The sequence below is a fragment of the Dermochelys coriacea genome, chromosome 2 (genome assembly GCF_009764565.3).
Source record: "Dermochelys coriacea isolate rDerCor1 chromosome 2, rDerCor1.pri.v4, whole genome shotgun sequence".
Lineage (NCBI taxonomy): Eukaryota > Metazoa > Chordata > Testudines > Dermochelyidae > Dermochelys > Dermochelys coriacea.
In genome coordinates this window covers 82687885-82973894 of record NC_050069.1, presented here as the reverse complement: position 1 = coordinate 82973894, position 286010 = coordinate 82687885, and the positions used below count along the sequence as shown (strand labels likewise).

Sequence of the window (286010 nt, the reverse complement as noted above, 5' to 3'; positions counted from 1 at the left end):
AATAAGTCACCTCAACTTTTTCTGGGATAAACTAAATAGCTTGAGCTTCTTAAATCTTCTTTATTTCACTGCTCCTGTAGAAATATTTGATAAGGATGCATGCAATCTCTAGAAAACACAATTCATTCCAATAGACAACTGCTGTAATAGGACAAAAAGCCTGGGCCATCACGCACAAAGGCAATTTAGACTGTCTTTTATAAAGGACTGTGACAGGGTTAGGCCAGATGGCTACAGGAAAGTGATCCTATTGGGATCCAGGAGGTGGATCCACTGCTAAAGGATCCCCCCCCAGCCTAAGAAGGGTATCTGCAGGACCTGGACAACAAATAAATCTGGGGGACAACTAATGAAATAACAGGGACAGGATTGTGGTCAAAGGGTCAAACAAAGGGAACCGGACGGGGACACCGAGTACAGGAAAGTGATCTTATTGGGATCAGGGAATTGGGCAGGCGAAGCCCATCCACTGCTAAAGGATCCCCCCCCCAGCCTAAGAGGGGGATCCCCAGGACCTAGATACCCAAAAAATTCCAGGGGACAACTAATGAAATAACAGGGACAGGAGTGTGGTCAAAGGGTCAAATGAAGGGAACTGGATGGAGACACCGAGTACAGGAAAGTGGTCGAAGGCAGATATATTAGCCCCGGGTTAAGTAGGTCCCTTTTCTCTGGATAAGGTAACAGGGAAGGTTCCAGAATAATAAGGAACTTTCTGGAAACAATTAAGGCAGACAGGCTGATTAGAACACCTGCCGCCAATCAAGAAGCTGCTAGAATCAATTAAGACAGGCAGGCTAATCAGGGCATGTGGGTTTTAAAAAGGAGCTCACTTCAGTTTGTGGTGTGCATGTGAGGAGCTGAGAGTGAGAAGGTGTATTACTGGAAGACTGAGAAGTACAAGCATTATCAGACATCAAGAGGAAGGTCCTGTGGTGAGAATAAAGAAGGTGTTGGGAGGAGGCCATGGGGAAGTAGCCCAGGGAGTTGTAGTTGTCACATAGCTGTTACAGGAGCCACTGTAGACAGCTGCAATCCACACGGCCCTGGGCTGGAACCAGGAGTAGAGGGTGGGCCTGGGTTCCCTCCATCCCCCCCACTCCCTACTTGATACCGGAGAAGTTGAACTGGACTGTGGGTTCCACTAGAGGGGAAGGTCTCTGGCCTGTTCACCGATCCACTAGGTGGATCATCAGAGACTCCGGGGATTGTTCTTCTTCCTTTTCCCCATGCTGGCCAGTGTTGAGGCTAACTGAGTAAACGGCAGATTTGAACCATGAAAGTGGCCAAACTGAGGGCTGCCGTGAACCTCTGAGGCGAGCAAATCCGCCAATAAGCTCAGGACCCACCAAGGCAGAGGAGAAACTTTGTCACAGGTCAAAATCCACTGAATACAACAGTATGCATAGCAATAGGGTGTAGGCATTTCTTTGAATTGAAATGGGAGAGATCAGAGCAAAACTTTGTTTAATTTTTTAAAAAAAGGAGCAGAACCACCAAGATGTGTATATCATAGGCACTAACTCCAGGGGCAAAAAATGGTGGGTGCTGAGCACCAACTGGCAGCCCCCCATCAGCACCTCCCCCTCCTCCCAGTGCCTCCTGCCCACTGGTTGGCCCCACCAATCAGCACTTCCCCCTCCCTCCCTGCACCTCCCGCCTGCCACAATCAGCTGTTTTGTGGCATGTAGGAGGCTGGGTAGGGAGGGAGGAGGAGCGAGGATGTTGCACGCTCAGGGAAGGGGGCAGAACAGGGTGGGAAGAGGCCGTGTGGGGGTGGAGTAGGGGAGGGGACAGGGCAAGGATGTGGCCTTGAGGGAAGGGGTAGAGTGGGGGCAGGGTCTGGGGCAGAGCTGGGGTCGAGCACCCCGCTTCCCCCCCCCAAGCACCATGGAAAGTCAGCACGTGTGGTGTATATGACTTACGGAGTAGCAGTGTGAGCTTATTCACATTTATTTTTATTTCCTCTCCCTCATTTGGGACCTGATCCAAAAGACATTAAAGTCAATGGGGTCTTTCAATGATCTTTAGATCAGGCCCTTGGTTTGTCATGCTGAATTTAGTCTGCATGCTCTTCAGGGCTGGAACATTGCCTTTACTAGTTTTATGGAGTGCCTAACATCTCCAAATGCTTGAAAAATACTGAAGGTATAATGAACTGACTGGAGCAGAATGGTGTTAAGAAAAACAGGACCTAGAAAATCACTTACTGTATTCTATAACTGTTTGAGCTTATTCATATACAAACTGTACACTGCTATTACATATGGAAACAAACATACACAGGAGGACAGCAAATAACCCCTGAACTATAAAAACAGTAAAAGGAAGCTGAGTAGCATAGTCGTTTTAATTTGAATGATGGCATGGAAAAGTGTGCTCTAACAAAGCAATATACCTAGTGTAGCAGCGTTATATTTCATTGAATAACATAAATGTGCATAGGTTTTATAAAATATACAGCACTGCAGGTCAAAGAGAACAGTGAAATTCAGAAAAGAATTTAAATTGTAACAAAAGTCTATGGACCAAATGCAGAGCCGTGATCAGAAGGTACAGCTCCATTTATCTCTACGTGTGCACAATGCTGAAAACCAGAGCCTTGTGCAGTCTTTGCGGTTGTTCATGTGTGTGTTATGTATAAATACAGTACCAATGACTAATGTAGTGCAACACTACAGTAAAACAAGGATTCCAAACAAACATTTTTAAAGCTATTTTATTTCTTTCCCCTGTTAATTTTAAATATAATGCTCATGGACCTATTTCTGTGCAGCTTATTTTCTTATGCAATCCAGTAGAAGTTAATGGGACTTCATTGAATCTGGCCTAATTAGGGTTATTTATCTCTTGATCCACATGAGGGAATTTATATGTGTAAATTAACTATCTGCACCTCAAAAGACCCCGATACTTGGGAATCACATTTGTCACATGCTCTTTTTTTAATTCAAGCATCATGGCCCAGCTGTTTAAGACCTTTTATTCAAAACAAATTTTGTGAACTACACAAAACATATAGAAAGGCCTTTGCAAAAAGAGATGGACCAAATTTATCATTTAAGTTAGTAGGGTTTCCCCAGAGATCAAGATGGCCCTTTGTATTTTGGGCATTCGTAATGAATTACCTGTGTTAATTGAGGGCCAGTTTGTGGTTGCAGATCTGTGGGCTGAATCATGTTTTACCACTATAGCTCTGACTTTTTTAAAGGGGAAATTAAACCTATGAAAAGGACAATTTAATTAAAATGAAAGTGTCACAAGATTCATTATGATTGGATGAGTAAAGAAAGCTAGATTATTCTTGCAATTAGGCCCTGATTCTGAGGCAAATTAGCACTGTAGTTCATAAAGTGCATTTACTATGGCCTGCAGCTGTACCACCTTGTGCTCTGCTCCTGTCAGCTCTCATAAGCTAAACAGGGCTGGGCGGGGCCAGTAGTTGGCTAGGTGACCTCCAAGGAAGACCTAGGTGCTGCAAGAAGTGGTGGTGCTATGATTCAATCAGTGTAACTGTTCCCCCTGTGTCATTCCGAACATGTCCCCTAGCACATTACTGGGGGCATTGTGGTGGTGGGCTTAAGCTGATGTGGTCACAGAGAGCTTTGTGTCCATGGGTCCCGATAGCAAAGTACTAAGTCTGGAATGTCAGCTCTTTCAATGCCTTGTAGCCCTTCCTCCATGCTCATCCTCTCTTCCTTTTATGGTCTGACACTAGTGCTTGAAAGGGGTGGTGCTAGAGACTTTTTCCTCCTTTTTTACTCGCTATATATTTGAGGCCTGCCTCCTAGCTTGCACATGCTCTAACAGACTGTGCTCTCACTCATTGCTGAGGGGAGGTCATGAAGCTCCTGAAAAGATCACAGGTGGACAGGGGTATTGGAGGGCCCCCATGAATCTTACTTTGCGTAGTGGCCAAACCTGGGCCACTGTACTTCTGGAGATGCTGTCTTTTGGGTGATATGTAAAACCAAGGTCCCAAGCACATGTGGTTATGAGAGACCCCACGGCACTTTTTATGAGAGTAAGGTATTAGCCCTGAAGTCCTGGCCAAATTTAAATTCACTTGCCTACCCTCATTCCCACTGCTATTCTAGCTGGGTACAGCATACCTTAATGTGTGGCCTAAACTGTTGTGTAGTGCTGCAGTGAGCGGTTAAACAGCTGCTGCTCTCTTCCTACCTCCATCCTCCCAGAAGTGAATGCAATTCAGTGGTGGATGAAGTGATTCATATATATCTTTCTGCCTACTTCACAGATATATTCTGAAGCTTATGAAGCTAATAATGTTTGTAAAGTGCTTTGCAATCCTTAGATAAAATGTACAATAGTAAATAGGATGAAATTCAATAAGGACAAATATAAAGTACTACACTTAGAAAGGAACAATCAGTTGCACACATACAAAATAAGGAAATGACTGCCTAGGAACGAGTACTGCGGAAAGGGATCTGGGGATAAGAGTGGACCACAAGCTAAATATGAGTCAACAGTATAACGCTGTTGCAAAAAAAGCGAACGTCATTCTGGGATGTATTAGCAGAAGTGTTGTAAGCAAGACATGAGAACTAATTCTTCCGCTCTACTCCGTGCTAATTAGGCCTCAACTGAAGTATTGTGTCCAGTTCTGGGCACCACAATTCAGGAAAAAGGTGGACAGATTGAAGAAAGTCCAGAGAAGAGCAACAAAAATGATTAAAGGTCTAGAAAGCATGACCTATGAGGGAAGATTAGAAAAAATTGGATTTATTTAGTCTAGAAAAGAGAAGACTGGGGGGGACATAACAGTCTTCAAGTACATAAAAGATTGTTACAAGGAGGAGGGAGAAAAATTGTTGTTCTTAACCTCTGAGGCTAGGACAAGGAGCAATGGGCTTAAATTGTATGAGAGATTTAGGTTGAACAATAGGAAAAACTTCCTAACTGACAGGGTGGTTAAGCACTGGAATAAATTGCCCAGGGAGGTTGTGGAATCTCCATCTGTCATAAACATACAGATAAGGGTAGCATAAAATCCCTCCTGGGCAGCTGTACTGAATCTTTATGTGTAAGGGGTTAATAAGCTCAAATAACCTGGTTTGCACCTGACCAAAAGGACCAGTAAGGAAAGAAGATATTTTCAAATATGGGATGGGGAGGTTTTGTTTGTGCTTTCTTTGTTCCCTCTTGGACAGAGAGAGAGAGAGAGAGAGAGAGACCAGGCAGGGACAAGATCTCCTGAAAACATGCCTGAAATGATTAATCTAAGATTACAAAAATTGAAAGTAAGCCAAGGAAATGTGTTAGATGACCTCCCGAGGTCCCTTCCAGTCCTATGATTCTATTATTGTGATTAATATAAATGCTGACTCTCTCCAGCAACAAAGAGAAAGCAGGTCCCCTCTTTGGAATAATCAACAAATCCTATTAGTATATGTGTGTGCAACACAGTGAAGACAAAAGGGGCTATCTAAGTGTACAGAAGTACTATAACACTTTCACTGTGAGGAGGGATGTTTCATTGCATGGGGAGGTATGCTGCTGCAATTTCCAAGCTTATCTGCACTTACACAGTGCATCTTTGATTGTTTTCCTTATGGGCATCTGAGCCTGAAACAGCCTCCTTCAGAGGCATGGAGCTCAAATAAATACTCAAAGGAAAGTGCTGGGATCTTTCCTGTTTTTCAGTCCCAGTCTGGCTGACGTCACTTTCCCCTGATCCTCCCTTTTTTACAAAGCCCAGCATGGCTCTATTTTAAAAGGGGGGATCAAGAAGACTCAGGGATAACGTCCACTCTCTGCTGTTGACATCTCTACAGATGAGGCCCTTAGGGCTTCCTCATAGCAGCAGGAATCCCAGACATTCTTCAACAGCTGTGTCATTAGAGCCTCCCTGCCCCAACAGTTAGCCAAATGTAAAAGAAAGGGGGAACACACTCAAGAACCTGAAAAGTCCTGTAGTAATGCAGGGAGCAGACACCCATGGAGAGGCCAAGAACAGTCTCTTCCTTGATTTCTGCCCATCTTGGGCAGGACTGGAGACAAGTATTCACTGAGAAACCTGCACTAACTAGCCACCTGAGCTTTGATCTCTCAGTCCCTTTATTCCAACTGCAGATAGGGCCACTGCTGGTTACTCTATCCTCTCTACTTTGACCTGCCATCAGGAGGGTGTGAGAAGAGAGGGCTGTCAGTGGCCAGTTCCTCTCTCTTCTGGAATCAGAGAAGCCAAATATTCCTCCCTTTGGGACTGTCCAGTACTAAGGTGTGTTTATCCTTGACTCACCCACAGAGGCTGGCTATTGAGGGCTTTAAATGATTGTCTGTCTGCCTTGCAACTGGCTTCTTTTTGATTTTGATTGCCTCTACTCACCTCCACCCACTGCTGCTCTGAAGAAGCTCTAGGGAGACCCTTCTCTGAAGTGATCAGGAAGGGGAGAGATTTACTTCTGAGGGGTCAGGGCTGCCTAGAATCCCTTAACCCGAGTTCCTACTGAAGTCATGGGATTCAAGGGTGCTTAGTACCTCCCAGCCTCTTGCAGGGTCAGATCCTGAGTGTCATGGAGACTGCAATGCTTTAAGTATCTATGCATAATTCTTTAATCCCATACTAGCTTGTCTACAAGATTCAGTTAGGCAAAAGTGTTGCTTTAATTCAATGAATCATTGTTAATTACCCAACCAGACAGATTGTTTTGGTACCATTCAGCTTTCCCTTCTAATACCATATATAATAATAGTAGCATGCAAGCAAAGGTGCATTCACTGCTATTAACCAGGACCTGGATTCTCCCCCACCTCCCTTGCCCTCAAGAAAATACTAAGTTGCACTGAGTACCAGGTTCCTGGTTTTGCAATAATTATGGCTATGATCCATACATTGGAGGAAACAGTTTGGCATGGGGATCTGGGTGTGGGAGGGTCCAGATGCTGGGGGAGTGGGGCTCAGTAGGGTGGAGTTCATTAAAGTGAACTCTATTCCCTCAAGCAATAGTAAAGTGGCTCTTTTTTATTCACTAAAGGAAGAGTGCAATGATTCAACTAAAGGTCAGACTTGCAGCCTAATTTTAAAAGAGCAGCAGTCCATGTTTCCTTGGGAATGAAAGCCCTGTCCACACTAACACTTTGAAGCAACTTGCCATGATTTGGAGGTGGGCAGAATGGTTTGTGTCCACATACTGAGTTAGCACCATGTCTGAACCTCACCAAGGGAAATCTGTAACTCTCTGGTTTTGGCTAACATGATTTAGGGTGTGTCTATACTGACTGCAATAACTACTGTATATTGATGTAACATGGTACAGGGCCATGGTTAAAACATGTCAAGGTCCTATCCACATTACAGAACCTTAACCATGCTGTATCAGGTCCCAGCTACATTAGAGGTCTGAAGCACAGCAAGTTTAAAGGTTGCAGCGGAGTGTTCGAGAACTATTTATTAATGCAGCCATTTGTTGTGGCCACACTAATGGCCCTCTACTGTATAAACTGGTATAATGTTACTCCTGGGGGAATTCTGCACCCCTGCGAATGTGCAGAATTTATGTCCCTGCAGATTTCTTTGCTTCCCTGCAGAAAAATGACTTTCTGATGGGGAAGCAAAGAGAAGCCACAAGAGCACTCATGCGACCTTCCCCAGCAGTGTGTTTTGGGTGCCCACGGCAGCTGGCAGAGAGGTAAATCTCTGTGGGGCAGGGGGTGGAACTGGGGAAGACCTAGCTGGTGGCTCCTACCCTGCACTGGGCTCAGCTGCTAGTCCTGGCTGGGCTGTGGAGGACAGGACTTCCTCTTCCCCTGCACAGCATCCAGGACTGGGTCAGACCCATCCCGAGATTTTGCCCCCAGCTGCAGGAAAGTCTGCAAACCCCCCCCAACCCCCCACTTCCTGCACCCATCGTTCCTCAGCTGCAGAGGGAAGGATCACTGTACAGAGAGCTGCTCCCCCATCTGCCCAACCACCATGCATCCAGACCCCCTCATACCCAGACCCTCCCACAGAGCCTCACACCCCTGCACCCAGAACCCCCTTAAGGAGCCCCACTCCTCCTGCACCTGGACCACTCTGATAAGTCACCTGGATCCCCACCCCACCTAGTCCCAACCAGCTGCACCTGGATCTCCACCCCACTGAGCCCCACTCCCCCAGCATCTGGACCCTCCCACACCCAGATCCCCATGCCAAGCTCTATCCTCCCACACCCAGATCCCCCGCCGAGCTCTATTCCACCTGCATGCTCAGGCTTCCTCCCCCCCCCCGAGCCCCAACCACCTTCACCTGGACCCTCCTGCAGCATCCCATTATGGTTGCATCCAGAACCCCCTAACAAGTCCCTGTGCATACAGATCTCCCACACACCTGAATCCCCCACTGAGCTTCCCACATCCACATGGCCCCACATAGAACCCTCTCAACCCACACCTGCATCCCCCAACACTAAGCTCCTCCACACTTGGATCCTGCCGTGCTGAACCTGCCTGACCACACCTGGTGCACCTGGCATGGAGCAGCAGGGCCCTGGGGTGTTTCTGAGGAAGGCCCGGTCCTTGCGCTGTGTCAGGGTTGGGTGCAGCCTCACCGCTGAGTCTGTGTTTCCTGGGAGAAGCTGCAGAGTGATCTCCCACCTCTGTGCAGCCAGTGGCTCCCCCATGCCATGCTGAAGCCTTCACATTTATTTAACAAATAAAATGTACAGCATTTTAAAATATTGTGCACAGATTTTTTAAAAATTTTTTGACACAGAATGCCCTCAGGAGTATATAGTGTCCACATTACACATGGCCTACTAACTGCTGATGTACCTGTCATAATGGACCCTCTCTCATAATTCCAGGCACAGGTCCCTGGAGCAGCTGGATTGCATAGTATCTGGTGAACACTAAGCCATGTCATATACAGTGTTTGTGTGTACAATGTATACTGTATATTTGTAACACCCATACAGGTATGCTTCACAGCTAAATATATGTTAACAACATGCTACGTTTGGTTTGCTCAGTGACTATTTCCAGTGGCTCTGTTCTGTCCATGGATTTAAGCATATGTTAGGAGGGAAAGGGAACTACATTGCAGAAGACCACCAGCCTCCCCCATACCCACTGTTGGATGGATTGTGGTACTACACAGGTCAGAGTTTACTCTGAGGAGGAAACAAGTTTGCTCTCATTTGCTTGATAACTTTTGGGGTAAATTGTAAAGTTTTGGATCATTTTAATGAGTTGTTGCTTAAGTAACAGCAACCTTTTCTCTTGTGTCTCCCTCTACGATCCAAACAGAGCAGTCAAGGCCGGGGCTGGAGGGAGGACACCCCTTTGAGGTACCCACTGGGACACAGTCAGTTTCTCCAGTCCTCCTCCACCACCTCAGGGAGTCACACCCTAGCAGATGTTCTGATCCTCAAGGATAGTGGGGAGAACCAAAAGTTACTTACCCCCCCCCCGCCCCCGGTAAGTAAGAGAACTAGGTACTTGGGATGGGGGAGGGGGTAGCATTGGATATGTTTTCACTTAAGTCTCCTTTTCGGGTCTCAAGCAAATATGAGATACGGATGAAACAGTTACCTCCATGCCATGCCAACTCCAGAGTAAGGTGGTCCATTACATATGAAACTGAAGTTTCTAGTGTGGGTGTGTAGATGCTGTGGTGTTTCCGCTCCCTAACTTTTCCCCATTGTGTTGTGGGTTGTTTTCCTACTGGCCAATAAAAAATTCCTTGTTCTAAATAAAGTTGTGATTTCAATAGGCTGGTTTGTGTCCTATATTCCTGCCCCACATGTGGCTGCGAACAGGGAAGGAGTTATTGGGCACAGCTGAGACCAGATGAGCATCCCTCAGCTTTCAGGCCTGCATGGAATGGCCGCGGGGAAGAAGGGGGGCACAGCCTGGTCTCCCAACTGCCAAAGCCATCACTGAAGGGTGGGTTGAAGCCTTGAGGGACTGTGCTGAGGAGATTAATTGAACCAGTGCAGCTGGAACATCTGTGCTTCCCATCTGCACAAACTGAATGATTCAAACTGAACAGGTACACAAAGAGGCGTTAGGACTTAATCTCAGCTAGTGCAGTCATAACGGTAGTGGGAATGCCTGTGAAATGGTTGGAGCACTTGTGTGTGGCTATAAGGTGTACTACCCACATTTTAGGATTTATAGCACTGCTGGGAATGCTGGGATTTTCAAGTATAGACAGGGCTGTGATGCAAAAAGGCCTTTAGGGTCCTATCTTGCTCTCACTGAAGCCCATTGCAAAACTCCTGTTGAGTTTAATGGTGCAAAACTGAAGCTTTAGTGCACCCCTGCTCTGTGTTGAAGGCTGACCTTGTTCACAGAGTGGTATCTTGGACATGCTAAATCAATTCTGCAATCAGGTTCAATAAGCCATTTTCAAAACCAGATTTGCTTTCGTCCCAGTGTGGACCTGGCTCCTCTCTGTCAAACCACATCTGACACAGAGTTGGGTTAGCTTTTCCTGTGCTTTTCTTTTGTCCGGAGGAGCCGGAGGATGCGTTCGTTTTGTGTTAGTTCTGCTGGCAGTTCATTTGCCTGAAACAAGAAACAGCATGATTAGAAAATGCAGAGCAGAATTAAAGTCCTCGAGAAAACGTTGGGCGCAATAAAGAATCATTTGTGTTTAAATGTAGGCTGCGCTCTAGCTACTATGGGCTAAGATGAACCTTTAGGCTCAACCCTACCTAACAGTGACTGTGGCTGAGTCACAGTTCCTTCCCTGTACGCTTTGGAGGAATACATTATTTCACCCCCTTTTTTGGGATGCTACTTCCCTCCCTCCCACAGGTCTGGACAGCTCCATAGGCTAGCATGCAGTAGAGCGGTGGTTCTACCCATTTGCTCATGTGGGGGGAGGGCATTGGGCATGTAGCTCCTGTTCAAGCCCCATCCCCACATCCTGGGCTCATGGTACCCCTAATGTGGCTACACTCGCCTTACTTGCCCTGCCCCCCTTCTTTACCTGTTGTGGCATTATTAGGGCTAATTAAAATCTAGTCCTGAAAGAGTAATCACAATTTCTTCCAATGAAGTGAGCTGTAGCTCACGAAAGCTTATGCTCAAATAAATTTGTTAGTCTCCAAGGTGCCACAAGTACTCCTGTTCTTTCTTCCTTGTGTTCACTTCCTATAATCCTGCCATATTCTTGTTTTGAAGCCACTTCATCACAAGCTGTTCAGGTTACCCAAGCCTGGTCTACTCTATGGCTCCTTTATCATTTAGTGGACCAGTTTTTAAAACCATTTCAAATTTTAGACAGTGTAGAGAGGCCTTAAAAATGAAATTTGGTCCTCTACAAAGGGGTCAACATAAAGCCTATACAACATGTAAGCTCTACTAAAGTCCTCAAAATAAGGCTTATGTGAAATTTGAACAGCTGACAGGCTCTGCGCAGGGGGGGATTTTGGAGTCCCTATGACAGTCCCATAGAAGCAAAAGAGAATATTGCCATTGAATTCAATGGGAGCAGGGGCAGATCTTTAGGACATTATCCAAAGCCCACAGAAGTAAATGGGCATCTAACATTTGTACTGTGTGCATGGGGGAAAACAAAAACAAAAAAAAACCCCAGCAGCAAATCGGCTTTGTAGTAGGGTCTTAGTGACCAGAGTATCAAAGATTTTTGTCTTCTACTTTATATCCAATGAAAACAAAAACGAATAGAATAGGGAATAGGACCTGTAGAAATTAACATTTAGATATAATGGAGATATTTCTTCAAAGTAATATTCTTGTTTTGGAAATTCTCCCAACTACGCCAAATGGCATATTATTTTCCAAATATTTTCCAGTGGGGGGAGGAGGGGAAAGAACTATAGAATAAAGCTCAAGGAAAGGACTCTATCACCCTCTACAAATAACTGTTAGTAGTTGCAATAACTGGCACATCTGTTTGGATATTATCAAAACAAAGCATGAACTACTAATAAAATATAAGGAGTACTTGTGGCACCTTAGAGACTAACAAATTTATTAGAGCATAAGCTTTCGTGAGCTACAGCTCACTTCATCGGATGCATTTGGTTTTCCACCAAATGCATCCGATGAAGTGAGCTGTAGCTCACGAAAGCTTATGCTCTACCAAATGCATCCGATGAAGTGAGCTGTAGCTCACGAAAGATTATGCTCTAATAAATTTGTTAGTCTCTAAGGTGCCACAAGTACTCCTTTTCTTTTTGCGAATACAGACTAACACAGCTGCTACTCTGAAACCTAATAAAATATAAACTATTGTTTTAAAGAGATTGACTCTGCTTCCATCTAGTGGAAAGTGATAGAAATAGTATATGTAAATTTTATTTCCCTTATTCAAGATAATTATAATTCCCAGTTCTTATATGGTAAATCTTAAAATGCTTTACAAAATCATTCTCTTTCCCTATATCAAACCTGTCTGACTACTTAAATATTTTATATGACTATTCTCTTGATTTAAAATGAGAGTTTGTACCACCTGTTTGCAGCCTTTTTCTTCTGTATTTCAGCAAATGAGCTTACCGGGAGTGTTCATAGAAACAGCATATTTTAAGCAACTGTTGGAGAATACTCAGAAAATAAATTTTGATGAATTCATAAACAAGAATATTTGTACGAGAAACCTGATTCTGAAATGTTCACTCATTCGTTCAGAGAACAGAAAACAATCCCATGTGACCTGTGTCCAATCATAACTAACCAAACCAACCTGATAGCAACTACACCTCTACCCTGATATAACATGAATTCAGATATAACGTGGTAAAGCAGTGCTCCGGGGGGACAGAGCTGCATGCTCCGGTGGATCAAAGCAAGTTCGATGCAATGCGGTTTCACCAATAACGCGGTAAGATTTTTTGGCTCCCAAGGACAGCGTTATATTGGGGTAGAGGTGTACTTGCAACAAATAGCTCATGAACAAACTACAGAGGAAGAAACGTTTGCATAAGTTATGCAATACATATTATAACATACTTAATGGAATCAAGTAAAAACTTGTTTGCAGGCACTTTGCAAACATGAAAAGTGCTGAATTCATGTAATAAATTATGGGATCTCAGTGATTTGTTTTGTCTCCCCAATATAATTAATAAAGGGAGACCCAGGAAGCTGAATTGTCAAGGACCCTGCTATATAAAGTTTCAAAATAACAAGATATGATTTTAACCTGCTGTTTCTAATCCAAAATGTAATCTAATCTAAAACTAATCCAAAATTTCAGATCCAAATACACGCAGGGTTTGGGAAAGTTTGAATCCAGATCTAAACTCTGGTGGCGCAACCCCACCGGAGGTGCATAGATATCCCTAATTTATGATTGTCCAAGAATATTAGCTGGTCATAGTTTCTCTCAAATATAGTTTGCACACCAACATAGAGTTTATGATTTAGTGAGATTGGATAGCTCAGGAGAGCAGTAATGGTATAAAGAGCTTTTCACTTCTAACTGACTGGTTTGAGTTGGTATGATGGAAAGTTGTGACAATTTAATCTTTGGTGGTCTATCTATATTGAATGACTGCACAGTCCCCGTCCAATTCTTCTTGGGTTAATGTCCACATCACAAATACCACTATCCTTAGTGACACTAATTGGCATCCTTGTAATCAGTGTTATAGAGAAACTAAAGATTGAATGGGCATGGAGAATAATTTCTTTGGATGAGGGTTGAGGCACGTTGCAAAGACAACATGCAAAAGTGTGGACTGCTGCTGTTCAAAATGAGTTTAGTAGTAACATGGAAGAAACAATGTTTAATGTTTTCACAGGTACATTTTACAAGCTCTGGATAAAACACCAAAATGTACCTTGTTCCTAAGAGAAGGATCTGCTCCCGCTTCCAAAAGTAGTGCTACTGCTTTAATGTTGCCACCCAACACGGCTGCATGGAGAGCAGAAGTCCCATTCTAGAAAACATAAACATACATCTAAACATTTGTACCAGGTGCATGGGGGGAAAACAACAAAAACAGAAACAGCAGCAAAAAACAGACCTGTGTATAAGGAAAAGAGAAACAACACTATAGAGATTAGGCCATCAAAGTGATCTGATCACACATAAAGAAACAGGGCCTTAACAATGAGTCTCTTTCCTGGCAATGTAAAGGGGCTTTAAATTGGGTATAAATGTAATTCAAGGCATGTTAATGTAAATAAGAGTCAGACTGACATTACCAAGTAGTAGTGTTTTTTTGGTAATTCTATTTTTCAATAGACTAGAAGTATGTTAAATAAACAACAAAAGGTTGATTTGGAGACCAACTTCAGCCTGGCAGAATTCAGCCTTTAGAAAGCAAAATAAAATCACTTGAAATATATTCCAGGCAAACCAATTTTGTGGGTTTTTTGCTTCTTCTCTCTCTCTCTCTCTCTCTCAATATATATGTTGGAGAGTTGGGGCCAGACCTTTCAACACAGGCCTGCCTCCTTTTTGGGGCCACAGAATTGAAAGTGCAAATAACTGGGGGTGCAATTTTGCACTTGTAATGGGTGATACGGTAGTGGTTAACTACCTATAGTTAATGTCACCTGGATGTTTAAGTACCTGGTTCTACTTGAAAATCTGGTACTAACACTTCCAAATGACATTAGTTACACCCCAAAATAGCACATGAAATCAGCTTTTAAAAATCTGCCCGCAAATAGCCGATGTAATTTTCAAAGCCTCTACATTCATTCAAAGAGAACTAAATCAAATACAGAATTGCTTTGTCTGGAATAGCACTCTTAGAATTCTAGTTTGCAGTCTAACTTGCTGTGCCAAATTCCGCGCTCAGTAACATTAGTGCAACAGAGGGCAGGATTTGGCACTAAAATTGCATCAATCTATTTATTTCAGCCAAAAATAGCAGAAAACAAAGCTTAATTCTGTCTACAGCACAGTATACATCTTCCTCCCAAAGCTTAAGTATGTAGGATTTTAAAGAAGCATTTTAATCATATTTAAAGAATATTGAAACCAAAAGAATATAGATTTTCACTGCCTTCCCTTTTCATAGTCATAAATACCTATAAAATGGTTGTGAATCAGCACCAAATCAGAACACTTGCTTTGTACTGGTGTCAAGGAAGGCAGTAGAGAAGCAGGCCTTTTGCCTCTCAAACTCTATATGCCAATATCAACATACTTCAGTACATACCTTCAACAGGCCCAGTGCAGGAGAGAATTTGAGTAATTCCTCTACAACGTCATGATACCCTTTGTTAGCAGCTTTAAGTAAAGCAGTGGTACCATCCTTTAATGGAAAAAAAAGTAAAGGGTTCAGTTATTATGCCAGCTTTACAAGCTCTCTGACTGAATGGAGGGTTGTCCCCTCTGACTCCATGTAGGGATAGTCCCCTCCATGCATGATCTTTGCATTTCCACCTCCACAGCATCATTCCATCTGTCTCTGGAATTCATGGTGGGCCATTTGCAAATCCAGGGATCTTTGAATGGGGAGCAGGGAGGGAGAATGCAGGAGGGGTAAAGCTGGGGACAACATGCATCATCTTCAGTCTCACTCATCTCTAACACCACAGGGAATTTATATCAACTTTTCTTTCCCCTACTCCTACACTAAAGAACCCCTACAAAAGGATGGGCCCAGAGACCCGAGGGAAAGGGCAGCTCATGGCATCCTGGCTCACTGGAGCTGCACTGCCTGACAAAGAGAGGGGATACAGGGATCCCCAAACTTGTACAGAGGTGTAATGCTTTCATGCAGATGGCTTTGGGGCCCTAGAAGATTCCTGAGGATGTAAGTCCTATTTCCATGTCCACCGTAGAATTTGTGTGTGTGATCTTGAGCTAACTGCAATGTATCTCTGCCTTGGTTTCCCCAACAGTACATTAGGCATAATTATTTTTTCTTATCTCACCGGGGTGGTCTGAGACTAAATTAATTGATGTATAGAGTACGGAGATCCTCTGATGAAAGTTGCTATGAAAATGCAGAATGTTTTTAACTTGGAGGCAGTCTCCCTTTAAGAGTCACTCCAAAAGTGAAAATTACTCACATTCCGTGTGGCATCTCGATCAGCTCCCCGGAGCAGCATTACCCTCACTACCTCGCTGTAACCCATCTGAGATGCTATCCACAAAGGAGCTGTCCCGTCCTTCAAGCAAAACAAGACTGATATAGACTTCACTTTGTGACACTGCACTCTGACAGCTCACTGCTAGATTCTGGCTACTGGAAGGAGTGAGCTTGGATCCCTTAATAAAATCTTATTGCCATAAAAACAGTGGTCCCGAAACTGTGGGGTTTGCCCCCCTAGGGGGGCATGGAGGAATGTATGGGGGGGTTGGCACGGCCTGGGCCAGCCCCCACAGGGCGTGGGGAGGGAGTGCCACCAAGCCCTGCTCTGCCCCCAGCCCCGTCTCAGCCCCAGCTCCTGACTGCGGCTCTGCTCCCGGCCCCAGTCTTGGCCCCCGACCACAGCCCAGCCGTGGCTCCGTTCCTAGCCCTGGCCCCAGCCCTGCCCCCAGCCTCAGCCCCTGGCTGCAGCTCCATTCCCAGCTGCGGCTCCGCTCTTGGCCCAAGACTTGCCCTCAGCCCCTTACCCCTGTCGCCGTGGCCCTGCTCCTGGCTCCATGTGGAGGAGGGGGCGGAGTAAGGGGGACAGGAGTAAGGGGGGGCACGACTGTGAAAAGTTTGGGGACCACTGCCATAACTAGACACAGATGGTTTCATTTAAGCACTGTTTGGGAGCTGAGTGTATTAGACAGACCTCTCCCATTGTTGTGGAATGGAAGTATCAAACCTAATTCCCCATGCATAACCAAGCTGAACATTTTACACTACATACATAGAACCCTGCTTTCCTTTTTATTGTTAAATCCTTTTTATTCTCACCAACTGTGTGCTCACCAGTTCGCTGTTTAGCACATTTGGTGGGAAACTGGTTAACCACATTTGGTAGAATGGGCAGAACATTCCTTCCATTGATACATGCCAAGCCTTTACATTTCTGTCTTTTCTGATGCACAGAAAGAGCAAAGATACATCCTGAAATCATGGTTTCATAGTTAAGGCCCAGTACACAGTAATAACGAAAAAAAAAGGAGATTTTCCACTTCTTGAATAATTTCTGTATATATGTTCTCATTGATATTACAATGGCTGCCCACATCCTAGTATACATCCTGTTTACACAGTGAATTTTCCTTGTGATCCAAAAATAAAATTCAAAGGCTCTCTTGTATGCAGAGCATATATATAATTCAAGCTTACAAGTGGGATGGCAAAAATTGTCCATCTCCAATGTACAGTTTTCCCCCCCTCAATGACTCAAGTGTTTCATGATTATTTTTAAACTTTGTCCAGCAGAGAGCGCTAGGACATGGCACCAGAGTGATGAGCTGGAAAAATCTGGAAAAGATCCAAGTCCCATCAAAACAGGGAAATCTGCACATAGAACAAGTATTGCACAATTTGTGGTTCTACGTATATAAGAACTGCAAAACACGACGAGACAAGTTTAGCACAGGGGACTTGGTAGCTTTGCTTTAGTTCAGGCAAAGTTAAGGTTTTACCTATATGAATAAAAAGAAGCAGAAGGAAATGATAACATTATTATTTATATTGCAGTAGTGCCCAAAGGATCAGGGAACTGATTATGGTAGATGCTGTTAAAATACACAGTAGGAGACTATGCATGCCCTGAAGAGCTTACAAGCTAAGATGACAAAAACAAATAAAGTTGGGGGCAGAGCAGGATACAGTACATAGGCAAACTGTTAGCTGCAGCTTCTTCCTCCGAGATTGGTGTCCCCAATGAGTGAGGAGAGTGGTACCTTCCAAATAGGTACAATATTTACACGTTAGGCCAGCTGCTTGGCCCCTTACATGTGTCCCCTTTGCACAGGTCCATGGCGCAAAAAAAAGACATGAAACTGCCCTAAAAAAGCCATCTGAGGATTTCCCTTGTATACAGGACTCCTCAGTAGCACAGAGCCAGCGCAGTGGAGTCTAAACAATTTCACTCCCACCCCACAGCATAGTGAGCATTGCCAAAGTGCTGCTGCACTTCAGCCATTCCCAATTGTGTAACAGCTCACAGGTGTGTGTTACCAGCCAGGTTCAGTAAGAGCCGCCATTGGCTGCCCTGGGATTGGGGGAGGTCAAAAGGTGGCTCTAAGCTACCTTTGCCTTTCTCTTCCCCATCACCACTGGATCCTTTCCCAAACAGAGCTTGGTCGGACCTGATGTGGCCATTATATTTCTAATATAGGGAATTTTAAATACATTATCTATATTAAAACCCTTTTTATTTTCTTATGCGATTGCAAACAAATAGACAAACTATCTGGATACACCTAACATGCCTATAACCTATCATCATATCATTCCCTCTTGACATACATTTATGCTGACCTTTATCTTACTCCACTAATTCAAGAGACCGCTTTGTGGCTCTGGACTTTACAATACACCAGTGTTTGGATGTGGTTTTTGATTTTTAGGAAGGGCCAAATCAAGGTAGTAGCCATGGTGTTCATGGCACTGCCACTAAGGAGCCCCATGGCAGATGGGCTGCGTAACCTTAAGAGTCTGGTCCTCAGCTGGTGTTAACTGGCATAGCTCCACAGATGTCAATGGAGCTGTGCCTTTTACACCAGTTGCAGTTCTGTCCCCTTGCTTATAATAATGCTTTCTTGATCCACACGTAAAATGTCTGTAGGTTTTATTGTGTGTATGTGTGTGTCTATACATATATACACACACAACGCATGTTATATGGAAAATAATATAAAAAACCCTTTAAAAGCTGAATTTTCAGAGACTGAATATTTTGATCGTCCCCTGGCATCTAAGACTAAAAACTTGGTGTGATGCAGCATGTCACTCTTCATGTGAACCTCACTGGCAAACAACCATCTTGGTTTGTTAGTCTGTAAGGTGTCACCAGACTCCCCGTTGTTTTTGTGGATACAGACTAACACGGCTACCCCTCTGATACTTGTTTTGGAGTTAGAATGGCAAAGAAAGCTAGCCTGTACCAGGCTTCAGATGCTGCTCCCAAAGCTCTATCTAGACCAAATGATGACAAAAGAATGTCAGTGCAGCCCCCATAGAGACCTTGTTACAACATCACAAGGAAGGAAAGGATGTCTGTGCAGGCAGAAATTATACTGTTAAGGAAGAAACAAATGAAACTGGTCCCAAAGCTACATTATTAAATAATGTAAATGTTGAGATGTACATTCACGAGAGCAAGACAGAAAGAGGGCCTGGTCGTGAGGGGGGAAAGAGAATGATGGGGTCTGGTAAGGTTTACTTCACATAGGGACCTACAAAGCCTAAGGCCAGCCTTATATACAATGCAACATAGCACCAGGAAATACTTACTACATCAGTGATGGCAATATAGCAATGTTGCAGTTGCTGGTTGAGGAGCACTGTTTAAATATCACTCTTGGATGGATATTTCTCACACTTGAACCAAGGCTAATTTTGGGGGGGAAGGGAGTGATGAAAGCCCATCAAGCCATTTCTTTAATTATCACAGTGATAATAATGGGCTTTTCATTTGTTAAGAAAACAGTTCAGATTAGAGATGGACAAACAAAGATTTCAGACATAAACACCAATGAATTTATCCAGAGCTAAACTTGGCAGCTGGTCACTAGGTACCAAACTTAGCAAAGGCCAAAAGGAACCTTGCACCGATCTGGTCTAGACTGCTAGGGTACTTTTACACTGGAATAAAAGATCTGCAATATAGCAGTGGTGGGTCCGGGTCAGATGACTCAGGTTCGTGGAGCTGAGACTGTGGGGTTGTAAAATTGCTGTATAGATTCTTGGGCTCGAGCTGGAACCGGGCCCTGAGACCCCCCGTCATGGGGGAGAGTCCCAGAGTCCAGACCCCAGCCATAGCCCGAATGTCTACACCACAATTTTACAGCCCCACAGCCCGAGCCCGCCCAGCAATCCTGACTCAGCTGACCCAGGCCAGCCACAGGTGTTTAATTACTGTGTAGATGTATGCTGACAGACCCCGGCTGTCGGCGTCCGGGATCGAATCTGGGACCTCTGAAACTTAATGCATAAGCCTCTACTGAATGAGCTAAAACCCACATGGATCTTAACCAAGGCTATAACAGATTCATCAATCTCTAGGCTGTTCAGGTGCCACCAGAAGTATACAGAGCACTACACCCTGCAGGCATACAGTGTTCCTTTTCATTTTTCCCACCCATGTGCGGAATGAATTTTGTTATGTGCACCAATATGGAGGACACATCACCTCCATATTGGTGCACATAACAAAATTCATGTGGTGGGGGTGAGTCCGAGGGGTTCGGAGTGTTGGAGAGGGTTCAAGGCTGGAGCAGAAGGTTGGGGTGCAGGGGTATGAGAACTCCGGCTGGGGGGGTGGGCTCTGGGGTGGGGCCGGGATGAGAGATTTGGGGTGCAGGACAGTGCTCTGGAGCTACGGTGGGGAGAGAAGACTCTCCCTAGCTCTCTCCTCCCGCAGCAGCACCTCGGCTTGAGGGGGAGAAGCGCCTCTCCCTGCTGCAGAAGCTCTGGGACTGGGGCCACAGGATAGGCACCCCTCCCCTTACTCCAGAGATCCGGGCTGGGTTGAGGGAGGGGCACCCTGGCCATGGCTGGGTCTGGGCCAGGCTGCCCCGGCAGCAGCTGGGTTGGGGCCAGGCTACCCTGGCTGCGGCTGGGGCCAGGCAGGGCCGAGCTGGCGCAGCTGGGTCTAGGCTGGGCTGCCCAGGTTCAGGCCAGGCCGGGCCACCTCGGCTGGGTCTAGGCTAGGCCACACAGGTTCAGGTCGTGCTGCCCTGGAGCTAGGCTGCCGCAGCTGGGTCTAAGCTGGGTCACCTGGGTTAGGGCCAGGCTGCCCCGGCTGGGGTAGGGCTGCCCCAGCTGCAGCTGAGGCTGCGTTGACCTGGCCTGGTCCAGGCTGCGGTAGGGGCGCCCCAGCTGCGGCAGGTCCCAGCCATGGCAGGTTGGGACCAGAGGCGGGATGCCTCTCCCCCAGCCACGGCAGGTGACAGATCCCCGGGCAGGGTCTCTGAGCGCCTGCGCGGTGCTAAATAGGCTGCTGTGCGGCCGTGAAGTTTACAGGGAACTTAAGACATGGGTTACATAGACATACCCTTAGAGACAAGACAGGACTAGAGTTTAAGAGTGTGTTATTATTAGGTGTTAGAACATCTTACTTAGTTGACATGTTAGCTAAGAGTATAGTGTAGACAAGGCAGTGTACACTTTAACATGGTCGAGTTAAAGCTAGTCTGTCCCCATGGCTTTATCTTGACTGGTTTAGCTCACATTAAAGTACACACTGCCCTAGATACCTAGAATGTGTTAGGTTTCAGAGTAGCAGCCATGTTAGTCTGTATTCGCAAAAAGAAAAGGAGTACTTGTGGCACCTTAGAGACGAACAAATTTATTAGAGCATAAGCTTTCGTGAGCTACAGCTTATGCTCTAATAAATTTGTTAGTCTCTAGAATGTGTTAGTTACCACCTTTTAACAAATCACAGTCTAGACAAAGCCAGAGAGACTGTAGCCAAGGAATAATTTAAGAATCAGCTCAGAGAACACCTGCCAACCTTTCTACCTATAAAGATAAACTGGTGGCTAAGGGAGGGTACCGACAGAGGGGTAGGATGGTCTCAATGTGGATATACGGGTATATGAATAGATGGTCCTATTTCCTTGTGCTAAGTAGCAGCAGAGATTTTTCCAATGAAAAGAAACTCCATGGCCCTCAAAGAAGCTGCTGAAGCAGTACATGTAATTCTCTGATGCCTGGCAGTGACTTCCTGGGCTCTTCTGGGTAGGAAGTCAGGCTGTCTAGCTTTTCCTATATTTCCTGTTCACATACTACATTCTGCATGGTATTAGGGCTCTCTCTTCCCATTTTCTCCTATTTCCTGATTTCTTACCCAGCTGAAACCAGTAAACCTCAGCCAGCTAGCAGAGACATACATGAACAATGCAAGAAGGGAACATTATCCAAATATTTTTAAATGTACAGGTTAAGTGTGATGAAGATTCACGATAGATTAGCTTAATTGAACTGATTTAGCAACCGTTAGGTGAGATTCTCTGATGTAAAGTCAAGCATCCTGGGAAACCCCATTTTCTAATATGGATATCTAAGTAGGATCTGCAAATCCCCATCTGGATGCTCAAATTGGTAGCTAGATACATAAGTGCTCATTTTACATCTAAGTGCTGATTTCAGCATTCAAAGGCAAAAAAAATGGCTGACCTATTAAGACTCCCTCTTTTGAAAAGTAGTCCCACTGTGTTCAGATACAAGGAGGCAAAATTATGGATATGTTAGAAACCTTTCATCTGCATTTACTTCCTGATGTCGTTTAAAATGTTTGCATTCCCTTGAGGCCTGAATCAACTCCTCTTGACTTTAATGGGAGTTGGATTAGGTCCCCAGAGCAGTAGTGTCTGATCCAGCAAAGCACTAAGCACATTGTGTAACAAAGCAGGAGAGTAAGCTCCACTGTCTTCAGTGGATCTACTCTCATGCTTAAAGTTATGCATCAGAACCTAGAGAGCAACTAAGTTGAAATAGGGATGGCAGTTGTACAGGTACCAAACGTTTAAGGAGGTTAAACTACAATTTACGACTGATTATTACAGTGTGTATAGACAGCATGAAGTAAACTCAAAGTCAAAGCTTTTTATCAAAGATTAACTTTGATACCAAAGACATAGCTGTGGTAGGGTTTTAATAAATACATAAGTCTGACTGGTTGACTTTAGCAGGGGATATGTGGAATGCTATGGACTGCTAGTGTTTTAAGATGGAATTTCAAAGGGGCCTGAGGACATTAGGTGCCCAGCTCCAGTTGAAAGACTAACTCCCTTAGGGCCTTTGAAAATTCCAGCCATATTTTTAGCAAGAGAATGTTAATTAAATGCTGTCTCTGCTTTGGTAATGCAATGCTGAACATTACCTGCCTTGGCTGGTTGACCTTTGCTCCTGAAGATAACAATAATCTGATGATATCCAGATAACCTCCTTGGGCCGCCAGAAAAAGTGCAGTAGCTCCATCCTGAGTAAAAATAAATAAAGCTTAATTGATAAAGCTACACTAGATATTTACATCAAAACATATTTCCCTTTCTCTGCCATTATGCAACTTAATAACGTATAAATAGCTACACACAAGAAACTCGTCATCATCAAAATCCTGAGTTTAGTTCACACCAAACTAGACTGGGTGTGTAGCATTCCTCTTACGTATACAAATGTAATGTCTGCAATCATGGGTCAGAGCTGAGATGTGAACCCAGGGCCTACCATGTTAAGGCCCCCAAATCACCAAAGCACTTAAGCACATACTTAAGTCCATCCCTATGCAGCAAAGTTCTTAAGTGCTTTGCTAAAGAAGGATGGACTTAACCATGTTTTTAATTTAAAGCATCTGCGTAAGCACTTTGCTGAATTGGGGCCTAAAAGCACTAACTTCTACCAGTCAAGCTGAAAGATTAACTCCTTTGGCTGGCAGTTGCAATAGACTCATCTCTGTAGAGCAGCCATAAAAGGAGGACCTGAAATATAAACACTTACCAGTGGCTTACACACAGCAAGGTAGTTTGTGGACCTGGCTGGAAAATGATATTTTCTGTAAAAGCTTTTGAAAGAAATTAACAATTTTTGATTTTTCGAAACACTTCATGGACAATTTTTGGCTTTTCAACAAAAAACGTTTTTTTTTAAATTGTAGATGTTTTCAGCTTTTGACATCCAAAAACATTTTCTGTGTTAGGTTTCCAAAAGTCAAACATTTTTAGGTTCTTCTTTGAAAAAAGGCCATTTTCCAATGAAAAAAGGTTTCAAAATTTCAGTCAGCTGTAATGTTTTTTTTTGTCTAGCTAAGAGTGGAAACTTGCATTGGTGTTGGGACAGGCATTCAGACATGATGCAGTCTCTACCTGTGTAGTTCCCAGTGAAGTGCATATTAAGGGAATTTTATTTCCCCTATGGTTAAGAGAAAGTGTTTTGGTTTAAATGGGTAAACAAATTAATAAGATGCTAAACCCCCTCCACCCTCCCTCTGCAACTGCATTCTCCCCTGGCACACCAAGTTTATCACAGGCTAAGTGGAATATTTTAGCAAAAGCCCCTTGCTTACATGTTAGTGGTATATCACTACACTGGGACTAACTGCAATTGTTTATACTCAGCTGCGCTACTTAGACTATAGAAGACCTTATTTTTTCCAGTCACCAGGGAACTGATCCAGCATCAGCGGGTTGCCAGTAGTCCTTGCTTCAGGTCCCAGATTTGGAAAGTTTGCCCCTGATGCCAAGAGGGTTGAGATCTTGGAAATCAGAAGAAGTGTCTGATAGATGGGATTTTATTTCCCATATTTCTCTTTGGCTAGGTTTCTTACACTTCATGTGTTTTAGGGCTTGCTTACATGGCAAGCCATAATATGAATCTACAGTGCACAGCTTGCTGTGCAGTAACATCCCAGGTGGACATTGCTAGAGTGCAGTGAAAGTCCCAGAGTGAGGCTGAGGTACTACTACTTGAAAGGACAATACGCTAAACTACACTCTGGTACTTTCATTATGCTGTAGCAGTGTCCACATAGGATGTTACTGTGTGGCAAGCTGGTGGTCTGTAGATTCACACCATGGCTTGCCATGTAATAATGTGCTATGTGGACAAGCCATTAGATTATTATATTCGATTGCACACTGACTTGTTCCAACATACAAGTAATGTATGGGTTACTTGGGCACACTGAAGGCTAGATTGTGTCTGGCTAGTTGGCAGGCGCACAGGATTGGGTAATTGTGTTTAGCCCCTTTTGCAGGCTTTGTGCACCAGACAGACACAACAGGAGTCTTTCTGTTCAGGTTCCTCTTTCAGAACAAATAATGTTTAGTAATCTGAAAACCGCTCTTTATTACAGCACCAATCAATGCAAAAAAGGTTTCCTTTTAATTGGGGCTCCTTCTCTTCCCCACACTGCTAACATTTAGTCAGCTTAAAGATTGAAAGTGAAATCCTGATGCTTTTAGAATAATTGCTCTGACAAGCATGGGTTTGAACTCCCTCTTGCATGGAAGCTTGCCAATCAAGTAGACAGCCAAACACCACCACCACCTTGCAAACTTAATTCAGCAGCGCTATGCAAAAGAAGCAGAGCTAATACTTGTTTTCCTCTGAATTCTCTTTTATTTTAATTTTTTAACTGCCTGCCTAAGGGTGTTATTGCACAACTTCTAAAAAAAAATGGCTATGGGTAATCAAACAAGGTTATAAATATAATTGAGAATGCTGCTCCATTCCTAGAGAGATGGCAGGGAGGTTACTTTATTGCCTTCACATCTAAGAGCATGCATTGGATGTGGCAAACGTTATTTTAGACCTCAGTGGAAATACATAGCACACCCTACCAGGAAGTGACAAACATAGCTAAATATGGCCCCTCAGGATAAAAAAAGTAATCACTATGCAACAGCAAACATGGAACAGGAAGTCATAGTCAGGTATGTTACACACAGGGGATACTGTGTGTTTAGGGCTTGAAACTGGAAGATGTTGAATACTGCTGTGAAATGAGGGGAGGTGAAGGCACTTAGCACCTCATGGGAGCACTTCCCATCATGGGACTTAACTCCAGTATAGTTAGCTGAGAGAACATCATAACCCCACAGAGGATGACTTCCTTTTTGTCTGGGTTGACTTGAGTTAGGGAAGAGTGGCAGAGGGTGAAAAGCCACGCATTTTTGTTTTATTATGCTTGTATGCAACTCTACCACAGTAAATCAGATAGGGATTCATCCAGGGCCTGATCAGCCCCTTCCAGCTCTCTGAAAATCCAGCTAAATTATGTCCATCAAGTCATTTGTACCAGTTATTTATTTTTATTTGTTTTCAAAGCACTATCAGATGAGAGAGGTACATTCTCCCAGTATCTTCACTTTAACTGAATGTTAGCATGTAATGATGTTAAGAAAATGTAACTGTAGTTCTACCTTTAATGATATCTGCATGTCAAGAGAAAAACTAAAGGCCTGATCCTCCGCTACCTTTTGTAGCTATTTACTCCAGCGTGTAAACACTACCATTCTGATGTGGTAGCATCTGACACTCACTTTGAACAGCTGTAAAAAATGACACAATGGGCAGGGAGAATCAGGCCCAAAGATTTGAAAGTTTCCCTTTTAGCACAATACACAAAAGGATATGTGTATCACTGGCGCGAAGACAATTTGTAGTAGCTGAACTGTAAAACCCCACAGTTTGTTTGTTCCACTGTCAGTGGTGTTTATATCTACTTCTAATGAACTCACACATAGTTGATCATGTATGTTGGCACCATGCTTCAACAGAGTTTCCACCACTTGCGTGTGGCCATACTGACAAGCTGCTAACAGAGCGGTACCGCCATCCTGCAAACAAGCAAAGAATGGGCACAATAAGAAGAGAAGGCAAACGCTATACAGAACAGGTCCGTAAGACATAAGCAAGTGCTGAGTACCAGAATTTGGCTCACAGAAGATATGCAATATCTAGCCAGTGAATTGCCATAGTTATACTTTGAGTCTTTCCCCCATAAGTTAGAACTTAGCTCTGTCACTAGGAGAATTCTTGTCCTGAGGTTTCTTTTGTGAGGAATGGGAAGGAAGAAAACTCTGCTCTGATTCTTTTCCCCTCGTATGAACTTATTTCCCTCCCCACTCCTAGTTTGTCCTTCTCATAAATAGAACACCCTACCCCACACATGACTGCCAGAACACCGGCCTCTGATCCAACAGACTAAGTTGCATGCTGCTGACCTCAGTTCTAGCAGCCACTAGATCCACCTCAACCACAATTCTCCTTTAGCCCTAGCCTGACCTCCTGATATGCCCTGCCTTCCACTCACTGGTTCCCTGCCTGAGAACTGGCAGCAGGGGAAGTCAGACACAGGACTGTGCTGCTAGATGAGATGTGTATTGAACTGTGAAAGCACACACAATACTCAGATCAGAGACCATAGGCACAAGGGAGGGAGGCATAGCTCAGTGGTTTGAGCATTGGCCTGCCAAACCCAGGGTTATGAGTTCAATCCTTGAGGGATCTGGGGCAAAAAAAATTTAGGGATTGGTCCTGCTTTGAGCAGGGGTTGGACTAGATGACCTCCTGAGGTCCCTTCCAACCCTGATATTCTATGATTCTAAGTCCCTACCACTTCAGCTAAAGGTAATCCCTCTAGGTGTCAGCAATCACAGGTTGTTATAGGCACTGTGAGTCAACCACTAGAGGGAGACATGATGCTATTCATTTTGTCAATATACAAAATCGGGGTATGACATGCTCCCTCACATGTAACTTAACTGCCATCTGAGAAGGAAAAGAGCTGCAGTGACACTAGGACAGAGACTTCACCAGTAGTAGCTAGCAACAAAATGCCTGGCTTGCCATGTTGTTAAACACTGTTGCCCATGCCAAAAAAGGGTAATTCCCAGGTGTGACATCCCCTAACACCACTCAAATAGCTACCAGTGCAGAAGGTGAGAGCTGTTCCCAAAGCAGAGGGTAAGGGTGTTCCAGCAGCAGCATCAGAAGAGCCGGGAGGAGGAGGAGGCTGTAACCTGGTCTGTCTTTGGGAGGTTATGGGACAGAGGGTAGGATGACTTAACAGTATTGGAACAGTATGTGATTGTGACCCTAAGACCACCCCAATTCAGAGGGCAAGGGGCTCCCCCATATGTAGCAGTTAGCCCGGATGAGCTCAGTGTATCCCAACTCACTGTGATAATCTGTATCTAAAATGTATCATGTAAGGCATCATATGTGAACTGGCAATACACTGGTCTTTAATATTACTGCATAGAGTATGGAGGGGTGCTATATGAAAAATTATTAATATGTGCTGGAAATATATTCTTAAAAGGTGTTTGGCAGCCAGGGCTTAAATCACACTGTCCTAGACAAAGGAATGTGGGTTCCACCTGCTTGAATGTGTCTCCAATGTAAACTGAGCAAGGAGAGACAATGAAATGACATTTACATGCAAGGTAGACAAAGCCATCAGGAAAATCAGCGTGGGGATGGCCACTTAACACACTGAACAAGGGTGGAAACTGCATTTCCAGGAAACCTTCCTGCCTCCTTGTAGTGGGGCAGCTGCCCTACTCCTGCTGAACAGGGGATAAAAGCAGACCTGGAGAGGGGTGTGGCTGGGGAAAAGGAGTGAAAGCAGCAAACCTAGGCTGACTGGGGAACCAGCCACAGCTGAGGCCAGCTCAAACAGGGCCTAGCTGGCCCTGATAAGAGGGCTGTGGGCCAGGATCCAAAGGAGTTTCACTCTAGCTCTGGAGCGGGAAGGGCTAGCTGCCTAGGAGCAAGGAACTTGAAGCAGGGCTGGGCTGGGGAGCTCCAGCCTGGTAAACCCCCCAGGCTGCAGGCCTTGACAAAGGCCTATGAAAAGGTACTGGGGCTGCAGAGGGGCAGCCCTAGGATAGACAAAGGCAGCAGGTCCTACCCCTTGTGAATGATGAGTGGCCATTATAGACTGTATTCTGCCCCAGTGAAAGGGGGCTAGATGATGACTAGCAGCACCCACTGAGGCAAGGTGGGTTTAGAGGGTTGGGGACCCAGAGAGAGGGGGTACTACTGGGGCAGAATCTCAAGGTAAAGAGCACCGGGGTCTGGGAGGGACATGGGACCAGTGGCAGGCGAGACACCGGCCTGCAGGGGACGCTCCTTAGACTGGAAAGAGCTAATTCCCAGGAAAACCAGCAGGAGATGCCATGGCAGTGAGTCTTAGTCTTGCTGGAGGAGTATAGCAAAGCCATTAGCTTTTTCTCTCTCTGCTTATATCTTTCAAAGTTATGTTGGCATTTTTCACCTGAGGAGACAGAGAAATGAAGCGCTTTGGGCCCTGGCTAAGGAGTGGCTAGCCATGCTGGAAGAAGAACTGTGGTGAGCAAACTGCTTGGAACAAAAGGCTGTAAGTTAGCTTTGAGTCTTAGAAGTGTATTTTTACTTTTGTTTGTTTGTAACCATTTATATCCCAATTACTTCCGCTTGGTATCAATTAAATAGCTGTTCTTTGCTAATAGACTTAATCTTGCTTTATTACACAGCCATCCCAGTGCAGTGTTTTCAAATTGAAGAGTGAAATCCTCAGCCTAACTAACTAACTGGCTGGTGCAGTGTACAAAGTAGGTTTTAGCCCACTAAAGCTTATGCCCAAATAAATGTGTTAGTCTCTAAGGTGCCACAAGTACTCCTCATTCTCTTTGCTGATACAGACTAACATGGCTGCTACTCTGAAATCTCTCTTTAAAGGAGCAGCAAACTTGTAAGGTTTTTTGTGAGTGCTCCTGTGAGAGGGAGTGGACACTACAGGGCTAGAAGAGCTGTTGGTGCCATCCTGGAAGGGGTAACCAAACTGGTGGCAGCCAAGGTGAGGCTACAGTGCTCTGAGGATGCTTCTCATGTCAGCAATCTGAACCAAAGCTGCACAGCACTCAAGGTTACAGGGAAGGTGGTGATAATCCCTTATTGGTCTGGGTTGAACCCTAAAGCATCCCAATGATCATACATTTAAACTTGTAATTCATATGCACAAAGGGCCCAATTAAGGTTCCATAGACAATCTTAATTCTGGCATTTCCTAACTTTTGAGTGCTTGACTGCAACCCTGTAATAGTGTTCTTTTAATGGAGTTGTGTGTACTTTGCTAGATTTAAAGAAAAGCAAACTTTAGAAACAAATTCCATCATGTGGGTGTTAGTATAATGACATGGGTCATCAGCCGCATTGGAATCCTTAAATCCACTGCACAGACCTCTGCCCCTTGAGCTAATGGAGTAACTGATAGCAGTAGTAGGTTATCGCATCCTATGCGGACCCGCAATAGAGGGGGATGAGACCCACATTTTGCCAGTGGATTTCACAGATATTTTCTGACTGCACAGGAATGGTGAGACTTGGGAACCTGGGGTTCCAGTACAAGCTGTGGAGGGGAGTGTGCTCCAGTGGGTCCAGACTTTTCACCTCATTTCCCCTAACCATGACCCCTTCTGCTTTGTTCTTTCCAAACTGTCCTCGGCCCAGGCCTGTTTCTTCCCTACCCCTGGCTGCTTGTCACGGGCCCCATTTTTCCTTGCCTAGCCAGTTCCAGTCTCTGCTCCTCAGATTTATCATCCCAGTCAGTCTCCACATCTAGCTTCAGAGTCCAAGTCTAGTCTCGCCATCCAACTCCCACTCCCAGTTCCTTCCTTCCCAGCTCCTTGTTTGATCTGACTGGCTCCCTTACCTGGCTCCTCATGCAGTCTCTGTCCCCTCATCTTCTCCCAAGATCCTTGTCCCAGTCTCTTGGTCCTGCCAGTTGCAGTTGCCTTCCTACCTCCAGCTTCTCGTTGGCTCATTATCTCACCTCCTTGCCAACTAGCTCCCAGTCCCATCCCCCATTTCACTCTCTGGATCCTAGTCCCAGTCTCAAAGAAACTGCAGAACCACCTGATCAACATCCTCTACAGCAAACAGGGAAAGATTAAGAATGAGCTCTCAAAACTGGATACTCTCATAAAGAACCAACCTTCCACACAAACTTCCTCGTGGCTGGACTTTACAAAAACTAGACAAGCCATTTACAACACACACTTTGCTTCTCTACAAAAGAAAAAGGACACTAAGCTATCTAAACTGCTATATGCCACAAGGGGCCACAACAATGGTTCTCGTAACCCACCCAGCAATAGTGTTAATCTATCCAACTATACTCTTAGCCCAGCGGAAGAATCTGTCCTATCTCGGGGCCTCTCCTTTTGTCCCTCCACCCCCACGAACATGATACAGTTCTGTGGTGACCTAGAATCCTATTTTCGACGTCTCAGACTCAAGGAATATTTCCAACACACGGCTGACCAACATATTAACCCACAGAGACCTTCCTGCCAACACTACAAAAAGAAGGATTCTGGGTGGATTCCTCCTGAAGGTCGAAACAGCAGCCTGGATTTCCACATAGAGTGCTTCCGCCGACGTGCACGAGCTGAAATTGTGGAAAAGCAGCATCGCTTACCCCATAACCTCAGCCATGCAGAACACAGTGCCATCCACAGCCTCAGAAACAACTCTGACATCATAATCAAAAAGGCTGACAAAGGAGGTGCTGTCGTCATCATGAATAGGTCGGAGTATGAACAAGAGACTACTAGGCAGCTCTCCAACACCACTTTCTACAAGCCATTACCCTCTGATCCCACTGAGAGTTACCAAAAGAAACTACAGCATTTGCTCAAGAAACTCCCTGAAAAAGCACAAGAACAAATCCGCACAGACACACCCCTGGAGCCCCGACCTGGGGTATTCTATCTGCTACCCAAGATCCATAAACCTGGAAATCCTGGACGCCCCATCATCTCAGGCATTGGCACCCTGACAGCAGGATTGTCTGGCTATGTAGACTCCCTCCTCAGGCCCTTCATTACCAGCACTCCCAGCTATCTTCGAGATACCACTGACTTCCTGTGGAAACTACAATCCATCAGTGATCTTCCTAAAAACACCATCCTAGCCACTATGGATGTAGAAGCCCTCTACACCAACATTCCACACACAGATGGACTACAAGCCGTCAGGAACAGTATCCCCGATACTGTCACGGCTAACCTGGTGGCTGAATTTTGACTTTGTCCTCACCCATAACTATTTCACATTTGGGGACAATGTATACCTTCAAATCAGCGGCACTGCGATGGGTACCCGCATGGCCCCACAGTATGCCAACATTTTTATGGCTGACTTAGAACAACGCTTCCTCAGCTCTCGTCCCCTAATGCCCCTACTCTACTTGCACTACATTGATGACATCTTCATCATCTGGACCCATGGAAAAGAAGCTCTTGAGGAATTCCACCATGATTTCAACAATTTCCATCCCACCATCAACCTCAGCCTGAACCAGTCCACACAAGAGATCCACTTCCTGGACACTACGGTGCTAATACGCAATGGTCACATAAACACCACCCTATATCGGAAACCTACTGACCGCTATTCCTACCTACATGCCTCTAGCTTTCATCCAGATCATACCACTCGATCCATTGTCTACAGCCAAGCTCTACGATATAACCGAATTTGCTCCAACCCTCAGACAGAGACAAACACCTACTAGATCTCTATCATGCATTCCTACAACTACAATACCCACCTGCTGAAGTGAAGAAACAGACTGGCAGAGCCAGAAGAGTACCCAGAAGTCTCCTACTACAGGACAAGCCCAACAAAGAAAACCACAACAGAACACCACTAGCCATCACCTTCAGCCCCCAACTAAAACCTCTCCAACGCATCATCAAGGATCTACAACCTATCCTGAAGGACGAGCCATCACTCCCACAGATCTTGGGAGACAGGCCAGTCCTTGCTTACAGACAGCCCCCCAATCTGAAGCAAATACTCACCAGCAACCACACACCACACAACAGAACCACTAACCCAGGAACCTATCCTTGCAACAAAGCCCGTTGCCAACTCTGTCCACATATCTATTCAGGGGATACCATCATAGGGCCTAATCACATCAGCCACGCTATCAGAGGCTCGTTCACCTGCGCATCTACCAATGTGATATATGCCATCATGTGCCAGCAATGCCCCTCTGCCATGTACATTGGCCAAACTGGACAGTCTCTACGTAAAAGAATGAATGGACACAAATCAGACGTCAAGAATTATAACATTCAAAAACCAGTTGGAGAACACTTCAATCTCTCTGGTCACTCGATCACAGACCTAAGAGTGGCTATACTTCAACAAAAAAGCTTCAAAAACAGACTCCAACGAGAGACTGCTGAATTGGAATTAATTTTCAAACTGGATACAATTAACTAAGGCTTGAATAGAGACTGGGAATGGATGAGTCATTACACAAAGTAAAAGTATTTCCCCATGACAGGTTTCAGAGTAGCAGCCGTGTTAGTCTGTATTCGCAAAAAGAAAAGGAGTACTTGTGGCACCTTAGAGACTAACAAATTTATTAGAGCATAAGCTTTTGTGAGCTTATGCTCTAATAAATTTGTTAGTCTCTAAGGTGCTACAAGTACTCCTTTTCTATTTCCCCATGGTATTTCTCCCCCCACACCCCACTGTTCCTCTGATATTCTTGTTAACTGCTGGAATTAGCCTACCTTGCTTGTCACCATGAAAGGTTTTCCTCCTTTTCCCCCCCTGCTGCTGGTGATGGCTTATCTTAAGTGATCACTCTCCCTACAGTGTGTATGATAAACCCATTGTTTCATGTTCTCTGTGTGTGTGTGTGTATATAAATCTCTCCTCTGTTTTTTCCACCAAATGCATCCGATGAAGTGAGCTGTAGCTCACGAAAGCTTATGCTCTAATAAATTTGTTAGTCTCTAAGGTGCCACAAGTACTCCTTTTCTTAGTCCCAGTCTGTCTTCTCGGCATGCTGTCTCCTTTGCCAACACTCCTCCCACCCGATCTCGGTCCCACCTTCGCCTGCCTCCCTCCCAGCTTCCAGTCTCTCTACCCAACCGGTCCCAGGTGCTCCTCCCCTGCTCATCTCCCAATCTTGCCCTCCAGTCTCCTTGCCCAGCCAGTCCCAGTTTCTCCCCCTCCCCCCAGTCCCAGCCTCTCCCCAGATTCATTGTCCCAATCTACTTCCTTTCCTTCCCCTCCCCCCCCAGCCTAGCTTCCATCCCCACAGCATTCAAATAAAACTGCTTCCTGAGTGCCAGCAGAAAGGTCACGGAGAACAAGGGACCCATATACCACCCTGGCTTGGAACAGCTGGGAGCAGCCATTACAGGGAAAGTCTTTCTGAGCCTCCCACAGCTCTGGGCTGCGGTATGCTCAGTTGTTCAGTGGGGTTGACACATGCACAGTCCAGTCACACGTGGGAGCTGGGAGGGGGTGGAGCATGCTCAATGAGGATGGAATCTTTGGAAGGTTTAGCTGCTAAAAATAAAATCTGTTGAACATGCATGAACTGCAATATTTCAAAAGCTTAATCCCTTGGCCAGATTGGGGTGGATTTTCCAAGGGATGGCAAAAGGTGCATCCTTAATGGTAAGGCTGCTATCCCATTAAATTGCAAGCCTCCCCTCTAAAGCATAGGGGTGAGGGGCTAGAGCTTTTCAAAGAAAAGTTCATCAGAATATTTTAACATCGGCAAAGAAAATTTCACTAGCCTCATTCTTTGAAACAGCTGAAGTGTTCTGATTAAAATTTTCCAAAAAATATTTGATCTGAGGCTGACACCCAGCCTGGAAGAGTTCAGCTCAAACAATGAAAGTTTTGCAGTTGTAACAGGGTCTTATAACTGAAAGTATCAGGCTGCCTTAATAATAGACACAGTACCAACAGTGCAATGCTGAACATGAAGGGAAAAAGATTTCCTGATTTCTTCCATGATCATCCTAAAGCATCAAGCAAACAGATTTTAATTGCCCTCTCAATACACACATACTACTCGTGTAGTATATATAAACATGATTAACCAGTGCTTTAACTTCCTACAGCAGTGAATTCCACAGACTCACCATTGTGTTAATTCCTTCTATTTGTTCTAAATTTACTTGTCAACAATTTCATTGTGTGACCTCTTGTTCTCATATTATGGGACAGCATGAGAGGAGGGACTGATCTCTTCACTGCAGCTTTCACAATTTGAAAATATACACTGTAATGAAATGGTACCAACCTCAAGCTATCAAGCCTAGACAAAAACTAGCCTTGAATTAATATTTTGCCAGAGGACTGTATTAATCATAGCTTAGAAAATGTGCAAGCAGGGAAATTATTTTATGATCCTCTTGCTGTAATGCCATGTCGCAGATCAAGAGGAAACAAGCCATTAACACAGAATTGAATTTTGGAAATAAAGCAGACCAATCTCTTACTTTAGTTTTAAATTCAGTAGAGGCACCAAATTCAAAGAGAAACCTCACAACACCATTGTGGCCTTGCTGTGCAGCAAAGAACAGAGCAGTTGTGCCTGACTGTAAACAAAAAAGAAAACATATTTCAAACAAATGGATAAAATGTGAATAAAGTATGCACTTCATTTTTATCCATAATTAAAATGGATTGAACTTGAATAACTGAACAATAGCTGGACAGACTCATGATGATCTTTTGGGACTGCAGAGGATACAACAGAACTTAGGGGAAGAGGTCATTTCTCATCTCACTGCACTGAAATGTCTGAAGTTTAAGGTTAAGAGTCTGTCATGAGTACTTTCAGTAAAAGTCACAGACGGGTCATGGGCAATAAACAAAAATTAACAGAAGCCCCCAACCTGTCCCTGACTTTTACTAAAAATATCCTGGGGGGGAGCAGAGGGGATCGGATGCGGGGGTGGAGGGATGGGACACAGAGTGCTGCTGCGGCTTGCAGCTGTTCCAGCCCTGGCACTGCTCCTGCAGCAGGGGGTGACCACTGCTGTTCCAGCCCCAGAGGGCCACTGTGCCTGGAGTTAGCCGCTGGCCCGTTGCACCTGGGGCTGGCGGCCCATCAGCTGTTCCGGTAGCCACAGCTCCAGCAGCCCCAGGGTTGATAGCTGCTCCAACCTTTCCCCAGAACAAGTCCTGGAAAAATCACAGAAGCTGTGACAGAACCGTATCCTTACTGATGTTTATCCCACATTCTGTTTATCTGCATAAAATCCATATTTCCCATTCCATTCACATAAATGGGCTTCTGCATGAAGCCTCTACTATATTACTCATTTCCTTATCCTGTGTGTTCAAGTGAGACAAAGCCCAAAGTGAGGTAAGCACGATTCTCTGGTAATATTTGTATCCCAGCTGATTAAATGTTAAAGGCTATTACCATTACCATGTCTAATGATGATATTTTACAGACTATTCCTTCTCCTATCTCATCTTTTCTGCCCCCCAAATATTTTTCTTTTTGAAAAATTCAAGGACCAGATTCTCCAGTCAGTCACCATAAACAGAGCAAAGTGGCTTGAAACAGGCTGAAGATAGACAGACAGTGGAGAATCCCCCCCTGCACAGGAGAACTTCCAACCACATCCTGCACCAGGTACCTACCCCTTGTGAAAGGGGAACAAGGGGATGTACTGGGAGTGGAGTATAGGCAAGAGCAGAGGGGCCATCACACAGCAGAGCTCCCCTATTTATCCTCCACTGGCGCAAGGTTCCCACCATTGTCCCTGTACAGCCCTAACTTATGCCAGTGCTATCCTGCACAGATGCCAGGCAGGCCTGAATCAGGGAATCAACTCCCACTGTCAAACGCGGCTCACATACAGAGAAGAATCAAAGCCCAAATATTTTCTACACTTTAGTTTTGTCACTAAAATACCAATAAATCAAGGTGAGAACCCATCCTTTAAGACTTAAATTTCTGGGATACAAAAATTACCAGAGATGATGATGATTATTATTATTGATACCTATTGTGACAGAATATGCCCATGTTCACACCCCACACACTATTGTAATAATTTTGTACAAGCCATGTCTTGTGAGTTATCATTTCCTTTACAACCTCATAATTTGCTGATCAATAACATCGTGAAATGCACGTAGTAGCTTTACATGTGAAGTTATAAACCTAAACTGAGATCATGACTAAAAGTATACATTCCAGAGAAGTCTGGGGAGTGGCCAGACCAGTTTCTCAGAGACAATGGGTAAACTGCTGTCTCAGCCAGGTGTAAACAAGGCTGATGGACCATTACCTGCTAAGTGGCTATTCTTTGGCAGGAAAGAGGTCAGGGGGAAAAAAAGGGGGGGGGGAATCTACATTTTAGCAAAGGAACAGCATGGAGTCCCCTTCCACACAGAGTGTCTGTTGCCTTGCTTCCAGCTGGAAATGCTCTGGGGGAGGGATCCTGACCTACAGGATTTGGTCAGTAAGACTGCTACTGCTGAAAGCATGCATGAGAAACTTTGCTTGAATCTGATATAGTTTAAATTAGATATTAGTGAATGTCTTTTTATTTTTCATGTAACCATTTCTGACGTTCATTCCTCATTACTTGCACTCAGTTAATCTCTCTTAATAAACTTGTTTTTACACTTTTATCTAATCCAGTATATTAGAATTGAAGTGTCTGAATAACTATTCATAATAATAATCTGGCATATTGTTCCCTTAAAGGAATAATGGACTTTAAAATATTTTTTACTGTCCAGGAGGGGGCTGGGTGGTACAGAATATACATGTCGGGGGGGGGGGGGAATCTGGGACTGGGGGTGTGTTGGTCACCCAACCAAGGCTGGTGAGAGGCAGAGTGTAACCCAAATGTGGCTGGCAGACTGCAGTTACGACAGACACACAGGGTGTGGCTTGCACGCTGGAAGGCTGTTTGTGAGCCATCCAGGTGGGAGCTACTTCAGCAAAGCATTGTAAGGCACCCAGGGTTGAAGGGCAGGGATGACACATCTCATTAGTCTGGATTGTACCCGGGTATATCACACTTATATGACACTTTTCATCAGTAGATCTCAAAAGCACTTTACAAAGGAAGGTTAGCATCATTATCCCCAGAAACTCTTGCCTTCCTTGCTGTGGTTTTCTTATCTTATCTGGAGAGGCAGGAAAAAGGGAGCTATATGTGGAAATTCACACCAGTGCAGAAAGCCTTTACAAGGCCCTATGTCCAGTCTTGCAAAACAGATCGACCCTTCCACCTATGCGGTGTCCCACTGACTCCAATAGGATTGCAAGAGTACAAGTCTGAGTACATGGATCTATTTGCAAGATAAGGGTCTATGTCTTTAAGGCAGGGTTTAAACTTCAGCTAGGGTCTCCTGTATTCCTGTCATCATAGGGACCCTGTGCACAAGGGTGAATTTTGTCCTATGAGGGGTTCCATTCCTTTCTGTTTCTTTATTTGCTGCCTTGCCCAGTTAATATATCAAAAGTGATGCACAAAAATGAGTTCAAAAAAGCCTGTTGTTCAGATCGTTCCTGTCCTTTTGGTGTTACTTTTGCAGCAGCTTGTGCTTAAGTGCTTTGCTGGATTGGGGCCTTATTGAAAGTCTACTCGTAATCACTATTAGAGCAATTTTATACTGGTTTAAATCAATTCCAGAAAACTGATATCATCGACTATTACAATCGTTGAGGCAATAATTTCCAGATGTCAGCAGGGGATTTATGTCTTAGTTCCAGGTAACCAAGAGCGGTTAGAAATGTATACACTTATCATTACAGTGCAGAGAACAGTGCCATTATTTTGAGCTATCACTTATTCTGCAGTCAGCCAACATTACTGCAAACTCTTGTTAAATTACTATTCTCTCAGGACCCTTAGCCCACAGAGCAATTTTGTTGTATGTCTAGACATCCTACAAATCAGAATGACTATAGATGATGCTACTGATGGGATGTTCACAAAAGCCAACCCTGACAAAGTTATAATTAATGTTCTACAAACAAACTGGAGGCAACTGTGTCCTGTCCTCACAAAGTAAGGTGTGATTTAGATGTGTGAAAGTCTATTGCTGCCAACTGAGATGAACATATTCCAAAGCACACGGGGCCAGAATAATTCCTGGGGTAATTCTGCCAACTCCATTTTTATGGCTAGTCTCTTTAATTTGATGGTAGGCGACCTCTCCTTATTAATCACTTTCTGAAATCTGCATGTTACTGCAACAATGAATATAATGGTAAATGCATGCTTGGCGTCAATGTGGTTACAGTAGGGATGAAAGTGATCCACACAAACTGGGTGCACTAGAAACTCTTGATGGATTATTTATAGAAGTAGATCCTGCACCTCATTTTTCAATTTAAAATCCTGAAATCCTATGTATTCTCAGGAAAACCTACCGATTAGATATTGTTTGTACATATACTGCATAGCAACAAACGGATAAGCAATTGGTAATACTCCTTTATGGTTTCTATCACTCCAATCAGTAATGGTTGCTTTTGCAATCTCTTTTTTAAATGCAGAAAGTTTCTTACCTCTCTCTGCAGATTGATATCTGCTCCTTGTAACACCAATTCCCGCACACATTCTATGTGGCCATAGTGAGAAGCTACCATCAGAGCTGTTGTGCCAAGCTGGGCATAAGGAAAAACAAATCAGTATGTTAGACTATTACCTCTAATAATAAATCAGACTGTCTAAAACAAACAACTTCTCAGCATAACTGGGGGGGTACTTATGATAACTGATGGTTTCCCTAGAGAACAAAAACTGTTCTCCCTTTATATAATTGTGGGGCAACAAATTATCTTTTAAAAAAAAAAAAAGTTAAACATTTGCCATTTAAAATCCTTTGAAAAGTAAAGAATCAAATAAATAAAAGTAGTTACAGCAACAAACATTCACACACTTGCCTTCAGTGCTAAACCTAATCCTGCAACAAGCTTCCCTCTGCACAGAGCCCATTGCACGATCAGAGCTTAACAGTGTAGCCCAAATAGGATATAATTATTATGCAATGATCTCATGTTATGGCCCCTATTAATAAATAATAATCAATAATACTTTTCACTTATATACAATTTTTTGTCAGGGAATCTAAGAGTTTTGCAAAGATGGATTAGCATCATTACCTACTTCATAGGGAGGAAACTGACACATAGAACTGAATGGTATTGCCCAATGTCACACAGGGAGGTCAGAGACAAAGTCATGAATAGGACCCAAGTTGTCCTGATGCCTAATTCCTGCATTAACCACCAGATCACACTGTCTCAAATGCTGTAGTGTTTGAAATTATATCAAATATACTTCCATATCCAGAATCTACTTTGTGGGTAGAATTCAACCCTGTGCAAAGGACACCCACGCAAGCTCAATGCACTAGTTAAATCCAATTTAAGCTTTGTGGAATATAAGAGCGGTGTACGTGTTGTGCAGAGGCCATTTGCATAGGGATGAAATTCACCCCCCTTCTGAAAAATGTATGCACTGATCGTGCTTGCAAATATGAGACAGTACTAGTGAAAAAGCATGTACCCTACATCACATTAAAATATTTTAGTCTAGAAAACTTGTAGTTCTGTTATAGCAAACTAAGGCCTAATCGAGTTAGCAAGCTAGATTCTCAGTGTTTTGCATAAACCTGGATCAAAATTAAGCCTGGATCAAAATCAATTTGATAAAAATTAATTAACCAATAATCGTTCTGATTTCTTCACATTCCATCTGTTTCCAGTCTGACTCTCAGCCTGATCTCACCATCCTTCCACATGCAAAATTCTACTTGGGGAAAAAACACACACAGGACTGATCCCTAAAATACAACATGGGAAATTCTGAAAGGCAAAAGGGCAGTAAGGTCCATCTTTCACTTAAGGTCAATGGGAGTTAAGTACCTAACTCCCTTTTATACTAAAATCTCCCCCAAGCTATTTTCAAGGCAAGCAAAGTTTGCTAGGTTTGTGTTATAGACCAGAGTGGCACTAAAATCATCCAATGTGTCAGTGTCTTTCAACAGCTCACATTTTTAACTAAGTACAAAGTACTTGTTCTATTTCAAGTAATGTCTTAACCTTGTTTTTCTCTGCCTTTTTGGAAATCCAAGTACAGCCCACTCCTTGTACGTATATGCTGTGCAGAAGCAACAGGACTCAGGGCATTTGTGATTTCAGCCCATTTCTAATTTCATATCTAATTCCCACTGATGCCAGTGCATCTGATGAAGTGAGCTGTAACTCAGGAAAGCTTATGCTCAAATAAATTTGTTAGTCTCTAAGGTGCCACAAGTCCTCCTTTTCTTTTTGCAGACACAGCTGCTAACACGGCTGCTACTCTGAAATAGAAGTTATGACCATCCATAGAGAAAAGAATTACATACATATTTGCAGGGTATCTGGGCTTATCTTCACTAGGAAATCTTATTAAGCCTGATTCTGCATTGGTCTGCACCTTATGAATTATTTACACTAGGGCAAAGTCAGTGCAACAAAGAAATAATTAACAGATAGGTTTTTGGATGTTCACAAATTTCTTAACCCCATCCAAAACCGGCGATTGATAAAATTCATCACGTCCTTACAACTCAACTTTGAAACTTGCTTTCATGGCTGCTAAAGGTCTTAAATCTTGCTTAAGCAACATAAGACACTCAAATGATTGTAGTAAAATCACTACTGCCATAGAGGGCTGTGTAAAGTGATGTCAAGCATATGTTCTTGGCGTGCACGTATAGAGGGCCTACGCTGTCTCTGCAGTCCACATCTACTCGTCCACTGTTCAACAACAGCTGAAGAAGAGCCAGGTTTCCTTTCCTTGCAGCCCAGAATGCAGCATTTGCGAGCGGTGTTTCCCTCTGTTAAGACAAAAAGGATTGAAATCTGTTCCAGAACAAGTACAAATATCACATGCTCTCAGTTCAAACCAATGTGTCATTCTTTTATAACCAGGTTGGGGCAAGAGGATTAATTTGCTTTGTTAGAAACCTTAGCCTCTATAAGCTGCCCTATCTTGTTTCCAATCTGTCCCATGTCAGTACTCGGTTGACTCTTGGTGGCCTAGGTAATGTGAGTTGGTGATTTTAGTCCAGTTCCCAGTGAAAAGGAGTCCACAACACAACTAAGTATGACAAACAATGACAATTGGTACCCATATTGCCAGTCGCAGCAGAGAAGCCAAAGACTGGATCATCATGGAGTCTCAACCATTCAACTCAAATGTCCCATTGTGGGACTTCCTGGTTTTCAGCCAGTTTCCTGACCACCTCCTTCCCTGCTACTTCTAAATCCCAAGACGTGAAACATGCTGGTCACGCATCTCCCATACTACTGGGTTTGTCTGCTCCTCTTAATTAGCACTCTGCTGTTAACTGTGCGCAGGACATGGGGTGTGGAGAAGAGCAAACTTAGCTGTATGGGAGCTGCACGAGAAATGCTACCATTCCACAAGAGAGGAGATTCAGAGATACTAAGGTCAGAAGGGACCATTCTGATCATCTAGTCCGACCTCCTGCACAGCACAGGCCACAGAATCTCACCCACCCACTCCTATGAAAAACCTCACCTACGTCTGAGCTATTGAAGTCCTTAAATCATGGTTTAAAGACGTCAAGGAGCAGAGAAGCCTCCCTCAAGTCAACCATGCCCCATGCTACAGAGGAAGGCGAAAAACCTCCAGGGCCTCTCCAATCTGCCCTGGAGGAAAATTCCTTCCTGACCCCAAATATGGCAATCAGCTAAACCCTGAGCATATGGGCAAGATTCACCAGCCAGATACTACAGAAATTTCTTTCCTGGGTAACTCAGATCCCATCCATCTAATATCCCATCTCAGGGGATTAGGCCTATTTACCCTGAATATTTAAAGATCAATTACTTACTAAAATCCCATTATCCCATCATACCATCTCCTCCATAAACTTATCGAGTAGAATCTTAAAACCAGATAGATCTTTTGCCCCCACTGCTTCCCTTGGAAGGCTATTCCAAAACTTCACTCCTCTGATGGTTAAAAACCTTCGTCTGATTTCAAGTCTAAACTTCCTGGTGGCCAGTTTATACCCATTTGTTCTTGTGTCCACATTGGTGCTGAGCGGAAATAATTCCTCTCCCTCTCCTGTATTTATCCCTCTGATATATTTATAGAGAGCAATCATATCTCCTCTCAACCTTCTTTTAGTTAGGCTAAACAAGCCAAGCTCCTTAAGTCTCCTTTCATAAGACAAGTTTTCCATTCCTCGGATCATCCTAGTAGCCCTACTCTGTACCTGCTCCAGTTTGAATTCATCCTTTTTAAACATGGGAGACCAGAACTGCACACAGTATTCTAGGTGAGGTCTCACCAGTGCCTTGTATAATGGTACTAAAACCTCCTTATCCCTACTGGAAATGCCTCTCCTGATGCATCCCAAAACCGCATTAGCTTTTTTCACAGCCATATCACATTGGCAGCTCATAGTCATCCTATGATCAACCAATACTCCAAGGTCCTTCTCCTCTTTACTTCTAATTGATGCGTCCCCAATTTATAACTAAAATTCTTGTTATTAATCCCTAAATGCATAACCTTATACTTCTCACTATTAAATTTCATCCTATTACTATTACTCCAGTTTACAAGGTCATCCAGATCCTCCTGTATCATGTCCCGATCCTTCTTCGAATTGGCAATACCTCCCAGCTTTGTATCATCTGCAAACTTTATTAGCACACTCCCACTTTTTGTGCCAAGGTCAGTAATAAAAAGATTAAATAAGATTGGTCCCAAAACCGATCCCTGAGGAACTCCACTGGTAACCTCCTTCCAATCTGACAGTTCGCCTTTCAGTAGGACCCGTTGCAGTCTCCCCTTTAACCAATTCCTTATCCACCTTTTGATGTTCATATTGATCCCCATCTTCTCCAATTTAACTAATAATTCCCCATGTGGCACGGTATCAAATGCCTTACTGAAATCTAGGTAAATTAGATCCACTGCATTTCCTTTATCTAAAAAATCTGTTACTTTTTCAAAAAAGGAGATTAGGTTGGTTTGGCATGATCTACCTTATGTAAAACCATGTCGTATTTTGTCCCATTTACCATTGACTTCAATGTCCTTAATTCATTTCTCCTTCAAAATTTTTTCCAGGACCTTGCATAGTACAGATGTCAAACTAACTGGCCTGTAGTTACCCGGATCACTTTTTTTTCCTTTCTTAAAAATAGGAACTATATTAGCAATTCTCCAATCATTCTGTACTACTCCTGAGTTTACAGATTCATTAAAAATTCTTGCTAATGGGCTTGCAATTTCAGGTGCCAATTCCTTTAATATTCTTGGATGAAGATTATCTGGGCCCCCCCATTTAGTCCCATTAAGCTGTTTCAGTTTCGCTTCTACCTCAGATATGGTAATATCTACCTCCATATCCTCATTCCCATTTGTCATGCTACCATTATCCCTAAGATCCTCTTTAGCCTTATTAAAGACTGAGGCAAAGTATTTGTTTAGATATTGGGCCATGCCTAGATTATCTTTAACCTCCACTCCATCCTCAGTGTTAAGCGGCCCCACTTCTTCTTTCTTAGTTTTCTTCTTATTTATATGGCTATAGAACCTTTTACTATTGGTTTTAATTCCCTTTGCAAGGTCCAACTCTACTCGACTTTTATCCTGTCTCACTTTATCCCTACATGTTCTGACCTCAATTAGGTAGCTTTCCTTGCTGATCCCTCCCATCTTCCACTCCCTGTATGCTTTCTGCTTCTTCTTAATCACCTCTCTAAGATGCTTGCTCATCCAGCTTGGTCTACAACTCCTGCCTAGGAATTTTTTCCCCTTTCTTGGGATATAGGCTTCCGATAGCTTCTGCAGCTTTGATTTAAAGTAATCCCAGGCCTCCTCTACCTTTAGATCCATAAATTCTTCAGTCCAATCCACTTCCCTAACTAATTTCCTTAATTTTTGAAAGTCAGCCCTTTTGAAATCAAAAACCCTAGTTGCAGATTTATTTTTGTTAATCCTTCCATTTAGTTTGAACTGAATTAGCTCATGATCACTTGAGCCAAGATTGTCCCCTACAACCATTTCTTCTATGAGGTCCTCGCTACTCACCAAAATTAAATCTAAAATGGCATCCCCTCTAGTCAGTTCAGCAACTACTTGATGAAGGAATCCATCAGCTATCGCATCTAGGAAAATCTGAGCCCTATTATTATTACTAGCACTGGTCCTCCAGTCTATATCTGGGAAGTTAAAGTCTCCCATGATCACGCAGTTTCCATTAGTATTTACTTTATTAAAGACATTAAAAAGGGCTCTATCCATATCCAAATTAGATCCCGGAGGTCTATAGCACACCCGAAGCACTATCGTAGGAGAGGCTTTACTAGTTTTCTTCCCCAATGTAATTTTTGCCCAGATGGACTCTGTCTTATCCATTGCATCGCTTCTTATTTCTTTACATTCTACCTCATCATTGATATACAAGATACTAGCTAGAAAGGTGACAGGGAAATAGCAGACACAGGAAAGGGAAAAGAGCAAGGAGAAAGTACAGTGGATAAAAAGGGATGGAAAAGGGAAAGTAAAAGAAGGGGGACAAAGAGAGGGGACAAGACAAAGAAGAGAGGAACTGATATCGGAGTCAAAGAGAAGCAATGCAGGAAACATGATGACAATATATTGAAATATGTCATATTAACATGTCCCACATTTCAATGGTCTGTGTCTGGGGCATTCATTAAAGTACAAACTGAGCAACCCTTTCCAAGCATGGTTAAACATCAGTGGGGAGAGGGTTTGTGTTGCAGAGCTTTTATCAGTTGTCATTAACATTTCACTTAAAAACAAATTAACTTAAAAAATCCCAGGTGTGTGTATTGAAGTCATGGATGCTTACAAGGCTGTAAGCTGAATTTGAGACCTTACAAAATTGATACTTAGACTCATTCCGATTCTTTCTTCACACTAGATGATTTTAAAATTTGAAAAAGCTAATTTTCATATACAAACCTCTCCCAATGCTTCAAGATCATACTGAAGCAGCATGTACTCAGTCTGAGTCTCACAAGGGCACCTGGCTCAGACAAAATCCCCCAATTTGTTTTGAATACAATCTATGTTTCAAACACTCTCTTCTCTAATCAGCTAGTGGGGCTGACAGATGTGCACCTCAGGCACAGATTCTCTTGCGTGTGATATGTCTTTGAGATGATGCCCCTTAAATACGATGCCCTCAGAGAGCATTTATTAGACATGCAAAGCAACATCCTGGGCAGATATAATAGCAAAATAGGGATGCTACACGATATAGATAGTACAGTTGAACAGTTAAAGTACAGACAGACATCACTTTACAGTAATGATCTCCCTGGGTCTTAATCCTAGGAACACAGCCAGTATCTCAATGACACCCCACGTCAAGGGCCGAATTATCACTGCCTTGCATGGGGAGAGAGGGTACAGACAACCCATTAATTCCTGGCCCCTGTAACAAGCCCATGCAGAAGGCAGCAAAGACGTTTGAGCAAAGCAATGGCACATTAATGCTGCTGAGAGTGCTCAGTGCCACATAGGAGGATATTTAAACAGAAAAACACATCAAAGCTCCGATTCAGTTTTCTTTCCCTCACAAAATCCTGAAGACATAAGCTCGCTAGTATGTGTGTCCTGGATCCGTCACACTCAGTGTACTTAATTAGTTTAGCACTAGGTTGTAAAGCAGTGGAAAGTCATCCTGGTAATCACCTTATGATTGGGTACAGCACTGCAGGTGAATCCTGCCTTGATTTCCCTCCACCCAGGCTATAAACAAGTCCAAATCAGCTTTGGGTATTAAAGAGCACTTCCCCAGAGGCTCTGCTTTGTTTAACAGAAAGCTTCACACAGGTGCACACATCACACCTTCCTAGCTCAGCTTCCAAGCTGAGACACTCGCTGTCAGCTACCCTGAGTTCAGCATTCATCTCCATCCAGGTACTGCCTCTAATTGCTCTCGCCTCCGGTCTCCTGATGCTGCCTGGGTGGAGTTTTCCTCTGACATCATGGTTCATGCAGGTTTTTCCAAGGACCACTCCAAATACTAATGGGGTTGGCTGGGCTGTGTGCCTATTGTCACTCTCCCACTCTCCAAAAGCATTCCTTCCAGGCTCCCACTTTAGGCTCTTTGCTCTAGGAGTTTGCCTTCTGCTTACCCAGGCTTCTTTCCCTAGGAACACAGTTTCTGTTTGGCTCAGGCTCCCTTGCTCAGGAGCATAGATTCTGTCTAGCTCAATCTCCCTGCCCTGCAAGCATGGCTTCCACCTAATTCAGGCTCTCTACCCTAGGATGCAGTTTTTGCTTGGTTCAGGCTCCCTGGAAACTCCCCTCTTCAGGAATCTCCCTCTAACTGAGGTCCTTAGCCTTTTAGCATGCTCAAGTACTTCCCTACCTAATTAATTGTCTCCAAATTTCTCAGTGAGATAAGGTGGGTGAGGTAATTTATTTTATTGGACCAACTTCCTTTGTGAGACAGACAACCTTTTAAGCCACACAGGGCCCTTCTTCAGCTTGTCTCTCTCATCAACAGAAGTTGATCCAATAAAAGATATTACCTCACCCACCTGGGATCAACACAGCTACAACTATACTGCATCCATGTCACTCTGTGAGTTAACTATTCCCAGGAGAACCTGAGTTTTCTCATTTCCCCCTTGTGGAATCTGTCAGAGGTAGGCTGAGCCTTTGACCCCTTCAGAGGGTCAGCTATGAATGTGAGCAAGATGGCTGTTGAGTCTGGAGGCTCTGCAGCTCTAGGGTTGAGATCCAGGGGCTTTACAGCTTTCTCTTCTGGAAAGCTCTCATTCAAGGGACGGGAAGAAAAAGGAAAAGGAGGAAGAAGAAGGGAAGAGGACAGAAGAAGGTTTTGGGAGGGATTGTAATAGTGCAAGGCACAAAGAGAAGGGTATGGAAAGCAGTTTGGGACAGTCCAGGAGGGCTGAGCCAGGAGAGAAGGGGCCTGTCTCTTGAGTCTGTGGGTGGGGAGAAGGGCTTCTCTGGGGAGCCCACCCTACCAGGAGGAGTTCTTACAACTAGTAAACCAGAAGACTTCTGAGAGCAGTGAGTAGGTTAGAGGACAGAGGAGGATGTTGGGATTCAGAAGGGCCAATAGTTTGGAGAGGTTGGAGAAAAAGACCCTGGAGAAGGCAAAGAGCCGTACAGCAGTAACAGCCACAGGATCTGGGCGGGCTTCACTGAGCATGGTGGCTGTAGCAAATTCCATACTGGAGCAGGAAGAGCAATGGAACCAGGCGGAGCAGAGAATGTGGAGGGAGGATAGGGACACAAGCTGGGCCCACCCTCTCATACCTGGTGGTGGAGAGTGAGTCACAAGAACTGGCAGTAACAGCTGATGTGGATGATGTTCGCAGTGCCAGAGGAACAGCAGAGGCCTGGGGTACAGTGAACAGCATCCCAGGTGCCTGAGGAGTCACTAGTGCCTAGAAGAAAGCCTAGTATGGAGCTGGTGGTGAAGGCAGTCGCGGCTCATACGGCGCTTGGATTGAGAGCTACACTGAGGAGAGATGTGGATGTGGACACAGAGTAGAGGAAAGTGAGCGGGTGGGAACGAACCAGAGTGGATTTTGAAGAGGAGGATGAGGAAGGAGTGGGATTGGAGAAGGTGGACAACTGGACAAACAGGATAATCTGCCTGATTAGGGAACAAGAGTCTCCCAAGCAAAAGGGGAGGATTACTAAAAAATCGAGGACTCAGGAAGACAGGGCTAACTCGGGCAATTCTACCGCTCGGGCTCTCTGGGACAGCAGGTCAGCTGCAAAGGTCGGTGTGGTATGAACGCAGCAGCAGCAGAGCAAGGAACTGTATGGGTCTTCTCAGGAGCTGAGGCCCCGAGCATGGAAAAGGACAATGACAACTAAGGGTTGCCATCAGATGCTGGGTTTGCCACTACTAAGGGAGGTGCTGTGTGGTTGGTGTTATCTTTTGCAGAGACCTTGAAGCGATTGAGAGGAAGGAATGGTGGCCAACAGTTAGGGCAGGAGGCAGAGTGTGAGAGTATGGGGGTGGGGGAAGGGAAGTATGGGTACAGGGACAACTAACTGGAGCTAGGCATGGATGCATATGGTCCATTTTCTATACATTTCCCTAACAACACCAATGCCAGAAAGAGATCTCTTAATACAGAAACTTATACTGAAAGGCATTGCGTTTGTGCCTTCAGACACAACGTCGAGGGACGCTGACCTCTGCTTTCGTAACAACTCTCTGATGGAGAGTGTTTAGAAGTGCTATGGGATGGTACGAGGTAAAGGGCATTGGCAGTGTGTGGTGGCTGTTTCTTTAACCGTTGCAGACATAAAGAAAGTAACAGTTCTTTTTAGAAACAATACAGTTTCTTCTAAATTGATGATTGATTAATGCAGGAAACAACAATACTAGCAAGGGGAGTCCAAAGTCAGGGTAAGAGTGATAATCTAAAGAATGGGGAGAAGAATATCAGGAGCCTTCATGTCAGGGTTAAGAATAAATTAAAGGGAAAATCACTGCTGTAAGAGTGAAGACCAATTGGAACCAGACTTTTGCCTATAGAAAGGAGAGGAAGGCGGCTTGGGACATGTTCAGACTGAGGAACGTGGAAAGGAGAGTATACCAGAGACCCAGAGGAGATGCTGGATGTGATCCAGGTTTATTATGTCAAGTTATTTGGGGGAGAAGAGCAACAGCAGACATCGGTACAGAGGGATGGGAGAGCACTGGCGAAGGAGAGGAAGTGATGGAGGCACATCCAAGTTTAACATGGATTGAGTTTAGGTTGGGCCTCTCTCCTCTAAAGGTGGGGGGGGAGCCCAGTGCATAGGCCCAGAGGCCTTCAGGAGTAAGAGAATGCTGGAATGTGTTTTAGCTCATGATATGGTGGGAATTGGAAAGGTTATTGTATAGGGTGGAGGAAATTATGTTGGACCAAGAGTATGGTTGATTAATTAGTATGTCAGGGGTATGCAGTATCAGTGTTATGTAATGACTGTGAGGATTTTGCTGTTGCTATAGAATTATTGTTTTCCTTTTTCTCTGTTTTTTGTTTGCTATGGAGGAACTCATTTCTGTGTATCAAGGAGCTGTGTTTGTGTCCACATTTTGGAAGGACACCAGAAGTAGAATTTTCAGCATATGTAATGGACTCTCTATGGAGGAATGCAGCACCTATTATGGAATTAAGCAATAACAACTGGTTATGGCTGACTTCTGCTTAGATTGGACTTTAGACTCCAAATGTATTTGGTGAACGGGGCAAGTCTTCAGTGTTGAGGCTCTCCTCTCAAGAGAATACCTGACGTTGGAAGGAAGAGAAGGGTTGTGCTGTCTTGCACTAGTATGGTCTCTGTTTTTGACTTTTTTACTTTTTTTAACGTTTCTGTTATGTTGTCTTAACATTGTTGTTTTGATGGCTGAAGTGTTTAAGAAAAGATCTCAGAGGACCAGCTACCTTCTGACATAGCTATTTTTATAGCTGTTAACAACTAGGATAATTGGTAACTGCATGAGAAGTTTCAACCGTTTCATAAATCACAAGACATTTCATAAAGTGGTTTGAACTTTTACATACCAAGAGATGGATGGCAGGAGGCTGGGAAGGAGCATAGAAATTTGCACAATAGGCTAGATTTTCTGATCTGTTACAATCGACTAACTCCAGATTGACACCAGCTGGAATCGGAGTCTGGCCCAAAACTACTAACAGTCTCAGCCTGCCCTGCTAGCCATTGGTGAAGAGTGATGGTGTATCTATTCTTACCGCACTCGTGCTGTTGGACAATTTTACATAAATCCAGCCAGGTGACCTACACAATCAGTTGACCCATCTTGCCTGTTTCTCTCCTACCTACTAAACAGAGGAAGATGTCTAGTTCAGTGGTTCCCAAACTTTTTGACATCATGCCCCCTTTTCAATTTTCAAGAAACCCTCACAGCCCCCACCCCTCCTTTACCATCGTCCAACCCCCCCCCGACCCTTGTCCCCTGACCACCCCCTCCAGGGACCCCCCAGGACTCCACCCCCTATCCAACCCCCCCGCTCCCTGTCTCCTGACTGCCCTGACCACTATCCACACCCCCATCCCCTGACAGGCCTCCCCCCCCAGGACTCCCACGCCTATCCAACCCCCCTGCTCCCTGTCTCCTGACTGCCCCCCCAAAAATCTTCACCCCATCCAACTGCTCCTTGTCCCCTGACTGCCCCCCCCCCGGGACCTCCTGCCCCTTATCCAATCCCTCCTCTCCCTGCCCCCTTACCAGCCAAGTCGTGCTGCCCGTGTGGTGGCAATGTTCCAGGGGAGGGTGGACAGGAGGGGAGGGGCCGGGGGCCAGCCTCTCCAGCCGGAAGCTCAAGGGCCAGGCAGCCTCGTGCCCCCTTGGAATTTCTTCACGCCCCCCCCAGGGGGTCACATCCCCCAGTTTGGGAACTAATGGTCTAGTCAGTTATATTTTTTAGAACATTGTTGTTGCTATGATGTTTTGGAAAACTTATTGCAAAAGGTGGGATCTGACATTTTGTCCTGAAGGTTATCAGGTTTGTAGTTATTCTCAGCTCCTCTGGAAGGGAGTTCAGTGTTAATGGACAATGCTACTTGGATCAGTTTTATCATTTCACTCTGACCCTAAATGTTTGAAAAGTCTTTTGGGGCTTGCAGTGTGTGCTTGTTGTAGGAAAGACTCTTTCACCTGCCACAGTTTTCTCACCACTCATAATGGCTATCTGACTCCATACTGCTGTGTCTGACTTCTACAGAAGAGCCTTTATGGATTAGCTAGGATCTGGAATCAGGATTCAGAGACTAAACAGAAGGAAAAGGAGTACACACTGTAAGGAGAGTGATCACTTAAGATAAGCCATCACCAGCAGCAGGGGGGGGGAAAGGAGGAAAACCTTTTTAATTTGCAAACTGGATACAATTAATTTAGGCTTGAATAGAGACTGGGAACGGATGAGTCATTACACAAAGTCAAACTATTTCCCCATGTTTCAGAGTAGCAGCCGTGTTAGTCTGTATTCGCAAAAAGAAAAGGAGTACTTGTGGCACCTTAGAGACTAACAAATTTATTAGAGCATAAGCTTTCGTGAGCTACAGCTCACTTCATTGGATGCATTCCGATGAAGTGAGCTGTAGCTCACGAAAGCTTATGCTCTAATAAATTTGTTAGTCTCTAAGGTGCCACAAGTACTCCTTTTCTATTTCCCCATGGTATTTCTCCCTCCCACCCCACCCCCACTGTTCCTCTGATATTCTTGTTAACTGCTGGAATTAGCCTATCTTGCTTGTCACCATGAAAGGTTTTCCTCCTTTCCCCCCCTGCTGCTGGTGATGGCTTATCTTAAGTGATCACTCTCCTTACAGTGTGTATGATAAACCCATTGTTTCATGTTCTCTGTGTGTGTGTATATAAATCTCTCCTCTGTTTTTTCCACCAAATGCATCCGATGAAGTGAGCTGTAGCTCACGAAAGCTTATGCTCTAATAAATTTGTTAGTCTCTAAGGTGCCATCAAAGAAGTTGTGCCAGTGTAAAACCAGTGTGAGAGAAGAATCAAATCCAGAGCCTTTAACCTTGTGGTTCATGAAATTCCTCATTCCTTCTGCCTGTGAACTTATTCCCCTGCCCTGCTAGGGAATAAATCCTGCACTAACCCTCCAGCAAAAGCTTCCCCATACCTTCTGGATCAGATCCAAGCCATGGCAGCATTGTCATGTGTACCAAGGACATGAATCTGGCTTTTCAAAGCACTACTTTCCAGCCTCAGGTTGGAGCTGCCATGCTAGCAATGCACTTTCCTCTCCTCATGCTGTATATAGCCAGACATTCCTTTCAAAAGCTAAGTATGCAATACACGCAGCGCAGTGGTCCCCAAACTGTGGGGTGTGGCCCTCTAAAGGGGTGTGGAGGAATGTTTGGTAGGCAAGGTGGGACCCAGACCAGCCCCTATAGGGGAGGAGGAAGCACCACCCAGCCCTGCTCTGACCCCAGCTCTGCTCCGGCCCCAGCTCCTGGCCCCGCTCCCAGACATGCCCCTAGTCACAGCCCCAGCCTCAGGCCCCGATCACAGCTCGGCCATGGCTCTGCTCCCAAGCCCGGCTGTGGTCCCGTTCCCAGCCACAGATGTGCCCCCAGATTGTGGCCCTAATGTCTGCCTCTGCAGAGGCAGAGCTGCAATTCCCCAGTTTGGGAACTAATGGTCTAGTCCATGGTCTAGAGCCCAGCTGCAATTCCAGCCTCAGCCCCAACCGTGGCCTTGTTCCCAGCCCCAGCTCCCAACCTGATGGGGGGGGGGAAGGGGTGCAGACAGGAGTGGGGGGGGGCGCGAGGTAAAAAGTTTGGGGATCACTGACCTAGAGCATCAAGCATGTAACAGTCAGATGAGAAAATAGATTTGCTATTTTATGTTCTAAACTGAATGGAATGTACAGAGATGAGTCAAGCAAATTGGTCAGCGGACAGGACATTAATCCTACAAAAATACCCTGTACATACTAACTGGAATTACACCACCAACTTAAAAACAAAGATCTACACATCTGTGTTTTTTATTTTCATTTTCAGATTATAGGGCAATAGTAATTTTAGATCAGGGCTTTATTTTGGGATTATTGACCAGCTGGATTTAATGATCCTTGAGCAATGAACTCCTCCCCACTGATCTTTAATCTCCAGGAAATGCCAAAAGCCTTGATCATTATTGCTCAGTTCCTGACTCAGTCCTATCTTTATTATTTATTTGTATGACCATAGCACCTAGGAGCCGGACTTGGACTCCATTGTGCTAGGTGCAGTACAAAAATATCTGACTTGAACAATTGGTTTTATTCTTTTTAGTACTACTAACTTACAAGAGATGTTAGATAAAACTGTGACATATTTATAAAGTTAGTTAAACCCTAGAAAAAAAGAATCTTTAAAGTATACAACTAATCCCTAACATTGACAGTTGTGACACAGAATATAATAATGGAAAAGTTATCAGCTGATAGCTTTGGTGAAAATGTGATTTATTTATTTCAATATGCCATTTGTTCTAGCACCAGGATATGGTATGATTCCCTTTACTTCATCGAGATGTTTTAAAGCATTATTCTAAACTATGGCTGTGCTGATATTTTGGATTGCATATACTTTCAGTCAACTTTAAAGGCGATATGGGGTACTGTATACATTTTAAACTGGCATCCATCATAAGCACCTCTTTAAAAATGCTGAAGAGAAAACACATGGATATTTTCAGACAGTCCATCTCTGGGTGGCAGTGAAAGAAAAAAGTAAAATAATGTAATTTTATGTATCAGCTTAGTGGTAGCTAGAAGAAAAATAATACTTTCTACATTCTATAACTCCCAGGTTCAATTCCTTGCTCTATCTCTGACATGCTGTTTGTCCTGAGAGGAGACAGATGGGGTGACAGCTGAATAGAGAGGGTGTGTTTCTTAGTTATGGAAACAACAGTGTTCTTGAAGATGGAGAGAAAGAGCCAGTGGGCAGAGAATGGTTGAAGATAAGAGAGAAGGAGAAGATAAGAAAGGGATCTAACCAGACTGGGCCTGATTCAGTGCTCAAAGTAGTGAATGGAAAAAATCTCCCTTTTCCTTCGACTGCCTGTGAATCAGGCCCACTAGAAGCTAGGGGGTTTGGCTGAGGGATTCAAGAAGTAGAGCTGGAGACTTGGATCAAGGAGGATACAATGAAAAGTGGGAGTGTGAAGAAGGGAGTTGAGGACTTTGTCCGATACTGTCAATATGGCCCCTAAATACATGTATAATATCCAAGAAGAGAGGAGGGGGTAGGTGGAGACGCAGAAGAGGACTTAAGTACGCAAAAGTGCAGAGGAGCTGCTAGGAGAAAAGATGACGGTCATATGAAATAGTACATGGACAAGAAAATCAAAATCACGAGTAATTCGTAGGTGGAGATGGAAGAGGAGGAGGAGGAGGGAGACAGATAACAGCCAAGGGAGAGAGGATGTCCTGCATCCTTCTGGGCAGGGAAGTGGGAGAAGGAGAGAACACCATAAAACAGGGCAGCCACAGACATAGCCAGGGAAGGGTGAGGGTGAGGAGATGGAATTTGCAAGAGTTATATTAGTCAGGCAGAGAGCTAGATAAGAATAAAAATCCCGGAGGGGGCAGGAAAAGGGAAGTGGGGCATGAGAGAGGCAGCTGACAGAAACAAGGTTAGAGGAGCAAAGCTTGAAGGGTAGGGCAGGAGGTAGGACTGGCTGAGATTGGAGAATGTAGGTATATAAGGCTGTAATTATGACTAACAGCTGTTACCAGCATCCAGGAGAATGGGAGACAGAGAAAGAGGGAAATGAGATGAATATCTGTGAGGCCAGAAAGGAGGAGATGAGTTAGCAGAAGGATAAGAAGAATAATGGAAACAGAGTAGAGGGAGGTAAGATGAAGGGTTTTGAGGACAATAGAAGGCTGAAGGGACATGACCAAGGAGTATTCAAGGGTGAGAATAAGGGTGAAGAGCATTGTAAGAAAGGGTATGCTCTTCACGTAGGAACTGTGTTTGGAACCCCGCACATGTCAGGCACTACCACAATTAAAATAATATAGTGGAGCTGCAGAAAGGCAATACAGAAGAAAGGGCAGGTGCTGTAGGAGACAATGGAGCAAAGAAAGGGTTTTACAGGAAAGAGCGAAATGACAACAATAAATCAATCAATCAAAGCAATGCAAAGGCTTGGTACTGAGATGGCAATCAATAGGTGAAGAGTAGGTAAATGATATGAAAATTGCACAATTAGCCAGGAGCTATATCTCCAGAGTAAATGTTCTCCAGTGTTATCTATAAATTGCTGCTTGCTTTCCTCCTTTCTTATTGGTCCTTATTAACCTTCTTTTTGGATCTATGGTTTTCTTTTATGAGATCAGGTACAAGGGACAGATCTTGCGATCCTCATGCATGTTTCCACTGGGATGACTCTGAACAAGGCCTACTCAGGTTTTTAAATGTAAATATTCCGCTGGGATATGGAAACTCAATTAAAACATCATTGTTTTAACATTGTTCACAAAAGCGAAACTGACTAGAAACAGAAAATGAGACTAACCAGTCTAATTTCACTAACTGAGTGGAATGCAGATTGCAAACAAATGGGAAAAAGTAAATTCAGTTTTTAAAATTATCTGTTTTAAAATTCAATGACAGGTAAGGGTTTTAAGATTATAAATAATAAACACACAATATACATATGTGTATATTCTGACTGTCCTAAAGCAAATTTACAGACTAACTTAGCTCTATAGTTTATATATAAATATTAACTTAATAAATTTAAATCTAGACAAAATGTTAGTTCCATTAACATCTAAAATAATAAGATTTATGTAACCCATAAACCTACAGAGTTACTTCTTGTTTCCCTTGAGGTCAAACAATCCTGCTTTTTCTTTAAACAAATACTATGGAGAGCTTCACAAAGAGACGGGTTTTTGTGACAAAATACAAAACAAGAGATATAATGTAAAACAGACCTAATAGCTTATAGATTTGTAGGTGAAAAAAATCTAGTTAGTTCCTACATTATGCCCCCTTTCTTGTGCTCTGTATTAAGCATAGCTGTTCACCACCACACCTCAGTACTACCCCAACAATCTGCACCCATTATGTTCAAGAGTTATCCCATACTAAACTTAACCTCACAATGACTCACCAAAGTCCACATAGATTTAGACTTTAACCACCCCGCTCCTCTCTGCTTCGTATACAGGAAAATCAACAATTGCAGCTGTGACTATTACCCACCAGGACCATCGGCTGCAGAGGGAAGGTCGTGGGGAGGAAATATATCCATGGCGGAGGGAAACAAGAGCCGAGGCCGTATGCAGAGAAGCAGAGGCAGACTCACACTACAGCCGATCAGCCAGGCCTGCTAAAGCCACAGCATCTGCAGTGCTAACGGGACATGGCAGCGGCAGCAGGAGGAGGGCGGAATGGGATCTCCCCAGCTCGGCAGTGCAGTGAGCAAAGCTTACCTTGAAAGACATCTTGCACATCACCGCAGCAGCTCATTCCGAGCTAGCCCGGGGGACGAGCAGAGCCGGCTTTCCTATCCCGCACTCTCTAGCCCTTCGCCCACTTGGCAGGGTGGGCGATCATAGACTCGCTTTGCAGAGTGACTGGAGCACAGCGTCTGCAGGGGCTGCATGCTGCATCGCGCCCCGGAGACAGCGGCTGCTCACAGAGAGCTGCTGCACCGTCCACTCGCTCGGGAATCCAAACACATCTATGCCGTCTACCCGCGTCACAGCATAGAACAGGGCAGGCTTATGGACCCAATGCATACATACACCGGTGCATCATGCAAGCCTGTGTGCCTAACGATGGACACTTTCCGAAGTGCACACAGATGCCTCCTCCTTGACTCACACACTTCATACTTCCCAGTGAACACACAAATGTACAGATGCATCACACACATGCAGATAATACACTTTTCAAATGTGTGCACACGCCTGCAGCCTATGAAGTTGGATGTTTAATGATATACACTTCCCAAATATAAATGTATGCATGATCAGACAATATTGATAGACACTAACCAAATGCAGACAGACATAGGCATTGTACAAACCCAAACCCATGAAAATGCAAGCATAGTGTGCCAAACTACACCCTCCTTCCAAAGGTGGAGTTTTGATATCAAGTAGATGAGCAATATGATCAAAGATAAAACAATACACAATTATTTTTATAATACTATCATTTTTGTTTTGTTCTAAACCTTAGGCCTAGTCCACACAGTTTTTAGACCAATTAAACTTTTTCAGTTAAGGTTGCGATTTTTTTTTTTAAACCAAAATAGTTAAATCAGCACAATTCCCTAATATGAATGCACTCACTGGTACAAAGGTGCCCTATTTCACTATAGGTTGCTCCCCTACATTTACAGGAATAAGCTACTTAAGCGCCATTGTACAAGAATGACCACATCCATACTAAGGGGTGTACCATGTGACTTTATAGTGGTTTCAAACAGATATAGTTAAAGTGGTACAAAATCTGAATGTAGACAAGCCTTTATAGATGCACTGATGTTACCCCCATGAAACTTCACTTCTTGACTTCTTTTCCCATCTGCATGCCCACAATTCTTTGCTACTCCTTCCAGTCCATGGCATGCATTTGTGGGTCTTGGAGTTCCAGTCCTTTTCTCGTCAAACTTCTTCTGACAGAGTCTTTCCATTGTATGTTCAGTCTTGTGCATCCTTTCTTGCCATCCTCTTCCTCCCATGCTTTCTTTACTGGTTGTTCTTCCATTTGTAGCCCCTCTCCTGTTCATTGGCCCAATATGAAGGTGTTCAAGATAGGGAAAGTCTGCCTTGTGACTTTTTACACAACTTTGGGAAGCTGGACCTGAAGTGTCTCTGTGTGGTCTGCATTGTGTGTGTTCACCTCAGACCAGACCCACTCAGACAAACCACCCGGAACAAGGTTTTATTCTGTTTAAAAAAAAAAAACCACCATAGAAGAGGATTACACTTCAGCCTCCTTTCTACAGCTTGTCTCCTGCTCCCAGCTTCAGCCAGTGCAGAGACTTCCTGCTCAGAGGGGCAGAGGTGGCTTCCTGCCAGGAACCAGGAAGCTCTCCCAACATGCCACAGTTTGTAGTCCACAACTTGTAGTTCCCAAGGCAGCTGTTGAAGCAGACTGGACCTTGGGCTACACATACTTATCACATGTCCAGCACATCTCACATGTGCCCAACTCAGCCTATCACTGAGAATCCCAAATTCATCTTCCCCCTAATTTCTTCCATGCATACCACCTCACTTCCACTTGCCAGCCATTCTCATGCTACCTGTATCTTCTTTTCTTCCATCTCTGTAAGACCCACAAACACAATACACTTTTTCTTTCAGTTTGTTGCTTAATTGCCTGTCCCACAGTACCCCTGCCACTTTTTCATTGCCGCCCATGCACATTGCATTCTTTGATGCCCCTCTCTGATGACACTAATTGTATGCCCCAAGTACAAACATTCTTTCTTATGCTTCAGCTTCTCTCCTGAAACTTCAGTCAACAGCTCTTCTTCCACCTTCCCTACTTGCATTCTTTGTGTTTACCTTCAAACCATGGTCTTCAAACACAGATGCCTGCTCTAATACCATATTTACCAATTCCTCTTTGCTGTCAGCCAAAAGGGTCAGGTTGTCAGCATACATTAGTTTTTTCTCTACAGGCTTCGTTGTCCTACTAATTAATTCCATACTAGGTTGAAGTGAAGGAGACTCAGAACATTGCCTTATCTCAATCCCACCATCGCATCAAAACTCTCCAAAACTTTATATTATTGTCTGAGAGCTGCTATATTGAGAGTCAAAAGCTATCATCTCCATTTCCCTTCCCGTTCATTTCAATATTCCAAACACCAGCTCCTGTGGAACCATATGCTATCTCAAGACCAATAAATGCAGCACAGGAGTTACACCCTCCATTTATCATTCCTTCAAACTTCTATCTCCTTGCACATATTGCATCTATAGTAGTCCTTCCCTTTCTAAGGCCATGTTGCTCTGCTACTATATTTTCCACGACCTTGCACATCAGTCTTGCCTTCAAAGCACTCTCAAGGACATTGAAATGCTGCCTCAAGAGAATGATGCCACGATAAGTGTTTGGATCATTTGCATCAGCCTTAGCCTTCCAAAGAGGCACAATCACTCCATTCTCCAATCATCTGGTATCCTTGCTTGATTCCAGTAAACATATAGTAATCCATGAAAGCCACTTACTGCAGTATCTCCAACTGCCTTGAGAATATCAACAGTTATCATATCTTAACCAGCTGCTTTACCATTCTTCATCTTAATTCAGTGCTTCTGATGTCATCCCCATAAAAGATGTTTAGTGTTGGACATAGACTTCCATTCAAATTAGTACAGCTCCAAAAGACCTGGCAGAAGATTTGGGAATGTACTGTGAAGAAATACTACTCCAAAAAAGGAAATCCAAAGGCAATAATCTACATTATGGTAATAATCTTCTTTCTTGTGTGGATGCATGGGTGTGTAACTCCATTATCTTTTTATCTGAAAAATGCACATTCATTAGGGGGAGATGAGACGGTTACCTAAGGGCTTAATTTTAAATCCAAAAAAGTGAGGAATTTTAAAACTGATGCTGAAATACTGTCCATAACATGCCCTATTTTGTCTGGATGTTGCAGACCTCCTTGAAAACCTATATGATCCAAGATAGACAGAACAGCATGCACTAAGATTGGAGGTTTTTTAATTTCTTTGCTTTTGTTAATTTATGCTAGGCCCTTAGGGATATTGTTCTCCCTCTGATATGCACATGTAACTTTCATTCACATTAATGGGAGTTCCATGTGTTTAATGAGAGGAGATTATATTGCCGTGAGATCCAAATAGCTTATGCTACATGTCTACAACTGCAGGATTTTCTGCAGGATTTTTTTCCTATGGCAAAATTAAATAAGTCTGTGCATATAGTAAAACAAACTACATGCATTCTAGATGAAGGCAGATATATTATAACCTCATGCTCCAGCCACGCTTCCCTCTCCATCTCTAAAGTATGGCCTGTTGTCAACCTAACCTTAATCTTGATCAGAGATAGATGTATAGACATGGATGATCATTTTGGTTCTATCTGAAATGTAAAATGCACTGAATGAATAAAGTAGATCACATAGCTAGAATCATCCTCACTCTGATCCAGCTGATGACTACACAGTTTTCTTTGCTCACTGATGAGGAAAATACTTGTCATTTGTACAAACTTCCTCCTTCACCTCTGGAAAATCTTAGTATTCATGCAATCTATTGTGAACCTTATGCCAGCCAAGTGACATTCAACAGCCAAAACACTAGCTTTCTGATAGAGAAAAAAGCAAAAGAATTCTTCTTGGCTGAACTGCAAAGAAACATGGAGAATATTATGATCTAGTCTTTCTTTGTGACTGTTCACAAAAAGAAAAAGGAGTACTTGTGGCACTTAAGAGACTAACAAATTTATTTGAGCATAAGCTTTCATGAGCTACAGCTCACTTCATCAGATGCATTCACTGGAAAATACAGTGGGGAGATTTATATACACAGAGAACATGAAACAATGGGTGTTACCATACACACTGTAAGGAGAGTGATCACTTAAGATGAGCTATTACCAGCAGGAGGGTGACGGGGAGGAAGAAAACCTTTTGTAGTGATAATCAAGGTGGGCCATTTCCAGCAGTTGACAAGAACTTCTGAGGAACAGTGGGGGGTGGGGGGGCATAACATGGGGAAATAGTTTTACTTTGTGTAATGATCCATCCACTCCCAGTCTCTATTCAAGCCTAAGTTAATTGTGGGTATTGTAAGAATGCTTGATAGAGATCTTGTAGGTGTTTGTCTCTGTCTGAGGGGTTGAAGCAAATGCAAGTAGAGTAGGGACATTAGGGGACGAGAGCTGAGGAAGCGTTGTTCTAAGTCAGCCATAAAAATGTTGGTATGCTGTGGGGCCATGCTGGTACCCATCACAGTGCCACTGATCCATAAACCTGATCCATAAACCTGCAAATCCTGGACGCCCCATCATCTCAGGCATTGGCAACCTGACAGCAGGATTGTCTGGCTATGTAGACTCCCTCCTTAGGCCCTAAGCTACCAGCACTCCCAGCTATCTTCGAGACACCACTGACTTCCTGAGGAAACTACAATCCATCGATGATCTTCCTGAAAACACCATCCTGGCCACTATGGATGTAGAAACCCTCTACACCAACATTCCACACAAAGATGGACTACAAGCCGTCAGGAACTGTATCCCCGATAATGTCTCTCCCCATCCCTCACTGTTCCTCAGACGTTCTTGTCAACTGCTGGAAATGGCCCACCTTGATTATCACTACAAAAGGTTTTCTTCCTCCCCCCCACCCTCCTGCTGGTAATAGCTCATCTTAAGTGATCACTCTCCTTACAGTCTGTATGATAAAACCCATTGTTTCATGTTCTCTGTGTATATAAATCTCCCCACTGTATTTTCCACTGAATGCACCCGATGAAGTGAGCTGTAGCTCACGAAAGCTTATGCTCAAATATATTTGTTAGTCTCTAAGGTGCCACAAGTACTCCTTTTCTTTTTGCGAATACAGACTAACACGGCTGCTACTCTGAAACCTGTCATAATATAAGTGATTTTCTATTTTGTTCCATGTCATCAACCAGGACTGTGGTTCTGGCCTTGTATTTGCTTCATGCAGCTATCACTATCTCTTGCTGAACTCTAGTAATAATAACTTGCACTTAGATAACGCCTTTCGTCCAAGAATCTCAAAGACAGTCATAAATATTAATTAAGCCACACAACAACTCTGTGAGGTATATACAATTATCCGCCTCTTGTAGACAGGAAAACTGAAAGACAGAAAGGCCTTACCCACACTAGCTTTTTCCCCTCATATTTGCAGCTCCACCAGTGATGGGAGCGGTCGGACAGACAAGCTGTCATTTTAGCCTCCTTTTCACCTAGACCTGGTCTGAGCAGAGTTCGACAACATGTTGGTTAAAGAGGCTGTGCTCTGAATGTATTAGTGCTCTCACAGATGTTACCACTGGTGAAACTGCACCAGTGAGAGTACAAAGTGGCAAATCTGTAGAAAAAGGCTAGTACAGACTTAGTCACAGCAGTTAAGTGACTGGCCCAAGATAAATCAATGGCAGATCTGGGAACATGATCTGAAACTAACGTCCAGTCCCCAATTTTAAGCTTTAATCCACACTCCCTCCTTAGCTTTTGAGTAATTTTCATCCTTAGTATATATGTTCCTAAATGCCTCATTTTAGCATATATAAAGATACAGCTTGTTTAAAAATATTTTATCTGTCCCCTCCCAAGGTTGGTATTTTTCCTTATGTATATTTTTACAGCTTTGGTACATTTGGTACATGTAGTTCAGGTTGTAACTGCATGCTTCTGCCAACTTTTCCCTTTCCTCTCGCCTTTGTTTTCTGAATAGGTAGATTTTATGACTCAGTCTGGAGTTAGCTATTTATCTGTCCTCAGTCAGCTCAGCCAAAGCAGTGAATTGAAGTTTGTGAGTCTTCACCAAGGAGCTTCCTGCTATTGTGTTCATAGGCTTCCCCATCAGGGTGAGCCTAACTAAGGCTTGTGAAAATGAATATTAAAATGGAAACCATGGGGAACATAAGATTTGTGGTTTTGGGGCCAACAGGGCTGTTGAAAAGTAAAGGCAAATTAAAATGAAGTTACACCATGATCATCTTTCTTATCTAGTGTGTGTGTGTATCTGTTGTGTGGATTGGATTGGGGTGGGGCCAATCTGCTTACATATTGCGTGAGTCTGAGACCAATATATGACCTTATGTATTATATGTGCTGCAATAGCTAGGGATAATAGTATCTCAGTTAGGGTCTACTGACTACTCTTTACACAATGTATGTCCTTAATGACTGCTCACAATAATGGAAATTATGCCCATTTTCTCTATGAAAGAAAGAATAAATTTATTTTAAGACATTGCACCAAATTCTGGTCCCTGTGCCAAGCCTGAGTATGCAGACTTGGCACAAGGCATTCTGCAAGAGTGAGGGGGTTAAACTCTTCTTTCAAGGCTGGATAGCAGCAATGAAACTGGTTTTGTAGCCATTACAGCAGACATAAGGCTTCTGCCTTTCCACTCACTGTGGTGGATTTTGGATGGCAGAATTATGTAGCTTTGACCATGGCTTGCTAGCCCTCAAAATCGGACTCCATGACAGTGCAGAAGCTTCTGCAGAGCATAGCTGTACAGCATGTGGGGCTCCATATATCCTGTATGGGCTCCCCGGCACTCGCTAGTAGAACTGAACAGGTAGATAAGCTTTGCCATATCACAAGAGTGGAAATCCTCAAAGCAAATGACTAGAAAACACATTGTTTTGAACATTCACTATAGAGAGGAAGAGGGAGCATGAGACTGGGAATGACAGAGAGGTGGATTCTCTGTAACATGAAGTCTTTAAATCATGATCTGAGGACTTCAGTAACTCAGCCAGAGGTTAGGGGTCAATTACAGGAGTGGTTGGGCGAGGTTCTGTGGCCTGCGATGTGCAGGAGACCAGACTAGATGATCATGATGGTCCCGTCTGGCCTTACAGTCTGAGTCTGTGAGAACATGGATGAGTTTGACAGGAGACTGAATGTATGAGAGGGAGTGAATGCATGTCTGTGTGTACAGAATATGGTATATCTCGGTACAATAATGTATAAAGACATAGACAATGTGTGTAATCAAAAATGATTAATTTTGTCTCCAAACACCCCTCTTATGGCAAGATGATGGTCTAAGGTCTATTGCTCCACATTATGTTGAAACTTGTGTTGCAGATGACAAAACTTGACATTATGGCTACCGGCTAGTTCCACACACAGCTATGATCAATTTATCAATTTTTACACTATGCCAGTCAAGCCAGCAATCTACTTATTAAAAGAGTAGAACCTAGCCAAGTAACCACAGGGCAATAACTGAATGGAGATATGCCTCAAATTAAAAGTTATACAGATCATGTGTTTTTTGTCTATATCACAAGCAGAGCCAAGAAGCTAGTAGTATCATACCCCCTATGGAAAGGTCCTATAAAGTTTAATAGAGATGAAACCAAGAGGGTTTTTCAGAAAGTATGTTAAAAATCCATCTCATTTATAAATAACATTTTTTACAGCTTTTTAAACCATCCTATAGAATTTGAATGGCATGTTATATTCCTGTTATAGAAATCTATAGGTTGGTTTAAAAATTCTATAGCAAAGTTATCATTCTCCCTTAAATTTCCTGGGACTTTTTCATTAGGAATATTCTCTAAGCTCACCAGTTTGCCCATACCGAACAAAGTGGATCTTAACATGATGCTTTAACGGAATCAGTTTGAATTTATGGGAAACGCTCTGGGCCTGATCCTCAGCTGGTATAAACTGACATAGCTTTATTGATGTCAATGGAGTCTTCACAATTTATACCAGTTGAGGATCTGGCCCCAATCTTCATTAAATCATTAGGTAGAAATTTCTTCTTTAAAGTTGGGCAATTTGAGTATAGAGTAAGATAGGAGCAAAGGATGAAGAAAAATAAAGGCAGAATCTAGGTTTGTGAAAAGAAAATAGCTGAAAATAACTAAAATGCTGATAAATTGCTGCTTTCTGGAAACAGAACCCAGGAATGGCAGAAAATACAGTGCCTAGTTTTTTTAAAAAAAAAAGACCATAGGAGAATCTTGCAGAGAATTAAGTGTGTAACTCTGTGGAATTCATATGCCAGCTAATACTACCACTATTATGGATGTTTGTTTAAAAAAAAAAAAAAGGCTGTTTAGGAAGAAATGGTGTAGTGGGGTAATTCTCAGAATGCAGCAGCAAGGGGTACAAAAATAGCTACTTTTCCTGACTTTTATGACAAAGAGAGAACATTGGCAGCAACAGAGAAAAAACAGGACGTGAAATACAAGAGATTAAACATTTTATTTTTCCCAGATGTTTGGTTGGCAACTCGGGACAGGAGTCAACCATAATGAATGTGCGCTTCCCAGATAAAGGAGCAGGCTCTATGTGGCCATGGTACTCAGAGAAGTGCCTTTCATGTTTTGGAACTTTAAATCAATTAAACAGCTCCCAGAAAAGGTATGGGAACAAATGGAAAGCCAAGAATAAGAAGGAAATTAATAATAAAAAAAACCTAGCAGAGCATATAGAACTTGACCAGTACCAAGATAGCATTTCTTTATGTACAGAAATACATGATTAAAATGTATACACAAGCCAGTATTTTCACACTGGCTATAAAACACTCCTCTTGGGTATAAAAGTACAAACAGAGACTTAGCTTCCAACCCTCTTCCCAGTGGGACCTTTGCCTCCAATTCAAAAGACAGCCTTGAAGGGCCTGATCCTATTATCTAATTATTAATGTCTCCATATTTATGTTCATATTAAAATGAAATGGGCCCAGCTCCAGTAAGGCCCCTAGCTCCACAGAGGACAATCAAGCGTCATTTGTTTAGAGAGTCTTAGATTAGCTATTGTGTGGTGTGATTAGAAATGAACACCAGCTGCAGAATGTGAATCCAGTCCCCATAACTACCAGCTAGACATATCTGGGGGTTGATTTAGACCCTCTCTCTGGCTGGGATAGTTTGGGGATCCCAGAGAACTACTGCCTCTTGATGTAAAACATTATAGCCATTATGGGTGAAATGCTGGCCCTATTGAAGTCAATATGATATATGATCAATCCTGCAAGGAACTGAGCCCTGTGGTCTGATCCACCAAAGCTCTTAACAGGGGCATGCGCAGAAATTTAACTTTGACCCCTTTTTGGGGGGCATATTCTGTTCCCACCCCCTGCTCCGGCAAGAATTTGCTCTACTCTTCCCCACCCTGCTGGCTCTGGCCAGAGCTTGCTCTCCTCCCCGCAGCCCTGGGGCCAGGAGGAGCTTGCTCTCCCTGCCACCGTGGCCTCCAGGCTGGAGGAGTTCTATGCTCCTGAAAATTATTGGGGGGTGGCGGTGTGCCCCTGCTTGCCCCACCTTGTGCACGCCCCTGGGTCTTAAACATATGCATGGTCCCATTGACTTTAGTGGAACTACTCACATGCTTAAAACTAAGCATGTTCTTAAGGCCCCAATTCAGCAAAGCATGTAAATGCCCGTTTAACTTTTAAGCAGGTGATTAAGTCCTTTCCTAGGGTTGCCAACACTGTCGTGGAGTCTCCAGGAATTAAAGATTATGTCATGTGATGAAACCTCCAGGAATACATCCAACTAAAATTGGCAACCTATATCCCTATATCAAAGCACTTAAGCACATCATAGGATTAAGCCCATTATTCTCCCCTTACTCCAGATGGAGATACAACTTTGAGCACCTGATTCTGTTCTCATTTAACTTGTTTTTATATTCCATGTAACTAACTAATATTAAACACCCATGAATATTTATTTATATGCCAAAGGAAAGTGTAATTGATTAGAAAGATTAAATCAAGAATTAATTTTTAAAAAAATATTCCTATGAGTAAGGAGTGCCAGCATCTGCTTCTGGTATCACAGCTGAGATAGCGAATTGATTAATCAGAGGTAGGATGATTCAGCGTGAACTTTTCCTTTCTTTTACTTTCTCTTGCTTTCCCCTTTCCTGAATAAATGTAACTTTTCCAAATGAAATACAGATGGAAAATGCTAAAATTTATAAGGGCCAGACTCTGCCCTCTGATCTGCACTTTACATTTGGAATAATGTACTCAACAGAGTTAATAAATGACATTAACAGAAGGTGGAGAACATCTGGTCCATGTGAAACTGAATGAAATTGGAACAGGAACTGCCCAGACTAACATAGCTGTTCTGATTCCTCTAGAAGTGGGCATTTCATGAGACACTTGCATTGATAAGAGGAGGAAGGATGGTCCAGTAGTTAGGGTGCTAGCCTGGAATTTGAAGATCAGGGTCCCATTCCCTGCGCCGCTACAGACTTTGGCATGACCTTGGGCAAGTCACTTAGTCTCTCTGTGCCTCAACCTTTCAGCTCTAAAATGGAGATGACAATACTCCCCTATCTCATAGGGGTGTTGTGAGGAGAAATATTTTAAAGATGGTGAGGTGCTAATGGGGGCCATATAAGTACCTTAGATAGATAAGGATTTTCACAAGAAATTTCAAGATATCATGCACCTTAGTGTAAAACAGATCCTTTCACCCAGAAGACGGAGCAAAAAGTTCTTTACTTTATCTTTTCCCATCCTTGTAATGCATTTCTACATGCAAGTTTGCACCAGTTTACTAAAGATGTGTTTTGAACAGATTTAGGTATGCTGGTGCAAGTCTGTATGTAGATACTCTTATTTCAGCTTGAGTGGTTTATTTCAGTTTAACTTTATCTAATAATGAACTGGTGGAACACCCATTTTATTTAAACCAGCACAAGTCTATGTGTAGTTAAGGCTTTAATAACAACAGTTTATATCCATCCAAGTGTCTGATAGATACAAGTGCACCTAGGTGTGTTACAGACTTAAAAATGATTATTCATTTGATGAAAATCCAGGACACAATTAAGGTTTGATTCTTTCAGGTCATGTATTAAAATTCTAGTCTACCTAAGTGTTCAAGTTTGATTTGAACTCAGTGGATGCTGAGGATTTTCAGCACTTTGCAGGAAGTAGTTAGTACCTTTCAGTATTGAATTTTTGGTAAGACACAGTGTAAATATGTGACTTGACCAGGACACACACACTGCAATAAGATGATTATTGATCATAAATGGTTAGAAACTCATATTCATCTCAACTGAAAGACTCTAGTTCCTTGCTCATGCATTGGTTCATTACTGTTCCAGAAGAAAGAGCACCACCTACAACATTTAGAGAGGCAATACAGTACATTGGCTAGGACAGTAGACTAGGAGTCAGGAATTCTGTTCCTAGCTCTTTCACTGCTATGAGACTTATGATAACTGGCTTAATTTCTCTATGGCTCAGTTTCCTCACCTGTTAAAACTGGGGTAAAGTGCTTTATGGATGAAAAATATTATGTAAGAACTAAGTATGAAATTACTCATGAGCACCACCTCTTGATGAACTCTCATTTTCACTTGAGGTTCCTATCTATGCTCTAAATATGCCAAACCCATCTAATGAGATGACAGCACAAGATGACATAGTTTCTTTACCCTAAAATAAATAAATAAATATTTATATAATTTACCATGCACTGGACACAAAATTAAACTCTAAAAATACACCAATATAATTACTTTGAAACCAACATTTTTCAGTTTCTTACATTTTTCTTACATTTGTTTAATATACTTAGAATATAAAATAATGTCGTCATTAAGGATTATCTATACACATACCAAATATCGACAATAAATGAATAAGAACCAAGGAACAAATTCTGATGTGTGTGTACAAGGCACAAAATTGCTTAAACTTATTCAACAAAGTGTTTGATGGATATAAGTGCACCTAGGTGTGTTACAGACTTAATCCTGGTGGCAAGGAAGAGTCAAGGGATGCCAGCTCTTAGTTGGTTTGAGGAGAGGTGTAGAAGGAAAAGGAAGGGTAGTGTGATTGGGATGGGGAGAAGACGATGTTTTCTGCTCAGAGGTGCACTCTCATGCATGCTGACTCCCTGAGATGGGGGATTTTCTCCCTAAACCACATCCTGTAGTGGTCAGAGCACTGGCTAGCAACAGCAACTAGTGGCCTAAATCCAGGATTAGCAGTGGCATTTAGTGGCTCAAATGCAGGGGTTGGCAGTAGGGGAATCCAGGCTCTTCTGCTCCACCAGGTTTCAACCGAAGGCCCTGGGCAGGCCGTGTGCAACCTGGACAAGAGTACCACCCAGCCTACTCCCTGGGTCACTTCCTACCACATCCCTGCCTCTCCAGAGGCACAGTGTAGGCCTGGCTATCAGCCCACAACACATGCCACTAGAAAAGGGTCAGGAGGTTCCCTCCTCAACCCATAAGCCGATGCTTCTCTGTCTCTTCTGCAGTGACTTACAGTTCTGAGTTGAGATCTCTTCAAGGCAGCATGGGACTTCTATTGTATTTCTTCAGGAGCTACCAGTGCACGTTTGCTCCCTTGGTCATCTTAAAGAAGATAACAGGGCATCACATATTTCTTTAGCGTCTGTTTGCAACAATTTCAGATTCTGACATGAAAAAGTCTTTTGTCTTTAAAATCAACAAACCTGTCACTGGAATCACATTTGTAGGAGTCTGCAAGTTACCCTAAAAGTTAAAAAATAAATGAATTCCTCCAAAATTTTTGTGCAGAAGATCACAGTAAGCAAACACTTCTCAGTTAAAGGGAGAAACTATTTTCTTGCATGCCAGACGATGCACAGGGACAACATCTTACAAAAAACTGATAAAGCACCCAGCCCACAGTATCAAAAAGATTTTGTAATGACTATGTAATTCTTTTAATTAGGTGTTTCTTTGTGGTCTTGTCCCTTGACATCCTTCTCAATAACTTTGTGGTGGGGTTCCATGGAAGCCCCAAGCACCTACTTTTCACCAAGTACAAGCTCAGTCCAGATTTTATTAAATTCAGTTTTAAATTTGCAAAAAGAAAAGGAGTACTTGTGGCACCTTAGAAACTAACAAATTTATTAGAGCATAAGCTTTCGTGAGCTACAGCTCACTTCATCGGATGCAGTTTTAAATTTGTATTTACTTCTTGGCTCCACGCTTTCTACCGCCACCTCCCAACTCAGGATGTGAACTGAGGCAACTCCAGTAGGATGGTATTGTTAGGTGGTGGCTATGCATGTTAAGGCCACCAAGGTCAGATACCTTTAGATTTCTGTTTGTATTAGTGGGTACAACCCAAGTCTCTTAACAGCCGCACCAAATGAGTTGAAAAGACCACTTGATGCTCTTTATGATAACATAATATCTCTCCTCTGAGAGAATAGTGTGTCCTTTGATGGAGCATTTGGACAAAGAAATGTCAATAATACTTGATATTCCTATGGCTTTTGTGATCCAGACCTCTAATACTGTTGGACCACATGTAGTCTCATTAGAGCTGGTACATGATGAAGAAATGACACAAAATATCTCCTCTTTCTTTAGGGTCTAAAAAACCTGTAATTTGCTCTAGAACAGTGATACACAGACTGAAGCTTGGGAGCCGCAAGTGGCTATTCAATGAATCACCTGCGGCTCTTTGCAGCACACGATATTAAAAAAACAGTGATTTAATTACCAATGTATCTAAGCTATTAACCAATCAGGATGCTTTTACTATGTCATTGACCAACTGTAGAATATTTGGTTAGTCATTTTGCTGTGAGAATTATATATATATAGTAAATGAAACAATGAATTTACATTACTGTGGCTCTTTGGAGTAATGCTGATCACTAATTTGGCTCTCTACCACTGTGGTCTGAGTATCACTCCTCTAGAAATTGTCATTATTAGTGGATAGAAGAAAATCTGATTTTGTTGTATTTAAAGCCATGACATCCTACATTAATGAATGATAACTTTTTCTGTTCTAAAGATGAAAGTGCTCTCCCATAGATGGGTATTGGACATTATTAGTGCTAACAGCTATAATGGCACAAGACTAAGGCACACTTGGGTGGCGTTGTTCATATGCAGCCAGAATCATTGGCAGTTGGCTGATGCTTTGTACTGAGGATACCCCTTGCCAGTACTGCGTGGCATGTAGCAAAGCCCTCATAAAGTTTTGAAGTACTTAACTCCTCTTGAATCATTGTTAAAGTATTCTAAGGCTATGTCTACACTAGAAAGACTCTCCCGTCAACATAATTAATCTGCCCCCGACTAGCAGCATTCTCCCACGGACATAGCGCTGTGCACACAACCACTTATGCTGGCATAATTATGTCACTCGGGGTGGAATATACACATCTCTGAGTGACATAAATTTTACCGACATAAGTGGTAGTGTAGACACAGCCTGAGTATGTACACATCATGGATTAAGCACAGGGTTGTGCTAGACTCCTGCAAATGTTATGTAAAATGAGCACTTTTCAAGGTAGCAGCCGTGTTAGTCTGTATTCGCAAAAAGAAAAGGAGTACTTGTGGCACCTTAGAGACTAACAAATTTATTAGAGCATAAGCTTTCGTGAGCTACAGCTCACTTCATGCATCTGATGAAGTGAGCTGTAGCTCATGAAAGCTTATGCTCTAATAAATTTGTTAGTCTCTAAGGTGCCACAAGTACTCCTTTTCTTTTTGCAAAATGAGCACTGTTTGTGTGAGAAAGAGAATGAAATTAAATTGGAATTAAATAAAACATGGTAATTTGACTAATGTGGTGGAGCCTTTTTAGAATGATGTTTTTTAGCTCCCTCGAAAAACTTCATTGTTACTCAAACCAAGCCCCAACCATGCTCAAAACAAGATCAGAAAAGCAGGGGAATCATGCCTGCTGGATGAGGGATGAGCGGGAACAATCTGCACTGAGCCTGTGTAGGGAGCCTTTGCACCCTTGTGTGCTGCAGAGTGGTGCTCTGTGATGGCAGAATCTGCAGAGCCCTCAGGCACTGGAGAAGACAAGAGGACTGGTGTGCTAGGTGGTCCCTGTAATTGTGGATGGTAAATTGTGGAAGCCAGTCTGGGGGAGATCATGCATGGGACTGGTGTAGGTCTATGAGACAATTTCTATTAAGATACGGTCTGAACTATGCATAAGCTTGAACCTCCATGTTTTGTGGTATACATTTACTAAATAGATTTTTGATACCCTTACTCGTGCAGTAGACCTTCCTCTACAAGTGTCCCCACTATTTTCAGTGGCACTGCTCATCCCGGAGGAAGGTGCTATTCAGCGTGCATGGAGTTGTCAGAACTTGGTCCATAAAAATAAAAATATTAAGTTACATATCAGAAAGACTTTGACAAGGTCCCTCACCAAAGGCTTAAGCAAAGCAATCATGGGATAAGAGGGAAGGCCCTCTCATGGTCAGTAACTGATTAAAAGATCGGAAACAAAGGTAGGAATAAATTGTCAGTTTTCACAATAGAAAAGAGGTAAATAGTGGGGTCTCCCAAAGATCCATATTGGGACCTCTGCTGTTCAACATATGCATAAGGGAAAGAACAAGTCAAAAATTACTTAGACAAGTTAGATGTGTTCAAATCACCAGGGCCTGTGAAATGCATCCTAGAATACTCAAGGAGCTGACTGAGGAGATATCTAAGCCATTAGCAATTATCTTTGAAAAATCATGGAAGACGGGAGACATTCCAGAAGACTGGAAAAGGGCAAATATAGTGCCCATCTATAAAAAGGGAAATAAGGATAACCTGGGGAATTATAGACCCGTCAGCTTAACTTCTCTACAGGGAAAGTTAATGGAGCAAATAATTAAGCAATCAATTTGCAAACACCTAGAAGATAATAAGGTGATAACAGTCAGCATGGATTTGTCAAGAACAAATCGTCAAACCAACCCTATAGCTTTCTTTGACAGGGTAACAAGACTTGTAGATGCGGGGGTGTGCTAGATGTGGTATATCTTGACTTTGGTAAGGCTTTTGATACTGTCTCGCATGACCTTCGCATAAACAAAATAGGGAACTACAACCTAGATGGAGCTATTATAAGGTGGGTGCATAACTGGTTGGAAAATTGTTCCCAGAGAGTAGTTATCAGTGGTTCACAGTCATGCTGGAAGGGCATAATGAGTGGTGTCCCGCAGGGATCAGTTCTGGGTCTGGTTCTGTTCAATATCTTCATCAATGATTTAGATAATGGCATAGAGAGTACACTTGTAAAGTTTGGGGACGATACCAAGCTGGGAGGGGTTGCAAGTGCTTTGGAGGGTAGGATTAAAATTCAAAATGATCTGGACAAACTGGAGAAATGGTCTGAAGTAAATAGGATGACATTCATTAAGGACAAATGCAAAGTACTCCACTTAGGAAGGAACAATCAGTTGCACACATACAAAATGGGAAATGACTACCTAAGAAGGAGAACTGAGGAAAGGGATTTGAGGGTCATAGTGGATCACAAGCTAAATATGAGTCAACAGTGTAACATTGTTGCAAAAAAAGCAAACATAATTCTGGGATGTATTAGCAGGAGTATTGTAAGCAAGACACAAGAAGCAATTCTTCCGCTCTACCTCACGCTGATTAGGCCTCAACTGGAGTATTGTGTCCAGTTCTGAGCGCCACATTTCAGGAAAGATGTGGACAAATTGGAGAAAGTCCAGAGAAGAGCAACAAAAATGATTAAAGGTCTAGAAAACATGACCTATGAGGGAAGATTGAAAAAATTGGGTTTGTTTAGTCTGGAGAAGAGAAGACTGAGAGCAGACATGATAACAGTTTTCAGGTGCATAAAAGGTTGTTACAAGGAAGAGGGAGACAATTTGTTCTTAACCTCTGAGGCTTGGACAAGAAGCAATGAGCTTAAATTGCAGCGAGGGCAGTTTAGGTTGGACATTAGAAAAAACTTCCTAACTGTCAGAGTGGTTAAGCACTGGAATAAATTGCCTAGGGAGGTTGTAGAATCTCCATCATTGGGGATTTTAAGAGCAGGTTGGACAAACACTTGTCAGGGATGGTCTAGATAATACTTAGTCCTGCCTTGAGTGCAGGATATCCTCTTGAGGTCCCTTCCAGTTCTATGATTCTATGATAAATGATCTAGAAAAGGGGGTAAACAGTGAGGTGGCAAAGTCTGCAAACAATACTAAATTATTCAAGATAGTTAAGTCCAACGCTGACTGCAAAGAGTTACAAAGGGATATCACAAAACAGGTGACTGGGCAACAAAATGTCAGATGAAATTCAATGTTGATATGTGTAAAGTACTACACATTGGAAAACATAGTCCCAACTATACATACAAAATGATGGGTTCTAAATTAGCTGTTACCACTCAAGCAAGAGATCTTGGAATCACTGTGGATAGTTCTCTGAAAATATTGCTTCAATGTGCAGCAGCAGCCAAAAAGCTAACATTAGGAACCATTAGGCAAAGGCTAGGTAAGAAGACAGAAAAATATCATGATACCACTATATAAATCCCTGGTACGTCCACACCTCGAATGCTGGATGCACTTCTTGTCACCTCTTATCAAAAAAGACATATTAGCATAGGAAAAGGGAAGGGGAACAAAAATGATTCAATGTATGGAACAGCTTGTTCCATACATTGGAGTGACTAAAAAGACAGGGCTGTCAAGGTGAGAAAAGAGATGACTAAGGGGGAACATGACAATAGTATATAAAATCATGAATGGTATGGAGAAAGTGAATGGGGAAATATTATTTACCCTGTCACATAACATAAACCAGGGGTTACCCAATAAAATTAATAGGCAATGGGTTTAAAAGAAACAGAAGGAAGTACTTCTTCACACAATGGACAGCTCAACTGGTAGAACTCATTGCCACAAGATGTTGTGAAGGCCAAAAGTATAATTGGGTTTAAAAAAGAATTAGATAAGTTCATGGAAGATAGGTCCATCAATGGCTATTAACCAAGATGGTCAGGGATGCAACCCCATGCTTTGGGTTTCCCTAAGCCACTGACTGCCAGAAGCTGGGACTGGAAGACCAGGAACAGAACACTTGATAATTGCCCTGTTCTGTTCATTCCCTTTGAAGCATCTGGCATTAGCAACTGTTGGAAGACAGGATGCTGGGCTAGACGGACTATTGTTCTGACCCACTATGGCCATTCTTATTTTCTTTATAAAGAATAAAAGGAATAGAAACCTGGATCTGAACTTTGTGACTCAGGCCCATCTAGGTGACCAGACAGCAAGTGTGAAAAATTGGGAAAGAGGGTGGTGGGGGGTAATAAGCGCCTATATAAGCCAAAGCCCCAAATATCAGGACTGTCCCTATAAAATCGGGACATGTGGTCACTTTAGGCCCATCTCTGCACTGGGCTGAACAAGAATGGCGACGCCAAACACCCATGAACTTTGCAGAAGTTTAGATTTGGATCCAGATCTGGGTGTGAGTTTTGTGACTTGGGACTATCTTTATAATGCAGTGGTTTTCAAACTGCAGGTTGCGACCCTCTACTGGGTTGTGGAATGTAAGGCACTGGGTCACAGCGGCTCTGGTCAGCACCACTGACTTGGCCATTAAAAGTCCCATCAGCAGTGCTGCCCAGGTAAGGCAGGCTAGTCCTTACCTGTTCTGACATTGCACTGCGCTGCGGAAGCGGCCAACAGCATGTCCACCTCCTAGGCAGGGGTTGGGGGGCCATGGGGTTCCGCATGTTGCCCCGGCCCCGAGCACTGGCTCCGCACTCCCATTTGCCGGTTCCCAGCCAATGGGGGCTGGGACGTGAGGCCTGTGGGTGAGAGCCGTGCACCTCTGCCTAGGAGCTGGACCAGCTGCTGGCCGCTTCTGGGGCGCAGTGCAGCTCGTGGTGCCAGGACAGGCAGGAAGCCAGCCTTAGCACCCCCTCTGCGCCACTGACCGGGAGCTGCCTGAGGTAAGCCCGTGCCCCAATCCCCTGTCCCAGCCTGGAGCCCCTTCCTGCACCCCAAACCCCTCATCCCTGGCCTCACCCCAGAGCCTGCACCCCCAGCCCAGAGCCCTGACCCCTTCCCACATCCCAACCCTCTGCTCCAGCCCTGAGCCCCCCCCAACCCAGAGCTCCCTCCTGCACCCCAAACCCCTCATCCCCAGCCCCACCCCAGAGCCTGCACCCCCAGCCCAGAGCCCTGACCCCCTACCGCACCCCAACCCCCTCCCACACCCCGAACCCCTGATCCCCAGCTCCGTTGGGTCGCGGGCATCCACAATTGTCTTCAACTGGGTCGCCAGAAAAAAAGTTTGAAAACCAGGGCTCCAATGGACCCAACCAGAACCCCCCTCCCCTCCCAAACGCTCTGTGGATTGGGAGCCAGATTCCCAGACCCGATCGGTTGGTCCAGCAGAAGAGGGCTGCCAGCCTCCCCGCCCCGCCCCGCCCCGCCCCGCCGGCGTGGTCCTCAGGCCCCAAATATTTCCTGCCTGCCTCCCTCCTCATTCCAAGCCAGGAGCCCTCCCGCGCCCGCTGCCCTGCGCGTCCCGCTCTGTGCGCCAGAGGGGAGTGTTCTCTCCCCGGCTCCTCGGGGCGGGCCGCGCACAGCAGAGGCGCAGGCAGAGCGCAGGGAGCCTCTCACCTCCGGCTGCCCCCCATCAGCGCCAGGGGCAACCGCGGGCCGGGGACCCGGCTGAGCATGGCAGCGGCGGCGCTGCGGGGCAGCCGCGCAGCTCCCTTGCCGGGCGCCGGGCTCGTCCTCGTGGTCTTAGCCCTCTTCCTCACCCTGCGCGCCGGGGCCGCCCAGGTGGGGCCGCCGGACTCCGGGGCGCTCGGGCTCAGCCTCCATCCGCCCTATTTCAACCTGGCCGAGACGGCCAGCATCCGGGCGACGGCCACCTGCGGGGAGGAGGAGAGCGGCGGCGGGAGGCCCCGGCTGGAGCTGTACTGCAAGCTGGTGGGCGGACCGGCCGCCTCCCGCGCGGGGCACACCATCCAGGTAGCTCCCCGGGCTGCGGCGGGGATCCCCGGCCGGAGCGCTGGACACACGGGCCGGGTTAGCACGGGTTAGGGGCCTCCGGGGGCTGCCCGCCCTGGAGAAGCGGGACAGGTGAGCGCCGGAGGCCGCGCTGGGCGCAGTCTCATTCCTCCCCGCCTTTCATTCCCCGGCCGGTGATCGGCGCGGCGCGGCGCGGCGCGACTCCCCCCCCCCCCCGGAGAAATTTTGCGAGGGGAGGGGAGCGGTTGGGGGTTGAGCTCAAGAAGGGCCAGGTTAGTTTAGGCTTAAAAGCCTAGATGGGCCCGCCTGGCAAAGTGCCCATCGGAATCTCAGCTCCCCCAGAGTCTAAGGGTGTCTGGGCGTGGTGGCGTGCGGGCCCTTCTTTAGGTAATAGGCAAGAGGTGAAACTTGAACTCAGGACCGCACCTCGCCTGCACAGCCCCCGCCCACAGGGAGCACTTTGTAGTCTCCCCAAAGCTTGCGGTATAATATTGTTTGACCTCTGGTTAAAGACTAATACCCAGTAAGCAACTGATGGTGGCGGTTACTTTAAGCCATGTTCCCCTGAATATTTTAAAGCGGCTCAGGTTGTATTGTGGGGCAGGAAGACAAGCCAGGACCCCGTGATCACATAACTGTTTGCAGGAAAAAAAAATATGGGGAGCTGGAGAAGAGGGGCAGAGAAGAGAGTGTGAGGGGTGGTGTGGTAGGTCAGATCAGCGTCTGCAGCTTTATCATCATCCTTTCCTATCTGGTCAAGAGACCTCTGTGCACCTTTTGACAGCCACAAAGAGAGGAAAAAGAAAGCAAAATTCCCCGGGGGGAGTTGATAGAAATATACTTTCCCCAGGTGGTTTGGAAGAAACTTGCGTGAACTTGTCTGTCAGGAGGGTGAGGAAAAAGGAACATTAACCACTAATTCAATGCAATGGACATGCAGTATCAGCTCTTACAATATATTACTACAGCGGAGATGTTGGAGATAGTTTGACAAACATTCTCTAGGACTTTCAAAGGAATTTGTTTTGGGGTAGGAGTGAGGGAGAGACTTAGAAGAGGGTCAAAATAGGATTTAAAATAGGTTGTTACAGAATTATGGGGTCAAACTTGTGACTACAATTGATAGAAGGACTAGGAAAGTCATTTTTACAGGAACTTGAAGAGGGGGTTATGTTGTGTCAGTTTTATTTCAAGAATCATTCCTGTTTGGGGGGAGTTTCTCTCCATAGTTTTTTTCAGGGGAAAGATCAAGAGGAGTGTGCTATCTTCAACACATGTAAATAGTGTCTTTCTTCCATATCACACTATAATCTATTCTCAGTTGACTTTATATTTCTATAATGCCTTCCATCAGAAAATCTCAGAGTGCTTTACCAATACTAACAAACTGCACGACATTCTGTTTTACAGATGGGAAAACTGGGATGTAGATTAAGTGACTAGACCAAGGTCACAGAGGAAATTTGTGACAGGCAGGAATGCCTTCGCTCTTAATTCTGTGCTTTAAGCATAAGGCTATTCCTTCTCCCTTACATATTCAGCTGAACCTTGCTGTTTGTATTTGTTTAACACAGACACCACATCATTTGAAGAGACAATGCAGCAATCTCTCCCTATTTCTCAGCAGTGCTTTAATAGCAGAATAGTGTAGTGTGATCTCATACTGCTAACATTATATGAAGTATTAGAAGTCATTAAATATAAATTACAAATCAAATAAGTAAACAAAGTTAATTCTGTGATGCAGTATCCTTGCTTTCTTGTCTTTTGTCTTTTTTATATACTAATACCACTTGTAAGTGTGAATTAATGAGGTTTTACTGTATGTAGGGAAAGGAGAGAAAGAAGGAGAATTCCATTTGTTAAATATTTACCTTACAGGTCCTGGGTTAGAGGCCAGTTGTGGTTTGTGCCTAATCCAAATTCCTGAAAGAATTACTGATAGCTCAGCCCTGGCTCAAGGAAACATGTTTTGCTTCTTACAGTATTTGTATAAACGTGGATACAGCAGAGTCTCTCTCCAGTTTCAACAAAGCTCCATTGAAATACATAACATGAATACTTCTGTAGTTTACCAGCAGTTGTTGTGATTCAAGAGGGGTTGGAAATTCTTTCAAAAGGCCAGGGAAATCCAGCCACAGAAAATGTGATAAGAGCACAATGTACATATTATCAAACTGCTCCACCTCTCAAGTTCTAATACACTTTAAATAAGGGAAGAGAATCTATCTTTTTGGTTAGACTTGCAAAAATGGACAAAAGTGCATTAAATTCCTATGAAATCTTAGCTCATAAGATTTAAACAAACACACACACACTTACATGCAGTACTATGTCTTTAAAATTTCACAGAGAAAGAATAGTCACAATAACAAAGAAATTCCAGGTTAATGTGATACTATGCATTTAACTCCCTCTGTTGTGCCTTACTATTGAGGTATGTACAGGGCTGGACTGTGGCTGGCCCTGCACAAGTTTGTAAGTGCAAGGGGAGAGGGTCCAAGGAACTTCTCCCACTCATGCCCGGTTCATGGGGTAACCTCGAAGTGGATGGGAGAAAGGAGTCACTGCTCTATGCTAGTGCCATCACTAGCCTCCCCAAAGAGGATGAGGAGGAGCAGAATGGTCCCACCTTTGCACTCTGGCACTAACCTGGCACCCTTAGTTTATACTTTCACTGCATGGCTCCCAGGGAGCTCCAGAAAGAATTCAGTGCGAGTCATCCACCATTCCTTTTGGGGTTTCCACTGCAGTGAGGCCTCTCCACACAACTCAACTACCTGGCATGGGCTGAGCCTGTAAGGCACTCTCCAACTCACAGTATAGCATACAGTCTATTTCCCTTAATCAGCATATTGGTAAATTGACCATTCGCTAAATTAGGATGAGTTTCAGTGAACAGATTCAGTTCAGTGCTGTGCATTTCAGTGATTCAAAATGATGGATAAATGGCGTGTCTGGGATTGGCTGATAGTAGTAGTGCGCAGATGTGAATTAGCATTTGGTAGCATACCTGGCCTACTGCGGGGCACATAACTGTCAGATATCATTATGGTGTAACCAAGTCCTGCAACATGGTTCTTTTCTGTTGTGTAGATAGGACCTTTATCTTCATTGGGTGTAAATTGTGCACATTGTATACTTCCATAGATTGCTTGTTGCAGTTTCAATTTTCAAACTGAGATCACCATTCTTCACACTTGGGAGAACTGCAGGAGATGAGGATAATTAAATCACTAGCAAATGCACACCTGCCCTGGTGATGAATTCAAGCCAAAATCAAACAATGTCTTGAGGCTCAGTCTCTTGAAATGGAGACACGTGCAATCTACCAGACAGGCTTCAGTGTGGAATGCCTGTAGATATTGCCAGTGGGAAGCAAGGGAGAATGGTTTGTCCAACAATTTATTTTCCTTCATTTCTCACTCGCTGTTTTGTTGGCAGGTCTTGTGGAATGTACTTTTCATAACTGAAACTCCAGCTGTTGCAGGATCATTCTTTGAATTATGTATTGGGAAAATTATTAAATCTTGAGTTCAGATCTTCAAGTGGTGCAGTTTCTTTAAAATAACCCATCTCCCAACACATGCATTTTATATTCCTAATTCAGTTTTCTGCTTACTCTCATCTTTACTTTAAGGCTATCACCAGTGTGTAGTTTAAAACTCTGAAAATACACTAGCAAGAACTGTGTTAAAACAAGGCTAGCATAGTTCTAGCATGACCAATGTGGACATGGATTTCTTTTAAAGACTTATGCTTCAATATTGTTATAAAACCATGCTCTGGTCACTATTACACATTGTTCTTTCTGTTTGTGATAGAAAATGGTATCACTGACCCTTAGTGCAGTATGACAAGTTGTGTCTACACTGGCAAACCTCATTAATGCACAGCCTGAGTTTACAGTAGCACCCTGGTTTACCTTGGTCCTTTATACATAAGTAAAACCAAACCAAGTTTTAGCATGATTGGAGAAGCATCATGTTATTGCATAATCCCTGGATAGTTCAGCAGCCTATGTACATGGGGATTTGGCCATGCCTTTTTTCTAAATGACCCTTGACATTCTCAAGAGTTAATCCCTGACCCAGGCTGACAAGCACAGTATTGACTGACACAAACTCAGATTCATCATTTCTTGTGAAGTCTATAGCATTGTATGCTATACTTGTTTAGGACTTGTCAGAAAGGGGGGCAGCTGCACCTGCACTGATGTTGACAATGGTTTAAATGCTAGTGTAGACAGGACCAAATCATTTTCAACATTACATTAAGTCTTGGATGAAGTCTTCTTGAAATAGTGACAAACTTAGTCTTCAGAATAGCAGCCGTGTTAGTCTGTATTCGCAAAAAGAAAAGGAGTACTTGTGGCACCTTAGAGACTAACAAATTTATTAGAGCATAAGCTTTCATGAGCTACAGCTCACTTCACAGTCTTGTATCACAAGCACTAACCAGTTGTTGACACTCTGGTGCTGCACCCTTTGTTGATGGCAGATACAGAATGTTCTGGTATAGATGAGGCTAATGGGCTGCCTTTATTATAATCTCTATGTATACAGTGACCCCATACATGTTCACAACCCTTAGATACCACAATAGGTGTCTTAGGTTGTGTCTACACTAGACTTCTTTGGGAAATCTCCAGCCATTGTACCAGCACCAGGGCAGCTTCATCTGTGGTAGCAAAGGTGGGGGCAGAAGAGTAGACATGATGACAGTGCTGTTTTTACCACTGTGTCAGTTATCCCTGAATAGAGTAGGTCTAGATGATATGGTGGTAAAAACACTGGTGAACATGCACTAATGTCCTGTCTCCACTCTTGCTCTCACCTTTGCTATCATCAGTGGAGCTGCACTAGTTTTAGTGTAATGGAGGGAGATTTCCCAAAGAAGTTTGGCATAGTCAAGTCTTTAGAAAATCATTAGAATGATAGATACATAAAGATTGGTAGTTGAAATAAATTGCACTCTGTATGTAAGGTTCATAGTGTGTGGGATACAAGCCTCCCATAAAAAATTCTTATTTTCATTTTCATGACAAAGGTTCAGATTCTGCAAAAACTTGTGCTCGTAAAGGGTCTGTGCTAGTTGATCTCTTTAAAGTATTTGGGTCTAAAGTCATACAAAGTTGACCTGGACAGATGTGACTATATGTTTTTGTTTTATTTTAATGTTTTCTCTGTAGATATCCTATATGAAGTTGCCAGAATAAGTGTTTATTTTATCTGAAGCAGAATAATTTTAACTGAAAGGACACCCAAGGGAGAAAAGCTGGTGTGTGTGTATGTAGCGAAAGACGGTTATTTACACTTCCTTGTCTGTTCTTTTTTTGCTTTGTGAAGTTTTTTTGTACTTAGTTTTGCAGCCAAATTATATGTATCAATGGAAAAAAAAAACTTGAAAAACTGTATAATGGTCCTGAGTAAAAAGATCCCCATGCAAAATATAGATGAAGTGTTCCAAAAATGAAGTATAATAGAATTGAGAGGCGAAATGATAAACTGACACATGAATGGGGGGGGGGGGGGGAAATGAAGAGCAGGCAGGTAGGGTCGATTAAAAAAATAACGTTACTGGAGAATGTGATGGGGAGAGAGACCCTTGGAAATTTACTTTATTAATTTTAACTATTTAACAGTATTTGGATAGCAGAATATAGTTTTATGAAGGAAAAACTATAGCTTGGTTAACCCCACTAGCAGATAAATTAGAAGCCAGTTAGATTTTCTCATTATTATTCCTTTACCATATAATAGGCTTTATATATTATCAGAGAGAGACAGGGGATCTCCAGAACTTGGTTTTAATTCTATATTTAAAGGGCTGGATAGCAGCCTCCATAAATAAATGCTTTAATTGTCTTAAAAGGCATTTCTCCAGATTTGCATGTTCTTTGGTTTTTCTTGGGGTGCATTTTGTCAAAAGTTCATGATTCAGCACCAAAACATATTACACAGCATGACATGGACAGAACTTGAAGGAAATTTTTAGTACAAGTTAATGTCCACTTTAGGCCTTGTTTATGCTAGTTTTTGCAACATTTCCGACTTTTGTTAACACCAGTTCACCTTTTTCAGGGCTTGTCTACACTTGTCTATAGTGATGCTGTAGCACTTCAGTGGAGATGTTATCTATGCTGACAGGAGAGCTTCGGCATAGGTATTCCGCCTCCCCAAAAAGCAGTAGCTGTATTGATGGGAGAAGCTCTCCTGTCACCATAGCACTTTCTACACGGGGAGTTAGGTTGGTAGAACAGTGCTCAGGGGTGTAAATTTCCCACACCCCTGAGCAACGTAGTTATACCAACATAAGTTGCTAGTGCAGACCAAGACCTGGTCTACACTACGAGATTAGGTCGAATTTAGCCGCATTAGGTTGATTTTATACACAACCAACCCCATTCTGCCAACCTAAAGGGCTCTTAAAATTGACTGCTGTACTCCTCCGCGACGAGAGGAGCAGCGCTAAAATCAACCTTCCTGGGTCGAATCTGGGGTAGTGTAGACGCAGCGCTGTTCAATTTGATGGCATTAGCCTCTGGGAGCTATCCCAGAGTGCTCCAATATGACCGCTCTGGACAGCACTTTCAACTCCGATGCACTAGCCAGGTGCACAGGAAAAGCACCGGGAACTTTTGAATTTCATTTCCTGTTTGGTCAGTGTGGTGAGCTCAGCAGAACAGGTGACTATGCAGTCCCAGAATCGCAAACGAGCTCCAGCATGGAGTGAATGGGAGACAAAGGATCTGATTGTAATATGGGGAGAAGAATCTGTGCAGGCAGAACTCCGATCCAGCAGAAGAAATACTGATATATATGCCAAAATCATGCAGGGCATGGTGGAGAGAGGCTACACCAGGGATGCACAGCAGTGCCTACCAAAAGACAAAGGCGGCAAATGGTCGCTCCAGGTCAGAACCCCAGACAGGCTGCTTCTATGATCAGCTGTATGCCATTCTGGGGGGGACCCTACCAGTACTCCAACACTCTCCGTGGACACCTGCAAGGTGGCAGCCTCACGCAACACGGATGAGGATTTTGTGGAAGAGGAAGAGGAGGAGGAGAATAGAAAAGGAGTACTTGTGGTACCTTAGAGACTAACAAATTTATTTGAGCATAAGCTTTCGTGAGCTACAGCTCACTTCATCGGATGCATGCGCAGCAGGCAAGGGGAGAATCCATTCTCCCCGTCATCCAGGACTTTTTCCTCACCCTGAAGCCAATACCCTCCCAGGGTCCTATTGTTCCCAGACCCTGAAGGTGGAGAAGGCACCTCTGGTGAGCGCACATTTGTAACAACACTACAGGGGTTAAAAGCAATTGTGTTTAATGTTTGATTTGCCCTGAACAACTGGGATACATTTGCAGCCAGTACAGCTAATGGAAAAGTCTGTTAATGTGTCTGGGGATGGAGCAGGAATTCTCCAGGGACATTTCCATGAAGCTCTTCTGGAGGTACTCTGAAAGCCTTTGCAGAAGGTTTCTTGGGAGGGCTGCCTTATTTCGTCCTTCACGGTAGGACATTTTACCACACCAAGCCAGTAGCAAGTGATCTGGAGTCATTGCAGCGTAAAGCATGGTAGTGAATGGTCTTGGGTTTTGGTCGCATTCATGCAACATTTGGTCTGTGTCAACCTCAGGAGAGTGATATCATTCATGGTCACCTGGTTGAAATAGGGGAAGTTTTGTAAGGGAACAGTGATCCCCTCTGTTTGGTGATCCCCTGGGCATGCTGGGCATCTGCATGGATAACCCAGGAAAAAAGGCACAAAATGATTGTTTGCCATTGCTTTCAAGGAGGGAGGGAGGGGAGACTGATGACATGTCCCCCAAACCACCTGTGACAATGTTTTTACCCCATCAGGCATTGGGAGCTTAACCCAGAATTCCAATGGGCAGTGGGGACTGTGGGATAGCTATCCATAGTGCACTATTCCGTGAGTCGATGCTAGCCACGGTATTGAGGACGCACTTCGCCGACCTAATGCGCTTAGTGGGGACATGCACGATCAACTGTATAAAATCAGTTACTAAAGATCGACTTCTATAAAATCGACCTAATTTCGTAGTGTAGACATGCTCCAAGCCAACATTAAGAACTCTGCTGTAGGCCAGCTGCTGCCAGTGTTTTGCATACTATGCCATCTAATCTTGTGCAAAGGAAAACTAATTAAAACAGTTCTTAAAGTGCTGGTACTAGCCGCTGACCAGTCTAGACTAGGGCTGCCAAATGTTAACAGTGGTGGAACTGAACCTGTATTAGTAACAGTGTACTTGAGGTCAAAATATGGCAGAGGAATCTGTTTCAGAGATTCACTGATCTTAGGAAGGGTTAGTTCTTCAACAAATTCTGGTTCCAGATGCTTAGGCAGTGATTTCCACGCCAGTTCAGTGGTCTGACTTTCTTTAAAACTTGGCAGCAAAAATTTACTGCTTAATATTACTTTTTTATTTAACTTAAATAACTTTAATAGAGTATAATGAGTTTAAGCTTTAACACAGGTTGTCATAATTTCAAATTTAATTCTAAATAGATTCATTTTTTAAAATAAACCCATATTTATATTAAAATATGATTTAAATTAAAATATCTGATATTTTTAAATAAAAAAACCCAGATTTTTTTTATCTGCCCTGCTCTGTCTCTAGATTTGGTATGGGGGTGTTGATGACCTCTGATATACAGGAGATGAGACTAGGTGATCTGGTGGTCCCTAATGGCCTTAAATTCTATGATTCTCTGTGCCTCCGTTCCCTATCTGTAAAATGGGTATGTTAGTACAGTAAAAGCTGTTTACTTCACCAACTGGAAAGCTCTATAAACTGGCATTTCTGATCTTCATTGAAAGTCTGGTTTATAGTCCAGTTGGCGCGGGGCGGGCAGGTTGTTGGGGTGTGGGAAGGGATGCGGAGCGTAGGCTCTGAGAGGGAGTTTGGGTGCGGGAGGAGGCTTGGGGTGCTAGATCCAGGGGGCACTCACCTCAGGCGGCTCCCTGCGAGCAGCAACCTGTCCCGGCTGCTGCTAGGCGGAGGCACGGCAGGTGGATCTGCATGTTGTCTCCACCCAAAGGTGCTGCCCCCACAGCTCCCGTTGGCCAAGGTTCGTGACCAATGGGCACTGCAGAGCCAACACTTGCGGGGGCATCGTGCAGAGCTGCCTGCTGTGCCTCTGCCTAGGAGCAGCCAGGACGAGTCACCGCTTGTGGGGAGACACCTGAGGTGAGCGCCTCCCAGATCTGACACCCTGAGCCCCCTCCTTCATCCAAACTTCCTCCCTCCTAGTTAACCGGCATTTTAAACTTACTGGCATCCCCCATTCCCCCAACATGCTGAATAAAACAGCTTTTACTGTACTTCTCTTGCTCACAAGGATGTTGTCGAGGATTAAATACATTTAAAAAATGATGAGGTGCTTAGATACTATGGCGTTGAGGGCCATATAAGTACCGTAGAGCATAGATAAAGAGAACTAACACGTATACAGAGGACTCCTTACACATTGTTGGAGTTGTTCATTTTGAGACGAGTGGAAGGGCCAATAATCTTGTAATAATGCAGGCTGTGAAACTGAATCCCAGTAGAGAATTGACTATTTTGAAATGCAGATTACTCTGCTCCTGGAGCATGCTGGGAAATGGGAAGGAGTCTTGGGTTTTTTATAAACAGGGCCTCTTTCTCAATTCTTAGAAGAATGAATGGGGGAAAGATGGAAGTTAAAATTCCCATCAGAGATGGGTTTTTTTGGAGGGGAGGAGATTATCAGAGGAAAGATGTTGTCTCAGCTATTCCTTGGTGTGTTTTGTATGTTAGTGTTATATTTTGCTTCCTGTGTTTTGTTTCACCTTTTAGCAGTTTAGGCATGTTGTTTATTGGTTTTTAAAAAAGACTGTTTTAAATGAAAGAAACCAAACCTAAATCTCTGGTCTACTCTTGTCATCTCTTGTCATCACTAATAAAATGAAAATGGAGAACCCCAAAATACTGTAGACTGTGGTATCACTGGCATAACTTACTCTTCAGAATCTGCTGCTATTTAGTCATTCGGGGGATGTCTGTAGCATTACTCTGTTATCTGCTAACTCAGAAGTCCACATGCAGAATCCAGTAGCAAATAGTTTGAAACCCCTTAAAAGTTTTGGCTCCAGTGAATGGATTACAATATTACAAACATAATGACAGACCCAATGGCAACTTCAGCAAAAGTGTAGGATTTGAGTGCTTAAAATTAAATGAGGGGTTAAGGCCCAGATCCTCAAAGGTCATTAGGTGCCTAACTCCCATTGATTTCAATAGGAGTTGGGCACACAAATACCCTTGAGGATCTGGGCCTAAGTGTTTTCTTGAATAAAAATGGACTTGCACATGCGTAAATGCATTACTGAATTGGGGCTTGTGTGCATATCTTGATGTCATTGCAAAAGTGAGCCTTTTAATTTTACTAAAATATCAGTAAAATTATTAATATCAACATGCTCTACTGTAGTTTCTTTGGAAAGAAGTTGGAACCAGAAATACACCATACAAAAGCAAAACAAAATCTTACCACACACACGGGCAAAGCCCTACCTAAGTATCATGGTTAGCAGTAGGATCCATCATTTATAGTTTAATGGAAAGATGTGTCTATATTCTTAGTCAGATCAAACTGAGCATAAATCTTTTGTTTTCTTGTCTTTCAGGGACAGTTTTGTGACTATTGCAATGCAGCTGATCCCAATAAAGCTCACCCAATAACCAATGCTATTGATGGAACTGAACGCTGGTGGCAAAGTCCTCCTCTCTCTTTAGGCTTACAGTATAATGAAGTGAATGTCACTTTAGATCTTGGACAGGTGAGTATGTGATCATTTTATGTGGAGTGTTAATGGGTTTGGCCATATTCTGTATCAATACAAAGACCTTACAGTAGAAAGATGAAAATGTTTGAATTAAGAATCTTGGTCTGCTATGTGATTCTTTTGTGGTTTATGTTCTGTGATGGTTACAGATTTAACTTTACTTAAGTGACTATCTTTCTCAGGAATGTTGACTGTGGGTTCTTGCCACAGACAATACATTGGTTGCTATGAATTGGCGCCACTGGAATCTAAACACAATTAGTTAATCTAAAGCTGCATAGGATCACCCTCCTAGAACTCAGGCTCTGCCTTTTATTCCATAACCTCTTCCCCCATGGCTCAAGGAGAAATTCATGCTGCACACTCTCTTGATGACAATATTTGGAAGAGGATTACTTTAGCTGTAGGGGAATTCCATTAGCCATTCACAGGAAGCCTTCTGCTTTCTGTTGGACACTGTCTTAAAAGAAGAAAACTATTCATTTAGAGTAGCCCAGAAAGACAGACACAACAGAGGCAGGTAGATGGGTGTTAATACAAATATTTGGGCTTCCCCTGCAGGGGAGAAGCAAGTAGCTAACACTAAAGACTTTGCATATGTAAATTCAGCTTTATAGCTATAAGGCCAGATTCTCAGCTGACATAAATAGGTACATCTTCATTAAAGTTAGCTGTGCTATGCCAATTTACACCAGCTGAGAAAATCGCCCATAGTCTTCATTCCCATTATGTCCTTGCTCAGCCTCAGTCCAGATCTGTCCAATGAGAGGCTGCTACTGGGGAAGTTTCAGGGCCACCGCACCCCACTTCCCCAGCACCACCGAGGGTCTTGGGCTGCTGCACGCCCCCCCCCAGCAGCAGTGGGGGTTTTGGGCTGCCATGCTGCCCCAGCCCCCCAGCGCAGTGGGGGTCCCGGGCCATGCACCACCAGCCCCCCAATCCCCGAGCACCCGCAGTGCCCTCAGGCTGCTCTCTAACCCAGAGCACCCAAGATTTAGTCAGGGGTATACAGTACAAGTCATGGACAGGTCATGGGCCGTGAATTTTTGTTTAGTGCCCATGACCTGTCCATGACTTTTACTAAAAGTACCCAAGACTAAAACGTAGCCTTACTGATATTAAAATCTCTAATGCACAAAACACATTTTGAACAGGCACATGTTACTACTGCATTATACACTGTATATTAAAAATAAAATAGCCTTTGTTGAGCTTAGGCAAGCTTCTGCCAAGCATTATTTTCTGATCCAAACTGTGGTCTTTATCCTGCAAACACCTATATGGATAGTTCCATTGATGTCAATGATATTATTCTCATGCTTAAAGTTAGAAATGTAAGTTTTTGCAGATATGGCCCTCAATTTATAGAAAGTTGAATGGGATGAAAAACCAGGTGGGAACTGTTCACTTGGGGTGGAATTGGAAATAGGCCTATAATGCTCTTCTCGTTCTCAGTTATTTCATAATATTGGTGTTGTCTGAATTCTGGAAACAGGCTGATAGCTCTGGCCTGTACTTTTTATATGCACGATTCTTTTCTCTAAGCTTTCCAACTCAGAAGTAAGGAAAACATTCCTCAGTTTTATGCATATCTCCGTGTATGAGATTTTGTAATAAAATCTTTAGCAGGATCCCTCTTAATTTGCATCTCCACTGTTTTATATGCTTTAAAAGTATATTTTCTTTTGCTTCTGTTCAGTATAAAAACAGGTGAACATAATATAGATCAAAACAAGAAATAGGAATAGAAAACTGAACTAAATATAGTTAGATAGTACAGAAGGCTTTTTTTTGGAGGGGGGGGAGGACATCTGTATACCACATCTTTTCGTGATGCTCTGTGTTTCTATCTGAGAATAACTTGAAAGTTCGAGCTTCCAGGGGTCACTGCTTTTAGTTGCCTGAGTTTTTGTGTACCCAGGTTGAATTCCCTTTTCCCCGATTCTTCAAAGTTGCTGATTTCAGTTGGAGCTGCAGGTGTTTAGCGCTTCTGAAAATCAGGACTAACACCTCGGTGACGTTCCCCTCTGGTGTTATCTGGACGGGTGATCTGCTAGGCCTCTCCAATCATTACATCTGGAAGCCAGCCTTATCCTGTTCTGCTGTGAGAACCCCTACTCCTGGGCTGTTCACGCACAGCCTCTGGCATGTAAGCTGTTCCCAGCTACTTGCAAGCGAATGACACTAGTCAATATCTCCGGTCCCAGACACAATCCTAGGAACCTCCATCTTGCTGTGTCCAGTTATGCCCACTGGACTCTGCAAGCTTATATAAGTTCATCAGTTTAACAAAGAAATTAATATGTACCAGGCTTGTTATCCCAAGAGAAGCCTCTGACACACTTCAAACCAAACGCACTGCTTCAGGTAGAATAAACAAAGAGATTTATTAGCTATAAACATAGATTTTAAGTGATTATAAGTCAAAGCATAGCAAGTCAGATTTGGTCAAATGAAATAAAAGCAAAGCACATTCTAAGATAATCTTAACACTTTCAATGTCCTTAAAACTTAGATGCTTCTCACCACAGGCTGGCTGGTTAATTTTCAGTCAGGCTCTCCCCTTTGATCAGTGCTTCAGTCGCTTGTTGGTGGTGGTGTCTGTAGATGTAGGTGGAAGAGACAGAGCATGGCAAAATGTCTCTCACTTTTATCATGTCTTTTCTTTCCTCTTGGCTTTGCCCTTCTCCCCTTCAGAGTCAGATGAGCATTGCCTCAGCCCAAAGGAAGAGTGTGACTCCCTGGAGGGTCTAACAGATTCTTTTGTTGCTGCCTAAACCAGTGTCCATTGTACCTGTGAGGCTGGGCTGGGTTTGTCCCATACATGCCCTGCCTCTCTGTTCTTGGAGAGTTTTTGCATGGGCTTGCTTTAAGCCATGAGGATACATTTTCAGCCTCATAACTATATACATGAAATTATAACTTCTAACCTTACTATAACAATTACTATAACATCACTATAACAACCATGCTCAGTGCATTATGACCCTTCTGAAGACACCCAACATGACAAACTTTGCATTGGATAACACGTGGGGATGTAAGGTGTTCCCCCGAGGTACAGAGCGTCACAAACTCCCATCCTCAAAAAGATATTTAGGCAGCTAAATCCTATTGAAATCAGTGGGCATCTAAATATTTTTGAGGATCTGGGCCAACATGTCTCAGGTTGGGGACCCAACGTCAGTGGCCATTTTTGGAAATTTGTGTATAAAAGTACATTGTGCTACAGAAGATTCTCTTTTTGACTACAGTAACTATTCATTGACATTGTTCATATAGGCTGTTCAGTTTTTGTTTAATAAGCTTTCAAGTGACTTGATTATAAGGGGAGGATCATGGTCTGCTAATTAAAGATAAAGTTCTGTATGCAGCTCTGCCACTTACATTCCTGGGTGATCCTGGGCAAATCGCTCTTTGTGCCTTAGTTTCCTCTTCTGTAAAATGGGGTTAATACTTCCATACCTCACACAAGTGTTCAGGATTAATTCCACAATGTTTTTGGAGCCCTTTAATATACTTGTGCAAAACTGGTGCAGAAATGGAGGTTTTTCAGTAGCTAAACTAAACGTCTGTGATTTTTGTTTTATAGAATTTTTTTTTAAACAAATTTAAATGAATTATACATGTCAGTATTATATCTTGGTTCATTTCTCCACTGCACCTCTATGGAAAGAGCCATAGGTTGGGTCCTACCAAATTCACGGTCCATTTTGGTAAATTTCACAGTCCTAGCATTTTAAAAGTTTTTTGAATTTCATACTTACAGATATTTAAATGTTAAATGTCACCGGGTTGTCACAAATCATGAATATGTATTTAAAAATATAAATATGTAAAGCCCTTATGTCCGTGTTTCTCAAACTGGAGATCCTGATCAAAAAAGGGGTCACAATGCTATTGTGGGGAGTTCACGGTATTACCACCCTTACTTCTGTGCTGCCTTCTCAGCTGGGTGGCTAGAGAATGGTGGCTGCTGGCTGGGAGCCCAGCTCTGAAGGCAGCAACACCACCAGCAACGGTGCAGAAGTAAAGGCGGCATGGTATGATATTGCCACCCATACTACTGGGCTGCTGCTGCCAGCGGGGCAGAAGGGTGGCAATACCATACCATACCATGCCATCTTCATTTTTGCACTGCTGCTGATGGTTCCTCTGCCTTCAGAGCTGGGCTCCCAGCCAGCAGCCATCGCTCTCCAGCCGCCCAGCTCTGAAGGCAGTGCAGAAGTAAGGATGGCAATCCTGCAACCCTCCTACTTTAGCCAGATTTCATGGTCCATGATGCGTTTTTCAGGGCCATGAATTTGGTAGGGCCCTAGTCACAGGCCATGTCTTCACTGCAGAGTTAATTTGGGGATTGGCATACGGATTAGCCTAGTCTAGGTGTGAACGGCCACACTGAGAAGCCATATCCAAGTTAGAAATCATAGAATCACAGAACTGGAAGGGACCTCGAAAAGTCATCTAGTCCAGGACTAAGTATTATAGACCATCCCTGACAGGGGTTTATCCAACCTGCTCTTAAAAATCCCCAATGATGGCAATTCTACCACCCCTCTAGGCAATTTATTCCAGTGCGTAACCATCCTGACAATTAGGAAGATTCCTAAACCGCCCTTGCTGCAATTTATGCCCATTGCTTCTTGTCCTATCCTCAGAGGTTAAGAAGAACAATTTTTCTCCCTCCTCCTTGTAACAACCTTTTATGTACCAGTCTTCTCTTCTCCAAACTAAACACACCCAATTTTTTCAATCTTCCCTCATACTTCATCTTTTCTAGACTCTAATCATTTTTGTTGGTCTTTTCTGGATTTTCTCAAATTTGTCCACATCTTTCCTGAAATGTGGCACCCAGAACTGGACACAATACTCCAGCTGAGGCCTAATCAGCGTGGAGTAGAGTGGAAGAATTACTTCTCGTGTTTTGCTTACAATACTCCTGCTAATACTTGGGTATGAGGGTTTTGTGTGTGGACTGGAGCCAGCTTAAGGCCAACACCTGAATAAGAGCTCTGGAAACTTCTGCAATGAAGACATATTCATAGAAAGTTTAGGATGTCTGCTTTGCCTGCTATTGATAACATTGTTTAATAATTCGTCAGTTTAAGGCTGCACAATGGTAACATGATATTCAGAAGCAAGTATACAGCTAATGTTGATGTGTGAGCTTCCTTTACCTTCTGAGGTACAGACAGGATATTTTCATTCCAACATATAAATGCAATAATTTTTTTTGTGAATGTAGGAAATATCTCTTAATTTTGTTCTTTCCTTTATTTTAATGTTTTTAGGTTTTAAATAGATTTTCTCACTAGGCAAACAGCGACTTTGTGAGACGGTTAGATTCCAGTTTCTCCCTTTCTCTGACACCCAGCACAACAATCCTGAACCCTAGAGCTGTGGGCACCCTGCAGTATTCTGTATGTGATATAATGTAGTTTGCAAACTGAACCCTACCCTTTGGTTTGCAATCTACCAACCTCTTTGTGTTTGAAGGTCTCCAATCCCCAAAGGTCCCAAGGAGCATCCTGCCTATTTCTCACCCCAGGCTCTAACCCCCCAGATGCTCTTTGCTTCTACTAAAAACACTGGGCCTGCTATGTAACCTTTGCTGTCTGTGGAGAATCTGGTGGCAATGCTTGATCCATGTTCTTTTAGAACATCCATCTCTTTTAGATGTTGGATGCACCCCTTCCTTCGTATTTTTGGGGAAGGATGCAGGCTGTGTGCTCTCTGTCCAGATTCTAACATTCTAATAAAAGCCATTTGCACAGTGTTATTCATGGAGAAGACATGGTAAGGGCTGTGGCCCCAAATACAGCAATGTGGCATAAGCACAGGCCTAATTTTAAGCATGTGAATAGACTCATTAGTTTCAATGGAATTACTCACCTGTTTAGAGTTAGTCACTTGTTTAAAAGTGTTGTAAAACTGGGGGGCTGTAATACTGAAAGAAAGAGGGGAATATGTCTAACCATGCTAGGGGACAATTGCTTTACCCTTTATTTTAACACAGTGCAAATCTCCCCGCAGAGGAAGTGCACAAATTGTACCGCACTCCCATCATATTGACCAAGAATAAATATATTAATGTATGTAAATGTATTAATGAACAACAGCGACTCAGTTATGAATTGGTCATCAAATACCCACAATTAGAGGAAGCAGAGTTATACATAATATCAAATGCTTTTCAAGTGCTGTGTTACTGTTATTATACATTTTAAGACTCTCCATGGAGTCTCTCACTTCCTATATTAATGTCATTGTTCAGAGGACATTTTTCTTATACATCTGTTCTATGAGAATGTTTGAAAGCTGGTTAAAACAGAAAACCACCCACTGGTGGTTCCATTTCACGAGAGACTGGGATAGTTTTGAAAGTCTAAATCCCTCCAGGATCTCAAAATCTGCCTATGCAGAAAGTAACATTTTGTTATTGTGAGGGCAGCCCTTGTGTTTTCAGACTCCTGAATGCAAAAATCCTGTCATACTTTCCTTTCTGGCTGGGTGTATTATAGTTATATTTTTCCAATTAATCACAATTGTCCTGAAAAATAAGACAAACGCAATGCTGCTCCCTGAGGCAATCTCTCCCTCCTGATAATATGCCTACTTACACTGTGGCTGTTCCTAACTTGTTTTAAGGTTGCTGATACGCATTGTTGCAACTTCACTGTTGCTTTTAATAACTGAAACGGGCCAGTTTCTTTCAAAATTGGTTTCTGCATCTTTTGTCTCTTTGAATCCAGAATGTCTGCCTGAAGTTCATTAATCTGCACTTGACTCCCTGAGTTGCTTAATTTTAGCAGATGTGCCTTCAGATTTGGCTTCATCTCCAGTGAGATTAAACTCTTCGAGCACCCATCAGTCGCTGCTCTAATATTGTCCTAAGTATCTCAAAATTTTCTCTTCTGAAAAGAGGAGGTGAAGGTGCAGGAGAGCAGCATAATGGTGGCTGCTGAGAAAAGGATGTCTGACAACTAAAATGATTTTTTAAAAAAGATTTGTCATTGCTCTTAGTTATGCTTGGTCTTTTTACTGTGCTTTATTGACAGTAATGTAAATGCTCAAATGTCCAGACCCAGTAAGATTTTGTGCACTAAATAAAAAATGTGCTATGTAATTTTTCCATATAATGATCTTTTAAATAAAAGTTTATGGTAATGGAAGTTATGGAGTGGATTGCTATGTCCAAAATATTATTTTTCTCTCTTTAAGTAAAATATGATATATTCTTTAAACCATAGGTTCTTAACCTGAGGTTAACAGACAGATGTCATGTGTCATGACCACACTGCCTTCCTTTATGGCTAGATGGCTGAAACTCTTTTCTATTGTAACATAGAGCCATGGTTTGGAAAATGTTGAGAAACACTGTTAAAAGCTAATTTATAGTTCATCTTTCAGTGATAATGCTAGAGAAATATCTAGAAGACCAATTCAAAAAATGTTGCTGAGATTCCTTTGTGCATAGATGCATATGGGTCAGATTTTGCTTTCCCTTACTCTGTGCATATTTGCTCCATTGTCTTCAGTGGAGTTCTTGTGGATTTCAGCTGGCCTCATTGCCTCAGGAGTGAACTCTGTGTGTGTGTGTGTGTGTGTGTGTGTGTGTGTGTGCCTATGTACACAGACACAGTCATCTCCCCAAAGTAAAAGGTCAGAACAGCATCGAACATATGAGGAGAAATGATTTGTGGTGGACCTGAATCTCCAAGAAAAAGATTGAGCACAATGCAGTTTACTGTTTTTTGTTGTTGTTGTTGTTGTTTTTTATTGCTGTATTGCTGGAGCATTTGGCATCTCAAGAAATAAATTTTCATAAAAGTGAAGAATTTTCATCTTGCATGTTGGACTTGGATTTTTATTCTTGAACACTTTCCAAAAAATCACTGCATGGCAACCTGCTGTGTAACAGGCCTCTCCAATGAGCGCAGAGCATAGCCCTAAAATACTTGGTGAAAGTAATTGCTTCAGCAAACATGATGCCCTCATCTAGCAACAGGGATCAGGTCCCTGCTTGCCTTCAGATCAGGAAAACATTTTTCAGATTTTATTTTTCCATTATCACATCTGTACCTTATATGAGCTGTAAACAGACCAACAGCACCATGAAAATGGTTACGAAATCTCTCCAAGTAACTGTGTTGCAATACAGTAATTATGCATTTACTTTCTATGGTATGAATCCCTTTTGTATGTGAGCACCTCACAAATATTAATGAATTAACCTCACATCACCTCTATAAACTATTATGGTCCCTATTTTCTAAAAAAGGGAAACTGAGGCACAGAGCGCTCTTGCCCAAGATTACTCAAGTCAGTGGCAGAACCACAAGCAGAAAAGCTCAGCAACTGAGATTCAGCTCTTGGTTTACACCGTGATCTTGCTTTTATCCAGTTTTACAGCTAAATTTAATGTTAATTAGTATTCAGACCTCCCTCAAACCAACCAAGAACCTTAAGCCAGTGGTATGATCTTAGGAAGACTTGAGGTTTTTACAAGTTCTGCCAATAATGAAGGTTTTAAAATATTTAAACATTATTCACTGCTTGGCAAACATTGTGAAGTGCTTTTACATTAGGCACTTTTTGTGGGTCGAATCTGTCCTCTATGACTAACCCTTTATAGGTTTCAGAGTAGCAGCCGTGTTAGTCTGTATTCGCAAAAAGAAAAGGAGTGCCGGTGGCACCTTAGAGACTAACAAATTTATTAGAGCATAAGCTTTCGTGAGCTACAGCTCACTTCATCGGATGCATTTGGTGGAAAAAACAGAGGAGAGATTTATATCCCTTTATAACCCTTTATGTGCTCAAATTAGCAAGGCTCTGCTGAGACTATTAATTGGCTGTCTGGTTACATATTGTGATTTAAAATCTCTTCTCTTAAATCTCTTCTCATAAATCTGACACTTTATATTAGTAGTTCGCAGTGTTGTAGCTGTGTGGGTCCTTGGGTATTAGAAAGGCAATGTGGATGGACCAACTTCTGTTGGTAAGAGAGACAAGCTTTTGAGCTTACACAGAGCTCTGGGTAAATTAAGTGTCCAGTCTTGCAGTCTTTTTTCCCAGGTGAAGCTCCCATTGGAGATTTGCCTGGTTGATTACTGTAAGATTCAGTTCACAAAAAATAATAATTGTCACATCTATAGCACTTTGCAAGTGAAGATTTTAAAGCATTTTTAAATAATTAAGCATCACAACTCCTCTGTGAAATGAGTCAGGGATATTCAGGAATCAATTCACTCACCACAGAAGTGCAGCTAGCTCTGGTGTGGAGTGCAGCAGCTCTTTAAGAGCACAGATGAGTTCTATATATAACATTAGGACAGCAGTTGAAGAACAGTATTATATTCTCTTGAACCTGCAGGGGGATTTTCAGATCGACATAATGGGCTACATTGCTTTCTCACAGACCCACATGTAGAGGTTTCTGTGTAGCATTGTCCCTTTGGCTGGCTCTCTCTGGGGTTGGGATCCTCATGGAAAAGAATTGGGGACTTTGGGGGCCTGGGAGCAGGGCTGTATATCACTGCCTCAGCAGTACCACAGCAATTAGTCAGAAAAGATCATACAAACTTTCCCATCCCCTGCCTCTCACTGTGTAAGGGAAACTTGGTTCTGGGAGCATCAGCTTGTAGAGGAAGTTATGGCAGTACATTTCCAAAGGAGCTGTGTTGCCTGGGAGTATGGGAAGGAACACTGGGGGCCCTAGAGTTTGCATGGAGGCACCCCCAACCTTCCTCACTTGGCTCTTTCCTCTAAGGCAGTGATTCTCAACCTGTGGGCCGCTTGTGGCCCAATCAGCAAATAGCTGTGGCATGTGACATCCTCAGGACTGTAATTAGGGCATGGCAGGAGGAGCACCTGTCTTGGATGGGGTGCATAAATAGGACGGTGCAGTATCTGGCCCAGCATCAGCTCCCATGCAGGATTGGGCCCAGCGGAATCAGCCCCACCCATCTCCTGACAGGATTGGGCTCAGCAGCATCACTAGGAGGCCAGGGTGCTCAGCGCATTCACAGTGTCTTGGGTCCAGTGACCCTGGCTGAAGCAGGCTTCCCGGCACTAGGACTGCAGCGCAGATGGGCAGGGTGGGCTGTAGTCAAGATAGGAGACCAGCAGGTGCAGGGAGGGAAGGAGCAGGGTGCTAGGACTGCAGGGCACGCAGGGAGAAGGGTGCTGGGGTATGGGAAGGGGGCTAAGGCCATGGGGAGGGAAGTACAGCTGGTGGATGGGGGTTAGATTCTATGTGGGGGAACTGGTGACCGGGGGCTGTCCCTGGATGTGGGGGTTGAGTGCTGGGGGGCATTCCTTGGGGGGTGCTGGGTGATGGGAGTTCCTGGTGGCAGTTGCTAGGTGATGGGCTGGGTGCATCGGGGGCAGACCCTGGCTGGGGGACTGGATGCTAGAGAAGTTAGTTCCTGGAGGGGTGAGGTCATTCTGCCCTGGACAGGGCACCCTGTCTCTGCAGGGCAGGCAGGTGTGCCAGCCCAGTGTTTGCGGAGGTCTGAATGCTGCGGGGGATAGTCCCAGGGGGAGTTGAGTGATGGGGCATTCTCTAGTTAGGGAGGCAGTCCCTTACTGGGGGGGCACCCTGCACTGGGCAGCGCTCCTTGTCTTTGCAAGTAGGCTCCACAGCCATGCTCTCCAGGCATTAAGTCCATCTGCGCCAGCAGCAGCGCAGAAGTGAGGATGACCGTACACCATGTCATGCCATCCTTACAGTAAATTAATTTTAACAGTGAATGTTTTGACTTATTTTGCTAATTTAAAATGTTTTTGATAGACATTTGCCAGTGTTGAAATGAAAGGTACTACATTGATTTGAATCGTATTGCTGTCATGTAACAAATACTAAATCTTTCTTTTTTTTCTTTGGTAGATGTACAGGTAGTATACATATTGTGTGGATGCAACCCACGTAACATACAGAAAGCTGCATATGCGGTCCACAATTGTAAATAGGTTGAGAACCACTGGTCTAAGGGCTTTAGCTACAGGCGGGGGAGTGCTGGGGCTGAAACCCGTGTTTGAGCCCTGGCACACCCATGCCCCCCGCAGTGCTGAAGCTTGGAGTGGAGCCATGGGACTGCAGCCTAAAGCCCTAGTGCTCCCCCCATCTAAAGCTCTGAGCCCTGGTGCTTCTGATGGTCAGAATCCCCGCCCCCCCCTGCCCAGAGTACTGATCCCTCCCCCACACTCCGGCTGCAGCCCCAACCCTCCTGTGGCTGAAGCCTTGAGCCCCAGGGCTAAATCCCCCAGGCAGTACTGTGCAGTATTTGCAGGGTTTTTTTGTCTGCACTGCTGTCTGATTGATTACTTACAGTTCCACAGGGTGTCCGGTTGACTGGTAAGTCTGAAACTCTGGTGTTCCTCTCTTTGAGATTCTTCTGTACTTAGCTTCAGCATTCTGCTGGGATCACATCACAATATTTGGTGATTGTACTATAGTAATAGCATTACCAATCATGAGCTCTGGTTCAATTTAGCATTATAATATAAATAAACAGACTGACTATCTAAAGATACTATCTGATAATGAACGGTCCATTTATTACTTCATAAGGATAGAATCCCTGAAGAGACTTAGACATTGCAACGTTGAGTGTTATAAGCACCTAGCTTTTAGGTGCCTAGAAAATCAAAGGAACAGCATAGTGATCCACAAAGCTGAGTTAGGCACCTAGGCTCCCCCTACAATGAATGGGGATAGATAGGCAGCTAAGAACATGATCCACAAAAGCTACCATACTAGATGTCTTCCTGCCTATGCTAGCCCATGAGAGACAAAGAAATGATAAGTCCCGCTCCTTTCTCAGAGATAGGCGCCTAGCTCTGCTAATGATCCATGAACAGAAACCCCTCTCCTGGCTTAGGTGCCTACATAGTTTCTTTTGGACATGAGTTAGGCACCTGTCCTGCTCCATGCAAAATGGCTGGTGATGGTGTCACCCACCTTATAACGCTTAGTCAAGTCGTTAGAACTCTTATCCGGGAGTGGGAGATCCAGGATGGGGAGAAAGGATTGGAAATGAAGTCTCCCACCTGTCAGATTAGTGCTCTAAATGTTGAACTATGGGATATTGTGCTGTGGGGCTCCTTCAGTCTCTCCTGTTGAAGCTGTTCCACTGGATAAATAAATAAAGAGTGATTGAGCCAAAGAGAGAGAGAGACCCTGTAGTTCAGTCGGTAGCGCACCCACCTGGAGAGTGGGAGACCCTGGGTCAGATGCCTCTGCTCCAATCCTTCTTTCATTATTTATTTATCCACAGTGCAACAGCTTCAACAGGTAAGACTGATAGAGACCCATATCAGAATAGCTCAATGGTCAGAGCACTCTCCTGAGGGGTGGAAGGCCCTACTTCCAATCCTTTCTCCCGCTCTGTGCGGGAAGGGAGAATTGAAACTGGGGTCTCCGACATTCCAGATGAATACTCTAACCACTGCATAGGCACCAACTCTGTGGATGCTCCAGCCCTAAGCACCCACTAAAAACATTAGTGGGTGCTTAGCACCCACTGGCAACCAGCTCTTTCCCTCCTCCCCAGCATCTCCTATCCACTAGCGGCCCCACCACTCAACTCCTCCCCCTCCTTCCCAGCACCTCTTACCCACCACAATCAGCTGTTCTGTGGAGTGCAGGAGGCACTGGGGGGAGGGAGGGGTAGGAGCGGGGCCGGGGTGTGCTCGGGGGAGGGGGCAGAACTGGGCAGGAAGAGGCAGGGTGGAGTGGGGGCTTGGGAGAAGGGGTGGGGTAGAGGTGGGCCTGGGGTGAAGTGAGGACAGGAAGTGGTGGGGCAGAGTGGGAAGAGATGGGGTGGAGGCTTGGGAGAAGGGGTCAGCGCGGGCAGGGCGTGGGGTGGAACTGGGGGTTGAGCACCTCCGGGACCCAGAGGAAGCCAGTGCCTGTGAACCACTGGGCTAAAAGTTATAAGGTGGGTGGTGGCACCAGCTCCTCCTCTGGCTGGATTTTGAATGGAGTCCAGTCTGGACAGTGCCTTCTAAGCATGTACACCTGATAAGCTCCATGGGCAAGTTAGGTGGTTAAATGCCAGTCTTCCTTCCCCTGGTTTGTGAATCACTCCTGGGCCTAGATGAGAGATAGGCACCCAGATGCCTAAAGCGAGGCAGCAGTGCGCATGCTCAGAGGCAGAAACTTAGGCACCTAAGGAACTTTTATTTTGAAAAACTTAAGTGCCAAGTGAGTTTAGGCGCTTACAGGGTTCAGTGGGAATTTTGCGCATCTCAGTGTGGGACTTAGGCATCTAAATATGGGTTTAGGCATCCAAGTGACTTCATGGATTCCACACTAAGATTATAAACATCAGATGCTGCACTGAATTACCAGTTATAAATCAATGTAAATATACCCTCTCTTACTCAAATACTATCTTTGAAGGTGGAGCTGGTTTTATTTTTTCTAAAAGCAATACAACTTTAATTATAAAATCTCATTAACTGTTCTAATATTTCATTACTGTTCGTTTTCTCATGTTTGCATAAATCTCTGCTGGCACTTGCGTTAAATATGTATGTTGGCAGATATGAGATTTTTCTCATGTAAAATATACTGAAAGACATTTTTGAATACATGCATCATGACGATCACACACTTCTTGAAATCTTGTTCTCCCTCTGCTTTCATGTCCTTGCCCTCTTCTGTTCTCCGAGTCCTCCTAACTATTAGGTGGCTCCTCCAGCATCCTTTCTGGAAGGGCTTCCTTTACTTTGACTCTCTGTATGGGTCGTACTGAGCCCTGTCATTCATCCCCTCCTGTTCTCCATTGGATCTCATTCACTCACATGGCTTTAATTACCATCTTTAAGATGATCACTCATAGCTGTACCTCTAGTCTCCGCTCCTGTTTTCTGTCCAGTCCTACATTTCAACATGTCTCACTGACATCTCCTCCTGAATATCTCACTGTCATCTTAAAATTAACATGGTCAAAATGGAACCGCTGATCTTTCCTGCCAAACCTCCTCCTCCCCCCTGCTTTCTGTCAGTGTTGACAATGCTGCCATTCTCCCTGTCCCTCCAGATTTGAGCCCTCATAAAAGGATTTGTTTTATCTCCTGCCTGTGGGCTCAGTCCCACAAATCCTTACTCATATGAATAGCTTTGCTGTTCTGTGAAGAAATAGTCAATATGTAAGAATTACTATGTACATTGAGTTTGGTCTCAGTCCAGTTTCCAACGGAAAAGTGCCTATATGAAAAAATTACATAGTTATAACAGTCACTAAATGGCACAATTGTCAACTGTGTTAACAGAAAGACCAAGGGCTGAATGGGCCTGGATATTGAACTACCCTTTCACCTCTGGAAGTGTTTCTTGTGGAACATGGAGAAGGCTCATTGGCCAAGAAGTATGGGGAACCTTACACTACTGGTGGGATACCATCCCTGTTCAGTGAACAAAGGATTGGAATCTCTAGTGCTGTCAGTGAGGCACATTTTACAAACACTGAATGCAAACAATGAAATAAAAAAAGACATTATTGTGCTGTAGTTCTTTGCAGGAGTAAGGAGCTGTTATTTACAATCACTGACTTCATTATCTACGCCATTACCTGAAAGGGGCTTTAAACCCAAAGCAATTTGTGTGGCAGCTGCTTCTACTTATGGATCTCTGTATTGGTCTAGCATCAGTGGCTAGTATTAAAATGACATGAATGTTGAAAGCATATTAAGTCTTGTAAATGTAAACACAAGTGGGTACTTGAATTTTAATGGGAAGAATGATCTCTTCTTGTGGTTTTGGCAGATGGAACTTGGGTTTTAGAATTCATCACTTCTGGGTAAGCAAATGTGGTAAGAAACTTGGTTCAGCTTGCCCGGGGTTGGCTTTTTTGTACTGTAGTTTCAGCTGCAAAATTTGTGGCTTGGGATTTAGCAAATACTAATTTCCAGCAATGGTAATTACTACTTTAGATAACTGTGGTGGCTCTTAGGACTTGTTGAGATGTTAACAAAGAATGATGGAAATAATTTTGATTCCATCCCTGAAGAAACCAGAAGTTTAATTTATATCAATATCACAGGATTTGGCAACAGTAACCAAAATGCATGGGATCATAAATTGACTAATTTAAAATAATTGCTCATTTTAGGGTCTGATCTTAGAGTGATTCCTGGGTGGTGCTGGAGACCCTAATTCAGCAAAGCAGTTACACACACGCTTAAAGGCAATCATGTGCCTAACACCCATTCAAATCAATGAGACTAGGATGTGCTTGGTACTTAATATGTACTTAAGTGCTTTGCTGAATTAGGGCTTCAATTCTTGTTGGTTATTGAGGGCACTCAGCACCTCCCAAAAGGTGCTCATCATTTTTCAGGATTGGGCCCTTATCTGGGTAGGTGTAGAAAATCTACACTATATGTGTAGAAAATCTTCATACTCTTTTCCCTCTCTCACATTCTATAGGTAACAAATTTAGATCGTGTGTCTGCTGGTAAGGAGTTTCTATTACTCTTTGTAGTCAGCATTTGTAGGATTGGGCCATTAGTTTGTATGAGCAGGGTAGGTATCCTGTTGTCTTTTTGCATAATGTACAATGCTAAGCACAATAGTCATCGCTCAACAAATAATAACAAATCGCTGAAAAGATTACAAGAACAATTGCAGTTACATTGACAAATTAGCCAGGTTTAGATCCTCAATAGTACATAGTATATTTTTCTTCTCAATTACATTGTATGAATTGTATATGTTATGTTACATAAATCTAAGCACACTGTCGAATTCTCATCTTGATAACTGGAAATTAGACATCTAACATCAGCATTCCTGGTTTGAAATTAGTTTTATTCCTGCTATTATGCAGACTGCATACTAGGCTCCCACAGTTTTTATTCCTGTTGAAAGATAAATTAGTGTTTAAAACCAGTTTTAAAATAAACTAGTTTCTGAACTAGGTTAAAAGAAAACACTTGTTAAACTTTTCTTTGTACACAGGCAAAATGCTCATTTTGGTTTATACCACATTTTTGTTACATAATAGTCTTATTTTCAGCATCAAGTGAACAAAACATTTGAGTTTTCAATTAAGGGAGAAAGGGCAAGGAGATGTATGCTACAAATTTTTGGTGAATTTAAAGTATAAGATACTGAAGGAACATATGGTAAATAAGGCCCCAGTTGTGCATACACGCACATACTTAACACTATGAACTTGAGAAGCCCCATTAATTTCATTAGGACTGTTCACATGTATAAAGTTAAGCACCTATATAAGTTTCTGCTGAATTGGAATTTAAGCTTATTTTGTGCCTGACTTTTTATTATGAGTGGCTTAAGCTCCATAGATAACAAAGAATAGCATATATCCCATTCACATTAAGTGCTGAGCTTCCAGACAGAGCAATACAATTTTGTGAGTAAACTATGTGACTGAAAGAGCAAATGACTAGTTCGGTGCCTCAATAAGCAGTTTATGCATGTTGTCAACTGATTTACACATGCAGCTGCAGTAATTGCACATAAAAACGCACAATTGTGCATGCACTTCAGGCCTTCCTTTCTGCCAATGTGTTTCAATGTGCAAGTGGATCTTGGGAGAGCCTCTGCTGAAGTTTTAAAGAAAAAAAAGATGAAGTCAGAAGATGGCCCCACCCCAGAGCCCGCACCCCCAGCTGGAGCCGTCACCTCCTCTCGCACCTCAATCCCCTGCCCCAGCCTCATGAAAATGAGCGAGTGAGCAAGGGTTGGGGAGAGTGAGCAATGGAGGGAGGGGGGATGAAGTGAGTGGGGGGCAGGACCTCGGAGAAGGGGCAGGGCATGGGGTGGGGCAAGGGTGTTTTGGTTTTCTGCAAATAGAAACTTGGCAACCCTACTTGATACCCCTTTCTTAACTTTTCCCATTCTGGGTCTATTACCATGGGAACCCCATGCATGGAACTCATTCTCAGAGTCCTAGTCTTGCCACTACTGATCTTTGGAACATGAAGATTTTGAATGATTAAAGCCTTTTCCATATATTTTATTTAGACTTTATCAGTAATAAAATAATATAATAATTAATAATAATAATTATCAACTTCATGAAAAAACTCATACAGATACTGATAGACATCATCTTCCTTTCCAAATGCAAACAGATGGACATCATACCAAAAGGACTGAAGGTAAACAATCCATTACAATCTACATACCACACAGACTATGCTCTAAGCTTGTGCCACACACTCTCAAAGAAACTGCAGAACCACCTGATCAACATCCTTTACAGCAAACAGGGAAAGATTAAGAATGAGCTCTCCAAACTGGATACTCTCATAAAAAACCAACCTTCCACACAAACTTCCTCATGGCTGGGCTTTACAAAAACCAGACAAGCCATTTACAACACACACTTTGCTTCTCTACAAAAGAAAAAAGACACTAAACTCTCGAAACTACTACATGCCACAAGGGGCCACAACAGTGGTTCCCTTAACCCACCCAGCAATATTGTTAATCTATCCAGCTATATTCTTAGCCTAGCAGAAGAATCTGTCCTATCTCGGGGCCTTTCCTTCTGCCCCTCCACCCCCAAGAACATGATACAGTTCTATGGTGACCTAGAAACCTATTATCGACATCTCTGACTCAAGGAATATTTCCAGCACACCTCTGAACAACATACTAACCCTCAGAGATATTCCTACCAACACTACAAAAAGGATTCTGGGTGGACTCCTCCTGAAGGTCGAAACAACAGACTGGACTTCTACATAGAGTGCTTCCGCCGACGTGCCTGGGCTGAAATTGTGGAAAAGCAGCATCACTTGCCCCATAACCTCAGCCATGCAGAACACAATGCTATCCACAGCCTCAGAAACAACTCTGACATCATAATCAAAAAGGCTGACAAAGGAGGTGCTGTCGTCATCATGAATAGGTTGGAATATGAACAAGAAGTTGCTAGGCAGCTCCCCAACACCACATTCTACAAGCCATTACCCTCTGATCCCACTGCGGGTTACCAAAAGAAACTACACCATCTGCTGAAGAAACTCCCTGAAAAAGCGCAAGAACAAATCTGCACAGACACACCCCTAGAACCTCGACCGGGGTATTCTATCTGCTACCCAAGATCCATAAACCTGGAAATCCTGGACACCCCATCAACTCAGGCATTGGCACTCTGACAGCAGGATTGTCTGGCTATGTAGACTCCCTCCTCAGGCCCTACGCTACCAGCACTCCCAGCTATCTTCGAGACACCACTGACTTCCTGAGGAAACTACAATCCATCGGTGATCTTCCTGAAAACACCATCCTAGCCACTATGGATATAGAAGCCCTCTACACAAACATTCCACATAAAGATGGACTATAAGCCATCAGGAACAGTATCCCCGATAATGTCACGGCTAACCTGGTGGCTGAACTTTGACTTTGTCCTCACCCATAACTATTTCACATTTGGGGACAATGTATACCTTCAAATCAGTGGCACTGCTATGGGTACCCGCAGGGCCCCACAGTATGCCAGCGTTTTTATGGCTGACAAAGAACAACACTTCCTCAGCTCTCGTCCCCTATTGCCCCTACTCTACTTGCGCTACATTGATGACATCTTCATCATCTGGACCCATGGAAAAGAAGCCCTTGAGGAATTCCACCATGATTTCAACAATTTCCATCCCACCATCAACCTCAGCCTGGACCAGTCCACACAAGAGATCCATTTCCTGGACATTATGGTGCTAATAAGCGATGGTCACATAAAAACCACCCTATACCAGAAACCTACTGACTGCTATGCTTACCTACATGCCTCCAGCTTCATCCAGACCCCACCACACGATCCATTGTCTACAGCCAAGTTCTACGATACAACCACATTTGCTCCAACCCCTCAGACAGAGACAAACACCTACAAGATCTCTATCAAGCGTTCTTACAACTACAATACTCACCTGCTGAAGTGAAGAAACAGATAGACAGAGCCAGAAGAGTACCCAGAAGTTACCTACTACAGGACAGGCCCAACAAAGAAAATAACAGAATGCCACTAGCCATCACCTTCAGTCCCCAACTAAAACCTCTCCAGTGCATCATCAAGGATCTACAACCTATCCTGAAGGACGACCCATCACTCTCACAGATCTTGGGAGACAGGCCAATTCTTGCTTTCAGACAGCCCCCCCAACCTGAAGCAAATACTCACCAGCAATTACACATCACACAACAAAAACACTTACCCAGGAACCTATCTTTGCAACAAACCCGTTGCCAACTGTGTCCACGTATCTATTCAGGGGACATCATCATAGGGCCTAATCACATCAGCCACACTATCAGAGGTTTGTTCACCTACACACATACCAATGTGATATATGCCATCATGTGCTAGCAATGCCCCTCTGCCATGTACATTGGCCAAACTGGACAGTCTCTATGTAAAAGAATAAATGGACATAAATCAGATGTCAAGAATTATAACATTCAAAAACCAGTCGGAGAACACTTCAATCTCTTTGGACACTCGATTACAGACCTAAAAGTTGCAATTCTTCAACAAAAAACTTAAAAAACAGACTCCAACGAGAGACTGCTGAATTGGAATTAATTTGCAAACTGGACACAATTAATTTAGGCTTGAATGAAGACTGGGAATGGATTGTGTCATTACACAAAGTTAAACTATTTCCTCATGTTTATTACCTCCCCCTCTCCACCCCCCCCCCCCCCCGTTCCTCACACATTCTTGTCAACTGCTGGAAATGGCCCACCTTGATTATCACTACAAAAGGTTTTTTTTCTCTCCTGCTGGTAATAGCTCTCCTTACCTGATCACTCTCGTTACAGTGTGTATGGTAACACCCATCGTTTCATGTTCTCTGTGATATAAAATCTCCCCACTGTATTTTCTATTGCATGCATCTGATGAAGTGAGCTGTAGCTCACGAAAGCTTATGCTCAAATAAATTTGTTAGTCTCTAAGGTGCCACAAGTACTCCTTTTTTTTTTGTGAATAATAATCCTTTGCATTTATCCAGTGGCTTGAATCATACAGATTTTTAATCCATTCCCCAACTTTTCATTTAAATCCCTCCCTGGAAACTCATTTCTGTAGGATTTGCCTATATTCAGATATGAATTAGAACCTCCAGATGGGCTCTTGCCACTACTGATAATATCACTGTAAACCTTGTCCTCCCATATTGATATGGACACATTGCCTGTCTTAAATCGAAAGAAGCTCAAACTATTTGTCAGTAACCTCACACTATTCACTATTCAATAAACATGCATCCTCTTTTCAAGCGTACTTTTCTATAGCAGATAGCTTATGGATATCAGAAATGATTTTAGCTGGATCGTTTGACCACTTTAATACAACTTTTTGTGTGTGTGGTTTCAGAACAAACCACTAGACATGGAAGTGATAGGTAGCATTTTAATGTGGAATTTTCCAAGCAGTAGATGCTGAAAGATTAGAAGTTCATTCAATCTATGGTGATCTTAAATTATCTCTCTTTGGCACATGTCTTAATAGATATAGAGAAATTATACAGTTGCATGTTTTCACCTGCTATGTATTTGGATTTTGTGCAGATGTTCTGTTATTTCAAAGACAGCACATAATATCTGGAAAAGTGACATAAAATATAGAAGCTTTGAGGGGAAAAAATGTCTTAAAATATAATTTCTATTTTAATCATGTTCTGTCTCTTGATTTATTTAACAAATTCAATAAGTTTTTTTGGATCCAATAATCTTTCGAGTTTTCTTTCTGAAGCTGAAACTGATAACTTTTGGTATGAAACTTTATCAGAAAAAGGGTTATCATTGATAAGATTCTGAGCAGTTCAGATTGGAATTTTTTTTCTTGTAATGACAGAAATTTGTCTTACAAAGAAGGAAAAGAAATAAGTTTTGGAACTTGAAGGAAAGTTGTTTACTTAAGGCAGTGGTTCTCAACTGTGGTCCACCGCTTGTTCAGGAAAAGCCCCTGGTGCACCGGGCTGGTTTCTTTACCTGCCGCGTCTGCAGGTTCAGCCGATCGCGGCTCCCGCTGGCCGCGGTTCGCTGCTCCAGGCCAATGGGGGCCGCAGAAAGCGGCGTTTGCCAAGGGATGTGCTGGCCACCCTTCCAGAGTTAAGAACCACTGGTTTAAGGAAAGCTATACTGATTAGGTATTATATCTTATGGCCTGATTCTTCTTCTGTTGAAGTCAATGGGATCAGGAACTTAGATAGTTAAATGTTTGTTAAGAATATATAATTAAACTTTCAAAATTGTTTTTAGAAATAACAGTTTCTGTTTTAGGCCTCACTTCAGCAAGGCACTGAAGCATGGATCCAGTGTTAATTTGTAATGAAATAGGTGCCGGGGATCAAGTAATTAGGTGCTGGAGCTATTGCAATTGTATTACTTTCATAACTGATGCAGCAAGGCCCAGGTGCTGCTGGGGCTATGAACTGCCAAACCTAGAGAAGCTGTGGCTGAGTCCTGGCAAGCACTGACATAAATTAAGCACGGCATGGGTCTGTCTTAACCATGTGAATAGTCCTACTGACATCAAGATAGACACATGCTTACATCCCATGCTGAATTCAAGCCTTAGTACAAGGGTGGGCAGACTACGGCCCATGGGCTGGATCCGGCCCCTCAGGGCTTTGGATCTGGCCTGTGGGATTGCCAACCCTGTGGCGCTGTGGGCCCCATGCCGCTCCCGGAAGTGGACGGCATCACGTCTCTGTGGCCCCTTGCGCGGGCGGTGGCAGGGACAGGGACAGAGGGCTCCGCGTGCTGCCCTCACCTGTGGGTTCCACACCCGAAGCCCCCATTGGCCAGGAATGGGGAACTGCTACCAATGGGAGCTTCAGGTGTGGAACCCACAGGTGAGGGCTGCACGGGGAGCCCTCTGTCCTCCCCCACCCTAGGTGCCACAGGGACGTGGTGCCGGCCGATTCTGTGAGGGGTGCGGGGCCAGGGCAGGCAGGGAGCCTGCCTTAGTGGTGTGGCACCGCGGCCACCCCAGAGCTGCTCCAGGTAAGCGATGCTGGGCCAGAGCCCGCACACCAAACCCCTCCTGCAACCTGCACCCCAACTCCCTGCCCTGATCCCCCTCCTGCACCCTAAACACCTGCCCTGAGCCCCCTGCCGCAGCCCATACCCTTCCTGCACCCCAACCCCCTGCTCTGAGCCCCCTCCTGCACTCCATGCCCCCTCATGCAACCCGACCCTGAACCCACTTGTACATCCCACACCCCTCCTCCACCCCAACCCCTTACCCTGAGCCTCTTCCTGCATACCGCACCCCTTCCCACACCCCATACTCCCTCCCATACCCCAACCCCCTGCCCCAGCCCTACATTCATGGCCCTGCATGCAATTTCCCCATCCAGATGTGGTCCTCGAGCCAAAATGTTTGCCCACCCCTGACTTAGTATTTCATTATGAATGTCACTGTTGCGTCTCAGTTACAGCTGCCATTGTATTGTTATTTTTCCAGCAGGAGGTGGAGGCTGATGGTGTAGTCTGAGGAACATCAAACACAACTCACTGTTTGAATTTATGAGAAAAGCAAAAAGCACTTAAACTGTATAATTTGTAATGAAAAGTAATCAAACTCATCTTTACAATAATTTTATTTAACATTAGTGTATTTTTTTTAAATTAAAAAAAGACATTACCATATGGAATCTTTTGAAAATCTCTTGCTTTTTCTTAGGGCATTCAAATGCTGGATTCATTTTCTCTGTGTCATGCTATTGTCAAGGTAGTAGCTTCCTCTTTGTTAATTATTCTTTCAGTTGTATGTAAGATCCAATTCTCCATTGTCCTGCACCTTGTGTGGTCAGTTACACCTGTTCAAAGTGGGTACAATAAGTTACCATTTTGGATTGATAGCACCTGTTACCTGTTCACTCTGCACTAGTGTAGCAAGCACTTGGTCATGCACTTGTTTGCAAAGTTGGTTGCAAAGCTTAATTTACGTATGTGGCAGTGGAGTTTTCCTTAAAGTAGTGTGGAAAGATATGTACAGTCTTGACAGTAGCATTTAAATGGTGTTTTCCTTTAAAAGAGGTCTCAGGCCTTAATCTTCTGTTTGTAGTTTTTTATTGACAAATTTCATGTCCATAGTATGAAGTACTTCGTATTTTACTTTAACCTTTGGAATAAATGAAGACATCTCCAGGATGCACCTCATATTTAGTTTGTTGTCTACTGTAAAGTCTTGATGTTTGATGTTTCATGTCATTTGGCTTTCCCAGGAATTGCTTAATTTCCTCCAAAGTGCTTACAGTTAGGTTTCTTATTTTTTGGTAAAATCTGTTCTTGCTATAGTGTTTGGGAGTACGTTTTTGTTTTTTTTAAAAAGCCTTCTGTGGTCTAACACATTACATGTGTTTATAAAGATGCAGGAGGCCCCTTGAGTTCTGGGGAGGAGACTAGGCTCTATAGGAGCTCTTCAAACTGTCTTTGGTCTCAGAGTAAGTGGAATGTCATTCACATGACTGCTCCCTGTGTACTTTGATACACACATGGCTGTGGGAAGGCTTACTTCTGCAAGTTGTAAGGTTTACCATGGCACAAATTACCCAGATGTGTGAGTGTAGTGAGAAGACTGGACAGTCCCTTCATCATTGAGTGGAGCTAGAGAGAGCTACTAAGTAAGTGTGACAGGTTTCAGAGTAGCAGCCGTGTTAGTCTGTATTCGCAAAAAGAAAAGGAGTACTTGTGGCACCTTAGAGACTAACAAATTTATTAGAGCATAAGCTTTCGTGAGCTACAGCTCACTTCATCGGATGCATTTGGTGGAAAAAACAGAGGAGAGATTTATATACACACACAGAGAACATGAAACAATGGGTTTATCATACACACTGTAAGGAGAGTGATCACTTAAGATAAGCCATCCCCAGCAGCGGGAGGGGGGTGGGAAAGGAGGAAAACCTTTCATGGTGACAAGCAAGGTAGGCTAATTCCAGCAGTTAACAAGAATATCAGAGGAACAGTGGGGGGTGGGGTGGGGGGGGGAGAAATACCATGGGGAAATAGTTTTACTTTGGGTAATGACTCATCCATTCCCAGTCTCTATTCAAACCTAAGTTAATTGTATCCAGTTTGCAAATTAATTCCAATTCAGCAGTCTCTCGTTGGAGTCTGTTTTTGAAGCTTTTTTGTTGAAGGATAGCCACTCTTAGGTCTGTAATCGAGTGACCAGAGAGATTGAAGTGTTCTCCAACTGGTTTTTGAATGTTATAATTCTTGACGTCTGATTTGTGTCCATTCATTCTTTTACGTAGAGACTGTCCAGTTTGGCCAATGTACATGGCAGAGGGGCATTGCTAGCACATGATGGCATATATCACATTGGTAGATGCGCAGGTGAACGAGCCTCTGATAGTGTGGCTGATGTGATTAGGCCCTATGATGGTATCTCCTGAATAGATATGTGGACAGAGTTGGCAACGGGCTTTGTTGCAAGGATAGGTTCCTGGGTTAGTGGTTCTGTTGTGTGGTGTGTGGTCCTTGCAACAAAGCCCGTTGCCAACTCCGTCCACATATCTATTCAGGAGATACCATCATAGGGCCTAATCACATCAGCCACACTATCAGAGGCTCGTTCACCTGCGCATCTACCAATGTGATATATGCCATCATGTGCCAGCAATGCCCCTCTGCCATGTACATTGGCCAAACTGGACAATCTCTACGTAAAAGAATAAATGGACACAAATCAGACGTCAAGAATTATAACATTCAAAAACCAGTTGGAGAACACTTCAATCTCTCTGGTCACTCGATTACAGACCTAAGAGTGGCTATCCTTCAACAAAAAAGCTTCAAAAACAGACTCCAACGAGAGACTGCTGAATTGGAATTAATTTGCAAACTGGATACAATTAACTTAGACTTGAATAGAGACTGGGAATGGATGAGTCATTACACAAAGTAAAACTATTTCCCCATGAAGAAAAGGAGTACTTGTGGCACCTTAGAGACTAACAAATTTATTAGAGCATAAGCTTTCGTGCATCCGATGAAGTGAGCTGTAGCTCACGAAAGCTTATGCTCTAATAAATTTGTTAGTCTCTAAGGTGCCACAAGTACTCCTTTTCTTTTTGCGAATACAGACTAACACGGCTACTACTCTGAAACCTCTCCTTAGAGTGTGTATGATAAACCCATTGTTTCATGTTTTCTGTGTGTGTATAGAAATCTCTCCTCGGTTTTTTCCACCAAATGCATCCGATGAAGTGAGTTGTAGCTCACGAAAGCTTATGCTCTAATAAATTTGTTAGTCTCTAAGGTGCCACAAGTACTCCTTTTCTTTTTAAGTAAGTGTGAGATGCTGTTTTGATATTGTTTTTTAAGGATTTCATTGTGACTTTGCTTGACTGTATCATGATGTTGAGTGTCAGTGACACAAGTATTGCAATGGGATAATCAGAATGGGGCACTGTGATTATTTTGTGACTCTATTCATTGATGAATTGAATCTCCAGCCTTTCACGGTTGAATTCTAATACTCTAACACATCCTTGTAGTTAAGCATATACTAGACTGAGCTACTTTGATATAGAAAAGATGGCATTTAGCATAATCACACTGCAGATTTTTCAGTGTGTTAGGCCATAGTGCCAAGTGGTATAGCTCCACTGAACTCACCAGCTGAGAATCTGCCCTGTTGTTTTTGTGGGCACTGAACTGGAAAACAATTTACTGTCTTGCTGTTGTACAAAGACAAGTTGTTAATGAATGTTAGTTCTATTTACTTGATTTTACACAACTTAACAAGCTCTGCTGTTTACTTCCAGCATTACTTATGTTAATGTATATATGTTTTGTTACCAGCTCTTCCATGTTGCTTACATCCTTATCAAGTTTGCAAATTCTCCTCGCCCAGATCTCTGGGTGTTAGAAAGATCAGTGGACTTTGGAAGAACCTATGCACCTTGGCAATATTTTGCTTGTGAGTATTGATTCTTGCATCCCTGCAGTTTTATCGGAGAGAGGCTTTAATCGTTTGTAGAATTTAGAAACAAAAAATCAACCTAGTGGTTTCCCTGAATAAAGTATGGTAACATGACATTTGTTTGGAGGGGGTCTGGTATAACTGTTAACTAGTTATCCTCAGTAAAGCCCTGTCCTTACATTCATCAGCAAAATTAACGTGACATGGTTTGAAAGTTTAAGAATCTTTTTGTTTAACTTAGCCCAGAGACGTACACTCAAACGGATTTTGTTGCCAGTAATTTTTCTTCCAAAGAGCCATAAGAGGAACTGCTTTATATATAGTTCTCTCTACTGAGAGAAGTCTTTGAAGAGGTAAATTTTCAAAGCAAGGCATATTGATTTAATCTGACAACTTTCATTTAAACTGGTAGAGAACACATTATTAAAACCCAATATAGTACTGCAAAAATGTAAAACTGCCCTTGGGATAAGTACTGCCCTTGCCTTTTATCTTGTTCATGTATTTTAATAGTGCCTTTCACCCCCACAGGATTCCAGTCTTCTTTATAAACCTAAACTGGAATACATGTACAAGCACCCTACAATGCAGCCATTTTTGTAGTGATATGTGGAAGCTGTTTCAGTGCATTGCCAAACACTGAGAACAGTTTAGGGCAGAAAGTGCAGAAGAATGTGTTCATTTGCTTTTAATATTTTTCATTTTTCTATAGTAATATTTCTGTTTTCATACAGAGATGTAATTTGATTCAGGGAGATAATCTATTAGAAAACATGAGGATAGTTCTTTATGGATTTATGTTAGCACAATAATGCATGTTTCAATATGTAAAAAAATTGATTTCTTATTTTACTAGATTCTAAAGCAGACTGTTTGGAACATTTTGGAAAAAAAGTTAGTGCTCGTATTAGGAGGGATGATGATGTTATTTGCACTACAGAGTATTCTCGAATTGTGCCTCTTGAAAATGGTGAGGTAAGTGCTTTTCAGAAGACTGGGAAATTTAATTTTTCAACCTGGAAATAAACAGTGTTATACAGTGGTTGCTTATTAGTATGTTGTTATGAAATATTTGCTATTTCAATAAAACCTGAATTTTTAAGCCAATTTTCAAGCATAGGTGTCTATGTAAATCCATCAGGTACGTAAATCCATATTCAGGCATTTAAGAAGATGTCCTAATTTTTATAGATGTGCTGAACATTCACAGCTCCCATTGAGAAATGAGTGCTCAGAACTTCTGAAATTAGGCCATTTGTTTAGCTTCATGAATATAATTTAGGTGCCTTTCTTTGGGCATCCAAGTATGAAAATTTTGGCTTTGTTTTCTGAGTAGTCACAATGACTGCAATGGGTCTAATTGTGTGAGAATTGCTGATGGAAGTAAAGGTTGCAGAATCAGACCTCTAAATTTCAAGAGCAGTAACTCTATTTTAAAAAAAAGAAAAATGCTGTAAATGTATAGTATAATATTAAGTGTGTCTGTAAAAGCTTACACAGGTCATACTGCTCTGGCTTAGCAAGATGCTTCTTACCACTAGGAAATATGATTTATATTCCCTTTGTATGAATGTTTATTAGTGGTTGCATTTATCGTTCTTTCCAACATAATCTTTTATTGGAGATAGGCCTGTGTCAAATCAAAATCCAAACTTCCTCATTATTCATGGTTATTAGAATTGGATGTTATCTTACATGCCACTACAAAGAGAGGCTTGTGATGAAGCTTGTATCCAGATCCAAACTTCTTGAAAGTTTTGGGGATTTGGATCCAGTGTTCCAGTTTTGATTTATAATGGTCTATGAACATTTCTGCAGAGTAGTCCAAAAACTTATAGAAAGATTAGCATTTTCTATTAAATTCTGTGGATTAATTTCTTTTAGAATCCTGTAGCATTATCCCCTGTTAAATGCTGTATGACTTTTTCTAAAGGAGTTATGTTGTAATTGGAAACTTCAGTGATCCAATCTTAGGTACTTACATGTTTCCAAGTGGCTAGTATAAACTGTATGTGAAATCTGTTCAGTTATAAACAAATAAATAGCTTTTGCTCAGTTGTACACACACTCTGATTTGTTAATTTAGGGTTATGATTGTTGGGCTGCTGGCATCAATTTCTTTTTCATAATAAGAGCATTGAAGCATTTGTTTTGAATTATTATACAAACCTGCTCCCGCATGGAGGGAAATTCTAAAGTAACATGGAGTACTCAGTAAAAAAAAAAAAAAATGAGGAGACCTTAGAGATAAATAATAAATTTATTTGGGCATAAGCTTTCGTGGGCTAAAACCCACTTCATTGGATGCATGCAGTGGAAAATACAATAGGAAAATATATATACACAGAGAATATGAAAAAATGGGTGTTGCCATATCAACTGTAATCAGACCAATCAATTAAGGTGAGTTATTATCAGCAGGAGAAAAAAAACCTTTTGTAGTGATAATCAGGATGGCCCATTTCAAACAGTTGACAAGAAGGTGTGAGTAACAGTAGGGGAAAAAATTAGCACGGGGAAATAGTTTTTACTTTGTATAATGACCCATCCACTCCAAGTCTTTATTCAAGCCTAATTTAATGGTGTCCAGTTTGCAAATTAATTCCAGTTCTGCAGTTTCTTGTTGAAGTCTGTTGTTGAAGTTTTTTTGTTGGAGAATTGAGACTTTTAGGTCTGAAATTGAGTGACCAGGGAGGCTGAAGTGTTCTCCGACTGGTTTTTGAATGTTACAATTCTTGATGTCTGATTTGTGTCCATTTATTCTTTTGCGTAGAGATTGTCCGGTTTGGCCAAAGTACATGGCAGAGGGGCATTGTTGGCACGTGATGGCATATATCGCATTGGTAGATGTGCAGGTGAACGAGCCTTTGACGGTGTGGCTGATGTGATTAGGTCCTATTATGGTGTCCCTTGAATAGATATGTGGACAGAGTTGGCAATGGGCTTTGTTGCAAGGATAGGTTCCTGGGTTAGTGTTTTTGTTGTGTGGTGTGTGGTTGCTGGTGAGTATTTGCTTCAGGTTGTGGGGCTGTCTGTAGCAAGGAAAGTACTCACTTTCAAAAGTACATGAACACACTCTCAGGCATTGTAGCTATTAACTGAAATTTATTCCAGGAATTTTTGTGCCTTAACCCAAAAATGAATGTATGTTGGTAAAAGGGCAATATCCTGAAGTTCTTACTTAGGTAAAAGTCCTATGGACATCATTGCTGTTAGTAATGTATTTGGAACTGACTAGTTTTTGTTGTTTTCTGTAAAATTGCATGTATCTCTTCAGTACTCTCTCATGTAATCCATTCAAGACACATGAAGCTCTTGAAGACCAGGATGTGTAACATAAGTAAATTGTGCCTGAAGTGAATGGGAATTTTTTCAATACTCAGGTTTTGCTGTGAATATTTTCATAATTTTCATAGAACCTGTGATTGCTGGAGCATCCTGCTAAATCAGAGCAGTACGGCCTGTATTAGCATTTACAGACACTTATACTGTATACTTAAAGCATTTAAATTTTGTTTTAAATAGCAGAGTTACTTCTCACTGAAATTTAGAGGCCTGAGTCTGTAACCTTACTCTCATGAATACTAGACATGGTTAGAAATGAGCAATCTGCAAAGTTTTGGATGTTTATATTATCAAAACCTATAGATGACTCCCCACTGCTGATGTTAACTGTTTGCTATGTTTTGACAAAAAGATCTTTGCTCTTTTATTAGATTGTGGTATCCTTGGTAAATGGTCGTCCAGGAGTAAAAAACTTCACTCACTCTCCCATACTTAGGGAATTTACCAAGGCAACAAACATCCGCTTGCGTTTTCTCAGAACCAATACCCTTCTTGGACACTTGATAGCCAAAGCTCAACGGGACCCCACTGTAACCCGCAGAGTAAGTAACTTTTTTCATAAATGGATGTTCAACAGTTGCCCTTCATTCCATTACAGTGAATGGAATGACACAAATGTCTTTAGTTTGCAAAACCACAACAAAAAATGAGTATGGTCCTGATGATCCCCTCCAGCTCCACTTGCAGAGGGAAGCTAGTTGGGACAGATCAGAGTAGTGTGGTTTGTGTAGAGGGGAGTGTGATGCTCTCTCAGGGCACCAAGAACTGTAAGCCATTGTGTTACCTCTCTGCGTTAGCAAAAGAGCTTTGCTGGAGCTTAAACTGTGTAACAGCTCCCTGCCATGCCAATCTGTCAGCCTTGCCAGCAAACCCCTTGAGTCTCTGTCAGTCTAAATCTTGCCTTGCAGGTAACATCCAGTGAACCCCCTGTTCCTGAGTTCCCCAGAGACATCTTTCTGCAGTGTCCAGTCGCTCTCAGTGGACACTCACAGAAATTAACCAAGTTCTCTGTCTTCAATGAGAGGCAGAATATACAACAGCCTGTTAGTTCAGCTGGGGATGCATTCCTTAGCTTTAATATAACAGCACTGAGATGGTTTATATTAAAAACTAAGTATAAGTTTATTAACCAAGAGAGATTTATGTGATACTAAGCAAGAGAAAAAGAGAAAGGTATGCTTTAAAACAAAAGAAAAACACTTTCTAGTGCCAGAAATTGAATTTTAGCAAACGATATCTTTGCCTAAAACAGTTTCTCAGGGATAACTCAGTGGTTTGAGCATTGGCCTCCTAAACCTAGGGTTGTGAGTTTAATCCTTGAGGGGGCTATTTAGGGATCTGGGTCAAAAATTGGGGATTGGTCCTGCTTTGAGCAGGAGGTTGGACTAGATGACCTCCTGAGGTCCCTTCCAACCCTGATATTCTATGATCACATGACCTCCAGCTCTTTAGGAGGATCCACCTTTCACATAATCAGAAGGTCCTGTTCCCTTTGTCCCCTAAGAGATGGATAATGAAATGTCTCATGAAAGATGGGTCACAGCCAACTTTGCTGTAAAGTGCTGCAAGGATTTTGGATGAGCAATATTCTACAAGACTTAATTAACTAGATACACCCATGTCAAATCTCTAGAATGCATGTTATGATTTTATTTCATATGTAACCATTTGTTTCCAGTACTTCTGCTTGCTATTATTTGAATCTCTCTTTGTTAAATGAACTTAATTTCACTATAAACATATCTAAGTGCTGTGTGTTAGCAGAGCTGTGATCCAAGGTGAAACTGGTACGGTGGGGTATACTGCTTCTGTGGAAGCAGCCAATCTGTGAATACTGTGACTGTCCAGTGGACCAGGGACTGGAGGACAAGGGAGATGCTTGGATTGAGGGTTGGGGTGTGCTAATTGCAGGCCTGTAGGCTGACAGGGAGTCCTGCAAGGTCTAGGGGGAAGTGTTTGTATTGCCCATGGGTGGTGGAGTTGGGGAGCTGACCCATGGCAGGCACAGACAAGGTTTCCTCACACTAAGAGAAGATGGTACCAAAGTGTGTTTCAACCCTGGGTATCCCCGGGAAGTGCCACAGCTTAGAAGTCCCCTGCCCATTCTGTGAGGAAATAAGAGAGGGGCAGACTCTCTGATGGAATAATCCATAAGAATCTCTATTCATTGGAATTTGTAGAGTTTCTTGACCCAATGTGATTATTTACCTATCAATTATACTGCAACAGAACCCAAAGGCTCCAGTCAGTGCCATTTGGCTAGGGACTGTACAAATACCTATGGGTCTCCTCAACAAAAAAAATACTTACCCATTCCAGTTGCTTGGCAGCATACATTATGTAAGACTTAAGTGCAGCTGTAGGATTTTATTTAAGATATTACTTACAGGCTAAAATAAATGGAGTACTTGTTATGCTGCTTGCCAAACACCATAACTTCAGTCTAAGGAACTCTTCCTGATGTAATCAAATAGTCTAATTTGATGGTGAGAGGGCATGTGGCAGGGGTATATAAGGTAATGTGTTTCATTAACTTGCTGACAGGGAGAGTGTCAAGATTTTCATAGTTGAAAACTAGCAAGTAGTTCAGCATTCTAGGAGAGAGTCATTGTGTTAAACCTATTGTATAAACAAAACAAAACCAGCCCATCCCCTTCCCTCTGTACAAAGAACTGCCATACTTCCTCAATTTATGCATTGACTTCATAAGGTTGAAAATTATCTGCAGCACAAGCAATGTGGTATCTGAATTCTGACAATTTGGGCATAATACTGTTAATCCAGTGTAATGCCACAAAATAGGAAGAAACCAGAGATTGAATTACAAGTAATCATTATGGAGCTAACACACGATGAGATACTGCCAGAGAAAGTGTCAGGGACCATTTTTAATTTTGACCAAGACACTGAAAGCATGGGGAGGGTGTGTGTGTGAAGAATAATAATAAACCACATTAGATGTGATTAGATGTGAATGTGTACATCCAAATAGAACTATTCCAGGAAGTAAAAATATGGCCTGGATTCTCTGGTCTACTAACGCCAATTTATTGCACCTATGTGGCAAAAAGTAGCCTGCAAGCAGCCAGAGAAGGGCAATGGAGGAGTACCCCTATGCAGGGAGCTCTCTGCCAGCCATCTCCTGGCGTAAGTAGAGGGAGAGGACATCTCGGGGTGAGGTGGACTAGAGGAGAGGACATAGTGGAGGATAGCTCAGCTGTGCCTGGCATAAAGTAGAGCTGCCTCTTTAACGTGCACTGGGGCCAGGCAGCTGAGGATCAGGGAGCTGCAACAGGCTCCTTGCAGCCTTCCCTTGCCATTGAGCATAGTGGAGAATCTGCTCTTAAGTTTCTTAAATGTACACAGAAGTTACTATAAATAGTGGTATTTACACTGAGTCAGTCCAAATGACTAAATCGTTATCTGCCACAGCCTGAATGACTGCAGGAAGTGGTGGTGAGATACGAAGCTTTTCAGCTCTACGTCACTAGTTCAAATCTAGGTCATGTCAGTCATAATTGCAAGCGAGCAGGTGGGCTCAGTTCAGTTCCTAGAGTTCCCTTGGAATGATCCTAGCTCACCATCACAACTGGCACCATTGTTGGCAGTTACACAGCAGAAAGGTCATCAACTTATTGGGAATGGAGATTGAACTATTACTTCCAGAGGTTGTGGTTCTAGAATCGGCCAGGACACTTTATAAGGACAGCATGGGGAACAGTGAAATACCACTGTCTGTGCAGTATCTGTTCAGTGGGTAACACTGAGCTAGTGTGAAATGGCTTTGATTAATGAATCTGGGCCTGATCTGCAACATGGATGTCAGTAGGAGTTTGGCTGTTGACTTCAGGAAAGCTGGATCAGGCCCTTTATGGATATGTTTGTTTAATATTCTGATAAGCAAAATTTAATGAGATAGTAATGATTTTCTGATGTTACTGTGGCTGCCATCCTTCAGGCAAAGGAAAGATGTACAATACCTCTTGATTTGTTTTACAGTATTACTATAGCATAAAGGACATCAGTATTGGTGGACGATGTGTTTGCAATGGTCATGCTGAAGTCTGTAATGCAAAAAGTGCTGAAAACCTGTACCAGTAAGTAAACTGAGCAGCATACTCATTTCATAGACTATAAAGCAATGCACAGGTATTTTCAAATTACGATTTTTAATGATAAAATAAGGATATCTTATAGTTTTCTTTATAATGTTTTTAAACTGAGAGTGTGGTAAGGCATACATGAAGATATGCTGAGAAATATTCTGTGTTGATTAAGTTTAACAATAAAAGAGTGTGCATTGGGTCTTTTTAAAATTAAAATGCGGCTTTGCTAGACTCAATAGTGTGTTAAACTGGTATTTCCCAAAAGGTGGGTCTCCACCTACCTGTGGATTGTGGAAAGATTCTAGATCTAAGGTCATGGGGCCCTAGGCAAATAAACATTCTCCTGGGCTGCTGTGGAGGGCAGGCCCAGGGTATGGAGTATAGTGGAGAGTGAGCCCACCCTGCACTTATCCTGTGGCAGCCTTTCCTGTTCCATTGGGCTGGGCCTGGTTCCATGCTCCACATGTTGAGATTTGGTGTGTGGGATTGCAGTGCCACTCAGGTTTTGCCCAGTTGCTCCTTCATCATGATGGAGGGTGACCAGGCCAAACCTGAGTGGCATTGTGACTTCATGCACCAAGTCACAACACAAGAGGAGAGAGTTGGGCCCAGCCCCATGAGACAGGAGCCACCACTGTGTGAGGAGTGCAGGGTGGGCTCATAGAATCATAGGATATCAGGGTTGGAAGGAACCTCAGGAGGTCATCTAGTCCAATCCCCTGCTCAATGCAGGACCAATCCCCAACTAAATCACTCACCAGCCGCCTCATCCCTTTCTTCTCCCTCTGGCCCCGCCCTTCCCTCTGGCTCAGGATTAGTGGGGGTGGAGATTGTGCTAGGGCTGAAGGTTTATATATATAAATGGTGGGTCACAAAAAAAATAATACAAAATGCAGTTGAACATAGGAACATAACTTCAGTTGATGGGTCACCTTAGTGAAAAGTTTGGGAACTGCTGTGTTAAACTCACCTCTTTTGGATACTGAGAACCTGGTGTGAGATCACCAATTTATTTCACATAAGCCATCAAACAGCCACTGCTACTCTGAAACCACATATAATACTTAGTCCTGCCATGAAGCAGGGGACCAGACTAGATGACCTCTCAAGGTCCCTTCCAGTCTTATGATTCTATAATGGGCCAGCATCTCAGTGGAATTACTCCAGTTTTACAGCAGAATAACTGAGATCAGATTCAGACACCAGGACTTTTGGACATTATGTTGAAAGATCCCAACAAGAATGTAAATGCACTATATTCTATTACTAATCCCCTTGACCATCTATATGATACCTTTTCTGACTAGAATTGGTGACTATAGTAATATCAAGGAAAAAGCACAACCTTCTGTAGCAAGGGAAAAAAAATATATATATATATATATAAATTATGTGTAGATACCACTAAGTCAGTGGTTCTCAACTCTGGTCCACTGCTTGTTCAGGGAAAGTCCCTGGCACACCGGGCTGGTTTGTTTACCTGCTGCATCTGCAGGTTTGGCCAATCGTGGCTCCCACTGGCTGTGGTTCGCCGCTCCAGGCCAATTGGGTTGCGGGAAGGGCAGCCAGCACGTCCCTTGGCCCATGCCGCTTTCTGCAGCCCCCATTGGCCTGGAGTGGCGAACCGGCCCAGTAAACAAACCAGCCTGGCCCGCCAGGGGCTTTCCCTGAACAAGCGGTGGACCAGAGTTGAGAACCACTACCTTAAGTATTCCATAAGTGTCTTCAGACTTTGAAGTAAGTGGTTACAGGACTGAGCCCTTAGATAGGCACTTTGATTAAGTCAAAATAAATACAATTTTTTTCCTTTTGGAGGATGACTGTTAATTTTTATACTTTGGGTTATTTCTGATGATCTAATAATCCTTAGTTTGCATTATTTTTATTAATAAGTTGATGTTACGCTCTTAGATATGTGAAACGGTGCACTGTATTCACCGCTGGAGTGGCACCCTCTTCTGGCAATTCTGGGGATTAGCTCTGCCCAGTTCAGCCCCCCCTTTCTTCTCTTCCATCATTGCAGCTCTCCTCTTGTGGAACGGCTTCTTCGTGACTCAGCCCTTCAGCCAGGTCATACTGATTTCTCCTTCTAGGAGAGTCTTTCAAAGTCTCTCTGCTCAAGCAGCATCAGGCAGTCATCACACTTGCCTCCCTGACTATGTTACTCCCACAGTGACTGAAGTAGTCTTCCCGTTCACTGCACCAAGCAATACTAGGAACCCAGGCCTGCCTTCTACTCTGAGTTCCAGTTCAGGGCCCTATAGTGAGCAGTTAAGGTCTGGGTCTTCAGCAACCCTACTGCTCTCCTCCCTGGACTACTTCCTCCTGTGCTTCTTTAAGCTTCTCCTTCACCAACCTTCTTAGTCAGACCCCTCTTTCTTAAGCCTACTAGGTAACCCCTTCCTTATGAGTTTCTGTCTCCTCTTCCTTCTCCCTTACCTCAGGGATAGAAACTGCAGCTTCCTCCCTGCCACTTCTGATGCCTGGCTTTATAGAAGCCCCAAGCTCACAGGTGAGCTTCCTTCTAATTAGCACCCTCCACACAGCTTACATCTCCCCTATTTTCAGTTTAATTGACTGATTGGGCTCACCTGGCCTAATTCAACTCTCTCAGAGCCCGTGTGGGAAGGTCACCCCATCATAGTAGGTTATAAAGCTCTAATAATTTTTTTTAACAAAACATAATGAAAAATTGAGTCCAGAGTGTAACGGTAACAAACATTTTGCTATAGTATAGGCCAGCAAGCTTGAGCTAAAATAAGATATATTTGCAACTATGGCATATCATCCTGGGTTAATACCTTCTCAGGATACGGTTTCTTAAGCCAGTGTTTATTTAATCCAATTACAAATGACCTCTATAAATCATTTGTGCTAAAAAGCACAAAACGATGTGAGAGAGATATTCTATTGTGAGAAATGCTAGGATGGTCGTGAAAGGGTTTAGTGTTACATTGTGACCCCTTTACACTTGGTCTTGCCATTTTCATGTTAGAAGTAAATTTTGGATCGTGGTAAAATAAGAAAAATATATATGGTTTTAAATCCTATTTCAATTAAACGAGAATCTTTTCAATATCCAGGTTTCAGTGTGAATGTCAGCATAACACTTGTGGGGAAACCTGTGATCGCTGCTGCCCTGGATATAATCAGAAACAATGGCAACCTGCAACTGCCAACAACGCAAATGAGTGTGAATGTGAGTAGCATGAAAATATGCTAGTTTAAAGGTGACAATTCATACAGATTTTAATGTACAAATGGGAGGTACCTCCAGCACATGAATGTTCATGCAAAATAGCAGAGCTGTGTTGGCTGGCTGCAAAGCCCCCAGCAGAACAGAGATTGCAGGTGCCTGGCACTGTCTCAAACCTTCCCCTTCTTTCACACCTCCCCTTTAGCTGGATTGCCCAGAATCTTGCACCCCAGGTGGAATATGGCTGAATCCATTTACATATTTATTAGCATTTTTCTAAATTGTGCACAGCAGGGCTTTGAATCCAACCCCTAGATTTTGAGCACTGGTGATGTGGGGTTGGTTAGAGGAGAAGGAAACTTCCATAGAACTACCTTGCCTGATACAATAAGCCTAATTTTGATGAACCCCAGGTTCATTTAGTGGAACACTGAAATATTCATAACAGTGCATTTAGATCCGTATTCCTTTTATATTTAGTGAGGAAACATTATATTGAGTTGAAAAGTGAATCAGAGTTATTTACTGTACATGGATTCGTGACGTAGCCCAGTTGAAAAATTTTTCTTGTAAACCAGGTATTTTAGAAGGAAAACCCTCTTTTGGGGAAGAGGTGTGCTTTCTTATTTTAAGAGTGTCAGCACACAATCTAGTCTCTTCAAAAGATTCTTGGATCTTCAATCTGCTCACTCAAAACAAAACTACATAGATGGGAGTGAAGAGTTGTTCTCTTCAGAGCAACACCAGTCACCCTTTCTAGTAACCTGGTCTCTTGACATATGCCTCTGGTAAATGGATGCAGATATTCTGTCTTCTTTTCCTTGAGTTCCTACGGGGGAGCTCCTTTGCAGCCAAGCTTCCCTCATTTCAGACAAACATTTCATTCTTTTGTTAAGAAAACTGGGACATGGGGACCATGACCACTAGGGCCCTTTTCTGGGTCTTGAGAGGCTGTACTGTTGGCCATAGACTCTGTGTAACCACGTGGCATGAAAACTGTAGCTAAGGTGATTATAGCATTTGCTCTCTTTGTGTATTCCCCTCTTTTGAACACACACAGGATTCTCTTCTCCCATATCATCTTGGCAGGCCAAAAGGCAGATGTTGTGACTTCAACTTGTAACCCTGTTAGAGTGTCAAGTAGATGTATATTTATATCATTGAAGAAGTGGGAAATAAGAAGTGGTTTTATTTTAATCAAAGTTCAGAGGTGATCTGCCAAAATTATGATAGTAAAAATGCAGACAAAAAAAAGTAGAAGCAGTAGATAGAAACTAGGCATGTTGGGACTTGGTCAATGAATACATTATAATTCATAAGGTTCTGAGCCAAAAATGTTTAACATCTACTGCTAACTGAAAAAGAGATCCTTTTAGCCTGAAAGTGTGTGTGTGTTTTAAGTTATTCACTGAGGATATTACTCACTAGCTGCAGACAGCCTTCATTTACAGCTTGTAGGTCAGGAGATTAGAGCAACCTTGCAAGTCTTCACAAAATCTCTGTATCCCTTGTAGAAACTCCCAACTCTCCTACAGAAAAATCAATGGGAGACTGGGAGACCTGCCAAACCTGCAAATTTTTGTATCCATCCACAATATTGTACTTTTCAGCAAATAGTCAAAGCTTCAAGAAATTGTATTGTGATGTGTGAAGGGTATTTACCTACCTGCTGGTAAAAGTGCCATTACTTGGATCAAAGCAGGTTCCTTTCCCTTCCTGCTTTTTCTAAGAGCAGCGGAACCAAAGGTAGCCCAGCCATTTTGGCAGCTTCTGGCCCAGCTATTTCCCTCTGAATCTTGTTTAGTTTTCTTGAAGAACTTCATGTATGGACTGGAAAATGAGCTACAAAGGCTCTTCGGGCACAGCTTGTAAATCAGATCTGAGCCCATAAGGTCAGGCTCTGGTTCCTGTCGCACAACAAAAAGTGGCCCATGACTTTACTCATCCAGATTGTTTCACAGCAGGGATGTCACACTCTAGAGGGGAAAGGGTTCCCTTTCCAGAGACCCTTTAGCAGGGACATCCCTAGATATTCTGGGGCCCTACGCAGACCGCCCCCCGCAGGGGGTGTGTGTGGGGCCCCAGGCCTCTGCGGGGGGGGGAGTTGAGGGGTGGGGCTGGCTTTGGGGAGTACGGGGGAACCACCCCCCAGCATTCACCGGCTGCGTGGCTAGGGCCGGTTTGCTGCACTTCTCACTGCCGGTGAGTGCAGGCCCGGCCCTGCTGCAGAGCTCAGGGGAGTGGGGGTAGAGCTGGGGTGGAGCAGGGGCAGGAAGGGAGGGGTGGGGGCAGAAAGAGGCAGGGCAGGGGCAGGGGCCCTGGGGAAGAGGCGGGGCAGGGGCTGGAGCAGCATGCAGCTGCGCAGGGCACCAGGAAATTTGGTGCCCTAAATCTCCTGGTGCCCACGCAGCTGTGTACTTTGCGTACGGGTAAGGACGGCCCTGCCCTTTAGATATGAGGAATAAGAGGAATATCAGGATATGGAGGATTATCTAGAGGATCCACTTCTTTAACTATACAAACAGATAGCAAGACTGGATAAGGAAGAATGCATTGTTCCTGGGATGGACTCCTTTTAATAGGATTATTACTGTTACTCTTTCTGAGACACAAAGCACATGTGGGCAGGCCTAGGGTCCTTAGCCCTTGTTTCTAGAGTTTTCCTTGCAAGGAACCTCTTTGTCGCTATGACTGTTGTGGGGTTCCCCTTCTGCCTAGTTGCCAGGCTAGAAGAAAGGAGACTTCCCCCCACTAAGTCTGATGCAGAACCACTGGAATCCTCTAGGAAGATTTCCTTGGAATATTCTTATTTAAGCAGGTCACTGATCGCTTAATATTCAAATGAAAGTGGAAAAGGAGGAAGCCAATATCTTCTTCATCTTCTTGAGTTATTTAAATTGGAGAGGGTTTTCCTGTCTTCCTCTTCAGTGAAAAAGATGAAGAGATTCAAGTAGGCAGTACTTAATTTGTGCTAGGACTTGCCAGGACTGAGCCCTGCACCTCTAGGCTTGGCAGTTCATAGCCTCTGGGCTTGCTGTATCAGTTATGAATATAAAAAACTTGCTTCAGCCCCAGCACCTTTTCTATTACAAATTAAGCACTGTCGGTAAGCTAAGTAAAGGTAATCAGCATGGATTCACCAAGGGAAGGTCATGCCTGACTAATCTAATCGCCTTTTATGATGAGATTACTGGTTATGTGGATGAAGGGAAAGCAGTGGATGTATTGTTTCTTGACTTTAGCAAAGCTTTTGACACGGTCTCCCACAGCATTCTTGTCAGCAAGTTAAGGAAGTATGGGCCGGATGAATGCACTATAAGGTGGGTAGAAAGCTGGCTAGATTGTCGGGCTCAACGGGTAGTGATCAATGGCTCCATGTCTAGTTGGCAGCCGGTGTCAAGTGGAGTGCCCCAGGGGTCGGTCCTGGGGCCCGTTTTGTTCAATATCTTCATAAATGATCTGGAGGATGGTGTGGATTGCACTCTCAGCAAATTTGCGGATGATACTAAACTGGGAGGAGTGGTAGATACGCTGGAGGGGAGGGATAGGATACAGAAGGACCTAGACAAATTGGAGGATTGGGCCAAAAGAAATCTAATGAGGTTCAATAAGGATAAGTGCAGGGTCCTGCACTTAGGATGGAAGAATCCAATGCACCGCTACAGACTAGGGACCGATTGGCTCGGCAGCAGTTCTGCGGAAAAGGACCTAGGGGTGACAGTGGACGAGAAGCTGGATATGAGTCAGCAGTGTGCCCTTGTTGCCAAGAAGGCCAATGGCATTTTGGGATGTATAAGTAGGGGCATAGCGAGCAGATCGAGGGACGTGATCGTTCCCCTCTATTCGACACTGGTGAGGCCTCATCTGGAGTACTGTGTCCAGTTTTGGGCCCCACGCTACAAGAAGGATGTGGATAAATTGGAAAGAGTACAGCGAAGGGCAACAAAAATGATTAGGGGTCTAGAGCACATGACTTATGAGGAGAGGCTGAGGGAGCTGGGATTGTTTAGTCTGCAGAAGAGAAGAATGAGGGGGGATTTGATAGCTGCTTTCAACTACCTGAAAGGGGGTTTCAAAGAGGATGGCTCTAGACTGTTCTCAATGGTAGCAGATGACAGAACGAGGAGTAATGGTCTCAAGTTGCAATGGGGGAGGTTTAGATTGGATATTAGGAAAAACTTTTTCACTAAGAGGGTGGTGAAACACTGGAATGCGTTACCTAGGGAGGTGGTAGAATCTCCTTCCTTAGAGGTTTTTAAGGTCAGGCTTGACAAAGCCCTGGCTAGGATGATTTAACTGGGACTTGGTCCTGCTTTGAGCAGGGGGTTGGACTAGATGACCTTCTGGGGTCCCTTCCAACCCTGATATTCTATGATTCTATGATTCTATGAAAGGTAAGGAGCTCAAGTAATACAAAGGCACAGGCTAGCCTTTGGTTTGTTACGTCTGTTTGCTATTCTGGTTAGTCACTACTCTGAATTATGTTACAACTCTGGATGTCTGGAAACTGGAGAAAGGAGAGCGCAAGCTTTTAGATGGTTTGAGGAAATGAAGATAAGAGACTACAATAGACTGAAATTGTGCCTGATGGACAGATTGGGAGGTGCTGCTCATTAGTTTGCACTGGGGTAACAGGGCAAGAGAAAAGAATTAGATAAGGAATTCTATCCATCCACCATCCTTTACTCAAGACATATTTGCAGAAACTGTTCAAAGTGTTGAGCTATTTTCAGATTAACCCTCACCTTTCAATCAAGGCAAGAACTTTAGGTCAGTACTGGGACTTAGACTACTTTTAGCAAAAAGCTATGACAAAGTAACGAAGGCTGTTGCTGGATTTAGACCTACCAGCTTGATATAAATGGATCTGTAATATTTTTCAAACTACAAAGAGGCTGATATTCACAAAAGGCTACAGCACATCACCTGATGTACCTCATATTTTTTTTCCAGTGTGTGAACAATACTCCTAGGTCAGGGAGCTATCCATAGGGCTAATGTTTATGTTGCATATGCTGACAGAATATGTAGTCTAGTGGGCCTTGAGAAGTGTTCTTTGATCCTATGTTGTTCACTGCATGGAAAATTACTTCAGTAAAATACTTCAGTCAGGAAGGGGTCAAAAGTTAGGGCACAATCTCTAGAGTTGGACAAGATTCAGAACTGGTGTGAGTACAACTGCATTACCTTTATTTGGCCCAATAAATAAATAAAAATAAAAAAACCGTACCAACCATACAGAATAAAAACACATCCTAGCTGAGATTCTAAACCCATGTAAACTAGGAAACTGAGTTACTTACCACAGTCACCCTACCCCTAACGCTTGGTGAAGTAATTGGGTCTTTTGTTACATGATCACCTAGAGCAGGGGCTGGCAACCTTTCAGAAGTGGTGTGCTGAGTCTTCATTTATTCACCCTAATTTAAGGTTTCACGTGCCGGTAATACATTTTAACGTTTTTAGAAGGTCTCTTTCTATAAGTCTTTAATATATTAGTATACTATTGTTATATGTAAAGTAAATAAGGTTTTTAAAATGTTTAAGAAGCTTCATTTAAAATTAAATTAAAATGCAAAACCCCCCGGACTGGTGGCCAGCACCCAGGCAGTGTGAATGCCACTGAAAATCAGCTCACGTCCACCTTTGGCATTTGTGCCATAGGTTGCCTACCCCTGACCTAGAGCCTACTACTTTGTCAGTTGGAGTTTTGCCATAGATGGGAGCAGGATCAAATCCATAATGCTAGAAAATGTGACAGACTTTTTGATTTGAACTTATCTCTGCAGTGAATAATCCTCTGGTAATAGACTAGTTGTGTCTGCTGGCATCACTGCAATTAGGGCTATGTGAGTTCCTCCATATAAGTCTTCAGAGTAGCAGCCGTATTAGTCTGTATTTGCAAAAAGAAAAGGAGTACTTGTGGCACCGTAGAGACTAACAAATTTATTTGAGCATAAGCTTTCGTGAGCTACAGCTCATGAAAGCTTATGCTCAAATAAATTTGTTAGTCTCTAAGGTGCCACAAGTACTCCTTTTCTTTTTGCATATAAGTCTTGTTATACATACACAATTGTTCTTCTGACTGAAGATTTAGCCCACAAGCCTCAGCCCAGATGTGAATATTTTTGTAAATTTAAAAAATAGAATAATATTTGGCTATTTTTTATTTTGAAAAATACCCCACCCAGATTAGGTGATCTGGTCAAGAAACATCCCTATAACTTATTTTAGCCTCAAATATATAGTTCTTCGTTGAGTAACTGCACATGTCCATTCCACTATAGGTGTATGTGCGCGCCTTGTGCACAGATGTTGGAGACTTTTCCCTTAGCAGTACCCATTAGGGCAGCACAAGCACCATCTTGTGCCACTGCACACAAGTATAAAGGGCCTTGCTGCTTTCGACTGCCCTCGGGTCCTTCCTACCACCAGCGACCGTTGTTGCTGGAGCTGTGATCTTTGTTTCTTCATATCTTCCCTTCCTTAGCGTAAATAGTAGCTGGAGCATTAGTTTTTAGTCTTGTATATAGTATATCTGTAAATAGTTACTTGTAGGGTTAAGTTTAGAATACCGTCTTACAGGGTTACCAGGGTGGCAGGTTGGGTACTGGGATTGGTACCAAACTGGTGCCCCATTCTCCTGGATTCAAGGCCTGTTGTTGATGTAGTCAGGTCTGTGCCATTAACTGACCCATTCCCAAGCTGCCTCAAGTGTCTGGGACAGGTGCATGTAAATGATAATTGTCACATCTGTAGACGGAGCGAACCCCATTCAAAAAAGGACAGGGCTGCCAGATGCAAGTACCTGCTTTTGGAGTCTGCACTTCATCCTGGAATCCTTCTGCTCTGAACAGGTAGCGAGCACGTCTGAGTCTGTTAGGAGTGCTCCTCCTGTTCTTGCAGAGTCCTAAGGCAGATCTGCATCCCCGGTGCCTAGGGAGACACTGTGTAAGTTTCCTAGGGACTTGGTACCAGGACCTTCCAAGAGGAAATTGCCGAGTGTTTGCAAGGACTTGGAGGGATGCTCAAAAAAGTCACAACCCCAGGAACAGTCTGTGAGTGAGGAGGTATTGCTGACTCTGGAATGCAGGAAGGGTCCGTTGAGATCAATCCCTGAAAGATCGGTGCACGTCTTGGTACCGCAGGCTCAGGAGCCCTTTCTGATGTCAGTACTGGCTTCTCTCACGATTCAAAAGCCTTGCACAGCACCGTTTTTGGAACCATACACTCCTATAGTCCTGGCTTCAGCTCCAGAGCACTGCTCGGTATTGACCATATCTATACTTGTGATATCCCTATGGAGGACTGTGTCTGGGCAAGCCAGTGATGATTTCTCCAATACCCCCTTCTCCAGCCTTGGAACCTCTCTCCCCCCCTGAGGATGCCCAGCAGCCCCAGTGGGGTGCCTGCCCACTGTGGTACCATCCCCCGACTCAACATTCTATGACCCAGTGGCCTACACAGGACTGGGCCCCACCTCTGTACCAATGGTCCTTTTGAACCCCTTGAGACTTCCCTCCGTGTTTCAGAAACTCTCTGCTCCCTTTCTGCACTTCTTCATCAGCTAGGCACACCTCAGGAGCATCTGCAGGCAGGTCTCCATTTTCCTTCCCCTGGAATTAGGATTGGTACGGAGCAGGCAGAGCTGTGTGCCCAGGACTCCACTGTATAAGAATTGGAGGAGGGACCTCCTCAGCAACCTTTAGCCTCTTCTTCTTTGTCACCTGATGAGGCAGTAGTGGCTGAATCTACCTCTCCCCTCCCTCTCCCCCCCACCCCCTCATGATTTTAGAGCTCATCAAGACTTGTTGAGGAAGGTGGCTGCAGCTCTGGATATCCAGCCAGAAGAGGTACAAGATCACACAGGCTTGTGGACATTTTAGCACCTGCAGGACCCTTCTCTCCCTATTAATGAGGCTATCCTGGAGCCTGGAATCAGGGTTTTATGGCAGACTCCTTCTTTTCTGCCCCCCCCCCCCGCCACTGCCAAAAGAGCGGAGAAGAGATATGTCCCATCACAGGAATTTGAACACTTTTACAACCACCCTCTGCCCGGCTCCCTGGTGGTTGCAGCCGCAAACAAAAAGGACAGGCAAGGACACCAGGCCTCTACTCTGAAGGGAAAGGAAGCAAAAAACCCTAGGTCTGTTTGGCAGGAAACTTTATTTCACAGAAGGTTTACAGCTCAGGATCATGAACCAGCAAGCTCTGCTGGGTCAATGTGATTGCAACCTGTGGGATAATATCCTGAAGTTCCACCTGCTTGTGGATAATTGTTTAATTTGTTCAACCCCCCTGTCCATCAGGTTTCTAAAAGATTTGTTCAGATTGTACCCTTGCGTTCATAGTCTGGTCCACAGTGGAGTGTATATTTGGTGCCAACAAAGTTGATGGGTCCCCACTTTGAGCCACGAGCAACTTGTTCTCTGTTTCGCTTGTCATTGAAAGTAATTTTCCTGGTTGCTATAACCTCTGCCAGGAGAGTAGGGGAACTGCAAGCTTTGGTATCAGAGCCCCCTTATACAATTTTATTTTGGCCTCACCCTAAATTCTTGTCTAAAGTGGTTTCTGAATTTCACATGAATCAAGCAATTTATTTACCAACATTCTTTCCAAAGCCCCATTCAAGCAAAGTGGAGGAAAAGCTCCATACACTAGATGTTACTAGAGCTTTGGCTTTTTACCTGGAGCAGAGTAGAACATTCAGGTCTTCCTCTGAACTCTTTGTCACCTTTTCATACTGAGCAAAGGGCCACTCAGTCTCCACCCAGAGAATTTCTACCTGGATTTCTGGCTATATTTGTTTATGCTACCGATTGGCCAATGTTGCACCTCTGAAAAAAGTGGTTCACTTGATGCAGTTGCAGGTGGCTTCTGTGGCTTTTCAGGCTAGGCTTCCCATTCTGGATATTTGTAGGGTGGCAACTTGGTCATCGCTCCACATGTTTGCCTCTCATATGCTATCTCTCATCAATCCAGAGAAGATGCACGATTCAGACGAGTTGTCCTTCAGTCCTTGTTCAAGTAGACTCTGAGCCCACCATTGAGTTCGAACTACTTGTGAGTCATCTGTAAAGGAATGGAGATGTGCAGTCACTCAAAGAAGAAAAAATGATTACTTACCTTTCCGAACTGTTGTTCTTCGAGATGTGTTGCACACGTCCTTTCCACAACCCGCCTCTTTCCTCTCTCTATCAGAGTCTTTCTAGTAGGAAGAAACTGAGGGGGGTCAGGCAGTGCTGCCTTTTGTATTTGTGTGCAGTAGCATGGGACACCAGAGGGCGCTCACGCTGCCCCCAAAGGTACTGCTAAGGGAAAAAAATCTCTTGACAACTGTGCACAAGGTACACACAAACACCTACAGTGAAATGGGCATGCGCAACACATCCTGAAAAACAGTTACGGAAAGGTAGTTAACTTTTTTTTTTTTTTGAGGGGGGGCACAGCCTCTCTCTATGGCAAGCCTGGTAGCACATGCTGTCTTATGTTTAGAGATGATCTCAAGTTGGCTCTAGTGTGAAAGGCTCTTGGATGATTTAAAAAAAATGTATACAAATTTGAGCATCCTTTTTGTTTATAATAGGTTACTGAATTACAGCATAATAATGAAAACTGACTTGTAATATTACTTCCTCAGCCTGCAACTGTCATGGACATGCTACTGATTGCTACTATGACTCTGATGTTGATCGACGCAAAGGAAGCTTAAATGTCCATGGGCGCTATGAAGGTGGAGGGGTCTGCATTGATTGCCAGGTAATAAGGTGCTTTGTCTCATGGGTTATGCATAAATGGGACTTGGAAAGTGTACCTAGAAGACTTACTTTTCTCAGGCTGACATTTTTGAGATGGCCATTTTGAATAGTACCATTACAATGACATAATCGCTCACGCTCCAGCTAGGAAGAAAAGTCACTGAAAGTAATTCATGTTCTGTGAAGCCAGAAAAGGGATCACCTAATTATAACGATCACACTTTTAAAGAGAACCCACTGTTGCAGTTCCCTGCTTCAGTGATTACAGCAGATTGGATGAAGAGGGGATCTCTCACTGCACCAGCCAAGGAGGAGAGGGAGTTGTGTGGGAGCAGTGCTCCTCCAAGCAAGGGAGAGGAGAGGGAGGGAACTCTCCCTCTGCTGAGTTGAAGAGGGAAAGCTGGGTATCCCCCGATTCCCTTTATTATAATACCTCCATTCTTTTAAAAAGGGTTAGAGACAGACACTATGAAGTCCACTAGTGACTTTGCTATTGCCAATCTATTTTATGTGGAAGGCGCTCAGATATGATAGTGATGAACAGTGGTAAAAACTGCTAAGATAGATGGATAGATAATGACCCCTACTTCCAACCAAGGCCTGTTCCCTCTCTCATCCCACTGTTATATTCCTCATTCAAGCCATTGGAACTTGTTTATTAATTTATAAATCACACCTGCTTGGACCAAAATACAGTCACACAATTTAAGAACAACACTGACATAGAATCAAGAAAATGATGCATGCTATACATGTAAAAAGTATAATTGTGCTGTCAAAAATTAAGGAAGAAGGAAAGGAAGTGTGCAGTGCAACTGTAGTTTGAATATTTTTTTCCATCTTATTGCTAAAATAAAATCAGCTATTGGCCAAAAGGCAGTCAGAAGTAAATAAAAGTTCTTTTTATTAAAGAGAGGAAGAAGAGATCTTTGTCTTTCACTTAACATTTCTATGTAGGGCTTTGTTCAACCAATGCTATAAGATTTGTCATATTAGTGCTTCCTGTTAGCTCTTTATTCGTGAAAGATCATGTTTCCTAAATTGCTCCCAGTATATAAAAGAGCAAACCTGACCTAAATCCATGAGGCCTGCAACTGATAATTGTCTGTAATTTGATTTTGTGGAAATTAAATTGCATTAAATGAATTAACCATGAAATCTAATTATAACATTTTCTTCATAAATAAGGCACATGGATTTTACTTTACTTTTTCTATTTGTGTCATGGAAAAAAGTGTTGGAAATGCATGCCTGAATGAAGAACTAATAGAACCTGATGCATGACACATATAGCTAGATCCTGTTTCTTTCAAGTCTGACAACAGTGCCCCATATATACTGTATTATATATCTGCGACCGACAATATATTGCTGTTACAGAGATTTAGCTAACGAGAGAGAACTATGCTTTCCATTTCCCCTTTACATAAACCCCTATATTGCTTTGAAAGGGAGAAGAGACAGAGATACCCTGAAGTCCACTAGGGACTTTACCGTATGACGCAAGAAATTTGTTGTAATTAAAATTCATGAACATTATGTTTTCTGTGAGTGTAAGACACGTTAAGATGTTTAAAAGGCTGTCTCCTCTACTTACAGAAACTTTATTTTGTGCTTTTAATTTTATTTCTAGACTAATAGTTTTGCTTTCATTTGAAGTTTCTAATCTTAGTTTGAGAGTAATTTAGTCACAGAAATGTATCTTTCAATATGGAAACAGCATGATGCTGTTGCAGTCAAACTACATATGTATGTATGTATGTAATGATAAAAAGGCAAATGAAAAGAAAGTTAAAGAAATATCTGGTAATAGTATAAACAGTGCTTTTCCCCTGATTTAAATGAGCAGAACGTTGATTTAGGGATTTTGTGCAATGTTTAAAATTTACTAATTGTTAAAAATTCCATGTGTTTATGTGAAATTACCCTGATTCAGAATATCATGCAAAGATCAGAAAGGTAAAGAACAAGAATAAAATGCACTCTTTATTGCAGTCTTGTTAGATTTCTTCCCATACGGATCCTGACTGTATATAATAGGAACCTAAATTACAGTCTTTCAGTCCTGTATTTGCTCATATATCCTTCTGCTTGTTTTTCCTTTCTCATCTTATATTTTTCTCTTACTTCATTCTGCATAGCATAACACAGCTGGAATTAACTGTGAACAATGTACAAAGGGGTACTATCGTCCTTATGGCATTCCAGCGGGAGCTGCTGATGGCTGTATACGTAAGTCTTTCTCTGTTTGGTTATATCTCACACTGGTATTTACTATCAATCAGGGCAAGGGCTTTGTCATTTGGGATAAAATTTTCTGAAGTGCCGAAGTGATTAAATCCCATTGACTTTTAGTGAGACTCCTACTATGAGGCAGTTGCAGTAGTTCAAAGACAAAGGCATGGACGAAGATTTCTGCACAGGTGGAGGAGAGGTAGTGGCATGCAAATACCAATGTTTTCTGGAGGCGATGATAGGAAGATATGCAGAAAAATACAGCTCTGAGTTAAGGGATTTGTAAATAATAATAGTTACCTATCTCCCAGAGTTAATTAATTTATTCAGCACTTTGAAGATGTGAAGTAATATGTAATTGTTAATTTGTAGCATTATTTAAATAATGATTCATTTACAAGTACAACTGAAACTTCTATAGTGTGACAAAGTTCCTCCTCTGCCTTGGTGGGTTCTGACGGATTTGCTCGCATCAGAGGTTCACAGCAGTCCTCAGTTTGGCTCCTTTTGTTAGTGGCACAAACCTGCCATTCACTCAGCTAACCTCATCACTGGCCAGCATGGGGAAAAGGAGGAGAACAATCCCTGCAGTCCTTGCTGACCCACCTAATGGGTCGGGGGACAGGCCAGAGACCTTCCCCTCTGGTGGGACCCACAGTCCAGGTCAACTCCTCTTATGTCAAATAGGGAGTTGGGGGGAACCCGGACTCACCCTCTACTCCAGGTTTCAGCTCAGGGCCCTGTGGATTGCAGCTGTCTACAGTGTCTCCGGTAACAGCTGTGCGACAGCTACAACTCCCTGGGATACTTCCCCATGGCCTCCTCCCAACACCTTCTTTGTCCTCACCACAGGACTTTCCTCTTGATGTCTGATAACGCTAGTACTTCTAAGTCCTCCAGCAGTACACCTACTCACTTCTTAGCTTCTTGCGCGCCACTTGCTCCCAGCTCCTTGCATGCATCTCACTAACTGAAATGAGATCCTTTTAAAAACCAGGTGCCCTGATTAGCCTGCCTGTCCTAATTGATTCTGGTGGCTTCTTAATTGGCTCCAGGTGTCCTAATTAGCCTGCCTTTTTAATTGGTTCCAGCAACTTCCTGATTGTTCTGCAACAGTCCATTAGCTTACTCAGGAAAAAGGGACCTGCTTAATCTGGGACTAATATATCTAACTTCTGTCACTCTCCTGTAGCCATCTGGCCTGACCCTGTCACAATAGTTACAATGTTATGTTTCTTTACCAAAGCAACAAATCAGTTAATTTGAAGAAAGCGTTTAACTGTTGTTATTTGTTTAGCCTGCAGTTGTAATCAGGAGCATTCAGATGGTTGTGAGGAAGGATCTGGTCGCTGTCATTGTAAGGTGAATTTCCATGGCGAAAACTGTGAACAATGTGCTGAAGGATACTATAGTTTCCCATTCTGCGTCCGTAAGTATTGAAGTGAGACATATCTCTGTTTCACAGGCTTCTAGTCATTTTAATAAGCATCTATATTATAAGTCATTATACATTACACTGCACGTATATAAAACAGTCATCATTTCATACTCTCAAATATATACAGACTTTAATAAATTATCACAATACCCAGGTGAGACAAATAAGTATTATTATCCCTGTTGTACACAATGGATAAGAACAGAAGTTAAGCTAGAAATCAGAGATTTAGCTACATTCCCAGATTTTGACATTCATTTAAAATACTTTCAAAGTGGATAGAGCCCAAGTCTTGAAGCCAGAAACTCATGAATTCTAATATCAGCTCTGCCATGGAGAAAATGCAAGGTCTTGAGGAAGTCATTTAACTGTGGTTGAGTTTCTCTAGCTATAAAATGGGGATTTTAACTCACCTGAATTGGTACCGGAAGTAGAACATGACTCTCGTAAGAGAAAGGGGGCAGCTTGCCAGGCATTCTCCTTGAGGACCCCATAGTTTTAACACTTATCCCCCATAGTCCAAAATTGCCTTGATTTGTTAACTTTCTAGGGATTCTGCAGGGCCTGCATATTGGGAAGGCTCTAGTGGGAAATTGTGAAGATCTTAAATATATCTTTTCCTGCTAGGTTTTTGCTGATACACTGATTAATAGTTAAAGGACGGGTTACAGGAGTGGTTTATGTCATACGTGTATATTTAAGAATTGTCAGAAGGTGATTGGAGCAAGGTTGTGTGTATAATGAAAATAAAATAAATACATTAATTAAAAATGATGTGGCATGGAAGCATCTGAGTATGTAGAATTTGCCCCTATTCAAAATTGCAGCTAAACCGTGTCTAGATGCATTGTTTTAAAAAAAATAGGCTGTTACTTTAAAGTGGAGTGATTACTGTTGAAATAAAGAAGAGCAGTGCACCCCAAAAGCCTCTCTCAAGGACAAATTAAATATAATCCAGAAAAATGTAACAGCACCAGAATTGTGTTTACTGCATAAAAAAGCAATGGCACTAGGAGCGGATTCCAAAAAAGTTGACCCACTGGAAATGTTTCTAGCCCAAAGGAGAATTGTGTTTCTGGTGGGTGATTACATATTGCCCTGGATCAGCGACTTTGGGCTTGGTTCACCACTGTGATATTCTAGGTTATGTTGTAAAATTGGACCCATGTGCACAATACAATAGAAAGAGAAATGTCAGAAATTGAATGCTGGTGGAGCCAATTTCTGCAACGCAGTATATCTTCCCAATACAATGAAACTTAGATTATCTAAAGCTCACTTTGTAGGGTCATGTGCCCTGATTTAAGGGGCGCTCATCTCTGGGGCATCTCTGAGTGGCTGGGTGGGGTACCATAGTCCTTTTCTTGCCCTTAGTGCCCCCTGCAGCCTGTTGGACAACCTTGGTAGGTGTTTAGTGGCTTGACCCTCTGGCCAAATTAACTCCTTCTGAGGGGTATTAAAGAGTCCAATAAATGGTCTCTTTGCCCTTGCTGGGGTCTTCAGGAGTGGCTCTGAGCTCTTTAAATACAGCCTTTTGTTCAGGTTTCCAAATAAGCCCTGTCCCCTACTTGAGGTATACACCACTTTACCTGTAACTGATGGAGGAACTCAGGCCCGCCTGCTACTCTAGATTTCAACCCAGAGGCTCTACACACAGCAGCTGTGCAGTGCTCAACTTCAACCCTTCCTTGCTGTTTCCCTAGGCCTCTTCCTACCAGGCCAGTGTCCTCAGGTCCTTCTCCCTCTGAATCCCCGCTGTAAACTCTGTCTGATTGTCAGGCTCCTTTGGCCAGAGAGGAGCCCCTAGGCTGACCAGATAGCAAGTGTTAAAAATCGAGATGGGGTGGGGATAATAGGAGTCTATATAAGAAAAAGCCCCAAATATTGGGACTGTCCCTATAAAATCGGGACATCTGGTCACCCTGGGAGAACCCTTCTTTACTCCTCTGATCCCAGCTGAACTGCTAAGGCCTGGCTGCTCCTTTTATCTGGGCCAACAGGACATGATTGGCTGTTGCTAGCTCTTCTAGCCCATGGAGGACCTGGTCTCTGTGGTTTCCAAAATGGCTGCTCCAGAGAATCCTCTCTAGGCAAGCTGGAGCACCCACCTTCACTGCTCTTTTCCTCTCAACTTGCTGCTTCTTGGGGCAGGGAGTAGTAGGACTGAAGGGCCCCTAGCAAGGAATTGCAAGGGCCAAATACACCCCATCAGAGTGCTGCTCAGATGGAGCCTAATCCAAAGCCCCCTGAAGTCTATGGAAATCTTTCCAGGGGCTTTGAGTCAGGTCCATAATCAAAGCTGGCAGCGGAGAATCTTGTCGGGGCATATCTCCCTTTGCTTACCTGGTGGATTTCCAAATGGAAATCTGCCCAGGAGTTATTGCAAGCACCATTGTTAACTCCATCTCTTCAGAACAGAGTAGAGGACAGGAACAGAAGACAGAATTAGTGGCAGCACAGCTCCTGAAAGCAGTAGCATTGAAGACAGCATCTCTACCCAGTAAATGGTATCAGAAACCCCTCTGCAAAAGGAGGGAAAACAAGAAGGTACCACGTAGATTTTCCAGCTGACGGTTGATCTCCCATAGTTGTCCCCTCTAAAGGAATAATCAGTCCCTGGTTTGGATTTGAATTGGGAACATGGAGGTGAAGGGTTCCAAGTATTGTTCTTACCAATTCCCTATTGTCAGTTTCTTGAAAATATAAAAACTGAACATGGTTACTGCTGTCGTATAAATACCGTATATTATTTACGCTAAAAAGCACATGGGTTTTATGGCATGATCTTAAGTGAAAGAAATCTAGGATCTTATTTGTAACCGGTATTCCTAATAGCGTTTTTTATTCTAAAGGACTTCCTATTTATCCTTTTACTACTCCAAATCCAGAATACCCTGAGGCTGGTGGTATTAAAGGCAAGTTCTTTCTTTTTCTTTCTTTTTGGTGTTGTTTCAGAAATGTTTGTTCTTGTTATGTTGTCATGTTTGGTGCTATTGCAGTAATGTCTTTTTCAGTATTTGTCTTCTTACCAGAAAGTCAACATATATTCATGTTTATATTAAACAATTTAATGTGCTGACCCCAGAATGAAAGATGGGTAAAAATAAGTTCAGCTGGCTGCAGGCAAACCCCTGCAGAAGAAGCTGACCTTTTTGCTTGACACTATCATAAACTGATCCATTTTAGGATTCTCTGATATATGAACAGCTTGTCAACTGTTTGACAGTGAAAAATCTCTTCCTTAAGGCTACCTGACCTCTACTTCTGGCCTCTTCTGCACCTGGCAAATACTGTATAATGCCCTAGGCAATGCAGCACTTTGATTTTATAACTGCTACATGTTTCTTATTTAAAGGACAATGCAAAACCAGTTGAAATCCATGGAAAGGTTCCATTCAATTCAAGGCACTTTGCAGTAAGCCCCAACGCAAGTGTATACTTTCACATTGCAGAACACCACAAATGTGACTCAAGTAAATAAGTATTTAAACTGCATTTTGCTGCTGATAATTTAAAAAATCTAGCACCCTTTTTAAGATCCTAGAAAATGTAATATCTGCTTAATATTCAGTAGCGTTTGCTGAGTTGCTGTTGATGTTTGTGCTGACAAAAGGGCTTTCATCTGTTGTCACATATAATCAGACAAACATAAATGCATTTCCATGTTTACAGGTCCTAGTTGTTTTCCTTAAAATATCTGTAGAGTGCTAGATCCCTCTGTGTTCACCCAAAAGCATGTTCATTTAGAGCTAATCATCTCCTCTGGAAGGAATGATACTAGATGTGAGACCTCAAACATAGTTTCCGTGACAGACCTATGGCTCAGAATTATGGCTTTCTGCAGAAACCTGCATAGCCCTGTGGGTAAATCCTTCTCATTCATATTTCTAAAATGCAAAGAATAGCGAAGAGTGATAACTAAGTGAATAAATCTACATGGGAAGAAACAGAACTACAGCTGCTCAAGTCTTTAGCCAGTAGCACCAAAATTTGAGGCATGAGAGAGAGACTTGTATCTTGATTGGTGCTCCTATGGTTATACAAATTGTAAATTTGTATTCCTGTCAACATTGTTTATAAAGGAATTTGGCAGAAAAATAGGTGATTGTTCATGTTTTGAAAATGGGATTTGTGTGTGAGTGACATGTAAGTAATTGTATTAGTTACAGCGTAATAGCACTGTTTTTTAACCAGTATTAACCCTGGGTCTGTTATGCTGTGCAAAAATGTAAAGGGCTTTTATTGGTTTGTGCTACAGCTTTGTTCAGCTCTTTCTTTCTTCTGTTTATGTTTGAAGATGGCTGTAAACCAGGATTTTTTGGCCCTCAATGCCAGCGTAAGTTCCATAGTTGTTGTTTTTTTTACAGTTTGAACCCAAATTATATACAAATGCCAACATTTTAAATCCAAGTGTAATGTGAACTTCAAGACTATAACCCAGAAAATGTTTCCTTTTACAAAATGTGCTGTTTAGCTTGCCGGTGCTATGGCTCGGGAGTGCTGGATGGCAACTGTGATGGAAAGACAGGACAGTGCAGGTGTCGAGTTGGATTTGAGGGGCTTTCCTGTGATACCTGTGCAGTAGGGTATTTTCAGTACCCTTTCTGTCAGAGTAAGCAACAATACTCTCTGTAAATAAGACCCTGATTGTGTGGATGCATCCTTGTTCTATGTAGAGTTCAGGGGGAGTAAGGGTCGTGTCCTTTTGCAGGACTGAGACTTTAGTAAGTGATTCTGCATAGAGTGATAGGAAGCAAAAAGTGAAAAAGGACCAGAAGAGGGTTTTCCCCCCCTAAATCATACAGGTACCTTCAATTTATTGACTATTATCTAATGCATGATGCAACTATCAGATTCTGATTTGACTATGAATTTAATAATATGTGATTGATGACAGTTTAACAAAAACGGAAAAAATTCCGTTACCTTGGTTTTACAAAACCTTAATTTTGGGCGTTGTTTGACTTGACAATGCCCCTTTGATGTGTCAAGCTACGACTGCTACAGTCAGTGACAGAAAGCTGTTTGTTTTTTTAAAATACTTTTACTATTCATCTACATACTGTTGTAGGTAATAGTCTATAGAGAATTTTTAAAATGTATTTCAGTAGTCCCACTCCAAACTAAGATTATAAAACCAGACCACTGTTGTTTACTTCACAAGTAGTCTTGAAAACAGTGGAACTATTTCCAGTGTAGAGTACTGTCCCATCTGGCCCAGAACGAGAACAGTATGGTACTTCCTTGACACTGACATTTGGGCCAGATTCTGCCATGCTTACTCACACTGATTAATACTTTTCTTCACAAATAATTACTTCTAAATCCATAGAGCTAATCAACAGCATAAGGATGGCAGAATTTAGCCCTTTATACTGGAGATTAGCAAGAAGGGAATGTTTTTAGAAAGGAGGAAGAGGAATATCTCTGCAGTGGCTGCCTCTAAAATTCTCTTCTTGTTTATAGTGTGTGCATGTAATTCAGCTGGTGCCCTCCCTGAAATCTGTGATTTCCTTGGAAAATGTCTCTGCCGCTTTGAGGTAGATGGACGTCAGTGTGACAGCTGTCGTCCTGGCTACCATTCTTTCCCCATCTGTCAAGGTAAGATTGCAGGTGATACATATAGAATTGAACCGGCCACTGAGAGTCTGGACTGGAATGACCGTACTTTAAGATTCTGTATTTGCATTGACTGGGGCAGTATTCATTATTGTAAATAGGTGAGGTTCTCTTACATTCTGTATGGTGAAAGTTCAGAATTTCCTCTTATCCTGTCACTGCTCTTGACTATTTAGAACACTAACTGTAGGCAAGCCTTGGAATCTAGTTATTAGATCTTATTTTTATATTTCTCTATGTTTCATGGACAGATTGAACCCTGTTGTGGAGGTCAACAAGCCGCACAAATGCTCTTTTTAAAAATAAAAGGCTACGAAAACTCTTTTCACATAGATGTTTACTGCACTAGCAGTATCATTGACATTGGAAGAAATGAAGTATACAAAGATGTGCTATGAAGGATTTGTTTGTTTTTGAAGAGGGTCTTTGCTAGCAAGAGCACTTATATCCTTATAAGCTTTCTGTTTTGTAAAATGTACAAAGAAGTTGCCTTTTATTTTGTAAATAAGAATCCATTTTCCCCTTGTCAGTCATTCCATGTGTATTTTGAGAGCAAATGAAAGACCCTGGACCAGTCTCTGTTGTCTTATTTCTGTCATGAAAGCCCATCGATGTCATTGGAGTTGCACAGTTGTGTCTGAGGGAAGAATTTGGCCCACATATCCAACTCCCACACCCTACGTTACTGCCCTGATGGAGAGAGCGGGTACTGATCAGTACTCATGGACTATAAGCTTGTACATAAAAACGGCTATACTGGGTCAGACCAAGGTTCGTCTAACCCAGTATCCTCTCTTCTGACAGTGGCCAGTGCCAGGTGCTTCAGAGGGAATGAACAGAACAGGTAATCATCAGGTGATCCATCCCCTGTCGCCCATTCCCAGCTTCTGGCAAACAGAGGCTAGGGATACCATCCCTGCCCATCCTGGCTAATAGCCATTGATAGACCTAGCCTCCATGAATTTATCTAGGTTTTTTTTGAACCCTGTTATAGTCTTGGCCTTCACAACATCCTCTGGCAAAGAGTTCTACAGGTTGACTGTGCATTGTGTGAAGAAATACTTCTTTTTGTTTGTTTTAAACCTGTTGTCTATTAATTTCATTTGGTGACCATTAGTTCTTGTATTACGAGAAGGAGTAAATAACACCTCCTTATTTACATTCTCCACACCAGTCATGATTTTATAGACCTCTGTTATGTTCCCCCGAGTCTTCTCTTTTCCAAGCTGAAAAGTCCCATCTTATTAATCTCTCCTCACATGGAAGCTGTTCCATCCCCTAATAATTTTTGTTGCCCTTTTCTCTATCTTTTCTAATTCCAATATATCTTTTTTGGGATGGGGTGACCACATCTGCACGCAATATTCAAGATGTGGGCGTACCATGGATTTATATAGAGACAATATGATATTTTCTGTCTTATTATTTATCCCTTTCCTAATGATTCCCAACATGCTGTTAGCTTCTGCCTCTGCACATTGAGTGGATGTTTTCTGAGAAGTATCCACAGTGACTCCAAGATCTCTTTCTTGAGTGGTGACAGCTAATTTATATCCCAACATTTTATATGTATAGTTGGGATTATAACTTCCAATGTACATTACTTTGCATTTATCAACATTGAATTTCATGTACCATTTTGTTGTCCAGTCACCCAGTTTTGTGAGATCCCTTTGTAACTCTTCACAGTCTGCTTTGGACTTAACCATCTTGAGTAGTTTTGTATCATCTGCAAATTTTGCCACCTCACTGTTTAATGACCTTTTCCAGATCATTTATGAATATGTTGAATAGGACTGGTCCCAGTACAGACCCCTGAGGGATACCTCTGGTTACCTCTCTCCATTTTGAAAACTGACCATTTATTCCTTCCCTTTGTTTCCTATCTTTTAACGAGTTACTGATCCATGAGAGAATCTTTCTTCTTATCCCCTGACAGTTTACTTTGCTTAAGAGCCTTTGTTGAGAGACCTTGTCAAAGGCTTTCTGAAAAGCTAAGTACACTATATCAACTGGATCCCCCTCGTCCACATGTTTGCTGACCACCTCAAAGAATTCTAGCAGATTTGTGAGGCGTGATTTCCATTTACAAAAACTACGTTGACTCTTCCCCAGCAAATTATGTTCATCTATGTGTCTGATAATTCTGTTCTTTACTATAGTTTCAACCAGTTTGCCCGGTACTGAAGTCGGGCTTACTGGCCTATAATTGCAGGAATCTCCTCTGGAACCTTTTTTAAAAATTGGTGTTACATTAGCTATCTTTAAGTCATCCGGTACAGAAGCTGATTTAAATGACAGATTACATACTACAATTAGTAGTTCTGCAGTTTCACATTTGAGTTCCTTCAGAACTCTTGGGTGAATACTGTCTGGTCCTGGTGACTTATTACTGTTTAATTTATCAGTTTGGTCCAAAACTTCCTCTAATGACACCTCAACCTGAGACAGTTCCTCAGATTTGTCACCTAAAAAGAATGCCTCACATCCTCAGCCATGAAGACTGATGCAAAGAATTTATTTAGTTTCTCCACAATGACCTTATCATCCTTTAATGCTCCTTTAGCATCTCAATCATCCAGTGGACCCATTAGTTGTTTAGTAGGCTTCCTGCTTCTGCTGTGCTTACAATTTTTTTTGCTATTACTTTTTGAGTCTTTGGCTAGCTGTCTTCAAATTCTTTTTTAGCCTTCCTAATTATATTTTCAATATTTCATTTGCCAGAGTTTATGCTCCTTTCTATTTTCCTCAGTAAGATTTAACTTGCACTTTTTAAAAGATGCCTTTTTGTCTCTCACTGCTTCTTTTGCTTTATTGTTTGGTCACGGTCACACTTTTTTGGTCCTGTTACTATGTTTTTTTTAATTTGGGGTCTATGTTTAGTCTGAGCCTCTATTTTGGTGTCTTTAAAATGTTTCCGTGCACCTTGCAGGGATTTCACTTTTGGCATTGTACCTTTAATTTTTGTTTAACTAACTTCCTCATTTTTGTGTACTTCCCATTTCTGAAATTAAATGCTACCATCATGGGCTGCTGTGGGGGTATTTTCCGCACCACAGGGATGTTAAATTTAATTATATTATGGTCATTATTACCAAGCAGTAGAGGTATATTCATCTGTTGGACCAGATCCTGTGCTCCACTTAGGACTGAATCAAGAATTGCCTCTCCTTTTGTGATTTCCAGGACTAGCTGCTCCAAGAAGCAGTCAATTAAGGTGTCAAGAAACTTTATCTCTGCAACCCGTCCTGAGGTGACATGTACCCAGTCAGTGTGGGGATAGTTGAAATCCGCATTATTATTGAGGTTTTTTTATTTTTATAGCCTCTCTAATCTCCCTAAGCATTTCACAGTCACTATCACCATTCTGGTTATCCTTATTTAATATGAGGCACTCAAGTTCACCCATTTTATTATTTAGACTTCTAACATTTGTATATAAGCACTTTAAAATGGTCACTTTTTAGATGTCTGCCATTATGTGATGTAATTGAATGGGACTCTTTTTCATTTGACTGTTTCTCAACAGATCCTACCCATATCTTATCTTCCATCTTCTCCTTCTTACTAGGACATAGAAAATCTCTGTTAATAGATCCTCCCCAGAGGGATGTCTCTGTCCAAACCACGTGGTCATCCACACTTGTCGGCTTTCCCCCAGCCCTTAGTTTAAAAACTGCTCTACCACCCTTAAATTTTAAGTGCCAGAAATCTGGTTCTGTATTGGTTTAGGTGGAGCCCCTCCTTCCTGACTAGGCTCTCTCTTTCCCAAAAGTTTCCCCAATTCCTAATAAATCTAAACCCCTCCTCCCTACACCATCATCTCATCTATGCATTGAGACCCTGCAGTTCGGCCTGTCTAACTGGCCCTATGTGGGAACTGTAAGCATTTGAGAGAAAGCTACCATAGAGGTCTTGGGCTTCAATCTCATACCCAGCAGTCTAAATTTGGCTTCTGGGACCTCTCCCCTATCCTTCCTTATGTCATTAGTACCTACATGTACCATGACCATCACCTTCTCCCCAGCACTACATATAAATCTGTCTAGATGTCTCGAGAAATCTGTAACCTTTGTACCCAGCAGGCAAGTCACTATGCCTCTGGTCATCACAAACCCAACTATCTATGTATCAAATGAACGAATCCCCCATTACTATTACTCTTCCTAATAACTGGAGTTCCCTCCCCTGGAGAGATATCCTCAGTGAGAGAGGATACCATAGAACAGGGGTCTCAAACACATGGCCTGCAGTCATTTCCTGCAGCCCACCAATCTCCCTTCCCCTCAGTGTGCTGCGTCCCCGCTCCTCTGCCTACCTCCAGGTGCTGTTTGGCGGTGCTTAGCGCTTTCCAGGAGGGAGGGAGGAGGAGTGGGGAGCCTCACGCTTAGGGGAGGAGGCGGAGAAGAGGCAGGGATTTGTGGAAGGGGTTGGAATAGGGGCAGGAACGGGGTGGGGCAGGGGCAGGGCCAGGGCCACATGGAAGGGGTGAAGTGGGGGCAACGGGTGTCAGTGATGCGGCCCTCAGGCCAATGTACTAGTCCTCATGTTGCTCTCCTGGTGATTCAAGTTTGATATTCCCTGCCATAGAATCATCTGGAAAGAGGGTCCCAACTATGGGATCATTTCCCTGTGCTCCAGTTTGATGCTCACCTTTCCTGAAACTTACATCCTCCTCAACTGCACAGAGGCTGTCAGACTGAGGATGGGACCGTTCTACTGTGTCCCAGAAAGTCTCATCTATGTACGTCTCTTTTCCCCTTAGCTCCTCCAGTTCAGCCACTCTGGTCTCAAAAGCCCATATGTGATCTCTGGGGGCCAGGATCTCCTTGCACAGAATGTACACTTATGCCACTTGGCCATAAGGCAGATAATCATACATGCTGCATTCAATGCAATAAATTGGATAGCCCCCACCCTGCTGCTGGACTTCTGTCTGCATTATCTTTTTACTCCTGCATCTCTTTCAATTATTATGTTTTTATCAGGGGGTGTTTTTTGCCTTAAGCTTAGGGAATGTTAATGAAGAGTATCTAGCCCCCCTTCTAAACTCCCTTGCAAAACTCTCCTGTAACTATTTGTGTCTGTACAAGAAAGCAGGCAAGTCTCTTTTTGTCACCAGTTTGTGTTAGAGAGTGCCTGCTTCAGGCATGATGTCTCTATATTGTTTAGTGCGTGAAGTTGTTAATTCAAGATTTAAGTGGCACAGGCCCTCAGCACTGAGGTGAATTTCACCCAGTGGGAGAAAAAGTGATGTCTCATGGCACAGTAAGTTTTGATGTATGCTTGTGTACACACATGAACATGTTGCATATAGAAAGATACAGGAGAATTTGCTTCCTAGTTGTTGTATCATTGTGATGTTACCTAGGGTACAGTCTGGACTGTTGAACAGCTGTGTCCCCTCAACTCTCTAACTTGGGGTGCCTTTTACACTGCTTTGCTGTCAGAACAGCCATTCCTGGTCTGTTCACACACAGCCTCCAGCATGCAAAAATCACTCCCAGCTATATTGCATGAGTGCTCTAGCTAGTCATGCCTGAGTTATATTTCAGAGGGACACCAGCAAATTCCCAGTTCCAGACTTGTCCTCAGATATGTGTGTCTTATACTGCCTAACAGTTCCTTCTCGACAATACAAGCTCATAGAAAGTTCATCATTTCAATAATAGAAAATGATATGCACAAACCCTATTATCTCAAATGGAGGTTCCCAAGCATTTCATTCCATACACACTAGTTTCGATAAAATAAGTTTAACTACAAAAAGAAAAATTTGAAGTGATTACAAGTAATCAGGCATAAAAGTCAAAATTGATTACAAAGAAAATAAAAAGTAAAACTAATATCTAACTTATCAAGCTATTCAAAAGGAAAGGTTTCTCAGCACACCTTTTTAATCATTACTGGCTGAACTTTTTCAGTCGGGACTCCTCCCCCAGTCCAGTGTCTTTTCAGTTTCTGTTGATGCCTGTGAGCAGAGAGAAAGGGAGGAGTATTTTGGGGCTTCTCTTGCCATTTCTTACAGTTCTCTTTTCCCTTTGAAGATCATCTCCAGCTGGCGTTCAGGAAACAGGAGGTCTGGGGGATGGGAGCTTCCCATTGTTTCACTGTTAATATGTAAAGTTCTTGCTCACACCCTTCTTCCTGCCAAAGAATGGCCGTTTAACCAAATGCTTGTCCATATGATTTTGTTGACACCTTGCTGAGATGTTGTCTAGCCTTTTGTCTCTGGGGAACTGGTTTGAAGCCGTTTCCCCTAACTTGGAACATGACAGAGTAGAATTTTATAACTTTACATACAATGTTGCCACAGATTTTACCAGTACAATAATGTTCAGCAGATTATGAGTTTTCAAGATACCTCATAAGGCATACTTTGTACAAAATGTATCATACTCTTGTAAAAAGGTTGAACATAGGGGGTACAGAATGTCACAATCATTATTTTGTATTAGTAAATGCAACAGACACCTTGATTATGGGCTTACATTCTCAATATATGCCTGTGAAAGGACTACAGAATTCTTTATGCTCCTTAGAAGAAAAATCCAAAGTACTAGTTTGAGTCAACAAACAAAAAGGATGGAGTCAAGAATTACCATATGGTTCTCCCTTTTACAGATCTGGAGTACATTAAAATGTTTTAATGAAAAAAAATCAAATCAGAGTTCTACATTGGTACACAGTTCAGTGGTTTTAAAATACTGTGTCCATGCTATAATTTTTTTAAGTTGGAAGTGAATCAAATGGCAATTTAGTGTAGCAAATATAGCCCATATTGAACTGGTTTAAACTTTTAATGCTGAAATCTGCAATGAAACATAAAAGGGGTAAGAGATCATGCAAAAACAAGTCACAAAAAAAAGACTGTAAAAGATAATTAAACATAAGCGAAAACTAAAAGGGGGCATGCAGCCAAAGTAAAAAAGGGGGTGACAGTTTCTTCTTTAACCATTGTTTACCTATGCATGATCATAAAACTAATGTAATGGGACGTGGCAGGATGTTTGGAAAGATTTTTTTTTTTTTTTTTTTTTTTATGTAGAGCAACAGCAGAGTTCTTTGGAAAACTCGATTAGGAGGAGGGGTGAGAAAAAACAATTTGGCTTAGTATAATATTATCCATCTGTATGCCAATCTCACTTAAGATCAAATCACTGTTCCTCCAGCTATACAAACTAGTCTGGGCCTGATTTTCCTCTCACCTAGTGCCTGATCCTGCCCCATTGAAGTCAATGGGAGCATTACCATTGATTCACTAGGAGTAGGATCAAGCCCTTACACTGATGTAACTACATTTAAATGAAATGAGAATTTAACTCTACAGCATTACAATAAACAAAGTTAAATGTAGAGTGTCTAGGAACCCCAGTCCTGGACCAAGACCCCATTGTACTAGATGCTGTACAAACAGAGAACAAAAAAGATGGGCCCTCTCCCAAAGAGTTTACAATCTAATGTTCAACTGAAGGCATTGGTGCCACTGAAGATGTTTTTGGGAGAGGTGGGATGTGGGTTTGCTTTAGCAGCTCTCTCCCTCACATATGTACTGGGCAGCGAGTCTTACTGCCTCTTAATCCTGTGAAAATAAACACAGCAGAGTAAGACAGCTTTGGCTGCTGAATAGAGAGGAACTGAAAGAGGGAAACCAGAAACATACATAGAACAGGGAAACATTTAAAATAGTTGTAACTCCAGTAAAAACACCCGGCTGGCTAGCAATTATATTCTGACATGGATTCACAAACCACATGCTAGTTCTTGTGCATTACTTCACAGCACATAAACTAACTTTTTTTACACTGTGGCAGCAATTCATTTCAGAGTTGGTTGAACTAAAGTTGGTCAGCAGTTAACATGAACACTGTATCAAATTTCAGAGTGTTAGTCTGTATTCGCAAAAAGAAAAGGAGTGAAATTTATTTGAGGATAAGCTTTCGTGAGCTACAACTCACTTCATGCTCAGATAAATTTGTTAGTCTCTAAGGTGCGACAAATAATCCTTTTCTTTTTGCTGTATCAAATTGTTATCCTAATAAATTACTAGCTAGTCATTATGCCATATCAAATGCTGCTCTACTTCCTCAATACTTAATGCATGAGGTTCTCTTTTAAGATTAAGTACTTTCCTCAAATAATTTTCCTTCAGTTTTAAGGTGAATTTCTATCCTGTATGTAGTTTGCAAATGATCAAACTAAAACTTTCTTTAAGCAATACATTATAGCATTGCAATAAGACACTAATATCATGGCTGATCAGGCAATTGTATTCTAAGCCACTGTTTGCAGATGTTCATTTTTGCTGGTAAAATCATGGTTTTGACTGAACGTCTTGTGTTTTGTTTTTGAGCCAAAGGTGAATTTTTCAGAACATTTTATTTTAAAATAACTACTGCTTTGGACAAATAGCTGCATGAAGAATTGTTTGTGATTTTCCCCTGTGCAGAGTGCAACTGTGATGCACTTGGCTCATTGGACAATACATGTGAGCCTAGTGGTCAGTGTCGGTGCCATAAAAATTATTCTGGACTTCGATGCAACCAATGTGCTCCAGGTTATTTTAGTTATCCCAACTGCTTGCGTGAGTAACAGCAGTTCCTTCTTTTGCTTTACTTCCCTTTTGTTTTCTGTTACACAGAAAAAAAATCAGTTAATTCCCTCAAAATCTTTTCCATGTAAAACTGCAAGAATCAAAGCAAGAGTGAGTGTCATTTTAGGCAGAAACAGTAAATGGTTCTCTCCTCCCCGTTTATTTAGCACATTGTATATAGAAGCTCTGTGGGGCAGGTAGATGAGGCTACCAACTATAGTTCTTAAAAGCCTCATTAACCTCTCAGGCCTTGTCTAGACTGGAATTTAAAGTGTGATGTTAACTAACATATTTTAAAAGTCTAATGTAGACAATGCTTGCTGCCTCTAGCAAGTCTAACTTGATCAAGTCCAAGCCAGTAGGGAATCTCAGCTTTAACTCAACTAGTTTGGTGTGTATTAAAGTATACATTGCCTATCATCATGTGCTAACATCACACCTTAACTCCTAGTCTACATGAGACCTAAAATGGCTTGATCCTGCAAACCTACTCATCTCAGTAACCTTACTCACCTGACCAGTTCTACTGATTAGACCCAAAATGAATTTTATGACTGATATTACAGAAACCTAGAGACAGTAAGGTTATCAAGTAGAATGAAACATTCAGTTCCTGTCTACACTGTAATTAAAATCAGGTGTTTAAGTACTTTAAACATGGTTGTTATGTGCATGGTTATAGGTAGGGTTGTCATGTGCCTAGTACCACTGAGCATCATTAACAGAGATATTTGTTTCCTGAGAATCAGGCTCATTAAAATGTATTTCAGATTGGCAGTACCAGAGGAGCTATATTGTTTTTCAGCAGGGGTGGGCAAACTTTTTGGCCCGAGGGCCACATCGGGGTTGCAAAACGGTATGGAGGGCTGGGTAGGGAAGGACGTGCCTCTGCAAACAGCCTGGCCCCTGCCCCCTATCTGCCCCCTCCCACTTCCCACTCCCTGACTGTCTCCCTCAGAACCCTCATCCCCTATCCAACCCCCCCGTTCCCTGTCCCCTGACTGCCCGAAACCCCTATCCACACCCCCGCCTCCTGACAGGCTCCCTGACCCATCCAACCCTCTCCCCCCCTTGCTTCTTGTCCCCTGACCACCCCCTTCCAGGACCCCTGTCCCCCCCTCCTGGGACACCCTCCCATCCAACCCCTGCTGCTCCTGACTGCTCCCCCCCCCGAACCTCTGCCCCATCCAACTGCCCCCTGACTACCCCCAGGACCTCCTGCCCCTTATCCAACCCCCTCCCCCCTTACCATACCCCTCAGAGTGGCAGGACAGGCTTATTGGAAAGCCTGGGAGGTGGGCGGGCGCAAGCCATGCTGCCTGCACGGCTGCAAGGAAGGAGGGATAGTGAGGGAGGAGCTGGGGGCTAGCCTCCCTGGCCAGGAGCTCAGGAGCCGGGCAGGACGGTCCCGTGGGCCGGATGTGGCCTGTAGTTTGCCCACCTCTGTTTTATAGTATGGCTATAACCAATTCTCAGGACAAAATTCCAACAACTTTTAGGGAACCAATTACTACTCTACAAGAAAAATTAACAGTTTCAACTTTAGACACTGATCCTGCAAAGAAATATGCTTAACCTCACACACACCAAAGTAGTTTGATTCACTTCAGTGGGACTACTCACAATGCGTAAATTTAGCATGTGTGTAAGTCATTTCAATGCTGGGGTCAATAGTGTGAACAGGAACATGAAGATGACCACAAATGTGACTGCTCTCTGGGTAAAAGGCAAGACCCCCCTTTTAGCTCTTCCTAGTCAAGGTTTAAAGATCTGATGTTAGAACATAGTATGTGCTATCTCAGTTTTAAATCCTAGCCTAGAAAAAGAATTTGCCTTAAGCTATCTGTAACGTTAAACAGAACCAGCAAACGAAAACCAATCCCCACTTCAGTCTGCCCTTGGATTGGAGCAAAGAACAGAAGAATGAGTGCAGTGAAGTTTCTGATAATCCTAACTGCTTCTGTTAAGAAGGAAAAAATCAAGTCATCATGTAACTCGTGTGAAATAAGGCACTCAGATTTCATATTGATGGGTGCACTATTAATAAGTACCTAGGCAGAGAGGTTTTTTTTTTTAAACAGTCTTATTGCAAAGAAAACCAGGAATGCTCCAGACAAGTAATGTTAAATTTTAAAACTTCACAGTCCTGTAACAGGTTATTTCTTACTAAATGTAGCTTGAATCTTACCAAATAATGATTTTTTGTTCAGCTTGTCAGTGTTCTCCCCATGGTTCCTACCAGAACACATGTGAGTCAACAACAGGGCAATGTGAGTGTCGAACAGGCGTTGCAGGGCAGCAGTGTGACAGATGCCTTTCAGAAGCCTACAGTTTCCCCTATTGCCAAGGTAAGGTTTATGATGGAAAATATTTTATCTTGATGCAAAATGCATACATTTTTACCATTGTGTTCCACAGAGCACTCCACTGTATAGATAGCTTCATAGAAACATGGAACATGTACAGGACACATCAGGGAGATAGACTGGATGATCTAATAGAATCATAGAATATCAGGGTTGGAAGGGACCTCAGGAGGTCATCTAGTCCAACCCCCTGCTCAAAACAGGACCAATCCCCAACTAAATCATCCCAGCCAGGACTTTGTCAAACATGACCTTAAAAACCTCAAAGAAAAGAGAGATTCCATCACCTCCCTATGTAACGCATTCCAGTGCTTCACCACCCTCCTACTGAAAAAGTTTTTCCTAATATCCAACCTAAACCTCCCCCACTGCAACTTGAGGCCATTACTCCTTGTTCTGTCACCTGCTACCACTGAGAACAGTCTAGATCCATCCTCTTTGGAACCCCCTTTCAGATAGTTGAAAGCAGTTATCAAATCCCCCCCCCCCTTCTCTTCTGCAGACTAAACAATCCCAGTTCCCTCAGCCTCTCCTCATAAGTCATGCGTTCCAGTCCCCTAATCATTTTTGTTGCCCTCCGCTGGACGCTTTCCAATTTTTCCCACATCCTTCTTGTAGTGTAGGGCCCAAAACTGGACACAGTACTCCAGATGAGGCCTCACCAATATCGAATAGAGGGGAATGATCACGACCCTCGATCTGCTGGCAGTGCCCCTACTTATACAGCCCAATATGCCATTAGCCTTCTTGGCAACAAGGGCACACTGTTGACTCAGATCCAGCTTCTCATCCACTGTAACCCTTAGGTCCTTTTCTGCAGGACTGCTGCCTAGCCATTCGTCCCTAGTCTGTAGCAGTGCATGGCATTCTTCCATCCTAAGTGCAGGCCTCTGCACTTGTCCTTGTTGAACCTCATCAGATTTCTTTTGGCCCAATCCTCTAATTTGTCTAGGTCCCTCTGTATCCTATCTACCACTCCTCCCAGTTTAGTGTCATCTGCAAACTTGCTGAGGGTGCAGTCCATGCCATTAATCATTAATGACTATATTAAACAAAACCGGCCCCAGGACCGACCCTTGGGGCACTCCGCTTGATACCAGCTGCCAACTAGACATGGAGCCATTGATCACTACCCGTTGAGCCCGATGATCTAGCCAGCTTTCTATCCACCGTATAGTCCATTCATCCAGCCCATACTTCTTTAACTTGCTGGCAAAAATACTGTGGGATACCGTATCAAAAGCTTTGCTAAAGTCAAGGAATAACACGTCCACTGCTTTCCCCTCATCCACAGAGCCAGTTCTCATCATAGAAGGCAATTAGATTAGTCAGGCATCACTTGCCTTTGGTGAATCCATGCTGACTGTTCTTGATCACTTTCCTCTCCTCTAAGTGCTTCAGAATTGATTCCTTGAGGACCCCTGCTCCATGATTTTTCCAGGGACTGAGGTGAGGCTGACTGGCCTTTAGTTCCCCGGATCCTCCTCCTTCCCTTTTTAAAAGATGGGCACTACATTAGCCTTTTCCCAGTCGTCCGGGGCCTCCCCCGATCACCATGAGTTTTCAAAGATAATGGCCAATGGCTCTGCAATCACATCCGCCAACTCCTTTAGCACTCTCTGATGCAGCACATCCGGCCCCATGGACTTGTGCTCGTCCAGCTTTTCTAAATAGTCCCAAACCACTTCTTTCTCTATAGAGGGCTGGTCACCTCCTCCCCATGCTGTGCTGCCCAGTGCAGCAGTCTGGGAGCTGACCTTGTTCGTGAAGACAGAGGCAAAAAAAACATTGAGTACGTTAGCTTTTTCCACATCCTCTGTCACTAGGTTGCCTCCCTCATTCAGTAAGGGGCCCACACTTTCCTTGGCTTTCTTCTTGTTGCTAACATACCTGAAGAAACCCTTCTTTTTATTCGTAACATCTCTTGCTAGCTGCAACGCCAAGTGTGATTTGGCCTTCCTGATTTCACTCCTGCATACCTGAGCAATATTTTTATATTCCTCCCTGGTCATTTGTCCAATCTTCCACTTCTTGTAAGTTTCTTTTTTGTGTGTTTAAGATCATCAAGGATTTCACTGTTAAGCCAAGCTGGTCGTCTGCCATATTTACTATTCTTTCTACACATCGGGATGGTTTGTTCCTGTAACCTCAATAAGGATTCTTTAAAAGACAGCCAGCTCTCCTGGACTACTTTCCCCCTCATGTTATTCTCGCAGGGGATCCTGCCCTTCAGTTCCCTGCGGGAGTCAAAGTCTGCTTTTCTGAAGTCCAGGGTCCGTATTCTGCTGCTCTCCTTTCTTCCGTGTGTCAGGATCCTGACCTCGACCATCTCATGGTCACTGCCACCCAGGTTCGGATTGACTTTTGCTTCCCCTACAAATTTTTCCTGGTTTGTGAGCAGCAGGTCAAGAAGAGCTCTGCCCCTAGTTGATTCCTCCAGCACTTGCACCAGGAAATTGTCCCCTACACTTTCCAAAAAGTTCTTGGATTGTCTGTGCACTGCTGTATTGCTGTCCCAGCAGATAGTAGGGTGATTGAAGTCTCCCATGAGTCTTCCATAATAGATCTTGTTTATTCTTCACTTCCATGTTTCATAAACTGCACTGAGGGAATTTGGCACTCTTTAGCTGGTGGCATTGTAGATTTAGGAAAAATACCCTTGGTTATTCATCAGAGGGGTAGCCATGTTAGTCTGGATCTGTAAAAGCGGCAAAGAGTCCTATGGTACCTTATAGACTAACAGACATATTGGAGCATAAGCTTTCGTGGGATCCCACTTCATCGGATGCATGTAGTGGAGATTCAGTTACTCTTTTTCCCATCCCTGCCATATTTTTGCAAATAATCCTGATGGTTACATATAAAAATAAAAGTTCTAAACTATGCACTGATGCTAATTATCCTTTTACATCATCACCATTAAAGACTTCAACTCAATTTAAAATATCAAGATCACCCCGGGAAACCTTATTATAAAAAAAGTTTGGAATTTGCAACTGCTCCATTTACAAAAAATGATCATATGTTTATTTTTTTTTTACATAAAGGAGCAAACAATGACTGTGACCCCGCTGGTACTCTTGATTCCCATACTGTAAGTATTCTATTCTTGGCATTTACAATAAATGTTAATTGATTCATTATATTTGTAATTACTGAATACATTGACTTGAAATTTCTAAATATTATAGATAATTATTTTCTAACTCAAGAAGTGTTGCAACAGACATGGGGGGAATTCTATATTACACACCTAATCTTGATAGATAGATAGGAACTTATCACAGAACTAAAAATTAATGGTAGCTTTGATACAAGTGATCATGACTTGCACAAAGTAGAGCAGCAACAAAACCTGAGGGAGCTTAGTAAAATTGGCATAAAAGCTAAGCTGTTTGAAATTTTATGTCACTCTATAATCAAGCCAATATAAGATGCTGTGGGAACATAGCTAAGGCTTAAAACAAAAACTAGCAGAAGAAGTACTGCATCCATTAAATGAGCAAAACCAAAAACTTGTTAATAAACTTTTCTTACCTGCATAGAATCAACCAAAATACCCCCCCTGAATGATGATTCCCCATTTATAATTATTCTATCATTTCAATCCAGTAAGGGACAAATTCCATTGTTAGGATTGTTTTTGTTAATATACTTTAACAATGCCTTCTTATTCCCCTTAATGCTGGCGGCCATAGATTTCTACTTGCAGACCTTTGCTTCCCTTCTCAATTTTCTACAACTTCTAGCTTTGGATTTATGGTCATTATTGTCAACTTCCCCTTTCTTCCATTGGTAATATATTTTTTAATTTTTATAGTTGCCTTCACTTCCCCTCTAAACGAGGTCTTTTTTTAAACCAATATGGCCTTCTTTCTCCATTTGTGGGATTGTGGCTTCTTGGGCATCTTCTGAAGTGCTCTTAAGCAATTCCCAATAGTCATTCGATATAAAAAGGGAAACAAGGACCACCCAGGGAATTACAGACCAGTCAGCTTAACTTTTGTACCCGAAAAGATAATGGAGCAAATAATTAAGCAATCAATTTGCAAACACCTAGAAGGTAATAAGTAACAGTCAGCATGGATTTGTCAAGAACAAATTGTGTCAAACCAACCTGATAACTTTCTTTGACAGGGTAACAAATCTTGTGGATAGAGGGGAAGTGGTAGATGTGGTATTGGTATGTGGTAGCTTGACTTTAGTAAAGTTTGATACTGTCTCACATGACCTTCTCATAAACAAACTAGGGAAATGCAACCTAGATGGAGCTACTATAAGGTGAGTGCATAACTGGTTGGAAAACCATTCCCAGAGAGTAGTTATCAGTGGCTCTTAGTTAAGATGGAAGAGCATAACGAGTGGGATCCCACAGGGATCGGTTCTGTTCCATATCTTCATCAATAATTTAGATAATGGCATAGAGAGTACACTTCTAAAGTTCATGGACAATACCATGCTGGGAGCGGTTGCAAATGCTTTGGTGGATAGGATTATAATTCAAAATGATCTGGACAAACTGGAGAAATGGTCTGAAGTAAACAGGATGAAATTCAATAAGGACAAATGCAAAATACTCCACTTAGGAAGGATCTATCAGCTGCACACACAGAAATGGGAAAAGACTGCCTAGGAAGGAGTACTGCGGAAAGGGATCTTGGGGTCGTAGTGGACCACCAGCTAAATATGAGTCAAAGTGTAACACTGTTGCAAAAAAACAAACATCATTCTGGGATGTATTAGCAGGAGTGTTGTAAGCAAGACATGAGAAGTAATCCTTCCACTCTACTCCACACTGATTAGGCCTCAACAGGAGTACTGTGTCCAGTTCTGGGCACCACATTTCAGGAAAGGTGTGGAGAAACTGGAGAAAGTCCAGAGAAGAGCAACAAAAATGATTAAAAGTCTAAAAAACATGACCTATGAGGGGAGATTGAAAAAAAAAATAGGGTTTGTTTAGTCTGGAGAAGAGAAGACTGAGAGGGGACAAAACCTTTTATGTACTTGAAAATGGTTACAAGGAGGGAGCAAAAAAAAAAAAAAAAAAAGGTTCTCCTTAACCTCTGAGGATGGGACAAGAAGCAATGGGCTTAATGGCTTAAACTGCAGCAGTGTGGTTAGGCTGGACATTACAAAAAACTTCCTAACTGTCAAAGTGGTTAAGCACTGGAATAAATTGCCTAGGGAGGTTGTGGAATCTGCATCATTGGAGATTTTTAAGAGCAGGTTAGACAAACACCTGTTAGGGATGGTCTAAATAATAATTAGTTCTGCCATGAGTACAGGGGACTGGACTAAATGACTTCTCAAGGTCCCTTCCAGTCCTATGAGTCGCATTTTTCTGATTAAATTCTTCCTCCCAGCTGATATGTCTCAATTATTTTCAGCTTTATCAAATTGGCCCTTTTAAAACACCAAATACATATACTACTGGTTTGGACTTTCTGTTTGCACGTTATAATCATGTTATGACAAACCTTGGCAGGCTTATGCATTTTAAAGTTTACTTTTATTGTTTATGAGGTGTTAATTGTTTTTAAACTATATTTCACTAAATGTTAATGATTGCAGATTGGTGAAATTTAACAACATTTAGCACATTAATACTATTAAATATTTAATTTTAAGCTATTAGTTGGATTTGTTTTTTATTTTTTATATAATTGTTTAGTTTTAATACAATTTTTACATATAAACTACTACTATATAGGTTTTCACTTTCTAATAATTTATACTACAGATAAACAGATTATTTGGATAAGCTTTATTTTATATTTACTGCTTTTTTGGGGTACTGGGTTGGTTTTTGCTTCCAAAACACGTGGCCATCTGAAAAAGAAAATACAACCTATTGTGGCTTCTCTTTGGAGCCTTTATAAAATTAATTAAATAGCATGTTTTATTTAATTTGTTTTATGCGTTTTATGATATACACTACATGGTACATGGGAATGTACTTTCTTCTTATAGTGCAGTCTTTACCCTTTATTTGCCATAAAATTGTTAGCCATATTAATTTTTATATGAAGTGCTTATAGAATTTTCATCTACTCCTATCAAAGTGATTGCCTGATTACTTAGAGCCACATTAAGGTCTGGTGTTCTGAACATTGCTATTTTTGTGAGTACCCCTCCCCCTGCCTCAGTTTTCTTTTGCAGCCTTTTTAGCTGCTATATTATTAATCCAGAAGGATTTAGAGTCTCTTCCTACTGTCCTGGTTCTGGCCATCCCTGTCATAGTCACAACCACATCTTCTAGTCCTTATTTTAAAAAGTGTTGAACTTCATAAAAACATTGGAGATACTCAAATGATTAAATGCTAAAAAGCAAAGCCAGATAACAGCAGCTACTTGGGTTTGACATGAGGGAGAAAAAAAATTAGCAAAGACTACCCAGAAACATTGACAGCTGCTCAAAAAGTGTGTGTGTGTGTGTCAGTTTTTATAACTTTGACTGAAAGATTCAAAAGGATTTTTAGTGATATTTTTTTAAAAGGCAATTCATTTTAAACATTCAAAATGGGGTTTTAGATGCTAGGAGTGTTTGTTTAGGTCCCTAAAACTTTGCATAAGTACACAAATGTATTTGGGTTTTTTTTTAATATTTTGCTTAACGTCCCTTGTGTTGCTCTAATTATTTTTTACACAACTGTACCTAGATTACATTTCCTACTTGTACATTCAGAGGCAGCCAAATTCAAATGGAAACCCCTTTTTTTCCCCTTTTAGTGATTTTGACTAAATTGTCCCAGAGGGTCCATACCACACATCCAAAGTTGCACAGAAAAACCTCTTCCTTTATTGTATATACATTTACACATTACATTTGCTATACATCACTTTTTGGGATTGGCTTGGTTACTTTGTGGGAACCAATCCCAGTATTGCATGCTTTGTCAACTAACTGTGCATGACTTATGCTTTTCCTCAACTCACGTTCTGGGCTTATTTTGTCCATTGTTAACAGTTCCCTGGGTATTCACTATTATCTTAGCTAGTATAGTCATTCTGTCTGATATATTACTGACATATCTAAGCACAAACATTCTGTTTCCAGTTTGCTGATCTGTTTACCTCCTGTAGCAATGCGAGACTCATCAGCACGACACCTCCTGCTAGTCATCTTGGGAATTAGCTCTTTCCAGCCTTCAGAGCACCCTCTGCAGGCCAATGTCTCACCTGCCACTGGCCCCGTGTCCCTCCTGGACCCCAGACGCCTTTTCCTCCGGGTTCTGCCCCAGCAGTACCCACATACTCTGGGTCTCCCCTCCCTGGAGAATCTCCAATCCCTCTAAACTCATCTTGCCTCAGTCGCTACTGCCAGTCATCATCTAGCCCCCGCTCACTGGGGCAGACTGCAGTGTAATGGCCACTCATCATTGGCAAGGGGTGCCAATGACCTGCTGCCTTCGCCTATCTCTGGGTTGCCCCTCTGCAGCCCCAGTACCTTTGTAGGCCTCCACCAAGGCCTGCAGCCTGGGGTTTTACCAGGCTGGAGCTCCCCTGCTCCCTCTGGCCTTCCCCAGCACTGCTCCACCTCAGGTATCTTGCTCCCAGGGAGCTAGCCCTTCCCACTCCAGGGCTAGAGTGAGACTCCTTGCTTCTGGCCACAGCTGTGGTCAGCTACTCACTCAGCTTCCCCCAGCTGGTCTCACTCCTCTTCCATTGCCACAGCCATTTCCAGGGCTGCTTTTACTATTGGCTCCCCAGGGCACCCCTCTCCCAGGGCTGTTTTAACCCCTTCAGGGTAGAGCGAGGTGACCACCCCGCTACACCTCCCTAATCCTGTCTCCCAAGAAATAAGGCCACATCCATGTCTGACTCATGTCAAGCCAGGCCTACAGTATGATAATATGGGACTTCACTTGGTAGCGAACCCGGGTGCGCTTTCCTGGGCCCGGTGAATTTTAGTATACTAAAGCAAAGATGTTTTTTCCCAAGAATTGGTTCTGAGATTTGTCTCGGCATCTATTGTTTAAATATCAATATAGTAAAAGTTCTGTATCCTGTCTTCTGGATGTAATTTAGCATGCTTCCTTTTGAATACTATGTATTCTTTTATCTACTTTTTGGAGATAAACAAGAATGATGTAAGCTAGCGCTTTTCCCCTTTGTTGCACATTATTCACATTCCTTAGAGTTCCACAGTAGAAAGAAATCTCAGTAGTGCCTCATTGTTCAAAGGACAATCTTTTCATTATTTAAAATAATCTGAACACTGGGATGCCCAATGTTTGATTCTTTTCTGCCATCAGGGCTATTGTCGGTGTCTGCAGCATGTTGAAGGTCCTATATGTAGCAGATGCAAACCACTTTACTGGAATCTGGCCAGAGAAAACCCTGATGGATGTACAGGTAAGATTTCATACATTCATTTCTTCAGGTCATCAAAGACAAACTCTTTTTATCCATCTTCATCAGCTATAATTAGTGACACAAACCTTCTATGTTGGTTATTGTATCGTAACAGCAGATTTTTCATACTGCTGACATTTGGTACCAAATTACCCATGATTCTTACACTTGTTTTCAAAACTCAGATCCTATCCTGGCACCAACGTTTGATGATGATGTCCCAAATTCTGCTCTCAGTTACATTGGTATGAATCAGGTGTAATCCCATTGTGACTTCAAAGGAGTTATGCAGACTTTACACCATTATAACTTAGAGCAGAATTTGCCCAAGAGTTTGGAGAAAATGTTCTTTCTCCTCTGATAGTGTATTCTCCTAAATTATCAAGGGTGAGAAAGCATTCTTATTGGCGTCACAATTTGCACAGCCTACTGTTGTTTATGTCTAAGTAAGATCAGTGTGACAGCTGCTGTCAGTGAGGATGTGGTGTACCATCTGTTTTTAAATTGCAGAGCAACAATTTTATTTTTAAAGTCCTACTTCTTCCGTATGTTTCTCTTCTAGTGGATTGCTTCACAGCAACCTCCCAATGGTAGGAAAGATGAGATATATAGCCAGCTCTAGAGCTACCACCACTGTCTTTACAGCACTGAATCCAGATATAGCTCAGTCTGTATCTTCTCCTCAGAGACCAGTCACAGCACCTCTCCATAGTCCCAATGTCAGTAGGGGCACTTCCATGGCTGCACAATGCACCTATGTCATCAAAGATGGTTCCTGTGATATTTATCTCATTTCTGTTTCATGAAGCATGCTGTAATTGTCCCAAAGGGTAGCACTGGAAAATAAGGAATAGTCAATCACTCTGGCAGAAGGAGCTTTTTCTCTCGCCACATAAGTACCTCCAACAATCAGAGCAATATCATTCTTTGTTCTGGGTAGAAGGAAGGGCAAACAATTCCTCAATCTCAATTCAAGTCTGTCTTTGTCAAACACAAGTTGGAATATTTCAAACCAGTGTGTGGCTGGTAACTGCCCAGTTGTGTATGGGAGTAAGGACACAAGAAGCCCTCACCTTTCTCCCTTTCCTTTTCCTCTCCCCTCATCCCATTATGCTCCGGCAATTCAGGGACTGGCCATAGCTGTATTTCTTTTGCTTTCCTGAGGGAAGGGCTTGCTCTGTGCTAGCATCATCTGGAGTGCAAGCCATCAACAATGTGGCAGTGGGGAGGTAGTGTCATAGCCTGGCCTTACTCGTTTTCTGCCCTCACACTTGCCATAAAGCAGTGTTTTCTGTACCCCTGAGAAGTAGGTTTTCCTCCTTCATGTCTTAGAGCTCCAGAAGGCAGCGTGAATTCCAGAGGAAAATTCACATTAATGCTCAGTGAATCACTATTTCAGATTCTGTTGCTTTTGGTCTGAAGCATAGGTGGGCAAACTATGGCCCGTGGGCCACATCCGGCCCACAAGACCCTCCTGCCTGGCCTGGGAGGTTAGCTCCCAGCCCCTACCTCGCTGTCCCTCCTCCCCTGCAACCTCACTGTGCCACCAGCGCAATGCTCTGGGTGGCTGGGAAGCACAGTTGCAGAGCCATGACTTGACCCAGTGCTCTGGGCAGTGTGGCTGTAGCGTCGCCAACCACTGGTGCTCCAGGCAATGCGGTAAGGGGACAGGGAGCAGGGGGGGTTGGATAGAGGGCAAGGGAGTTCGGGGGTGTGGTCAGGGGTCGGGGGTGTGGATAGGCTTTAGGGCAGTCAGAGGGCAGGGAACGGGAGGTTGGATGGGGCATGGGTCCAAGGGGGGCCATCAGGAATGAGAGGGGGGGATTGGATGGGACAGCAGGGGGCAGTCAGGGGTGCAGGGTCCCAGGGTGGTCAGGGGACAGGGAAGAGGGGGGTTGGATGGGACAGGAGTCCCAGGGGAGCCGTCAGGAGTTGAGAAGCGGTGGGACGGTTGGATAGGAGGCAGGGGCTGGGCCATGCCTGGCTGTTTGGGGACACAGCCTCCCCTAACCGGCCCTCCATACAATTTCGGAAACCCATTGTGGCCCTCAGGCCAAAAAGTTTGCCCGCCCCTGATCTAAAGGCTTCCTAGGAAGATGAAATTCAGGTCAATGTGTCTGTCTTCACAGAGTGCCAATGTGATGTGACGGGAACACTAAGTGGAGTTGGAGAATGTCAGCAGGTAAAGAGAAATTAAGTTTGCATAAAAAGGAATTATTTTAACATTCAGTGAGGTAGAATTCTAGAAATGGTTATTGTCCTTGTATGGACACATAACTGGTGACATTCCAGATATATTCTATAAAACTTCCCCTGCATGTTTTTTAGGGTCTTGAGCACATTTCCTTTAGGCTGTCTGTTCAAGGTGACAGATGGCAATAGTAATATCCTGAAACTATCTTCTTTATTCTGGTCAGGATTTTTTCCCCTTTTGAATAAGAAATATTGAACAAAAAGTTGAAACCATCTTGATCAAATCATTTTTTCCGCAGAAGAATGGTGACTGTCATTGCAAGCCTGATGTTTGTGGAGCTTCCTGTGACACTTGTGAAGCTGGCTATTATGCTCTGGAAAACAGGAATTACTTTGGGTGTCAAGGTAAAATGGAAAATGACTGTTTCCAATAGAGTAGTGACACATGATAATTAAAATGTCTTTAAAATCCCAAGGGTCACATTTTCAGAACCAGGCCTCTGTTTGAACACTAAACCACCCGTATGTGCAATTTTTTACGCTGTCACTTGAGAGTGCATGTCATAAGTGTAGAAGTGCAAATCCCAATTTTAGTGTGCAGACTGAGCTCATTCATGAGCAATTAGTTTTGCTTATGAATATTCTGTCATCTTCCTTAAGGCTCTCTGCACCAATTAAATCACCTATTTCCATCTAAAGGGACAGAGAACAAGGCAGTTATTTCTGTAGCATACAGAGCCTCTCTGACAAAGGCTGATACCTTTCCTACTCCCCACTTGGAGGATGTTTAAATGAAGTGAAAAGCCCTGTGAAGTGTCTCCAAGCTGAGGTAAATGTTATCCAAACAAAACATATAGAAAGACCTAAATATCACAATTAAATAGACTTTAAAACAAGATATTTGAAAATTATTTTTCCTTTTACTTTCCTTTCGGGACCTTAGATCAGGGTTATTTGTTTCTTCTGATGCCTATAAAAACTGCAGTTCCATGCTGTGCTTAGCTGTTTGTAATGTCATCAGCTGCTGCAGGAAAACCATGAAATGCTGAATTCAGATCCTAGCAGATTGTAAACTGCTTCCCCCCTCCCCACCCCGAGATGTATTTGTATGTCATTTTAAGCCTTTTCTGTTGGGGCCTAGCCCAAAATATGTTGAAATTGCTGAAAACATCCCCATAGACTTCATTGGGATTTGGATAAGTCCCTTAATGATTTGAGATTTTAAAATATATTTTTAGATCATTTCAGTTATTTAAACAGTCCCTTCTCCAGTGTGTATAGTTATAAATTATGGCCAAAATGATCAAACCTAGATAATAAAAGTAAAGTACCTAAGCAAAAGTGGTCTGATTGTCAAAGGGTTGAACACCTAAAGTTTCCATTGATTCCAAGGAAATGTATAGGTTGTCAGCACATCAGAATAATAGGCCACTTATATTTTGATGTGTATGTAGAGTTAAGAACCTTGAAGCATTCAGCTTTGCATTTTTTGACCTAGATATACTTTTAATTTGTGCCTGAAGTCTTGTTTGCTCTATCAAGTCCATAGTTTATCCAGTATTTTTTCAAAAATTATGTATATACAAGCATATGATTATATACTGTATATAATTTTTGTACTACAAATCAAAACATTGTGGTAGCTGTCCTTCAAAAATAAACTTTGTTTTATATTTTACATGCATTTGTTCTTTATTTTCTTAAAAAAATAAACTGCCACTGTATTCCCACTGCATGCTTATTTTAACCATCATTATAGAAATCCAGCCCATTGAATAGAAAAACTGAATGCTTATATTGGTAAACCTTAATCACAGCAAACAGTAAGTGTGGCTTGTATTTACTATTTAATATTTTGACCAGGAAAAGAACCCCTCATGAGAAACTAGAAATAACTGAAATATATTAACATTTGTTTGAAAATCTCACAAGGGAGTCTGAAGGGGGAAATTTGCATTGCCAGTTAATGGTGGTTTAATTAGAGCAGTGGTTCTCAACCTATTTACCATTATGGGCGGCATATGCAGCCCACAACATGTTATGTGGGCCGCATCCAATACTACCTGTACGGCCTTGAGGATGTCACGAGGGCTGCAGCTGTGTGCTGATTGGGCCACAGGTTGAGAAACACTGAATTAGAGGAAGTGAGGGGTACTTTCTGGTAATGTTTATTACATTTTCTGATGAAAAATGAGGCTTCTGTTCTATACCTGATAGGCTGCCAATGTGATGTCGGAGGATCTGTCAATCTTGTGTGCAGCGAGCCATCAGGTGCCTGCCAGTGCAGAAACCACATAGTGGGAATGACCTGTCAGAAGTAAGTCTTGCTGAGACCTTTAGGCTATGTCTACACATTTAGCTGGGGGTGCGATTCCCAGCTTGTATAGATGTATTTGTGCTAGTTCTACTTGAGTTAGCTTGCTAAAAATAGTAGTGTAGCCATGGTTGCACAGGCAGTGGCGAGCAGCAGGGTAGGTTAGCTGCCCTGAGCACAAACCCGCTTGGACCCCTTGGGAATGTACTTGGGACATCTAGCCCCTCCCACCACTTGCTACTGCCTGTGCTACCAAGGCTACACTACTGTTTATAGCGAGCTAGCTGAAGTAGATTTAGTGTATGTCTGCACAAGTTGGAAATCGCATCCCAGCTCCAAGTGCAGACATAACCACAGTTCATGCTTCAAAACAATCATTTAAAACTGCCCAGGATTCCTTTGTATTTTTTCACATGATTTGTTGATAAATTAGCTGGTAGGTTGGTCTCATTACTCACAAGTGGTGAGGTAACGCATGAATTTGTCAGATGACCCAAAACACAGTTACTTCCAAAATGATATTTGAGAGGCAGTCAGCGGTTGAAATTGTATTTTGTTGGTAACAGTACGACTGCTGACAGGGGAGATGTTACAATGTTTTTATATGGAGAAATTCAGAGAAAATAAATAGCTCCTCCATGTTTGTTTTTTCTTTATGAAAGGCCTGAAAAGAACTACTTTTTCCCTGATTTACACCATGTGAAGTTTGAGATCGAAGATGGTACTACTGCGAGTGGAAGAGGCATTTGGTTTGGTTATGACTCTCAGGAATTTCCTGGCTTTAGTTGGAGAGGATATGCACGGATGTCTTCCATACAAGTACGTTATTGATTAAAAGCTGCTGGATGAAAATGCAGCCATTGGGGCTTATGTCTCCTTAATATTGCTACCTGAATGTAAAGTCATGAAGGAGGTCAAAATAAAGTATGCCCTTGCTACTACAGTGGTTGAGAGACAGAAGCATACTTCAGTAGGCTTGACATATTTGCATTGTAAGAAACAGGCCTGTTGATTGTTGAATAAAGCAGCAGCATCCAATCAAGAATGTGACTGTGCATGAATATTACAATCTTGTGATTGTTTACAAGTTAGTTTATCATGAGCAGAGTCCAAGTGAGTAAATCAGAGAAAGAAAGTGTCCATCATCTGCTGTGTCTAGGGCAGGAATTAGAAGACTTGCACTGAATTCAGAGCAAAGGAACTAACAGTTATAAAACAGTAAATTTAAGCAATAAAGGCTAGTTGGTCACGGTCCTTGAATGTGTACCTCTGTTATTACATTGGTGCAAATTAGATTTACAGTTCTTAGAAAAATTTATGTCCAACTTCGGTAGGGTATCTGAGGACCAATTGGGCAACCATAAACTGAAGGGTAAGTACATAACCATTGGGCAAGCCATTATTTTCATTTTCCTCTTCATTAGTCACTCTTTGTTCATTTTTTTTTTGCACTCTGGGGCTCTTTTTGTTAACTTTCTGAAATCACCCACATTCACAAAAGCTACTCTTTGAAGATCTGATTTCTTAACTTCCACTCTACACCGTCCTGCTTTTGTTTCATATCTTCTTGACATTTTATGAAGAAGGTAGTGGAATTGGCAGGGATGGTGTCCCTAGCCTCTGTTTGCCAGAAGCTGGAAATGGGTGACAAGGTATGGATCACTTGATGATTATCGGTTCTGTTCATTCCCTCTGGGGCACCTGGCATTGTCCACTGTCGGAAAACAGGATACTGGGCTAGATGGACCTTTGGTCTGACCCAGTATGGCTATTCTTACGAATAATTTAGACCCTGATCCTGTAAATACACATGTGCATAACTTTACTTGCATGAGTAAAGCTATACATTTATGCAACTATTTGTAGGATCTGAGCCTTAGATAGTTGTATCCTTGTAGGACAGCTGAATTACCTACACACTCTTATATCAAAGGGCATTCTGGATTTTGACATAGCTTACCCATGTCTTGCAGGGAAATGAAACAGTTATCCCAAAATTTCTTTGGGGCTGACACATTGTTACATGATATAATAATGCTACAACTTTTGTTTAAGAAGACAATCTAAAAGCTTGCAATGTTGTCATTCAGGTGAAATAATTAGTCAGTATGTGTCCTTAGCAGGAGCTGCGAGCGCACTGTCATGCCACTAATGTGTTTTAATATACTTCAGTGTGACATCCAAATTTTAAAATGTTGGCCTAAGCAACTTACCCAAGTCTGTGCCAGACCTTGGTCTAGCACCCCCCACCCACACTTTACCTTAAACACAAGACTGTCCACCCTTCCCCACATGTATCTTCCTTCTGTCTCTTCACTCTTGCTTTCCTGTCTACGCTCTCAAACCTTCCCATCATGTCTCAAACACTATTCTGTCAGTAAAGCTTTGGGCTTCTTTTCCATCTGCCTTTTCTCTGTCAAATATATATTCTTTAGATATTTCCTCTTCTGCTTCTCTCCCAGCCTCAGTGCTCTGAATTATCACTCTCCTCCCTTCAAAAATAGTTGTAAAAGCTTCTCCTATTTTTCCATATTTTCTGTTGAACTTCCCTTTCTGCTCTCCTATTTCCTTCTGCCCTCTATTATACTTGTATACGTGCCCTCTATAGCTCTCCCATTTCTAGATTCCCTTCTGCTCTCCAGCTTTCCTTTTTATTTTAATAAAGGGGAGGGCTATATACAAATACTCTTGTTCTCTAATGATGACCAATAAGCACATGCTCGAAAAATGGCGTGTAAGGCCTGTCCTGGTGGCATTAGCCATTAGCTACCTTTCAGAGATTAGAGAAGGTGAGGTCTTAGAAGGGGCAAACCTATGGGTGATCTTTGTTCTGGAAGGTAGGGGAAGTGGAATGTGTGTGTGCTTGAAAGGGAGAACAGATCAAGAAGGTGGTGGTAATATAAGGGAACAGTCCCCTGGGCATGTTGAAAAGAGGGAGAGAGAGGGTTAGGAGGTGTGAACCATGAAGAGAGGAAGCATAAGGTAGAATGGAGGAACAAGGCAAGGGGAACCCTTGAGGTCATGCTAAGTCTGTTCATTTGCTATTCCACCACCAATCACTGAACCACTCTGCCTGTCTGCATAAGTCTCCCACTCTGCTGCTACTGCTGTGCAAGCTTTACGTGGATAATGTGCCGTGTGAATTGTCTTCTGGGGGCAGCAGTGCCAGTCAGTGGCTGAGAAGAGGCACTTGGTTCCAGAAATGTCAGTTCATCTGAAGGGCAAAAATATAACCAGAACCACCATGAATGTAACGGGCTAGGAGGTTTGCTGGGGATCAGAAGAAAGTGCAATGACATTCAGAGAATTCTGTGTGCTTTTAGAATTTTGTGTAGAATCCAGGACTTGGATGGGTAATTCTGGGTTATTATCCTGAAATCCAGGAATACAGGCAACCCTTATTACAATACGTCTGCTTTAAGGCATTGTGTGAGCAATTGCAGGATTCCAACAAAGCACTGTCCACCATTCACAGCCTAGTGTCAACATGCACCTTTAATTCTGCTTTTCCAAGACTAGCTGGGTAAGACACTATTCAATATCAGTGTTTTACCTCAGCAGAGTGTTTCGTTCTATATTCTTTTGTATGCTACCATAACTTTTCTTTCCTGTTACGGAGTTCGTCCTCACTAAATGGTTTCTATAACTTTTCTCTCTTTGGGTGGTAGTGTGTTAAATAATTTACTTTCCTTTCTTCCTTTTTTTTCTCCTTCTTTTTATTTTTCCCAGCCAGAGGTGGTTGTGCCTGTCACTGTGACTTCCTCTAAGCTCTTCCACCTAGTACTCCGCTATGTCAGCCTGGTTTCAAAGAGCACTAAAGGGAGGATCTCAGTTGCTGAGGGGAAACATTTTGACACTAATTATACTTGTAAGTGAATTAATTTTCTTGTTAGGCTTACCTGTCTTCACCCATCATATACCAGAATCGCTGTTTCTGTACATATTTGTCTGTATATGTGCGTGTGTTTATTTTCTCTAGAAATTTAGCATTTTGCTTGCATGGCTTCTAACTGTTTATCTATTCGGCACTTTATGGCTGTTTGTGTTTGTTAACTTCCATTTTACAGAATGAAGTGAGGATAATTCTGAATGTGGAAAAATCAAACCTCTACTTATTTCATATTATCTTGAGATATATTAACCCTGGAATTGAAATGGTATCTGGCCGCATAACTGCTTACCAATCTCGGTCTGAAACAGGTAGGTAAAACGTAATGGCAGAAGAGGGCAGATGACTTAGTGTTAGATCAGAGAAGCATTTTCATACTTTCAGCAAAGTTCAACTAATAATGTAATTTTAAATGTATTGTTTTTAACAACTTCGAGTGCTATGTGTTTTTCTAGTGTACTTTGCTGTGACTAACGCTGCCTGTGTTTGCATGATGCCTATTGATTTCATTATTAATATTTTGTTTAGATGTCTAGTTTACCAAATTTAATATTTTCAGTACTGACATAGGTGGTTCATACTGACAGTTAGGTGACGTTTTCAGCAAGTTTAACAGGACTCAGTTATTTTTTGATGTTACAAATAATATTTGTATTCAAAAGCTGCTTGGCTCCTGTCTTCACGGAGTGACTAATATTTAACAATGGGTCCTGTTATCCACAAATGTTGGGTCTGGTTACAGATGTCAACAGAATTTGGAGTGGTTGTTTTGGTTCACACCATTATGGAGATAACGATTCCGGATCCTCTCTGTGTGGGAGGGGTAGAGGCTAATTTTAGCGCCATAGGTGAGCCCGCATCTGTAGACCCAGGCTCTGATACTCACTGCCGCAGAGGTTGTTTTTGCCAGGCTGCTGTACTCTTAGAGACTCTGTGTGGCGACACAGCAGCACAGGTTATGTTAATTGGTCAGAGAGATGAGAGCCAAAAGGAAATACAAAGGGTCCTGTCTGTGATCAGTGGTTTCAATAAAGAATGCTCTTTAGAGTCATTGCAGTTGACTCCCATTTCTTCTCTTCCATGAGGGACACTGCAGCTATGGTATTTCTGTATTTTAACTCTGTACAAAGGAACAGAAGTCCTCTTATGTTACAATTAGTAACTACAATTGTAGACGCTTATCAGAACCTCTTGAGTTTGCAGAATTTGGCTGGAAATCACATGAGAACAGGCTATCTCCTAAAATTTCCATTACCTGCTTCTTTGGGTCAGCTGAAAATTCCACAATGTTGATTCTTTGTTGTCTTTATTAAAGCAGTGCGAGACAGATGGAACAAAAAATAAGGAAAAAGGAAGGAAATGTTTCAGAACTTTCCCAAGCTGTGGCAAAAGTTCAGGGGGAAATAGAGGTGTTTCCTATTTTTCTAAATCACTTCACTTGAGCCTAGTGAGAATGAAGAGGACAATAATCACATAGATCTATGGCTCACTATGTACATTATGTGGTGGGTTCCTAACGCAAGCTGAAAGATCAGTGTTGATCAGTTGTTCTCAGTCTGATTTTAGTGAATGAAAGCATTGGTCTTATGACTTGAGAAAATTGAGTCATTTGACATAATCCAATATTATTATTAATTTATTTTTTGCTGTTAGGGGCTACTCAGAGCAAAGACATTGTCTTCCCACCCAGTAAGAAGCCGGCTTTTGTCACTGTCCCAGGAAATGGCTTTGCAGATCCATTCTCACTTATTCCAGGAACATGGATTGTCAATATTATGGCAGAGGGAGTCCTCCTGGTAAGAAAATGACTGAGAAAAAATGTTTTAAGTTTTTGAGAGTAGAATTTATTTGGGAGCGTTTGAGAGAGAATGAAAGGATCACCTCAGAGTTAGGTGCCAGGAAGATCCCTGTAAAGGACATGAAACTCAATACTACAGGAGAGCACAGTGTCATTCTGGAATAAAAAATTGTGAAATTTTACAATTCTGCATTTCACTTCTTTTTCTCTTATTTGAATTTCACCTGCCCTTGTTTTGTATGTATAAGACTTTTATATATATTTAGACTGTGCCTCTCTAATGGATATACTTTTAAAAAAAAATTCACGGGTGTTTATACAAAGCTGTAATCATCACGTTTTGGCCCTATCCAGATGTCTTATCCAAAATCTGTGTCAGTTATAATTTGAAACTCTTTCCATAGAGTTAGAGCCCATTCTGAAGAAGCCCACAAGAGTCACTTCACTCATGAGAGCAATCCAAGCTTTCCTGTGTTTGATGGATCAACCCCTTAATTATTGATGAAGATCCTATGAAAGGGAATTCTCTCAGAGAAAATATGAGGAACTCCTCCTTTAATAAGTTGTTTTCTAAATGCTGCAACCTCCTTCTACTGCCTACAAAATTGGCAAACTATCCATCATAAAGATTCAGAAGTTAGTGCAAAGTATAACACAGGCAAAATGTTTCAAGTGATCACTTATGAAACACCCAAACTATGTATGTATTTTTAAACATTTTTTGCATGAATCAGAAATGAATACCTTCAATCATCAAGTCCATGACTATACTAAAATATATGGAATAGACTACATAATGTCTAGAATACTATTAAACTTTGTTTCTTATCTATAATGGCAATATTTATTAGGTTTTGTTGTCTGTTCTGTCCATCATTTTGAAAGGGGACTTGCTGATTGTCCTAACAAATCATATTATTTATTTATTATAGTAAAACTTCAATAAATAAAAATTTAAAATCAAATAAACATCAGTATATAGATTGAAATTGATAGATCAGTAGAGCCAGAGTTTTAAAATGTGCCTTCTTTTTATGTCTGTTTGACTTCACTTAATTCACTGAATTTGTATGCATAATCAATTTGGTGCGCGTAGGAGAACCCTATTTGCATATGTTAGACAAGCACAAGTGTTTTTGTGCATGTAAATTCAACATCTTGCATACACAGGTGAATAGTGTGCAGAAACAATTGTGTACATAAAGTAGAGTTTATGTAACCCATGCTTAAACCATGTGGCACTCTGTCCTCCTCTAGAGGTTTGATTGCACAGAAATTTGAGAGTCAGCTGCAGCCGTGAGCTGAGAAACCTGGGTCTCTTAGCTCAGTGGCTCTCATCCCTTTCCAGACTACTGTTCCGCTTTTAGGAGTCTGATTTGTCTTGCGTACCCCCAGATGACACCTTACTTAAAAACTACTTGCTTACAAAATCAGACATAAAAATACAAAAGTGTCACAGCACACTATTACTTAAAAATTGTTTACTTTCTCATTTTCACCATATAATTATAAATTAAATCAGTTGGAATATACACATTGTACTTAAATTTTAGTGCATCGTATATAGAGCAGTATAAACAAGTCGTATGAAATTTTAATTTGTACTGACTTTGCTAGTTTGTTTTATGTAGACTGTTATAAAACTAGGCAAATATCCTGATGAGTTGATGTACTCCCTGGAAGACCTTTGCATACGTTTTAGAGATGTACATTTTATAATTTTCTGTGTGCTCTTGTATGAATCACTTTCTTTGTTTTTAGGATTACATGGTGCTGTTACCTAGTGATTACTATGAAGCGCCCATCTTACAATTACAAGTTACAGAGCCTTGCACCTATTCAGGACGTGCTACGACAGATAAGTTAGTATATACACTTTATAATAAGCTGATTACCCTGGACTACTTTAATGATTTTCCTTTAATGTTGTAATTGGTAATTATGATATCACCGTGTTTTGCTTCGTTTTAAAGCTGCTTGCTTTATCAGCATTTACCACTAGCCAGATTTTCCTGTGTCCTCGGTTCAGAGGCGACACATTTCTTGCTTGGTGGAGAGTACAGAAAAATAGCTGTCCGACAGCCAACCCCAGAGCACCCAGTGATGTCACACATCAGTGGAAGAGAGGTGAGATTCCTGTATACATACTAACAGATACTAATTATAGTCATATTTGTATTGCCAATTGTAAATTAGCTAATTGTAAATTTGTTGGGATCAATTTCTCTGCAAATTCATAGCAAGTCCATTAGCCTCCATGAAGTTACTTGGGATTTATAGAAGTGTAATTTAGGGTATGTCTACACTGGCCTGCAGTTTGGACTAAAGGGACTACATTACTGTGAGCTAGGGACCTTTAAGTTTGCACCCGCAGCATCCATCTGGGGGAATTACAGCACTGCACTTTTGTGCACACTACCTATTCATGCTCCATTAGTCCAAACTGCAGGCCAGTGTGGACATGCCTGAAGATCAGAATCTGGTTCATCGACTAATATCACACATGGCTGCAATAAATATACAACTGTGATGTAAGTGAATGTTTTAGTCTATCAAAGGTCAAAAGGTTTTGTAAAGAATCCTTCACAGAAATCCCTCAGCTAATTCATGTACTGTCAAACTGTATGTTTTAGAAACAAATTGTATCATTTAGCAGAAACAATAACATACAAAAGTAATGTAAAATTTAGCATTTTGTGATTTCTTAGATATATATATATGTACATCTGTGTACATTTGTTTTATTAATGGTTGCATTTTTTTAAAAAAAACAAAGAAGCAGAACAATTATGCCAGAGTATATCCATTAAAACAGGGTCTCATGCATTATCATATAAGATTTTGTAGTAGTACATTATTGAAAAAATATAACACTAACCTATATGATCTAATTATGTACATGGGAACAACACATAAAGATAATGACTCCTTTTGTCTCCTGTTAATATCCCCTGGCACAGCTCATTCTTGAAAATCTGTATTGAAACAGGAACAGTCAAATACCAAAAGCCCTGATCCTTCTAACACTTATACATGCTCCTAGCTTTAGCCATGTGAGTACTCCTATTGAAATCAAAGTGACTAATCAAATAAACAGATTCATATACATACTTAAGTGTTCACAGGATCAGGGCCTAAAGGAATACTGATGAAAATGCTTACGTTCAGAAGAATTATACTGAATTCAGCCACAATAAAAGGTGTAGCTGTATAGCACTTTTCATGCCAGTATCTCAATAAATAGAAATTTTAAAATTTTTCAAGTAGTTTGCTTAGGACTCCAAGGAAAACTTCATGCTTCAGAAAGTGCTGTTGATTATTTATTAGATAACAACCTTCTTCTCAGCCCAGCATTTTGTAAGGAGAACTGCAGGCTTTATCTTTCAGTTGAGACATAAAAACAGTATTGACCTGGCATTAAAAATTCCATGTGGAGAGAAATGATGATAGCCCCATGTCCTGGCAAAATTTGGAAAAATACATTCTACCTATAAAAATTCTTTCTCCTGTTATGTCTACTGGATAGAGTAAGATTCTTCTGTCCAAAACTGTCATATAATATTCCTGGCACTAATAGAAGGGCAGGTGTTTCCAGAGATGGCTGCATTTTGGTGGCAGGCATAGTAATCTCTGTATACCACAGTTTTATTTCTGAAAAGCAGCTTAATGTTTGTGAAAAGTAATATATAAATTGAGTGATTTTTTTCCCAGTGATGTTAAGCTTATTTTCTTGTTGAATCTCCAATAGGTTGATTTACAACTGAGACTGAACATTCCCCAAGTCAGTCGCTATGTGGTAGTTCTTGAATATGCTAATGAAGATGATCAATTATACACTGCTGAAGTGATAGTGAACAGTCCTGGGCCTGTCCTGAAGGCCAGAGTGAACATATACAGCTGTAAATACAGGTAGGGATTTCAGAAATAATTATAGAATGGTTAAATTATCAGGTGGAATGGAATTTTATACTTTTTAATCAAAGATTTCTTTGTAATACATGTAAATTGTGGAGTCTAGTTTGTTTTATTTTCTAGGGTTTTTAAGTTATTATCTGATCTGTACATTTGAATTGTACAGTTTATATTCCTTCTCTTTATCTAGGTTTTTATACCATGCTCCATACCGTGGCATATGTGCACTTAATATTACTATTACTTCAGCTAACTGGGCACTGTATCTTCACATAAAATGTTGCATCTTGAAATTTAGTTATAAATCTTTATGAATTATTAAGCACAGAGTCCCATGAGCTACACATCCTTCATATATGCATCATCTCTCCATGTGAAATGAAGGCTGCACTGCCCCTGTAGAACTTATCAGGAAAAGTTAATACAGCCAATACAGATTCTAGGCCAATATGTACAGCCAACAGACTGTAAAGGAATGGCTGCCTTTTGAATTAAGAGTGATGAGGTAGCATTTTGTTGTCTATAGGTACAAGGCTGCCAGGTGGTGGTGTGTAAGTGTTGGTCACCCAGAGCCCTGCAGATTCAAGTTCTATTTCTCTGGGTCCTTAGATCTAGCTCGAGGAGAGCTAGTGCATGTCTGTCTATATAGCTGGGAAGCACCCTTTCAGCTGCTGTGTAGCTGTACTTATAGATGTAACCCCTAATGCTCGTCTTAATAAATTGTAGCATACCTAGTTACAGGCAATAGGGGCTTGATGGTGCCATAGTCCTATGTAAAGGCTTCCCCCTCCTTCTCTATCCCCTTGGCTCCCCTGAGAAGCCTTCTGCATAGGAGTAGGACCCTCATAGAGTGTAGCTCCAAGTACAGGAGTATGGGAGGAACTGTGTACCTGATAATGTCCCCTCCCCCTAGAAACTTTGGCTCCACCCCACTCCAAACTACTGGCCAGCAGAGCTGTGTGAGCATACAGGAGGGGGAATATGCTACATTCCAAAAAGTGGTGTATTACATTTCTCCCCATCCCTCAGCAAGGCAGGAACCCTGCACTCCTCCTGTGGTGGCACAGCTCCACATCAACCCTACACAAGGCTGATCTGAAAGCTTTCAGTAGGACTCTGTGTGTGAGCGGTACTCACCAAAGCCTAGCCCTGTTGATGTTAATCAGTAGGGGTCCAATTCCACTACACTTGCTCCTGTTGAGTAGCACCTTACTGTACAAACCACCCCATTAAAATCAAGGATCACCCTAGCCTTTGTGCGCGTGTTCACAGTTGTTCTATGCTGTATGCTGTGTGTGGCAGTAGAATGCAGCAGCTTTCTTAACTACTGAAGAATGTTGGCTCCTGAAAGAGTGTTTACTAAGCACATTGTTACCCGCAAGGCCCTTCATTTTCATTTTTTATTCTGTTTAAAATTTCCTGGGAATTTATTAATGTTTATTACAAAAATTAAAAAAAAGGTGAAAATTGGTGCAAAAAAACTGACTTCATGGTTTTCTGAGTACATGTCAGGGGTAATATTGGGGTACAGGAGGATAGAAAAAAAGCCACAAATGAAGAAAAGTAAGAGTACTTCTTCCCTGGCTTCCCACTCCAGAAAGAGAGATGGCAGCTTGGTAACCTGGATGGACCTCAGCGGGATCCTGGCTCCCTGCTCTGGAATCAGAAATGGTGGGTTGGTAACCTGAGCAGACCCCAGGTGAACCCCCAGACCTAGCTCCCCGCTTCAGAAGGAGAGATGGTGGCTCAGTAACCTGGTGGTTTAGGTAACGGAGCCACCATCTCTCCGGAGCAGGCCCACAGCAGGCCTGAAAGCCGAAGAGGTGGAGAAGGAGAAGGTGTCATCTCCTCATGCTGCTGCCTCTATCTCATCCACTTCTGGGCCTGCTTCGGAAGGTGGGAAGTCGGAGCAGTTACCTAAGCTGTCCAGGTCACCAAGACACCATGTCTCCTTCTGGAGCCGGAAGCTGGGTCCCGGGAGTTCTGGTACTTCTTTTTTTAGGACTCAAGCACTAATGTATACATATGCCTTGTTTGTATCTTCCACTACATTGCCTTGCTTTAACAGACACCCTTGTATTTACATTTAGACTAACTGATTATTAACGTAACCATATCTATCTAATGTAATGTATCAGATTTTCTTACCATAAAGAGTATTTTCATGTAGATGAGTTGTCCAAAATTATGGTGAAATTCATTAAAAAACAAATAATAGCTTTTGTAAAACCCAGAGAATTATTCAGTAAAAAAACAGCATAAAATGAAAGGCCTTGCTTATCTAGCATGTTACAGAGCACTAAAGCTGCTAAAAATGACTAATGTTTGCTGCCCATTTCAAAGGCTGCATACGTGATGATTCAAGTGGAGACTTGAACTAAAATCTGGGCTTGGGGCTATGGATAGAATATGCCAAAATGGAAGCACTGCTTTACACATGACTTCTCTTGCTCCTCCCCTTTACTTGGTCTATCTGTTGAGATGCTGCATTTTCATCAGTGACTGAGGGTATTCATTGTCCATTATCCAGGAGAAAAAATAAACATGTTGGCACTAGCATGTGCAATACAAAATATGGTACTGGCAGGAGACTAATTTTTAATTCTACTTTCTGCTGCAGCTTCCTTTGTCGCAGTGTTGTGGTTGATAATATGAATCGCATTGCAGTCTATGACCTTTTAGCTGATGCAAAGTTACATCTTAAGGCATCAGTGATAAATTTTCTTCTGGTAAGTTTCTTCTTATAATACTTTTCCCAGGTAATAAAGAGAGACTCTTTTCTCCTTTTTTTTATATGCTTTGTGATGATTTTTTAAATGGTGTATTTTAAGTGCTTGAGGATGGTGATTAGGATTCAGTTTGAGGATTGCTAGGATTCATACAAGCTCAATTTCAAAGTGTTAAAAAAATTCTCCTTTCTTGGCAAAGGTATCACCAACATACTTCTGCTTTATTTTATTTCCCTACATTTCTCCTGTATGTACAATTAAAGGAAGTATCATCTAGGAACTTTCATACTTTATCAATGGGCATATTTTTTTCTCCTTACCTTTTAATTTTTTTACTTCTGAAATTCTTCATGGGAATTTTCCAGCTCTCCCTCAGAGTTTCAGGTTATGCAGGCTTTCATTTTTGAAACACAAGTGGCTTTAAAAAAAAATTATTTGAAAACCTTTGCTGCCATCTTTTGGTCACATGAATAATTTTTCTTTCCTGGGCTGACTTTTCTTCCAAGTTGTTTCCTGTGTTTCTCATTTTAGAGACACAGGGCCAGATTCTGTTCAGTGTAAATCCAGAGCAGATCCATGGATATGTCCAAGGAATGATAATAGAATCTAACCTAAGATTGTTATTTACAACATAGGATGCCAGTTGCTTTATATCCTCTTGTTGCAAGGCATTGTTCAGTGTAACCAAATACTGTCTGAAATCTCTGTTAGCTCTCAATAGTGTCGACAAGATTCATATCCTAAAGATGTGGAATACCACCACCACCTGTTGGGCTGACTTAGATCAGAGGCTTTTTATCTATTTTATTTTTAATTCTATGCAAAAAAAACTATACTACTTGCCCTATGTTTCTGAATACTTTCTTCAGCTGCAGAAAATGTGGTTTCCCAGTGCTCAAAGTAAAGACAAAAATGTATTAGTGCTTATGGGTGGGGATGAGGAGGACACTCCTGACTGCCAGTACCATGCAGTGAATGCCCCAGCAGCTTAGGAGTTAAAGATTCAGGCAGGTCAGATATACCAAGGATTGAGATTCGAGAAGCAACACACAATTTTGGAGCACAGGGGGCTGGTCCAAATAGCAAAGGCAAACAGGCTTCTTGCAGTCAGAGTTCAATAAATAAAAAACCCAAGGGCTTCTTGTAGCCTGTTTCCTTTTGTTTCACAGTGAGTCAAATGAGCTGTCCAAATCGAGACAGTGATTAATTGTCAACAGTTCTCTTTATTAGCCCCTCCTAAAGGTGTTATTCACTGCAGTTGAGCCTAGCCCCATTCCACCACTGTCTGGGTTCCAATGATTCCTTACTCTGAGGACAGGCATCTTCAATTGACTCTGAATATAGAAAGAAATTTTAACTCTCTATCTTCCAGAGTCTGTATTTCCCATTCACAAATGCTAAAACATAGGCTGTGCTGTCCCAATATTTCTACAGTAGGCTGCTGCTGGCTTCTTTGCTGCTCATTTGGCATTTTTTGCTTCCTTTTTAAGTAGTTCATGCACAAATACATTTTTTTTTCACTTTCATTTTTATCAGTTTTCTTATGGGAGAAATTAAGTAAGGTTGCTCTACGGTATGCCTGGAGACTAACTCTGAACACAGCAAGAAAAGAAGTACTTGTGGCACCTTAGAGACTAACAGATTTATTTGAGCATAAGCTTTCATGAGCTACAGCTCACTTCATCGGAGATATCTCCCCACTGTATTTTCCACTGAATGCATCCGATGAAGTGAGCTGTAGCTCACGAAAGCTTATGCTCAAATAAATTTGTTAGTCTCTAAGGTGCCACAAGTACTCCTTTTCTTTTTGCGAATACAAACTAACACGGCTGTTCGTCTGAAATCTGAACACAGTGTGTGAAATCCTAGGCCCACTGATAATGAGTTTTGCTATTGACTTCATTTTAGCAGCCGCTTCTCCCTTTTCACTGGGGCCAGGATTTCACCCAGTGTCCAAAAAGTCATAGGACAGCAAATGGGGGAGTTATGGCCTTTCCTTCCAAACTTGTGCGGTGTGCTTTCTGGACATAGCTGAAGAACTGCCTATCTTAGATACTACAGTAATGGGGACTATGTAAATACCAAAGCACTTTGCTATTTTAAAAAAATGCATTTATCTTCACAACACTCCTGTGAGGTAGGGAAGTTCTGTGACGGCAGAGGCTTGAACCTGGGTCTCCTAGTGTTATAGCTAGTGCCCTAACTACTGGATCATCTTTCCTCTTTGGGTCTGGCCCCTTTATTTGCAGCTGACTAAAAAGATCACAGTGTTAACTGAGCATTGTACATGGTAATTATGTGTGTTTTGCAGCACAAAATTTGCATTGTATCAGCTGAAGAATTTTCTCTAGAATATGTGGATCCTAAAGTACACTGCATAGCCACTTTTGGGAGCTTTCTTAATCAAAGGTAATTTGCATGCTTCCTTCTTTTTTTATGAAAGAGTCCTTGAAAAGGCAGACATATGCATTGAGTGGTATTTTAATGTCTTTATGACTGAAACTTTGTTCTGTGACTCAGAGATGATTGTAGGCCAAGATATTACAGAGTAATATTTTATAAAAAGTTTATGTTAATCTAGACAGTCTTTGTCTAGGATTTAGTTAATACACTCAGTAGCAGATTCCTAGCCTGTCTGAACTACTTTGGGAGAAATGTGATTATATAAAGTGCAGTATCCTCGACATCCAAGATGTAGAAATACATTGTTTCTACCTAGGCAAGTCATGGAATGTTCTTAAATGACCATTATTCTGATATGAGTTTCATTCTGAACTTTTCTTCACCACTTCATTTCTGCTAGGATTTTAGCAGCTGCTTCCCATGAACTTAGATATTAATGTTGTATGCCATTTCAAGACTTCTTTACACTCAGGTCTTTTTCTACTATGTTGACAAATGTAAAGGGGGCTTAAAGTGAGTGTAACTGTAATTTACAAGTCTTCAGAAGGTAGAAAGAATTGTTGACTAAATCTAATAATTCTCAAGATAGTATCTGCTAAAATAATATTTGAATTGAAGTGGAAGGGAGAAAAATCAGAATGGTAATCAGAATGAAGAGGTTTTAAGATCCAATACGTCATCTTTCTTGGCTTCCACATGGTGCACAGCGTTTCATTTTCAGCCCCTGCTTATCCTAAAAAAATCAGTCCTTTAGAGCTGGGACTAGTTCCTGAGAACTGAATATAGGAAATCCTGGACCTCACAGCAATGTAGTTTTGAAACCCTTGAATCTGAATAAAAGGAGGATTTCAGGTTGGTTGAAAAAATAAAATTAAATAACTATGAAGATATGATGAATTTTTGGTTTTGTGGAAAGACATTGTTTTTATGTTTTCATATTTGCTTTAGTTCCAGCATAAATAATTTATGTTACAGTTTTGTTCTGTTGTTAAATATATTATTAGCTGGCTTCATATTTAATTTTGTAAATGGGTTTAATGTTCATGAAATTGAAAGATTAACGGCATTGGCTCCGTTTAGTTATTTGATGAGCAGATGCCTTATGAGATTTCCCACACAGGGCTGGCAAATGCACCTCAGTTCTGGACTGGAAACAAATCTGCTATTCCAGTTCTGTGCCTCTCTTGAGCAGAGATTGATGATTACCTCATGCTTATAAGAAGTGAATAAATATCCATGAGTGACTAGAATGAAATTACCAATTAGAATTTCACTTGAAGCCTTAAAAAAGATTTCTTTCAATCCAGATGGTCAGAAGTAAATGCACTTGGAAATGGATAGTTAAACATTTTGGGTTGTCTATAGAGTCCCTTTTAGGGAGATATGTTTAGGGAGCCTTCTTAGGCTCTAATCTTGCAAATACTTGCACATGTGTGTAACTTTTAAGTATGTGAATAATCCCACTGACTTCAGTGGAGTTACTCACATGTTTAAAGTTGAGCGTGTATGCAAGTATTTTTAGGATCAGGATATTTGCTAGTAGTTTAGATTCTTTAATTTGTAACTAACCTGACCCACTAAAATTTACGTACGTGTTCGGACACCATTGGTTGTATTTTTGCATCTTGTTTAACGAACATTTAACAGGTAAGCTGTTTATGATACAGAAGTTTTGAGTAAATTTAGTTACACTTCCATTCAGTGATTTAAATCCATACATCTTCATTTTGCTTAATTGATATTAACTATGTAGAATGCAAAACAGTGACATTAGTTATTAATGTGTTTTTAAGTGTATTCATTCTAATGTATTATTCAGGGGTGCCAACCTGTGGCTCCAGAGCCACATGCAGCTCTTCAGAAGTTAATATGCAGCTCCTTGTATAGACACCGACTCCGGGGCTGGAGCTATAGGTACCAACTTTCCAATGTGCCGGGAGGTGCTCACTGCTCAACCCCTGGCTCTGCCACAGGCCTTGCCCCCACTCCACTCCACCCCTTCCCGCCCCCTCCCCTGAGCCTGCCATGCCCTCACTCTTCCCCCTCCCCCCAGAGCCTCCTGCACACCACGAAACAGCTGATCGCAAGGTGTGGGGAGGGATGGGGAGGCACTGATCAGCAGAGCTGTGGTGGGCAGGAGGCACTGGGTGTGGGGAGGGGGAGCTGATTGGGGGCTGCTGATGTATTATTGTGGCTCTTTGGCAATGTACATTGGTAAATTCTGGCTCCTTTTCTGGCTCAGGTTGGCCACCCCTGCATTAACTTTTACCACTCTGACTAATTTTTATTTCATACTTGTTCTGCACCACTAGGCCTAAAACTTAATTATTTTACATAAGGAATTCTTCCCTACTGCACAAATAATTATTATAATTCTACTTTTAGTGCTTCATGCATTCCCTCAGTGTATGAAACTCCACCAGTGGCCTTGCTTTTGGATGCACTCAAGGATGGGAAAATTTCAGAAGTGCAGAGAAATGTACCGTACAATCCACTGAGTGTCGCTTTACCTTCTGCTAACCAGGTTAATGGAGTAATCTTGACCTCATTACAGGTAGTTCACATTTGACTGTATTATTTCTAAGGCACAAAGTAAGTTGTCAGTAATGTTAAATAGACTGAGAATAACATGAGAGTTAAAGCTAAATAGTGGTTTAGGGCCAAGCTGCTGCAGGATGTGGAAGTCCGATAGATAATATTAATAAACAGAAACAAAGGAATCAGAACCAAACTAATGAAAAACCGTTTTGCTGGGCTGTGCACATTAATTAACATATTTTATAATGTAAATAGACTTGTGATGACTTGCAGCTTTGCCGCTTAGGTGTATAGTTTTATAGTAAGTATGAGTGAGGGTGGGCGATTGTGTGGGTTGTGCTGGCGGGTTTGTGTATGTGACAAATGAGGGATATGTCTTGCAGTGAGGGGGTATGTGTGTTTGGGGTTATTGTGTATGTTGGTTGTGTTGTGTGGGTGGTTGTGTTGATTTGCAGGGGGGTTGTGTTGTGCTGGGAGATTTTGATTGTTTTATGTTGATTTGTGTGGGGGTTGTGCTTGAGGATTTTGTGTTAATTTGTTTGGGTATCTGGAGTGCGTTGGGGAGTTTGTGTTGAGTTGTATGGGTGGCAAAGCAACCTGTGAAGAACTGTGGCAGCTGGGCAAAGTAATCCATCATCTGTGCAATCTCCCTCATATCCCTGACTTATTACAACCAATGACATTGTTGCATGCAAATTAGTGGTAGAGTAAGGGTGAGATTGGTTGAGTTACCTCTGACATCACAATTGTCTAGGTCTGTTGGCATAGACAGATGCATGCTTTGCTGTTGTATTATGTAGATATGAGTGTGCAAACATAGGGACAGATCCTGCAAGATGCTTTTCCCTCTTGAGAGATGCTGAGCTCCCTCAACTCCCATTGCAGGTAGGCGCAGGCCCATAGTAAAAATGAATTAATAAAACAAATGCATAAGCTTAGCTGTCCTTGTTTCTGCAGAACCAGCTTACTCTGAGTGGGAAAGTGCCAAGTTTGGGCAGATATGTATTTGTTGTACATTTCCATCAGCCAGCGCACCCAGCATTTCCTGTGCAGGTATTTGTAGATGGGGGACGCCTATGGACAGGTGAGTTGTGCTTTATATTAATTCAGCTCTTTTTTCTTTCTCAGCATTTTAGCAAACTAGATTTTAAAATTTCATTTAGGTTCCTTCACTGCTTCTTTCTGCCCTCATGCTTTTGGCTGTCGAGACCAGGTGATTGCAGAAAACCAAATTGAACTGGATATCCCTGGCCCTGAGGTTTCTATTACTGTGAAGATTCCTAATGCAAAAACACTGGTTGTGGTAAGTTTGTTAAACCTCAGGATTTGAAAGTATTCTTTTTACCTCCTGAATAGTAGAGCTTTTCATGTTCACTATTTACTTGGAAATGGATGACCTGTGAATGCAATAGCTTTTCTTAATTTATTTTGTATTTTTTAAAGAGCTAATTGTAACATAGGGAGCACTTTTGTCTTGTCTTGTCTTGTCTTTTGGTCCAAATGTCGACCAACTACAAATCTGATAAAAAAGTGGGGTGAAAACATTCACAACATTTTATACCCTTTTTAATCAAAGATGTTGATGACAAATTTAGTCAAATTTCAGAGTTTTCAGCAAGCTCTGAATCTGTCTCTCTTTGACGTTAATCTTCCTCTTCTCTTGAAACCGTCATTTAGGCCCTGATACAGGGAGGAGCTTAAGCATGTGGCTGACTTTTTAAGCATATGAGTGGTCCCACTGAAATCAATGGGGTTCAGCATGGCACAGCAGCCTCTGCCCACAAGCTACCAGTTGCAGGATCAGGGCCAGAGCAAGTCAGTATAATCCTCACTCTCCTGACTCTGGTGTTAAATCCACTTGTTGCAGCTTGTCTTAGATTATAAGTTGTTTGAAGCCGGGACTGTATTGTATTGTACTGAGAGAGAAATCCTGTCTCCATTAAGTCAATAGCAAAACTCCCGTTGACTTTAATGGGGCCAGGATTTCACCCTGTGTTTGTACAGCACCTAGCACAAAGAAACCCCATTCCGAACTGGGACTTTGGGATACTCCTGCAATACTGTTATAACAACAGCTTGTCTGTGGCACGTGACTTTAATCATCAAGTTCTGCTCCTAACTTTTAATATGACTGGTAGTTTATTTTTCTCCACACTACAGAAGGCATCTATTAGCCTGGGGTCTGACCCAGGAAAATGCTCATGAGGAAATACTGAGTTTCCACAAATATTGTGCCTAGCCATCTTCGCTCTCCTGCCCCTAATACCAAAGGTTCAGACATATACTCCTACAGTCCATAGAAAGCATGGGACACGCTTCAGAATGTAGAAATTTGTGTAAGAAATTTAAAGAACTGTCTTGTTTAAAGACAGCTGAATTTTGAATACAGTCTTCATATGAATTTGGGAAGAGAAACCCATCATCATTCGAAATAATTGAAAATAGCTTAACACGCAGCTTATGAAAACAGTTGTTCCAATGATTTTTCCATCCTACCAACTTCTTCTACACAGGAGTTTGGATCTTGTAGAATAATCCAGGGATGATACTGGAAATGCATTTAACTATAGATAAACACCTTGATTCGTTTCTTCTGTTTTTCTATGAAATATACAGTTTAGTTTTCTTGTTTTAAGGAACACGTTTTAGTTGTTCCAGCAGACAGTTACAGCCGTAGCTTACTTCAGAAAAGGACTGTGGACAAGTCGTCTGACTTTATCAACCAGTGTGGAGGAAACAGCTTTTATACTGAGTAAGCATCACTTTCTAAGACACTGAACATTTTACAGAAAGTTGTAAATTATTAATATTTTACTGTATATTAAAACACTTATACCATACCTATCACAGTTCTATATGGGCATATTTTACATGGCTTATGCTGGGCCATTAAAATTACAAAGGGTATTAAAATATGGGTCTACATTTTTCCATAATGCGCTCTGTTAATCAAATTTAAAGGTGGAGTACTATTTCATATTGTACAAAAAAACAGAAAAGCCATGCTGTCTGTCTTGCTAAAGTGCCTATCTTCTTGGTATCTCTGAACAGAAGATACTTTCTTTGAAAAAATTATTTACTAAAATGGATGTCAAATCAGTTCAGTACTAGTGAATTGGTTTAAATATGTCCATGCGTGTACATTGATATTGCTATTATGCAAATGAACTATAGTAAAAATAAGTCTCCTAATTCGTTAAGCTAGTGCAGAATGTAGTCATTATAACTTCCTAATACCAGTTCTTACGTAATTTATATTTTTCTTCCACTAGCCCAGTAACATCTTCAGCATTCTGTAAGGATTCTGTAAGGTCATTAGTGGCTTTTTACAACAATGGAGCATTGCCCTGCAGTTGCCATAAAGCAGGTGCCACTAGCTCGGCTTGTAACCCTCTGGGGGGACAGTGTAGTTGCAAACCTAACATCATTGGCCGTCGGTGTAGCCGATGCCAAACTGGGTACTATGGATTTCCGTTCTGCAAGTGTAAGTACATTCTGTTCTAAGTGGAAGTATTTTGTGACCTTATTTAATATGTGTTACAGCTTCATTTTCTGCATATGGGGCTCAATCCTACAAGGTGCTGATTAATGTAACTTTGATCCAGCACAGCACTTAATCAGCACTTCACTTGAACACGAGTAGTCCCGTTCACTTTAAACACACATGCTTCAAGTGAAACATGCGCTGAAGTGCTTTGCTGAATCTGGGCCAGTGTGCTCATTGCCTTACTGGACAGAATCCAAATGCCTCTCCTCCAGTGTTGAATGTTTTACTCCCTAGTAAATAGTATTTTCTAATTTATTACCAGCTGTTGTTTCCCAACTCATGGCTACAAACTCTTTCATAAATAAGCAGGGTGTAGCATTAACCTGGTAGCACTGACAGATTTATTGGTTACATGAAGTAACATTGACTATCTGCCTTTCCTGGATATTCTGTTATACCATTGAATACACTGATAAAGTGGTGACATTCTCACCAAAACAGTGGTTTGCCCAATGTGCAGCAAAACATGCTGGGAAGTACTAAATAATAATATTTGTGTTGAATTTGAGGAACAATTTTGTGGAAAAGGCCCAAGGTCTCAGGCTACCCCTTGAAACCTCAGTTGTTGTTACCTGGCTAATTTCCAGGAGTTTGCTTCTCTTCTGACTTATGCTGCTGTATCTGTTGAAGTCGGATAAATGATACCAGTGTAAAGCTGGTGAAAGGGAGAAGAGAATGCGGCCCCATATGTTTTGACTTGAATGGAATGAGAGTCATTTCTTTAAATTGAATATGATTAATCTGTAAAACATTTCCCCCTAATCCAGTATGCAACTGCGGCCGACGTCTTTGTGATGACATAACTGGTCAATGTATTTGCCCCCCTCAAACGGTGAAGCCCAAGTGTGAAGCGTGTGAAAGACAATTTTTCAACTACCACCCTCTTGTTGGCTGTGAAGCCTGCAACTGCTCAAGCAGAGGCATAGTTAATGTGGCAAACCCAGAATGTGATAAAAACAATGGGCAATGCAAGTAAGTTTGCATTATTGGGTTAAACTTGTTATTACTAATGTTAAAAATGTACACTGGAAAATTCTTGAGTGGTTTGATTCACTTGTCTTTTTACATACTTGCAGGGGTGGGTGGATGTATTGTTGTTTTGATATAAAGAGATCTATGCACTGCTATCCGGGGATTAGAAAATGGTACAAACTTGGTTTGCTCTGCTAATTGGTTAGTGGGAATTAGGACTCCTGAGCTTTATTTTTGTTTTTGCCACTGACTTGCCATATGACTTTTAGTAAATCATTGAACCCCTCTGTGTCTTCTAATGGCTTGCCCAATGTCACACAACAAATTCGAGTCAAATCCAGGAATAGAAACCAGAACTCCGACTCCCAGACATGTACTCTAACTACTAGATACACTTCTCATGGATTCACAGGGTCTGGTTTATGTCCCAGGCTGTAACCAGTCCCTTGGGAGTGATCCCATAAGTGTGCTGGGCCAAAAGGGTGCACACATTGCCACAGGGACAGGCCCATGGCCTCCAAGACTGGAACTTCGGGCATCAGCGATCCCTGTCTCTCTCTGTGGCTCCCTGCAGAGAATCCAGCCAAGCCCGACTCCTCTTTGAGGCTTGTACTGTATACCCCCTTAGAGTGCAGTACTCCCACTGAGTATTTGGAGTGACACCGGGCAGCCTTTTCCTAACCAGGTAACAATGTATTGGTCACCTGGCATACAAAATCTGAAAGTTCTTGGGTTAGCACAGAGAGGGAAAGGTTAAGACATAGCTCATCCTGGCCAATCCAGTCCAAAGAAAGCTGTTATCGACTCCATCTTAGGATCCGTCTCCCTCTGATCTCTTTGTCTGTCCCAGATGAAAGCTGCCAGCCTCTCTCAAAAGCCAACACTTTATCCCCTGCCTTTCATTTCTCAGTCCTTTGTCTCCAGGCTGGGCTATGCTGAGTTCACATCCCCACGTGCCTGAGCTTCCCACTGTTGGGTGTTGATTGTTGTCTCTCTGTACCCTCTGTTAATCTGAGTTGCATTCTACCAATTCTTAAATGACCCTGTTCTTTGCGGCCCAGACAGCTAGGTGACACCCACACCTCATGTCCTGCATTCCCTCCAGGAGCAAACTTAACCCTCTTTCCCCCATTGGATAGCAATGCAAAGGACAGGGAAACTGAGGCAAACATAGGCTTCATAAAAATATTACAGAAAATTCCCACTTTGTAACAATACTCCCTCCATAATTCTTAAAATGCTAATTACCTACCTCATAATTAGGCTTAAGGCTTAAGTGTGAGTCTTAAGTAATGTTAGAAAAGAGCTGCAAGATCCTCTGATGAAACTTACACTCTGTGTAAGTGCCTGATATTATTTACTGGTAGGGAGCTGTGGGTGCTAAGCACCTTTGAAATGAAGCTATATGTATCTAACTGCCAGCACAGTGTGGTGAGAATACATTCTTTAGATGTATCCTCTGATTTACATTATATGAAAAACTACTGTGTACAACTGCAACTGCAGTGAATTCTCTTAACTTCTGAAGCCTCTTCAATCCCATCACAGTCATCATTCTTTTATCTGCCTGTAAATATAAGAGAGCCCTTCATGGCAAGCACAAATCCGTAGAGAGGCTGTAGGGTATTTTTCTCATTCTGACTTAATTTTTGATGCAACAAAGGTATACAAGACTGGTTGAATTTGACTTGTTCATGTGTTCATGTGTCACTCCCAAAAATGAAGCATGGGCTTTCCCAGTCCACTGTTAATCCCATGAATGGAATTTACCAACAGAACCCTCATTTTCCCAGAATACAAACAAAAGGAAGTACTTCCTCACACAACACAGAGTCAACCTATGGAACTTATTGCCAGAGGATGTTGTGAAGGCCAAAAGTATAACTGGGTTAAAAAAAGAATTAGATAAGTTCATGGAGAATACGTCCATCAACAGCTATTAGCGAGGATGGGCAGGGACGCAACCCCATGCTCTGAATGTTCCTAAGCCTCTTATCACTAAGAAATTAACAAATTTCTGCCTGAGGCAAGCTCACTATTTTGCAAGAGAAGTGGAATTTTGCCTTTTTTCCTCTCTCTCTCTCTCTCTCTCTCTCTCTCTCTGAGAAAAGCTTTATCATCTGTCCATAATGGTGATATTTCACTTGTTGGCCAGTTAGTGAAAGCTCATCAGAATCATAGAATCATCAGACTGGAAAGGACCTCGAGAGGTCATCTAGTCCAGTCCCCTGCACTCATGGCAGGATTAATTATTATCTAGACCAACCCTGACAAATGTTTGTCTAACCTGCTCTTAAAAATCTCCAGTGATGGAGATTCCACAGCCTCCCTAGGCAATTTATTCCAGTGCTTAGCCACCCTGACAGTTTGGAAGTTTTTCCGAATGTCCAACGTAAACCTCCCGTGTCCTGTCTAAATGAGCAGTACTTTATGGAGGAAGGTAAATGAGCAATACTTGATGGTATAGCAGAGCTCTTTCTCTCTCTCGCTGCAAAGCACTAATTATTTAACTGCCAAGTTAGCCATTACATGCTGATTAAAATATTCAATTCCGTGGATTACAGCAGAGTCCAAAGTCCTAATTCTATGTGCAAATTTACTTTCTATTATAAGGATATGTGAGTAATGTACTTAGAATGTAACAAGCCTCCCCCAGTGTATGGTGAAATGCTTAATTGTGCTCATGTGCTGTATCAAATGCAGCCCATTGTATTCAATCCAGCACTTTAAAGCTATTTTTTATTTGTAAATTCCCAGTGCTTGGGTATCCACATATTCAAAACGTGGGTGCTGAGAGCCAAAGACACACCCCAGGTTGCCAAGGGATTTTAAACACACAGTTCCAGCACAGATAAAACCTAGAGATGCAGATGTTAATATTTTTAGACTTTGGAAGTGTTTTCCTGTACAAAGAGCCTTTGATCTCCTGAAACCCTGCGCTGGAGTTGCAGAGGGAGGCTGTGGGAAGAAGCTAGCAAGGAGATGGTGATGAGGGGCTAGGTCACAAGATCCACATTTCTGTAGATCCAGTGGCCTCACCAGACTATGCAGGTCCACTCCAGAAGCTGGAGTAGGGGCTACGGGAGGGGAGTTGCTGCTTTCACCAGAGGAGGTGCTCTGTGATCTCATGTCCTGACTTTGGGGTTGGATTTCATCTTATATCACCCTTCACGCAGAGAAAGCCAAGTTACTCAGGCTTTGTATCTGAGCCAAGTGGATTTCACCCAGTGTGAACAGTTTTGTATAAACAAGGTTTACAGTGTTAGGGGGCTTATTCCTTCACTCACTTACTTCCCTGGTCCTTCTCGCATGAACAGAGAGCAACAATACCCGAAGTCCAAAGTTGCAAACAATTCAATGTTTATTGGGGTGAACTTTCAGCAAGCATGATTCCAGTTTCCTTCTTTAGTGTCCCCCTTCCCAGCTCTGACAGCCTTACCTGTGTCCCTGTTCCCATTCCTGCCCTTAGCTAAACATGATTCCAATTTCCCCACCCCCATTCCCTGTTCCCATTTCCCCCCTTAGCACAACATGATTCCAATTTCCCCACCCCCATTGCCTGTTCCCATTCCCCCACTCACCCACACACTTCCTGATTGACTGCAGACTATAAAGTAAAACTTGAGTTCTACTTAGCTATACCTTAACCAATCATTTTACTGAAATTTAACTAACCAACCCTAACATATTGTAACATGATTATTTAACCAATTATATCCCACCACCTTAATTAGTTTACACCCAGCAAAATTAATTATATAGCTGACAGGAACAATCACAGAACCAGCAGAGATTATGCTGACTACAATAGGGAAATGGGGACTACAGTGATAGAACAAACACAGAAATGAGGAGGAGTACGTGTTGCACCTTAGAGACTAACAAATTTATTTGAGCATAAGCTTTCGTGAGCTACATCACTTCATCAAATGCATTTCACATCCCAGCTACTGATAAGTGAGTTCTTGCCAGACAGGATGCTATCAAACTAAGTTTCCTTTTACATCTTCTAGGCACTTCCCTTTCTCTGGAGGCGATCGCCACTTTCAGGACAGGATTGTATTCCTAACAGCCCAATAGCACCTTCTTTCAATGTGACTAGTTTGGAATGTGAGGAGGTGACCAGTCGCTTCCCAGCTTATGACTGCCTCTGCTGCTTAGCCAAAGGCCTTAGCCTAAGAACGGGGCCTCAGACTGTCACAGTAAGAGAAGGCTCTTCCACCGACAGACAGTGATTTTATTTTTTTCTTTTATATCTCTATAACTAGCCAAGTGATAAGAATACACCTAAATTCTTAGAGTATAGGTCTTTACAGACAGGCCTGAATATCTATATCCTACAGCCCTGTAAGTTATGTAATCTTTTCATTGGGAAACCCCATATTGTTGTTAGCAGCTGGGGGCTTTGGTAAATGGCCACTCACTGTCAGCTCTATAGCACTTCTGAATGCAGACTCCTGCCTGGGATACAGCATGCGGGTGTCAGACTCCCTGTGTGCGCAAGGTGGTACCTCCCTGCTGCAGATGCTGAACTGCTTCAGAACATGAATCCCAACTTCAACACCTGCAGTGTTGAAAATCAGACCACCCCCACTGGGTTGAGTGACCATTGTTAGGAATTGCAATACTCCTCACACTTTGAGAAAAATGCTAATCTGTTTCAGTTGATCCCCATGAGTGGTGTTTAATGACCAGACGATCACTTCAGATCCTTTGCATTATTTTATTCCCATCCCTGTGACAACTTCTTCCTACACAAACAAACCTAAATGTTTCTGTTTGTTTTGTTGGTAAAGGTGCAGGCCAGGAATAACAGGGCGACAATGTAATCGCTGCAGTCCTGGCTCTTACAGTTTCCCAGATTGTATTCCCTGTAATTGTAACAGAGATGGAACAGAGCCAGATGTTTGTGATCCATGGACAGGAGTTTGTCTCTGCAAGGTCAGATAAATCAAGATACTTGTGCATTCACAAATAACAGTTTCCATATTAGTGGCTGTTTCATATTTAATGGGTATAATAAAGTGAATTTGTTATTTGCAGTTCTTAGATAATAATTAAATACAGTTTTATAAAAAATGCGTTGTAGCACTTGCCTGGATTGCAAATAAACTGCAATTAAGAAGTTTGTAGAATACATTTAATATTGATCTGTTTCACAGAGAAACCTAGATTTATGCAATACATTAAGGTACTACATGCTATGTGTGCACATGTGTGTTGAAACTCTATGTACATACACATATCTCTGTTTTGCATCTGTAGTTTGGGATTCTTTTATATCCACCAGGCTTCAGGCTTTTTTTTTTTTTTGGTCATATGATGTAACTCAGTGGTTCTCAAACTAGGGCCGCCGCTTGTTCAGGGAAAACCCTGGTGGGCCGGGCCGATTTGTTTACCTGCCACATCCGCAGGTTCGGCTGATTGCGCCTCCCACTGGCTGTGGTTCACCGCTCCAGGCCAATGAGGGTTGTGAGAAGCAACGAGGGCTGAGGGATGTGCTGGCCGCCCTTCCTGCAGCCCCTATTGGCCTGGAGCGGTGAACCGCAACTAGTGGGAGTCGCGATCGGCCGAACCTGCAGACGCAGCAGGTAAACAAACTGGCCCAGCCTGCCAGGGGCTTTCCCTGAACAAGCGGCAGCCCTAGTTTGAGAACCACTGATTTAATTCACATTTCAGTGCCCCATTGTATGCATGATGTTTACCATTGCTGTGATTTGCATAGATTGAACTCTATAAATGTGAAGTTTCATATGTGACCTTTCACATGTAGGTTTGGAAGAACCAGCTTGAGGATTTTGGTAAGGAAATCACCTAGTAGTATACAGAACTGGGGCTGATCAATGTTCATTACTCAACAGTGAGCTACAGTAATTATACTACAGATCTTTATTCAGATCGAGTGGAAAGGCTTCTCAAAAATGACATAGTTTTTCCATGTGCAATTGCAGTGAACTGTATTTTTATATATACCCAACATACAGATTGCTGATATTTAATTGGGTCTGTATATTTAGTAGCTAGAAAGGAGACCTTCCTGTTGTGCATGCAGGAGACAAAGCTATGAATAAGTTATTGGCACAGAAGTTCCCTTTCAAGAGGAGACTATTTCATTTGCATTTGGAATACCATTTACAGAAGATCATAAGCAGGGCCTGCTCCAGCGTTTTTGCTGCTCCAAGCAGCAAAAAAAAAAAACCCCAAAAAACCTTGCCGCCAAACATGGAAGCAGAGTGATGGCAGGGCCACCGAATTGCTGCCGGCGACTGAAGAAGAGTTGCATCCCCGCCGCCGAGCATGAAACACACAGTGACGGAGCGGCCGCCGAATTCCTGCCGCCACTGAGGGGGGATTGCCACCCGAGACCCCGACCTCCTGCCGCCCTTTACATTTGCCGCCCCAGGCACCTGCTTGGTTCGCTGGTGCCTGGAGCCGGCCCTGACCATAAGTAACAATTTCACATTTATATTCTCTTATATTTTATAAATATTTAAATGTTCCTGTAGGAACTTTGTTTTAGGTGCCTGGTATTTTGCGGGTTGACAATAACACATGGAAAACTTTAATAACTTTTTTCAATTGTTCTTTAACAGGAGAATGTTGAAGGTAGACAATGTGACATATGCCGTCAAGGATCATTTTATTTGGATCCTTCTAATCCCAAGGGCTGCACTTCTTGCTTTTGTTTTGGAGCTACTAGCAACTGTCACAGCACAAGTAATCGTAGAACTAAGGTATATTTCATGAGTATTTTTAGTTACAGGCATCTATCCCATTAAGAAACTATTAGATTTCTTCCAAAAAGACAAATTGTATTTTACTGAATCATGAGAATGGGAAATATTCTCTGGAAACCACTGAAAAGTGTTGGGTTTCCCATGAGATGCCTTCTCTGCAAGAAACAGTGCAACTTATGGTGCAGCCTTCTTAAGATCCCTGCAGAATCTGAAAGTGCTGCCCTGTGGGAAATGGTCTGTCTACCTCTCAGCTAGAGCTGAAGCCAGTCCTCTGTTCTAGGTGGCTACAGTCATCAACAATTTTGTTGAAGTGAGATATCTAGTTACGATTCACTTTTCCAATAAGTTAATGAAGCAATTAATTAGATATCTTGCTTGTAGGAAATACGCACTACAGGTGTATTTGAGACCTAGATAGTGTGCAAGAGCTCTGTAGTAATATTCAACATGAACTCTCTATGTGAATAGGCTCTGCCCTTCATTTTCATAGGGAAAAACGTGACACAAGAAGATGGGAGGAGGAGGGAAATTGGGATATACTCATGTGATAACATAAATGAATGGGAGGAATTATTTAAGGCTGATAAGCGTTGAAAACAAGGAGAAACAGCCTGAAAATAAACAAGGGAATATTTAAATTGGACATTACACGAAACATTTCTAATAAAAGACAGGAAAAAATGTTCTTTGATCCAAACATCTCAAAGTTCAAATACAGATCCAAATATTCCTGAATTTTGAGAATGCCTGAATCTGGATCTGGAGGTTTGGTTTAGGCTCAGATGTGGACTAAGTGTTATCTGGATTGTGGCACTTTATTATTTAAGCACAATGGGTGAAATCCTGGCCCCACTGGAGTAAATGACTAAGCTCTCATTGGTGTCAGTGGAGTCAGGATTTCACCCAATAACTGCAGTTGCTGTCCCTATGGAAGCCTGTTGTTGAGCTTGTGGATATTTCGATGTCAGATTGTTCTGTGAGTGATTCTGAGACACATGCATTAATTTTTATTTTTGCCATTGTAATTCCATATAGCCATTCTGCTCTGTAGTGTAATGATAGATGCCACCAATCTCGTCCCAAGCAAAAGATAATTAATTCTAATGTTGAGACTTCATAGAATCATAGAATATCAGGGTTGGAAGGGACCCCAGAAGGTCATCTAGTCCAACCCCCTGCTCAAAGCAGGACCAAGTCCCAGTTAAATCATCCCAGCCAGGGCTTTGTCAAGCCTGACCTTAAAAACCTCTAAGGAAGGAGATTCTACCACCTCCCTAGGTAACGCATTCCAGTGTTTCACCACCCTCTTAGTGAAAAAGTTTTTCCTAATATCCAATCTAAACCTCCCCCATTGCAACTTGAGACCATTACTCCTCGTTCTGTCATCTGCTACCATTGAGAACAGTCTAGAGCCATCCTCTTTGAAACCCCCTTTCAGGTAGTTGAAAGCAGCTATCAAATCCCCCCTCATTCTTCTCTTCTGCAGACTAAACAATCCCAGCTCCCTCAGCCTCTCCTCATAAGTCATGTGCTCTAGACCCCTAATCATTTTTGTTGCCCTTCGTTGTACTCTTTCCAATTTATCCACATCCTTCCTGTAGTGTGGGGCCCAAAACTGGACACAGTACTCCAGATGAGGCCTCACCAGTGTCGAATAGAGGGGAACGATCACGTCCCTCGATCTGCTCGCTATGCCCCTACTTATACAACCCAAAATGCCATTGGCCTTCTTGGCAACAAGGGCACACTGCTGACTCATATCCAGCTTCTCGTCCACTGTCACCCCTAGGTCCTTTTCCGCAGAACTGCTGCCGAGCCATTCGGTCCCTAGTCTGTAGCGGTGCATTGGATTCTTCCATCCTAAGTGCAGGACCCTGCATTTATCCTTATTGAACCTCAGCTTATTGAACTTCCAGCTAAGCTGTAAAGGAAGTCAGGACCTGAAGTATACTGTAAAATAATTCTCCCTCTACTATTCAAATGATATAATTTGATCTGTTGTTTTTTCTTTGTAGTATGGGACACTATCCCTGCAGAGAACATCTACTTCTGTAAAACATTATTGCTCTGGCTTTTGTTTAAGACTGCAAAATAAAAACAGTTTTTTAAAACAATAGACTAAAGAAAGGATTGGTGATTTTGACATAGGGTTAGTGCAGCACTAGTGAAATTTGCAGGAGGTTTCAGGAAGTAGATGAGTTAGGAAGACCTTTTTAGACTTATTATTTAAAGGAGGAAAATAGTTTATGGACTTAAAATATAAGGCCAAATTCTATCTTTGGTTGTATACATGCAGCTTCTATTGACCTCAGTGGGGGGTTGTGTTTACATATAACCAAGGACAAAATTTAGTCCACAGTAATAAATCAAACACCCTTGTGCAGAAGGCGAACAGTAGGCTTATGCACCACTTATGACCCACTTAAGCCCCTTTTGAGGCAAATTTTAAGTGGGACACAAGTGTTGCATAGGGCTTTGTGATGTCTGTCTCTGGAGGGGTGAATTTTATCCTCAGTACCTTGTATAATCAGTATGATATGTCTCATAAATGATGCTATACACTGAACCTGGAAAGGTTTTAATAAATGATTAAACATGCCCTAATTTCCCTTTTGTATTTTGTTATTAGTTTGTTGATATGAGGAACTGGTGCATGGAGACAGCTGACTATAACATTGATGTCCCCGTAACCTTCAATCCAGGCAGCAATAGTGTAGTTGCTGATGTTCAAGAATTGCCTACCTCTGTGCACAGTTTATACTGGGTGGCACCACAATCCTACTTGGGAGAGAAGGTAAATGACACCTAACTAAGCTGTTGTGATAATATTTGTTCTGTTTTTTCCAAGATCATTGGTAGAATCCACTCTATCTTTCTAAGTGATGTTTGTTTTCTTTCCCATGGATTCCTAACCCTCCTCTGACCTTCCTGAAATCACAGCACTTGTCTTTTGATGACAGCGTTGAAAGTGCAGTCAGTTATAATGCTTGAGTAATCATCCTGGTGGATGTTGGGGAGATGTTTACATGAACTCTATGGTTGACTCTGTTCCTAGTTTTTGGGAGCTGGTGTTCCTGAGGCAATTTCTGAACCACAGCCTCATATCTTGCTGCTGTCCCCCTTTTAAGACTCACTGAACATCTTTGGGGAGATTTTCAAAAGCATAAAGGGCAGTTAAGTGTTCAACTGCTGTTGAAAACTTCCCCCTTTATTCTTGATATCCTGCTGTCAGGACTGATTTATGAAAGGAGTGAACAGTTCCAGGTGGTCTGAATATTAAATTAATGTATTGTTGTTTGTCTGATATAATAACTTGAATTGTATGGCTGTGTGAAAGTATTACCGTGTTTCCTACTTAGTAACTGTGTGCTTATTAAATAATTGCAACAGGTCAGAGCATATATGAGGAGAACACTATTATTTTAACCATCAGCTTCTTTGAGCTCCTTTCTGCTCTTTCTACTTCCTAAGGGAAGCAGCAGCTTGCTTTCTATTAAACTTGTCATCAATTCACCATGGGGATCATGTTGACCAGTTTACACATTGCTGCTGATTGCTTGTAGCTTCAGTGTCCTATAACTCTGTCCAACTGCAGTCCCAGTTGTGTTTATAATGGTAACTGACTGTACAGCATGTAAGTTCAATACTCTGATTGTTAGATGCAATGTGGAATTCATCCACCTCATCACATGTGGGAAGCCACTAGGACAGATATTTGTCGTATTCAAGGCGGGTGCAATTCACTATTCAAGTCCCACTTGGGCCCCATTTTGAGGATTTAAGTAATGCATAGACCTCATGCTGGCCTACTGCACACTGGTGAATGTCACCACAGGTGATAAATAGCAGATCTGATTAGGGTACTTCTTATTAATTTTATGAGGTTCTCTTTGTGTTAATTACAACTTTTAAAAAAAAAGAAGGAAGAGAAGAGATATACTATGCTAAATGTTAACATTAAAACCAAACGAGTTAAGAATCCATGCCTCTCTGAAGTGAATGCCATGGTTAATATTTTTTTTAATATAATGAAAGTGTATTTTTATTTTCACTTTCCCCAAAGTCAGAACTTCCTGGAGGTATCTCTTTTCCAAAAAGAAAATCTTTGGCTAGAGACCAACGATCTAAAATCTCATCTTAAAAAAGTGAATGTTTTGGAAAGTTGTGGGATTGTAAAACCAGAGTGTTACAATGCCAACTCTTTTTTCACCTTAACTATAGTGACCACGGCCAGTGCCTACTAAAATACATATTTATACATAAAGGAAGGAAAACTACAGACCAAAAAGTAACTATTTTATTTATAGTGGATGTGTGTGTGGCATGCATAGTTTGATATTGTGATGTGCAGAATAAAAAGTGTGTTTACTCACAAGAGACTAAATTGATGAAGCAGTTTTGCTTTATCTTGCATGTCTTGTCAAAAACAAAAACAAACAACTGTATGATTAGACAATGTGGAGTGCAATGGGAATTGGCTGATAAAATGTTGTTGCTAGCTCCGTTTGAAAAAAAAACTGATTTCAGTTTAGCAATAGTGCAACTCTTGCCTTTCAACCAAAAGAGTTTGTTTTACTAATTACTCACCTCCAGAGACAAGGGTTCAAGTTTGACTTGTGTGGCAACTAAAATGGATTTATTAGTCAAAATCTAGCTCTCGTGAACTTCCATCAATTCTCGGAAATTCCTTCCTGCTGAAGAGCAACCCAAAATAAATGGGGTGTTTGATTCCAAAAGTTTTGCACTGAGCAGAGCTTTGTAGAAAAAGCAGTAAAACACCTGTGTTACAATCTGGACAAAATTCTTCTCTGAAATCTGTACAGTTGCTCTTGATTACAATATTGTCCTCTTTTTACATACATTAACATCAGTAGGAGCTCTGTCTGCATAAGAAGAACTGAGCTGAGATTTCCTAGTGAGATGTAATGTTTAAAAGAGCAGGGTGGGCTGGCCTAAGAAAACCACCACTAAACATGCTCAAACTGGCCTCTCCTTGCCCATCTTTCCTCTCTGCGCATATGGTTGTCTGTTGCCTCTTCAGTTTCATTGTCAGCTTTACTGCTGCTGCTATTGATAAAAGCTTCTGAAGATCCTGGGGAAGAAAACGTATGCAAGTCCTTCCCTCCCCACCTCCAAGAGCATTGTATGAGGGTGATGTCATTGTGCCAGTATTTGAGAGAGAAGGTTCAACTGACTTTCAGGAGAATAATGGAAGGTACTACACACAATGCCATCAAGTGCACAGAATAAACAAGCTCAAAAATAGAGAAAAAAACATCTCTAATCTCTTTCGGTTATTGTCATCTCAATGGTTACTTACAACAATGATAGAACCAAAATCCTCAGATGGAAATACGATTTTCAAGTTGGCTCTTTAAACACGAGTTATATAAACTGGCTATCAGAATAAGAGACTCCAAAGTGATGGTGGTGATTGTTCTATTAATTCCAGTTTTTGTTTTCAAGCAATGCATATTTGCACATTTAGAATAGAGGAACAAAGAGAAAGTATGCTATTTACAATGTATGGCGGGGTCGGAGGGAGAACAAATACAAAATGATTTTAGTATTTGGCAAAACTGCAGTAAACTCTTTATCATCTTGAACATTTTGTCATAGCTTTCTTCGTATGGTGGCTACCTAAGTTACTTAGTGAAATCTTTTGGCTTACCTAGTGAAGGCATGATTCTTCTAGATAAAAGACATGATGTACAGCTAACAGTAAGTATTCTATTGTTGCTTTTTGAAATCAGGGAAATACTTTGTTTCACATTTAGTATTTTTCAAGAAATCTCAACACAGTGCTATTTTTTCAGTTATCTAAAATGTACTATTGGAAAAGATTGCTCTTTAGTAAAGCATTCTAAAAGTATATATTACAGTGATGCTGCATTTCTACAAGTGTTCTTATTAAATTTTGTTCAAAGCCATTCTCATATCTAGCTGTTTTGCTAAGGTAACTTCTTATTACACGTATCTGACTTGAGTGCAACAAAAAGATAAAATGGAATTTTCCCCTTAAAATATCCAGTTAAAAAGATAAATCATAGCCTTGCACATTTGTTACCAAGAAGAACCTTGATCTTGGAAAGACTTCTATGTGTTCTTTGTTTTACATGTGGGATTAATCCTATTCATTCACTGGGACTTTTCATCTGTGTAAAGTTAAGCATAAGATTTTGCTGAATGGGTAGAAATATACTTCAGGTCAATCAGATTTGAATTTAACTAGCTACGGGCCAAAGTTAGATCCTTAAATTTGTTATTTAAATCCCCGTGTCTGAATCTGGCACAAAACAGGAGGGCAGCTTCTTTTCTGGTTCAAATGCAGCTGAAATTTTACAAGAGTATCTCTTCTCATGAGATTTTCATGCTATCAAATCCAAACCCAAAGCGTACCTTAAACTTGATGGGAATCTGAATACAGCTTCTTCCACCCATCTTTAATTTTAATCCAACCTTCTAATGTACTGGCTGAGAAATATGTTGCATAGAGCATTGTAATAATATCTGATCTGACTGTCTCACTGCATCAGGATTGAAGGTCAGAAACTTTTCTGGGTCATATTTTGTTTTTACTTCCCTTCCCATCCTCACCCAAAAGTGCATCTTTTTGTTGTCATAGTGAATACCATTAAAGTATTGTAACTTAAGTTGTATCTGCTGAATGACAGAATGGCTGTGCTTCAGCAGCTTATACTGCATATCAATATCATCAAATTAAAAGTATTCAAATTTCAGCATGAAAGCATTATTCTTGCACAGGGTCAGCAAATGAAAATTGTTTATGTGGATCCTAACAACCCATTGCCCGACCGACAGTATTATAGCCGTTTGCAGCTAGTTGAGGTAAGAAATATAAATGGGATAGTTTAAGATTTCATCGCATATATACATGTACATCATTATAGTACATCAGCATTGCCAGATCAGGTGGCTGCTGGAGATGTGGTTCTCCTGGAGTCACACTGGCTCACATGTTTTGGGACAGACCCAAGATACAATCGTTTTGGCTAGAAATAGGTAGGAGGATTAATATGATTTTGGGTATCTTCTTAAAAATTAGTTCTCAGAACAGTGTTTTGGGTTATGTCCCATCATCTTGGAAACCCACCAACTCATGGAAATCTTGGTTCTCTAGAGCAGTGCTTTGTAGCCAAGTGAGTCATTTTGCTTAGTTGGAAGAGCAGACTGTCTCCAGGGATAGAAGCTTGGCACATTGACTTGGCTGATCTGGCAGCTAAAGAGCTGGTAATATTTTGGAAAAGAAGGATCTCAGACACAATTGGTGTGCCTTTTTAGAAATGTTTGATTAATTCCTAATGGAGGGGGAAACCTAGATATTGCTCTCCTTTCCCCTCCCTTTCCCCCTTCCTTGTTTTCCTTTCCCTTTCTTTACTTTTTTGTTTTTTGTCTTTTTTCTCCTCCGCTTATATTTGTTTGGGAGGAAATCAATAAAATAAAAAGAAGATTTAATCTTTTTTTTTAGGAGTTTACTATTTGTTTCATATGACATTACCTCTTCCCTATATAATCTAAAAATATGGACAACATATATGCAAAAGTTACTTTAAAGTAGTTAGACTTACAAAATAGTTGATAATTTTAAAGGATATAAACATATGCGTTGCAGACTTGAATGACAAATGGGAAGACAAGTGTCTTGAAAGGGTAAGGTATTATTAATATTGGTAGCAACCACTTAAAATTTGGCTCAGGAAGTTCCATATTGTCTCTCAATGGTTTCTAGATCAAAAATGTTCAGTTTACAAATAATACTTTCTCCTCCCTAACTGCCAGCCCTGCAAACTCAGACTGGGATCAGAAGAGTCAATCTGGGTTCTTTCTGGCTCAGGTATCAACAACAAAATAAGGATTTGGCAGGCCAAATTCCACACTGAGTTAAACTTGTGTCCAGTGATGGATTGATGCCATTTAATCCCCTGAACTAAAAGAACAATCTCTCCAGGGACTGGACATCTAAGGAAGGCCTACTCCTTTAAAAAATAAAGAGTCTTTCATGGAGATTTTCCTCTTAGAGAGAGTGAGTTCTTTCCTGGACCCCTATTTTGGCTGATCAGTGATTTTTTTCCATGATTTGGGATGACTGTGGCAGCCCCAACTTGGGTCTTCAGCTCTCTTCTCTTGAGACAGATCCCCAGTTGCCTCAGGTGTTACCCACACAATTTACGGCTCCACCCTACAAGCCCTTGTGGGTACTGAAGGTGTAATATAGGGCTCCCACCCCATAACCATAATCGTGGGTACTCAGGACATAAGGGACCCAACTTTACCCCTCTCTGGGGTCAGGGCACTACTCCTCCATGGGCTCAGGGCTAACACCCATTCCCAGTGGACTCAGATCTCTATGGGTCTGTGAGGCCTTTTCCCAATGAAAGAACCATCACACAGTGAATACCCTTAAATATGTACAAGTATTTATTAACAATTAGCAACAAATCAACAGAATACACATGCCAAGCATCTTATGCCACTACTCCCAGTAAAACAGATAGACGTCTCCCAATAGCCAGTCAGGGTCGTGTCGTCGACTCCAGCTTCTACACAGTCTGGTCATGCAGGGATTAAAAAGTTCTAGCAGCTTTCATCTTGAGGTGTATCCCAGAATTAAGTTCCAAAGTGCTTCTTTTCTGACCCTCATTATATAATTAAAATGAGGCTCACTCTTACCTATGCCTTAAATTATTTTACTTAAAACATAGCTATGCAATCATTTTCACTATACAGGAGTTCACATGCCTAAGACAATCTACTCATTAGCTTTTGCATTTTTTAAAGTTAGTAATAACTTCTCAAGGTTTACTTATCTTTATGCTTTGTTAGTGGGATACACTTGCAACAGCAAAACCTCATACTTTTTTATTATCAGGAAGAAACTGCAGAAACTCAAGGTTACTTTGTCCATTCTCTCCCATTCTCATGACTTTGTGAATATATATCTATCTCCTGTTAGTAGGGCTGCATCTGCAGCTAATGCTTTTCTATCTGTCTGCCTACACCAAGGCTGAATTCCCCTGACTCTGTAGTTTTGTTTCCAAATGATGGTGGCTGAAATGGCTGTGAGTTATGCTAAATCCATACACAAGGTGGCTGTGAGTCATGTCAAGTCCAGGCCTCTCATTACACAGGTCCACTTCCTACAGAGTCTCACTCTACTTCAACTCTCTGTGGCGCCATTTCCTTCTACTGTTGGCTTTCAGGCACCAAGAACATCTCCTGTTCCTTGAATCACTAAGTGACATTTTCCAATCATCAAAAATGCTTAATCAGCTCCTTTCTTCCTGGGGGAGACATCCCTACCAATGCTCTTTCTCTGCTGTTCTCCAGCTGACTTCCAGACTTCCCTCACAGGTCTTCTACAGTCAATTGGGGCTGATACATAGTCTCAGTTGCTTGGCTAGCAAATATACAAAGTTTGTATATGGGTTTCTTATGTCCTTTCTCGATGTTCCCACATTCCTTTTCCCACCCTTCATTTCTTTACATACCTGCTACCCACTTTTCTTACGTCTATTTCACCCTCCCTTCCCTGAGTCTGCAGGAAGTGGTGTTTGGTGATTGTTTTCTGTTAATGTCCTCCCTTTTTGTTGCAGTGTCTGTTTCCACCAAGCTAATTGGAGGTTAACTCACCCCAGGGCCATATTTACTTTATATTATTAATGTACAGGGAAACTTCAGACATGCGAACAACAATAACCTGGTATCTAGAGAAGAACTGATGATGGTCCTGTCTAGACTAGATGGCTTACACATCAGAGGTCTCTACTACACGGAGACTCAGAGGTTAACCCTGGGTGAGGTTGGGCTGGAAGAAGCCACAAGTACAGGAAGTGGAAGCATTGCATATAATGTAGAGATATGCTCCTGCCCCCCTGACTATGTGGGTGACTCATGTCAGGTAGGAAATTTTCTTTGCCTCTTCATTGTATCATTTTTGATATGTTGCTCACAACTGTATTGATTTAGTTAGAGAAAAAAGACTAATTGTTAGCAGTACTGGTTAATTTTAAGCACTTTATAGATAAGTTTATGTACAGTTTTGATAGCTAGGGCCCAGATCCTCAGAGGTATTTAGGCACCTAACTCCCTTTGAGGATTTGGGCTTAAAATTCCTTCAGTGTGTGAAAGGCACTCTAAAGAGGAATAGGTGAATTAGATACCTTTTGTGGAATTTGTGCTCCATTTAGCTGCGACCATGCATGTATAAAGTGTGTGTGTTATATGAATAATATTTTCTGTCACATACAGCGCAAGACTAAAGAAGATCAATCTAATTTAGCTTATCCAAAAGAAGGTTAAGCGTTGACTTGATCATGGTCTATAAGTATGTAGATGGGGGGAAGATTTCTGATAATAGAGGACTCTTTAATTTAGCAAAGGCATAATGAGATACAGTGGCTAGAAGCTGAAGCGAGACAAATTCACACTAGAAATTATTTGTACATTTTTAACAGTGAGGAAAATTATCCATTGGAACTCACCTAATATTCTCCATTACTTGAGATTTTTACATCAAGACTGAATGTCTTTCTAAGAGATATGCTATAAAAGATAGCTCAAACAATTTATGGGCTTAATGCAGGAATTACCGGGTTAAATTCTAGGGCCTGTATTAGGTAGGAGATCATACTCGATAACCATATTGATCCCTTTTGGCCCTAAAATCTATGAACCTCTCTAAGTGGACTATATTGTACAGTAACAGCAGAGGCGAAGCTTTAAACTTCAAACCTTGACTGGTTTCAGAGTAGCAGCCGTGTTAGTCTGTATTCGCAAAAAGAAAAGGAGTACTTGTGGCACCTTAGAGACTAACCAATTTATTTGAGCATAAGCTTTCGTGAGCTACAACTCACTTCATCGGATGCATTCGGTGGAAAATACAGTGGGGATATTTATATACACACACAGAGAACATGAAACAACGGGTTTTATCATACACACTGTAAGGAGAGTGATCACTTAAGATGAGCCATCACAAGCAGGAGGGGGGGAAAGGAGGAAAATCTTTCATGGTGACAAGCAAGGTGGGCCATTTCCAGCAGTTAACAAGAATGTCTGAGGAACAGTGAGGGGTTGGGTGGGGGGGAGAAGAAACATGGGGAAATAGTTTTACTTTGTGTAATGATTCATCCACTCCCAGTCTCTATTCAAGCCTAAGTTAATTGTATCCAGTTTGCAAATTAATTCCAATTCAGCAGTCTCTCGCTGGAGTCTGTTTTAGAAGTGTTTTTGTTGAAGGATAGCCACCCTCAGGTCTGTAATCGAGTGACTGGAGAGACTGAAGTGTTCTCCGACTGGTTTTTGAATGTTATAATTCTTGACGTCTGATTTGTGTCCATTTATTCTTTTACGTAGAGACTGTCCGTTTGACCAATGTACATGGCAGAGGGGCATTGCTGGCACATGATGACATATATCACATTGGTAGATGCGCAGGTGAACGAGCCTCTGATAGTGTGGCTGATATGATTAGGCCCTATGATGGTGTCCCCTGAATAGATATGTGGACAGAGTTGGCAACGGGCTTTGTTGCAAGAATAGGTTTCTGGGTTATTGGTTCTGTTGTGTGGTGTGTGGTTGCTGGTGAGTATTTGCTTCAGGTTGTGGGGCTGTCTGTAAGCAAGGACTGGCCTGTCTCCCAAGATCTGTGAGAGTGATGGGTCATCCTTCAGGATAGGTTGTAGATCCTTGATGATGCATTGGAGAGGTTTTAGTTGGGGGCTGAAGGTGATGGCTAATGGCGTTCTGTTATTTTCTTTGTGGGGCCTGTCCTGTAGTAGATGACTTCTGGGTACTCTTCTGGCTCTGCCAGTCTGTTTCTTCACTTCAGCAGGTGGGTATTATAGTTGTAAGAATGCATGATAGAGATCTTGTAGGTGTTTGTCTCTGTCTGAGGGGTTGGAGCAAATGCGGTTATATCAGAGAGCTTGGCTGTAGACAATGGATCGTGTGGTGTGATCTGGATGAAAGCTAGAGGCATGTAGGTAGGAATAGCGGTCAGTAGGTTTCCGATATAGGGTGGTGTTTATGTGACCATCGCTTATTAGCACCGTAGTGTCCAGGAAGTGGATCTCTTGTGTGGACTGGTCCAGGCTGAGGTTGATGGTGGGATGGAAATTATTGAAATCATGGTGGAATTCCTCAAGGGCTTCTTTTCCATGGGTCCAGATGATGAAGATGTCATCAATGTAGCGCAAGTAGAGTAGGGGTATTAGGGGACGAGAGCTGAGGAAGCGTTGTTCTAAGTCACCATAAAAATGTTGGCATACTGTGTGGCCATGCAGGTACCCATCGCAGTGCCGCTGATTTGAAGGTATACGTTGTCATCAAATGTGAAATAGTTATGAGTGAGGACAAAGTCCCAAAGTTCAGCCACCAGGTTAGCCGTGACATTATCGGGGATACTGTTCCTGACGGCTTGTAGTCCATCTTTGTGTGGAATGTTGATGTAGAGGGTTTCTACATCCATAGTGGCTAGGATGGTGTTTTTAGGAAGATCACTGATGGATTGTAGTTTCCGCAGGAAGTCAGTGGTATCTCGAAGATAGCTGGGAGTGCTGGTAACGTAGGGCCTGAGGAGGGAGTCTACATAGCCAGACAATCCTGCTATCAGGGTGCCAATGCCTGAGATGATGGGGCGTCCAGGTTTATGGATCTTGGGTAGCAGATAGAATACCCCAGGTCGGGGCTCCAGGGGTGTGTCTGTGCGGATTTGTTCTTGTGCTTTTTCAGGGAGTTTCTTAAGCAAATGCTGTAGTTTCTTTTGGTAACCCTCAGTGGGATCAGAGGGTAATGGCTTGTAGAAAGTGGTGTTGGAGAGCTGCCTAGTAGCCTCTTGTTCATGATCCGACCTATTCATGATGACGACAGCACCTCCTTTGTCAGCCTTTTTGATTATGATGTCAGAGTTGTTTCTCAGGCTATGGATGGCATTGTGTTCTGCACGGCTGAGGTTATGGGGCAAGTGATGCTGCTTTTCCACAATTTCAGCCTGTGCACGTCAGCGGAAGCACTCTATGTAGAAGTCCAGTCTGCTGTTTCGAGAGTCAGAAGAGTACCCTGAAGTCACCTACTACAGGACAGGCCCCACAAAGAAAATAACAGAACGCCACTAGCCATCACCTTCAGCCCCCGACTAAAACCTCTTCAATGCATCATCAAGGATCTACAACCTATCTTGAAGGACGACCCATCACTCTCACAGATCTTGGGAGACAGGCCAGTCCTTGCTTACAGACAGCCCCACAACCTGAAGCAAATACTCACCAGCAACCACACACCACACAACAGAACCACTAAACCAGGAACCTATCCTTGCACCAAAGCCCGTTGCCAACTCTGTCCACATATCTATTCAGGGGACACCATCATAGGGCCTAATCACATCAGCCACACTATCAGAGGCTCGTTCACCTGCGCATCTATCAATGTGATATATGCCATCATGTGCCAGCAGTGCCCCTCTGCCATGTACATTGGTCAAACTGGACAGTCTCTACGTAAAAGAATAAATGGACACAAATCAGACGTCAAGAGTTATAACATTCAAAAATCAGTCGGAGAACACTTCAATCTCTCCGGTCACTCGATTACAGATCTGAGGGTGGCTATCCTTCAACAAAAAAACTTCAAAAACAGACTCCAACGAGAGACTGCTAAATTGGAATTAATTTGCAAACTGGATACAATTAACTTAGGCTTGAATAGAGACTGGGAGTGGATGAGTCATTACACAAAGTAAAACTATTTCCCCATGTTATTTGTCCCCCACCCCACCCCCCACTGTTCCTCAGATGTTCTTGTTAACTGCTGGAAATAGCCTACCTTGCTTGTCACCATGAAAGGTTTTTCTCCCCCCCCCCCCCCCGCTGGTAATGGATCATCTTAAGTGATCACTCTCCTTACAGTGTGTATGATAAAACCCTTTGTTTCATGTTCTCTGTGTGTGTATATAAATCTCCCCACTGTATTTTCCACCAAATGCATCCGATGAAGTGAGCTGTAGCTCACGAAAGCTTATGCTCAAATAAATTGGTTAGTCTCTAAGGTGCCACAAGTATTCCTTTTCATTTTGCAAACCTTGACTGGAGACTCTGGAGAGCTGGGTCCCATACTTGGTAATGATAATTGGCTGACTACTCAGACCCTTGGGAACAGAGTGAAATATGGAAGAGAGAAACAAAGAACAGATTGTACAGAATGTGTAGAATTAGTTACGTGCTCAAAAATGCTTAAGAGTTAAAGTAGCAGTTGCTACACTAACCTGTAATCAATACATCTTAAAATGAGAATGAAAGAGTAGTGAATGGAGCAGAACAGCAACTGAGAGACTGATTGAACAAGCTGTATGTATTATTGGTCTGGGTCTTTCATTTTTGTCTCCTGGCCAAGTAATAGCACATTGTTTCCTGAATATCATTGTGAAAATATTTTCAGAAATTATTTTTCATACGGTCCATGCTCTGTGTTATAAGTGAAATACAACTGATCAGCACACTTGGGCTTGCATTTAATATAGACTGAAATTCTCCCACTCCCACCTCACCACCTGCAATGTGCTATCTTTATTTCCTATCCGTTTTTCCTCCCCTGCATTGAAAAAAATAAATAGCCTAAAGGAAGCAGTCGAACCACGGACTTGATGTAGCTCATAAGCTTTTCCCGTTTTTGCAGTATTACTCAATCTATGATTTCCTGTTCTAATCATCTAGCTCTGTCTGACTACGTTAGGTGGGGAGAAGGTGATGCCTGCCACACCTTATGTTAGATATACATTCACTTACAGGAGTTACAGCCTGGCTGTTTAACCTCAGGAACTGTTATTTGTGCTGTACAACCTGACTCATGTATAAAGTTTAAAGGTGGGGCCCATCGCAGCATACAGCCTCTTATCTGAGTCAGAAGCTGAACAATAAGGCGGAGTATAAGAGAAGGTTTGAATAGTGAAAGAATACTGTATGTGAACAGCCAAGCTAAGAGCTAAGCAGAATGACGGCCGAAAAACAGAGGCCGAAGAATATAGGATGGCTAGTTGTCTTGTTAATAGCTCTGGGGCATTGCATGGGACAAGATGTACAACAGAGGCTAGCATTTCCTCACCTGCAGGGCAGAGGTCAGCAGCAACAAATTCATTTGGATTTTAAACCAAAAGAGGTAATTTCTTTCTTTCTTTCTTTCTTTCTTTCTTTCTTTCTTTCTTTCTTTCTTTCTTTCTTTCTTTCTTTCTTTCTTTCTCACTGAGTTATGCAGTTCTTGAAATTCAAACAATAAGAATGAGAATCTCCTAACCTTGAATTACATTACAAGAAAGATCGTACTATTGGTAGTAGATTGTTTACCACTGTCCACAAAAGCCAGAGCGTTTAACAGCTTCTGTGTACCTTTGATTGGTTAAGAGCTTTTTGTTCACATGAAGTGAATATTGCAAAATGAAGCTGCAGTGACAGTTGTCCTCAAATCAGAATGCTTCAGTACTCCAGTGTGTGTTAGTGTTACAAATTTTAAATGTAAATAGTAAAAATTGAAAGAGGAAAGAGCAGCATAGATTTGTTCAAATACATGTGGATACACTAATAAAGTAGGTGTATTCATTTTTGCTTTGCTTTGTTATAAATAATCCTTGTGAAGCTATATTTCTATTGGTTGAGCTGTTTCAAATATTAAGGTGGCTAGTCTCCTCAGAAAGTGGGAATACTGACTGCCTGTTGGCTATTATGTAGGTTACATGTATAAATCCAGGGAGCATAGGTCCCTGCATTTATTAAAATGTATCTGAAAAAAGTCAGAGGGGGGCAAATAATGGGTTCAGCCCTTGCTCCCAGTGAAGTCAATATTAAAACTCATATTGATTTAAATGGTGCAGGATCAGGCCTTATGTACATTTAATTACATTAATCCCACATACCACTGAAAGCGAGGGTGGAATTTCCAACAGATCATAGGTGAACTCTCATTGTTTAAACATCAACAACTTTCATTGCAGTATTCTGTTAAAATCCTTGTGCACTGCAGGGCTGAGGTTTTTCTCTGCCAAATGTATGTTTAATAAATACCTAATTCTCAGTCAGAATCTTTCATAAATACTCATGCCTAAAGCAACTAGACTACAGTGTATAGCCTGATTCTGCCAACCCTTACTCCCGTGAGTGGTCCCATGGAGCTCAGTGGCATAACTCATCTGAGCAAGAATTTGCAGGATTTGTAGTTCATGTGCCACTTATTTTATTAAATATGTTTTGGGCCAGATTCTGCCCTTTAGGCAGAGGCCTGATGGGAACTGTGCAGAGCTGCACTGCCTGAGGGGTAACTCCTGGAGGCATTTTGAAAAGCACAGTGTGCCCAAGGTATCACAGTCCCCTACTGCCTCTTAGAAGGATGTAGCATGTGATCTCATGTACAGCCAGCCAGTTCAGCTCTCATTGAGGAGGGGTTGGGGAGAAGGACCATGTCATGCCATTCTGGGGTGCCTAGTACTCCAGAAGGCCCCCACAGGGAGCAGTCAGAAGAATACAGGTACTGCAGTTAAGGCTGGTCCATGAATAAAGAGGCTCAAATAGTGGGAAAAGCTCTTTTCACCCTCCCTGCTTCTGCTCCCATGCCAGTAATGATCTGATATCAACATATTAGTTAGCACCTAAATGATACAGGCTAATACTGCTGACAGTTGTCTCTTGCTTCCTTTTCATTATCTCTCTCCAGTTCAACTTCTCTGTTTCCCTATTTAAAATTGACTATGATTGATCTGACATACAATATAAATTCTGCTCACGTGCTTTCAGTGACTGAACATTCTTTTCATGTGTCACTGGTCCCTAGGACAAGCCTGTACTTTAAAATCAAACTGCTGTATATTTTAGAACCTTGTCTCACTCTGCCTAAACGTGGCTTCATATAGCTCCAGGTAGAATAATTTTGGAAATCATGACGAGTTAATATAGAAGTTACCACAGTGGAAGTGTTTCTAAAGAATACACTGTAGTTACCTGGGCACTAAGATTTTATGTAACCACTATAACATATGAAGTGCCTATAGGCAGCCCTTCGAGAACCTTCTGTTATAAATCTACATTAACATCTTCTGTGGCTATTGTTTAAAAGCCAAATTCTAGACCCCTTTGCTTAGCCGCAGGAAATGTCTTGCTCAGCAGTCTTCTGTAAGGGTCAGGATGATGGAATACTGCTGCCAGAGTAGGGAGCAGTAGTGCAGCTACTCAGCAAGGCCCTGATCCTGCAAATACGTATGCACATAGTTAATTTAAGTACTGTGAGTAGTCCCATTTAAATCAATGGGATAAAGGTGAGGACATGCTTAAGTGTTTGCAGATTAGGTCCCAAGTGCTTTAACAGTTCATGGGCTGGAGTAATGGTATTTTCCTCTACCTCTCATCCCTCCCCCCATGATTCTATGTTTTGGCCAGCATATCTCTGTAGAAACAAACCCACTTGTCTATTACCACACCCAACCCCCAAAGCCTGTGTGATACAATTCCACTTTGAAAGCTGCATTATTTTTATAACATTATTTGAAATGATTGGCCACCAGCTGATATGCAGCTGGAGTCCCTTTCATCTGCTCCCTTGCCACTTTATAAGCTAAAATTAGTATGATTAAGAAAGTAACAATTTGCTCCAAAAAAAGCTTATCAGAAAACACTTTGTACTATAGTTTTCTGGGTGTGGCCAACAGATTTTAAAATATTGATTTTTGGAGGCTGTGGAATCCTTTTTCCCCCACTTTTATTTACACATGTATATTTTCCTGTATACTTAATAGGAATGTAGCCCTGGATTTTATCGTGAAAATAAAGGATTATTTACAGGACGCTGTGAACCCTGCAATTGCAATGGAAATTCAAATAGATGCCAGGATGGTTCTGGAATATGTATTGTAAGTAAAACATTAATATTGTTGAAACTAATGTAGAAAAGCAGACTATCCATTTCTTTTCTGAACTGTGGAAGACATAGCATTCCTTTCTTCATTATTGCCACAAAATGATTCTTGTGTAACTGGTTCAATTCTTTGACTGAATTAGATTACCTGAATTTTTTACTGTGTATGCATTTAGGTCCCAATCCTACAAACACTTTGCACATGCTTAACTTTGCACAGGTCAGTAGTTTCATTCAGTCTTCATTCCACATTTCTCCCGTGCCTCTTTCCACAACTCTGGTTGTCCCATGCTACCCAAGTCCCCTCAATTAAGCACATGGGTAAGTGTTTGCAGGATCAGGGCCTTAGTTATCTTATAGAGTCCAGTCCAGCAAACTTCTACTCTCATGGGTAGTCCGTAGCACTATGCACATCAGGGTTTGTAGGAGCCAACCCCATATTCAAATAAATAATTACATTCTTGAAAAACTAAGACACTGTTTGCTTGCTCACTTTGCAAAACAAATCTTAGATTACAATTACACAGATAATATGTACTGGAGAAGACAGGATTGGGCTAGGAGGAGAGAAGTTAGATGAATTACAAATCTGCAATTGAACTGTAGGTCCAGTGAGGTGAATTCTGCTCCCAGATAACATTTTAAGTCTGGAGTAACCCCACTGAAGTCAAGGAATCCCAGTGGTTGTGTGAGCATGAAATTTAGCCTACTGTGTTTTTCTAGTTTATATTCTTGACAATTAAATAACACTTTCGTTTTTATGGTTTATTCTGAAAAATTCCAACTTAAAAATTTTTGCTAATTCTTAACTGCACACCTTTTATGTAAACAAATTCTCTTTCATGATTTATTTTCCCGTTTATTTTTTGTAAGCTATTAATTCTGCCTGCCTACAGCGCATTCCTTTGCAATATGCAATACCCTTTGACTTTGTTTCAACAAATCCTTTTGGTTAAATGTTAGTTATGAGACAGTTCAGCATGTTCCAGGGAATGACTCACAATGTGCTTCATTGGGAGACAGGACAGGCCATGACAGGAAAGCACTGCAGCAGAAAGATAGAGATGAGGATGTTTAGATCAGTTCAAGAGAAGGCTGAAAAGTGTAAACTTCACTTTTTTAGCCTAAAAATGTCATTTAGATGCAAGCACAATTAACTTATGAATATGTTGAGATAAAACATCCCCTGCTCTAGAGACAAACTATAAGATAAGCAAAGTCATGCAGGAAAACTTAGTGCAGAGGACACTCACAAAGGGCCATTGTAGTTGATAGAAGTCTATCCACTGACTTCAGTGGGCTTTAGATCAGGCCCAAAGTTGCCAGCTTCTGACCCCATTGGGTGGGGTTTGTCTGTTTTGTAGGAGGAGCAGGGGGAAGACATCAAAACATTTGTGCACTCTCCGTTGTGCTCCCTGAACTCTTCTTTCATCAACAGCCCAGTTTCCTCAGGAGCTATCTGCCAAAGCCTGCCCATTCTTCCCACTCATAGGAGTAGACTGTTGGGGAGGTTGTGAGTTAATGCTGACAGGGTTTCTGATATCTTCCTCTGGAGTTTTAAAGGATGCTGCTGCAAAGAGTAGCTGTAATTCCAGTCACATCTCCCCTCTACTTGGCTATGCCCCCTTAAATTCTGAGGGAGGGATGATGAGGACGTTGCTGCTTTGGCTTCCGTCCATCATGCTTTAGGGGCATTGGAATAGGATTTTTGTTCCTTTCACCTCCTAGATGAAAGGGGATGATATGGTCCATTGAATGTGATCCATGTATGAAATCTATAAAAGGCTCCCCATGCCACAAGAAACCTTTTCCCCTCCATTTCTATAGACTTCTCCTGGCTTCCGCACTGCAGGGTATGTCTACACGCCGCATTAGTGTGCACCAGCTGGGGTGTAAATTCTGGTGCACCTAGCATGATGCACACTAAGTGGCCACGTGGACTGTACTGGCGTACACTAAAGCTATGGCTATGTTAAGGACTAGGAGTGGGATTCCCAGCTTGTGTACGCATAGGGCTAGCGCGAGTATAAAGAGTAACGTAGTTGCTGGTACCATGGGCAGCAGTGGGGGCACGACTTAGCCATGCAGAGTACAAACTCACCAGACCCCCGTGCTGCTGCTGCCTGTGTTACCATGGCAACACTGCTATTTATACTCACACTAGCTCATTGAGCTAGCACAAGTAGGTGTACCTGAGCTGGGAATTGCACCCCCAACTCATAGAGTAGGCATAGCCAGAAAGTTCCCCAGCATGCATTAACTTAGCACTGTTTCAGATGTCATGCATCAGTGCACACTACGGAACTTTTAGTGGGCACCAACAAGGTCCACCTGGCCAGTCGATGTGCGCCATGCTGGCATTCACTAGAATTCACACCCCTGCTGGTGCGTACTAATGCACCATGTAGCCAAGCCCTCAGCAATCAGGATGTATATTTAGCGGGGGTCAGTAGTGACTCCAGAGTTAAGCTTGGTTTGAGATTCGAACCTGCAGCAGCATTAAAATCCCTCTTTCACATTTTAACTATTGAATTCAGTCTTCAGATTTGCCACAATAACTATTCATGTAAATTTTCCATGTAATTTTTTAAGAAAAATATTCATCAGCTTTTGAGGAGGCTGTATTTTTTAAAATGGGTTCTGACTGTGTGTTTTTAAAATTGTATTTCCCACCAACTAAAACAGCCACAGTCCCCACAACGTACAACTTCGCACATGCATTCTCATAACCTCTCACAAACAGGCCATATTTTTCATTCTTTCCCTTAAGCACAAAACAAGTTATGGGTCTTGTGCAGAAATAGGGTTGAATGGATCTATGTGGGAAGGTAGGGGGAATGAATGGAGACGTGTATGCTTGGGTGGAGAAGGTGGGGGGGGGCTTGAGTGCAAGAAGAGATGGAAAAGGCAGAAGAGCCTGCTGTCACTTGTGGGGCGGGGAGTCCCTCTGCTGCAAATCAGAGCCTAGAGGAGTTTTTGCTCGGAGCCATAGGAGGTTCATGAGAATGGAACTACAGCCTGCCCTACATCTGTTTGAACCCAGCCAAAGGTCCATTTCTCCTCCCCGCCCCCAAAGTCCTGCTGTCCTACCCCATGCCCCACCCACAGTTCTGGTTCAGCTTCTCAAATCCTCTAACCTATTCCACTTTTAATACTTATCAGTGACCCTGTACTGTGTCATGTACAAGTAATAGCTTATAGACTTATATTATCTATAGACATAGGTATAGTGGCATCTTAATGCAGATGTCAGAGATCAGGTTGTGCATTTGACTGTTAGGAACTGAATGTGTGCACTGCTGAGATAGATTGTACATCGGAGTGCTAAGGGGGTATAGCTGTGGAGTGGAGGAGTACAAGTGTGTTAAAGGCTTATGATGCTTAGATGATAGAGTATGTGAATGAAGGTTAATGTGGATGCAAATATTGGCTTTATTGGTAATTTCCTGGATTTCTATGGCTGCTAGAAAATGAGTTTGAACAACTTCAGCTGTAAATTAACAATTATTTTGTGTATAAGAATTTTAGTTGAAGCAAAAAGCAATGTCCCGCCTGCCCACCAAATACACACATGACTCATTGACACTAATGGGAATACGAATGTCTCTAAAATGAGGTTTTATTCCCTGGAGTCTTATCATGGAAGAGTTGGCTACGGCAGTTAGATTTGTTTTCTCAGTATTCATTAACTGTTCATTCCAATTAGTAAATGAAATACAAATTACATGCATATTGGGAAAAGTACATGAAATTAAAATATTAACTGAATCTATTAAGCAGACTAATTTTAAAATTAATTTCCTGGGACTTAGGGAGGAGGTATGTCTGGACTCAATTAAATGTGTATTTTTAAAAGTGTTCATAATTTCCCAGATTTTATAATATACATTAAAATGCAAAATTTAAAGTTGAATTCAGACCTATTTTTAATGGATTCACTCAAAATATCAAGACAGATACACACATAAGGAACAATGCTCATTAAGCAACTACACTGCTGCTTTGAGTATCCTGTTAAAATAAGTTTAATAGTATTTAATTAGTCTGTTTTGCAATAAATGCATAACTGTGGGTGAAACAAATACACCCTCAGAGGTTTGGAAGAGATCAGCTATAATTTGCTAGTGGTAATGATAATAAACCCTACAAAGTTAGGCCACAGTTAATTGTCTTGTTTGTTTCATTTTTAAGGGCTGTCAACATAATACTGCTGGGGAAAAATGTGACCGCTGTAAAGAAGGTTATTTTGGCGATGCCAATCAAGGTTCCTGTAGGGTGTGCCATTGTCCTTACACAAACAGGTATTGTACAATATAGTGTCAAGTTAAAAAAGGGTATGGGGAGTGGAAATTATTTACGGTAAGTAGGTAGAGACTGTGTTTTACTCTGTGCTTGGGGTCTCAATCTTAGTTGGGTCATCTAGGCGCTAGTGCCATACACACAATAATAACTAAGTGCTGTAACTTATTTCACTGTGTTTTTTTTAATAAGTTCAAGATTCTAACTGTAGCCCTGATCCTGCAAGTGACTGCACAATCGTAAGGTAACCCCCTTACTTCGGTGGGGCTCTGCACAGGCACAGTGGTGCACCCACAGGCAGTGAATTTCAGGGGTGGGGCCTGTTTTGTTTATGAGCTATATGCAGCATCATTCTCCATACATAACAATGTTTCCCAGAGCTTTCATGTATTCCATTAACTGTTGAAAACACATATGTTCTCAATAGGGATTTCTCCTTTGCAATCCATGCTCTCTTTCTGTGCTAGTGAAGCCATTTTCTTGAGACATGGCTGGAAATTATTTTTGCTGTCCCGTTTGGTGTCCAAACCAGAGAGGAGATAATTGGCTATGTGGGAACAAGCCTTTGTGTGAGTGCAGAGAGATTGTGTTCTGCAAAGCCCGCACTCAGAAAAAATAATTAAAACTTGTAAACATGTAAGTGGATTTATGTTGGTCTGACTATATTTGAAAGATTCCACTAGCTTGACAGATGAAACATACATACAAGTGCAAACATACTCACCAAACTGCAGCTCAACAAACACTACTGAATGGTAAGAAACAATTATATTTGCTAGGATCTTAAAAAGATTACTAGATTTTTAAAGTCATTAGCAGTAAAATGGGCTGTAAATACATATTGTTTTGAGCCACCTGTTTGTGGTGATTGCTCAGTGCTAAAATGTGAAAGTGTATGTGTCTTCAGGTAAAGAAAAAATAATAGGTCTAATAAAACCTAAGCGCTGCATTGCTAAGAGCATTACACATTATTTGCCAGGTGCAGAGACAGAGGCTAGATAGCCTTAAGTAAGAGATTTTTCACTGGTAAGCAGTAGACAGGCTTTTCACATGTCAGAGAATTCTCTGATGGATCTGTTCCTGATGGCATCGGCTTCTTCTGCAGGTGTTTGCCTGAGGTCAGCTGAACGAATTTTTATTCATCTTTCATTTTAAGAGTGCTAAGATAATTGACAAAAAGAAAAGGAGGACTTGTGGCACTTTAGAGACTAACAAATTTATTTGAGCATAAACTTTCATGAGCTACAGCTCACTTCATCGGATGCATTTATGCATCCGATGAAGTGAGCTGTAGCTCACCAAAGCTTATGCTCAAGTAAGTTTGTTAGTCTCTGAGGTGCCACAAGTCCTCCTTTTCTTTTTGCGGATACAGACTAATACAGCTGCTACTTTGAAACCTAAGATAATTGAGGAAACCATGAAACCTGCATTCGATTCATATGTCCATATTGATCTGATAGCTGCCATTCTCTTCACAGGGAGTGTTCCACCTTGTATTGGTGGAGTCATCCACTTTTCCTCCAAAGAGCAATATATATTTTTGGAAGGGTAGGTGGGGGAAGGGGTATTTGATTCCAGTCTTTCGTAGACCAGATTACTTTATCCAGGGGCTTATGGCCCAGGTGAATGGTCAAAAGATGGAAGGAACACTAGTAGGCTATGTCCATCGCACATACTCTATCCTACAGCCAAGCAATAGTAGTCCCTCTACAAAGGACCTTGAAGCTAGCTTGGTATGTCAGAAAGAGTAGGCATGGTCCAACATGAGTTCTCCCCCTGTGTACTAGGGAGCTCAAGAGGTACCATCACTCCATCACTCAGAGCTCCCTTTTGGGTTGTGCACCTCTCTACTACCTCAATGCAAAAAAGGAAAATAGTGTTAAGTGCAATTCCTAGCAAGTTCTTAGTTTTGTGGGTGCATTGGACATCTGCATAGCTGATTGGTTCCTTCTTCCTTAGTACTCTTTTTAAACATTTCAAATGTAAAGGTAAATTTATAGCAAGAATTATCAATCCCCACTGACTTTTAAATTGTTGTTTTAAATAATTATTATAAATAAAAATATCAGTTATAGGAAAAGTGGATTTAGCATGTGTGGGCTCTAACTTTTCAAGAACAACCGTTAGCACAAGACTCTCTGATGATTTCCATGTGGCGGGGAGGGAAGGGCAGTATTTTATATTAGAACTGTTGAGCCTTCAATGAAATTACTATGTTTACATGGGAACGTTAGTACTTTGGGGGACTTTTTTCTTTTTTTCTTTTTGATAGAAAAATTGTGCTATCCATGCTAAGAAATTAATATTGTGATTTTACTTAGAAATCCCATATGAACCTTGACTTTTACATTCATTACCTTTAAATAATTTATATGCAAGGTTGATTAATTTCTTTTTCATGTGAAATACATTGCTAACATTTATATACACCTGGATGTATAATAAACATGGGTGTTATCCCTTGAAATTCATTTAAAATAAGATGAAAATCTTCTAAGCATAAGTACAAAGAGCTACACAATCAACAAAGAGCTGTTTTAGCACTTAACTGTTGGTTCTTGCTTAGTAAAATAATATCTGCATAGACCTGTTTTATTTCACAATCTTATTGTTAAGATTTTTTGTATGCATTCCTTTCCAGAATAAGCTATTTTGTTCTATCTAGAAGGGCAGGAGTGTATTTAAAATAGCCAAGAAGTGAATTTAGTAGAAGAATTTGAAGCCTCAGTGGATAATTTGCTGTAATTTGTCTTGTGATTGTTAAACTATATCATTGGTTATTTATACCACCAATTACCCTTTATTCCTGAAAGTTATTTGGCCACTGTTCTAACTAATCTGAACATCTTGATTATGCTTTCATTAAAAGAATTTTTTTTATCTTCTCACAGATTTGCAACTGGCTGTGTGGCAAATGGTGAAGAAGTTCAGTGTTTCTGCAAAGAAGGCTATACTGGAGTACATTGTGAAAGGTAAAGTGACTTGTCTTTTAAAGCCTTTTCAAATGGAGAGTAAAAAGAGTCTCTCTCCACACAAGCCTATTTATTTACCTAATTTATTTACTAGAATATTTACCTAAGCATGTTGCTGCAGAATACTGTGTATGCATTTATATATTATGTGTGTAATATGCATGCATGTAAAATTAGGTAGCTATATAGACATAAATATCTGTCAGAAGAACATAAGAACAGCCATACTGGTCAAATCAATGGTCCATCTAGCCCTGTATCTTGTCAAGTGGTCTATCCTCTGTCATCCATTCCCAGCTTCTGGTGAACAGAAGATACGGATAGTCAGAGCGTGGTGTTGCATCCCTGCCATCCTGGCAAATAGCCATTGATGGACCTATTCTCCATGAACTTATCTAGTTCTTTTTTTAACGTTATAGTTTTGGCCTTTACAACATCCCCTGGCAAAGAGTTTCACAGGTTGACTGTGCATTGTGTGAAGAAACCCTTCCTTTTGTTTTTTTAAACCTGCTGCCTATTAATTTCATTGAGTGACCCCTAGTTCTTGTGTTATGTGAAGGAGTAAATAATATTTCCTTATTCACTTTCTCCACACCAATCAAGATTTAATAGACTTTTATCAGATCCCCCATTAGTCATCTCTTTTCCAAGCTGTAAAGCTCTAGTCTTTTAAATCTCTTCTTTATATGGAAGCTGTTCCATACCCTAATCTTGTCTGTGTATATAGTGTGCTGGGTACTGTACTAATTTCACAGCTGGGAGTAACTTATCATACATAATATAGAGAACAGAAAAAAATGAATAATTTGTCTTTAGCATGTGTAACTGGTATATACTGATTTTATCAAAAGGAGCAGTCAACCACTTTGAGTAGTTTTATTGTGTGTAACATTCTTTGTAATAACAGTAATAGCCCCACTTTTTTGTTTTGTTTCCAGTTGAAAAACATTTTCCCTTTTCTTTTTATACATTAGTTTGTTTACTTCACCTTTCATGTTCAGTGATTTGGGAGGAACATGCACACTTCTCTGAATAGCTTTTGTAGCTCGATAGTGATCATGTTAAATCTACATATTGCCCTTAATCCTAAATGAGCCCAGTGTGCAGACACTTCTGGGTTAAAACACTGCAATAGTTTAGTAGCACAAACTACACAACAATTTAAAATAGGCAATGAAGAATATCTTATTCAGTCTAAAGTGCTGGGGGAATTTAAGTTTGCAGAAGTAATTGTCTGAGTTAGACTCTTACCAGCACACATGGACTAGCACCCATCTCTTATAAATGGTGCCAAAGAATCTTTAATTACAAGTAGCCAAGAAATTGTGATGTCTCAACTGAAAGACAGCACCTCCAGCTGCATAGTGTCCCTTAACAGCATGCTGTAGCCTTGATTCGGTGCTGAATCAGAAGGAAGAGTACTCCTTTGTGAATCACTGGCACCATTTCCTTTAGCTCCTACTTGCAGGTTTCTTGTTCAGCGTGATTCTGTTTGGCACATGAGATCTGACAGGATCACAATACCAGGCAACATGATTTTCAGATATAGCTCCCAAAAAATGTTATATATTTTTATAATTTTATATATAAAATTTTATAATTTTATGTATATAAGGAAGGCTAAGTTTTTATTAAATGAAAAAGTATCTTAGAAAAGGGTTGCAAGCAATTTCAAGTATTTAATAACATATCTATATTTATTTTGTCTAGCTGTGCTCCAGGATATTTTGGGAATCCGCTAAAATATGGAGGTTACTGTCAGAAGTGTAATTGTAATAATAATGGTCAGCTGGTTAGCTGTGATCGTCTTACTGGAGGTATGTAAGGGTAGACGGACAATTTGTTGAATACTGATTTCTGTCTTTCAATGAAGGAATGGAAGAGTTTTGATACAACTGAATGTAAAGGAAAACCTATGAGGAATATAGTTCAGATTTAAATAGCAGTTAAATTTTGAATTCTTAACACTATTGATTATCTATTTCTCCATCCCACACCAAATGGATGGTTGAGTACGTTACTGAACCTCTTTTGCCAACCTCTAAGCCATATCTTGCCACGCTGTATATAAGCTTAGGAAGCATACATCATGGAGCAGTCCTAATTTGCCTTCATTAAATGTACCTGGGACAGAATAGTTGTAACTTCAGAGTGTACATGCTGTGATCAAACACTGTTTTATGTCATACGTGGGGTAAATTGTGCCCTGAGATACACAAACACAACTTCCCCTGGTGTCTTAGGAGTTTGTCTCTTTCAGGAAATAGGCTGTTTTTTTAAACCGATGTGCAGTTTAGTTTAGTACTTATGAGTTATAAGTGAACTAAAGAAGAGGTAAAGTGAGGGCCAAATCTTATTGCCAGCTACACTGATGTAATTGCACTGAAGACATCCCTGCTACCTTGAGTGGAGTTTCACTAGTATAGCTGAGAGGAAAACCTGTCCCTAAAAAAGATAGAAAAACACACAAAAGAAATACAAAGAACAAAGAACCTTCAAAAGACATCTTGGGGTGGGACTTACTTGTCCCTGGACATCTGTTCCTCACATATTTGCTTTCTGAACATGAGAAAGAGCACAGTATAGCCACATACCCAGGAAACTCCATTTCTGGTACTGTAGTTGTGAACTTCACAGCACATGATACCCAAAATCAACATTTTTAAAATAGACAATGGGTAAAATTTTCAAAAGTGATCAAGTCCCATTTTTAAGTGACTTTGGCACTTGGTAGGATTTAAGATTCTGACTGTCAATGAGACATAAGCTCCTAAAGAATGATTTACAAAGGTATTTGAAAGTCAATGGGAATTGGGCACCTAGCTTGTTTTTGTGTGTCCCACTATGCACCTATCTGTAGAGTCCCAAGTGAATACAAATGTATACCCACGGATGCGGATATCCGCAGATATAAATCGGTATCTGCTGAACTGCAGGGCTCTCCTGGGAACCGGAGGGGCAAAAGGACCAGAACATAGGGCTGCCATTCCCAGGAGACAGCGCCCCACATCGGCAGCTCCTCTGGTGTGGCTGTACCACCTCCAGCCCTACCCCTAGCCCTGCCCCCGTCCCTTCCACACAGCTGTCTGCATCTCCTGTTTGGGGCAGTACAGCTGTGCCAGAGGAGCTGCCGGTGTGGGGCACAGACTTCTAGGAGTAGCAGCCCCATGTTCTGCTCCTTTTGCTGCTGCGGTTCCCGGGAGAGCCCTGCAGTTCCACAGATACTGATTTATATTTGTGGATATAAATTTGTATCCGCGCAGGCTCTGCCTATCTGCATCTTTAGGCAATTAAACACATTTGTAAATCTGGCTTTTGGGAACCTACGTCTCAGTGAAGGTCAATGAGGTTTAAGCTCCAGCTCCCTAAAGACCTTGAAAATGGGACTTAGAGTCCTAAATTGCTTAGGGGTTTTTGAACATTTTACCACTTCTTTGTATGATGTTTGCTTTATCATTACTATTGTGGAATAAAGGATTTGATCTTATGCTCTCCAGCCCTTCTTTAAGCTTATTTACTTCTGTCCTTTGGGACACTGGTACCTGTTCATAGAAAGTAGGGCTTTGTTCTTGATGAGATCTTTGATTCTACCTTATTTTCATTCCTCATTGACTTCTCTCTGATGTCAATGAACTCAGACTTCATTTTCTCCCAAAAGCAACTTTTTCTTCTCACATTTTAGCAATGTTTTAAACCAGTCAAAATCAGTGACTACTGATTTTCCCACTCTGTGCTTTTCTCCAGTGTTGCTCAGGTTATCTGAGAGGCTGAGATGACTGCTTTATCTGTTGGTTTTGGTCTGAGACATTACAGAAACAGCTGGTAATCTGAGTTGCTGTTGGCATCTGGTAGAATTTTTTGTTAGCTAATGCTGGTTTTCCATTTCATCATTACAGTAATGCCACTTTATTAGGCTTATATTTTTGATGGCGCTGATCTGAAGAACGTTTATCCTTTTTCCAGCTCTCATGCCAAAGTAAGAGTTTGCAAGGACAAGTGAATTCTTAGACCAGAATTCAGTGAGTCCGTTTGTTTTCAGGTTTCAGAGCGGTAGCTGTGTTAGTCTGTATCAACAAAAGCAACAAGGAGTCCTGTGGCACCTTAGAGACTAACAAATTTATTTGGGCATAAGCTTTTGTGGGCTAAACCCACTTCATCAGATGCATGGAGTGAAAAATACAATAAGCAGTATATATATGACAGCACATGAAAAGGCGGGAGTTGCCTTACCAAGTGGGGGGTCAGTGCTACCGAGGCCAATTCAATCAAGGTGGAAGTGACCTATTCTCGACAGGTGACAAGAATATCAACAGAGGGAAAATTACTTTTTGTAGTGCCAACGAGGCCCATACAATCAAGGTGGGTGACATCTCTAAGGTGCCACAAGGACTCCTCGTTGTTTTAGTTTGTTTTCAGTTTCTCTCTGCCGTTATATTCTGATCAGCTATCTCCTTCTCCACATTAGCATGAAAATCCCCTGCGGTCAGCAACACAGCATGTTTTGGCAGGTTGTTTTATGAGTGACATTCTGCACTTTGCTGTAAAAGTCTTTAATTTTGTCTTTTTTTTTTTTTGGCTACTGTAGTTGGGCCAGAGACTGTAATAAAAGTCGTACTTAATTGGCACTTCTTGGAGACTGCTTAGAATATCTCTAGTGGTGGCTGGATAATACACTAGCAGGAGTGCAAGAGTGTCTGTATTCAGAATAAATTCCATCCTTCTCTTGCAGTAACTCCCTTGTGACTCCTGTCTCCCACTCTGGCATTGGTGAAGTGTCCACTACCAATCAGTTGAACTTACCAGTGATCTAAGAAGAAAGTGGTGAAGGAGAAGGTAGAGCTAGGCAGTTCCCAAGAGTATTCTGAAGTTCCAGGCTATGATCCTAGACTGTTCCATGCTGCTGTTATCAGCAGAAGGACCTCATAATAGTTTTGGTCAAACTTTAACATTGTAGTCGCACATTGAAAGTTGTCATTGACTCTTGGCAGCAGGGCACCCAGTCCTAAGTGCTTCCGTCAACATATAGCGTGACCTCAATTCCCATAAATTTCAACAGGAGTTGATGGCTTTAGCACCTCACAGTAAACCCTTAGTGAACAGCTTAAAGAACCCTTGTCTCACATATTGCCTCTATTTTACCATGTAAACTTAATCATGGTCCATGTTTTTTTGTGGAGAGGAAAAAGGGAAATAATGAATCGGCATCTTGGATACTTCTAAATCCCTTTAATTTCACGTGAGGTCCAGCACTGGCATATTGAGGGCATAGATACAAACTTAACCATACCCCCATGCCAACCAGGAGAAAACACCTGAATTATTTTCATTGGGTAAAACTTCAAGATTTAAGTGAACAGCTGTGTTATAAAAGTACAGCGACCTTGTGATTTTACAGATCACTAAAGCTTTATGTCAGGAAAACATTTAAATACACTGCTTTCCTGAACTGGGGCTTATAACCTGGTTCTACTCTTAAAAGTGACCATGTAAAAATGACATCATCTTACACCACAGATCTTTTCCCTGATATTTGTGTCATATTTTCTCTCTTTGTGACAATTTTTTTGCACATTTTACACCCATTAAGCATTGAAGAGCCAGTTTAGCTAAGAGATGGTGAAAATTGAATTCTCTTCCTACCTGTGAATCATCAACAAAATGTTTTCCTGGGTAACATCTGCAGGCATAATCAGCTATTCCTGTGCACACCATTGACTCTCAAATCCTAGGTTGAGTTTGCAGATCTAATGATTAGATAAAATATATATATTTATTTTTGAAGTGTTAGCACATTTTTAATAGAAATTAGTGGTGAAATGATAAACATGGAGCCCTACAATGCCATTCTCACCGACTTGCTTTTCAGCATAGACCCACAAAGTTCAGGTGAATTCTGTGGCTAAAAATCAGCATCAGGAGTGAATGATTTCTATTTTACTGTTTTCCCAACATTGATATCATACCAAGTTTAGAGGATCTTTATTCTGACAGTCTTAGTAAAGATCATTGAAAACTTCTCATTTTGAAGTATATGGTACATCCAGATTCACCCTTCTGTAGCACAGGAATTTGCAAATTGCTGCGGCATCACCCCCAAGGTAGAGCAGTTGTGTGACAATTCCCCTTCTTCTGGGGTTCCACTGAAGAAGAGCAGCTTTAAATTCTCTAGGGTGCTCCATAGGAGCCCCACCAGAGGGAGCTGAATCAGAACATCTCTTACCTTTCTGGCCATGTCCCTTTTCTCAGCACCACAGCCCACTTTGCCTGCAAGCCTCCTAGTATGGTTGAGACTGAAGAAGTCTTGTGCCACCACAACCCACACATACACTGGCAAACATTCCATAACTGGGCATGCTGCACAATGCTGTACACCAGTGCTTCTCAAGCTATCTGATGTGGGGGACCGGCAGTTTTTTCTTCCAATGTGTGCGCAGACCGGCAGCTGTTGGCTTGCGGACCGGCACCGGTCCGCGGACCCCCACTTTGAGTAGCACTGCTCTACACCGATTGAATGAATCTAGCTCTTCGGCTCCTGTAACATGCAAATTATTTATCCTTGAAAAACAGATTTGCAGAGTCTGCCCCCACATTTTAATGGCCTAGAGTGCAAAGTTTAAAATTATTTTTTTACAAAAACAAAAATGAATTTAACAAAAGCTTAATAACAATTTCTTGGTTACTGATTACATTTATCTGATTTCAGAATGCTTAAACCAAGATCCAAAAGATGTGGATCCCGATGAAGATTGCGATGGTAGGTAATAATGTTCATTCACTCTAGATTGCTGGCCTCAGGCTTAGGTGGTGGACTGACGATTGTTTGAAAGATGACAAACTAGAAAAGGCAATAATAATGGCAGTAACCATGTACCAGTTCAAACAAGGATCAGCCAAGCACTTAGAGATGGGAAAAAATGTCATAGGGTGAAAATGCCAGACAAGAAAGTGCGATGGGCCTCCTTATTTCTGGATTTAGTCTCTTTCAGTACTGTGACCTTTGCTGTTACATTTGTTATGCACGTAGTGTCCAGTGACAAAGTATCAAAGGGTTTCCATTCCATTCGCTGTAGCCACTGAAATGTTCTCTGCACAAAAGAGCAACAATTCTCATTGTTTTCCTTTGCTTGTGGTATTTCCCTTTCAGCTTGTGATAGTTGTGTAATTACTTTGCTGAAAGATTTGAGCACAATGAGTGATGAGCTTCTGCTGATTAAATCTCAGCTGCAAAATGTCAATGCAAGCACCCACACACTGGGGCAGATGAGGCATTTGGAAACACGCACCAAGGAGTTAGAAGTAAGTGACCTTCTACAAAAAATAGATTTCAGCTGATGTGTAGACTAGCATCTGAACACTAGAATTTCATGTCAGTTTGTGTCAACATGGAGTGCAAGCAAATGTAGACAAACTTCTGACACCACAATACACTGCTACTCTTCCCTGGGGTTTACACTATGGGAGGGCTGCTCTGAGGTCCAGCTGGGGTTCTTAAAAACGTCAGTGGCCCCTCCCCCTCCTAGGCCATCCTGACTCATTTTTGTGGGCTATGCCATCCGGACCCTCCTGCAGTCCTACTACTTTCAGGCAGTTTATATTCTGCACTGCCCATCCAATGAATTTTCTTCAGTTGAGATCCCCTCATTGCTGGTGGAATACATTGGATTCAATGGACCAGCTGGTGTAAATTGGTCACCTGTGAAATTAATGAAGCAATACTGATCTTTATACCAGGTGAAGATCTGACCCAGTTAGAAGAAATACAGTCCTTGTTCTCCAGTTCCATACGGTCTCTATGGGGTAGATTTGGTTCAGTTGTGTACAAGATTTTTCTTTATTTTTAGATGATGTTGAACAGGTACCGTTCAGCTGTTCTAAATCAGGGCTCAAAGGCAGATGAGTTGGAGACAGACTTGATCAATCTTAATCAGGATGTAAATGCTCTACAAGAAAAGGTGACTTACTAAAACAAAGTAAAAATAATCATCTCTTTTTATAACAAAATATTAATTTGTCTGCTCTTTGCTATCTCTAACTGGCTGTTTTCCCCCTCTTGTTAGGCTGAAATGAGTTACAGGAAAGCCGAGACATTATTGAATAATTTTGGTCAGACTAATCAAAAAGGAAAAGATTTGGTTTCAAAAATACAAATTGTCATCATCAATATTCAGGGTAAGGGTAATTTCTACTGTTATGTGATGTTTTATTTTACAAAATCTCATCATCATACATACAATGTTTTTAATTAACTTCTGAAATTTGAGAAGATTTCCGAAATCAACTTTGTAAAATAAAAAGTCAGATACAATGGGCACACTTCAAACCTGGTGCAATTCTACTAGCTTCAGTGGCATTACTGTTGATTACTTTAAGTTTAATGCAATTAACCTAAAGTGTGTTTTGTCTCACTGAAAGTTCCTTAGTACACTTTAATCTACTCCCATTTCAAAGTGGAGAAGATCAAAGCATATTGCAGAATTTTTAGTGCACAGCAGCTAGGTGTACATAGACACTTAGTTCATGGCAGGCTAGTGTGAGGGTAGATTTACACTCCAGTTTGCCACGGACTAAGTGTCTGTATAGAAAAGCTCTCAGTAACGAATGCAAGATTGGACTTCATGTACTTAAAAAGAAGAGCAGCTCTGGGATTTGTCTCCCTTATGTAAATCTAAGTGTCTTCTCTGTTTGAATGTGATATTTCCTTTTTTCAGTGCTTGTGGAACAGATAGCTGGCACCAATGCAGGAGGTAACACATTGCCCGTGGGGGATGCTGCCAAGGAACTGGCTGAAGCAGAACAAATGATGAGAGAGATGCGAAAACGCAACTTTGTACAACTGCAAACAGATGCAGAGAGGGAGAGAAGAGAAGCTCAACTCTGTAAGGGGGTCCTTCTTGAGCCCTTAGCTTGTTATTCTGCTTAGTTTAAAATGTGCAAATCTTATGTCTGAAACATAAGAGACTACAGATGATGATGCTCAGGGAGTGATACAGAATTTCAGCATCTGATCGCACCTTTGCAATGTATTTCAGTCATCAGCTTTTGTGCAAGTGAACATAGTGATTCTGAAGGAGGTTAAGAATGTTTAATGTAATCATGAAAGAAGATAAGTTGAGGAAAAATCAAAATAATGTCCTGTTGTCTGCTTTCTAATGCATTATTTGATCTCTAAATGAATCTAAATTAAAAAGTCCTATATCCATCTATCCACTAGCTAATTATAAAGCACAGAAACAGTGTAAATATAAATTATATAAAATAATATAGTGTGTGCAGATAGTCCATACAAAATTCTACATTAAGAAACTATTAAAGCAGTATAGTTGAGCACTCAAAGGTCAAGAAGTACAAAAGTTAAGGTTGCACCCCAGTCTTGTGTCCTCTTCATGTGGTTCCATATTATAATATGGTCTGTCATTATATGACCATATGTTATTTCTGAAATAGTATAATACAATATAATAGCATATGTATTTTTTCAGAAACTTTTTTGTGTGTGCAGTAAAACCAAATTCAAGCCACACTGAAATCAATGGAAAGTCTCCCATAGCCTTCAGTGGGTGCTGGATCAGGCCTTGAGTGAGGTAGAGCTCAGCAGGATTCTTTGTCATTCACTGCACAAACTGTACATAAACGATTTCCATGGAATTTATTTGTCTGGCATATACAATGCTGTTCATCTGAGCAGAGCATGCTGCACATACATATCTAAGGTTGTAGGCCAAAATTGTGTAGTAGGGGCACAGAATTCCATCTGTGACAGTATTTCCATCTGCCATGATAGGAAGTCTTTGGCTAACAGATCCATTCTCTCCATGGCTGACAGCTCTATTTCTGAGTTGTCTGTGGCCCGTAATATCCCATGTGTCACACTGCAAGGTGGGAATACCTCCCACCCCACTCCTGCCATCTCTACTGGGACATCAGGAAAAGCCCATTCTCCCTTGATACTATTCTTCAGATTGCTCTAATTAACAGGTGGGAAGGCAGGGTCACACACTCCTCTGCTGGGAAGGAGGTGCAGTGGAGAAGAAAGGTAGACATGGTCTCCTTTGGAGGGGTTTTCTCTCCAGGACTGGAACAAGTGGCTGCTGAGGTGTCCTACAGAGCTCCAGGTTACATTGTACCATAAATGCACCTTGGGCGAGAATTTGGCCTGCTGCTTGGCTTAACCATGACAATGTTCTCTCAGTGCTGCATAGGAGTCAGTCATGTAACTTATTCATCACTGGGGTAGAATAGATTGTAAAGCCCCAGTTTGTGGCACAACTTCAGCATTACTTAAATATAGATTTAGACTTTTGGAGCTGATGGCTTTACCCAGTTTCTCCCTGGCCTTGTTTGGTGATGAAGCTGAATTAGATTAATGTTTTTTAAAAAAATCTAGTATTTCCAAAAGTTCACCTTCAACCATATTTCGTTTAGAGCTGATCTGTCATGTTAAATTATCCATAGTATTCTGAATCCCCAAAGCAGCACATTTATCACTGACAGGATGACACACTGAAACTACATATGTTAAGGATACACAGCATCTCACAAGCCTGGGCCATTTAATCCTAAAGGCTGAACCTCGCAGGGTAAAGTTAATTTTGTTTTGCTTCTGTTAATCTTTTTCAATTCTAACCTTGCAGTGCTGGAGCATGTTAGGAATGAGCTACAAAAGCACCAGCAAGAAAACCATGGAGTTGTTAAAATGATAAGAGATTCATTAAACGAATATGAATCCAAACTCAAAGATCTTCGTAAAGCTCTGAATGAAGCAACTGGCCAAATGAAGCAGGCTGAAAACTTAAACAAAGATAATGGAGTGCTCTTGGAAGACATTAAGGTAATAGCACTTTTTAAAAAACTGGACTTATTAGATGGGAGGAAATATTTCTGTCTTACTTTTGGCCTTCTTGTAAAGCCAAATTCAATTCATTCTGAGCCCGATTCCCATTTGCACAAATGTCTCTTTCCACCTCTCTGGCAGTGCAAAGAGATCTTGAAATGGGTGTAACAACTGTCCTATACTCCCACTTAAGGGCCCCTTCATATAACCAAAGTGGTGTAGAGGGGATTTAGTATACATGAGAATCTGGATACTCTCTGCTCCAAGTACGTCCGTCTTCAGCTATAATTATTCATTTTGTCTTCTGTGAGCGTAGTAAACTGAGCACAGGACAAAGAGTCAGGAGCTCTAGGTTCAGTTCCTTACTCTGTCACAGTCTTGTTGTATGGTTCTTAGCTTGTCTCTTAACCTCTCTGAGCCTCCGTTGCCTGTAAAATGGGAATAATGATGCTTATCCCCTGTTGTTAACCTGCTTTGAGATCTATGGATGAAAATCACTAAATAGTGCTAGTTATTAATTATTGATAAATAAGTGCTGCCTGCCATCCTGTCTCATCAGAAATGCTGCAGCACTGTTTGTGGTGATGCCTAATGCAGCAAAAATTAAATTAGACTTTTCACATATTTAATAAGTCCCTGAACTCTTGTAGATGTTACAATGAATAAACAGAACTGGTCAGACACGGAATTAATGCAAGGAACGTATGCATATGATAGCCTGTATTCTCTTAAACAAATAGTATTTCTGATTCAAAGGACACTGCATTGTTTTATCAAAGCTAAATTTTCAGCTATTTTGTTAGCACTTCTTGGACAGCAGAATCACTACTGTCAACTGTACATTACAATTGTTCAGTATATTACATGTCAGTGTAGGGCATCACCTCTAACAGTATAGCTAAAAATATTTACAGACTGTCTTAAATGGTGGATGTATCTGCACAGATCATTAATCCATTTTTGCCTTTGCCTCTGCTGCCAGTTGAGATGTTTGTGTATTTGTGATAAGATTAAAGTTGATATGATAGATAGAGGAGAAGATGGGTTGATTGCAGACTCTACTATTGGGATGACTTGCACACACTTGGACACAAATACCACATGACTGTGATTATGATGTGCGTTGTCCTGCCACAACCTCAGGGCCATTGTACTTGCTGCTGTAGGGCTGTGCTGGACTTTTCTCCCCACTGATCCCTCCACTGAGCAGGAGATGCTGGAACCAAGCATCTTCATTCATTCTCCCCTGAGAGCTTTTCAGAAAGGGCTGGAGAGCCTTCCCTTTCCCTCACTGGTAAGACCCAAAGAGGGAGTCCAACTCTGGAGATGGTTTCAGTCTTTCAGAAGGTTTGTGAGAGGGGACCAGGTTGCTATTGGGTTTCTTGTTTTTATATCCTCCAGTGCTGAGAGGAGAGAGGCCCAGGATGTCAATGCTTTGAGGCAGTGTGAGGAGTTGATTAGGGCTTCTCTAGCTGTGTCTGATAGGCAAACAAAGCTCCAGTTGGCTCCTCGCTTGGCTTGACAAACTGGGCTGTGCTAATGTAAATTTCCCCAAATACCTGTGAATATCATAAGTCATTAGATCCCCAAAAGGCACCTTGATAATACACCGATGAGAGCTTTGGAAATGCTGCTGCTAACTAGGTTGGCTAGATGATCATTTGATTTTTCCTCCACCCCTAATAGCTGAACTGATCATATGCTTTCCAACCCTCCAATTTTCCTTAGAAACAAATTGAAGTGATGAATAAACAACAGAACGATGTCTTGGATCATCTCAACTCTGCCCAGTCTTCCTTGTCCCAGATTAACAGCATACTTGGATTACTTCAGAAGAGCAAAGAGGTATAGTTAATCAAAATGTGACATTTTAAATTTAAAAAATACTGAGTAAAAACTTACATTATTCTAATTGAAGTAAAAATATAATGGGATAGATTATAATGCGATTGACTCCTATGAACTGCAGTCTGTGAAAAGGAGTTTTCTTTTTTCCCTTGCTCTACACAGCTGTGCAAGGAAATGGGGATTACTTCACATGCAGGACTAAGGTTGAAGTGCTGACTATCAGACACTTTGTAATATGTGCAAATAAAAATAAGATTTCTATTTATAAAACCACAGGAATATGAAAATCTAGCTGCCAGACTAGATGGAGCAAGGAAGGACTTAAATGAAAAACTGAAGAACCTTTCCTTATCAGCCAGCAAAGAGCCACTGGTGGTGAGGGCAGAGGAGCATGCCAAGTATTTGCAAGATCTGGCAAGACAACTGGCTGAGTATGTTCTAATTTCTGTAAACGAACGGTTCAAGTACATGATGTACTGTATTGTAATGACTGTGCATAATTTCACTTCCCTTTAAGGTGACCTGTAAAGGCAGAAAAAAATTGGGTTTGCCCCTCATTTTGCTGCTTTTTGGTGTATAAAGTTTTCTTTTTTTCTGCTTGCTTTTTGTCTTAGACATTTAAGTCTTAAGTCTTGGTCTGTTTTTCCTGAAAGGCTCTTTCAGGGTCCTGGGAACTTGAGTTTGTGCAGTATCCGGCACAATTCAGGCCTGATTGTGATTGGGCCCTGGGCTATCACCAAAAGACAAATAAATAATAATGGAGTGATCATGAGCATCCAGGAAGTCAAACCTGAATATTGAGAAAAGAAGGAAATTTTAGTCATTTTTAGTCAAACTTTTTTAAATGCTTTTTTCCCTTTTGCTTGATTTTGTTGATATATATTTAACTCCAATGCCTGATATATGGTTGGGAGAAAAGTTTTCTTTGTGGAAGAATCTTCACCTCTGTCCCTTTAATTGCTCACAGTTCACACTAATTTTCTGGTGCTCCAACAAATCCTCCAGGAAAGTCAGAGCAAAATACTTGATATACTTGATACTTCTAAGGTAAAGTATAGGTAGGGAAGGGACGGACCCTTAAAATAAAGTTTTTGAGACCTTGTGTGTATATATATTAAAGAAGCAAATAAGGGCAGAACTCTATTTTGTTTCTTTGCAAATAACTTTCACCTAGCCCTAATGCTAACAAGAGAACTCCCAAAAGGTAAAGTAACCCCCATAACATGCCATCTGGATGGAAATGACTTTGCTTAGAAATCTGGTTGTGAGATTTTGGCTAGTTAGAATCATAGAACATAGAGTCATAGTGTTAGAAGGGACTGCAAAGGTCATCTAGTCTAACCCCCTGCCAAGATACAGGTTTTGTTGTGTCTAAACCACCCAAGACAGATGGCGATCCAGCCTCCTTTTGAAAACTTCCAGTTGTCCGTGCAACTTGGTCAGTTAACAAAACAGTGTTGTCATAAATATCGACCAGGCAGTCTTGGATACCTGGCACTGCACAGTTCATGGTGAATTGAGCACAAAAGTTTTTGTCTCTTATCTTTCCCTGGTTCCAGGGCTGCTGGGCTGCTTCCCGGTGCAAGATAGAGCAGACCTGAAGCAAGTCTGTCTTATGCTAGGCTGTCCATGGCCCGCCAAGGGCTGTTCCAGCAGCTGGGGATTAACTGGAGGTTGCAGCTCTCTGACCAATGCCTGGCCATGTTAAGCCGTTGGAATCGCCAGGAAGCCTTTTCACTTACAAGCTGCTTTGCAGCACCAGACTGGTGTAAAGCAGCATTACTGGAGACCAGAACCTGGCCCCTTATGTCAAAATACTATTTGCTGTTGGTCATTTTTGTTGTAAAACATTTGCATTTCCTTCATCAGCATTAATTAGCAAATATTTAGATTAAATGCTGTTTAAAATAAGTCATTTGTTTTTTAATCTGCAGTTTTTGCCCGTGGTTGTATTTTTCACCCTGTTTTCCACAGAATTAAGAGAAACGCCAGCAATGATGAGTTGGTGAACTGTGCCATGGAAGCTGCTACTGCCTATGAAAATATTATTAATGCCGTCAGTGCAGCCGAGGAAGCAGCCAACAAAGCTGTAAATGCAGCTGATTCAGCTTTATTGGTAAGGGCATTATGTTGTCAAATGATGGTAATTTTGTTACAAACAAGGTGATCGTTATAATTAGCTGGACACTGAAGTTGAACCTGTGCATGCCTAATTGTACACATACAAGGCGTATATTTGCACGTAGAAATTATCCATTTGCAGGTACAATTATCTGCATATTCAGATGTTGGTTTTGCATGTGCATTATGGGTCACAATTTAAGTGCTACCCATATCTGACTATTGGTCCATAGGCTGTAGACAAAAAGATGACAGAAGGCACAGTTTTCCACTAAGAACAAACATTGATTTTAAGGACAAAGGGTGGTGTTATACTCAGGATTTCACCAGTAGCACTAACTGTGAAGGGAGGGGTATCTTCTTTTTGTTGGAAACATTTGTTCCTTTTATTTTTTAAACTAGATTAGATTATTAATTTTTACTCTTTCTGATTTGTTTTTCTGCTTTGAGTTCAATTATAAAACTAATCTTACAGTACCGTGCTTTATCACCAGACTGTGGAGAGGGAAGACCTAGCAGGAAAAGCCAAGAGACTGAACACTGAAAGCAGCAATCTATTAAATCAAGCACAGATGACACAAAATACATTACAAGGTACTGTAAAAACAAGATGATAACAGGAATGTTTATACAGTATTAGAAATTCTCATTTAAAAGTCATTGTTTATGGTTCTGATTTAGCATGGTTCTGGTTTCTTTAGCACACACTTAACTGTAAGCAGGAGAGGGTAGCTCCATTCTTACCTATTATAATGGAACATGATACTATGGTTTAGAAGTTCCTTCTGCAAGAGGGTGAAGTGTGGATTCTTCAACTCAATTATGGTCCACACTGTGGGATGCCAAATTCTACCATTGCCCCCTCCCCTGCAATTCTCTTCTACAGCAAGACCTTATCCTTAGATTTGCTGCAGTCCCACTCTTAAATTGTTCAGTTCAGCCTTAGACTCCTATTGAAGCAGAAGGGTCTGTCTTCATTGCAGAAAAACAAGTGTGTTTTTACATCAAGATAGCTATCTCAAGTTAGGATCTGCGGTCATAGAGTGGGTGAGTTACCTAAACTGAGCAAAATCAGTACCATTACCTTCTGTATGCTTTATAGTCTTAGAAGTAAATTTGGTTAGTTACCTCAAACTAACACATTGTTTATAATAAACCTGGTTTCCTGATACTCCTGCTGATAGAAGCTGGAGATTGAGTGTAATTTAAATCTTATATATAGATTAAAAATTGAATATATTCCTAAAGTGTCATTTTAAATGGTTTTCTCTGGATGTCCCTAAGCCTCTGACTGCCCAATTCTGGACATGGATGTCATGGGATAGTTCACTCAATAATTGCCCTGGTCTGTTAATTCCCTCTGAAGTGTCTGGGATTGGCCGCTGTCGGAAGACATGAGCTACATGGACATTGAGCTACATGGACCATTGGTCTGACCCACATGGACCATTGGTCTGACCCAATAGAGCTGTTTTAATGTTCTTAATACTTCCTGGGAAATCCCAAAACATTGCAGTTCAGTAAACATGTTTCAAATTTTAATAAGAGCTCTTTAACCAAGAATGCTACAAAAAGGACTGTAAAATATATTGTGGTATTGATAAGATTTGGTTGCTGACCAGAAAGGCAGGGAGGGTAGGCCGTGGGGCCTAATGAATAGAACATTGGACTAGGGCTCAGGAGATACTGGTTCAGTTCCTGGCTCTGCCATTGGCTTGCTGGGTGATCTTAGGCAAGTCACTGTAACTTCTCTATGCCTCAGTTTCCCCATTTGTAGAATGGGATAATGATACTGACCTCCTTTGTAAAGTGCTTTGGAATCTACTGTTGATCAGCGCTATACAAGAACTAGGTATTAGTGTATTTTAAAGATAGGCTTTTGTCTCTGCAAGAGATGTGGTTGTCAAAGAGAGAGAAGTATGCAAATTGCAAAGACTATTTAGTGTATTGCTTAGTGTTCTCTGAATCGCTCAGAAAGGTTGAGCATCATCTCCAAGAACAGAATCCTAATACAGTAGAAACATTTTGATCTGGTTAAAACACCTACATTTAAAATATTCAAACCGGAAAAATAGGTAAGGCAAGATTTGGGGCTAGTCACTCAAAAAGGCTATATATAATAGATATAATCCACTGACCATTGCCACTGATCTATAAGCATGCACCTACTTGTATTATTATGGGTGTGTGCAGAAGTTTTTTTTTAAAAATCCTTTAGATTGGGACATAAAGTATGAGTTAAATTCACCAGGCACTTCCACTGGGAGAGCCACTGCAGAGGGGCTCCAGGAGGCCTGTGCACCCCTAAATGTTGGCAACCATAACTAAGGAAGGGTGTGATCGGGAAGGCTAGGGAATGCATTGATTAACTCCCTCAGCAGCCGTTGTCAGTGGCACCCTTATGGAAACAAAAGCTACTCTCCCCTTGGGAGAGGTAGAGGGAGGGTGTCTCCATTTCTTGTCATTATAATGTAACACATGATTCTGCAGTAAAGCATCTCAGCATCTTTAACTGAAACGGGATCCATGTATTGTACTTGCCTTTTGTCCCTTTGTTTTATCGGGTATCCTACGTTTCACACACATGCCTGTGGGATTATGCCGTGCACGTCTGTTTGCCAAACCCCTGAATAGCTTAAATTGCACAAAATTGACAGGTCTGTTAATAAAAAGCTAAAGTCGGCTTTCTGCACTGTTATTTTGATCCATGAATATATTTTGTGCTAGCAGTAACCTGGGAAACATTCATAATGGTACATGCTTAGTAGAGTATTTACCGTTTCTGGAATGCAGCCAATAGAGGGTGACATGGTCACACACACTTGAGCGGTTCTGATGTTCCATCCTGTAGAGATCAGTGGTCCACACACACATACATTCATTACAGGTGGCCCAGCAGATACACAAGCATACAATCTTATAGTATATAGATCATAGTATAATATTTCATCCTGTTTTCCATTCTCTTCTTTCATGGCTTTTTCTCTTCTTTGATTCCCATCCATCATCTTAACAGCGACAAAGGGGCCAAATGAAGTCCTTCCAGCACTTCTGTCTTGTACCAGCTTCACAGCTTTGTTCATCTTTAAACCTTCTTGGTCTATGTCATTCTTCACCACATCTATCCAATGTATCTTGCCCTCGCCATTTTCTTATCTCTTCATTTTTTATTTTCTGCAGTCTTGAAACTCTGAGTATTTCCCTCAGCAAGTTCATTTCTGCAGTCAAAATCTTGCATTCATTGGCTTTCCTCATACTCTTGCTCTCCAATCCTTACAGCAGTATCGACACAACAGTTGTCCCATACATGCTGGGTTTTGTTTTTATCAGATTGTCTTTATCCTTCCAGATTGTGCAGTTTTCTGAATGCAGTAGTGGTTCTTTTTTTTTAATGTCATCTTCACAATTCTCATTCTTCATTACTAGTCTTCTAAGGTATGTCCCCTTGTGGCAGTATTATAATCACTAGTCATAATCATAATGGGACATCGTATTTTTATTTGTGCATTATATACATAATATATAATCATAATGCATAATAATGTATCCCCAACATCTGTGCCCTTCGCTTAAGCTGCCTTAATCACTCATTTTTTCCTATTATGAGGGGCAGAATGGGTATCTTCACTGCTGGTTACTATCTACACTACTACCTAAGTTGTTTAACTGGGATGGGAAAGGTATGTGCCCAACGCTCATGTGATAGTGCAGAGTGCTGCTGCCATTCCACCAGGTGGCTAAGGGCACCTTTGTGTAACACCTACCAGGTTGATTCATAGTGCACTGTTTTACAGATATCAATCCAACTCTTGAAGATATAAAGCAGAGACTGGGTATTGTGGAAGGAAAGAAGAACAAGGTGCTGACAGACCTTGTTTCTTTTCAAAATGATCTCAATGGGATAAACAGAGGTCAGTCATTTACCGAGCACATCTACTTTGTGTTATTCTGCCATTGTGTAAAGTAATTAGTTAGACTTTTGTGTGTGTGTGTGTTTTAGATGACATAGACAGCGTCATTACCAGTGCAAAGAACATGGTCAAAAATGCCAATGATATCACTGCTAATGTACTGGATGAACTGAACCCAATTAAAGCAGATGTGGAAAAAATAAAGGGCACCTATGGAAGCACTCAGAGTGCTGACTTCAATAAGGCTTTGACAGAAGCAAACAATTCAGGTGGGTGCTGTGCTTGCTGTTTGCTAATATGTGTTGTTTAATGCCTCTCAAATTTCTATCAGAGTAACAGGTAGACATAGTGATAATTATTATTATTATTTGTTTCTGGTGGCACCCACTGTGTGCAAGGTGCTGTAAAAACGTAAGAGGCATAGTCATTACCCCAAGGAACTTATATGCTGAATTTGTTTTTAGCTCTGTAGAATCTGAATCTGATGGAATAAAATAAAATATAGTATGTGAAATTAACCCCATTGTTAATGATGTAATAATAATAAGAGATGGTGCGTCTGAATGAAGGTGGCTTTTAAAACAATAGTGTTATGATAAGGTGGATAATTAAACCATAACAATGAAAAGTGTTTTAAGTTTCTGGATGGTGTATTTTATGTAAGCACAACTGCATTGTTTGAAACACAGTGGACCAGATGTTCTGCTTATTTACAAGTGTTTTGCTCCAATATAACTGCTGGTGTCAATGGAGCTACTCCTGATTTACACCAGTGTATGCGAAAAGAGAATTACATTAGCTAACCATACGTATAGCAAATTTGGCCAACCCCTAGCATCCAAAAACCATGAGATTGGCTTTAAAATCATGAGATTTTTAAAAATAATAAATTTGGAGTTCTTTTTATTTGGCTTTTAAGCCTTTAGGCACGTGTCACATTTCCAGGCTTTTCTCCACAAGCATGAGGGTTAAAAACTTAGGTTTTAAAAAAAAAAAGAAAGCTGAGATTCTCATGTAATCTGTTTTCTCCAGGAGCTGGGATTTTAAGGAAACACTGAATATTGTGAGACTTTTAATAAGACTATCACAGCTGACATTTTTTGCATGTGTATCTCTCCTCCTTTCCAGTCCCCCAATAATTTTTTTTTCTCTCATCACAATAACAGTAAAGAAATTAACAAGCAAGCTCCCGGATCTGTTTAACAAGATTGAGAGCATCAACCAACAGCTGATGCCAATAGGCAACATATCTGAGAATGTAAACCGCATAAGAGAGCTCATTCAGCAGGCCAGAGATGCTGCAAACAAGGTCTGTCACAAAAACATCCATTATTGCTTGACACGAGGGATTTTTGTACACAAGGATGCTTTCAATCCCCTCTGCAAAATATTTTGTTATAATATGTATGAAGGATACTACATAAAAATTAATCTACTGGTTTTAGCGAGCACTTTAGATACTGTGGTGGTGGGCACCAGAATAAACTAGGTACAACAGTATTGTATACCTTTCCTTCTGCCCCACTCCAAGGTTCCTCTCCTAGCCAAGATCATCCCTACATTTTGGTATTTCCTCTCCTTTCAAAGGCTCCTTGTTGTGGTGACTTTCTCTCCAGTGGAGGAGGGCTGGATGCTGCTCTTTGAAGCCAGTCACTATTAATCGGAACAGAGGTTCTCAAACTGGTCTGTGATTCTTTGGCGATCCACAGAGAGCTGGCAGGTCACACAGGGTTGCTGATGTTTGTTTCTAACCTCTATATTGCACTAAAAGCCAGATAAATATACATTACTTGGATAGTATCATTTTCCCATTGATTGCCATGGGATGATCTGATCACAAATAACAGGGCAAGTGTCCACGAGACTCTCTCCATTAAGATGTGGTCCACACCAAAAAAGATTTTGCTCAGATGTTGGCCTAAAGAGAACTTCTCAAGAATATTGGTGTTGTATATCTTTATTAGCTACATTTTGTAGTACCTGCCAGGCAGTGAAGCTAGGGGACTGAGCAAAGGGCTTGAGATCTAGGACTGGAGCAAAGCATTGAGACCAAAATTTCAACCCAAGTGCCTAAAGTGAGGCATTTGAATCCATGTGTAGGCATCTGAATAAGAGGCCTGATTTTCAGAGGTGTTGAGCACTAACAGCTCCATTTGACCTGGACTCTTTGTTGCCTCAGCTGTAAAATGGGAATAATAATTACAATACAAAGGTGTTGTGGGGACTGATTAGTTAATGTTTGAAGATATAAAGTGCTGCATAAGTACTAAGTATTAGTAATAGTAGAGTAGTACCTACACTTCTCTATAATTGTGTTGGTTTAGAGTCTGATCTTGCAGTGTTGTAGCAATCCATGGCTGTTAGTCATAGTTCACTTAGCCCAGACACAACCCAATGTTTTTAGGGAGGTGATGCCTTTTTTAATTTAAAGGTAGAAATGTTTACCCTATTGTATTTGTTTTTCTTTGTAGGTTGCTATTCCCATGAGGTTCAATGGTCGTTCTGGGGTAGAGGTTCGACCTCCAAGTGATCTTGAGGATTTGAGGGGCTATACTTCCCTTTCTTTTTTTCTCCAAAGACCTCTGCCAAGAGAAGACAGCTTGCAACAGACTTCAAATATGTTTGTAATGTACCTGGGTAATAAGGATGTAGGTATTTCTTTTGATTTACTCCAGTACTTAAAACAGAAAATGCATTTTGGAGTATAAAGGGATGTCAATGCAGATAACTTCCATTAGCTTAATTTTTTATGTGTAGGAATACATTTATTGGGAAGAAACATAGCCCTTTCCTCCACTGGACACACAACTGTTTGGGCAAATGTCTATTTCTCTTATCCTGCTGTTCTGCCTTAAAAGTTACTTCCCAATAATGGATGCCACCAGTTAATCTTGGCAGTGACCCTAACTTGTAACCATGGACTTCATTGTTTGCTTCGGGCTTCCTGTGTGTTTGTATTGCCCCTAGCACTGTAGGACCCTGATCCTGTTTCAGGCCTCTGAGTGTTACTCCAGTATAACTAATAACAAACCTTTTCTTAACTGGGTTTATAAATGGTCCTCTTATTTAAAATTTAGTCTTTTACCTCTTTATTTTCCCTGTCCTGCATATGCAAAACAATACATTCTTACTCATGCATTCCCATTTGCACAAACACCTAGCACAATTCCCCAATTTTCCTATGTATATAGGTACCACCTATCAGTTTGTATGCTCAGTTACCCACCTGTACATGCATTCACTATAAATGTGGTGGATATGCAGGTACATGTTTAAGTGCAGTTATTTCACAATGGATTTTATCTTCCTGATTAAATCTCAGGAAAAACTTCCTAAATGTAAAAACAGTAGAACAATGGAACAGACTGCCTACAAAGGTCATGGAAGCTCCTTCACTAGAGGCTTTCAAAAGGAGGCTTGATAGCCATCTGTTTTGGATAGTTTAGACCCAACAAATCCTGCAGCTTGGCAGGGAGTTAGACTAGACGATCCTTGCAGTACCTTCTAACCCTATGGTTCTATGATTCTCGTCTTTCTGAACATTTGGCCTATGATGGCTTTGATTGAGGTTTATTGAAATACTCTGTATGGGAGAAATAAAAGGGTAATTGTATGGAAGATTATTGCTTCCAGGGATCTCAATAGGAGCAATTGGACTTAATATTGTTTCTTCCATTTTACTTAACTCGCAGAGGCACTGTGAGACTAAAGTAATTAGTATGTATATAGTGTTTTGATAACCTCATGTGGAAGACACTACAAAAGTAGAAAGTATTTTTATTGGTAAGTAATATTTTTGTTATAATAATAAAAGTAAGAGTTGTGTTTGGACTCCATTCAATCCAAGTGCATCGAACTCTTAAATTGATTTGAAATTATTATTATAAGTGAAACAGAGCAGCCAATGAAGCTACAAAACATCCATCCCAAAATTAGTAAACTGAAAAACGTTTCTAAATGCAATGATTGCTACATTAGGAGGATAGCTTTCTAGCTTTCAAAGCATTGTAGTGTCCCTGAAGTAATTCTACTATATTTTACCAGCTCTAGCATCAATCATTCATTGATAGTTGATTTGCTCTTCTATTTTTAGGCTTCCAAGGACTACATTGGTATGGCTGTGAGAAATGGTCGTCTCATTTGTGTTTATAACCTGGGAGGCAATGAAGCCGAAATAGAAGTGGACCCATCAGTGAGTGAGAGTAACACTGAGGAAGCTACTTTGGATCGGGTGAAGTTTGAAAGGTACAAGACTCTTAAAATACAACCCACTCTATCTCTTTTTTTCTGTATCATATTTAGATGTTACTTTATTAATAAAATGTGCTATTCCTTTACTTTTTCCCTTTGCTTTTAGGATTTACCAGTATGCAAAGTTGAATTATGTTAAAGCAGCAACCTCAGACACGAAGACTTTTGACAGTAGCAGTGGGAGCAGTAACACACTCCTAAATCTGGATCCCAACAGTGTTGTCTTTTATGTGGGAGGATACGCACCAGATTTTCAGGTAAATAGAAATATCATTCTGGCCTGTAAAAGTGTTTAATCATCATAACTAGGGATTATTAACTAATGAGTATTCTATAGCTAATACTTTTGATTATTTATACCATGTTATAGTTCTTCTTGGATGGTAACATGTAGCTTAAACAATATCATTTATTTATAATACATTTTAATAGTCACAGCATTACTATTTTTGTGTCTGTGTAAACATTATTAAATTGATGTTGATGTTTTGGTTGGGGTTTTTTTATGGCTCTTTTATTTTTTGCAGCCTCCCAGTGCACTAGACTACCCTCGTTACCAAGGCTGCATTGAATTAGACAACCTAAATGAGAATGTTATTAGCCTGTACAACTTCAAGAGGACATTTAATCTCAATACCACTGAAGTGGAGCCATGCAGTAGGTAAGAAATAAACACAGCAAGTGTTCTACATTAAGAAATTGAAAAAACTGTTATCACTGATAAATTAAGATTAAGTGTATTTCCTATTGATGTGACCACTTAAAATCAGGGCAAATTACCATTTACCTAAAGCATTCACACTCATAGCAACTTCAGTTCACGTACCCTACCACCAAATATTCTAATAACCAGACACACATTCAAACGCCTCAGCTCCACGGCATACGATGTTTGGCTTCTTTATAGCCTAAAATTACATTAAAAAGAAACATCAGGTCACTAAAACATTTTAAATAAGATTTTTCTTCTCTAGAAACCATATCTTAATCCCACTGAGGTTAATGAGAAATTGACTTCAGTGGGGTCAGGATTTTGCATTACTAGAATCTGGTCACCCCTTTTACTGAATATTTTGTTTTAGACTTTTTTAAAAATTACGTTTATTGTGGTTCTTGTTATGTCCGTGTGGTAGCAATTATATATTCCCATAAGTTCCCATATATTCTGATTTGTGATGTTTCATTGTTACAGATATAAAGCAGAGTCTGACCAAAACTATTTTGAAGGCACAGGCTATGCACTTGTCACAGCTAGAGAAGCAAATATTCCTAATTTGCTCTACGAGCAGGAAATTGAAACTACTGCAGATGAAGGCTTGGTGTTTTTTGCAGAAAACCAGGTAACTAATGGAGTGATTCTAACTTTTGAGTACTATATATACTTCTTATAATAATTTGAAAACTGAAATTAATTGAGAAAGTGCTTGGAATAATAGCTCTCAAAACTACCATAGCTATCTGTGAAATGGATTAGCAAATTCTGTCCTATGTTTTATTGCTACTGAATATTAATTATAACACATTTTAGAAACTGACATTTAAAGAACAGATGCTGATTATAGCACTGAACAAAGAGTGTGAGGTATTGTATGGTGAAGAATTGCCCCATTACTCACTTGAATGATAGCATCTCCATCTTAGAAGAAACAGGCTCAGAGGGAGAATTGTTGGTGGCAATGTTGTGATGACCTGATAAGTTTTAAAAAAGGCTATTCTTGAGCCAGTCAAACCTTTGTCTTGCTTTCAAGAGGAAATAGCTATTGTAATGTGCATCTCTGAAATACCCCAAACAAATAGAAGGTGATGAATAATTTGTAAGGATCAAATCATCTCACTTCTCCCAAAGCCACTGAGGTTATGAGAGGTAGTTGGAAGTGGAGGATGGAATAGCATTAATGAAAATGCAATAGATGGGCTGCAGTTTTAACTGCTTTGACCCTGTATATGGCTCTGAAAGAGCACCCAAAAGAGTAAGAAAAATACGTTGTTGTTATGCATCATGTTACAGATAAATGACATTTTGGTAATGTAAACCTTTCTTTAAAAAGACTCTGTATACATTTTTCCTTTTCATCAAAGCAGTTATTTTTGTGATATTGGTACATGACAAAGGGAATTGTGTAACCCAAAAAAATGTAATAGTCATTTGTGCCTCCCTTTCAAAATTATAGGCCAAATTCTGCTCCCAGTTGAACCCATTGACTCCAATGGAGTTGCACCAGTGTAACTGAGAGGAAAATTTGGCCCTATACTGGTATCTGAGATGAGTGCTTTTTTGATTTAGGTATTGTGATTAGAGCTGTTTGGAAAAATTCCAACAAAACATGTTTTCATTAGCATTTACCGATTCTGCAAAATCTGAAAGTTTTGCAGAGATAATTTATTTTGCCAAAGTTCCAGTGGAAACCCGCCTGGTTTCCTGCAGTTTGCCCTACCATCTCCTTGACAGCTTACCTGCCAGTCAGCTGGGAGTCTAGGCTGACAGGGTCCACAGCTCTGGGGCTGAATACCATTTCTTTGGAGAATTTTGAAATTTGAAGATTTGTTCCAAACTGGAATAAAACCTAATTTCAAAATATTGAAATCCCACATACCAGATGGAATTATCTTTTTCTGCCCAGCTCTAGTTCTAATAGATAACAGAGCCAGGAGAAACTTAGAGTATAGGTGATGATTCCTATAAACATTGAGGCTTCAGGTAATCTGTTAGGTGCTAGAACTAATGATAATATCGCCCGTGGTATTACTTATCTAATAAGAATGCTATAGACATATTTAGTATGTTTATTAATATAATAAATCATTGCCTTATTGCTAAAATAAAATTCAGTAACTTCTTTGAAATAAAAAAAGGATGCTATAAAAATTTTGTAGCGATATGATGGTACTTTTTTGAGTTGATTCATTTTCCTGAGTTTGAGTTAATTATATTTATCATTAAGAGTGCATTCTAGAATGTTTTATATTATCTTTTCTTTTTTGCCAAAAACTTGCTTGTTATTATTTACTCCTGGGAGGCAGTGTGGCCCAGAGGACAGAGCACTGGATTGGGATTCAGGAGACCTCTGTTCTGTTTCTAGCCCTGCCATAGGCTTGCTAGGTGACCTTGGGCAAGTCACTTAACTGCCCCATGCCTCAGTTTCTCCATCTGTAAAACACCTCCTTTGTAACACGCTTTGAGATCTACTGGTGAACAGTGCTATATAAGAGTAGTAGTATTATTTAACTTTATTAAAATAATTCACAAGACAATAAAAATACATATGATATATTATACCATGGTTTTTTTTCTTATTGCAGGATCATTTCATTAGTTTGAATATTGAAAATGGCCATCTGGTGTTCAGATACAAACTTGACTCACAACCTCCAAAGGAAATAGCAAGCAATAAAGCAGCTGTAAACGATGGAACATATCAGCAAGTATGTCATTTAAACAAATGATATCTTTTATTAAAAGTATCATGAACTTCTGAAAATATATAGATCATAATGGCTGAAGCTACACATCCTATTTCAAATTCTTCTGACTGTGAAGTTTTGCCTTTCTTTTTAGATGATTAGGCTAGAAAAACACTAGCTTATGTGTGAAGCTCATATGGAAATTAATCTTTACACTGCTCAATATCATGTATTTCTGTGGGTAAACTATTCCTGGCAGATAACCACTCAAACGACTTGCCCTCTTGGAAGTGTATTTGTCATAAATATAAAGGGAAGGGTAACAACCTTTATGTATGCATTAATATAAAATCCCTTTTGGCCAGAGGTACAGAATCACTTACCTATAAGGGATTAATCAGTTCAATTAACCTAGTTGGCACCTGACCAGAAGAACCAATGGGAAAAGAAGATACTTTTCAATCTGGGGAAGGGGGGCTTGTGCTCTCTTTGTTGTTCCCTCTCAGGACAAAGAAAGAGACCAACCAGGTAAACCAGCTTCTAACAAGATCCTAAAATAATACATCTAAAATTACAAAAATTTTAAGTAATAGCAAGAAAATGCATTAGATTATTTTTTGTTTTAGCTTGTGAATTTTCCCTATGGTAAGAGGGACGTTTATTCCTGTTTTTGTAACTTTGAAGTTGAGCCTATAGAGGAATCCTCTGTTTTAAAAATCTTTTTATTACCCTGTAAAATTACCTTCCATCCTGATTTTAGAGGTGCTTCTTTTACTTTTTTCTTTATAATAAAGTTCTTCTTTTAAAAAACTGATTAATTTTAGTGTCCTAAACATAAAGGGTCTGGTCTGTACTTTTATTAAAAGCAATTGGTTGGTCTATTATTCTCGAGCCTCCCCAAGAAAGGGGGTGAAAGGGCTTGGGGGGACATTTTGGGGAAATAGGAACTCCAAGTGGTCCTTTTCCTGAATCTTTGTCTAAATCATTTGATGGTGGCAGCAGTACTGTCCAAGGACAAGGGAATGATTTGTGCCTTGGGGAAGTTTTTAATCTAAGCTGGTAAAAATAAGCTTAGGGGGTCTTTCATGAGGGTCCCCACATCTGTACCCCAGAGTTCAGAGTGGGGAGGAAACCCTGACAGTATTGCTTTAGTTAAGGATTATCGTATTAATTGCAAATACCAGCATTATTTTAATGTTTAGCTTGGTATTTTTATCAGATCAGTTTTAAGAAAAAACTTTTAACTGACCTTTATACAACCGCTTTTTTTATCTGTTCGGCTTAAAAGCAGTCCAGCTATTTTGTGGAGCTATTTATATGAAGTCTGCTTTGAAACACATAATCAAATCCGTTTATTGATGATTATTTTGACCAAAAGTATAGTTAAACTCTACTGTTAAAATAGACAGATTTTTCAACAATAACAAAATGTGACTGAAAAGTAAAAATAACAATGGTGTATGTATTTATGTATGTATAAATTAGAGCTTGGGAAATATTACAAATAATTATTTGTGAACATACGTTCAAACTTTAAAATGATTTCGCTTGTCTGTGTCCCTTTTTTGTTCAGCTTTTCTTGGATATTTTAACAACTATGTTTACTGGCAGGAATATATGCCTAAACAGCAAATTTTAGGAGAATATTGCAGAACATTCACAAAAGGCACATCTTGAATTCATATACATGAGTACTTAAGTCAGAAACCTAATTCTAAAAGTCACTCTCATTCAGTCAAGATGTGACCTATGTGTCCAATCAAAACAGCTCAATTTTGACTTACAAATATAAAAGCCAAAAGCAGTATTCCCAGTGAACCAGCTGTAAGCAATTGGTAGGCAGAGATATGTTTGCATAGAATAGGAATGGAATTTCAAACACCATATTAATTTATAGAAATCACAACCTGTTTGTAGACAATTTGCTCATAAACAAGAGGGCTAAATTTGATAACTTGTTTACTATGAATAGTTCATGCAGCTTTTGTGCATGCGTGCATGAGTGTGTGTGGAAATGCACTGAGAAAGGAGTGGCTAATTCAAGTTCTGATTATAGCTGGAAAAACTGCAGAGACCCAAACTTATTAGTAAAATGAAACGGAACACACTTTTGCTAATTAAGAAACTTAGCACCTGATTTTCAATGGTGCTAGTCACTCACGCTCAGAACTTCATGAATCAGAGTGCTTCCAAGCCATGTGAGTATTCAGTTTTGCCACTCAGCTTTGGTGCCATACTTGCTAGAAGGTGTGGGTTCCATTGGCTAGGACTGGAAGTTATGAGATCTGTGTTCTGCTCCCTCTCTGCCACTGATTCACTGTGTGAACTTAGAAAAGTCATGTCACCTTTCATCACCTCAGTCTCTTTTGATGTAAAGTAGGCATAATGATACTTACTCTTCTTTTCAAAAGTGCTTTGAGAACTGCAAATAAAATGCATAATCTAAGTACTAACTATGATTATATCTATTCATTGCTAGACCACTCATGCACAAAAATCTGCATACATACCTCATTTAAGCATTTGTTACTTACAAAATGTAGCGTAAATCCACTTGAAGCAATGCAGTTACTCTGTATTTAAACTGGTGTAAATCAGAACAAAATTAGACCATTTGTATTATGCTATGTTTGCACATGTTGATGTGCTAAATTATTCTTGTTTATTTTGTGTATACTAATTCTCACTATCTGTCCATTTCAGATTAAATTATACATTTCTGGGAGACAAAAATTAGTTTCGATTAATCCTGGGATTAAAGCCAACATCATTGTCTTTAAATTCACCACATACTATCTGGGTGGAATTCCATCTTCTTTGCGGGAACGGTGAGTTACTATTTTAAAAAGTCAGCAGGCCCAGCCTTTCTGTTGGGTGCACACTCAAACCTCCCACTGACATCAGTAAAAGATTTTGGTTGTATCCCTTGGAGGACTGGGCTCAGATTCTGTATGTTGTATATGATGTGTAAATATATGTTAAAATCTGTGAGTTGTGGAAAATCATCTGGCTCTTTGTTAGTGGGGTGACAGGACATGACGGTGAAAATGAGTATGCAATAAGGATTCATCTTGGAATCTGCTATTTTATTTTTCTATTTCATATCATTCTATTGACTGACTGTTGTACTATTGTGTGATTGAGGTAACAAATTACTTTTTTCCTCTCTGAAACCAGCTTTAATATCTCTACATCTCCATTCCGTGGCTGCATGAAGAATGTGAAAAACCCCGTCACTGCATCTGTTACTTTTACTGAGACCATTGGTGTCAGTAGGAAATGTTCTAATGACTGGAAGGTAATTTGCAAAGTTGCTTTTAATATGTTTGTTGTTCACAGATTCATAAAAGAACGGTTAAATCATCTAGTCTGACCTCCCGTATATCACAGACCATTAACTTTCACCCAGCCTTGTGTTTGGCTAAAGCATAACTTCCAGAAAGACATCCAGTCTTGATTTGAAGACATCAAGAAATGGAGACTCCACCACTTCCCTTGATAGTTTGTTCCAATGACTGCTTACCTTCACTGTTAAAAATTTGTGCTGTATTTCTAATTTGAATTTGTCTGACTTCAACTTCCAGCCATTGGTTCTTGTTATACCTTTCTCTGTTAGATTAAGGAGCCCTTTTTAGTACCCAGTATTTACTCCCTGTGGAGGTACTTATACACTGTAACCAAGTCTCCTTTCAATCTTCTTTTTGATAAATTAAACAGATGGAGCTCTTTTATTCTCTTGCTGTAAGGCATTTTCTCAAGCTCTTAAATCAACTTTACAGTTCTTTCCTGCACCCTCTCCAACTTTTCAGCATCTTTTTTAAAATGTGGACACTTCCTTACCCCTCCTCACTACCCCCATGTTTATACAATCCAGGATCACATTAGCCCTTTTCGCCACAGCATCATATTGGGAGGTCATGCTTAGTTGTTTGTCTACTGTGAACTCTCAATCCTTTTCATAATCACTGCTTTCCAGGATGCAGCCCTCCATTTTTAGTTATGGCTTATGTTCCTTCTTCCTGAATGTCTAATTTACCAAGCTACCCAGGTCACTATGTATGACTGTTCTGTCCTCATGATTATTTACCACTCTGCCAATCTTTGTGTCATCTGCAAATATTATCAGCAGTGATTTTTATATTTGCTTCCAGACCATTGATGAAAATGTTGAACAGTGTTGGGCCTATTAGTATTGAACCTTAAGGAACCCCACTAGAAACACCCCCACTCAATGATGATTCCCCTTTGACAATTACTTTATGAGATGTCAGCCAGTTCTTAATCCATTTAATCTGTGATATTGCATAGTTCTAAATTTTCAATCAGAATGTCAGACGTACTAAGTCAAATGCCTTACAAAAGTCTAAATATATTACATCTATGCAGTTATCTTTATCAATCAAACTTGTAATCTCATCAAAGCATGGAATCAGGTTTGTTTGATCAGACTTTTGTTTCCATAAAATCATATTGACTGTCCTTAATTGTATTTCTGTACTTCAACTATTTATCAATTGAATCCTTTATCAGCTTTTCCATTGATCTGCCTAGGTCTGATGTCAGGCTAACCAGTCTATAGTTACTCAGGTCATACCGCTCGCCGTTTTTGAATGCTGGCACAGCGTTAGTACTCTTCTAGACTTTTAACATTTCTCCAGATTTTCAAGTTATGTTCTTTTATTCTTAAATAATCTTGAAAAATGTGACTAGTGGACCAGTAGCTGTCTCTGCTTTGAGGAACGCATTGGGTGATATTGTGTATGGGGTCTGCATAGGTAATCATCTCTTACTTCTTTTTCCTACCCCGATGGATCCTCTGAGTTTTTGTCTGCATCCCATGGCTGTCACAACTTCAAACGTGCAAATCCATCACCAGAGGCCTTTGGCGCCACCACTATTCTTCCTGCTGCAGCCAACTGGGTGGGACTCCCTTTCAACTCTGTGTATGCCACATGGTAGCCACTTCCTGTTGAAAGACTCTTGTCACTCCTCCTCCCTTACCACTGAGGTTGAGTCTGCTGCCACTGCAGCACTCTTGGCCTCACTGTCTAATGGATGGATGAAAGGGATTCAAATCTGAATGTATTCATTCCAGGCCAAAGTTCATTCATGTGGACAGCGACCCTGCCTGCCTACTTTTTGTCTTTGAATATAAAATCATCTGGCCTTTTCTGATAACATAGACAGTAAACAGAGCAGAGCCGTGTATTATACTAAATGGGCCTCAGTTTACTTACACTGGTTCAAATCAAGATTGACTCCATGCATGCCAACAAAATGTATATACTTGTTCTGTACTTGGAAACTCAGGTACCGTACTCTCAATTTGTCTATTACATGTTTTCAGTTAGAGTCCATTCATGTGTATATTAGCTTGAATAAAAGAATGAGAGACCAATATGATAACTTATCTTAGGCAGTCCAATAAAAAAAGTGACACTGAAAACCTAATTCATCATCTCTTTGCCTTTTAGCTTGTGAGATCTGCAACTTTCTCCAGGAATGGAATACTGGGTTTGAATGCTGAAGGTTTCCCATTTCCCAGCAATTTCCAAGTCGGATTTAGCTTTCATACGTTGGCACCCAGTGGAACATTATTAAATTACAATATATGGGTATGAAACATTCATTTTTGTTTCTGGATAAGAAAACTCATGTCTGTTTGGGACAGGAACATTTTTCAAAATCTCAGTTTCTTGCAGAATGGGAAAACTGTTTCCTGCCCAATTCTACTCACAATAAGATCTGGTAAAAAAAAATTGAGTTTTGAAATTTTTCATTGAAAAGAATAGACCTTTTGTGGTGGAAACTATCCCTTAAAACAGTGGTTCTCAACCTTTACAGGAGGCTAATTTGTCTTGTGTACCCCAAGTTTTACCTCATTTAAAAACTACTAGCTCACAAACTCAGAAATAAAAATACAAAAGTATCACAGCACACTCTTACTGAAAAATTGCTTACTTTCTTATTTTTACCATATCTTTGTAAAATAAATCATGATCCCCAGGTTGAGAAACACTGATATAGTATATAGAGCAGTATAAACAAGTAAATGTCTGTATGAAATTTTAGATTGTACTGACTTCGCTAATGCCTTTCATGTAGCCTGTTGTAATACTAGGCAAATATCTAGGTGAGTAGATGTATCCCCTGGAAGACCTCTGTGTACCCCCAGGGGTACACATACCCCTGATTGAGAACCACTGCCTTAAAATGTTCCCATTTTCCAACCATGACTATTCACAGCGCTCAGACAGTGTGGGTAAACATAGGTAAAGAGAGATTAAATGACTTGCTTGCGAATAAGAAGTGCAGAGAGAAGTGACTCCACTGGAGGGGCAGAATCTAGAAGAAGTTCCTGTGTGTGTGTGCTTCTGGAGGAAACAATGGCATTCAGTAGGTGGGGAGTTCAATCCCCACCTCTTGGTAAAAGTCAGTTAAACATTTAAATAACGTTTTTATTTTTTTGCATCCCGAAGTCTGATGTTGGCTGGCAGGTCTCTTCCCTTCTCTAGAAGCTGTGTTAGTTGCAGGGTTTCTGGAGTAGTATGATTTGGAGATTACCCTGGGAGAGGTACAGCTTTTGGGGTGGCCCAGAACAGTTTTCTGGGAAGGAAGTTTTCCTCCCACGGAGCCATGTTGGATTCCAAGAACTCTTGGGAGCAATGCATGCTGCCACCCTGACTTACCATTGGGAATTGGGTTCATGGTGATATCAGGAAAACCTGAAGCTGCCTATATTTAATGATAACTTTATAGGATTATTTTATTTTTTAGCCTAATATTCTTACCATCTTTCTGAGAGACGGCTTTGTAATCGTAAAGATGACAGATGAGGAAAAACAATCCAGCAAGAAATATGAAGATGGTTCAGTGCATTATGTGTCAGTAATCAAAGATGGCAGCATGTAAGTCCAGTTCTATGTTTAGTTTTTGAATGGAATGCAAGCCTTGGTTAGAAAGAGAAGATTGTAGAATGTTTGCTTGACCTGATGTTTGGTTATAAAATAGTACATAGTTAAAACTAAATTCTGAATTGTGCTAGCAGTGGATGATTCTTTATCTGCATATTTGCATGTCAATACCTGCTAAGTTCCAGTTCAGCTCCTATATTTCACAGCAATACTGGTAGTCTGAGCTTTCAAACCAAAAGGCTTGAATCTGCTTTTCTGTGCACTAAGTGTCTTTCTCTGTGGTTGGGCAAGACATAGCTTTGGATAGCTTCTCACACTCATAGTCTTCACATCTTTGAGTGTAAATTGCAAACCAATCTAATGTAGATGTTTTACAGGCCTGAGGAGGAAGGGTAATATCTCTCCTAATTTTCTCAATATTGATCTCCTATATAGATTATGAGACAATTTACTAAAATTAATCTAATTTACTGAAAATTAGATGACTTCTAAAAAACACTGGTCTCTATAGGGTTATATAAAAACTTGTGCTGGCTAAAAAAGAGGAATTTGAAAAATAGCCTGTGATTGTATTAAAGCCTTGGGCTAATGATAACATTCAGAGTTTTTCTGTAGCAGCAGTGTCCAACTTGTCAAATTCTGTTTCCTTTTGGCATAAGTGGTAGAATCCTGGCCCCACTGAAGTCAATGGAAGTTGTGTTGTTGACGTCACTGAGACCAAGATCTCACCCAAAGACCATAAGGCAACATTCTGCTCTCATTCTAACTGTACTGCACCATTTTAAATATGGTTAAGTCAATGAACTAGTATGGGTATAAAACCCATGGAAGTGATAGGAGACCAAGCCTGTAAACGCATTCAGATGTAACTGGAAGGCATGGTGTGTCAGATCTTTTTTTAAAATAAATTCATTTAGCTGGTAGTGTGTTTTTCCTAAATTTTTCACTCTTATTTGTATCCATCTTGTTTCAGGGTCAGGCTCCTGATTGATGATCTGCCTGTGTCAATGGTTGTTGAACCTCAAGGAATGACTAGAAAATTAAGTCAACCTATAAAATTGGGTGGTGATAATTTTGAAGGCTGCATCTCCAATGTCTTTATACAAAGGTACTTAACTTGGGAATATTTGCAGTGGCAGACATTGGGGTAAAGAGAGAAATGTCCTGTTTTCCTTTATGAGTAATTGGAATTGCTTCTCACCAATCTGCATTTCTTCTAGGTACATGAAACCTTGATGAATGCATAACCTTGTTGCACAACAAATACATTCTTGTATTTGGCCAATTCATCACTTTTATAAGTTTTAATGGAGTTTGATCTTTTGTTGTATTGGAAGATCACTCTGAATTGTATTCCTTCACTAGAAGTTTGGTTTAAAAGCATCATTATATTGGAATGTGTATATTGCAAGGCCCAAAATTTTCAAACATCTTTGCCTAAATTATGGTCATAAAAAAATACATGTGCAGCCAGATAATTGCATGAGCAAAAAAATTTGTATATGCAAAATAAATAATTACATCAATAAATGAGGGTACTTGTAAAAAGACCTGATTGCTGGTTTATGTTACCCATTTGTTACTCAGTTTTTTCCCCTCCACATCCACCTGGTGGTAAATACATCTTTGCAAGCCCAATTTAGAAGAGAAATTTCACCTTAAGTGTTCTCTTTCATTAAGTTAATTCCTGTCACAGGTATTCTCCCAGTTGGGGCCTGCTTGTTTCTACTGACTATTGAGTGTTTGGATGTGCATGAGTGTGTGTGGTTTCACAAAAATTATGTTGTATTTTTGGTTTGTATATATCTTCATTAAATCTTTGCCTTAGCATTGTGAAGTTGTGCAACATGTACACTAACCTGTCTGTCCATCTGTGATTTACCAAAATTGGAGAGATTCCTTAAACCTTACAACCTACATATGTGTACATTTATTCTCATTGATTTAGCCTTTGCACAAAGAAGATTCGTATAAGAGTGTTTCTGGCAACAGGGAAGAGTTGCACAGTAACAAACTGATAGTTTTTTAGCCCTCACACTTGGGCATCCAGTTGAGTGGGAGTGTGGCTGATTTAGCAAGACCGTAGGTTTGCCCTGACTAATCCTCTTCTATCGCTAATCAGCAAAACCTTCTTACTTTAGTCCAGAAGGTGTGACACTGCCAGAGCTACTGTATTCCAGCTCCCTTTTCTCAATGGCAACAGCATTTTTTCAAGTAGGTAGCTTTTGAGAGGCTCCTAAATTCAGTTGAGGATGCAACAGCAGTGGCTTACCTCAGTAGTATGACTGTAGCAGAGGTGGGATGTTTCAGGCAAGAGCTCCAGACTACAGCCTCCTTTCATTTTTCACAAACTTCCCACCCAGTAGGTCATGCAACATCTTCAAGGATTCCCCTCCTCCCCCCCTCCAGGAAGCAGCTGATACTTTTATTTAGGCTTGGCCTGCTAAAGCTGCCAGAGGTACAACACTGGATTCTATAAGCCACCTACTGTATAAGTGGTTGGGATTTCCTGGTGACATCACATGCTAATACAAAATATATGAGTTCTTACAACAGTAATTCTGGATGTGTCTGCGCCAAGAGTTTAGGATCACTCATATAAATCATACTATTGTGACAGGTGAAAATTGGTAGATGTCCCTTGAACAGACTGTCACTCAGAGTAGATCTACCTTGTAAGGGTATACGTCCAAACAGTGCAGCTCTAGAATATATGGTGGTTTTCATTAAATAATAGGGATGATAAAGGGTGGTCTCCTATAGTGCTCATTGCTCATTCTCATTCCTCATGTTTATTCCCCATTCTAGGACAGGTCAGCTCCCTCAAGTTCAAAATCTAATCAATTATACTGAGAAGACTGGTGTATCCGTGGGAGCCTGCAGGATGTACAAGTCACTCCAGCCAATGCTGCTGAAAGAATTAGGAGATCCTAACAGCTCTAAGATTTTCAAGGTATGTTTATGTTTACTATAAACTCCAATCCACACTGATTCTCAGCCTTAGGCTCCACCAACATGAGCTGGCAGGGCTGAGGAACTGATGTTACTCCTTTTCCATCTAGCATCTGGAACAAGCTCTCCCTTCTCCATATCCCATGCTCAATATATAACTCTCCAGAGTGATAACAGTTCTTTAGCCATTCGAAGGAGGGTGTTGACTGATTCTGATGGGAACTATGAAATATGTATATTGAATTATTATCTCAGTTATACATATTAAAGATTCAAATTCTGCCTTGCAGTTACAGAAGGAAAAGTACCGTGCTTCCCTGACAGGTGCCGAAGTGCAGCTAGACCAGAAAAGCTGTGCTTTACCTACTCAGCTAAATTTCATCAATGGAGCTTATCAGTTTGGCAACACTCCCAACAGTCATTTGCTGTATACACTTTCCCAGGCATCACTGACAGACAGGTAATGTGACACTTAACTTCTAATGCTGTATTCTCCAATGAATCTTGAGCCTTTAGGTGCTAAGGGTTATGATTTCCCAATGTGCATCTCTTTGGGAGTAATAGGGTGCACCCTGATTGTTGTTAAGGGCTTGACAGAGAACTGTTTCTCCCAATCATTGTTTCTACAGAACAAAGCTGAACAGGTTGCCTGGAATGAGATGCTTGAATTTAGTGCACATGGAGGCACAATCCAAGAATCTAAATCTGCCAACTTCAGCCCATATTCAGAAATGTGAATGGTGTAACACATAATTATGATTCAAAAAGCTACTATTGTGTTAATAAATTAATTGACTTGCGTTTGTAGGTCAAAACTCTCCCCCTACATTCCAACAGTTAAGACCAGACTGGGGGCTTCTGTTACTGGTTTCCGGGATGGAACTCTCTGAGACTGATGACAGGATTTTTCAGAAGAGTGTCCTTGTCTGTCAAAGTTGCTTCTTCTCTTGGTTTGCCAAAACTAGAATTCAGGACACACTATATTGCCCCTCTGTTCAGAGAGGATTTTTAATTAAATTTAGTGGTTACCAAACAGTGAAGATACCCACTGGCCTTGTCTACTTTATATTCTCTAAAGTACTGAGTACATCATCAGCATTCAAATACTTAATAGTAATCTCACTTTGATGTACTGGTATTATACTGGCAGAATCAGGCCCCTTGCATCTTTCTAAAGGTTATGGAAAAGTATGTCAGTAAGCAAAACAAGGCCACATTTTAATGTCTTCTCTGCTCCTCTCTTTCCACTAAAGGTCACATTTTTCAGTAGATGTACGGACTGCATCATCGGGAGGACTGATTTTTTTTGTGGGAAATAAGCCTGAGAGCTCTTATATCGCTCTTTACATTTCAAAGGGACGTTTTGTCTTTTCATTTGGTGCTGGAGGAAAGAAAATTAAAATCAAAAGCAAAGCAAAATACAATGATGGGCAGTGGCATACTGTAAGTATTACGACATTTAGGACAGAATTAACTGTGTGAACCATTGCAAAACATGTACCAGCACTTAATATGCACAGCCATAAGTGCTCAGCATTTTAAAATGCTGGGAGTATATTCACCTCAATCTTGTGGAGCTAGTTCATATGGCTGAAGGTTCGTGTGGATGACAGGTCTTCGTTGTCAAAAATCTCATGGCAGTGGCCTAGTTCTAATGCAGTTAGGATTGTGACAATACTTGTATTACTTTAGGAAAGTTCCCCAAAAAAGGGAACATTAAGGTAGGTAGTATGTGTCTGTAGGATAGGGACATTATGGTTTAAGGCGTTATTCTGATGCCCGTAGGCATCTAGAAAGTCAGTGGATTACTCTGGTTATATACCGGAGTAATGAAAAACAAGGAACCTGGATAACTGATGCTGTGCAAAATATTCCTAGTTTTTGAACTATAAGGTATTTGAAAAAGCATTTTGCCCACCTACTTTCTATTTTTGCTAGTTTCAAGTGAGCCTCAAAAATGCATGCTGAATTTAGGACTATACTGTCTGTAACTTGATGGTTAGAGTTTTCAGAAGTACCAAAATGATTTAGGAGCACAAGTTCCATTGATTTTCATTGGGACTTGTGCTTCTACCTCACATAAGTGATTTTGAAATTCCACCCAATGTGTCTAATGGTAATTATGCTTTTCCCCACAAAGGTGGTATTCAATATGGATGGGAAGAATGGCTATCTTATTATTGATGGTCTGAGGGCCAGGGAAGGAAAACTGGCAAGTAATTCCACCTTCAGCACTAATCCACCAGTCTATCTGGGTGGGCTTCCATCCCTGAAAGTACAGGTAAATCATGAAGATTTGGGGGTGTTTTTTTTTCATTGCACTGCAGATGAAGACACTGAAGTATTGTAAAGGGAGGTCATGGTGAGAGGGATTTAGATTACTAAGACCATCTATACATAGTGTCCACAAATTCCTAATTATAGATACATACCTCTTCCCCAACTGTGTGCCCAGCCTTCAGCTTGACACAAATTATCAGCATTTTACTCTATAAATTGATTGCAGCCATGTGCTGCTCCTGAGTCCCCTTTATCTGCAAAAGTCAAATTCCTCTTTTCTCCAAGAGCACCCCTTCCCCTTAGAGCATTCACTTCAGCAGATACTTAAGGTATCTCCAGCTAAACTAGATTTAGTAGTATTCAATACCAGATGGAGGGATTCCCATTTACTGATCACTGTGATTTTAGGAGGGATTATAGATGTAGAACCTGATTCTAATCTTAGGTATGCATTACCTCTGTTCTCTTTAAAAATGACCTGTTAGGTATGTGCATCACTACACAATAGCTGTTTGGGGGTGGGTGAGTGCTTAGTATTTGAAATCAGAATTAGACTGTTAGATTGTCAACATTTGGATGTATCATTGGAAAACAGCTATTCTACAAATAAGATTTTGCAATAACCCTTTCAAGATTTCAACATTTCTAGCATGCTTGACTCTTTCATGGTTTACTGGCATTTCTTTCATGACATAGTACACATTTTCACTGTATCAGTCTTTAGGTGCATTTCATACTTGGGTTTTCCACCTTCAAACAATGCTAAAGAACTGCTTGGCTGATCTGTTATTAAAATAATAGCCAGCATGCTTTAATTTATTGTCATATTATTATTAATTACTTATTATTATTATTGTTATTTATTCATGTTTTTAAATATGTTTTCAGAATATACCAAGAAAGAGTTTTGTAGGTTGCCTGAGAAATTTTAAAATGAATGGAAAGCTCATGAATACTCCTCATCGGAACACTGGTGTCCCTCCATGTTTGGATGGCTCTTTGGAGCCTGGGATATATTTCTTTAATGAAGAGGGATATATCGTCATTGGTAAGTAGTGTAGCAATCGCTACGTGGAGCTATGTCTTTATTATATAATCCACATAGATCGATAGAGACATAGACATATAGCTATCAGTTTATTATATCAGACAGATATAGCTTCATGTTGTGTGTGTGTGTGTGTGTGTGTGTGTGTATATATATATATAGGTGATACTTTTCCCCTTCTTAATGCGCTGTTCTAATTATTCTCCCTCCTCCCCTTCTCACACCTGCAGATAACTCTTTTGTGATGGGTTTGGAATTTAAGATCATATTTAACATTCGTGTGAGAAGCCTAACAGGCGTCCTACTGCATACTGGAAACAAACAAAGCAACTATTTAACTGTTTACATGGAAGCAGGAAAGGTGAGCATGGGGGTTTACTTCTGTTTGAACTGTATTACCATAACTAAGAAGAGGGACATCTTACTTTGAACACCAAACTAACTTTGTACAAAAGAAAACCAAATTAAAAATACATTTAAAAACTTCATGATGGTGTCTTATAACCATCTCTGTGGAGCGTGAACCTTATGTTTGCTACCATATCAGTATGAGCAGCTTCCATTGTATGAACACAGGCTTCCATCAGGCAGCTCCATGATAGTCTGTGCAGGGTGAAGGGGAGTGTCAGAGAACCCTCCTCTCCTCAGGACAAGGAGCACTTGTGGTACTCTGCTCCTACAAAAATCTACCAGGGTTTAGGCCAGTGGATCATGGAACCATGTGCCCTCACTTCTCCCTTAGCCTTTGCCAGGCTGCTAGGAAGAGCACAACCATGGAGCACCGACTGCTCTGTGCAGCTCCCTGTGTAGTTTCTCCGTAGCTTTCTGCACACACCCACTGCAGAATCTCAGCAGTTCTATTTTAGTATCTTTTTCAATAGCGAAGGGTGTGTCAGGGAAGTTGAAGGAAACCTGGGGAAGGAGGCAAGGGGGCGGATTTATGTATGTATAGAGTATACACTATTCTCTCTTAGGACTCTGTAAATGGAATCTACCTTTCTTTAAGGAAGACTGTTTGGGAGTCCAAATATTTTGACTGGGCCTTTTAAAGTGTTGGTGAAATGCACCAGTCAGTGAGTTCAGTAAATTGTTTAGTCGGATATTCTTTTGTCACTTCTTTCTTTTCCCTAGTAACTTGAAAAATGACTGTTTTACAGGTCACTGCCTCTGGAAATAAAGGTACTGCAGAGTTCCAGACATCCGTCACTCCTCAGCAGTCTCTATGTGATGGACAGTGGCACTCCATAGCAGGTACTGTATCCTCTTGCCTGCTTCTGAAACTGGAAGGGGTGGGAAGAACAAAAAAGACTGCTGCAGCCCAAATCTAATGCCTAACCTTTTATACACTAAATAATTCCATTGCTGTTTTTTCTAAGAACATTCTTTAGAATAATAACAGGTTTTAATTATTTAAGACTGCATGTAGGGAAGAGAACCTTTGGGCTTTTACGTTGAACGCTTTTCTCATCCCCATAGGTATTTTGGTATATGTCAGTTTGACTTGGAAATATAGTGAAATAAAACTTCCCCTATAAATCACATTCCTGCAAGACAAACACTTCTTAAAATAGTAGGTCATTGCTAGTGGACGGTTGACTGGAGCAAAGTTACTGATTTACCAAATTCCTTACAGTAACTCAGAAACAGAACATTGTGCACCTAGATGTGGATGCAAAGAGCAACTACACCATTGGATCCTCTGCCTCACTTTCTGCTAACGTGGGTCAGCCGCTGTATTTTGGAAGAGTTCCAGGTAATATTACTTCAAGTTAATGTTTTGTTGCTCCTCCTGGTGTTTTGTTTCTTTTTTTGAAAGAAAAAAAAAATCAAACATACTACGGGCCATATCATCTCCTATAAGGGAAAAAACACTCAGGTGACAGGAGACTTAACTTGTATTATCTCATCATTTTTTGTCAGGTAGGGTCTCGCGCGCTTCCTCTCTCTCTCTCACACACAATGACTACAGTACAGGCTGGCATAGCCCTGTAGCATAGATGCAGCCTACGCCATTAGAAGGCATTTTTCTGTCTGTGTGGGAACACCACCACCCTCAACAACATTAACTACCTCAACAGAAGCACTCTTCAGTCGACATAGCTATGTCTACACTGGGGCTAAAGTTGGTATAGCTACATCGGTTGGGGAGTAGTTTTTTTTCATACCTCAACTTATGTAGCTATGCCAATATAACTTTCATGTGTCCACCAAACCCCCTCTCCCCGCACCCCACCAAAACAATGCTCACAAAAAGCCACTCCACCCATATAGTCCAAAACTCCTGAGAAGGTTCATGTACTCCTTTTGTCATAGGTGAGGGCTCGAGATGAATTTATCCTTCCGGTTATGTTAACTGAAGGGTGCATTCACACCCATCAATCTCACTGAGGTTTTAACCCATATCAACCCATATCAAGGTTTCACCCAGTTCATATCAACAGCAAAACATGATAAAATGTGCAATAATGTTTAAAATTATTTTAATTACCATAGTAGAGCAGTTTAGTTCAACGTGGAATGTTGGTATCATATTACATTCTGAAAGCAAAGACTATCCAATCCTTTCAATAATCGGAGATATCAAAGGGAACATTTTAAAGCCACCAGCCTGTTGTATTCAGTGCTTTACAAAACAGCTCATATTTAGCTGCTCTTTCTTCCTTGTCTTTACAGCAAATTTGGAAACACCGTGGCTTCCTGTTTGGGACTCGTTCCTTGGCTGTCTGCAGAACATTAAAATAAATGACAAACCTGTCTCTGTCAGCAAAATTTCAGAGGTTCATGGTGCAGTCAGCTTGACTGGATGCCCTGCCAATTAACTTTGCCATTACATAATAAGGGAATTATTTGTACCCTCGTTGGGTTGGGTCTCCTGATGTACTGTATGAATTACTGCAATATGGGTTCTCCTTCCCTGATCACTGTGTTACTCTTGTCTATTATGATGTTCAAAACGGCTTACAAGTTAATGCATCTTCTGGAATGGTGGCCTGTGCCAAAGCTAATTACAAGTGTTGGCTTTGTTAGAGTCCTTATTAAATTTGATTGCTTTCCTTGGTAATTCATTGGGTATGTGAGATATATACACAAAGCATAAAATAGTATTGTTTATACACATAGTGGGACAAATGCTGCTTTCATCCTCCCTGGTGTAGCATTAAAATAACTCCATTGACTTAGCAGGAGTTATTTTGAATTTACACTGGTGAGAGTGACTGCAGAATCTGGCCTAATATAAATAATTTTATAAAAATATATACATTTCTTTGGTTGATGAACAGTGTTTATACTGAAGTGTATATTAATGTTAAAAATAATAATATAAATGGAGTTTGAAGCACTTTAAAAAGAGTGGAACTCTGGGAGACTGTTGCTGTGTTAAGTGTTCTGGGGCCAATAAATGCCATATGCTCTTTTTAAGACTTCCATATTCTTATTTGGTTGTAAAGACTAAATTCTTTTAACACAGCTTTTTCCTTAACTTGTTATTCACCACGACCAAATCCTGCTTGGTTTATGTGAGTAAGCCCATTGACTTCAAGGAGACAGCTTGCCCGAGTAAGTGGGACTGGGCCCATCGTTTCTGGTCCACAGAATTTAGATATGAAACACTTCTGATTAGGATAACTTTTCCTGCGGCTTTCAGAACCAGTAGATGCTCTGTTTGTTTTCCTGATGAAATGAAGACAAGACCGAATTATTAACACTGAAGTACCAAGCACACTGTCACTTACACAGCACAAACTGCAACACTAAAACCAAGAAAATCCTTAGTTTGACATTCAAGTTTGTCTGACTAGGATCCCTTACCCCACAGAACCCTGTTTGCATTGTTATTATGGATATGGGGCTGGGCTGAGTAGATGCTGTAAGGCTTCAATCACCGCATTCATTCAAGCCCAGCATTTTCACCCTATTTTAGTCTACTTCCCATCCCCAGTGTAGAGCCCCTATCTTTGTCTGAAAACTGCACTCGCTCTGCATCTTCCAAGGCTAGGCAAGTCTCTTTGGACTCAAGCTCTTATGTTGTTCCTAAAGTAAGCCACTAGATGGCATAAGAGAGTCGTATAAACAAACCTCAGATCCCACAGCCTCTGTGGTTCATCTCCACGATGTATCCAATGTCTCCAGCCCAAGATTCAGTAACCCTATCCATGTTTGAGTGTTTGGCACGACATGCAGTATGGGTAGTAAAACATGCTGCCTAGCAAGATGGCCCTTATGGATTTGAGCATTAATTTCATAAAAAATCTTGTGGCTTCAATGCTTGTGTTTGAAAATCAAACCAAAAAATCTCCATTATACCAAATCTGTGTGTCGCTGCTTTTCTGTGACTATTCTGTTAAGGGCAAAGCCAGCCCTCTCTTTGCCCATATGGAGGGTTCTGTAGCAGCATAGCCAGTGTAGTTCTGCTGCTCTATATTTGGGGGTGAGGGGTGGACAGAGCGTGAGGAAACTGCACAGAGGATGAGCTGTGATAGAGGATATGGTGCTGCATGAATCCACCTGTATCACACCCCTGGAGGTGGTCTAACAACCCTTAAGCTATTTCAGCAGAGATCAGGCAGCAGCTAGATGGTATTTATATCGGATGTGTCTCCACACAATTCAAGTAGCTTTCCAAATGGGCAAGTTACCCAAAACTATTGAAAAGTGCAGTTATTTTATAACCGTAGTTGGCATTAACATTTCCCAGTGCAGGAGAGGAAAAAACAGTAAAAGATATGGAAAAATTCTCCAACAATTCCCCAGCAGTATTCCCATAATTCCTACCTGCCAAACTGCTCCCTGCAGCAGATTCTCCCTGACTCACAAAGTAGTGATGAGTCAGTCTAATCCTCTTCCCCACAGCCCAGAAAGGGCAAGCTCTTGTTTTTCATAAATTCTACGGCCGGGGGGACTATTGTGATCATCTAGTCTGACCTCCTGTGTAGCACAGGCCATAGAATGTCCCCAAAATAATTCCTAGTTTTGCATAGCTGAGATTTAGTATCACAAACCAAGGCAGATCTTGAATTCCAATCCCCTTGCAATTGGTTTCATTTAACCAAGGCTAGTTCTACTGCTGATTGGAAATATATTTAGAAAGATTTATTGAGTAAACTCTAGTGATTTGTAAGTGTTACTTTAAAAAGCTGACTGGCCCTAATATGTATTGTCATTGTGTTGCAAAGTCAGTTCTGTTTTTCATCATTTCTTCAGTCATGTTGTTCCCATAGTTGACTGGTCATCCCATAGTATAAGATTGTCTGGGCAACTTGTGCCAACAAGTAAAACAATCAAGAGCTTGGGTATATGCACCTAAACACAGATAAATCTACAATGGGCTGATAAACACCTGCTGAAAATTCTTTAGAGTTTAGATCCCAACAGTCACTGGGCAAGCCCTACTTTACAAAGAAATCTGTTTCTGATTAGATTATGCTGGTAATTTTAAAAAATCTGATTACAAGAAGAAATTCAGGTACTAAACAGTGAGTTACAGATCATACATTACACCTGATCTGTGTATGAAATATTCTGAGCTTTCCCAAATGGAAACCATCTTCTTTCCCGAAAATGAGTGTTTGTTCATTTTGAATAGCTCCAGGTCACCAACAGTAGAAATTATGTACTGAAAAAATTACTTTTGTTTAAGTTCTGCGAGGAATTCATTTAGGTGTAAAAACACCCCTGCAAATTTGTATTTATTTTATACAAGTCAAGAATGATTGAATACTATTCTCTGATCAAAAGTTGGCCACATGCAGTACTTGATAACAATCCAGCCCAAGTTTAGTAATGTCTTTATAATTATGAACATTACCAAGGCACTCATACCAAGCCCTCGGCAATTCTCCAGGACAATGTGTGGGCCTGATCCAAAGTCCCCTGAAGACAACGGAAAGACCTGCTGAATTCAATGGAGTTTGAATCAGGCTCTTTATGGATACTTTTTTTAAAAATACATATTTTCTAAATAACTATTCTATGGTATCCGCCCATCCTCCTTCCAGTTACACACATAGTATTGAAAAATAAAACTGCCATATATAAGAGAGTGGAACACGGTCTCCATATAGCTAAGACACAACAAATATGACTATTCTTACAGAAACACAATTCTTACATTGCCTAAACAACTAATAGGAAAAAAGATTAAACCCACGCACTGGCTAAACAAGTAAAAGGCTCCTATTGACAAAAAGCAGGTTGAGTAGAGACACCTTCAGTACCTGGCTTGGAGGCTAGGGAGAGGCAAATATGAAAATACAACGCCTAGTAAAATAATGTACCAGCATCCCATCTTCCCAATAAAGAGGATGGAAGAAGCAAATGAGATATAGCTAATAAAAAAATCACACAAACCTCAAAAAAAAAAAAAGGAGTACTTGTGCCACCTTAGAGACTAACAAATATATTTGAGCATAAATAAATTTGTTAGTCTCTAAGGTGCCACAAGTACTCCTTTTCTTTTTGCGGATACAGACTAACACGGCTGCTACTCTGAACACTGAAACCTGCAACCTCCTCTTCAACTTCCCAATTCTGTCCAACGCCCTACTGTTAAAATCAGGTTTCTTAACCAGCATCCTGTCTTGCCCTCCCACCTTGAGTCCCTGCCCTGGCTTCCTATTTCCTTCCACATCAAATTCAGACTCTCGTCTTCACCCTTAAGACTCTCTGCAACTCTCCCCCTGCCCACAGACAATCACTGGATCCTCCACACATGCACGTCATTTGCCAGTTCAGCTCATTTTGATGCATCTCTGGTCTCCCACAAGCAATTTCATAGCACCCCTTATTTCTGTAAGAACTGCCACGTCCCTGTGTGCAAAGCTGCCTCATTCTCCTTCATCAAAACCTCCCTCAAAACCCATTACTTCCTGGATACCCTCCCTGCTCTCTTCCTGATTGTACTTAGATGTTCAGATATAAGCAAACAAAATCAGTATATGGGAGGAACTAATATGTAGTGTGTATAACAGTCTCATAAGCTTCACTGTTGAATCAATTCACTAGCTGTGCTCCCTACCTCCACCCATTGTTTGTCTTCCCTTATAGCCCCACTGTGGTATGTATAATTTAGACCGTAAACTCCATGTGACCTGTCACTTTCAGTCTGTAAAGCAAAACCAGTACACTTGTGGTACTGTATAAATAATAAAAACAAAGTCATTAATAATAGCGAAAAACGTCACACTGAATAGTCTTCTCAGCATTCCAGCAAGGTCCCAAATGTGCTCATAACCATTGAAGCCCTAATTCTCCTCTCACTCATGCTGTTATGAGCCAGTAATAACTCCAGTGATTTCAGAGGCGCCCCACCAGTGTAAAACAGTCGAGTACTCTGAGTCTCCTCTCCATATACCAATATAAAACTAGTGTAAGGGAGAGAGGGGCCCTTAAATCATTTTCTAGGACTATTATTATTTATTTGTATTATCATAGCGCCTAGGCCCTAGTCATAGACCAAAACCCCATTGTACAAATGCAGAACAGAAAGATAGACTCAGCCATCTTTCATTGATGGCTGCATCCCAGATCAGATTGTCATACACAACCAAAAACTACATTAAAAGTCCATTATTAAAGTTGCAAAGTGAAGCACGCAAAAGTTAGGAAATGCCAGAATTAAGGTTGCCTGGGCAATCTGATTTCAGCTCCCTTTTGCCTAGGCATTCGGAAAAAATCTGTAATTACATGATGACATGCTATTTTTTCCACAGGACCACTACCTTACCCAGGGGGACAGATCCTTAGCCAGTGAAAATCAACCAAGGGTTCAGACTTTGACAGCTACACTGATTTACACTAGCTGAGACCATGGTCCAATGATTTCAGTGGAGTTAATTCTGATTTACACTGCTGTGAGAGCACAATCAGGCCGTAAGTGGAAACATTTTGAATGTTCAAATTCTTGTAACTTCACATTCTCTTGCTAGAGGAGGCATCTGTTTGCAAGCAGTCGCTAAAGGAGACATATGGTCCTTTGGCATTCTTGGGGGGAAAAGTGATTCCAAACTATTCATGGCACCTTAGAGACTAACAAATTTATTAGAGCATAAGCTTTCGTGAGCTACAGCTCACTTGAAGTGAGCTGTAGCTCACGAAAGCTTATGCTCTAATAAATTTGTTAGTCTCTAAGGTGCCACAAGTACTCCTTTTCTTTTTGAGAATACAGACTAACACGGCTGCTACTCTGAAACAAACTATTCATGTGTATTGAGACCAAAAACCAAGCACCAGAAAAAATTGCTGCTAATCTTCACCATGAATTAATTAAAAAGGAATGAAAAGGTTAAACCCTCCCACAGTAGCCTGAAATGCCATCAAAGAGATTGTAGGCCTGAATCTCAGAGCAATGCTGATTTACACAGGTAAGGATTTTGGTTCTTTTTCTGGAAATTGAGAGAACACTATATATCTATTCCTCAAAAATATTATTAAAGTGACTTTGTTATGAAGAGTCAAAATAAAGAACATTTTGTTTAGTCCAGAAGTGCCTCTTGGCCTCCCATGGAAAAACCCATGGAGAGGAATAAAGTAGTTAAAAAACTCTGCAACGGACACATGCTCCTCTCTAGGGGCAATGAGTTCAAGCTACATGGAGGCAGCAAGGGGCCCAGCTATCAAATCTTGCAACACAGAGAATCTGTGCAAAAATTAGGTTCTGATTCTGTGCATCTATACTGCTTCCCATATCCCCCAACAGCCTCGCTGTACAGCTCCTCCTGTTACTGAGCAGCATTCATTCCTGCCAGTTTTCCCATCATCAGGTTGTATGAGGAGCTGCACAGAACAGATTCGCTGTGTCTCCACCTCTTCTGTGGCCAGACACTCCCCTGCAAACTCACAGTGGTGTTCACTCAGAAGGGATCCCAGAGCATGGGGGTGAGGGAGGGGAAGAAGGATGGTGTGAAGCTGCCACTCTTGCATATTTTTTTTCTGCTTTCTGTCCCTTCTTTGCTCCAATTTGAATGGTGGAAGAAAACATCTGGCCTCTTACGACAGATAACCAAATTTACATGCATGCAACTACCAGTTAATTAAACATTGCAAACAGCAATTAGTCATCCTGAAAGCTTTCCACACCTCTTCCTGCCTATTTTTCTGTCCCCATTAAGAATGCCAGCTGAAGCACGTATCTCCTCTGTGGCACATTGAAAGCTGAGCTCCTTATGTTTATGAAGAATATTGTGTGACTAAGCTTAAACCCCTTGGTGCAGCTTTGATAAGCAAAGGTTCAGTTCCATCTTATTTTAATCAATTCTGAGAACAACAGTGCTTTTTGTATAACAAGTGATGTAATCAACCTAACTCCAAGCACCATAACTTCATCCAGATCAAATACTTGCATTGAAAGAAAAGATAGGATTGGGGCTTTTGGTTTGTTCCTAAGTCTGTCCCCCTGGCCTCTAGGGAAGATTCATTTCTGGCTCAGAACTTTGTGGCAGACCCCTGTCTCCCTGCGTCTGGACAAAACAAAAACCTGAATCCAAACACCTTTAAACTGTAGGGAAGTTTGGCTCTGGATCTGAATTTTGCACCTCAGATCCATCTCAACTTAAAAGGCATATAACTAAACTGGATCACGATCACTCCAAGTAAATTCACAAATCCTACCACTGCCTTCACTGCTGTGCAGTCGACTAGCAATGGAATCATGGGTGCAGTTTGCTGAACATACAGGAATGGGAAACATAAGGGAGGTCCTCATCCCTTTTGTGACAGAGCCCAGGACTTTGGACAGTGGAATAAGCGTTATTATTGGCTGCAAGTGAAGAACTGCACATAAGAAGCCACCGGCAATGCACAACAAGTTGTATTGGTCCTACAAAACCAAGGTAATATGCAGTGTATTCTTGAGTGCTATTTACTGGCACCTTATCTATCAATAAAGCTCTCTTGCAACAGGGGCCAGGGCAGGCAGTGGTGGGGCTTAGGGACTAGGGTGACCAGATGTCCTGATTTTATAGGGACAGTCTCAATATTTGGGACTTTATCTTATATAGGCGCCTATTACCCCCCACTCCCTGTCCGGTCACTCTAGTAGGGACAGGCTAGAGAAGGCAGGCCTATAGGAAGTTACAGGGCAACTATAGCCATTGGAATGTGGTAGGTTCCATGAAATGACTACTTTATTTTGAAGATGGGGATTATTCATCCTACCCACCTCACATCTGCCTTCTTGAGCTGAGCTGGGCAATGGATTTGCCTTTAATTGTGAGTCTGGCAATTATGCAAGCATCTTTGCTAAGCAATCCCTAAATGTTTGAAATGAAATTCTTCAGTATATTTAGTAACATTTCCTCTGACTTATTTATGTATTTTATTGATTTCTGCTGCCTCTCTCTTGCACTTAGGTAGGCCCTTTAAATTACAACAATTGAACGAACATAAATTACACATGCCACTCAGATTAATTGATGGTTTAAAATCAGAACTACTGCTATCATAACTTTCCCAGAAAACTTTAGTAGGTGAGGATCAAAACAATTCAAGTAATTAAATTAAAGCCAAACAGATACAGTAAAGAAAATCATGGAGGTTTTCCATCATAGCCTGAAACATTTAAAAATATGCATAAGATCAACTGTTTGCAATGTTTTAGATAATTTTCAAATTATCAACACAGTAATTAACAAATTTACAACTTTCAATTGCTATAGTTTATCAGTGTGGTTTTATTTCTCATAGTACTTGGGTACAAAAATCCTTAAGAAAATAAAAAATTTGGAAGAAACGTATTTTTGAAAACCTGTGTGAAAATAGTTGTATGTTTTATATGGGTGCCAAGAAGTCTGTTGGGAGATCAGTAGTTAATGCAAATGAAGTATATGGTTCTTTGGAAGCTCCAGTATCCTTTAACAATTCCGAAGAAACCCTGATCAAAGATACTGATGGGCACTGACTGTAGTGTTATTACATGTATGGCTAGTTTGAGAATAGATGCCCTGAAGCAAGCACCAATTCCATTACCAAATCCAGGCAAAAATGTTAAGACTAATTTCTAGGAGAAGTGAATTAGTTCTTTCATTTGGAACCGTTTGAAAGTTCAGAAATATGCTGACATAGCTGAATGAAGGCAAACTACTATGCAGACTCATGTAGATCTGTGCCTGCTTGAAAGTATATGGCTGCATTGGCGTGTGCTGATCAACATCAGGTACAAGTGAGTTCAGTAGAATTCATAGCACTTGTAGAACGTGTCACATAATGTCTACAGGCCTCAATAAAGCCCCAACTGTGGTGAGCTTCAACTCTGTTATATGCATAAGGGAGTGACTATAATCATGTGACCTTCCCCCGTCATGATGCTAACAGTGGTATCACAGGGATCTACAACACATGCCCATGTGCCTTCTATAATAACACTCAGCACTAATGTCATGAAGTCCTACCGTGAATCTATGCAGAAGCCCTCCTCTGCCCGCTCTGTTTCACCTTGTTTCTCTTCTGTCTCCACTATCCTTTGGTCCTTTTCTTCTGCCTCCAGCCTCCTGCAGTTCTCTCCTTCTGCTCCTGCTCCTCTCTCTGCCTCTGATCTATCCAGTTAATCTACTCTCCTCTGCCTCTGGTTCCTCCACCAGCTGATCTAGGCATCCACCTAATTAGAGCAAGAAGAGAGCAAAATGAGGGGAATGAGGGCTACCTTCTTGGCTCCAGCACAACTGAGCTCCCAATGCACCTGCCATGACAGCATCAGGAAAGCCGTTGTGCTAACCCCTTGAAGATGCATGCAGTCTTGGGATAAAATTCAGTCATAATAAATAATTAGCATGCTTTACTAAATGACTATAGAAATACCTTTCTGCATTGGTGCAGTGGATCTCAATAAAGGAAAGGGCATGCAAGAGTGAAAGCTATCCTGTTTCCAATTATAACAGAAACTCCCTATTATGAATGTTTTTGTTACTCAGCCTTTTTGTATTGATTTACCTAAGTGTAGTGTGGTTAGCTGCCTGCATCTCTGTGCTGCTGATATAATAGTTCATCATAATGTTAATAAGAGCTCTGGACAGAGATGAAATGGCTTTCATAGTCCACACTAGTATTTCCCCAGCATCCTTTTCTCAGCAACTCAATATTATCTTCAGAAATGATCCTCTGTCAAACTCATTGCTGATTTGATGGGTTGGACAGATGTGTGCACATACACTCCCTCTCACTCTCTCCCCTTCAAACAGGGAATTATACCACTGTAGGATCTATTTTTTGCTATATTGTTTATAGGATTTGAAGCTTGAGAGCCTAAGGGGAAATGTAAACTAAAACACCTGAGAAAGAAATGTACAATTTAAAAAATGGTGAGATTATAGGATGTGTATGTGTATGGTTACAACTCTTAAAAAAAACCAAAATCATGTGAAAGAGCTATTAAAATAATAAAGAAGTATGGGAAGAGAGAAAGAGAGAGAGAGAGAAGAATGCTGACTGGAGGATGTGCAACTGAGTAAAATAAGAACATAAGAATGGCCATACTGGGTCAGATCAAAGGTCCATCCAGCCGAGTATCCTGTCTACTGACAGTGGCCAACGCCAGGTGCCCCAGACGCCGAACAGGTAACGATCAACCTCTGACAAACAGAGGCTAGGGACACCATTCCTTACCCATCCTGGCTAATAGTCATTAATGGCCTTAATCTCCATGAATTTACCCAGTTCTCTTTTAAACCCTGTTTTAGTCTTAGCCTTCACAACCTCCTCAGGCAAGGAATTCCACAGGTTGACCGTGCACTGAGTGAAGAAGAACTTCCTTTTATTTGTGTAACCCTTCTGCCCATCAGAGTTGGCAGCAACAAGGGCCGGGCTCAGTATCTAGGGGTTCCATTCCAATAACACAATGCAAAACCGGCTCAAGCCCCCACCCAGTGACCTGGGACAAATATATACCACCCCCGCTGGGTGCCTCTAAGAGGCAATACTTCCCCTCTTGCAAGCACAGAGTCTGAGTGTAGCAAAAGCCTTTTAATAACAGAGAGAAACAATGTGGCATTATGCTGGGGTAACACCACCAACAGGATTCATAACACAACCCATGAGCAAAAACCCACCCCAAGCAAATAGGGCCTTTAGTTCTTGAGTCCAACAACCCAAAAGTCCAACAACTCAAAAGTTTCTGTCCCTGGTCAGTTCAGCCCCAGAGTTCAAAAGTTTATCTGCAGAGTTTTACCCCCAAACTGGGTGGAGATGCAAGGGGAGGGGCTAAGGGGCACCTTACATGGTCCGAAGCCAATTGCCCCACCTCTCCGTGGGGCTCTGCTCCACCAGCCATCCCACAAGTTGCTCTGTTCTGGCAGCCGCTCTGCTCCACCAACCATCCTGTGAGCTGCTCCAGCTGTTCTGCAAACTGCTCCACTCCGCTCTACTAGCCATCCCATGAACTGTTCTAGCTGTCACATGAACTGCTCTGCAATATAGCTTTGGGGCCCCCCACTACTTAACACAATACTCAATGATTTCAGCTCTTAATAATTTTAGCTCTTTAGTGATTTCAGCTTGTAGTAGGAGAGCCTCAGTGCTGGTGAATCATTAGCCCAAAGTGATTTCAGCTTAGCAGCCTGTAACTAGACTCATAGTGGAATCAAAACTAGTTCTAGCATTCCACAGTAGAGAGAAACAGTGCAACTGACATATGGGACCCATACTACCAGGCATTAATACCTATCTCAGTCACTAGGTTTTGGAACCCATGACCCTTGCCTAGCAAGTGCTGCTTAGTTGATGGTGAGCCCCTCCATCATAACAAAAGGCCAAGTATAGCTCCACTGTCCTTGATTCACCTAATCAGGATAATAACAGTTTATTCCTGCCCCAATAACAGAGAAACTGGGGCTCCTACAGCAGCCAAAGTGACCATCTAGGCGGGGTGGGTATGCCTATGCAAATGAGATCAGCCCTTGAAGTTCTTTTCCACAACCTATCATGACTCACCACCAGATGTCAGAGTAGAGCTCATCCTGACTCTGCTTACATTTGTTTTAAACTTGCTACCCATTAATTTCATTTGGTTGCCCCTAGTTCTTATATTATGGGAACAAGTAAATAACTTTTCCTTATTCATTTTCTCCACACCACTCATGATTTTATATACCTCTGTCATATCCCCACTTAGCCTCCTCTTTTCCAAGCTGAAAAGTCCTAGCCTCTTTAATCTCTCCTCATATGGGACCCGTTCCAAACCCCTAATCATTTTAGTTGCCCTTTTCTTAACCTTTTCTAATGCCAGTATATCTTTTTGAGATGAGGGAACCACATCTGTATGCAGTATTCAAGATGTGGGTGTACCATGGGTTAATATAAGGGCAATAAGATATTCTCCGTCTTATTCTCTATCCCTTTTTTAATGATTCCTAACATCCCGTTTGCTTTTTTGACTGCTGCTGTACACTGCGTGGACATCTTCAGCAAACTATCCACGATAACTCCAAGATCTTTCTCCTGATTAGTTGTGGCTAAATTAGCCCCCATCATATTGTATGTATAGTTGGGGTTATTTTTTCCAATGTGCATTACTTTACATTTACCCACATTAAATTTCATTTGCCATTTTGTTTCTCAATCATTTAGTTTTGTGAGATATTTTTGAAGTTCTTCACAGTCTGTTTTGGTCTTCTATCTTGAGCAGTTTAGTATCAACTGCAAACTTTGCCACCTCACTGTTTACCCCTTTCTCCAGATCATTTATGAATAAGGTGAATAGGATTGGTCCTAGGACTGACCCTTGAGGAACACCACTAGTTACTCCTCTCCATTCTGAAAATTTACCATTTATTCCTACCCTTTGTTCCCTGTCTTATAACCAGTTCTCAGTCCATGAAAGGATCTTCCCTCTTATCCCATGACAACTTAATTTACGTAAGAACCTTTGGTGAGGGACCTTGTCAAAGGCTTTCTGGAAATCTAAGTACACTATGTCCACTGGATCCCCCTTGTCCACTTGTTTGTTGACCCCCTCAAAGAACTCTAATAGATTAGTAAGACATGATCTTCCTTTACAGAAACCATGTTGACTTTTGCACAACAATTTATGTTCTTCTATGTGTCTGACAATTTTATTCTTTACTATTGTTTCAACTAATATGCTCGGTACTGACATTAGACTTACCAGTCTGTAATTGCCAGGATCACCTCTAGAGCCTTCTTAAATATTGGCATTACATTAGATATCTTCCAGTCATTGGGTACAGTAGCTGATTTAAAAGACAGGTTACAAACCATAGTTAATAGTTCCGCAATTTCACATTTGAGTTCTTTCAGAACTCTTGGGTGAATGCCATCTGGTCCCGGTTACTTGTTCCTGTTAAGTTTCTCAATTAATTCCAAAACCTCCTCTAGTGACACTTTAATCTGTGACAATTCCTCAGATTTGTCACCTGCAAAAGACAGCTCAGGTTTGGGAATTTCCCTAACATCCTCAGACATGAAGACTGAAGCAAAAAATTCATTTAGTTTCTCTGCAATGACTTTATCGTCTTTAAGTGCTCCTATTTTATCTCGATCGTCCAGGGGCCCCACTCGTTGTTTAGCAGGTTTCCTGCTTCTGATGTACTTAAAAACATTTTGTTGTTGCCTTTTGAGTTTTTGGCTAGCTGTTCTTCAAACTCCTTTTTGGCTTTTCTTATTAAATTTTTACATGTAATTTGGCAGTGTTTATGCTCCTTTCTATTTACCTCCCAAGGATTTGACTTTCACTTTCTAAAAGATGCCTTTTTGTCTCTCACTGCTCCTTTAACATGGTTGTTAAGCCACAGTGGCTCTTTTTTAGTTCTTTTACTGTGTTTTTAATTTGGGGTAAAATTATTTGTGATAACAAAGAGGAAAGAATTTAATGGAGAAAGTTGTTAATAGAATAAAAAAATGAAGAGCACACAGGGGAAAAAAAGATGATCTTCCTGTTCCATGTATGGAAGAGATACTTAGGGAAAAATGATCTGCAAATAAAAGTATAACTTTCCTGAATGTAGTGTCAGAGTTATTGCTATGTGTAACTCATAATGGGTGCAGTTCACTACCTACTCTAAGAAGCCTTCATGCTTTATGGCACTAAGCCTCACGGAGTGATGTTGGTGAAATAATATGGAGCACCTAACGAGTTAATACTGAACCATTCACCCAACATATGGTGTGAAAAGGCAATATTCTGCTTAAAGTGCTGTGAGCATTCAGGATCCAAGGACATTGTCAAAAAGGGTAGAGTTGTTAATATTGGTATTCTGCCATATTTGAATATGGACCATGTTGCATATTAATTAAGATAATAAAATAATAATATTTTATTATTCTATTAATTCCACCTATAATTATCATTACACACACACACACAATCTTGACTTTGTCATTTCACTTTAACTGCATTGCAGTAAGAAAAGGAGTACTTGTGGCACCTTAGAGACTAACAAATTTATTAGAGCATAAGCTTTCGTGAGCTACAGCTCACTTCATCGGATGCATCCGATGAAGTGAGCTGTAGCTCACGAAAGCTTATGCTCTAATAAATTTGTTAGTCTCTAAGGTGCCACAAGTACTCCTTTTCTTTTTGCGAATACAGACTAACACGGCTGCTACTCTGAAACCTGCATTGCAGTGTTTCTCTTCCAAATATAAGTTATGTTCTACCTCTCTCCAGGAAATGCCCTTCCATCGTTAGGAACTGGTCCTGGCATTCTTTGATAGCAGAGACCAACATTTTCAAGTGTCCATTAATTTGGGTCACTCATGTGATGAGTGCCCATCTTGGGACATGCTATGTGTCTGTGGAGGGCAGAAGCTGACCAATTAGTGTACTAACTTGTGCATCCATCAACTGAGGTGGTCAAAATCAGTGGACACGTTTGAAAATTTTGCCCTAAACTCAGAAAACCTGTTCAAAGGAAGTCTATAAATGCCAAGTTTCATTTGAAAAGTCAGGTGCTAAATCTAGTAGGAAAGACTAATATTACCAGAAGGAAAATAAATACACAGGGCAACATTTTCAAAACAAAACCCATGTTTGTGCATACACAGTCACTAGTTCTTGCACATTATCACTTCTGTTCACAGGTGACAGAATCTATTTTAGGCAATTTTTCAAAGGATCCTCAACCTGATCTTCACATTTTGCAGGTACTACAGGGTGAGTGTGAAATCCTGAACCCCTCTGAAGTCAATGGGAGTTTTGCCATTGACTTCCAAGAAGCAAGAATTTCATCTTTGGTTCAAATGACAGAATTTAAAAGTGAGATACAAGATGAGTGAGGTAATATCTTTTATTGGACCAACTACTGTTGGTGAGAGACAAGCTTTCAAGCTTACACAGAGCTCTTCTTCAGGTCTAATATCCTGGGACTGACATGGCTACAACAACATTGCATAGAATTTAAATGTCTTATTTACAGATGTAACTAAGAAGTTAGGTATATAAATTCTGTCATTCTCAACCCAGAGCTGATTGAGGGCTCAAAATTGAAGGTCACTTTTTTTTAAAAGTAAAGGGACGCTTAGAAAACCGCACAGCAGAGAAAAAACCATACCTTCATTTACACCTATAGTGCTACAGAGTAACTGGAGGAAGAGTTTAGCCCAAAGTATAGAGCTGAAATGTATGGGTCTGGTGATTTCATTCAGCAGCAAAAAAACAGCAGATAAGATCTTTATTTTGCCTAATTTAATCTTAGAATTTTCTGAATTGAAGTATTTTTTTGGGTTGACCAAACATTAACTTCCTAATGTGTTAAACCCTCTGTTAAATCTTATCTTTGATCAGGAAAAATGATACCATCAAGTGACAAAAACATTATCCTTACTCTTCGCTGTATAGTTATAGTCAAAATTCAGGGACTGTTGGGTGAAATAATCTTTATCAAAACACTTAGTTTTTGATATTAGAAGAGCAGATGAAAGAATGAAAGGCATTGGTATAAAGATTACTTAAGCATGATCAACACTACCCAGCTGTTGCCTCTGGTGATTACTATCACTTGATTGTGCATGAAAATTATCCTGCTTGAATGCTCAGATTGAATAGAGGAAGAGCCCTTCACTTTGGACTTACAAAGGGAAATGATGATTCTCCTCACCCCCTTTAAATTATATAGCACAGGCAGTTATTTTCCTGCGCACATGTGGTAAAACTCTTCAGACCAGAGCACTGTTTCACAGATGATAATCCAGCAACTAGAAACAATAACTTTGACAGTCAGAGACATCTCCTGCCTCTCAGAGTGTTTTATGACTTAATTCTGCCTTATGATATATGCAACAGTACATGTTGCTTCTTGGAAGGGTCAACACACAGTGTTTATGGGTGCAGGCCCCAGAGCTGATTTTTTAAATATACTCAAGGATGCACAGAACACCACTTACTGGAGGGCAGGATCACATTCTTAAAATGTAAATAACTAAAACAGACAGAATTTAGGATTTTTGTAGTTCAGATTCCGGCATATGCAAAGGAGCAAGTTCACCATCTTGTCAGCTCAGGATTATTGAGATGTACTGTTAACAGGACTGTCCAATGGAGGAACCAAATCTCCTATGCACTTTATTTGAAATGTAGCAACTTATTTCAGTGATGAAGACAAATAATGTGGCCACCACTTTTGACAGACCTCAATAATGTCTGGTTACAAGAACAGTAAAACTGAAAATAAGTATGGGTTGGGAGAAGGAGGCTTCTCCCATAAGTAAGTGTCATGAATCACCATGAGAGAGTTTCACTACTGGGATGTATTCGGTAATAAAATATGAAACATGCATCCAATTTCTGAAGGTAGCAAGGACAATTAATAAAAATAGTATTCACAAGTTCATATTTAAAGAGTTAGGAACACTAATTTACACTTATATACAGTGTTCTCCACCCAAGATTCTTAGAGCATTTAAACATGGACTAGGAAAGCCTTGCAACACACCTTTGAAGTTGGAAAGTATTATTATCCTGTAAGGACACCCTAATCAAGTAATTTGTGGGGAATGAACCTCTGGCTCTAAGAGCATAAGTCTCTACTGCTTGAGCTAAAGAATGTGATCCATTAGTTTGAAGGAAGAAACGTAACTGAGAAATATCTTTTATGTGGACCTGACACTAGAGAGGGATAAAGATCCACAATGGGTTAATGTGAGTTACAATTACCATTTTACAGATGGGGGAAAAACTGATGCACAGAGAAGTTCAATGCCTGATCCAAGTTCACATACGAAAGTTGTGCTGGAATCTCTTGTCTGCAAGTCCTGTGCCTTAAGTTAACCCCAAAATTTTTATTCCTCCCTAGATCTTAAAGTGGGGTTCCCACCTGCAACTATATTTCAGAAAAAAAGAGAGACAGGATGTGCTTTTAGCTACTGCCAGGAGAGGAACTATTGGTTGAGGAGTCTTAGGAAAAGGAGATAGAAGTCCATAGATCCATTACAGAGGATTCAAGGCTCCTGCTCCTTAGCAAGGTCAGTTCTCCATAGCTCTGTGAACCGATATAGCTATCCACTCATTCTCTCAATTGTTCTCTCCCTTCTAAAAAAGAAAAGGAGTACTTGTGGCACCTTAGAGACTAACAAATTTATTTGAGCATAAGCTTTCATGAGCTACAGCAGCTCTTAAGCGCATTGATTTGACTTTCCTCTCCCAAATAAAAGGTAAGTTTGTGTCACCTACCTCTTCCCAGCTTGGTCCACAAAAGAGTAACTTGAATGTAAAGAATTAAGCTAGCATGTGTTAGTATCCCAGCCTAGCAAGGCTGGAAAACTATGTTATGTTTGTTGACTGACTGGTTTTGTCACAGGCATTTTCAACAAATCATTCCCAGCCCCTTTCTCTAACCAGGAAGAAGAGCAGGTGCTGGGAATACCAAAATCTGACCTCAAAATTAAACCACATACATTAAAGCAAAAAACCCAGAACAATCTCCCATGCAGTGACATTTCACTCTTTGCAGTCTTTCTATTTCTGTAGAGCAGGGTTGGGGGACAAAATGATGAAAGCATTTGAATATTTAAGATATTATATATGTCTAAAGTCCCAAAGTGAGATAGGAAAAGTGTGAATAATCTTTAAATAACTCCCTACCAAATTATATTAATGCATCAAGCTTCTTGACAACTGTGAAAATGTACTGAAAAAGTATTGTTAAACTAGTGAAAACATAATAACCCTTAGTTGGAGTGGGCTTACGAGTTATTTATTCTGTTATGAACATTATTAGCCATGACCTACAAGCCTTTTTTTTTATTTTAAACTACATAAACATTTTGAAGACACTAATTTAGACAGAGTTTACTAAGGCTGAAATATTTGTCATAATTATCAATTAGCTTCACAGATAATTAATTTTCCATCACAAGCTTGAAAGCATTATGGCACTTTTAAAATGATTTTGCAGGTGTATTTGCAAATGAGAAGAGAGAGAGAAAGAGATTTATCCATTCATAAATAAGGCCAGTCTGTTAACTGGATTTAAGCATTAGGGTCCTCTGTGATAGAAACAGCCTAAGTAGATATTGTCTCCTGCTAAAATAGAATTCTGAGCTCTGTGAGAAGTCAGCCTTCTGAAAGTAAAACACTTTAAATTGTCTTAAAAACTCTAATATTGTGATGCTACCTTAGATAAGATTAGTCTATGTGGGAAGAAGTTTTCCCAAGTAATTTTAGTAAACTAGGCCAGCATGTGGCTGCTGCCTGAACAGAGCTGTTATTTGTATTTAATACTTGTTTTTCCTTTGTTTTCTCTGGAATTATGTACATACGTTTGGTGTTGATTCTGAAAAAAACTGTTATTTAATGTTCTTTAAATAGCAAAAATAACACACCTTCATATGTTACAGTACAATATAGCAACTGTGTGACTGTGCATATGACAATGAATTTTGTTTTATATTATGGACTTTTTAAAAAAAATATTATTTGTTACACTGAAGCAGAATAGTCAGTGCCAGAAAGTCTAGAAGCAGCAACAAGTAAACCCATGAATTCATCTCTTTGTATAACTGAGTAAATGTTGGGTCTAGAGCAACAGTAAATCTGGAAAAAGCCTTAATTTTGTTAGTCCTGTAGCAGCAAGTAATAAAAGAACCAGTTGCCAGTAGTGGAGATTAGGGACATCTAAGAGTGGTCAGGCAACTCTGAAAGTGTACCCATTTCCTGTGGCTCATCACTGGCTTTTCTTTCTTCCTCTCTGTGAGCTTTGAGAAGGCCACTGAAAAACAGGCCAGGAGTGCTTACAGTGAAATGACTTGTGGATCACATTTTGTATTCCTACTGACTTCACTAGGTGCTTCGTGTGTTCACCAAAGGTCAGGATTTAGCCCAAAAAATGACAAATCACATTAAAATGAAATTGTGGAGACCAAGCTACGAAGATTAGTGTGGTTTTATAGTATCATTTGCCTGCTGTGCTTTACAAAAAACACATAATGATAACAGATGTAAAGCTCACCTCATAAATATTTAAGTGGCAAGACATAATAGGCAGTGACTTTCATTATTGCATGCATCTGTGGTATATTATGAGGCACAAAACCAAAGACCAAGTGACTTTAGTTACTTACAAATGACAATTATTCCTTAGAATCACTTGGGCTTGTCATATCATTCTTACAAAGTGGAATTTATAAATAAAAGAGGAAAATATTCAAAGTTATAAATTCACTGGCTATTACTGACATAACTAAAACATCCCTAACAGGCCAGTTTGAAGGTGACATTTGCATCCTGAATTCTAACCTCTTTTCAGAACTAACAATTGGATTATATCTGACCTTTAAACTAGAGTGACAAGTACTTGAAAGGATTTTAAAGTAATGGGGGCCTAATTCTATACTATCTTGTACCTTGTACAGTTGTGAAGACCATGGAGATATCTGTATTATTTTTTATAAATACTATGTGTACCTCTGTTTATGTGATTACTATCATGTTGTCTGTTACATGGCGGGAAAAATTAACTCAATAGTGGATGGTTTTTGTAGTGGGGCAGCTGCCCCACTCCCATGCTGGATTGGGCTACAGCAGGCCAGAGTGGCTGCGCAGACAGGCAGCCAATCAGAGAGGGCCTGCAGGGAGTCAATCAGAGCAAGCAAGAAGCAGCTAATCAGGGCCAGGCTAGGCCCTAAATAAAGGCTACCCAGGGGGAGAGGCAGTCAGTCTCTCCCAGACCTTCAAAGGGGAGGTCTGTTTCCTGAGTGAGGAAACCAGCACCTGGGACAGCGCAGCCTTGAGGGAGCAGAAGGAAACTCCAGCCCGGTACCTGCCAGGCTGCAGGCCCTGAAAGAAGGGCCCACAAGGTGCAAAGGGGCTGAAGGAGAAGCAGCCCAGGGAGGAGAGGTGGACAAAGGGAGTGAAGGAGGGCAGGGAGGCAGCCGCCACAGGATCCATGAGCTGGAACCCAGAGTAGAGGGCGGGCCTGGGTTCCCCGCCCCCCTTCCTGCTTGTATTACACCCAGCTGTTAGAAGTGGCTATAGCGGACTGCACCCAACCCCTGACGGAAGGGGTTAGACTTTGGGGGTGTGGTTGGCTGCTGGGGCGAAGCGGAAAGACTGCTGTTAATCCCCCCAGAAGGGGGTGAGCATGGACTAGGGGTTGCTGTCAGAGGGCAGTGTCCTGAAGAGGACGCCGCAAGAGAAGGGAGCAACGTGGGTCCAGACGCCAACAGAGGGTGAGAGACGGACGGGACACCACCAGCAGGAGGCACCACGGTGATGAGTCCCAACCTTATCACAGTTTTACACATCTCCAAGAAGACAGATAATGACTAAATCAATTGCTGGTGTTTAAATGGACAAAACAGTGAAACCACTGCTGGTAGGCTGATGAGATGCATAAACTTGATACCCCTGGTTCAAGTGTCCCAGGACAGAAAAAGGAGTCTGGAAATGAATAAAAATGGCCAGTGAATGCGGAGGTGGAGATGCTGACTGAGGGTCAGACAGACAGAAGCAGCAGCTGCAGGAGTGCAGATCATCTCACCAGCCCCAGTGCTTGGGAGTGCCTGGGACAAGAGTGACCTATTAAATTTGCAAGGCAAGGCTAAGGCTTAGGTAAGATAGTATGCATGTAGGCCTGTAGTCTTAACCCTTTTAGCTCTGATTGCTATAGGTCTTTGGATAAATAAATAATACTTTGTTTTTAACTCTCACTGCATTTTCATACTGCTCATGCTCCTGGAGGGAGGTCTCTAGTAGGTGAAACCCAAAACCCAGTAGGACCTGCTGAAGAAACAAGGGTGGTAAACACAGTTATTATGACAGGGGGATCTGGTTTAGGAGTGGGGTGAATTGTAGAATTCTCTTCTGAGAAAAGAATTGATGTAAGTTCTGACGCCTGAAATGTTAGAGAACAGAGAGCTCTCTATTGTCACCCATTGGTGAAATGGGAGAAGACTGGCCAAGAGCTGCTTAAGACTCCAGATGAGCAGGGGCTCCACGGGGGAGGAGACTCTCAGCCAACATCTGTTGAAGGGCAAAGGGAATTGATTGAATGGGTATGATAGTTTGGGGCATTTTCATAAAAATACAGTTAAACTTTGAGTTTTGGGGCAATTAAATGTTACTGATCTTGTTGGGGGAAATACAAGGACTAGATGTCAACATTGCATATGCCTGGGGCCACCTTCACTGAGACTGCTGCCATGCATATTTGGGTAAGAGAGCCTGGACAGAGCTGAAAAGAAGGAAAACATCTTCTACCTTTTTCTGGGTGTGCCTCTCTGGTGGTGAGGACTCAGTTAAGTTTCCTAGACAGTACTGGTCCTTCTAAAAACTGAGCTGAGACTGCTAGAAAGCAGTGGATGGTACAGAGCTGAGGGTGGCTTTGAGGCAGTGGACGGTACTGAGCCGTGATGGCAGCTCTGAGGCAACATACGATACAGAATAGCAGTGGCACTTTCAAAGTGATAGACGGTGCAGAGTAGCTGTGATACATGTGTGGGGAGAGTAGCTCCCTTTGATGGACAGCCAGTTAGCTGTAAAATTCCCCTCTAGGTCTGTTCTCTGCTTGCTTTACCCGTAAAAGGTTAACAAGCCCACAGGTAAAAGAAAAGGAGTGGGCACCTGACCAAAAGAGCCAATGGCAAGGTAGAACTCTTTAAAATTTTGGAAAGAAATTTTCCCTTTGTCCGGTCTTCAGAGAAGGAGACATGGGCAGCAATGCCATGTAAGGCTTGAACCAGGCATGAAAATTCACCTTCCATACCTACAAGAAATTATTTGGATAGAGAATGTTTAGTTAGACACAATCAGGTTTATTTTTTATTTTGGCTTGTGGATCTCCTCTGTGCTAACCCCTGATGCTTTTGTTTGCTTGTAACCTTTAAGCTGAACCCCCCAAGAAAGCTATTTTGGGTGCTTAATTTTTGGAATTGCTATTTTAAAATCTAGCAAAATCCTAAATTCCAGATGTATTTTTTCCTTTTTGTTTTTAATAAAATCTTCCTTTTTAAGAATGGAATTGGACTTTTGGTGTCCTAAGAGGTTTGTGCATGTTTGATTAGCTGGTAGCACAGCTAACGTCCTTTTTCTTTCTCAGCTCTTCCCGGGGGGAGGGCGAAAGGGCTTGAAGGTACACCAGAGGGAGGAATTCCCAAGTGTTCCTTCCTGGGTCCAAGGTGTGGAGGTTTTTTTTTGTTTTGTTTTGTTTCTGCTTTTGTTTTGCATTTGGGTGGTGGTAGCATTTAGCAAGCCAAGGTCAGAGGAAAAGCTGTAACCTTGGGAGTTTAATACAAGCCTTAAGTGGCACATATTAACTTTTAAAATCCTTGCAGGCCCCCTACCTTCTGCACGCAGAGTGGGGAGTCTGCCTTGACAGCAGCAGTGGCTGGAGCAGAGCTGAAGCAGTTTTGGGTTGATGCTGCAGACAGCAGCAGCCTACCCAAGAGACTGGTGTGGACCTCCCTATCATGCAATTAAAGCGGAAATACTCCAGCTGGGTTAGATGGTAGAGTCCCCAGTGTAGTCCAGGCAGCACTGGACTGCCAGCATGCTTGGAGTTTTCCAACCCAGGTCAACTAACTGTGTGTGAAGAGGAGAGAAATGGCAAAATGCACCAGCCACATTGGGCAATATACAGTACTTCCCAATTTGTAGGCACTGAGTCTAGAGGTTAAAACAAAACTTTATTAAGGTATGAGAGAGAGGGCAGGATACAACAGAATAAACTTAGGAAACCCAGATATTAATAAATCAACAAATTCTCTGAGGCAGTACTCCAACCTGGGCTTTAACAATAGACCCAACCTCAGTCCTCCTGGCAACTGTGATGATGCCCGTGTTGGTAAATCTAATTTCCTGGGTTTTTGGGTGGTGGCTAAAGCTGGCATTAAGGCTTCAAGAAAGCCCGTAAAAAATGAACCCAGCCCTTTCTGCTGCTGTCAACACCTGGCAGAAGGGTTCCACAAGTGCAGGCCTATCACTTTAAAGGGGTGTCCACAGATACAGCTCCCCCTGAAGTGTGACAACAGACATTTACAAAGTGAGTATAATAAGCTGCCACTCTGATTCTCTTCTACACATGGTAGTTGTGAATCAGTCTCATAGCTCTTAAAGGATATGAATAATGTAGCTAGCATCCTTTTTTTAAATAAGCTATCCTGGAAGCTAAACTAAAAATTGTGGCTAGTTAATTAAAGAGTACAGTTCTTGTTTGCCCCATGAATTTTACTGACCTTGAAAAATGTTGGTCCGATAGTTGGAAGGCAGAAGATCTGTCTAACCATAAAACAAGTATAGGACAGGTAGCAGCAGGCTTCTTCATAATGCCCTGGAGGGAGCTCTTCTAAGCCCTGGTCTACACTAGGCGTTGAGGTCGAATTTAGCAGCATTAAATCGATGTAACCCTGCACCTGTCCACGTGACAAAGCCCTTTTTTCAACTTAAAGGGCTCTTAAAATCAATTTCCTTACTCCACCCCCAACAAGGGGATTAGCGCTGAAATCGGTTTTGCTGGGTCGAATTTGAGGTACTGTGGACGCAATTAGATGGTATTGGCCTCCTGGAGCTATCCCAGAGTGCTCCATTGTGACCGCTCTGGACAGCACTCTCAACTCGGATGCACTGACCAGGTAGACAGGAAAAGGCCCATGAACTTTTGAATTTCAATTTCCTGTTTGGCCAGTGTGACCAAGCTGCAGGTGACCATGATGGAGTCCCAGAATCGC

At 41.6% G+C, this 286010-nt stretch overlaps 2 protein-coding genes and 2 long non-coding RNA genes across 8 annotated transcripts; 2 read left to right on the top strand and 2 right to left on the bottom strand.

Annotated features, from left to right (window-relative positions):
* Positions 1–8450: 8450 nt before the first annotated feature.
* Positions 8451–57962, bottom strand: ANKRD29 (ankyrin repeat domain 29). Of its 3 annotated transcripts, none has more exons than XM_038393098.1 (10): positions 56007–56114; positions 41067–41177; positions 38860–38958; positions 34811–34909; positions 26240–26338; positions 22882–22980; positions 15955–16053; positions 15096–15191; positions 13764–13862; positions 8451–10515 (listed from the first exon to the last, which is right to left on the bottom strand). In XM_038393098.1, exons 1-10 carry the CDS (start codon positions 56016–56018, stop codon positions 10432–10434), a joined length of 897 nt encoding a protein of 298 aa, XP_038249026.1. In that variant the 5' UTR covers positions 56019–56114; the 3' UTR covers positions 8451–10431. The 3 variants fall into 3 exon arrangements, with proteins under 3 accessions (XP_038249026.1, XP_038249025.1, XP_038249029.1); XM_038393097.2 differs by lacking the exon at positions 56007–56114 and adding an exon at positions 56329–57962 and having other exon boundaries at positions 8452–10515; XM_038393101.2 differs by lacking the exon at positions 56007–56114 and adding an exon at positions 46498–46738 and having other exon boundaries at positions 8452–10515.
* LOC122458712 lies at positions 46170–57799 on the top strand. Its single transcript, XR_006278885.1, has 2 exons — positions 46170–46279; positions 56064–57799. It is a non-coding gene; the product is annotated as an uncharacterized LOC122458712 (long non-coding RNA).
* A 16653-nt stretch (positions 57963–74615) lies between the features above and the next one.
* Positions 74616–78144, bottom strand: LOC122458711. Its single transcript, XR_006278884.1, has 3 exons — positions 78133–78144; positions 75571–75573; positions 74616–74734 (listed from the first exon to the last, which is right to left on the bottom strand). It is a non-coding gene; the product is annotated as an uncharacterized LOC122458711 (long non-coding RNA).
* On the top strand, positions 75953–263327 carry LAMA3 (laminin subunit alpha 3). 3 transcript variants are annotated; one of them, XM_043507984.1, is made up of 78 exons: positions 75953–76348; positions 87033–87185; positions 113002–113119; positions 113979–114097; positions 116839–117009; positions 120467–120564; positions 123657–123772; positions 133410–133528; positions 135669–135759; positions 137060–137191; positions 140089–140115; positions 141498–141536; positions 141675–141812; positions 142667–142801; positions 151269–151403; positions 153623–153760; positions 156826–156872; positions 162034–162133; positions 164263–164315; positions 164626–164731; positions 166544–166643; positions 167303–167459; positions 170708–170840; positions 172183–172325; positions 174089–174189; positions 174301–174454; positions 176076–176236; positions 178860–178968; positions 181280–181377; positions 183757–183925; positions 184867–184993; positions 185073–185212; positions 186546–186661; positions 187182–187393; positions 188224–188428; positions 193225–193369; positions 195022–195162; positions 197795–197959; positions 200785–200886; positions 201931–202014; positions 204854–205084; positions 212960–213073; positions 217270–217379; positions 220269–220349; positions 222060–222166; positions 227053–227103; positions 227494–227645; positions 228191–228301; positions 228407–228518; positions 229058–229225; positions 230981–231177; positions 232909–233025; positions 233305–233459; positions 235003–235144; positions 235644–235743; positions 238944–239060; positions 239150–239329; positions 240227–240369; positions 241532–241708; positions 243154–243305; positions 243418–243568; positions 243839–243972; positions 244504–244651; positions 246612–246734; positions 249417–249541; positions 249891–250011; positions 252188–252328; positions 253491–253621; positions 254601–254735; positions 256436–256580; positions 256870–257039; positions 257833–258022; positions 258720–258860; positions 259748–259907; positions 260138–260268; positions 261065–261158; positions 261541–261660; positions 262581–263327. In XM_043507984.1, exons 1-78 carry the CDS (start codon positions 76049–76051, stop codon positions 262724–262726), a joined length of 10320 nt encoding a protein of 3439 aa, XP_043363919.1. In that variant the 5' UTR covers positions 75953–76048; the 3' UTR covers positions 262727–263327. The 3 variants fall into 3 exon arrangements, with proteins under 3 accessions (XP_043363919.1, XP_043363917.1, XP_038247407.1); XM_043507982.1 differs by having other exon boundaries at positions 140053–140115; positions 164629–164731; XM_038391479.2 differs by having other exon boundaries at positions 140053–140115.
* The last annotated feature ends 22683 nt before the right edge of the window (positions 263328–286010 follow it).

What these genes read in the sequence shown, in the direction of transcription:
- ANKRD29 (XM_038393097.2), bottom strand. Translation starts at nt 56,349, where the DNA reads ATGTGCAAGATGTCTTTCAAG. An exon ending in ATGTGGACTGCAGAGACAGC is followed by an intron (nt 38,959 to 41,066) that starts GTAGGCCCTCTA and finishes CCTTATGCCCAG; the next exon opens with CTTGGCACAACAGCTCTGAT. An exon ending in AGGTCAACCAGCCAAGGCAG is followed by an intron (nt 16,054 to 22,881) that starts GTAATGTTCAGC and finishes TTTTGCTTGAAG; the next exon opens with GACGGGACAGCTCCTTTGTG.
- LAMA3 (XM_038391479.2), top strand. Translation starts at nt 76,049, where the DNA reads ATGGCAGCGGCGGCGCTGCGGGGCAGCCGCGCAGCTCCCTTGCCGGGC. An exon ending in GCCGTTTGCAGCTAGTTGAG is followed by an intron (nt 202,015 to 204,853) that starts GTAAGAAATATA and finishes ATTAATGTACAG; the next exon opens with GGAAACTTCAGACATGCGAA. An exon ending in TCCCGATGAAGATTGCGATG is followed by an intron (nt 227,104 to 227,493) that starts GTAGGTAATAAT and finishes TTTCCCTTTCAG; the next exon opens with CTTGTGATAGTTGTGTAATT.